Genomic DNA, 243,793 nt, shown 5'->3' on the forward strand with positions numbered 1-243,793 from the left:
GTGCATGTGTATGTGTATGTTTGTGTTTCTCAATTGCCACACATAATAAGCCCTTGAAACATGTTGCAATAAAGCTCCATATTTTCTATCAAAAAGGGAATGATGAAAACAGCCATTTCAAACAAGCAAGAGGATGAAAAGGAGCTCGAGGTTTGTTTGATGCCAGATGTTCAGCTTCCCTCATAAGCTTGTAACTTCCACCTTCTGTCTTGGCTTTATGGGGCTTCTCCAACAAAGACCTTTAACATAATTTATGGATTACAGTAATGAATTGGAGTGGAGCTTGCTGAGAAAATATTTTGCCGAAATACTGGAGTGTAAAATATATAATGCCTCTGGAGCCGTGAAGCAGAGTTCAAGGATGATTGGATTTCAATGTCGAACTCTACAAAGTAAAATATGAATAGAAGGCAAATCCTAATTATGTGAACAAAAGGCAAAGGTACTGTACATGGGTCCAAAAATGCTTGAATATCATTCAATAACTAAGTATTAACTGATTCACTCATATCAACTTATTGTATAAAGATCCAAATGTTGGATTGTAATGGTCCAAATGTAAAACTTTTTTACTGGAGTCTGGATATCTGGTTTGAGTCTACTAAAAATAGTGCCTGCGTTTATTCTGCTGTTTCCAGCCTCAGCATAGTTCCTTCCCAGCCCATGTGCGTGCCACTGCTTCTCCCTCCCCAGGCAGTTCCTCTGAGACCTATGACCTCTCCAATGTTCACAGCCTCGCTCTGCCCCCCCCCCCCCCCCCCCCTCGTTCTCCTTCCACGCCACAGTAGCACTGGCCTGTCTGGAATGCCTGTTAAAGGGTGAAGGCGGGGGGAGGGGAGAAAAAGACAGAGGAGAAAAGAAGATTGAGTATGCCTCCTCCACCATCTTTACTAGCCTCTCAGAGAAAGAGACTATGACCTGTCATGTAAACACCGCAGGGGTGAAAGTGGGCCATGTCATATGTGGAGGTGCTGCACCAATGTACACAGGTGAAGGTCGCGATGGAGTGAAGCTGGCTACTTAACTAGCGACAGCGCTGGATTTTGGATCCCTCTGGTTGATCTGTGGAGAGGAGAGGGGGGTGACCTAGTTTCATGGTGACATGTTTATATCTGATGAGCACAGTCCTGTGATTTCTCCAGCAGAGAGAGATTGCAACTTTGCTTTAGCCCTCTCTCTCTCTCTCATTTGGAGTGTTGGAGCTCCCCAACCCCGTTCCAGGAGACCAGACATGGAGATGATTCCTGAGGGAAGCGACCCAGACACTCCTCCTTCTCTTCTGCTACTCATCCACACTTCTCTTCTCCCCCTTCTTCTTTCTTTCATGTCACCCACTATAGTATTCCCCCCCTCAACCGACCCCTCCTCACTGCACAGTCCTTTTGCTGGATCATGGGCATTTTCTGCAGTCTGCTATTACTGCCCATGAACTTGAAGAAGGCTTTTTGACTCTGTCTGATTTGAAATGCAGAGGATGACAATAATAGTTTTGGAGAAAAGGCTTTGATTAGTATAAATCAATGTAAAATTGTTCTACCATCTATGTCTCAAAACACTAAGAACTTGACAATGACTGTGTCTGATTTTCCAAATTTTGTGTTGTATTTTGCTGGCATTTACCTACAATCCACCTTTTTCTGGCAATACTTACATAAGATAGTCTGGTATTCGCTCTGTGCTCATGTGAGGAGCTCTGATGAGGGCTCATGTGCTTTTCTTTATTATATTTGAGTGTCAGGCCAGGCATACTTCAGGCCACTCCCATTCCTAGAGCAGCAACCTCTCCTGGCAATGGATTCAAACCCAGAGGGAGGTAGCTAGTGTGCATGCTCTGACAGACACATTTCTGTGAGGAGGTTTAGGTTCAAACTGTTGTGAACTTTAATGTCATGTGGATAACATGCTAAATTCCCCTTTAGTAAATCCATTCATATGGCCTCATAATAAATACATATATATTGACCCAGTATGTTCTGTTTGTAGGTTTTTACATAAACAGTGATTGTCGCTCATCAAATCTCTCAACACAAAATTAGTCACGCTGAGTAATAACCAAATAATTACAGACTAGTAATTATAATCAGAGAGATTAAGTCATTTGTGGTCATAAATCTGAGTTCAGGAGTTCAAGACTTGTAATGATGATTAAGTACAGGACAGCCTATAAGCATGGACTATATTTGATGATATCCGTGTCCACATGTGTGAAGAAGAATAAGCCAGAAGGCTGGTTCCCTCGTTAAGTGTATTCATTCTGCACATTAAAGCCTTGGAGGAGGGAGAGAGGCTGTTCTCAAAACTGTAATTACAGGCAACTCTGAGACTACTCATTGTGTGCTTTGTGTAACCTAGACAACAGGATAATCAAATATGTCTTAGATGCAAGTAAATACACCCTTGCTTTGCGAAGTGGAATCTTGTTGGGCATGTTTTTGCCACGACTGAAAAGCTTCCTGTGAGGTAAGAGAATCGTTCACAGCAAGGCAATTGAGTTGGTTGGAGTCCAAGAGGACCAACCCACTTGGAGAGCCCTGCCCCTCTACTGCTCTCTCTATGAGTCCTATGTCATACCATTACTCAAAGACAAGGAAGGACAGTTTGTTACAAGTCAGGCTTTTCCCGTTGACATTAATAACACCGTTATGAAAACCACAGTCGGGGATACATCGCTTGTGGCGAAGCTAAGCTTCTAAGTTATTTTCCACAAATGTAATAATATCCTTGTCTTGTACAGGGATACTACCCATCATCCATGTTTGTGCGTAGAGCCTCTGTAGTCTATGGCTTAGCAGAGTGGAACTCTAGTCTATTTAAACGGCATGTCTTGTAAGGAATAGCCAACACAATTAAACTCCTGGGTCAAACGTACTTGACATTCACCAATTTGTTTCATTTTGACCTATGAAAATCCTTTACAGTAGCTGCTTGTTAACTAAGGTACGGCACTGGCTTCCAGGGAAATGTGTCAGTCTTAAAATAATGCCAGAGTCAGTAGAGGTCAGCTGACTTATTAGCTTTGGGTCCAGGGGAATTTCCTCAGCCTGATCTCATAGACTAGACGTAACATAGTAAATGTAAATCCGGTTCACTCAAATTAAATGGATATGTTCCGTTTGGTATGGTTACATAAGACAAAATGTTACTTAAGGCAAAAAGGAAAGTAGGGTTTTAGGTCGCACATAACAAGAAAGTCTAGCAACCCAAAGGTTATGAACCCCAGTGTACGGTATGTGCATAATATACTGTACATTCTCCACTAAGACTGCCGTGCAGGGTTTTTCATCTAATGGTAAGTACAGAAAAACCCTCGTAAAGTTTTCAGAGGAGACTAGCACGACTCCCTTAAAAATTCACATTGCTGTCATAAATTACATTGGCAGCCTGCCTTGCAATGGTCGCTTGGGTTTCTCATCCAAATGTCAGTTTCAGCTGAAAATGAATATCTCCATGCATAATATAGACTGATGCAAGACAGTGCAAATAGGATTTAATGTACAGTACTAGTCAAAAGTTTGTACACACCTACTCACACCTACTAATTTTTCTTTATTTTAGACATAAAAACTATGAAATAACACATACGGAATCATGTAGTAAGAAAGAAAGTGTTAAACAAATCAAAATATGTTTACATTTTCTTTAAAGTAGCCAACTGTTGCCCTGATGACAGCTTTGCACACTCTTGGCATTCTCTCAACCAGCTTCACCTGGAATGCTTTTCCAACAGTTTAGAAGGAGTTCCCACATATGCTGAGAACATGTTGGCTGCTTTTCCTTCAGTCTGTAGTCCAACTCATCCCAAACCATCTCAATTGGGTTGAGGTCGGGTGATTGTGGAGGCCAAGACATCTGATGCAGCACTCCATCACTCTCCTTCTTGCTCAAATAATCCTTACACAGCCTGGAGGTGTGTTGGGTCATTGTCCTGTTGAAAAACAAATGATAGTCCAACTAAGCGCAAACCAGATGGGATGGTGTGTCGCTGCAGAATGCTGTGGTAGCCATGCTGGTTAAGTGTGCCTTGAATTCTAAATAAATAATCGACAGTGTCACCAGCAAAGCACCCAAACACCATCACACCTCCCCCTCAATACTTCACGGTGGGAACCACACATGCAGAGATCATCTGTTTACCCACTCTGCGTCTCACAAAGACACAACAGTTGGAAATAAATCTAAAATTCGGACTCAGCCGACCTAAAGAGATTTCCACCGGTCTAATGTCCATTGCTCGTGTTTCTTGGCCCAAGCAAGCCTCATCTTCTTATTGGTGTCTTTTAGTAGTGGTTTGTTTGCAACAATTCGACCATGAAGACCTGATTTACACAGTCTCTTCTGAACATCACCACCCTGGATGGTTCCGACCTAGAATATGTGGACATCTATAAGTACCTAGGTGTCTGGCTAGACTGTAAACTCTCCTTCCAGACTCATATCAAACATCTCCAATCCAAAATCAAATCTAGAATTGGCTTTCTATTTCGCAACAAAGCCTCCTTCACTCACGCCGCCAAACTTACCCTAGTAAAACTGACTATCCTACCGATCCTCGACTTCGGCGATGTCATCTACAAAATGGCTTCCAATACTCTACTCAGCAAACTGGATATAGTTTATCACAGTGCCATCCGCTTTGTTACTGAAGCACCTTATACCACCAACAACTGCGACCTGTATGCTATAGTCGGCTGGCCCTCGCTACATATTCGTCGCCAGACCCACTGGCCCCAGGTCATCTACAAGTCCATGCTAGGTAAAGCTCCGCCTTATCTCAGTTCACTGGTCACGATGGCAGCACCCACCTGTAGCACGCGCTCCAGCAGGTGTAGCTCACTGATCATCCCTAAAGCCAACACCTCATTTGGCCGCCTTTCCTTCCAGTTCTCTGCTGCCTGTGACTGGAACAAATTGCAAAAATCGCTGAAGTTGGAGACTTTTATCTCCCTCACCAACTTTAAACATCTGCTATCTGAGCAGCTAACCGATCGCTGCAGCTGTACATAGTCCATCGGTAAATAGCCCACCCAATTTACCTACCTCATCCCCATACTGTTTTTATTTATGTACTTTTCTGCTCTTTTGCACACCAGTATCTCTACCTGCACATGACCATCTGATCATTTATCACTCCAGTGTTAATCTGCTAAATTGTAATTATTTGCCTACCTCCTCATGCCTTTTGCACACAATGTATATAGACTCTCCTTTTTTTCTTGTTTTCTTTTTTTCTACTGTGTTATTGACTTGTTAATTGTTTACTCCATGTGTAACTCTGTGTTGTTGTCTGTTCACACTGCTATGCTTTATCTTGGCCAGGTCGCAGTTGTAAATGAGAACTTGTTCTCAACCAGCCTACCTGGTTAAATAAAGGTGAAATAAAAAAATAAAAACAGATGTTGAGATGTCTGTTGAACTCTGTGAAGCATTTATTTGGGCTGCAATTTTTGAGGCTGTTAACTCTAATGAACTTATCCTCTGCAGCAGAGGTAACTCTGGGTCTTCCTTTCCTGTGGCGGTCCTCTGGAGAGACAGTTTTATCATAGCGCTTGATGGTTTTTGTGACTGCACTTGAAGAAACTTCTTGACATTTTCCGAATTGACTGACCTTCATGTCTTAAAGTAATGATTTCTCTTTGCTCATTTGAGCTGTTCTTGCCATATGGACTTGGTATTTTACCAAATAGGGCTATCTTCTGTATAACACCCCTACCTTGTCACAACACAACTGATTAGCTCAAATGCATTAAGAAGGAAAGAAATTCCACACATTAACCTTTAACAGGACACACTTGTTAATTGAAATGCATTCCAGGTGACTACCTCATGAAGTTGGTTGAGAGAATGCCAAGAGTGTGCAAAGATGTCATCAAGTCAAAGGGTGGCTACTTTGAAGAATCTCAAAGTGTCACGTGTGCTCCCTCTCCGGCCTCTAGGTCACCTTCCCTATATATGTCACACCCTTTGGTTCCTTCCCCAGACATTATTGTTTCTGTTCCAGTGTTAAGTCTGTGCGTTGTTCGTGTTTCTTGTTTTGTTTTATGTTGCGTTTATTTATTAAAAACACTCACTCCCTGAACTTGCTTCCCGACTCTCAGCGTACATCGTTACACTTTTTTGGTTACTACATGACTCCTTATGTGTTTTTTCATAGTTTTGAGGTCTTCACTATTATTCTACAATATAAGAATTAAGAAAATAGTGTGTCCAAACTTTTGACTGGTACCATATGTTTTGATACACAGTAGTTTGCGTAAAGCCAATGTTCTTGATATGAATGTTACGGTAGGCCTAGAGTTGTCTCCCTTTGTTTTTAAAAGTCCACATAAACACCAGTACCTCCCTCCTCTGATCCTATACATTATACTTTCAATCCCATTTGAGAGCAAAGAGCCTGTCCTCGTTTCACCCCGTCTTTAAATTATATCTAAGCAGTCTTTTCACAGACATCTCAGACCCAAAGCTGCTGCCAGGTAAAACGCACACATATGTATATACCTCCACCCTCAGCGGTGTCGAAAAGAAATGGAAGCATCTGGTGTTTTAGGGGAAAAGCAGAGAGGAAGGCAAAGCCGGAAACCCAGATGCTTCCCCGCTCAGGCATTTCTTTTACACCTGCTATGTTAGATAACCTTGCCTATAGCCTCGTTGCGCACCAGGTTTCCCTACTCCAAGGGAGGAGTGGGAACAACGTGATTTTGGAGATATGGCAGCACGAGACTACTTTACCTCTAACCTGATCTGCATCGCTAATAAGTGGCTTAGCTTGAATGGCCTGACATGACACACAGTGTTTCCGCCCTGGTTTCCTAAATTCCATGCAAAAGCTCATTGGAGGAGGTCCGGGGGACAGACTTTGGATCCTCTCCTCCAATGTGCTTTGAGAAGAATTCAGGAAACAAGGATGGAGGAGCAAGGATTTGACGGCTAGTTACTTTGTCAGACACAGCCAGAGAGTAGGGAGGGAGGCTAAGTACATATACTCACTGTTCTGCTAGACCCCGAGCCAAAGATCCAGCCCAGCTATTTCTCACCTCCGTTCTAAATTCGTCAGCAACACACAGGGAGGTGAACAAACTGACGATTTGAATTACATACAGAGGGCTAGAAGGTCTGGCTGCAAAGTTTATTTCCTGGTAGAGTCTCATGCCTCTGTGTCACTGATACTGTGGATCAGTCCACAGCATATGACCCCTCTAGCGAGCTTTATGCAGAGACACTGACTGTTTGCCCTTACTAGTGTCCTGCCAAAATCATTAAGTGAAAATAGACATTGTTTATACACAGATATTGTTCATACACATTCCTTTCTAGTGTATTGAAGAGTGTGCTTAAGGTAGGCACTACTTGGGCAGGCTCACACTTACACTTGGTTATGCAGATCATGATTTGAACTGATTTATATTTGAAATAGACAGATTAAGATACTATGTACCACAATCTGTTCAATGCTTCTCTGTGTAGGTAAGTTTGATAGTTTGAACCTGCCCGAGGGAAACTAGTGGTAAGTACACTAGAGAGAATGAACCGTCTGTGTACAAGCAAATATGTTTGTCCTGAAAGTCTGTTGGTCGATTCAGTAAACATTGTGAAACCTGTTCAGAATCCTCTTCCTGAAACATCTAGATGACGTTTTCTTTTTTAACATAACTATATTAAACATTATAGAAGCTTTGCACATACAAATATTTGTTGTTCTGATGTGATTAATTAGGAGCATGAATTTATGAATTATTGATAAACATGCACCTGTAAGAAACTGACTGTTAGAACTGTTAAGGCTCCATGGATTGATGAGGAATTGAAAAACTGTATGGTTGAAAGAGATGGGGCAAAAAGGGTGGCTAATAAGTCTGGCTGCACATCTGACTGGCTTACTTACTGCACACTTATCACGTTTCAGGTAAGACCCAGATGCAGACAACGTCAAAGTAACAACAGTTTATTAATTGAACAGGTGCAGGCAAAAAGGAGGTCCAGGGCAGACAAGTCAGTAATCCAGATAGGTGGGGCAAAGGTACAGGACGGCAGGCAGGCTCAGGGTCAGGGCAGGCAGAATGGTCAACATCAGGAAAACTAGGAAACAAGAAAAATCGAGAGACAGGAGCAGAGGTAAAAACGCTGTTAGGCTTGACAAAACAAAATGAACTGGCAACAGACAAACAAGGAACACAGGTATAAATACACAGGGGATAATGGAGAAGATGGGAGACACCTGGAGGGGGTTGGAGACAATCACAAAGACAGGTGAAACAGATCAGGGTGGGACAAAACATTTAAATTTCTACTGTGATGGCGTCGACAGAGATGGTCGCCTCGCTTTGAGTCCTGAGGAAACTATTCAGTATTTGTTTTTTTATGTATTATTTCTTACATTTTTACCCCAGGAAATCTTAAGTCTTATTACATACAGCCGGGAAGAACTATTGGATATGTCAATTTACCAACATTACGACGAGGAATACGACTTTCCAGATGCGAATCCTCTGTTAGGACCACCACCCAGGACAATGGAGTTAATTCCAGTAGTCGACCTAAAACAACGGCACAGCAGAAGGGGCAGATGAAGCAGCCACCTGATCAGGCTCCATAGACGTGCACATCGCCCACCGCTCCCGAGTATACTACTAGCCAATGTCCAGTCTCTTGACAACAAGGTCGATGAAATTCGAGCAAGAGTTGCCTTCCAGAGAGACATCAGAGATTGTTACATTCTCCGTTTCACAGAAACATGGTTCTCTCTGGATATGTTTTCGGAATCGGTTCAGCCCCCGGGCATCTTCATGCATCGTGCTGACAGAGATAAACACCTCTCTGGGAAGAGGAAGGGCGGAGGTGTATGCTTCATGAGTAACGACTCATGGTGTAATCATAACAACATACAGAAACTCAAGTCCATCTGCTCATCCAACCTAGAATTACGTACAATCAAATGCTGGCCATTTTACCTACCAAGAGAATTCTCGTCAGTTATAGTCACAGCTGTGTACATTCCCCCTCCAGCAGATACCAATATGACCATCAAGAAACTTCACTGGACTATATGCAAACTGGAAACCACATATCTCGAGGCTGCATTTATTTTAGCTGAGGATTTTAACAAAGCAAATTTAAGAACAAGGCTACCTAAATTCTACCAGCATATTGATTGCACTACGCACATGGACAATACCCTCGACCACTGCTACTCTAACTTCCGCGATGCATACAAAGCCCTCCCCTGCCCTCCCTTCGGCAAATCTGACCACGACGCCATCTTGCTCCTACCATCTAATAGGCAGAAACTCAAACAGGATGTATCAGTGATGAGAACCATTCAACGCTGGTCCGACCAATCGGAAGCCACGCTTCAAGATTGTTTTGAATATGCGGACTGGAATATGTTCCAATCAGCCTCAGAGAACAACATCGACCTATACGCTGACTCGGTGAGTGCGTTTATAAAGAAGTGCATTGGAGAAGTTGTACCCACTGTGACTATTAAAACCTACCCTAACCAGAAACCGTGGATGGATGGCAGCATTCGTGCAAATCTGAAAGAGCGATCCACCGCAATTAACCATGGAAATAGGTCTGGGAATATGACTGAATATAAACATTGTACAGTGGCTTGTGAAAGTATTCACCCCTTGGCATTTTTCCTATTTTGTTGCCTTACAACCTGGATTTAAAATGTTTTTTTTTGGGGGGGGGGGGGGTTGCATCATTTGAATTACACAGCATGCCTACCACATTGAAGATGCAAAATATGTTTTTTTGTGAAACAAACAAGAAATAAGACAAAAAAACGGAAAACTTGAGCATGCATAACTATTCACCCCCGAAAGTTAATACTTTGTAGAGACACCTTTTGCAGCAATTACAGCTGCAAGTCACTTTGGGTATGTCTCTATTAGCTTGGCACATCTAGCCACTGGGATTTTTGCCCATTCTTCAAGGCAAAACTGTTCCAGCTCCTTCAAGTTGGATGGGTTCAGCTGGTGTACAGCAATCTTTAAGTCACACCACAGATTCTCAATTGGATTGAGGTCTGGGCTTTGACTAGGCCATTCCAAGACATTTAAATGTTTAAGTGTTGCTTTAGCCGTATGCTTAGGATTTTGGTGAAGGAGAAGCTGGGGAGGTTTGGACAAGTAGCTGCAGGGCAAGTAGCTGCAGGGGGTGCGGAGCTGTTGGCCGGGGTTGGGGTAGCCAGGAGGAAAGCATGGATAGCCGTAGAGAAATGCTTATTGAAATTATCGATTATCGAGGATTTATTGGTGGTGACAGTGTTTCCTAGCCTCAGTGCAGTGGGCAGCTGGGAGGAGGTGCTCTTATTCTCCATGGACTTTACAGTGTCCCAAAACTTTTTGGAGTTAGAGCTACAGGATGCAAATTTCTGTTTGAAAAAGCTAGCCTTTGCTTTCCTAACTGACTGCGTGTATTGGTTCCTGACTTCCCAGAAAAGTTGCATATGATATAAAGAATGACGGGAAAAAACTTTAGAGTACTAATGTGCAGAAAGACAAATTCAACTCCGTCTTTCACCGAATCAAATGGCTTATTCATCACAAAACCATTTGATGTTGCCAATTATTTTAATGATTATTTCATTGCCAAAGACAGGAAATGTCAACAACGAACAGAGAGCAATTGTATTCAAGTATAAATAAACTATGAAAGAAAAGCATTGCATTGTGGAAAAATGATTGTTATCGATCAATAATGACAAACCTCCTGGCATTGACAACTTAGATGGAAAGCTACTGAGGATGGTTTCTGACTCTATAGCCACTCCTATCTGTCATATTTTTAATCTGAGCCTAGAGGAAAGTTCTCAGGCCTGGAGAGAAGCCAAAGTAATTTCGCTACCCAAGAGTGGTAAAGGGGCCTTTACTGGTTCTAACAGCAGACCTATAAGCTTGCTGCCAGCTCTTAGCAAACTTTTGGGAAAAAATTGTGTTTGGCCAAATACAATGCTATTTCTCTGTAAACAAATTAACAAAAGACTTTCAGCATGCTTATGGAGAAGGGCACTCAACAAGTACTGCACTGACACAAATTACTGATGATTGGTTGAAAGAAATTGATAATAAGAAGATTGTGGGAGCTGTACTGTTAGATTTCAGTGCAGCCTTTGATATTATTGACAACTTTTTAATGTATTTTTTATCGAACCTTTATTTCATAACTAGGCAAGTCAGTTAAGAACAAATTCTTATTTACAATGACGGTCTAGGAACAGTGGGTTAACTGCCTTGTTCAGGGGCAGAATGACACGTTTTTACCATGTCAGTTCAGGGATTCAATCTAGCAACCTTTCAGTTACTGGCCCAACGCTCTAACTGCTAGGCTACCTGCCGCCCCAACCTGTTGTTAAAAAAACGTATGTGTTATGGCTTTTCAATCACCTCCATATCGTGGATTCAGAGCTATCTACCTCATAGAACTCAAAGAGTTTTCTTTAATGGAAGCTTCTCTAGTCAAACATGTAAAGTGGGGTGTATAGCAGGGCAGCTCTCTAGGCCCTCCACTCTTTTCTATTTTTACCAATGACCTGCCACTGTCTTTAAACACAGCATGTGTGTCCATTTATGCTGATGATTCAACCATATACGCATCAGCAACCACAGCTAATGAAGTCACTGAAACTGTGAACAGAGTTGCAGTCTGTTTTGGAATGGGTGGCCAGTAATAAACTGGTCCTGAACATCTCTAGAACTAAGAGCATTGTATTTGGTACAAATCATTCCTTAAGTTCTAGACCTAAGATGAATCTGATAATGAATGGTGTGGCTGTTGAACAAGTTGAGGAGACTAAATTACTTGCCGTTACCTTGTAAACTGTCATGGTCAAAACATGTAGATTCAATGGTTGTAAAGATGGGTAGAGGTTTGGACGTAATAAAGAGATCAAATCAAATTTAATGTGTCACATTCGCTGAATACAACAGACCTTACAGTGAAATGCTTACTTACAAGCCCTTCGCCAACAATGCTTTAAGAAATTAAGAAAAAATGTAAATAAGTAAAAAATAGAAAATAAAAGTAGCAAATAATTAAACAGCAGCAGCAAAATAACAAGCAAGGCTATAAACAGGGGGTACTAGTGCAGAGTCAATGTGCTGGGGCACCGGTTAGTCGGGGTACTTGAGGTAATATGTACATGTAGGTAGAGTTAAAGTGACTATGCATAGATTATAAACAGAGAGTAGCAGCAGCTTAAGAGGGGTCTGTGTAGCTCGTTGGTTAGCTTTTCAGGAGTCTTATGGATTGGGGGTAGAAGCTGTTAAGAAGCCTTTTGGACCTTGACTTGGCACTCCGGTACCGCTTGCCATGTGATATCATAGAGAACAGTCTATGACTAGGGTGGCTGGATTCTGACTATTTTTATTTTGGATGGCAGGAAGCTTGGCCCCAGTGATGTACTGGGCTGTACACAGTACCCTCTGTAGTGTCTTGTGGTCAGAGGCCGAGCAGTTGCCATACCAGGCAGTGATGCAACCAGTCAGTAAGCTCTCAATGGTGCAGCTGTAGAACCTTTGAAGATCTGAGGACCCATGCCAAATCTTTTCAGTGTCCTGAGGGGGAATAGGCTTTCTCGTAACCTCTTCACGGCTGTCTTAGTGTGTTTGAACCATGATAGTTTGTTGGTGATGTGGACACCAAGGAACTTGAAGCTCTCGACCTGTTCCACTACAGCCCCTTCGTTGAGAATGGGGGCGTGCTCGGTCCTCCTTTTCCTGTAGTCCACAGTCATCTTCTTTGTCTTGATCACATTGAGGGAGAGGCTGTTGTCTTGGCACCACACAACCAGGTCTCTGACCTCCTCCCTATAGGCTGTCTCATCGCTCTTGATGATCAGGCCTACCACTGTTGTGTCATCGGCAAACTTGATGATGGTGTTGGATTCGGGCCTGGCCATGCAGTCATGAGTGAACAGGAGGACTCTGAGCGCGCACCCCTGAGGGGCCGCCGTGTTGAGGGTCAGCGTGGTGGATGTGTTGTTCCCTACCCTTACCACCTGGGGTGGCCCGTCAGGAAGTCCAGGATCCAGTTGCAGAGAGAAGTGTTTAGTCCCAGGGTCCTTAGCTTAGTGATGAGCATTGAGGGCACTTTTCAATCTACGTAACATTGCAAAAATCAGAAACTTTCTGTCCAAAAATGATGCAGAAAAATTAATCCATGCTTTTGTCACTTCTAGGTTAGACTACTGCACTGCTCTACTTTCCGGCTACCCGGATAAAGCACTCAATAAACTTCAGTTAGTGCTAAATACGGCTGCTAGAATCCTGACTAGAACCAAAAAATTTGATCATATTACTCTAGTGCTAGCCTCCCTACCCTGATGTACGAAGGGCTATATAAATACATTTGATTTGATTTTGATTTCACTATGGTGTTAAATGCTGAGCTGTAGTCAATGAAATGCATTCTCATGTAGGTGTTCCTTTTGTCCAGGTGTAAAAGGGCAGTGTGGAGTGCAATAGAGATTATCATCTGTGGATCTGTTGGGGCGGTATGCAAATTAGAGTTGGTCTAGGGTTTCTGGAATAATACTGTTGGTGTGAGCCATGACCAGCCTTTCAAAACACTTCATGGCTACAGATGTGAGTGCTACAGGTCGGTAGTCATTTAGGCAGGTTACCTTAGTGTTCTTTGGCACAGGGACAATGGTGGTCTGCTTGAAACATGTTGGTATTAAAGACGGGTCAGGGACAGGTTAAAAATGTCAGTGAAGACACTTGCTAGTTGGTCAGCGCATGCTCTGTGTACACGTCCTGGTAATCTGTCTGGCCCTGCGGCCTTGTGAATGTTGACCTGTTTAAAGGTCTTACTCACATCAGCTACGGAGAGCGTGATCATACAGTCGTCAGGCGAGCTGGTGCTCTCATGCATGTTTCAGTGTTATCTCGAAGCGAGCATATAAGTAGCTTAGATCGTCTGGTAGGTTCGTGTCACTGGGCAGCTCGTGGCTGTGTCCTTCCCTTTGTAGTCTGTAATAGTTTGCAAGCCCTGCCACATCCGACGAGCATTGCAGCCAATGTAGTACGATTCAATCTTAGTCCTGTATTGACGCTTTGCATGTTTGATGGTTCGTCGAAGGGCATATCGGGATTTCTTGTAAGCTTCCGGGTTAGAGTCCCGCTCCTTGAAAGCGGCAGCTCTAGCCTTTAACTCACTGCGGATGTTGCTTGTAATCCATGGCTTCTGGTTGGGGTATGTATGTACGGTCACTGTGGGGACGACGTCATCAATGCACTTATCGATGTGGTGTACTCCTCAATGCCATCAGAAGAATCCCAGAACATATTCCAGTCTGTGCTAGCAAAACAGTCCTGTAGCTTAGCATCTGCTTCATCTGACCACTTTCTTATTGACCGAGCCACTGGTGCTTCCTGCTTTAGTTTGAGCTTGCAAGCAGGAATCAGGAGGATAGTATTATGGTCAGATTTACCAAATGGAGGGCGAGGGAGAGCTTTGTATGCGTCTCTGTGTGTGGAGTAAAGGAGGTCTATAGTTTTTTTCCCCTCTGGTTGCACATTTAACATGCTGATAGAAATGAGGTAAAACTGATTTGAGTTTCCCTGCATTAAAGTCCCCGGTCACTAGGAGAGCCGCATCTGGATGAACATTTTCCTGTTTACTTATGGCCATATACAGCTCATTGAGTGAGGTTTTGGTGTCTGTATCGGTCTGCTGTGATATATAGACAGCTTCAAAAATTAAACTCTCTTGGTAAATAGTGTAGTCTACAGCTTATCATTAGATACTCTACCTTAGGTGAGCAAAAGCTTGAGACTGCAGATGCATATGCTCTGCTTTTTTGGCACCACACTTCAAAAACAAATTCTGCAGGCTTTAGTTTTGTCTAATCTTGATTATTGTTCAGTCGTGTGGTCCAGTACTGCAAGGAAAGACCTAGTTAAGCGTACAGCTTATATAGAGCCCTTATTGCATGGAACTTCCTTCCATCTCATATTGCTCAAATAAACAACAAACCTGGTTAAAAAAAAAAACGATAAAGCAATATCTCCCGGCACAATGGCTCTTCTCTATTTGACCTAGATAGTTTATGTGTATGCATTGATATGTAGGCTACGTGTGCCTTTAAAAAATATATTTATGTAGTTCTGTCCTTGAGCTGTTCTTGTCTATTGATGTTCTGTATTATGTTTCATGTTTTGTTTGGACCCCAGGAAGAGTAGCTGCTGCTTTTGCTAATGGGGATCCTACTCAAATACCATAACACAGCAACAGAAACATATCATTATTGTCATATTTGACAAACTACATGGGCCCGTCCTCACCTATGCTACATATCCCATTTTGTACTGACTAACTGGGTTGCCTATTCACTGAGATACAGTAACTGAGAGAAGATATTTTAATCCCCACAGACTAAAACAATCACGTGATGGGGCTACGTATTAGCACAATACTGTTACTATTGACTGATTTATAAAACCTGAAAAACGTATTAAAGCAGTAGCCCACAGTTTTTAGCCAAGGTTGACTGGGAGATGCTAATTTAATACAGTTGGCACACATAAGAATCACAGATATAAGAATCATCTCACAATGGTCCAAATTCGTGGGTCATCAACATTTTGTATACTTTCTATGTGCTTCAGTTCACAGAATGTTACTTATAGAAGAAGTGATACTTATAGAGTCTAGTACAGCCTTGTACTACTCACAAGATGGCTGCCACACAGTCCCAGAAAGTGATGGGCCTTTGTCCTGGGGGATGGGGGCACCCCTCACATAGTTCTTACTGGTTTCCATTGCTGGAATTACCGCAATGCAAGGCCAGCACACTGCTCAGTTTCCCCTCACAACAATTGCGGTACTAAACTTCCCACACTAGTTATAGGTCAGGTTATTTTTGTATGCCGAGCTCTCATTTATCATGGTGTTTATCTGAATGGTTTTTTGTAAGCTTTAATATCAGGTGAGGAAACTGACACTGGAGATGGGGGAGTGTTGTGTTTGGTTACCTCTGTGGGGATAGAGGATAATATTGAGATTTAAAAAAAAAGGGGTGGGAGGGGACTTGAGATGAAAGAAGAGGAGTGGGGAGGGGGTCGAGGTGAAAGAGGGGATACAGTATCTCCATGAAACCAGAGACTATTTTTCAAACCTGCCTGATGGATGCTATGCTTGTTATTTATGCCCTGTTTCAGACATTGTCTTTTCTCTTCCTTCCAGTTAAAAGCCGAACGATATCAAGTGTTTTATGAACCGGTGGAGGCCTCCCCTGAAGAAGGCTGAAGGGCTCCATAGCTCACTTTAATTGCATATTGGGGAAACTTGCACAACTGATATAAATCTGTCTAGTACATCTCTCATTTTGGCGCCCGAACAATTCGGTATTTACATATCATGTGGATCCGCGCCGTTTCAGGTCAGACACCTGTGATGCTTTTGTAAGTATGTATTTATAACATATCCCAGGTGTTAAACAAACAGTGGTCAATAACAAAAGATACATCAAATGTCAAATTTAAAAACCATATCGTACTTTTCTACATGAAGAGATTCAAGGAATGTTGTTTCTGGGAACAATTATAGTTATAAAGATACTGTCATGAGTCTTCCCCTACAAAGAAAGAAAGCACTGGAATCCCAGTTGCCATTGATATTGGTGATATACAGTGCCTTCGAAAAGTATTCAGACCCCTTAGCAATTTCCATATTTTGTTACGTTACAGCCTGATTCTAAAATGGATAATGACAACCCGAAAACAGTTTTTTTTTTTTTTAAATAACTAAAATACCTTATTTAGATAAGCATTCAGACCCTTTGCTATGAGATTCGAAAAATGTAGCTCAGGTGCATCCTGTTTCCATTGATCATCCTTGATGTTTCTACAACTTGTGGTAAATTATATTGATTGGACATGATTTGGAAAGGCACACAGCTGTCTATATAAGGTCCCACAGTTGACAGTGCATGTCAGAGCAAAAACCAAGCCATGAGATCAAAGGGATTGTCCGTAGAGCTCCGAGACAGGATTGTGTCGAGGCACACTCCATCATTAAATGGTAGATGTTTGGAACCACCAAGACTCTTCCTGGAGATGGCCGCCCGGTCAAACTGAGCAATCGGGGGAGAAGGGCCTTGGTCAGGGAGGTGACCAAGAACCTGATGGTCACTCTGACAGAGCTCTAGAGTTCCTCTGTGGTGATGGGAGAACCTTCCGGAAGGACAACCATTCTCTGCAGCACTCCACCAATCAGGCCTTTATGGTAGATTTACTGAGGAGTGGATTCCGTTAGGCCAAAGGCACATTACAGTCCGCTTGGAGTTTGCCAAAAGACACTTAAAGACTCAGACCATGTGAAACAAGACTCTCTGGTCTGATGAAACCAAGATTTAACTCTTTGGCCTGAATATCAAGTGTCACGTCTGGAGGTAACGTGGCACCATCACTACGGTGAAGCATGGACCTCAGACTGGGGTGAAGGTTCACCTTCCAACAGGACAACGACCCTAAGCACACAGCCAAGACAACACAGGAGTGGCTTCGGGACAAGTCTCTGAATGTCCTAGAGTGGCCGAACCAGAGCCCAAACTTGAACCCGATTGAACATCTCTGGAAAGACCTGAAAATTGCTGTGCAGCAACAATCCCCATCCAACCTGACAGAGCTTGAGAGGATCTGCAGAGAAGAATGGGAGAAACTGCAAATACAGGTGTGCCAAGCTTGTAGCGTCATACCTAAGAAGACTCCATGCTGTAATCGCTGCCAAAGGTGCTTCAACAAAGTACTGAGTAAAGGGTATTAATACTTATGTAAATGTAATATTTCAGTTTTTTTATTTTGAATAAATTAGCAACAATTTATCTTTGTCAGTATGGGATGTTTTGTGTAGATTGATGAAGAAAAAATAATGATTTAATACATTTATAGAATAAAGCTGTAACGTAACAAAATGTGGGAAACGTTGAGGGGTCTGAATACTTTCCAAAGGCACTGTAGGTTGAGGCTGTCATTGTGGTGGTATAGATGTAGAAAGGGAGATCATCAATAACATTGAATATATATTCTATACATAGGGCAAGGAGTTCTTTATTGGTCAGGTCACGTGGTCAGGAAAAACTCCTTACCCAATGCATTCAAAATGCTTTGTAATGTATATAATCATCAGTACATTGAACGAAATGTGGCTCCAGGCAATAACCTGAGGTTATGTTGTAAAGAGTTGGAGAGAGAGAGAAGGATTTTTAAATGACTTTGTTACACACAAGGCTAATTACCCATTATGAAATCGCTAACGGCAAGACAAGTTGAGAATGTTTTGAATCTTTCTAGGAAATCTAGCTACAGGTAAGGTATGTTAATTTTCTGCAACTCCAACCAGTTTTGAAAATCGTGTTACTCATGAGCACTGAGCAGCAGTAGCAACGTTAGTGTGGCTGGCTGGCAGTCAGGGGCCCAATGCATGTCGCCTGAGTTGAGTAAATGTGAAGCCCTGAACCAGTGAAACATTTTCACAAGATTATAGGTAGAGTTACTGTTGGTGATCAGGTTCCTATGGGAACAAAGCCTGGTGTTATGATTAGAGAACAGGGTCAGGGCCTTCTCTGATTCAGAGGGGTTGGGTTAAATGCAGAAGGCACATTTCAGTTGAATGCGTTTAGTTGTGCAAATGACTAGGTTTTCCCTTCCTCATCCTCAGTCTCGAGGCACAAGAGAGAAAGCTAAGCTACGGAAGCTCATTTCAAAGACTCCTGGCTGAGGAAAGCAAATACGTTTTCAAACAGCGAGGTACGTAAACCCCCCCCCCCCCCCCCAAAAACAAAATACACTACCTTTCTCCAACTCGTGAGTGTATTTTTTTGATCAAATGAAAATATACATCAGTGCAACGTGGACCCTGTAGAGATTTGCACAGTGGTCTAATCCAGTAGGCGTCTCTCACTCGTTTCCTGATCTTTACCACAAAGGAAAGCAAACACTAGGCTTGGCAGCTCCAGTAATGTATTTCTGACCCGGCCCCAAGAAAGCAGATGGTGAGAGGAATTGAAACAAGGTGGAGAGAGAGAGAGATTCCCACCAAGAGCTATGGTGCTATAGCAGCCAGGATGCCAGACAGGCTGAGTCGTAGGCTACATGATTAAGAGGCCATGCGCTGTGAGCGTGAAGCAGACCAACTGGCCTCATAAAAAAACCTGGGAACAGAGAGGCTTCAGATTTACCATCAACACAGCCAAGTCACAGGCTGCATGGCGAGCCACACATAAAACAGGTCATGCTAATTCATTGGCAATTTGTACTGCTGTGAACGTACAGTATGTCAAAATACATTTGATTACATATTGAACATACAGTTCAAATGTAAATGAGATTGCGGCCTTCTGAGGACGTCAGTTGAGTTTGGTTGCCTACTGTTCTACTTCAGTAGAGATCACATTGTTCTCATACGGTTTCAGTTTACAATAGTGTTTCTGAACTGTGCAACTGATTCAACTAATCAAGGACTCAATGTCTAGTTGATAAGTGAATCTGTTGTGCTTATGCTGGGCTAGAACAGAAATGTGCAACCATGGGAGTATGTGAGGACTGGAGTTGAGAAACTGGTTTACTTCGTACAGCTACAGAAAAGTGGCTATGTAGTATGCTGTTGTGATGCCAATGCAACATTAGCCTACTTCAGGTCCTAGTTTTGGACTACTGGCCAGTTGGGAGGTCATGTGCGGCAAAGAAGGACATAGCCAAATTACAGTTGGTCCAGAATAGAGCTGCACATGTTCCACTAAATGTACACGGAGGGCGAATGTCAGTGACATGCATGTCAATCTCTCCTGCTATAAAGTTGAGGAGAAATTGACTGCATCACCAAATGGTCTTTGTGTGAGGTGTTGAAGGTACCGAACTGTCTGTTCAAGCAGTTGGCACACAGTTTGCACACTCATGAGTACCCCATATGACAGGTGTGATACAGTCCCCAGCTCCAGAACAGAGGCTGGGAAACACAAAGTATTCAATAGAGCCATGACTACATGGAACTCTCTGCCACCTCAGGTAACTCAAGCTAGTAATAAAACCAGATTCAAAAACTAGATAAAGAACACCTGGGGACAGTGAAGAGACACAAATAAATGTTTATGCATATTGTATTTTATTTTGCATTGTATTATATATGTGATACGTGGTTGGGATACAAATGTGGTTGTCTCGCCTGGCTTCTTAAGATGAATGCACTGTGCGTCTGTGGGTCACTCTGGATGGGAGTGTCTGCTGAATGGCTAAATTGTAATGTAAATGTTGTGCTATGTATGTATGTTTATGCAAATGACATATTTTATTTGTTGTGTTGTTTCCCGTTTGGACCGCAGGAAGAGTAATCGCTGCCTCTGCAGCAGCTAATTGGATCCTAATAAATATAAAAAAAAGACTCAAATATAAGGCAAGTATCAAACAAATAAATCAAATAAATCCTATTTAACTGGGTTCTCATCCACACTGTCTTAGGGATTTCAAACCCACTATCCAACTCCCTGCTGTCACACTGAGAATGCACTCACAAAACCTTTTCTACCACAGATGCAAGTGATGAAATAGAGGCCTAGCATTGCGTGGCTCCCATAAATCACTGTTTCTTGATAAACAGGTTTGGTATCATTACAGTGTCCATGACCATAATATAAACCAATTGGATTGAGCACTCTTGACATGCAATATTAGGGCTGAAATGCACTATACCGCAGGGCGTATGATTGACATGTGTGGCTATGGCTCCAAGTCATTTAATCAGTCTCCTGGAAATGATAGACACTGGATATTGCAGGGCTGCCCTGCAGAATGCAGCAGTGACACCACTTTTATGCTTCCCATATTGCTTCTAGATTAGATCTCAGGAGGAGTCAGTCTGCTGCCAGAAGAAAATGGATAACACTTTATTTGGATAGTTTGTAGAGCATTTACAGATGGACTATCAGTAACATGTCAACTGCATGTCTGTTGACTTTCAACAAGAAAGTGTCTGTACTCCATCTACAGAATAAATACAAGTAACAAATAATTAAAGAGCAGCAGTAAAATAACAATAGCGAGGCTATATATATTTTTTTAACCTTTTACCTTTTTGACCTAAAAGAGGGTGGGGTGGGGGGGGCAATGCAAATAGTCTGGGTAGCCATTTGAGTAGATGTTCAGGAGTCTTATGGCTTGGGGATCGAAGCTGTTTAGAAGCCTCTTGGACCTAGACTTGGCGCTCCAGTACCGCTTGCTGTGCGGAGGCAGAGAGAACAGTCTATGACTAGGGTGGCTGGTGCCTTTGACAATTTTTAGGGCCTATCTCTGACACCGCCTGGTATAGAGGTCCTGGATGGCAGGAAGCACTCTTTCATTAAAATGATCTGCCATTGCCAGATTAGTGCAGATTAGTCTTCCATCCTATCAACGTACTCACGTACTCATGTACCCTCTCATTTTGACCCTGAGTTACTCATTTTGTTCATGTCAGGGCGGAACAAAATATTTACAATAGCTGTCACAAATATCTCAATTTGTTCCTGAGAAGTAGCTGGGTCCAGTGGAGGATTTAGGTATAGGTGACATGGGCAGCCGCCGGGGAAGCATCTTGCCAGGGGTGGCACGGGGCACCCGCACAATTTTGTTTGGAATGGTGAGATTTGCGCGATCGGTTTTCTATCGCTCATTTGCACGTCACGACAATGATATCATGTCACCGTGTGGGACTGTGGATCAATTAACCTTGTCGGAGTGGGTGCCCTGATTCTAGTTTGAGCTAGGCAGGCTACTGCCTGGGAAGGTCTCCCACTCAGAAGTACGAGATGGGGAAGAGGGCGAGGGTAGGTTGATACTAATACTGTTGATATTTAGTTTCACAGACATATTGTTGCATTTCTTTCTGGTTTGTGCAAAATTGTTAAGAATAATATAAAACCAGTCTGCACACCACCAAGGTGAATTGGTTTAGTCTTGACTCTTGGTTGACAGTGTTGGGGGATGGGTAATGTATTGATACTCGAGTGCCAAATCAACACAAATTTGTTTCTACAGTATTTGTCTTTGTTACTTCTTTATGATACTTATTTTTTTGTATATTTTGATATAGTTTTAAATGTTATGATTATTTATTTGTGTTGTTCCAAATGTCTGGAGTCATGTTATTGATTGGCCATCTGGCAGAATGGGGTTCCCTCCCTCTGGGAGATCCCGGGATAATAAGTAATCTCAACTGCATGAGTAAGAACCGGGCGTACCTCTCTATGGTTTCCAAGACCCCTCCGATCTATGATCCAGTCTGGGACTACTATGTCTGGACTGGTGATACATCCTTTTGCTGTATCTCTCAACCTGTAACGCTCTTTTCCCTCTATTTGATATAGCGGAGACATGACCTGTTAAGGCTGGGATACATGACTATACCCCCCCCAGACATGAAAACATTTGTATATTGAGCTTGCGATTTCTCAATGATGTCATTGTGCCTACCACAACAGCATTTTTGAGTTTATTTGATTGGAATTTTCCCTCAGTAGGGAAATGCTGGCCAGTTTTATCCAGTTTCCCCCCCAAGAATGACAAATATTCGAGCGGAATTGGTAGATTGCTTGTGCAACGATGTGCGCTGAGAGTCGGGAAGCAAGTACAGGGAGTGAATATTTAATAAATAAAAGGAACATAATACAAAAGCAAGAACCACTAACATCACAGAGACATGAAACCAACAGAAACAATAACGCCTGGGGAAAGAACCAAAGGGAGTGACATAAATAGGGCAGGTAATGTAATCAAGGAGGTGATGGAGTCCAGGTGAGTGTCATTCGGTGCTGACGCGCGTGACGATGGTGACAGGTGTGCACAATAATCAGTAGCCTGGTGACCTAGAGGCCGGAGATGGAACACACGTGACAGCTTGGTTTAGCGCATCCATGGCTTTATTAAACTATCCTTCTTCTGGCTCCACTTTTAAAGGAGAATCGTAGCCATTGGTCGCCACTTCAATAGCTATTATTGCACGCTTCTCCGGACGGTTTCCAGGGGTTTAGATATCCTCCCCCGCGGCTCTAATACAAGCCAATTGTAACTATTTTTTAGATAGTGATACCCACTTCCCGGAGAGTAGTTAAGGTATAGGTGCCTAATAATTTGGTCACGGGACTTGATTCCTTGTATTAGAACCAAAACTAAAGCGTCTGCCAATTTGTTGCAGGAGAATACAGGTGACCCAATGTCTTATTCCAGTGTTACGCCTCAAATATAACTGTTGTTGACAACACACATTACCAAAATTATCCACAGTTGTCTTCCTATTTCCACATAATCTGTCATGGTTCCCCTCATCAATCAGGCTAAAACCAAACTCTCTCTTTCTTGCTACTGCTAATACACAAAAATCGTGTTCAAACAACTTTCAAATACTTTCTTGCTTTTCTAACCATGAATGTGGCTCTCCCCCTGAACACGCTGTATCCGCAGTTCCCCAGTCTAACCTATTAGGGGCTTAAACCCTCCTGAACACGCTGTGGTCACAGTGGTCCAGTCTAACCTATTAGGGGGCTAAACCCTCCTGAACACGCTATGCCCACAGTGCTCCAGTCTAACCTATTAGGGGGCTAAACCCTCCTGAACACGCTATGCCCACAGTGGTCCAGTCTAACCTATTAGGGGCCTAAACCCTCCTGAACACGCTGTATCCGCAGTTCCCCAGTCTAACCTATTAGGGGGCTAAACCCTCCTGAACACGCTATGCCCACAGTGCTCCAGTCTAACCTATTAGGGGGCTAAACCCACCTAGCCACGCAGTGCCCACAGTGCCTAGTCCTACCAGTAGTATTTACAGTGGGCCTACTAAATAAACTCCGCCTTTTTTAGGTCCATATCCTATGATTGTTCAGCCTACGAGTCTCATCTCCCCAAGATGACAGAATGAGTGCTAGCAGGTGTAGGAACTGTGCCTACCTTGTTTCTGGTGCCGGCTTCTGTTTCACTGATTCAGACTCTGTAGTTTGAATGTAAATCGTGGTGAACCCTGCTCGCAGCGCCAACTGTTAGGTTCTAAATAAACAGAGTAAAAAAACTCACGGCTGACTAGTAAAGCTCAAACCAAGTTTATTCACCCACTGGGTCACACAGCTGCATAAAAGACAAAGACATGTTTCCACCAGCACAAGTATATACACCCCAATTTAGGTGAAGTCTTCTCCTTCCCTCTAAACATTACATATTTATGGCTAGGCAGGAAGATCTGTGATTTTTTGGGGTTGTAAACTGGATACGCAGAATGATGGAAATGTTTTGAAGTGTTAATAATAAAAACTGTTCCTTTTCCCTAATGTGCCCTGACCTCGGCCCCCAATCCTCACTAATCCACAGCTATCCACCCTTATCAGTGACCGCAACCATGTAATTGCCTTTCCCTTACTCAGTAACATTCCATAGCCCCTGGCTCAAATCTAACCTTAAATTGACCCCACCATATACATTCCTCCTATAGATAAACATTCATTTCTGGTATAGAAACCAGACTGTGGCCCTTCTCCTTTCCATTGGATACCTAATATCTAACAATAACATGTTCTGACAGAATGTAAACTCTCTGCATTCCTCCCTCTCCCTCAGTAACATGGATAATGATATTTCAAGTTTAGAAGACAGAACCCATCACACCTCATGGCTTGGTTTTTGCTCTGACATGCACTGTCAATTGTGGGAAATTATATAGACAGGTGTGTGCCTTTCCAAATCATGTCCAATCAATTGCATTTACCACAGGTGGACTCCAATCAGGTTGTAGAAAAATCTCAAGGATGATCAATGGAAACAGGATGCAACTGATTTCAATTTCGAGTCTCATAGCAAAAGGTCTGAGTACTTACAGTTGAAGTCTGAAGTTTACATACACCTTAGCCAAATACATTTAAACTCAGCATTTCACAATTCCTGACATTTAATCCTAGTAAACATTCCCTGTCTTAGGTCAGTTAGGATCACCACTTTATTTTAAGAATGTGAAATGTCATAATAATAGTAGAGAGAATTATCATTCCCAGTGGGTCAGAAGTTTACATACACTCAATTAGAATTTGATAGCAATATATTTAAACTGTTTAACTTGGGTCAAACGTTTCGAGTAGCCTTCCACAAGCTTCCCACAATAAGTTGGGTGAATTTTGGCCCATTCTTCCTGACAGAGCTTGTGTAACTGAGTCAGGTTTGTAGGCCTCATTGCTCGCACACGCTTTTTCAGTTCTGCCCACAAATTTTCTAGTTTTGAGGTCAGGGCTTTGTGATGGTCACTCCAATACCATGACTTTGTTGTCTTTAAGCCATTTTGCCACAACTTTGGAAGTATGCTTGGTGTCATTGTCCATTTGGAAGACCCATTTGCGACCAAGCTTTAACTTCCTGACTGATGTCTTGAGATGTTGCTTCAATATATCCACATAATTTTCCACCCTTATAATGCCATCTATTTTGTGAAGTGCACCAGTCCCTCCTACAGCAAAACAACCCCACAACATGATGCTGCCATCCCCGTGCTTCACACGTGTTCTTCGGCTTGCAAGCGTCCCCCTTTTTCCTCCAAACATAACGATGGTCATTATGGCCAAACAGTTTGATTTTTGTTTCATCTGACCAGAGGACATTTCTCCAAAAAGTATGGTCTTTGTCCCCATATGCATGTGCACCGTGGTCTGGCAATTTTTATGGCGGTTTAGGACCAGTGGCTTCTTCCTTGCTGAGCGGACTTTCAGGTTATGTCAATATAGGACTAGTTTTACTGTGGATATAGATATTTTTGTACCTGTTTCCTCCAGCAACTTCGCAAGGTCCTTTGCTGTTGCCCTGTAATTGATTTGCACTTTTCACACCAAAGTACGTTCATCTCTAGGAGACAGAACGCGTCTCCTTCCTTAGCGGTATGACAGCTGCCTGGTCCCATGTTGTTTATACTTGTGTACTATTGTTTGTACAGATGAACGTGGTACTTTCAAGCATTTGGCAATTGCTCCCAAGGATGAACCAGACTTGTGGAGGTCTACAATTTGTTTTCTGAGGTCTTGGTTGATTTCTTTTGATTTTCCCATGATGTCAAGCAACGAGGAACTGAGTTTCAAGGTAGGCCTTGAAATACATCCACAGGTACACCTCCAATTGACTCAAATTATGTCAGTTAGCCAATCAGAAGCTTCTAAAGCCATGACAGCTGTTTAAAGGCACAGTCAACTTAGTGTATGTAAACTTTTGACCCACTGGAATTGTGATACAGTCAATTATAAGTGAAATAATCTGTCTGTGAACAATTGTTGGAAAAATTACTTGTTTCATGCACAAAGTAGATGTCCTAACCGACTAGCCAAAACTATAGTTTGTTAAACAAGAAATTTGTGGAGTGGTTGAAAAACAAGCTTTAATGACTCCAACCTAAGTGTATGTAAACTTCAGCTTTCTTCAGCTTTCTATCCCTCTCGATCTTGCATTCTTCTGTGTCTTCTGTCCGTGTCTACCCTACACTAACCCAAAGTAGCAGGCTAAAAGAAACACACAGACTGGCGGTAATGGATTATGGTCATGATAGTTAACTACCATGTTTTCCGCACTAAACTATGCAGCTAGAATTTTGTCCTGTTGGAAACTATAACTCGCTAGTGCATAGCACAGTTCAGGCTGATCTGATTTATCTCTAGAGAAACTATGGAATGTGCGCATTGAGCTCATTGAGCTCAAAGAAAAAAAACGAAGGAAATTTAATTCAAATTGTTGAACCGATGCTGGTCAATTAGTTGTTTAAAATCCAGAAAATAACCAACATTTCAGTTCATCGCTCAGCACTCGTCTTAGTGAACCAAGGAACATTCTCTAGCCAGCTCCTGAGACATCAATCACTGTACTCCCCCCACCCCCCAAGGGCCTTCAGTATTCAGTCACTCACTCAGGCATGCAAAAGTTGGCCAGCAAACCTCTTACCTCTGCCCACAACTGATATGGACACAGAGTAGTTCAGGCACTTCTGTTGAAGCCAACTAAATTCTGAGAGTCCAAATTAACTCTCGGCTCCAGCCCTACTAGAACAGTCCTCTGCTTTATTACATGCTTGGCACTTGCAGTATATCATTTCGCTGGTCCCTCTCTTTTTATATACTGGCCGAATAACTCTGACGGCAAGAATGCAGTTTTAGACCATCATCGGACAACACAGTGCCAAATGTCTTCTCATCTCTCGACTTTGATCGTCCAACAGCGAAATTTGGATCCTAAAACTAACAGCAAGTTCAGTCTGTTCTTGTTTACATACAAACAGTTGCAGTGAGATTTAGTTACATGAAGCTCAATGGACAGGAAGTATTGTTTAGTCATTCAACTCACAGAAAGTGTTCTCCAGTTTCCTAGGCAACTAGCAAGGCCACAGAGGCTTGGTTGGTGACTCTGTTTGTTGATATTGAAGGCTGAGGTGACGGGGGATATGATGTCATTTCAATTTTCAGGAGGAACTTGAAAATACGATTGGTTTGATGTCGAAAATGTAATTACATTTCAAATGCATGTCTATCAGCGTGTCACACAATACTTATGATTCTTTGTCATGTGTCAGCTGCCAAACCTTGTCTCCTTTGGGCATTGAATGCTAGCCACAAAATCAAAATATAGCTACATCTTGATAATACTAAATTATCAGTCATTTACAACAATTTGGTCTGCAGTTTTACAGCTGTGTTCACATTAAGATCATGTAAAGTGTCTTTAGTTTCATTATCAATCTCAAGTGATTGTACTGTTCGCATAATAAACATTGTCATCCGAGAAACACATCCCACAGGGCACCCACGTAATTTCAACATTGAAATTTGGGTAATGTTTGGTTTTGACGTAGATCAATGAGATTTCAACCTTTATTCACCCATTCAAAAAGACAGAAGTTAGTTGAATTCCCAATGTGTTATCACTATGCTTCAATCATCTAAAGCACAACCAAATTCCAATGGAAAAACTAGTTCAGATATATTTGGTTAAGTTGTCATCTAAATGTGTTATCACTGAGCTTTCAACCATTTAAAAGCATAGCAATGTCAGATATTTTGTATTTATAAAACAACATTACAATACAAGTACACAGTGTAAGTGATCAATGCTGTTTGAGATTCTGCACATGTTATTAGAGCAATTGTTAAAATCTACACAGACCTGCAACATTTGCATGCTATCTTGAACATAAACCTCTTCTATGATTACATAAGAAAACATTTATAGTTACATTAACCTCTAAATATGGCCATGGATGTGTTTGTATTTATTATGGATCCCCTGTGGTCTGCAAAAATTAAGGTAGTTATGCAAATTTATAAAGATTACAATGCATTCATAACAGATTTCACAACCCACTAAGTGTGTGCCCTCAGGCCCAGACTCCACTACCACATATCTACAACACAAAATCCATGTGTATGTGTGTGTTTGCGCCTCTGTTTTTGTTGCTTCACAGTCCCCGTTGTTCCATAAGGTGAATTTGTATCGTTTAAAAAAATCTGATTCTACTACTTCCATCAGTTACCTGATGTAGGGTTCCATGTAGTCATGGCTCTATGTAGTACTGTACACCTCCCATAATCTGTTCTGGGCTTGGGGACTGTGAAGAGACCTCTGGTGGCAAGTCTTGTGGGGTATGCATTGGTGTATGAGCTGTGTGCTTGTCCTTTAAATAGAAAGCTCGGTGCTTTCAGCGGGTCAATACCTCTCACAAATGAGCTGGGCTTTGGGACAGGGAAAGATGGCGCCGACAGATATGGCAGCTCTGCTTCTAGCTCCTAAGCAACTTTGCAGTATTTTGTTTTTTACAAGCACTTCGCTACACCCGCAATAACATCTGCTAAATATGTGTATGTGACCAATAACATTTTATTGTAGTGATGAAGTACTGATGAAGTCACTCTCCTCCACTTTGAGCCAGGAGAGATTGACATGCATAATGTTTCCTATCTGTGTACATCCAAGGGCCAGCAGTGCTGCCCTTTTCTGAGCCAATTGCTATTTTCCTAAGTCCCGCTTTGTGGCACCTGACCACACAAATTAACAGTAGTCCAGGTGTGACAAAACTAGAGCCTGTAGGACCTGCCTTGTTGATAGTTCTGTTAAGAAGTTAGAGTAACACTTTATTATGGACAGACTTCTCCCCATCTTAGCTACTGTTGTATCAATATGTTTTGACCATGACAGTTTCCAATCCAGGGTTACTGCAAGCAGTTTAGTCACCTCAACTTGCTCAATTTCCACATCATTTATTATGTATTATTATTGAGGTTTAGGGTTTAGTGATTGACTTGTCCCAAATACAATGCTTTTAGTATTTAGGACAAATGTATTCCTTGCCACCAATTCTGAAACTACCTGCAGCTCTTTGTTAAGTGTTGCAGTCATTTCAGTTGCTGTGGTAGCTGACGTGTATAGTGCTGAGTCATCCGCATACATAGACACTCTGGCTTTACTCAAAGCCAGTGGCAGGTCATTTGTCATGTACTGTCATGTTGTGTCTTGTTTCTGTCCTTTCCCTTCACCCTGTCTCCCTCTGCTGGTCGTTGTTAGGTTACCTTTTCTCCCCCTCTTTTCCCCAGCTGTGCCTTGTCTCCTCCTAACTACCTCGTCACCCCTTTTCCCACCTGTTCCCTTTTTCCCTCTGATTAGTCCTCTATATCTCTCTCTGTTTCTGCTCCTGTCTTTGTCGGATTCTTGTTTGTGTTGTTCATGCCTGAACCAGACTATCGTCATGTTTGCTGCAACCTTGTCCTGTCCTGTCGGAACCTGCCGGTCCATCCGAGCCTACGTTTTGTTTTGTTATTAAAGAAGCTCTGTTTACGTTAATTCGCTTTTGGGTCCTCATTCACGCACCGTAACAGAAGAATCCGACCAAGAATGGACCCAGCGACTTCGGATCCTCTCCACTCAGCCGTCGAGATCCAGGGAGCGATGCTAGGCAGACACAAGCAGGAATTGTCTGCTGCTCGGCATGCCGTTGAGACCCTGGCCACCCAAGTCTCCAACCTCACAGAACAGGTTCACCATCTCCGCCTCGATCCACCGGCCACTTCCAGGGCTTTCGAATCTCCGGAGCCCAGAATCAATAACCCGCCGTGTTACTCTGGGGAGCCCACTGAATGCCGCTCGTTCCTCACCCAGTGTGATATTGTGTTTTCTCTCCAGCCCAACACTTACTCCAGGAGCACTGCTCGTGTCGCCTACGTCATATCTCTCCTTACTGGACGGGCTCGTGAGTGGGGCACGGCAATCTGGGAGGCAAGGGCTGAGTGTACTAACCAGTATCAGGACTTTAAGGAGGAGATGATACGGGTTTTTGATCGATCTGTTTTTGGGGAGGAGGCTTCCAGGGCCCTGTCTTCCCTATGTCAGGGTAATCGATCCATAACAGACTACTCTATTGAGTTTCGCACTCTTGCTGCCTCCAGTGGCTGGAACGAGCCGGCTTTGCTCGCTCGTTTTCTGGAGGGTCTCCGCGCAGAGGTAAAGGATGAGATCCTCTCCCGGGAGGTTCCTTCCAGCGTGGATTCCTTGATTGAACTCGCTATTCGCATTGAGCGACGGGTTGATCTTCGTCACCGAGCTCGTGGAAAGGAGCTCGCGTTCTCCGTTGCCCCCCTCTCCGCATCACTACCATCTTCCTCTGCCGGCTCGGGTGCTGAGCCTATGCAGCTGGGAGGTATCCGCATCTCGACTAAGGAGAGGGAACGGAGAATCACCAACCGCCTCTGTCTCTATTGCGGTTCTGCTGGTCATTTTGTCACTTCATGTCCAGTAAAAGCCAGAGCTCATCAGTAAGCGGAGGGCTACTGGTGAGCGCTACTACTCCTGTCTCTCCTTCAAGATCCTGCACTACCTTGTCGGTCCATCTACGCTGGACCGGTTCGTCAGCTTCCTGCAGTGCCTTAATAGACTCTGGGGCGGAGGGCTGTTTTATGGACGAGACCTGGGCTCGGGAACATGACATTCCTCTCAGACAGTTAAGGGAGTCCACGGCCTTGTTCGCCCTGGATGGTGGTCCTCTCCCCAGGATTCAGCGTGAGACGCTACCTTTAACCCTCACTGTTTCTGGTAATCATAGCGAAACCATTTCTTTTTTAATTTTTCGTTCACCTTTTACACCTGTTGTTTTGGGCCATCCCTGGCTAGTTTGTCATAATCCTTCCATTAATTGGTCTAGTAATTCTATCCTTTCCTGGAACGTCTCTTGTCATGTGAAATGTTTAATGTCTGCTATCCCTCCTGTTTCCTCTGTCTCTTCTTCACAGGAGGAGCCTGGTGATTTGACAGGGGTGCCGGAGGAATATCACGATCTGCGCACGGTGTTCAGTCGGTCCAGGGCCACCTCTCTTCCTCCACACCGGTCGTATGATTGTAGTATTGATCTCCTTCCGGGAACCACTCCCCCCCGGGGTAGACTATACTCTCTGTCGGCTCCCGAACGTAAGGCTCTCGAAGATTATTTGTCTGTAGCTCTTGCCGCCGGTACCATAGTCCCCTCCTCCTCTCCCGCCGGAGCGGGGTTTTTTTTTGTTAAGAAGAAGGACGGGTCCCTGCGCCCCTGCATAGATTATCGAGGGCTGAATGACATAACAGTGAAGAATCGTTATCCGCTTCCTCTTATGTCTTCAGCCTTCGAGATCCTGCAGGGAGCCAGGTTTTTCACTAAGTTGGACCTTCGTAACGCTTACCATCTCGTGCGCATCAGGGAGGGGGACGAGTGGAAGACGGCGTTTAACACTCCGTTAGGGCACTTTGAATACCGGGTTCTTCCTTTCGGCCTCGCTAACGCTCCAGCTGTCTTTCAGGCATTAGTCAATGATGTCCTGAGAGACATGCTGAACATCTTTGTTTTCGTTTACCTTGACGATATCCTGATTTTTTCACCGTCACTCCAGATTCATGTTCAGCACGTTCGACGTGTCCTCCAGCGCCTTTTAGAGAATTGTCTTTTTGTGAAGGCTGAGAAGTGCTCTTTTCATGCCTCCTCCGTCACATTTCTCGGTTCTGTTATTTCCGCTGAAGGCATTAAGATGGATCCCGCTAAGGTCCAAGCTGTCATTGATTGGCCCGTCCCTAAGTCACGCGTCGAGTTGCAGCGCTTTCTCGGCTTCGCGAACTTCTATCGTCGTTTCATCCGTAATTTCGGTCAGGTGGCAGCCCCTCTCACAGCCCTTACTTCTGTCAAGACGTGCTTTAAGTGGTCCGTTTCCGCCCAGGGAGCTTTTGATCTCCTCAAGAATCGTTTTACATCCGCACCTATCCTTGTTACACCTGACGTCTCTAGACAGTTCATTGTCGAGGTTGACGCGTCAGAGGTGGGCGTGGGAGCCATTCTTTCTCAGCGCTCCTTCTCTGACGACAAGGTCCACCCTTGCGCGTATTTTTCTCATCGCCTGTCGCCGTCGGAACGTAACTATGATGTGGGAAACCGCGAACTGCTCGCCATCCGCTTAGCCCTAGGCGAATGGCGACAGTGGTTGGAGGGGGCGACCGTTCCTTTTGTCGTTTGGACTGACCATAGGAACCTTGAGTACATCCGTTCTGCCAAACGACTTAATGCGCGTCAGGCGCGCTGGGCGCTGTTTTTCGCTCGTTTCGAGTTCGTGATTTCTTATCGTCCGGGCTCTAAGAACACCAAGCCTGATGCTTTATCTCGTCTCTTCAGTTCTTCAGTAGCCTCCACTGACCCCGAGGGGATTCTCCCTGAGGGGCGTGTTGTCGGGTTGACTGTCTGGGGAATTGAGAGGCAGGTAAAGCAAGCACTCACTCAAACTCCGTCGCCGCGCGCTTGTCCCAGGAACCTTCTTTTCGTTCCCGTTCCTACTCGTCTGGCCGTTCTTCAGTGGGCTCACTCTGCCAAGTTAGCCGGCCACCCTGGCGTTCGGGGTACGCTTGCTTCCATTCGCCAGCGCTTTTGGTGGCCCACCCGGGAGCATGACACGCGTCGCTTCGTGGCTGCTTGTTCGGTCTGCGCGCAGACTAAGTCCGGTAACTCTCCTCCTGCCGGCCGTCTCAGGCCGCTTCCCATTCCCTCTCGACCGTGGTCTCACATCGCCTTAGATTTTGTCACCGGACTGCCTTCGTCAGCGGGGAAGACTGTTATTCTTACGGTTGTCGACAGGTTCTCTAAGGCGGCTCATTTTATTCCCCTTGCTAAGCTTCCTTCTGCTAAAGAGACGGCACAAATCATCATCGAGAATGTTTTCAGAATTCATGGCCTTCCGTCAGACGTCGTTTCGGACAGAGGTCCGCAATTCACGTCTCAATTTTGGAGGGAGTTTTGCCGTTTGATTGGGGCTTCCGTCAGTCTCTCTTCCGGCTTTCACCCCCAGTCTAACGGTCAAGCAGAACGGGCCAATCAGACTATTGGTCGCATCTTACGCAGTCTTTCTTTTCGCAACCCTGCGTCTTGGTCAGAACAGCTCCCCTGGGCAGAATACGCCCACAACTCGCTTCCTTCGTCTGCGACCGGGCTATCTCCTTTTCAGAGTAGCCTCGGGTACCAGCCTCCGCTGTTCTCATCTCAGTTCGCCGAGTCCAGCGTCCCCTCCGCTCAGGCTTTTGTCCAACGTTGCGAGCGCACCTGGAAGAGGGTCAGGTCTGCACTTTGCCGTTATAGGGCGCAGACTGTGAGGGCTGCTAATAAGCGTAGAACTAAGAGTCCTAGATATTGTCGCGGTCAGAGAGTTTGGCTCTCCACTCAGAACCTTCCCCTTAAGACCACTTCTCGCAAGTTGACCCCGCGGTTCATTGGTCCGTTCCGTATTTCTCAGGTCATTAATCCTGTCGCAGTTCGACTTCTTCTTCCGCGATACCTTCGTCGCGTCCACCCGGTCTTCCATGTCTCCTGTATCAAGCCCGTTCTTCGCGCCCCCGCTCGTCTTCCCCCCCCCCCCCCCCATCCTTGTCGAGGGCGCACCCATCTACAGGGTCCGTAGGATTTTGGACATGCGTCCTCGGGGCCGTGGTCATCAGTACCTAGTAGATTGGGAGGGGTACGGTCCTGAGGAGAGGAGTTGGGTTCCCTCTCGGGACGTGCTGGACCGTGCGCTGATCGATGATTTCCTCCGTTGCCGCCAGGTTTCCTCCTCGAGTGCGCCAGGAGGCGCTCGGTGAGTGGGGGGGTACTGTCATGTACTGTCATGTTGTGTCTTGTTTCTGTCCTTTCCCTTCACCCTGTCTCCCTCTGCTGGTCGTTGTTAGGTTACCTTTTCTCCCCCTCTTTTCCCCAGCTGTGCCTTGTCTCCTCCTAACTACCTCGTCACCCCTTTTCCCACCTGTTCCCTTTTTCCCTCTGATTAGTCCTCTATATCTCTCTCTGTTTCTGCTCCTGTCTTTGTCGGATTCTTGTTTGTGTTGTTCATGCCTGAACCAGACTATCGTCATGTTTGCTGCAACCTTGTCCTGTCCTGTCGGAACCTGCCGGTCCATCCGAGCCTACGTTTTGTTTTGTTATTAAAGAAGCTCTGTTTACGTTAATTCGCTTTTGGGTCCTCATTCACGCACCGTAACATCATTAGTAAAGATTGCAAAAAGTAAAGGACCTAAACAGCTACCCTGGGAAATTCCTGATTCTACCTGGATTATGTTGGAGAGGCTTCCATTAAAGAACATCCTCTGTGTTCTGTTAAGCAGGTAACTCTTTATCTACAATATAGCTGGGGGTGTAAAGCCATAACTAACGTTTTTCCAGCAGCAGGCTATGATCGATAATGTCTATAGCGACACTGAAGTCTTACAAAACAGCCCCCACAATCTTTTTATCAATTTATCTCAGCCAGTCATCAGTAATTTGTGTAAGTGCTGTGCTTGTTGAATGTCCTTCCCTATAAGCGTGCTGAAAGTCTGTTGTCAATTTGTTTACTGTAAAATAGCATTGTATCTGGTCAAACACAATTTTTTCCAAAACTTTACTACGGGTTGGTAACAGGCTGATTGGTAGGCTATTTGAGCCAGTAAAGGGGGCTTTAATATTCTTAGGTAGCGGAATTACTTTTGTTTCCCTTCAGGCCTGAGGGCAAACTTTCTACTAGGCTTAAATTGAAGAGATGGCAAATAGGAGTGGCAATGTTGATATCACATACATTATCAAGCATTTCACACGTTATCCAGATACTGACTGTTAGCACTTAGTGGTCTATAGCAACTTCCCACCAGAATGGGGTTTAGGGGAGGTAGATGTACCTGTAGCCATATTACTTCAACAGTATTTAACATGAGATCCGCTCTTACCTTTACAGGAATATGGTTCTGAATATAAACAGCAACACACTGGTATTTCTGTATTTTCTGTAAATGTTATAATCTTGTATTGCTACCACTGTATCAAAGGTATTGTCTGTTACTAGCAAGTTATTCATTGTATGAATCTTGTTTCTTAAGCTACATGTATTACTCATTTCCTGGTGGAATACAACTGTTACATTAGTTTGTAAGATAACTTTAGACTGTTTACTGTATTACAAAAGTAATATTGAATTGTGTTTGGTTGACAATGCAAACAAATATCAACAGTTAAAGGAGATATATGTAATGCCTGGGTAGTTTCATCTGAGCCACATGCTTAAACGGTCAAAGAGGAGTAGAGCCTATAATAAAAGTCTAAGGCCATTTAAATTAATTGCGTTTTATGCAAAGAAATCCTGAAATCAGCATTTTATCAGGATCTGTGCTATGCGGAATGCTTGGGACGTCACTACCTCATTGAAGTTTAAATTTAAAATGGTTAAGGTAAGGTTTAGGGTAAGGGTAAGGGTTAGGGTTTAGGGTAGGAAAGTCCCAAGGATCCCGGATGGAACTGACAATCTTATCCGTGCTTAATGATGTCAAAGTCTATATTATGAAGCCATTTCTCAAGGATTTTGTTACTTAGATTTAACTATATAAGATCAAACAAACCCTTAGATTACTCAAGAGACAAGAAATTGACCTCCGGAAGTCCTCCAAATCTTTCATCTGTATACACAACAATCCTTTATGAATCATAATCTTTTTGTTTTGTTTAGAATAATACTCTTGGAAGAAAAAGGATATGTCACAAAGAGGAAAGAACCTGTGAGCAAGAAATACATGAAACAGAGTAGATTGGAGTTTCATATAATATGGATGTGGTTTACTCATACAAACATGCAGTATTATTAAATATTTGTTTGCCCAGACAACATGCATGTGGCCCTTTAGACACACCCATAGTAATAAAAAACTAGACTACTGTAGTAGCAGTGAATTGTCAGGCACCAGGTGAGCCCTGCTATCATGGGACATGATACTGCACTGTAGATTATGTGTCAATTGCAGTGAGCAGGTTAACAAATACTATAGTTTCACTGGAATTTGTGGGAGAAATTGTGTTTTCTGAAGCTTTCCAGTCATCCACTTGCATTTGAACTCAAAACTATTATTTGGTAGACATTGTGGCAGCACTGTCTTGGAACCATATGTGTGTATATTGCATTATGGATGAAAATATAATCCATGCCTTCTATTACTTCATAGTGCATTATAATTACCTAATATTATGATCATTATAAATGTACACTTGTTACATGAAAAGCCTATGAAAATGTATAAACGCATATAATGCATTCACAATACTTGAATTCTGCCTCGAACAAATGTGAAGACAAATGCTTTCAGTTCATCACAATGTGGCATGTGCAGAGTAAGAGACCTAAATGGCTAGGCTTTAGCTCTGTGGGATATTCAACGCCCGGCCGGGTCACATAGACATTGGGCGTCCTACTAAATGCATTTTGTGAGATTCGACACCCGGTCAAGTCGCATTATACACTGAGTGTCCTGCTAAATGCATTGTGTGAGCTTTGATTAAGGCAGCTTTCTCACTTGCAGGACGCCAATGGCGTCAGAATACGTGAAGCTGCAGATGTTCCCTGATTTATAGGCTTGTGAGCAATAATCAGCTTGGTGGAGTCGTGCTCTGCTTTCCTCACCCTCTCATTTCTACTGGCTTACGCTCTGTGTAAGATTACTCCCACAGTTGATTCTCTGGAGGTTCAGATTCCATCCGTCAACGTCGCTATGATATCGAGTGCAAATACTCTATCTGTGTTAGAAAATCAAATGGAACCTAGAACGAGAAATCATTATTGCTGTAAATTGTGAATGTTGAACATACATTTGTGCATTCCCATTATGTTTGTCAAACATTTTCAGACCTCCAAAGTGGTCTAATGTTGAGATAAGTCCATGTCCCATGCCATCTGTTGTATAGATCCAGCTCTATAACTCAATCCCAAATGAATGGGAAAGATTGACACTGTACAATTTACTCATATTAGACGGTGCCTATCTCTCCCATTCATTTGTGGTCACAGGATCTACACAGCAGATGGAATGGGGGGTGGAGTGTGGACTCATCTCAACATTAGACCTCTGTGGAGGTCTAAAACATTTTAAATTACCACTTTGGAAATGTGAAAAACGTCACACAAACTTCAGGGATAGCAAAGAGAGTTTCCTCTTCTGGGTGCTTGGCAAGCAGGCGGCAGTTCAAATGTTAATAAAAATGAGAAAGCACAAGACATGAAGCTATGAATCAGAGGCATCAACCAGCAATAGCAATAGTGTAGAGTTGGAAGATACTGTGGCCAAATAGCTGTATCAAAATTTCCTCAAACTAATACAATACATGTATATGTTTTAATATTTGAAGTTTATCTATAAATTGGTGAATAAGAATAACACATTCTCTGTTTATAAGGATCCCATAGAAATTGGAATTTGTCTGGAAGATGTTTCAGAGAAACAACTGAACAATCACATTTAATGTGAATGGAGATGCAATGAGTTATACACGTTTGCTACATTTTGCAACAACAGATAGCATCTGTCAACATCGGCTGTACCTCCTCTGTAGCGCAATGGATATGGCAGGGCTTGGAAACTATCACGGATTACAAAGTGAAACCCAGCCATGAGCTGCCAGCGACGTGAGCCTACCACACAAGCTAAATGCCTTCTATGCTCACTTTGAGGCAAGCAACACTAAACCATGCGTGAAAGCACCAGCTGTTCTGGACGACTGTGTGATCTCACTCTCCATAGCCAATGTAAGACCTTTGAACAGGTTAACATTCACAAGGCCGCGGGATACCAGGATGCATACTCAGAGCGTAATCAGCTTCCCTGACATTGTCAATCTCTCTCTGTCCCTGTCTGTAATACCAATTTGTTTCAAGCAGACCACCATAGTCCTCGTGCCCAACAACGCATAGGTAAGCTGCTTAAATGACTATTGCCCAGTAGCCCTCACATCAACAGTACCAGTCAAAAATTTGAACACACCTACTTATTCAAGGGTTTTTCATTATTTTTACTATTTTCTTCATTGTAAAAAAGTGAAGATATCAAAACTATGAAATAACACATATGGAATCATGTAGTAACCAAAAAAGACAACAAATCTAAATATATTTTATATTCTTCCAAGTAGCCACCTTTTGCCGTGATGACAGCTTGGCATTTTCTCAATCAGCTTCATAAGGCAGTCACTTGCACAATGCATTTCAATTAACAGGTGTGCCTTGTTAAAAGTATATTTCTGTAATTTCTTTGCTTCTTAATGTGTTTGAGCCAATCAGTTGTGTTGTGACAAGGTAGGGGTGCTATACAGAAGATAGCTCTATTTGGTAAAAGTCCATATTATGTCAAGAACAGCTCAAATAAGCAAAGAGAAATGACAATCCATCATTACTGTCACAAATATCACCGAAGTTGGCTCCCCTACCCACTCGACGGTCGTCGTTGCCGGTCTACTAGCTGCTACCGATCCCTTTTCCCCTTTTCGTTTTGTTGGGTCTAATTGGTTTCACCTGTTCCATTTTTTTTTTTTTATAAAAAAAAAACTTTTACCCATTTTTTTCTCCCCAATTTCGTGGTATCCAATTGTTTAGTAGCTACTGTCTTGTCTCATCGCTACAACTCCCGTACGGGCTCGGGAGAGACGAAGGTTGAAAGTCATGCGTCCTCCGATACACAACCCAACCAAGCCGCACTGCTTCTTAACACAGCGCCATCCAACCCGGAAGCCAGCCGCACCAATGTGTCGGAGGAAACACCGTGCACCTGGCAACCTTGGTTAGCGCGCACTGCGCCCGGCCCACCACAGGAGTCGCTGGTGGACCCACTCCAATTTGCATACTGTCCCAGATCCACAGATGACAGAATCTCTATTGCACAATACACTGCCCTCAGCCACATGGTCAAAAGGAATATCTACTGCATGTTAGAATGCTGTTCATTGACTACAGCTCATCTTTCAACACCATAGTCCCCTCCAAGCTCATCACCAAACTCAGGACCGTGGGATTGAACACCTCCATCTGCAACTGGATCCTGGACTTCCTGACGGGCCACCCCCAGGCGGTGAGGGTAATTAACAACACATACAGTGCCTTGCGAAAGTATTCGACCCCCTTGAACTTTGCGACCTTATGCCACATTTCAGGCTTCAAACATAAAGATATAAAACTGTATTTTTTTGTGAAGAATCAACAACAAGTGGGACACAATCATGAAGTGGAATGACATTTATTGGATATTTCAAACTTTTTTAACAAATCAAAAACTGAAAAATTGGGCGTGCAAAATTATTCAGCCCCTTTACTTTCAGTGCAGCAAACTCTCTCCAGAAGTTCAGTGAGGATCTCTGAATGATCCAATATTGACCTAAATGACTAATGATGATAAATACAATCCACCTGTGTGTAATCAAGTCTCCGTATAAATGCACCTGCACTGTGATATTCTCAGAGGTCCGTTAAAAGCGCAGAGAGCATCATGAAGAACAAGGAACACACCAGGCAGGTCCGAGATACTGTTGTGAAGAAGTTTAAAGCCGGATTTGGATACAAAAAGATTTCCCAAGCTTTAAACATCCCAAGGAGCACTGTGCAAGCGATAATATTGAAATGGAAGGAGTATCAGACCACTGCAAATCTACCAAGACCTGGCCGTCCCTCTAAACCTTCAGCTCGTACAAGGAGAAGACTGATCAGAGATGCAGCCAAGAGGCCCATGATCACTCTGGATGAACTGCAGAGATCTACAGCTGAGGTGGGAGACTCTGTCCATAGGACAACAATCAGTCGTATATTGCACAAATCTGGCCTTTATGGAAGAGTGGCAAGAAGAAAGCCATTTCTTAAAGATATCCATAAAAAGTGTTGTTTAAAGTTTGCTACAAGCCACCTGGGAGACACACCAAACATGTAGAAGAAGGTGCTCGGGTCAGATGAAACCAAAATTGAACTTTTTGGCAACAATGCAAAACGTTATGTTTGGCGTAAAAGCAACACAGCTGAACACACCATCCCCACTGTCAAACATGGTGGTGGCAGCATCATGGTTTGGGCCTGCTTCCAACAAGACAATGATCCAAAACATAAAGCAAAATCTACAATGGAATGGTTCAAAAATAAACATATCCAGGTGTTAGAATGGCCAAGTCAAAGTCCAGACCTGAATCCAATCGAGAATCTGTGGAAAGAACTGAAAACTGCTGTTCACAAATTCTCTCCATCCAACCTCACTGAGCTCGAGCTGTTTTGCAAGGAGGAATGGGAAAAAATTTCAGTCTCTCGATGTGCAAAACTGATAGAGACATACCCCAAGCGACTTACAGCTGTAATCGCAGCAAAAGGTGGCGCTACAAAGTATTAACTTAAGGGGGCTGAATAATTTTGCACGCCCAATTTTTCAGCTTTTGATTTGTTAAAAAAGTTTGAAATATCCAATAAATGTTGTTCCACTTCATGATTATGTCCCACTTGTTGTTGATTCTTCACAAAAAAATACAGTTTTATATCTTTATGTTTGAAGCCTGAAATGTGGCAAAAGGTCGCAAAGTTCAAGGGGGCCGAATACTTTCGCAAGGCACTGTACCTTGCTGGGGCTGTAGTGGAACGAGTCAGGAGCTTCAAGTTCCTCGGTGTCCACATCACTAATGAATTAACATGGTCCACACACACACCAACACAGTTGTGAAGAGGGTACGTCAGCGCCTATTCCCCTTCAGGAAAGATTTGGCATGGATCCCCAAAAAGTTATACAGCTGCACCATTGAGAGCATCTTGACTGGCTACATCACTGCTTAGGCACCTGACCACAAGGTGCTACAGAGGGTATTGAGTTTGGCGCAGTACATCGCTGGGGCTGAGCTTGCTGCCACCCAGGACCTCTACACCAGGCAGTGTCAGAGGACGGCCCCAAAAAATTGTCCAAGACTCCAGCCACTCAAGCCATAGTCTATTCTCTCTGCTACTTTTACTCATTATTGTTATTCGTTATTCACTACGCATTTGATCCTTGTGTCACTATTTCTATTTTATCTTTCTCTGAGTTGTTTGAAAAGGACCCGTAAGTAAGCAATGAAACTTGATAGTATCCAATTATTCTTAGAATTGACCCTTTGTAAAGCCCCGCTTCCCTTGTACAACATTTTCCCGGGAAGTGGAAACATCTAGGAGCAACAACCACTCAGCCCCGAAGTGGTAGGCCACACAAGCTCACAGAACGGGACCACCGAGTGCTGAAACGCGTAGTGCATATAAATCGTCTGAATGGAAGCAAGTCCCCGCAGAAATATTCCAACATCTAGTGGAGAGCCTTCCCAGAAGAGTGGAGACTGTTATAGCATCAAAGGGGTGACCGACTCCATATTAATGCAGATGAGCAGGTGTCCACGTACTTTGGTCATGCTGTGTATCGGAATGCTTACATCGAATGTCTTACTTCGACTGTCATATTTACAACATAACCAAGAAGACCACAGGTATCACAATACTTCAATGGTGCTGTAAAAAGGGCAACCTCATGTTTCTTCAGACTGCAGAGTAAATAACTAACATCATGGTGACTTAATATAGAAAGAGCATAAAGAATATCACAGTACAATCCCTCCAGAGTGCATTCCTTTCATATCAGTGGGAAAGAAGTCTCTCACATTGTTCACCAACATCAAGCACCAACACTGCAAAACAGCAGGCATTGCATGTAACATGTAGAGTATAACGCACTCCATTCCACTTCTACAAGCCACAAAGTCTTGCATGTCTTGTCAGAAGCACGCAGAGCAAGTAATGGGTATCATGTTTTGGACACGGATGGACCGGTGCTGCTGGATAGAAGATAGTAGAACCAGATGGCGGTTTTTATAACACGTTTGTTTTGTGTTTGGTCACCCGTGTTGATGGCTATCACAGCATGGCAGGTTCACGCAGGGGTCAGGCCTTTTTCCTCTCACTGAAATAGACAGCACAGCAATAAATCTCCGTTGCCTGGTATTAACCCTTCGAAAGTACCTGGGTGCTAAAGAGATTATGCTAATCCTGCTAATCCTTGGCAGTTCTGACTCGGAACGTCCTTCGACTCGAAAGGTGTTCGCTGACACTCGGCAGAATCAAAGAGGACATTTGTCTAGGCGTGGATTGATGCTAAGTAAGCAGTGTCTGTGTTTTTTTTATGATTCACTCACGCTTTGCATTTGGCACTGGAAAGTTGTTTTGCGTATATGTAATGCATCAGAGGTGGAGTCGTGATTTAAAGGGGGCAAAAGTTAATCCCTACTGCGTGCCTAAACTTTCATTTCAGATTGATGCCTGAGTGTGGCAAACTGTTACTTCTTACCCAGCAAGGTGCTCTGCCAACTCACTGGCTTATTCTCAAAGGAAGTAGTTCACATCAGTTCTTATGTCTTTCATTACCGATAATAAATATATATGCAATTTATGGACTCTACCTCATGTTAATGACCCGATACATCTTTGAACATGCAATGTCTGAGCCATCACCATCTTTCAACACAACAGCCTGCATGGTTACTTTGATTGAATGATTTGTTGAGCTGAAAAGCCTGGCCGTGTCAAAATATATTTGCCTACAATGAAAGAAAAGCTACTTAGAAAATCTACCTTGTCATTAGACAGTTGAGCCAAGTTTAGTACAGTATTAGTCAGGGGTCAGAGAGTTGAGGTCTATGTTAGGTTTACAGATGGGGCTTAACTAATCCGGAGGTAACCGCAATGTCACCTCTTCAAATTCACCACCATGTGTGAAGTCGGCTAGCTTCAAACCAACTAAACTAAGAACGCAAAGCAGGTAACCTGACACCTTATTATGTTTCTAATAAAGTTTGGGCTTGGTGGCATGACGAATATTAGTGGGTAATTTCTTTTCACACCATCTGTTGGCATAACCATTGTTTCATTTGTGCCTTTAACTAGATCGCTGAGACACAGATCCCCAAGACACCAATTATTATTTAGTATAATTATTAGTATTTTCTGCAGTGCCCCAGTTTACAATAATCTGCACTATTACAAGTGGCATTCAGTATTTCTCTTCATGTTTCCAAATAAAGCACATTTTTCTTATCACCCTGCTTACTATAGGCCCTCTTGCTGTCCTTATTGTTTCTTGATTGAACTGGATGAGTACAAATGTACCACCCCTTAATCAAATTCAAAACATTGTTACCTGTCGTGTTGCTCGCCTACAGTTTCTGATTTTAACTTGGACTTAAATTGTAAGTGTTGGACTGCTGTTAGTTTAGTGGCAGCCTACCTTCCCCAATTCAAAATTCGAAAAAAGTATTAAGGCAGTCGTTTCTCAAGAAAGAGCTTGTGGTCTCAACACCAAAACGTCTAGTCATACCAAGCAGAAGCAGCTATTACTTTGAAAGCAAACATGTTTCCCTTTTGTTTACCTCAGCACAGCCTTTATTAAATTAAGTTTGTCTGTGTGTGTGTGTGCGCGTGTGTGAGGTGAATATTAGATGGTGTTACCATTCTTCATAAACACAGGGAATGACAGTATAGCTTAGGCCATGTTTATATTGCAAGGAAGTGCTGTCACCGATCCGATCATGTTACAGTACATACAGTGCCTTGCGAAAGCCCCCCTTGAACTTTGCGACCTTTTGCCACATTTCAGGCTTCAAACATAAAGATATAAAACTGTATTTTTTTGTGAAGAATCAACAACAAGTGGGACATAATCATGAAGTGGAACGACATTTATTGGATATTTCAAACTTTTTTAACAAATCAAAAACTGAAAAATTGGGCGTGCAAAATTATTCAGCCCCTTTACTTTCAGTGCAGCAAACTCTCTCCAGAAGTTCAGTGAGGATCTCTGAATGATCCAATGTTGACCTAAATGACTAATGATGATAAATACAATCCACCTGTGTGTAATCAAGTCTCCGTATAAATGCACCTGCACTGTGATAGTCTCAGAGGTCCATTAAAAGCGCAGAGAGCATCATGAAGAACAAGGAACACACCAGGCAGGTCCGAGATACTGTTGTGAAGAAGTTTAAAGCCGGATTTGGATACAAAAAGATTTCCCAAGCTTTAAACATCCCAAGGAGCACTGTGCAAGCGATAATATTGAAATGGAAGGAGTATCAGACCACTGCAAATCTACCAAGACCTGGCCGTCCCTCTAAACTTTCAGCTCATACAAGGAGAAGACTGATCAGAGATGCAGCCAAGAGGCCCATGATCACTCTGGATGAACTGCAGAGATCTACAGCTGAGGTGGGAGACTCTGTCCATAGGACAACAATCAGTCGTATATTGCACAAATCTGGCCTTTATGGAAGAGTGGCAAGAAGAAAGCCATTTCTTAAAGATATCCATAAAAAGTGTCGTTTAAAGTTTGCCACAAGCCACCTGGGAGACACACCAAACATGTGGAAGAAGGTGCTCTGGTCAGATGAAACCAAAATGTAACTTTTTGGCAACAATGCAAAACGTTATGTTTGGTGTAAAAGCAACACAGCTCATCACACTGAACACACCATCCCCACTGTCAAACATGGTGGTGGCAGCATCATGGTTTGGGCCTGCTTTTCTTCAGCAGGGACAGGGAATATGGTTAAAATTGATGGGAAGATGGATGGAGCCAAATACAGGACCATTCTGGAAGAAAACCTGATGGAGTCTGCAAAAGACCTGAGACTGGGACGGAGATTTGTCTTCCAACAAGACAATGATCCAAAACATAAAGCAAAATCTACAATGGAATGGTTCAAAAATAAACATATCCAGGTGTTAGAATGGCCAAGTCAAAGTCCAGACCTGAATCCAATCGAGAATATGTGGAAAGAACTGAAAACTGCTGTTCACAAATGCTCTCCATCCAACCTCACTGAGCTCGAGCTGTTTTGCAAGGAGGAATGGGAAAAAATGTCAGTCTCTCGATGTGCAAAACTGATAGAGACATACCCCAAGCGACTTACAGCTGTAATCGCAGCCAAAGGTGGCGCTACAAAGTATTAACTTAAGGGGGCTGAATAATTTTGCACGCCCAATTTTTCAGTTTTTGATTTGTTAAAAAAGTTTGAAATATCCAATAAATGTCGTTCCACTTCATGATTGTATCCCACTTGTTGTTGATTCTTCACAAAAAAATACAGTTTTATATCTTTATGTTTGAAGCCTGAAATGTGGCAAAAGGTTACAAAGTTCAAGGGGGCCGAATACTTTCGCAAGGCACTGTACTTCCTGGATATGGCAGATTAGCATATCCAGACTTTTAAATAGTTCTAAACCCCCCAAAATTGTTCTGTATAGACCTTATACTGTATGTTGCAATGTATTACATGTTTAGAAATACCAAGAACATAAACATATTCCATGCTCACTAGTCACAGAAAATGCTGAAATTATTGATACAGTATACAGTGCCTTCGGAAAGTATTCAGACCCCTTGACTTGTTCCACATTTTTGTTATGTTACAGCCTTATTCTAAAATGGATTAAATAAAATAAAAATCCTCAGCAATCTACACACAATGCCCTATAACGATAAAGCAAAAACAATAAATAAAAAATACTTATTTACATAATTATTCAAACCCTTTGCTACGAGACTCGACATTGAGCTCAGGTTCATCCTGTTTCCATTGATCATCCTTGAGATGTTTCTAGAGCTTGATTGGAGTCCACCTGTAGAAAATTCAATTGATTGGGCATGATTTGGAAACCACACACCTGTCTATAAAAGGTCCCACCGTTAACAGTGCATGTCAGTGCAAAAACCAAGCCATGAGGTCGAAGGAATTGTCCGCAGAGTTCAGAGACAATTGTGTGTAGACACAGATCTGAAGAAGGGTACCGAAACATTTCTGCAGCATTGAAGTTCCGTGGCCTCAATCATTCTTGAATGGGAGAAGTTTGGAACCACCAAGTCTCTTCCTAGAGCTGGCAGCCCGGCCAAACTGATCGGGCGAGAAGGGGTCATGGTCAGGGAGGTAACCAAGAACCTGATGGTCACTCTGACAGAGCTCTAGAGTTCCTCTGTGGCGATGGGAGAACCTTCCAGAAGGACAACCATCTCTGCAGCACTCCACCAATCAAGCCTTTATGGTAGAGGGGACAGCCAGAAGCCACTCCTCAGTAAAAGGCACATGACAGCCCACTTGGAGCTTGCCAAAAGACACCTAGAGACTCAGACCATGAGAAGCAAGTTTCTCTGGTCTGATGAAACCAAAATTGAACTCTTTGGCCTGAATACCAAGTGCCATGTCTGGAGGAAAACTGGCACCATCCCTACAGTGAAGCATGGTGGTGACGCCATCGTGCTGTGGGGATGTTTTTTAGCGGCAGGGACTGGGAGACCAGTCAGGATCAAGGCACAGATGAACGGAGCAAAGTATGGATAGATCCCTGATGTATACCTGCTCCAGAACGCTCAGACTGGGGTGAAGGTTCACCTTCCAACAGTACAATGACACTAAGCACACAGCCAAGACAACTTTGTGACGAGTCTCTGAATGTCCTTGAGTGGCCCAGCCAGAGCCCGGACTTGAACCCGATCGACACTCAACAGCAACACTCCCCATTCAACCTGACAGAGCCAAATACAGACGTGCCAAGCTTGTAGCGTCATATTCAAGAAGACTCAAGGCTGTAATCGCTCTCAAAGGTGCTTCAACAAAGTAATGAGTAAAGGGTCTGAAGGGTCCAAAGTAAAGGAAACACTTGAGTAATCGAGAGATACAAAATATATTGAAAGCAGGTACTTCCACACAGGTGTGGTTCCTGAGTCAATTAAGCAATAAATGAATTAAATCAATAAAAAACTTCCCATCATGCTTAAGGTAATATAAAAACAATGCCAGTTGCCCATTATTCTGGCTACCATGGCTAGAAGACAAGATCTCAGTGACTTTGTAAGAGGGGTCTCAAAGGAGCATAGGGGGATTTAAAGGGTGTGTGTGTGTGTGTGTTTCAGTTGCACTATCTCAACCCAATTGATCACTCATGGGAGATTCTGGAGCCGTGCCTGAGTCAGCGTTTTCCACCACCATCAACAACGGAATATTCACATGGAAGAATGGTGTCGCATCCCTTCAGACACTTGTAGAATCTATGCCAAGGCGGCTTTGGCGGCTCTTGGTGGCCCAACACCCTATTAAGACACTTTATGTAGGTGTTTCCTTTATTTTTGCAGTTACTTGTAAATGGAAACTGGAGTCAATTCCAAAAGCAGTACATACACCTGGTAAATAGTGTATTTAGACTACTGGTGCTGCTCCACATAGAACGATATTCATAGAATTGTATACGCAGTTTGGATACTGATTTTGATACAGAGCACATTGACAACAGATCAATAATGATAATAGCACAGTGAAATGCACACGTCAACTCAACAAAAACAAGCTTCCGAGTGCTGATGTGTCCATATGTATTGGCAAATTCATAAATCAAATGAGTATTAACATTGTAATACAGAGCAGGCTTTGAAAAGCAGGTCTGCCAGTACTGATAGTACCAAAGACAAGTAACTGACCGCAAAACAACCAATTTATACTGAACAAAAATATAGAAACGCACCATGCAACGATTTCATTGATTTTAATGAGTTACAGTTCAAATGAGGGAATCAGTCAATTGAAATAAATTCATCAGGCCCTAATCTATGGATTTCAAATGACTGGGAATACAGATATGCATCTGTTGGTCCCAGATACCTAAAATAAATGGGCCCCAATGGGCCTCAGGATCTAGTCACAGTATTTTTGTGCATTCAAATTGTCATCAATAAAATGCAATTGTGTTCGTTGCCCGTAGCTTATGTCTGCCCATACCATAACCCCACCTCCACCATGGGGCACTCTGTATACAACGTTGACATCAGCAAACCGCTCACCCACAAGGCTCCATATACGTGATCTGCTTTTGTGACATACTGCCAAATTCTCTAAAACGAAATTGGAGGCAGTGTATGGCAGAGAAATTAACATAAAATTCTCTGGCAACAACTCTGGTGGACATTACTGCAGTCAGCATGCCAATAGCACGCTTCCTCAAAACATTACCTCAAAAAGCACTAATTGCTCAGCGCTATCTAAGACACATACCCCGGATGGTGCTAGGGGAACTGCTCTTGCTGTTAAACCTTGAAGAAATATGTATTTTTTTCTGATTGGTTTCTATAAAGATAGGGTACCGGTAAGCATTTCTTGTAGTGGACATCTATTTGGAGCTGTTACAAAGTCATTCATAATTTGAAAAAAATACATTAAGACAGCATTTCCAACTCGGTCCTGGGGACTCCAAGGGGTGCATGTTTTGGTTTTTGCCCTAGCACTACACAGCTGATTCAAATAATCAGCTCATCATCAAGCTTTGATTATTTGAATCAGCTGTGTAGTGTTGGGGGGAAAAAACTAAACGTGCACCCCTTGGGCTCGCCAGGACCGAGTTTGGGAAAAGCTGCACTAAGAAATAAAGGGGTAACATATACTGAACATTAAATTCTCTGGCAACAGATCTGGTGGATATTCCTGCAGCCAGCATGCCAATTGTATGCTCCCTCAAAACTTGAGACATCTGTGGCATCTGTGTTGTGTGACAAAACTTCACATTTTAGAGTGGCCTTTTGTTGTCCCCTGCACAAGGTGCACCTGTGTAATGATCATGCTGTTTAATCAGATTCTTGATCTGTCAGGTGGATGGATTATCTTGGTTATGGATACATGCTCACTAATAGGGATTTAAACAAATTTGTGCACAAAATTTGAGAGAACTAAGCTTTTTGATCTCTTTTTTTAAAAAAGCTCTCTGATCTTTTATTTTAGCTCATGAAACATGGGACCAACACTTTACAACGTTTATATTTTTATTCAGTGTATGATGACAAATTCCCAGCAATTTCGGTTACTGGCCCAATGCTCTAATAAACATAATATCTAGCCTTTACCAAACACTGATGAACAATTCAATAATCCTGTTTGATGGTGCATGTAGTTTGCATATCCACACTGTATGTTACACTTAATGTTTACCAATACCATGGCCAATCAATGAATGTAACTTCTTGCCCGTTGCACAGCAACGCAGGATAATCTGGCAGGCTGTAAATGAAGATCCAAGCTTTTTTTACAACTGTTAGGTCATGTACAGGTCAACCAGTAATCGGTTAATTCAATAAAGCTGTGCAAGGGGGACCTATGACGGTGGCCAGGGTTACGCAGAGTTCTGCATCCTCGCTATATTTATTACCCTCCTCTGTAGCTGCCTTCAATTCTGTGAAGATTTAATTACTCACTGTCAGAGGAACTGGGGGGACTGCTTTCTATTTATGATTTACAAGCAATCACCATGCGCGTAGGGCCGTAGATCCACACGCTACAAAGGCAAGTCACTTACTTTAAAGCAAACTTCAATCAGATGCAGTCAAGCATTTGCTCCCATGATATTGCTGCTGAGCCCCTATCCAGTCTAATCCCAAATGACCTCTGGCTTGTAGATATGCACATCAATGTGGACTATAGTGTTTTACCGGTTCCTGATGATATATTTGTGATGTCCATGCTGAAAGACATTCCATTTTGAATGTGGGTTGACTGCTGTAAATAGCACCTAAGATATAGATGCAATTAATAACTCTGCCACTAACTGTGGACGCTTCATATCTGCAGTGGTTTTCATAAATATAGCATGTATTTTATTTATGCAGATGAGTGAGTTGGCCCCCTGTGATGTACTTATCATGTGGCTGCATTCACGTGGCTCTCTGTCTGCGCATGTCTCACATAGTAGAGAGGAGGGGTCTCTTTCAGAGCCTTATAGTAATTATTTGGTGGGTGCTTATATTTGTCCTGTTTTATGTACAACTGTGTATTATACGCATGTATGAAATGGAAATGTGTTTTTTGCATATCCCAACTCCCCTGAGTAATCCTTGGTGAGAGGGGTCACGGCCAGCCATTATCAACGACGCCCCTTGAGCAATTAGGGATAAGTGCCTTTCTCAAGGGCACATCGAAAGACTTTTCACCTTGTCGGCTCGGGACGTCAAGCTAGTGACTTTTTGGTTACTGGCCAGTGCTCTAACCTAGACTACCTGCCTCTCCTTATATAAACTCAGCAATGAAAGAAACGCCCCTTTTTCAAGACCCTGTCTTTCAAAGATAATTCGCAAAAATCCAAATAACTTCACAGATCTTCATTGTAAAGGGTTTAAACACTGTTTCCCATGCTTGTTCAATGAACCATAAAACAATTAATGAACATGCACCTGTGGAACAGTCGTTAAGACACTAACAGCTTACAGACGGTAGGCAATTAAGGTCACAGTTATGAAAATGTAGGACACTAAAGAGTTCTTTCTACTGACTCTGAAAAACACCAAAAGAAAGATGGCCAGGGTCCCTGCTCATCTGCGTGAATGTGCCTTTTGCATGCTGCAAGGGGCATGAGGACTGCAGATGTGGCAATACATTGAAATGTCCGTACTGTGAGACGCCTAAGACAGCGCTGCAGGGAGACAGGACAGACAGCTGATCGTCCTCGCAGTGGCAGACCACGTGTAACAAAACTTGCACAGGATCGGTACATCCGAACATCACACCTGCGGGAAATGTACAGGATGGCAACAACAACTGCCCAAGTTACACCAGGAATGCACAATCCCTCCATCAGTGATCACACTGTCCGCAATAGGCTGAGAGAGGCTGGACTAAGGGCTTGTAGGCCTGTTGTAAGGCAGGACCTCACGATACATCACCGGTAACTACGTCACCTAGGGGCACAAACCCACCGTTGCTGAATCAGACAGGACTTGCAAAAAGTGCTCTTCACTGACTTGTCACGGTTTTTTCTCACCAGGGGTGATGGTCGGATTCGCATTTATCGTCGAAGGAATGAGCGTTACACAGAGGCCTGTATTCTGGAGCGGGATCGATTTGGAGGTGGAGGGTCCGTCGTGGTCTGGGATGGTGTGTCACAGCATCATCGGACTGAGCTTGTTGTCATTGCAGGCAATCTCAACGCTGTGCGTTACAGGGAAGAAATCCTCCTCCATCATGTGGTACCCTTCCTGCAGGCTCATCATGACATGACCCTCCAATATGACAGTGCCACCAGCCATACTGCTCGTTCTGTGCGTGATTTCCTGCAAGACAGGAATGTCAGTGTTCTGCCATGGCCAGCGAAGAGCCCGGATCTCAATCCCATTGAGCACGTCTGGGACCTGTTGGATCGGAGGGTGAGGGCTAGGACCATTCCCACCAGACATTTCCGGGAACTTGCAGGTGCCTTGGTGGAAGAGTGGGGTAACATCTCACAGCAAGAACTGGCAAATCTGGTGCAGTGCATGAGGAGGAGATGCACTGCAGTACTTAATGCAGCTTAATACATCAGATACTGACTTCCTTTTGATTTTGACCCCCCCCCCCCTTGGTTCAGGGACACATTATTCAATTTCTGTTAGTCACATATCTGTGGAACTTGTTCAGTTCATGTTCAGTTGTTGCATCTTGTTATGTTCATACGGATATTTACACATGTTAAGTTTGCTGAAAATAAACGCAGTTGACAGTGAGAGGACATTTCTTTTTTTGCTGAAAACAAAGTCAATGCTTTGTAGAGTTACCTTTTGCAGCAATTACAGCTCCAAGTCTCTTGGGGTATGTTTCTATAAGCTTGGCACATCTAGCCACTGGGATTTTTGCCCATTCTTCAAGGCAAAACTGCTCCAGCTGTTTCAAGTTGGATGGGTTCCTACTGGTGTACAGCAATCTTTAAGTCAATCCAGAGGTTCTCAATTGGATTGAGGTCTGGGCTTTGAGTAGGCCATTCCAAGACATTTACATTTTTAAGTGTTGCTTTAGCAGTATGCTTAGGGTCATTGTCCTGCTGATAGGTGAACCTCTGTCCCGGTCTCAAATCTCTGGAAGACTGAAACAGGTTTCCCTCAAGAATTTCCCTGTATTTAGCACCATTCCTTCAATTCTGACCAGTTTCCCAGTCCCTTCCAATGTAAAACATCACAGTGAAGTATGGTGGTGGCAGCATCATTCTGTGGGGATGTTGTTCTCGGAGTGATGAGAGGTGTTGGGTTTGTGCCAGACATTTTCCTTGATGGCCAAAAAGCTCAATTTTTGTCTCATCTGACCAGAGTACCCTCTATATATGTTTAGGGAGTCTCCCACATGCCTTTTGGCGAACACAAAACGTATTTGCTTATTTTTTTCTTTAAGCAATGGCTTTTTTTCTGGCCACTCTTCCGTAAAGCCCAGCTCTGTGGAGTGTATGGCTTAAAGTGGTGCTATGGACAGATACTCCAATCTCCGCTGTGGAGCTTTGCAGCTCCTTCAGGGTTATCTTTGGTCTCTTTGTTGCCTCTCTGATTAATGCCCTCCTTGCGTGGTCTGTAAGATTTGGTGGGCGGCCCTATCTTGGCAGGTTTGCTGTGGTGCCATATTCTTTTAATGGTGCTCTGTGGGATGTTCAATGTTTTGGATATTTTTTTATAACCCAACTCTGATCTGTACTTCTCCACAGCTTTGTCCCTGGCCTGTTTGGAGAGCTCCTTGGTCTTCATGGTGCCACTTGCTTGGCGGCGCCCCTTGCTTAGTGGTGTTGCAGACTCTGGGAGCTTTCAGAACAAGTGTATATATACTGAGATCATGTGACAGATCATGTGACACTTAGATTGCACACAGGTGGACTTTATTTAGTTAATTGTGTGACTTTTGAAGGTAATTGGTTGCACCAGATCTTATTTAGGTGCTTCATAGCAAAGTGGGTGAATACATATGCACGCACCCCTTTTCCATTTAGAATTTTTTGAAGCAAGTTATTTTTTAAATTTCACTTCACCAATTTGGATATTTTGTGTATGTCCATAACATGAAATCCAAATAAAATCCATTTAAATTACAGGTTGTAATGCAACAAAATAGGAAAAACGCCAAGGGGGTGAATACTTTTGCAAGGCACTGTATATATATATATATACAGTGTGTATATATGTGTGTGTATGTGTTTGTGTGTGTGTGTGTGTGTGTGTGTGCGCGCGTGTGTATATGCGTGTGAGGATGTGCTTGCTCTTGGAACAGATATAGTGTGGCAACTTGCATCGTTATTGACCAGATAAAGCTGTAGATTAGTGCGCTATAGCTCACTGGTAATTGGTGCATGCCTGTATTACACCATCGCTGGCTGCCGTGCATCTGAAGCAAAGTCATACCACCCACACACTGAGCCAGCAACCTTGACTCACTCGTACAATACACAACACGCCCACAGGACAACAGACACACGTTTTCAGTTAGGCCTCAAAACAATAACAAGGCAGATCGAGACTGTGCCTGTTTTAGATTAAATGAACTGATCACATGGAAATCAAAGGTTATGTTTCTGCGTGAGAATATTGGAAAAAATTCCACTGTGTATTTGCAATGAAATGTTAGAATCGCGTGCTATGTTCAAGAGCTGTAACAGGGATGGGCCATTTGAGGATGTAAAGTCTATTTGAGATCCTGTCGTGTGTTCTCATTAAAGCCGAGCTGCACAAAGAACATGTTCAGAGAAAAAAAAAGTCAAAATGGGAAGTATAATGGCATCTGTGGTACAGAGGAGTAACATAGTCAGTCGACAGCAAAAACAGATGTTGAGTCCCAGTGGGTTCCCCAACATGGAGAGAAACCTCAGTCTATGACAGATGGGTGTTTAACGAACCAACCAAAGTCATTTCACTGTCCAATTTGTTATGTAGAATCATATTTTATTCAATAAAGAACACCAACAGCAACACATGATGTTAGTCAATAACAGAGGCTCAAACAGTTGCCATGATGTTCCAACCAATCGATCCCATCAACTAGCTGCTGCCTTTGAGCCATAACCAAACAAATAAATTCCATCATCAATAAATGATAGGTATGGCAACACATACTGAACAAAAGACAAGGAAGCAATGTTTTATGAAACATCAGTTGTTGTGCTTTAGAAGCTTTCGTAATAGACTACAAGGAGGACTGTTAATAAGCCATCAATTCCAAACGTTGAAATGTGCAGACTGACCCAGCTGTTAATAGTTTTTATTTAACCTTTTTTTTAACCTTATTTAACTAGGCAAGTCAGTTTAAGAAATGTTTATTTATTTACAATGACGGCCTACACCGGCTAAACCCGAACGACGCTGGGCCAATTGTGTGCCGCCCTATGGGTCTCCCAATCACGGCCGTTTGTGATACAGCCCGGATTCAAACCAGGGACACCTCTAGCACTGATATGCAGTGCCTTTGACCGCTGTGCCACTCGGGAACCCTTTTAACTATAAGCATTAAACATTTGCATAAAATAACATGGGTTTGAATAAGAATGGTAGGAATAGAATGGTAGCTATCCAAAACATTCAGGCTAACCTAACTTCAATGAACTGGATTTATTTTACTTTACAAAAAAAAACATCAGAACACAGTGGTAAACATTACCAATGCTACTGCTCTTTAACCATTTCAGTTACAAATATTAAAACTTGTTTGAACTACATTTGTATAAAATAGCATAAAATAACCCCCCAACAGAAATAGTAACTCTTGAACTATTCAAGCTAAAGACACCAAACCAACTTGCACAGGTTCAGGCTACCATACCAACCATACATACTTCAAGACCAGCCAACAAGTACACACATTTTCTTGAGGAAATGTACTTTTCTAGTGTTTTATGATGTATATGCCATCAAAACCTACACATGAAAAAAAACTATATCTGCAGATTGAGATTTGGATTCGGTGAGATGTAAACCAAGAGGATTTACAGGACAGCTTGACACAACATATAGAATTAAGGGTTAATGTGAGCTCAGCAACAAAAAAAACGTGTTGCTCTGACAAATGGACTGGCAGGTAGACAAAGACGGATTGAGTGGCTAGTGGGTTGAACTGTGGCTGAACTGTTATGGGTACTGTCTAGGATGACCTATAGCTGTTCCAACACATTAAATACTTATTATGGCCTGGCCAAATCTGTCTGGACGGGATTGTGAGAGGCCAAAAGAACATTGGCTTGAAGTGCATCTACTTGTCCTTTCAACAACCTGTCCCACTGAACTGCAGATGCCCTCAACAACGGTTGTGTACACATAATCAGCAATCCATACTATTATGGGCAACATTGTCGTGGTGCAAAAGATCTTGTACAGATCTGTAAAAATAAAACTTTTTTTTTTAATGCACAGATCTGTGCTCTTTCGCCCCGCAAAAATGTCACCCTATATCTCACTGATCCCCAAACTATTGTGTTTTGACAGAATACTGATTTTTGTTTGTCAGGAGAAAAACATTTTTCTACGTGCACCTGGGACATACAGTGCATTTGGAAAGTATTCAGACCCCTTCACCTTTTCCCCTCAATCTACACACAATACCCAATAATGACAAAGCATAAACAAGTTTTTTGACATTTTTGCACATTTATTACAAATAAAAAACTGAAATCACATTTACATAAGTATTCAGATCCTTTACTCAGTACTTTGTTGAAGCACCTTTGGCAGCGACTACAGCCTCAAGTCTTCTTGGGTATGATGTTACAAGCTTGGCACACCTGTATTTGGGGAGTTTCTCTCATTCTTCCTCTCAAGCTCTGTCAGGTTGGATGGAGAGCGTCGCTGCACAGCTATTTTCAGGTCTCTCCAGAGATGATCGATCGGGTTCAAGTCCGGGCTCTGGTTGGGCCACTCAACGCCACTCCTGCATTGTCTTGGCTGTGTGCTTAAGGTTGTTGTCCTGTTAGATGGCGAACCCTCACCCCAGTCTGAGGTCCTGAGCACTCTGGAGCAGGTTTTCATTAAGGATGTCTCTGTACTTTTCTCCGTTCATCTTTCCCTCGATCCTGACTAGTCTCCCAGTCCCTGCCGCTGAAAAACATCCCCACAGCATGATGCTGCCACCACCATGCTTCCCCATAGGGATGGGTTCAGTTTTCCTCCAGATTTGACTCTTGGCATTCAGGCCAAAGAAATCAATCTTGGTTTCATCAGACCAGAGAATCTTGTTTCTCATGGTCTGAGAGTCCTTTAGGTGCCTTTTTGTAAACTCTAAGCGGGCTGTCATGAGCATTTTACTGAGGAGTGGCTTCGGTCTGACCACTCTACCATAAAGGCCTGATTGGTGGAGTGCTGCAAAGATCCTTGTCCTTCAGGAAGGTTCTCCCATCTCCACAGAGGAACTCTGGAGCTCAGTCAGAGTGACGGGTGATTGGGTTCTAGGTCACCTCCATGACCAAGGCCCTTCTCCCTTGATTGTGCAGCTCTAGGAAGAGTCTTGGTGGTTCCACACATCTTCCATTTAAGAATGATGGAGGCCACTGTGTTTTGGGGGATCTTTTTAGTACCACTCCTCAGATGCCAAGACACAATCCTGTCTCTGAGCTCTACAGACAATTCCTTCAACCTCATGGCTTGGTTTTTGCTCTGACATTCAATGTCAACTGTGGGACCTTATATAGACAGGGGTGTGCCAGGTGCCTTTCCAAATCATGTCCAATCAATTGAATTTACCAAAGGTGGAATCCAATCAAGTTGTAGAAACTTCAAGGATGATCGATGGAAACAGGTGCTCAATTCTTATGAATTATTATGTAAATAAGATATACTGTATATGAATGTTTTTATACATTTGCAAAACTTTCTAAAAACCCAATTTCGCTTTGTCATTATGGGATATTGTGTGTAGATTGATGAGGAAAACATTGTTTAATCCATTTTAGAATGATGCTGTAACAAATACTTTCCGAATGCACTGTAGATGTATTCTCCCCATTGTGGGATTGTACAATCAGAAGAATTGTACAAGTAAAACAGTACTTCCTGGGTGCTATCCATGTTTGTTTGTTTTGCCGAGTTTAGAGCAAACCAGCCATGGCAACGCCTAGCATAGGACATTATCCACCCCTCTTTAAGCAAAAAATGTATAATGCCTCGCTGTCGCAGTTTACAATATGCTCTACCTCAAATCTCCATTATTTCATCATCCCCCATTGTCAAGTGGTTCACATCCCTCAGCTCACCCAAGTCCCTGCAAGAGAGCACAGTCAAATCCAACCCAACTTCCAATTCTCCGGATACATAATTAACATTAATTTTTTCAACGTTAAATTACTTTGAATTCGAAGCACCGCTAAATTTGACAGGGCAAATGATCCACAGGCTTACCAACCCTTAATCTGCAGGCAGCAGGTTTCATTTGACAATAGGGCTTCAAAGACTCACGCAATGAACGAGGCACCGTATCCTACCTTGCATGATGAAATCCACAGCTGTAGGCCACGTGTCCCTGCATTGACAGTGCAGGATGTGGGAGCCAGGAACCTGACAGACCAAGAGAGGTAATTCCACTGTATTCCAATTATAAAACGGAGCACTTAACCCCACTTACTGAACTAAGTTCCTTACCCACTAATCAGTGCCTGCCTGTACTAGTTAAGGAATCACCTTTCCTCATAATCATGCCAGGGCTAGTTCAGCACCTCCACCTTGCCTCCGGTGATCAGAGGAAATTAAAGCTCCTTTCACATTCTCGGGGAGTTAGCTCGTTAGGTGCACAATACTATTGCTCAACACTGCCTGATATAAAATATCTAACGAAGGTTAGGTAAGTACTGTAAAAAACTTTAGTACTATAATAATTATTTGAAAATACAGTAGACCATGTGCCTATCAAGATCAGGGGGTCTAAACTTTCAAACATACACCACCGGTCAAAAGTTTTAGAACACCTACACATTCAAGGGTTTTTCTTTATTTAATAGAATGGGGCATGCTTATTTAAGATGGAGAGCAAAGCACTTTTAAAAAGCAACCAGGCATCCTGTACTGACGGGATGAAGTCAATATCCTTCCAGGATACCTGTGCCAGGTCGATTAGAAAGGCCTGCTTGCTGAAGTGTTTTAGGGAGTGTTTGACAGTGATGAGAGGTGGTCGTTTGACCGCGGACCCATTACGCACACAGTCAATGAGGCAGTGATTGCTGAGATCCTGGTTGAAGACAGCAGAGGTGTATTTAGAGGGCAAGTTGGTCAGGATGATATATAAGAGGGTGCCCATGGTAACAGATTTAGGGTGAGTACCTGGTAGGTTCCTTGATCATTTGTGTGAGATTGAGGGCATCTAGCTTAGATTGTAGGACAGCCAGGGTGTTAAGCATGTCCCAGTTTAGGTCACCTAACAGTACGAACTCGATGGGGGGCGACCAATTCACATATGGTGTCCAGGGCACAGCTGAGGGCTGAGGGGGGTCTATAACAAGCGGCAAAGGTGAGAGACTTGTTTCTGGAAAGGTGGATTTTTAAAAGTAGAAGCTCGAATTGTTTGGGCACAGACCTGGATAGTATGACAGAACTGTGCAGGCTAGCTCGGCGGTAGATTGCAACTCCAACCACTTTGGCAGTTCTATCTTGTCGGAAAATGTTATAGTTAGGGATGGAAATGTCAGGATTTTTGGTGGCCTTCCTAAGCCAGGATTCAGACACGGCTAGGACATCCGGGTTGGCGGAGTGTGCTAAAGCAGTGAATAAAACAAGCTTTATGGAGGAGGCTTCTAATGTTAACATGCATGAAACCAATGCTTTTACGGTTACAGAAGTCAACAAATGAAAGCGCCTGAGGAATGGGAGTGACGCTGGGGTCTGCAGGGCCTGGGTTAACCTCTACATCACCAGAGGAACAGAGGAATAGTAGGATAAGAGTACGGCTAAAGGCTAAAAGAACTGGTCGTCTAGTGCGTTCGGAACAGAGAGTTAAAGGAGCAGGTTTCTGGGCGTGGATGAATAGATTCAAGGCATAACGTACAGACAAGGGTATGGTAGGAGATAAACCTAGGCATTGAGTGACAATGAGAGAGGTTTTGTCTCTAGAGTCACCATTTAAGCCTGATGTGGTCACCGTATGTGTGGGGGGGTGGAACGTAAGGGCTAGCTAAGGCATATTGATAAGGGCAGGAGGCTATACAGTGAAATAAGACAAAAATTACTAACCAAAACAGCAATAGACAAGGGATATTGACATTAGGGAGAGGCATGCGTAGCCGAGTGATCACAGGGTCCAGTGAGTAGCTAGGCAAGCTGGAGGCATGGCGATTCAGACAGCTAGCAGGCCGGGGCTAGCAGCAGGCTAGCAGATTTGCCTCAGGGGGACGTCGCAGCGGGAAAGCCTGTCGAAAACCAGTTGGATGATTTTGTCGGCAGATCAGTCGGGGGGGCTCCATGTCGGCAGCAAAGGGTCCAGGCCAACTGGCAAAATAGGTATTGAAGCCCAGCAATTAACTGATGGATTTCTTTGGCTAGCCGGGAGATGGGCCTAACTTGAGGCTAGCTCCAGGCTAACTGGTGCTTGCTTCGGGACAGAGACGTTAGCCAGGAGCAGCCACTCGGATAGCAGCTATCTAGCTGCGATTATCCGGAGTAAAGGTTTTGAGCTTGCAGTAGGAATCTGGAGATGTGGTAGAGAAAAGCAGTCCGATATGCTCTAGGTTGATATCACGCTGTGCAGGGTGGCAAGAGTGTAACGGTGCTGAGGCTGGCAGATGTCTGAGTTAATAGTGATGACCACTAGCAGTGGCTAACTGACTACTAGCTAGTAGCTAGTTAGCTGGCTAGCTTCTGAATGGGGTTCAGGTTCTAAAGTGTAAAAAATAGCAGATCCATGCCACATTGGTTGAGGTGGGTTGCAGGAGAGTATGTTCAGTCTGTAGATCAGCCTTGTCTCAGGATGGTAAGTTGGTGGTTGAAGATATCCCTCTAGTGGTGTGGGGCTTTGCTTTGGCAAAGTGGGTGGGGTTATATCCTTCCTGTTTGGCCCTGTCCGGGGGTGTCCTCGGATGGGGCCACAGTGTCTCCTGACCCCTCCTGTCTCAGCCTCCAGTATTTATGCTGCAGTAGTTTATGTGTCGGGGGGCTAGGGTCAGTTTGTTATATCTGGAGTACTTCTCCTGTCCAATTCGGTGTCCTGTGTGAATTTAAGTGTGCGTTCTCTAATTCTCTCTTTCTCTCTCTCGGAGAACCTGAGCCCTAGGACCATGCCCCAGAACTACCTGACATGATGACTCCTTGCTGTCACCAGTCCACCTGGCCGTGCTGCTGCTCCAGTTTCTTTCAACTGTTCTGCCTTATTATTATTCGACCATGCTGGTCATTTATGAACATTTGAACATCTTGGCCATGTTCTGTTATAATCTCCACCCGGCACAGCCAGAAGAGGACTGGCCATCCCACATATGCTCTCTCTAATTCTCTCTTTCTTTCTCTCTCTCGGAGGACCTGAGCCCTAGGACCATGCCCCAGGAATACCTGACATGATGACTCCTTGCTGTCCCCAGTCCACCTGACTGTGCTGCTGCTCCAGTTTCAACTGTTCTGCCTTATTATTATTCGACCATGCTGGTCATTTATGAACATTTGAACATCTTGACCATGTTCTGTTATAATCTCCACCCGGCACAGCCAGAAGAGGACTGGCCACCCCACATAGCCTGGTTCCTCTCTAGGTTTCTTCCTAGGTTTTGGCCTTTCTAGGGAGTTTTTCCTAGCCACCGTGCTTCTACACCTGCATTGCTTGCTGTTTGGGGTTTTAGGCTGGGTTTCTGTACAGCACTTTGAGATATCAGCTGATGTACGAAGGGCTATATAAATAAATTTGATTTGATTTGATTTGATTTGATTTGTAGATGGAAAATGAGATTAAAAATATAAAAAATATTTATGAAATATATACGAAGGAAAAAAATGATATATACAAGGGACGGGACAAGACAATCAAAACAGATATCCCACTGCTACGCCATCTTGGATGAAAGATGGATGATTCCATGTGTGTTATTTTATAGGTTTGATGTCTTCACTATTATTCTACAATCTAGTAAAAAATAACGAAAAACCCTTGAATGAGTAGGTGTTCTAAATCTTTTGACTGGTAGTGTAATTTTTTACATTTTTTAAATTTTTCTATTTCACCTTTATTTAACCAGGTAAACTAGTTGAGAACAAGTTCTCATTTACAACTGCGACCTGGCCAAGATAAAGCATAGCAGTGTGAACAGACAACAACACAGAGTTACACATGGAGTAAACAATAAACAAGTCAATAACACAGTAGAAAGAAAAAAATAGTCTATATACATTGTGTGCAAAAGGCATGAGGAGGTAGGCAAATAATTACAATTTTGCAGATTAACACTGGAGTGATAAATGATCAGATGGTCATGTGCAGGTAGAGATACTGGTGTGCAAAAGAGCATAAAAGTAAATAAATATAAACAGTATGGGGATGAGATAGGTCAATTGGGTGGGCTATTTACCGATGGACTATGTACAGCTGCAGCGATCGGTTAGCTGCTCAGATAGCAGATGTTTCAAGTTGGTGAGGGAGATAAAAGTCTCCAACTTCAGCGATTTTTGCAATTTGTTCCAGTCACAGGCAGCAGAGAACTGGAAGGAAAGGCGGCCAAATGAGGTGTTGGCTTTAGGGATGATCAGTGAGATACACCTGCTGGAGCGCGTGCTACAAATGGGTGTTGCCATCGTGACCAGTGAACTGAGATAAGGCGGAGCTTTACCTAGCATGTACCATGTGACCTGGAGCCAGTGGGTCTGGCAACGAATATGTAGCGAGGGCCAGCCGACTAGAGCATACAGGTCACAGTGGTGGGTGGTATAAGGTGCTTTAATAACAAAACGGATGGCACTGTGATAAACTGCATCCAGTTTGCTGAGTAGAGTATTGGAAGCTATTTTGTAGATGACATCGTCGAAGTCGAGGATCGGTAGGATAGTCAGTTTTGCTAGGGTAAGTTTGGCGGCGTGAGTGAAGGAGGCTTTGTTGCGGAATAGAAAGCCGACTCTAGATTTGATTTTAGATTGGAGATGTTTGATATGAGTCTGGAAGGAGAGTTTACAGTCTAGCCAGATGTAACGGATGTGAAATGGCTAGCTTAGTTAGCGGTGCGCACTAAATAGCGTTTCAATCGGTGACGTCACTTGCTCTGAGACCTTGAAGTAGTAGTTCCCCTTGCTCTGCAAGGGCCGCGGCTTTTGTGGAGCGATGGGTAACGATGCTTCGTGGGTGACTGTTGTTGATGTGTGCAGAGGGTTCACGCCCGGGTATGGGCGAGGGGACGGTCTAAAATTATACTGTTACACAGACACCTAGGTACTTATAGATGTCCACATATTCTAGGTCGGAACCATCCAGGTTGGTGATGCTAGTCGGGCGTGCGGGTGCAGGCAGCGAACGGTTGAAAAGCATGCATTTGGTTTTAGCGTTTAAGAGCAGTTGGAGGCCACGGAAGGAGTGTTGTATGGCATTGAAGCTCGTTTGGAGGTTAGATAGCACAGTGTCCAAGGAAGGGCCAGAAGTATACAGAATGGTGTCGTCTGCGTAGAGGTGGATCAGGGAATCGCCCGCAGCAAGAGTAACATCATTGATATATACAGAGAAAAGAGTCGGCCCGAGAATTGAACCCTGTGGCACCCCCATAGAGACTGCCAGAGGACCGGACAACATGCCCTCCGATTTGATACACCGAACTCTGTCTGCAAAGTAGTTGGTGAACCAGGCAAGGCAGTCATTAGAAAAACCGAGGCTACTGAGTCTGCGATAAGAATATGGTGATTGACAGAGTGGAAAGCCTTGGCCAGTTCGATGAAGACGGCTGCACATACCTACTATATTTCAGTGAAAGACATACTGTATATTCCTGTGTATTAAGATTCTCGTATAGACTGTCACTGGAGGCTTTAGTCCAGATAAGTCTTCCCAATAAGTGGTTAAGGCTTAAACATATTATGTATGTTAACCTAATCTTAATAATGCCCCAATCTGAATCCTTACATCTCATAATCTGTAATTTTCAGACAAATCTGAAGGCACACATACCATTACATACATACAGTACACTAACTGCTGCTAAAACACTTCTTCCCTCTTTTCGCATCCTGTCATGATATTACAGGCAATCAACCATTGATTGATTTATGGTAATACGATGTCAAATCAAAGACAATATCTATTAAAGTATTTGTAGACAGAGAGACTGATGGCCCTTCTATGTGTTCATTATGGTGATGGATTAGAACTTCCATTCAAACGGCTAAACTCTCAATACATGATGTGGAAGAATATACATTACACAGGGCAAAGTTATAATTTGTCTGCGGTGAAATTGTTGGATCAATACTTTTTTATTCTACATGAAATTTACAGTCAATGTTAATGGATACAATGGTTCAAATACAATAATATAACCCTGACCAATGCAAGAGGTAGCTAGTACTCTTACAAAACAACATGAGAGAGGAATGCAACGATGCAACATTTGGTTGATGTTAACATCATTATCCCCAGTTCTATGGGCTGTCATGCACATTTCTGCATAACAGCGTCTACTGTATGCATATCTGGGTTCAAATAATATTAGCTTTCTTTCAAATACTTTAGCTGAGCTTGATTGAGCTTGCCTGGTGCAATGAGCCCAACATAATGATCCCAAAAGTACAAACCACACCCACATTACTTCAGACACGCTCAATCAAATGCTCAATGTATTTCTAAGAAAACATATACTATTTTAACCCAGATCTGACTAACTGCATGTAGAGTGTGGGGGAGGCGGTCTAGAAAGTGGGCCCTCTGCCATGTTGCTTACTAGATGGCACGTCAATTATGGTCCTGCCCTCGGCATCAAAGGGAGCAGAGCAGACAGCGGTTCCTTGGGGCTCCAGGATAACAGCCAAGTCTGTATAAAAGAAGACAGACCGAGGAACATGTATGCACATGTCGGCCTTGAACTGCAGCACCTCTTTACAGTGTTCATGTCCATTTTCTTTTCGATTTCAAGGTCCACATCAAGTTGTCGTTGGCCATGAAGGTGGATACTACGGCAGCTTTGTACCAGGACTTATTTGTCTTTCAGATTAAGAGAGTGATAACTTGGAGCTGGGAGTATAGAGCCGAGAAGAAAGTAGTGGTATTAAGAAATACATATTCTTTGGTCTGACTATCTCTCTCACAATCTGACATTCTAACCCGCAGGCATTAATGTCAACCTCGCTTCTCGACATCCCATTCAATAAAGATAATTCCCCCCCCAAAAAATACAAAGAATAAAAAGTGAGGAGGCCAAACGGTTTTACATGGATTTACTATCCCACTGATTATCTGCACATAACCATCATGACATATCCACTCTCAACACATTTCATGAACTCAACCCAACTCGTCCATTTTTCAGCAATTTGGGACAACCTCAATCCTGCTGCATCCTATACTAATCCATTCTCCGTAGTGTGGGTGCCATGGGATTTCTGTCAGCGAGTAAATTAGAGGCTTGAGCGGAGAGGAAGAAGCGGATTGGTAAAGATCGTTGCGGCGCGGCCAGATGACATGCAGTGCCCGGCCCTGACCGGGGACTCTTATGCAAGCCCAGCCCCGACCAACCAGCTGTGGGTGGGCAGTGCATGTTGGGAATGTGTTTACATAACACAGCTTTGAGCCCTACTTTTCCCCTGACGTAGGGATATGGAGTGAATGAATAAAGGGAAAGACCGAGTGGTTATGAACTGTTAAAGGAAGTAGGATTTCAGCAAGTTTGGGCCACATCCACCCAGTTATTATGTCCTACATGGTGGAAGGACGAGACCATAAATAGATGGTTTTATTTGAGGGCCTCACAAGTCTCTGAACAGCTGACCTCATCCTGAATTTTATTATATTTTATTTGATTTATCATACCCTGCCTGAACCTAAACTGAGATTTGAGCATCTGTTTTTACTGAACTATGCAGTCATAAATAACAGAGGCCGTGTATGTAGGCCTACATGTTGGATAAGTGCTATAGGCTCAAAAAGGCTAACTGTTACTCATCGTCACATTGACAGTAGTTCGGTGAATAGTAAACAGGAAGCAAACAGGTGCAATTGTTGGTGCTCCTAAAAATAATGGGAACATTCACTGGCATAGAGACAGTTCTTCTGACCTTCTCATATTCCGAGCATTGTGCAACAACAAAAAAATCTATGGCTACAGTATGATTTCCACGATCAGTTTACTGCAATGCAGCCTGCTGACAGATTTTAAGATATAGAATAGGACAGATACATCAACAGGCAGTGCTCTCAGATGATATAACCCAGGCTTGTTGTGACATACATTTATATTGCATGCCAGACATGGTTTCTAAGTACTGTATGCGTGTGTCTTGTCTCCAATATCCCTTTCCAACCCAGCTGTTAGACATGCCATGCCCTATAATACACATACTCATATTATTCTGGTGGTGTCTCATTCAGGTAATAATGCAGCCCCTTTTTCAAGCTGACCCTAATGCTCCACACTCCAACAGTGGAGGCTGAGCCCTGAAATCCCAAGCAGGCAGGCCAGCAGCCCCAGAGGTGAGGAAATGGCTGTCTGATCTGTACTAAGCCCCAGGCTTAAATCCCTCTCAGACTGGCAGCTAATGCGAGCCTGTGTGGGACCACACCAGGGCCGTGTAACTCTTCTGATTCCCAGCCTTGACCCCATGTCTGAAATAGGGATTTTCTCCCCCCGCCTCCGCTTATCTTTTCTCCCCCCCCCCCTCCCTCGGTTCATTCTCCTTCCCTACTCACTCCCACCAGTTCACAGACAGAGGGCAACAGTAGGCCCAGTACTCTTAGAACATTACCCTGTCCTCTTTCCCCCACTCCCTCTTTGCCCTCTCATTTCATCCACTTCCACCTTCACGGGCATACAATACTGATCTGCAAGGACATACTGGGCACACCACGCCACTGCAACATGGATAATTAGGTAATATTGGGTTGAGACCAGTGACGGTCGGTACCGTTTAAGATGAGGGAGGACGATAATATTTTTTATGAGCATGACCTTATTTATATTACAGCATATTGGATTTCTGTGATTCATATTCCATTCATGCAGTTCAACGGAACATCAATAGGTTTAGGCTACTACATGATACTCACATTTTCCCTATACCCATTATGAGGTTGCTACAACCTAGCCTATGAATTCAATTTTACAACCTAGGTGCACACAGGTCGAGAGACAATGTTGAGGTGACAGACAGTAACTCATGAATACCTTGCACACTCTTGCCTGCATGTAGCTGATCTAGGGTGCAGGCATTAGTCCAACAGTTACAAACGAGAGTTCCTATTGGACAAATTCAGGTGTTTATCCCCGTTTCGTTCTGTTTGCATTCGTTTAAGAAACATTTTTCAACAGAATCAGTAAACACAGTTCACTTTCATAGCAGCCACATACAAATAGCGTGTTGTATTTCTTCTCACATGTACATGTTCTCCTCCTCTCACCTTTTCCCTTCACTTGTGGACTTCAATGCACAACACATAAGTTGTCTGTGACCAGGCAAAAAACAAAATTGGAACCTTATCAACAGTGGACTAATGAAACAAATACCAAAAGATAGTTTGGACAGTTCCATGTTAGCCAATGGTTTAATCCCATTCTTTAACTTTTATTTATGTTTGAGTTGGAGACTCATATGAATTATATGAATCAAACATATAATTTGTTAATTGTCGACAAGTTAAATGGCAAGGTTTTTTGTATTTTAAAAGTGATATTGACTTCTGTTTAGTTGTCAAGTAAAAAATAAAAAAAGAGCCACACACTCTAGGAGCTCAGATGCAAAAATGTAATGGTACCCTGATGAAGACAGCTTGGATGTCGAAACGTTGGTAATTCAATTTTTGCATCTTAGCTCCTAGAGTGTGCGGCTCTCTTTTATTTTCAAGTTTTCTACTCCGCTAGCCAGCACCTCGCCTAAATAGGTATGCGCTTCTTTTTCTTCTAGATTAGTTGTCAACTAAACCAAATACAACATTTGAAGGAGATTTACCTTCTGCTTGGATAGTTCCATCTGTGCCACTGACTTAGTTCGGCTTTAATTCCAGTTTGTCTGAAAATGTATATTTGACATGTTGGATTCACGTTTCCATCTCAAAGAAAAATCTAAGTTAAATAATAGGACTGGAATGAAAGCCACACTAAGTCAGTGGCACAGATGGAACTATCCAAGCAGAAGATACAGTTGAAGTCGGAAGTTTACATACACATTAGCCAAATACATTTAAACTTAGTTTTCCACAATTCCTGACATTTAATCCTAGTAAAAATTCCCTGTCTTAGGTAGGTTAGGATCACCACTTTATTTTAAGAATGTGAAATGTCAGAATAATAGTAGAGAGAATTATTTATTTCAGCTTTTATTTCTTTCATCCCAATTCTGGAGTATTTCTCCTGTCTTATCCGGTGTCCTGAGTGAATTTAAGTATGCTCTCTCTAATTCTCTCTCTCTCTTTTTCTTTCTTTCTTTCTCTCTCTCAAGAGAAGAGAGAGAAACCACTGTGATTATTATTAGGGAGTTTTTCCTAGCCACCATGCTTCTACACCTGCAATGCTTGCTGTTTGGGATTTTATAGCACTTTGAGATATCTGTACAGCACTTTGAGATATCAGCTGATGTAAGAAGGGCTATATAAATACATTTGATTTGATTTGATGAAATTTCACCTTTTCAAATCAAATGTATCTTTCACATAGATTTAACATCACAATACATTGACAAATTATGCTGAAACAACGCTGATTCAATCAGTTTATTCCCAGTGGGTAGTGTTTCAAAGAAATAGTGAGGAAACCTACACAGTCATTTTAGCCATTAGTGGTGAATACAAAGGAAGCAGCATATCAGGTATAACGCCAGAAAGGAAACGTATTGCTGCACTGTATACTTTGGGTCTAAAATTGACCTTTGCCAGTTCAGGAAATGAAAGCCCTCTTAAAGAGAGACAAAATGAGCTGGTGGTTGAAAACAATGGGGAGGAAAGCCAGTCATTGTACCTTTCCAATCGCTATAAAGGCCTCTCTCAGTGGGAGAGCCAGGTTCAGTCAGCAGAGCCTCTCAACACCCTGAACAGCTCCCACGGAGAGTTAGAGCACATTCCAGAAGCCTTTTACAAGTCCATCCATCCATCCATCGCAGCTTTGCACAGCTTTGGATAGACTGAGCTCCTATGCGCAACACTGTACGTGTGCCATTTGAACTTTTTATACAGCCTTTCTAGCTTAATTTGTCGTATTATTTTCTGTGTTCTCTGTCGTGGGGACTCATAATGATACACGTCATGGGGATAAATGCATAGAACATTAGTAATTTCGTTAGAATTAATATTGAATGTATTAACATTTATTAAAGTAAGCTCATTGCTCTGTTAAGTAACACACAGTATGTACTTTGCTTGTTCCCAGCCCTGAATGCCAACATGTCAATTTTCTCCCTTTATGTTTTATCCAAATCCTCTGAAAGCACTTGCTCTGATGTGCCTGCCTTTTAAAACTGGGCTCACAGTGCCCTTGTGGGCCTCATTGAAGTCTGATGAAATGTTAACAGAAGGTCAGCCAGGCTGTGCCTACCGTTTTCAGCCAAATTCTTGTAACACAATTTCTTCAAATTCCCCCTTTCTTTTCCAGGATGTGGCGAGTCATCCCGGGGTTATTGTATGGCTTCCAAGGCTAAGATAAATGGGGATTTATTATTGTTATGTTGAGGCCTGAAGGGTAGGAAAAAGACTGAAGTTGTTTCTCTGTATGGTTGGAGCATGGGTTTGGTTTTATGGGTACCTGAAACACAGTGAGAAATGGGTTGTGTTCATTACAGCACAACTATAGCAAAATGTTTCAAAATGTCCCTCCCTGTATCAGTATGTTTTCTTCCGTTTGGTGCTTAATGAATAAAACCCTGGTGATACTGCTTGGGTGCCACTATAAACACCCATGCCCTTTTGAACTTTGCCATACAATATTTCCCGAAGGGGAGTGAAGAATCCCAGCTCATGTATTGGCTGTATAATAAGTGACTTGTTAGACTCTAGCTCCGCTTCAGTGCATTGGCCCCAATGTTGTCATTACACTCTCTTTATGCTGGTAATGTACAGTAGTTGCCCATAACCACAGATTCTCCAACTCTAAATCCTAACCTTAACCATTAGGAGGATAAAATATATCTGACTCTGGTCCAGCGGTTAGATGTAATGTTTACCAACTCCTCCCCTCTGTGCACACTTGGTTTTATGCCAAAAGATAGCTAAGCTCATGGGTGATCTGGTATTGTGGATGCCACTGTATCCTCAACACACAACATACCCTGCAGTTGATTAAACTCAAACCCCCAACATCTCTTTATGAATATTCTCACAAGTTTAATTCGCAAGTTACCGTTGATTGTTTGTTGTAAATTGACTCAGATGTCTTCTAGTGTAAGGCAACTAGGGAAAGTCCCACCACTGACAATCTCATAGCTCCACATCATTTTAAAGCAAAGAGTCAATCACATAGCCTGCGCTACATGAACATCTGTTTGATTAGATGGGCTAATAGGTTTGTTATTAGTGTAATGAGTAATGGAACAGACAATCGCAAAGCCAGTAACACAACAAAAATGATATCATAAAGACTATTGGGTCGTGTGTTGAGTAGTTTGAGCTCATAACCCGGCTTATGTTGGTCCATGACACAGACATTCATGTGATGGTTGATCTCCCTCACTCTTTCCCTGAGACATGATGATGACGGTGCAAAATGGAGCTCGTCAATGAGGCGAAGTGAATCACTCTCGGATGATTTGGCCAAACCATGAGATCAAAGCTAACCACGTCTATTTCCATTGGTGTACTTTTTTTAACATGACCATTCAAGTGACACCATGTTGTCACTGGTTATGTTGCAATGTTATGTAGTGTCATTTTGAAACTACACGTGACTCTACATCTGGTGACATTGCATTAATACTTGTCTTCACCAGTTTGACAAAAAAAAATCTGAACAATGTAGAAATAGGCTATAGAAGTAAGTTCAAAATAATTTTAAGAATTGTTCCAAAATAATGAATTCTTAGAAATATCCTACCCTTTTATGTCCTATAGCCTATGTAAAGACCGGGGATGGAATTGGGTTGGAACACAAAGGAATTGATTTTGAGTCTCTATATCAGCATGTATAGACTTTGTTACATTAACGCCTTATCCTAAAATTGAATAGATCGTTTTTTCCCCGCTCATCAATCTACACACAATACCCCCATAATACTCCACAAAGCAAAAACGGGTATCCCATCTCAAAATCACATGTGCCGAATACAACATGTTTCACCTTACAGTGAAATGCTTACTTATGAGCCCATAACCAACATTGCAGTTTAAAAAAATACGGACAAGAATACGAAATAAAAATAACAAGTAATTAAAGAGCTGCCGTAAAATAACAATAGCGAGACTATATACAAACGGGTAACGGTACAGAGTCAATGTGCGGAGGCACCGGTTAGTTAAGGTAATATGTACATGAAGGTAGAGTTATTAAAGTGACTATGCATAGATGATAACAACAGAGAGCAGAAGCGGTGTAAAGGAGGGGGGGATGCAAATAGTCTGGGTAGCCATTTGATTAGGTGTTCAGGAGTCTTATGGCTTGGGGGTAGAAGCTGTTTAGAAGCCTCTTGGAACTAGATTTGGCGCTCCGGTACCGCTTGCCTTGCGGTAGCAGAGAGAACAGTCTATGACTAGGGTGGCTGGAGTCTTTGACAATTTTCAGGGCCTTCCTCTGATACAGCCTGGTATAGAGGTCCTGGATGGCAGGAAGCTTGGTCCCAGTGATGTACTCGACCGTTCGCACTACCCTCTGTAATGCCTTGCGGTCGGAGGCTGAGCAGTTGCCATACCAGGCAGTGATGCAACCAGTGATGCTCTCGATGGAGCAGCTGTAGAACCTGTTGAGAATCTGAGGACCCATGCCAAATCTTTTCAGTCTCCAGAGGTTTTGTCATGCCCTCTTCATGACTGTCTTATGTGTTTGGACTGTCACGCAGAGCGGAGCAGGTGAACCCAAGAGCAGACTCAGGTGAGGAGACTGGGATGAGGTAACCAAGGTATTTATTGAAACACAAGGGGAAGATGGGGTACAGACCAGGGGAAGCTCGGGCAGGTTGCAGGAAGCCAGGTGCGGAAGAGCGATGGGAGTTGGGACTGGGTAAGCAGGTCCAGAGAGGAATCCAAGGAAGCAATGGAGCGGGGGTCCAGGACAGAGTGGCAGGACTGACGAGACGTGGGACTGGAGACAGGGACCAGAGTCAGAGTGGGCAGAACTGTAGCGGAGAGGAAAACAGCTTCAGGCAAGGGAAAACAGGCATCACACGAAAACAGGATCTAAGCAGGAACTAACGGTTAAAAAAACGCAGAATGACGATCTGGCAGTGTGGAAGTGGCAGGGCTGAGTATCTGTAGAGGTCTTGATTATGGAACAGGTGGTGAGGATCTGCTCTGCTTCCAGCATGTCTCCGCCCACACAATCACACACTTTTTTTGGTTACTACGTGATTCCATATTTTGTAATTTCATAGATTTGATGTCTTCACTATTATTCTACAATGTAGACTGTGCAAAGCTGTCATCAAGGCAATGGGTGGCTACTTTGAAGAATCTCAAATATAAAATATATTTTGATTTGTTTAACACTTTTTTTGGTTACTACATGATTCCATATGTGTTATTTCATTGTTTTGGCATTTTAGTAATTTATCAAATGCTCTTATCCAGAGTGACTTACAGTCAGTGCATTCATCTTAAAATAGCTAGGTTAGACAACCAAAAAAAAGCACCAATGTTGAAAAATTGCTGGTTATAGCATTTTGGAAATAAACTTTTCAAATGATTAATGAATCAATCCGTTTGAGACAACAATATGGCGGACCTCAACATAATTATTCTTTCAAAGCCACCATTTTCAGTTTTACTGGGAGAGGGAAAGTACAGAGCACAAGGACTGCCAGTACAACATTCCTAAGCAAACACTACAAACACTGTAGAGCTAATGGATGTATTGTAAACTCCAACCTCTGGACTCTGCCATTGCTGTGTAAGCATCTTGAGCAGTTGTGGCGCAGTAGGAAATCCTTCAACACACACACACACACACTCGCACATACAACACACACTCACATATACAACACACGCTCACACATACCACACACTCTCACACTTACAACACACACAAACTACAATGTAGGACACGCCTGTCTCGCTGAGACTCTAATCCATCTTCTAACATCGCCATTTATTTATAAAACTATTTATTTTACAGAGCTTACTCCTATGTACTCCTAGAATACCACATTGTTTCTCCTTATTTAATGTAAACGGCCAGACCGTCTCTTTCTATCTAAAGCAGTCGGGCAGTATTTATTTAATGCATCTTTAACCACTTCTGCCTTTTGATGGTTTTATTATCATTAATTAAGATTGTAAACAATGATATGGTGATGTTCACATTGAGTACAATCTTGTAGTCTTTATGATCCACAAAGGGCTATTTACAGTGTTGCCTGTAGACATGTAGAAAACATAATGTATAAATAGTACATGGTTAAACACATACTTTGTTATAGTTTCTCAAATGTCTCAACTGAACTGGACCCCAAGAAATCACATATTTTAATATTATTACAGTTTTTCCCAATTGTTAACACACTAAAAATGGTCCATGAGGCACAATGACCCAAACCTGTGACTCATTTAGCAGAACCAGACACCAAATCTGCAATACCACTGGCACATGTTTTGCTTTACACAAAATTTGCAATTCTATAACAATCATTTGGCAAAACACAACACACAATTCTCTACCTTCGGCACAACTAAAATATATTGTGTGCAAATGAAGAGCAACACGGTTCAACAAGCTCAGCTCAATTACCAGTTGATCAATTTCACTCTCCACATCTGCAAACACTAACTGTGTAAATGTTCACTTTGCAATCAGACCTTTGGAATGGAGTCAACAAGTGAGTACTCCTGTGTTTGGAGAACAATGGAAGCAAACTTGGCAAAGAGAGGAGGAGGAAGAACAAGAAGATCTGATGAAATTTGGGCGACTGTGGTGGACCATGTGGTCAATCGTGGTTTTACATTGAGAGAGGCTGGGCAGAGAGTGTAGCCTAATCTGAGCTGCTTCACCACAGCATCCATCATCCGGACTTTCCAAAATGAGAATAGGTATGTACTGCAGACATTGGACTTATCTACTACTTTTACTACTTGACAGTAGTACAACATAAAGCACAGTAAAGACTGTAGATTCCAATACATACTGTAATGGGAAACAAAGTAGACGTTTCATATATTACTTTATATATGAAAACGGGGGGCTATACAACTTTGTAACATGTTTATCTTGTATAAAGTATTACTGTACTGTATGCTACTTTGTTTTTGTAGAACTGAAAGATGACCACCATTTGGTGGTAGAAAACATCTATTTACAGACGAACAGCAGGCTGCCATTGGGCAAATGGTAGTTGAAAATAATGCCTTAAGACTGCAGGAAATCCAACAACAGATTATTGAAAACCCTGCCATCTTCCATAACATCAGAGTGAGCTTATCAACCACAGCCCGCATCTTTAAGAAGCACCATCTCCGGATGAAGCACATCTACCGAGTCCCATTTGAAAGGAATTCCCAAAGAGTGAAGGATTGAATATGTGCAAGTAATGTACTGGTATTACACTCTTGAAACATTGGAGACTCATTGATGATGCCAGTGAACTTTACTATACAGCAGCCTTGGACCATACAACACTGCCCATCTCCTTAATTTCCTGAACATCTTACATGACAATCTTTTTCAGCCAGAGCAGAGAGGGCCAGGGGATCCTGAGTAACAAATGTATGTTCTAATTTGGGACAACGTGTGTTTCCATCGGGCTGCTCTCGTTCCATGACCATCCCAGGCTTACAATTCTCTATCTCCCACCATATTCCCCATTTCTCAACCCCATTGAGGAGTTGTTTTCAGCATGGCAGTGGAAGGTGTATGATCGCAAACCCCATGAATGTATGGCCCTTCTCCAGGGCAATGGAGGAGACCTGTGGTGACATTCCAGCAGAGTCCTGTCAGGGGTGGATGCGTCATGCTAGAAGATATTTCCCCGCTCTCTGGCCAAGGAGAATATTGAGTGTGATGTTGATGAAAATCTGTGGCCAGACCAAAACAACAGACATGACTTATTTTGTTTTCTCAATGGAGTATTTATTTCTTGATTTAGATTTGACAGTTTCTTTATTTATTCTGGACAATTGATCTAACATACAGTACAGTAGTGCAAATAGGAAAATGTTTCTTCCTTTGCATATGCAAAATATATTTACTGTATGTGTGCTTACAGTATGCTGTTTTACATATAATTGAGTCATGTTGAAATACAAAACACACATTTTTGCATTTGTGTTAATTCCTTGCTTGTTTGAGTACAGTTGTGGCCAAACATTTTGAGAATGACACAAATATTAATTTTCACAAAGTCTGCTGCCTCAGTTTGTATGATGGCAATTTGCATATACTCCAGAATGTTATGAAGAGTGATCAGATGAGTTGCAATTAATTGCAAAGTCCCTCTTTGCCATGCAAATGAACTGAATCCCAAAAAACATTTCCACTGCATTTCAGCCCTGCCACAAAAGGACCAGCTGACATCATGTATGTTTGGTGACAAACAATGCCTTTTCCAGCATGATGGAGCACCTTGCCATAAGGCAAAAATGATAACTAAGTGGCTCGGGGAACAAAATATCGATATTTTGGGTCCATGGCCAGGAAACTCCCCAGTCCTTAATCCCATTGAGAATTTGTGGTCAATCCTCACGAGGTGGGTGGACAAACAAAAACTCACAAATTCTGACAAACTCCAAGCATTGACTATGCAAGAATGGGCTGCCATCAGTCAGGATGTGGCCCAGAAGTTAATTAACAGCATGCCAGGGCGGATTGCAGAGGTCTTGAAAAAGAAAGGTCAACAATGCAAATATTGACTCTGCATCAACTTCATGTAATTGTCAATAAAAGCCTTTGACACTTATGAAATGCTTGTAATTATACTTCAGTATTCTATAGTAACATCTGACAAAAATATCTAAAGACACTGAAGCAGCAAACTTTGTGAAAATTAATATTTGTGTCATTCTCAAAACTTTTGGCCACGACTGTACACACAAACAATATAACAATCTTAGTCTTTACACTGAAATAGGTTCTGATAGTAGTGTTTTGAACATTTCACATCAGTGTGATCTCGTGTTGTCACTAAGTTAGATTCATTTGAGGTGTGTGTTTGTCTCATTTGTCTGCAGAGTTTCATTTTGAGCAGGGAGACATTATTCTGATTACTGCGTTTCATTTTGCAAGATGTCTGTGGGGTTTGGGGAAATTGGCTAACTGTTTTGAGGACCTGAGATGTAGTTTCAGCAAACATGTGATAACAATTGGGAAAAGCTGTAAATGAAGGTTAGTGCTCAGAAACTTTTCTTTCTTTGACCTTAGTGGGATGCTGTTAATACTAAGTGTGTGTGTGCACGTTGTCTACACTTTACTGATAACGAGACACACTGTGGGTCACATGGTTAGAATTGATCTACCTCTTTGCAAAATGGATTACATAAACAAGCCTCAGTACATCACGCCTGTTCCCTCCACTCCTGCCTCCACTGCCTGCCGTCACGCTAGCCGTGCAGGGTTGGGTGACATCAATGAGACGACCTATCAAGATACTGTCCACGATTCGCCTTCCAGACTCTCCCATACCATCCATAACCTATCGCCCTCCGTCTGCACGCTCAGATTTGTTCCCCTTGTTTTATGAACCCCTCAATAGTTAAAGGTTTAAATAAAAAAAATGCATTATTCATAACTGTTTTCATTTTGAAGTAAAATTATGATGGTAATGTTTGGTCAGGGTTATGGACAGGGTGAGATAGTGCCTTATAAGAGTGATATGAGATAGTGTGTGTGTGTGTGTGTGTATGTGTGAGAGAGAGGCTCCCAGCCATGGTATGGTTTGCAGATTCACAGTAATGAAAGATGGCAGCTGTGGAGCGGGGTGCGGGGATGGGAGGGATGGGGGTTTAATCTAAAACTGCCTGTACAGTATAAAGTGTGGTATTGATAGAAGGATTAAATGTGAGGATGAGATGTGGAGGAGTAGAGCAGACTTGCTTTTTGTGTAAATTGGGGAACAGCTCTTACGTCAAGCCTTGCTTGTTGGCTAACAAGAAACATCACTTTATAATTGTGTTTTCTGTAAAAGGAAAAGAAAGAGAAACAACCTTTTGTATTCTCATACACCAGCCCCTCTTCCCACCTCCCTACCCATCTTTCACTGTTTTAGTCAGAGGGGCTGTGAAGATTATTTACAATTGGGGGAGATTAGGTCCTGGCTATTCCACGTACAGCGGCCAGCATCCATTGATGTCTAATTGAGCGATGTAGGTCAGAACAGCCCTGCTGTCTGTGCTTTGTGCTAAACCCTGCCATGGGAGACCTTTGAATTCCCCACCATCGCCCGACATCCCCACTGCCGTGACAGTTGTTGTACCGTGGCTGGTCGGCCCGGCTGGCTGGCAGGCTGACTGTCCTCAATACCCACACCAAATATATTTTTTTTTCTGCCCTATTTCACCAGATCCCATTTCTGTTCTATCCTAAAGAGGATTTATTTTCTGTTCCTGTCTGGCTTTTTTTTTTTTTTTGCTTGGTAATGACTGTGGGTGGGTGCCAGTAGAATACATCTGCCTGATTACGACTGTGCTGTAATCGCACAGATGATGCAGCAAGGGTTAATGAATGGAGGCAGAGGTCACAGGATTTTATAGTGTTTGTATGTCATCAGGAGTGGGCGTAATGCGTTTCCATACTGGGCCTACTCCTGCTGCACAAAGAGATGGCAGTATTATAACAAGGCCTAGTGCTGTGATAATGTGCGTCTAGGTGGTAGGTGTAGGAGTCAGGTGCAGGAGAGCAGGGATGTCTGAGAAGCGTGTTTTAATAAGATAGTCCACCAACACTGGAATGGCACAATCGAAAAGGTACAGTGCCCTCGACAACAGAGAACCCGTACAAGCGCACAGAGGAACAAACAAAGTTCCGACACTCAGAATACACTTCAGAATGCGTGAAAACAAATAATGGTATAATCTAACCGAGCACATCCCAATAAAAAACTAATCCCGCACAAATTTAGGCAGGCAACAGGTTACAATTATACACACAGAAATTAACGCAAATGAAACCAGGTGTGAAAAAGAACCACAGACAAAACAAACAGAAAAGGAAAAAGGGATCGGTGATGGCTAGTAGACCGGCAACGCCGAGCGCCGCCCGAACAGGAAGAGGAGCTACCTTCGGTAGAAGTCGTGACAAGTGCTGTGGATCAAGCCTTGCTGCTGGACATACAGTGCCTTCAGAAAGTATTCACACCTCTTGACTTTTTCCACATTTTGTTGTTTTATAGCCTGCATTTAAAATATATTAAATTGAGATGTGTCACTGGCCTACACACAATATACCATAATGTCAAAGTGGAATGTTTTTGAAATATTTACAAATGAACTAAAAATGAAAAGCTGAAATGTCTATAAGTCTATAAGTATTCAACTTTTTGTTGTGGAAAGCCTAAATAAATTCAGGAGTAAAAATGCACTTAATAAGTCACATTATAAGTTGCATGGACTCACTCTGTGTGCAATAATAGTGTTTAACATCATCTTTGAAAGACTACCTCATCGCTGTACCCAACACATACAATTATCTGTAAAGGTCCCTCAGTCGAGCAGTGAATTTCAAACACAGGTTCAACCACAAAGACCAGCGAAATGGCCAAATGTACACTGGAGTTGCTTACCAAGATTATATTTTATGTTCCTGAGGGGCCTAGTTACAGTCTTGAATTAAATCAGCTTGAAATCTATGGCAAGACATGAAAATGGCTGTCTAGCAATGATCAACCACCAACTTGAGAGAGTTTGTAGATTAAAAATGTAAATAATGTGCAAATACGGTACAATCCAGAAAGACTCAGTGTAATCGCGCCAAAGGTGATTCTAACATGTATTGACTCAGGGGTGAGAATACTTATGTAAATGAGATACAGTGCCTTCGGAAAGTTCAGACCCCTTGACTTTTCCCACATTTTATTAAGTTACAGCCTTATTCTAAAATTGATTAAATCACCCCCCCCCCCCCCCCCTAAATCTACACACAATACCCCATAATGACAAAGCAATAACAGGTTTAGACATTTTTGCTAATTTACAAAAATAAAACACAGAAATATCTCATTTACATAAGTATTCAGACTCTTTACTCAGTACTTTGTTGAAGCAACTTTACAGCATCAAGTCTTCTTGTGTATGACTATGCAAGCTTGGCACACTTGTAGTTGGAGAGTTTCTCCCATTGTTCTCTGCAGATCCTCTCAAGCTCTGTCAGGTTGGATGGGGTGTGATGCTGCATAGCTATTTTCAGGTCTCTCCAGAGATATTCGATTGGGTTCAAGTCCAGGCTCTGGCTGGGCCACTCAAGGACATTCAGAGACTTGTCCTGAAGCCACTCCTGCATTGTCTTGGCTGTGTGTTTAGGGTTGTTGTCCTGTTGGAAGGTAAACCTTCATCCCAGTCGGAGGTCCTGAGCACTCTGGAGCAGGTTTTCATTAAGAATTGCTCTTTACTTTGCTCCGTTCATCTTTCCCTTTATCCTAACTAGTCTCCCAGTCGCTGCCACTGAAAAACATCCCCAAAGCATGATGCTGCCACCACCATACTTCACCATAGGGATGGTGCCAGGTTTCTTCCAGACGGGACGCTTGGCATTCAGGCCAAAGAGTTCAATCTTGCTTTCATCAGACCAGAGAATCTTTTTTCTCATGGTCTGAGAGTCTTAGAGGCGTCTTTTGAAAAACTCTAAGCGGGCTGTCATGTGCCTTTTACTGAGGATTGGCTTCCGTCTGGCCACTCTACCATAAAGGCCTGATTGGTGGAGTGCTGCAGAGATGGTTGTCTTTCTGGAAGGTTCTTCCATCTCCGCAAAGGAACTCTAGGGCTCTGTCAGAGTGACCATCGGGTTCTTGGTCACCTCTCTGACCAAGGCCATTCTCCCCCGATTGCTCAGTTTGGCTGGGCGCCAACTCTAGCAAGGGTTTTGGTGGTTCCAAACTTCTTCCATTTAAGAATGATGGAGCCCACTGTGTTCTTGGGGATCTTCAATACTGCGTAATTTTTTGGTACCCTTCCCCAGATCTGTGCCTCGACACAATCCTGTCTCGGAGCTCTACGGACAATTCCTTCGACCTCATGGCTTGGTTTTTACTCAGACATGCACTGTCAACTGTGGGGGACTTTATATAGACAGGTGTATTCCTTTCCAAATCATGTCCAATCAATTGTATTTACCACAGGTGGACTCCAATCAAGTTGTAGAAACATCTCAATAATAATCAATGCAAACAGGATGCAGCTGAGAGTCTCATAGCAAAGGGTCTGGATACCCTGTAAATAATCTATGTTTATATATATTTGCAAAAACTCAAACTTTTGGGAATAGTGACACTTATAGAGCATGATGCCTCAAGAGTCAATTTCACATATATAGCCACCCTTAATCCCTTTTCAGTCCATCAGACCTAAAGATGTTGTAATCAGCAATTCTCTCAATTGGCTAGAGTTGTTGCGTAACAGATGACCATTCATTTAATTGCAAATCTACATCGTAGTTGCATATATCCGCACTGCACATTATTCATATCAAATATCCGACATTATTATCAAATCTTATGACACATTAAAGACAATGCTAAACTAAGGACTATAGTTATGCCTGACCAAAACATGAATTTATTATGTAGACATGTTGACCTATTGCAAAGTCAGATACTTATGTGGTAGAGCAAGTCTGTCCTCTGTGGTCTACAGATGGGATGGCAGTCATTTTGGTTTCAAACTAACTATGGCTCTGTCAACTCACAGGTAGGCTTACTGAAGTCAGATAAAAATAGCCATATTTTACTAGACATATAAAAAATACAAAACATACAGTTGAGTAAATCACATAAAAACAGATTACGATACAGATTGGCCTATTCTTTTTTTCATCATAATATCTAATTTCTGCCTATTTCATTGTATAGAGGGACTAAATAATTCAAATGGAAAACATTTCTCTTGCTTTCTTCTACAGGGACATTTAAATGAAAATGATAAATAAATTGCACAAGGTGCATGTGTTAGTGATTGCATATTAATTTACAACTGACCAGAACAATGTGGTCTGGTTGAAGATTATGACACAACTCCTCTCCCCTATCTGACCTAAATTACTTGTATGTATAAAAAGTGTATTTCCAAAACACTATATTCACCAGTTTACACATTTTAGTTTTTTCATCAGAAAATGTTTTCGTTGTTGCTAAAAACTATATATCCATTGTTTAGCTCGAATGGAATGTTCATATCCTTGTATATTTGACTGCAATATGTGATTGTTTCACCTAGCTACTGTATCTTTAAGATAAATGTACTTACAGTAAGTCGCTCTGGATAATAGCATCTTCTAAATGACAAAAATGTTATACGTACAGATCTCATGTTGCTGTATTGAATACTTAATATATACAGTGCCTTGCGAAAGTATTCGGCCCACTTGAACTTTACGACCTTTTGCCACATTTCAGGCTTCAAACATAAAGATATAAAACTGTATTTTTTTGTGAAGAATCAACAACAAGTGGGACACAATCATGAAGTGGAACGACATTTATTGGATATTTCAAACTTTTTTAACAAATCAAAAACTGAAAAATTGGGCGTGGAAAATTATTCAGCCCCTTTACTTTCAGTGCAGCAAACTCTCTCCAGAAGTTCAGTGAGGATCTCTGAATGATCCAATGTTGACCTAAATGACTAATGATGATAAATACAATCCACCTGTGTGTAATCAAGTCTCTGTATAAATGCACCTGCACTGTGATAGTCTCAGAGGTCCGTTAAAAGCGCAGAGAGCATCATGAAGAACAAGGAACACACCAGGCAGGTCCGAGATACTGTTGTGAAGAAGTTTAAAGCCGGATTTGGATACAAAAAGATTTCCCAAGCTTTAAACATCCCAAGGAGCACTGTGCAAGCGATAATATTGAAATGGAAGGAGTATCAGACCACTGCAAATCTACCAAGACCTGGCCGTCCCTCTAAACTTTCAGCTCATACAAGGAGAAGACTGATCAGAGATGCAGCCAAGAGGCCCATGATCACTCTGGATGAACTGCAGAGATCTACAGCTGAGGTGGGAGACTCTGTCCATAGGACAACAATCAGTCGTATATTGCACAAATCTGGCCTTTATGGAAGAGTGGCAAGAAGAAAGCCATTTCTTAAAGATATCCATAATAAAGTTTGCCACAAGCCACCTGGGAGACACACCAAACATGTGGAAGAAGGTGCTCTGGTCAGATGAAACCAAAATTGAACTTTTTGGCAACAATGCAAAACGTTATGTTTGGCGTAAAAGCAGCATAGCTCATCACCCTGAACACACCATCCCCACTGTCAAACATGGTGGTGGCAGCATCATGGTTTGGGCCTGCTTTTCTTCAGCAGGGACAGGGAAGATGGTTCAAATTGATGGGAAGATGGATGGAGCCAAATACAGGACCATTCTGGAAGAAAACCTGATGGAGTCTGCAAAAGACCTGAGACTGGGACGGAGATTTGTCTTCCAACAAGACAATGATCCAAAACATAAAGCAAAATCTACAATGGAATGGTTCAAAAATAAACATATCCAGGTGTTAGAATGGCCAAGTCAAAGTCCAGATCTGAATCCAATCGAGAATCTGTGGAAAGAACTGAAAACTGCTGTTCACAAATGCTCTCCATCCAACCTCACTGAGCTCGAGCTGTTTTGCAAGGAGGAATGGGAAAAAATGTCAGTCTCTCGATGTGCAAAACTGATAGAGACATACCCCAAGCGATTTACAGCTGTAATCGCAGCAAAAGGTGGCGCTACAAAGTATTAACTTAAGGGGGCTGAATAATTTTGCACGCCCAATTTTTCAGTTTTTGATTTGTTAAAAAAGTTTGAAATATCCAATAAATGTCGTTCCACAAATGTATCATTTGTACAGTTCTTTTAAAAATGTAGTTGTTTGTTACATTTGATGGTAAAAAAAAGTGGCAGTAATACTTATTTCTCTGAGTGAGGCATATATACACTGCTCAAAAAAATAAAGGGAACACTAAAATAACACGTCCTAGATCTGAATGAATGAAATATTCTTATTAAACACTTTTCTTTACATAGTTGAATGTGCTGACAACAAAATCACACAAAAATTATCAATGGAAATCAAATTTATCAACCCATGGAGGTCTGGATTTGGAGTGACACTCAAAATTAAAGTGGAAAACCCACACAACAGGCTGATCCAACTTTGATGTAATGTCATTAAAACAAGTCAAGTGTGTGTGGCCTCCACGTGCCTGTATGACCTCTCTACAACGCCTGGGCATGCTCCTGATGAGGTGGCGGATGGTCTCCTGAGGGATCTCCTCCCAGACCTGGACAAAAAGCATCCGCCAACTCCTGGACAGTCTGTGGTGCAACGTGACGTTGGTGGATGGAGCGAGACATGATGTCCCAGATGTGCTCAATTGGATTCAGGTCTGGGGAACGGGCGGGCCAGTCCATAGCATCAATGCCTTCCTCTTGCAGGAACTGCTGACACACTCCAGCCACATGAGGTCTAGCATTGTCTTGCATTAGGAGGAACCCAGGGCCAACCGCACCAGCATATAGTCTCACAAGGGGTCTGAGGATCTCATCTCGGTACCTAATGGCAGTCAGGCTACCTCTGATGAGCACAACATCCCCCAAACAAATGCCACCCCACACCATGACTGACCCACCGCCAAACCGGTCATGCTGGAGGATGTTGCAGGCAGCAGAACGTTCTCCACGGCGTCTCCAGACTCTGTTAAGTCTGTCACGTGCTCAGTGTGAACCTGCTTTCATCTGTGAAGAGCACAGGGCGCCAGTGCCAATCTTGGTGTTCTCTGGCAAATGCCAAACGTCCTGCATGGTGTTGGGCTGTAAGCACAACCCCCACCTGTGGACGTCGGGCCCTCATACCACCCTCATGGAGTCTGATTCTGACCGTTTGAGCAGACACATGCACATTTGTGGCCTGCTGGAGGTCATTTTGCAGGGCTCTGGCAGTACTCCTACTTGCACAAAGGCGGAGGTAGCGGTCCTGCTGCTGCGTTGTTGCCCTCCTACGGCCTCCTCCACATCTCCTGATGTACTGGCCTGTCTCCTGGTAGCGCCTCCATGCTCTGGACACTACGCTGACAGACACAGAAAACCTTCTTGCCACAGCTCGCATTGATGTGCCATCCTGGATGAGCTGCACTACCTGAGCCACTTGTGTGGGTTGTAGACTCTGTCTCATGCTACCACTAGAGTGAAAGCACCGCTAGAGTGAAAGCACCGCCAGCATTCAAAAGTGACCAAAACATCAGCCAGGAAGCATAGGAACTGAGAAGTGGTCTGTGGTCCCCACCTGTAGAACCACAACTTTATTGGGGGTGTCTTGCTAATTGCCTATAATTTCCACCTGTTGTCTATTCCATTTGCACAACAGCATGTGAAATTTATTGTCAATCAGTGTTGATTCCTAAGTGGACAGTTTGATTTCACAGAAGTGTGATTGACTTGGAGTTACATTGTGTTGTTTAAGTGTTCCCTTTATTTTTTTGAGCAGTGTATATATATATATATATATATATATACAGTGCCTTGAGAAAGTATTCGGCCCCCTTGAACTTTGCGACCTTTTGCCACATTTCAGGCTTCAAACAAAAAGATATAAAACTGTATTTTTTTGTGAAGAATCAACAACAAGTGGGACACAATCATGAAGTGGAACGACATTTATTGGATATTTCAAACTTTTTTAACAAATCAAAAACTGAAAAATTGGGCGTGCAAAATTATTCAGCCCCCTTAAGTTAATACTTTGTAGCGCCACCTTTTGCTGCGATTACAGCTGTAAGTCGTATGTCGGGTATGTCTCTATCAGTTTTGCACATCGAGAGACTGAAATTTTTTCCCATTCCTCCTTGCAAAACAGCTCGAGCTCAGTGAGGTTGGCTGGAGAGCATTTGTGAACAGCAGTTTTCAGTTCTTTCCACAGATTCTCGATTGGATTCAGGTCTGGACTTTGACTTGGCCATTCTAACACCTGGATATGTTTATTTTTGAACCATTCCATTGTAGATTTTGCTTTATGTTTTGGATCATTGTCTTGTTGGAAGACAAATCTCCGTCCCAGTCTCAGGTCTTTTGCAGACTCCATCAGGTTTTCTTCCAGAATGGTCCTGTATTTGGCTCCATCCATCTTCCCATCAATTTGAACCATCTTCCCTGTCCCTGCTGAAGAAAAGCAGGCCCAAACCATGATGCTGCCACCACCATGTTTGACAGTGGGGATGGTGTGTGTTCAAGGTGATGAGCTGTGTTGCTTTTATGGCCAAACATAACGTTTTGCATTGTTGCCAAAAAGTTCAATTTTGGTTTCATCTGACCAGAGCACCTTCTTCCACATGTTTGGTGTGTCTCCCAGGTGGCTTGTGGCAAACTTTAAACAACACTTTTTATGGATATCTTTAAGAAATGGCTTTCTTCTTGCCACTCTTCCATAAAGGCCAGATTTGTGCAATATACGACTGATTGTTGTCCTATGGACAGTCTCCCACCTCAGCTGTAGATCTCTGCAGTTCATCTAGAGTGATCATGGGCCTCTTGGCTGCATCTCTGATCAGTCTTCTCCTTGTATGAGCTGAAAGTTTAGAGGGACGGCCAGGTCTTGGTAGATTTGCAGTGGTCTGATACTCCTTCCATTTCAATATTATCGCTTGCACAGTGCTCCTTGGGATGTTTAAAGCTTGGGAAATATTTTTGTATCCAAATCCGGCTTTAAACTTCTTCACAACAGTATCTCGGACCTGCCTGGTGTGTTCCTTGTTCTTCATGATGCTCTCTGCGCTTTTGACGGACCTCTGAGACTATCACAGTGCAGGTGCATTTATACGGAGACTTGATTACACACAGGTGGATTGTATTTATCATCTTTAGTCATTTAGGTCAACATTGGATCATTCAGAGATCCTCACTGAACTTCTGGAGAGAGTTTGCTGCACTGAAAGTAAAGGGGCTGAATAATTTTGCACGCCCAATTTTTCAGTTTTTGATTTGTTAAAAAAGTTTGAAATATCCAATAAATGTCGTTCCACTTCATGATTGTGTCCCACTTGTTGTTGATTCTTCACAAAAAAATACAGTTTTATATCTTTATGTTTGAAGTCTGAAATGTGGCAAAAGGTCGCAAAGTTCAAGGGGGCCGAATACTTTCGCAAGGCACTGTATATATATATATATATATATATATAAATATATATATACAGAGAGCATATTGCCAAAAAACATGATTGTCTCTCTGAAATGCAAACTTCAAGTGATAGATTTTAAACAAATACATGTCTGTCATTGAATGCCATGATTAGATAGTGAATAAACCCACCAACTCTTTCATAATTTATTTAAACAATAAAAGCTAACATACCAACACTTCTAGAAATGGAGATATAGCATTTTGGAATGAAACGTCATATGTAAACTGATATATACAGTAAGTATGCAAGCATGGAATAGATACAGTATGACTGAATGTAGGCTTGTACTATCGGTCTCTCTTTTTTCTCAGTTTAAAACAGCTAGGAACCCTATCTTACAGTATCTTTCAGATACAGTATATCTGGTGTCCATCCCTAATGGCAGAGCCATTAAAACACATGGGCGACTCTCATCAACTGTCACTTGTCCTCGGCTAGGGACGGCCTCACGTGTGACAGAGCACCCATTGTTAGTGAGAGATGACACAAACTCAAAGGATTTGTTCTTCCCAATCCCTTGGTGCGGGCTGAGTTCCAGTTACACTGTGTGCTGAGTGCTCTGGGCACATACACAGATCATATCCCTAGGAGTGACAGGATACACAGACAGACCGAGCCTTGAGGAAAAACCAGGGCTTTTGTCCCAGACAATGGAGATATCACTGGAATTGTAATCCCACCACAGTGGTGGACTTACAGCTTCCCTTTACAAGGCTATATGCCTATGTCTGTGTAATTTGTAAGGTTGTTGTCTGCATTGTTCAAGTTTCAAGTTGAGTTAGTCGTAGGGGAGAGTGGCGTAAGATGAGCCACCCTTGTTTCCAAGAAACCATACAAAAAATGTAGAATTTGACCAAATATTTAGGAAGAGGTCATCACTTCATCGAGGTCTGTGAAGGAAGAAAAAAGTAGAAAGCAAGTTAGGTCCAAAAAATAGATTTTCACCAAGTCAAATTAATTTATTGTGTAAGAAGTTTCATGATGCTTGTATATAAACCAAAGTAGATAAATGTAAGATTGTTCTATACATCAGTTGGGGTCTCTACTCAGCTTTAATATAAGGTCCTGAACTTAGCGTGAAAGTGCATCCTTGTAGCTGTGTGGGCTAATATAGTCAAAATGTTTGCCTTTGGGTACGTTGAGACAATGGCCATGGGATAAATTGAGCCAATGGTTGATCCAATGGCAAGTTGAGCAAATTGAAGTGTCTTCTTCCCAGCCTTAATGTAAGGCATTATCGCTGGGATATGAAGTAACAACCGGGCCTGGACAAGCTACACTATATATACAAAAGTATGTGGACATCCAATCAAATTAGTGGATTCGGCTATTCAACGCCACACCCACTGCTGACATGTGTAAAAAAAAAATAGAGCACGCTGCCATGCAATCTCCATAGACAAACATCAATAGAATGGCCTAACTGAAGAGCTCAGTGACTTTCAACGTGGCACCATCATAGGATGCAACCTTTCCAACAAGTCAGTTCATAAAATTTCTGCCCTTCTAGAGCTGCCCCGGTCTACTGTAAGTGCTGTTATTGTGAAGTGGAAACATCTAAGAGCAACAACGGCTCAGCCATAAAGTGGTAGGCCAAACAAGCTCACAGAACGGGACTGCTGAGTGCTGAAGCGCTTAGCTTGTAAAAATCGTCTGTCCTCAGATGCAACACTCACTACTGAGTTCCAAACTGCCTGCAACGTCTGTTTGTCGGGAGCTTCATGAAATGGGTTTCCATAGCCAAGCAGCAGCACACAAGCCTAAGATAACTATGTGCAATGCGAAGTGTTGGCTGGAGTAGTGTAAAGTTCGCTGCCATTTGACTCTGGAGCAGTGCAAACACATTCTCTGGAGTGATGAAACATGCTTCACCATCTGGGTTTGGCGGATGCCAGGAGAACGCTACCTGCCCCAATGCATAGTGCCAACTGTAAAGTTTGCTGGAGGGGGAATAATGGTCTTGGGCTGTTTTTCATGGTTCGGGCTAGGCCTCTTAGTTCCAGTGAAGGGGAATGTTAACGCTACAGCATACAATGACATTCTAGACGATTCTGTGCTTACACTTTGTGGCAACAGTTTACGGATGGCCCTTTCATGTTTCAGCATGACAGAGCCTCCGTGCACAAAGTGAGGTCCATGCAGAAATAGTTTGTAGAGATCGGTCTGAGACATAAACTGAACAAGTTCCACAGACATGTGACTAACAGAAATGGAATAATGTGTCCCTGAACAAAGGGGGTGGGTCAAAATCAAAAGTAACAGTCACTATCTGGTGTGGCCACCAGCTGCATTAAGTACTGCAGTGCATCTTCTCCTCATGGACTGAACCAGATTTGCCAGTTCTTGTTGTGAGATGTTACCCCACTCCTCCACAAAGGCACCTGCAAGTTCCCAGACATTTCTGGGGTGAACGGCCCTAGCCCTCACCCTCCGATCCGACAGGTCTCAGACGTGCTCAATGCGATTGAGATCCGGGCTCTTCGCTGGCCATGGCAGAACACTGACATTCCTCTTTTTGCCAGTCCTGTCTGGTCCAGCGACGGTGGGTTTGTGCCCATAGCCGACGTTGTTGCCGGTGATGTCTGGTGAGGACCTGCCCACAAGTCCTCAGTCCAGCCTCTCTCTGTCACGCCCTGACCTTAGTTATCTTTGTTTTCTTTATTATTTTGCTTAGGTCAGGATGTGACGAGGGTGGTTTGTTTAGTTTTTGAATTGTCTAGGGGTTTTTGGTTGCCTAGATTGGTTCTCAACCAGAGGCAGCTGTTTATCGTTGTCTCTGATAGGGGACCATATTTAGGTAGCCATATTCCTTGGGTAGTTTGTGGGTTCTTATTCTATGTTTAGTTGCCTGTCTGCACTAGCCATTTTAGCTTCACAATTTGTTTTGTTTTGTGTAGTTTGACGGGCCACAGTCCGGAACCTCCAACGACGGGCCACAGTCCGGAACCTCCAACGACGGGCCACAGTCCGGAGCCTCCAGCGACGGTCCACAGTCCGGAGCCTCCAGCGACGGTCCACAGTCCGGAACCTCCAGCGACGATCCCCAGTCCGGAGCCTACAGCGACGATCCCCAGTCCGGGGCCTCCAGCGACGGTCCCCAGCCCAGGGTCTCCAGCGACGGTCCCCAGCCCGGGGTCTCCAGCGACGGTCCCCAGCCCGGGGTCTCCAGCGACGGTCCCCAGCCCGGGGTCTCCAGCGACGGTCCCCAGTCCGGGGTCGCCAGCGATGATCCACGGGTCAGTGCTACAAGGGCGGAGGGATCAGTGTAAAGAAGGGGGAGAGCCGCCACCGAAGTTAGATGCCCACCCAGACCCTTCCATATAGGTTTAGGTTTGCGGCCAGGAGTCCGCACCTTTGGGGGGGGGGGTACTGTCACGCCCTGACCTTAGTTATCTTTGTTTTCTTTATTATTTTGGTTAGGTCAGGGTGTGACGAGGGTGGTTTGTTTAGTTCTTGTATTGTCAAGGTTTTTTTGTAAGTCTAGGTGTTTATATGTCTATGGCTGAGAGTGTCAGCCATAGACATATACCTTGTTTAACTTGGGTCAAACGTTTCAGGTAGCCTTCCACAAGCTTCCCACAATAAGTTGGGTGAATTTTTGTCCATTCCTCCTGACAGAGCTGGTGTAACTTAGTCAGGTTTGTAGGCCTCCTTGCTCACACACGCCTTTTCAGTTCTGCCCACACATTTTCTATGGGATTGAGGTCAGGCCTTTCTGATGGCCACTCCAATACCTTGACATTGTTGTCCTTAAGCCATTTTGCCACAACTTTGGAAGTATGCTTGGGGTCATTGTCCATTTGGAAGACCCATTTGCGACCAAGCTTTAACTTCCTGACTGATGTCTTGAGATGTTGCTTCAATACAGTTGAAGTCGGAAGTTTACTTACGCTTAGGTTGGAGTCATTAAAACTTGTTTTTTCAACCACTCCACAAATTTCTTGTTAACAAACTATAGTTTTGGCAAGTCGGATACAAGTAATTTTTCCAACAATTGTTTACAGACAGATTATTTCACTTATAATCATGCACTAAGTTGACTGTGCCTTTAAACAGCTTAGAAAACAAACAGCTTAGAAAAACAATGCAGTTAAGAAAATACCAAAAAAAGTAAATTAAAAAAAGGGATAAGAAAAACTAATAACTCTGTACCGGTACAGAGTCAATGTGCGGGTGCGCCGGTGTCGAGGCAATTAAAATAATTATGTACATGCTGGTAAGGTTGTTAAAGTGGCTATGCATAGATAATAACAGAGTAGTAGCAGCGTGGGGGGGGGGGGGCAAATAGTCTGGGTAGCCATTTGATTAGCTGTTCAGGAGTCTTATGGCTCCAGGGGTAGAAGCTGTCTAGAGAATCTTGTTTCTCATAGTCTGAGAGTCATTTAGGTCCCTTTTCGGCAAACTCCAAGCATGCTGTCATGTGCCTTTTACTGAGGAGTGGCTTCCGTGTGACCATCGGGTTCTTGGTCACTTCCCTGACCATGTAAGCTCAATAAATATTTTTTATTGGCACATAACTACCTCCATTCTTCCATTCATTTGTATAGGTTACCTTCAGACAGAGTGGTCATATTAGTTAGTAGGCCAAACTGTTCAGACGTTTTCACGAGAATAACTTTTTCCGGGGATTTCTGCTGGTTTGACAAACAGCACTGTAGTTCTGCCAGTTTCCAACGCAGATGCGGAATTGTGAAATAGGTGGATTGACGCGCAGCCCATGCAAAAAAAAACTGATCTCTGAATTTAACTTTAAGATTTTGATGGGGATTTTTTCCATCTCTTGAGAAGAACGCATTTCACTACCTCACCAACCTGACGTATGCCGATCTTAGTGGTAATAAACTAGTTGTTGCCAATACGAATCCATTCAACTCACTGAATAATGTCCTGCTCAATTTGGTCATTAATCAGATAGAAATGGTTTAAGTAGACTCTGTCAAAAGAGAAAATAGCAAAATTGACCTGAGTGACAACCCTTTGGCATGCAACTGTTCCAACATGAATTGGTTGGATTCAAAGCAATACCAATAGTGATTTACATAGATAGGACGTGTTGGTTCAAAGGAAAGGTTATCAGATGTGCATTTGCTGATACAATTTGTTACAATTTGGACATGTTATGTCAATGGCAATTTTAACAACTGCATGTGTCATAATAAAAAAACTAAGAAAGAAATAGAGGATATGAAATGCTTTGAAGGGTAACACTTTATTTGGAAATAGTCCCCTGCAGATATTATAAAATAATGTTCAACTTGCTATCAACAAACTGTTCAGCTAACTATTCACTAACCATAGCCCAACCCTAAACTTAACTGAAAACAAAAGTAAGCTGTTGCATATCAACAGCTGCAGATGAGAGTTTGTGCATCTTAACGGAACTATTTAAGTAAGTGGGTCAGAACTAAGTTTAGTTCATTGACTAAAACAATCAGGGTAGTTCTACCATATCCATTAGAACTGAACATTCCAAGGATAAAGTCAAGGCCAGGCATGCCGTTTTAGTATATCTCTTCATAATCTTTATATCACAATGACGCAAATAATAATGCATATTCAGATTGTTCATGATCATTTCATTATATCAATAAAGAAAACAAAACAGACTTTTACCATGCCTTTTTTATTTTCAGTGTTATGCAACTTTAGAAGTATAAATATCTGTTTTAATATACATCTATGACATCCATAGAGATTTCCTTGGGCAAAATACAAAAACTCAAACATCTGTATTGTACAAATCCTAAAAGACAAACCATATAGTAAGCAAGTTCATCTAATACTAGTTTCACACAAAGGAAAAAAGAAACTCCAAAAACAAGCAGGACAAATGTGGGACCCGACGGATGTTGAAACAGAGACATTGACCACCACACAGATAGACAGTCTAACACAACAGGGTGGCTGGATAGGTGAGGAAGTCACAGACACTACCAACACGAACATATTTCCTGTGACGTAGCGTATCGACTTGGCAAATCATTAACACCATATACAAAATATACATCCATGAAGTATTTGTAAACAAACACTGAATGTGCTATTTTTAAAGGATTTAAACATCAATCAGAAAAAAAGGCATGGGGACAAATAGACACTCCATCATTAAAAGAAAGTGTTTTCTGATTAATTTCCATCTGTATCCACCCACTGGGCACAACGTCTTGTTTTGATTTTACATTTGGTTGAGATGTCATCTAATGTGAATTTAACGTCAAATCAACAAAAAATTTCACCGTGTCATTCAATTTTGGTTAAAGTTAGGTGCAAAAAAAAAAAAATGAAATTCCCTTACATTGATGACTTTCTTCAAATCCAATCAGTTTTTCACGTTCATTCAACGTCATCCCATTGAATCTTTTTGGTTGAAATGACGTGGAAACAAGGTTGACTCAACCCGCTTTTGCCCAGTGGGAAGAGCCTGTTTGATAGGGAACAACATTCTCATCTCAATCATTCTTTCTACTAACTTGTACAAGTAGAAGGAAGGGGAAAGGTGTCTAATAAGGTGACATTTTTTTTCCTCTCCACCCAAATGTTTGACAATACATTTACAATAACTAAATGAGAATAGTAAAACTTCAGATTCTTATTTAAAAAAAAAAATCTTTACAATCAATCTCATTTGTTATTTTCTACAATGTGCATTCGTGGGTACAGGTTACCATTTATGTAAATATATAGCGTCCCGTTTAGTTTTTGTTTGCCTCCCTAAGATAAAGTAGATTGTCTATTGTTATGACATAGCCCACATTAGAGTAAATATTGTATAGCATATTTTGAAAATCTACTTTGTGTTGGATATTTAGGATATGCAATCAAAAGGACTACAGGATATGCCTACGTCAGCGTAAAATAAGTCCACTGTTTTTTGATACACAAAGCCAGTATGATCACCTAAACATCAGCTGTCTAGAATAATGACCTATGTATATAAGATTTGTATACTGGTGCATTTTGTTCTTACAAAATCAGTCATTTCAAGCCTATTGTTAGCTAGACATTTAACTGGATATTGTTTCCATCTGGCTGATCTGGCACATAAATGTTGGCTACTGCATTGCTTACGGAAAAAAGAAAATAAAAAAACTGGAGTTGAATGAAAATGACAAAAAAAACAAAAAAAAACAATACAAACAATAGAATACAACTTCAGAAGATTATCTGAAATCTAAATCTCTTGCAACCCTGACGTTTCCAATATATTTTCTAGACGTTTACTTGAACTTGAGCCCTTTTTTAATTTACCATACCCAAAAATGCATTTCCCATTGCATGAACATCTATATCGCACAAATATAAACAAAACTGGAAAACAACACCCAATAAGATGCAGATTACTCCTTAAAAACGGACTTTCAGAAATCTCTTCCACAGTGTGGCAAACATACTAAGAATTGTTGGTTCATTCCATCAACTCATTGAGCTTGCATTCTACACATTGTCATAATAACATACATATTTTCTCAGTGAAATATTCAAATTTATTGGGCTCAGTGAAATATTCCAGTGTATTACAATTCTTCATACATTATGGCAAAATCGAGATTGAACACATTCTTGGGAACCACTTGCCTCTTTCAGTTTTTTATTTGTTTATTTTCAACACTACATTTTTGAGGAAAAGCACAATTGCCCATTTATGCTTTATTTCTATTCAAGTACAATTCAGAACATATCGGAACTGTTAAAATTACCATGTTAGAGAGGATGTATTTTGGATAGGTATAGATAGACATTATGTTAGCTTATTCTAGACCACAGAATTATCAAGCAGAACATAATTCTGAAATGACATCACTGAGTATACAAACATGACATTGCAAAATATATACATATAAAACAAACACTTATATTTACTTAAGCCCATGTATCCCAATTTGTACAGTTAGTGTTGACATAATTACTTACAAGATATTGCATAAAAATCAAAGGTTAAGAAATGTAGAGATGTGAAAGGAATGTGAATTACAACACAACCTGCTAAGAACAGCAAGTTTTTTTTTATTCCCCATAACCCTAAGGCCTCATCCACTAAATATGATTCCAGAACCGTAAGATGATTCCATATTAAATAGTTCTAGGTAAGAAGTACAGAAAATAGTGCGTTACTTCTGTGCACCGCTATCCCAAAACCAAAAAAAAAAGCTAACTTCACTTCTTGGTAATAGAAAATTAAGAAAAAGCGACATAAGATAAAGTATCTAAACAAACTTGGTGATATTTGACTTCGGTATAACGAGTGTGAGTGAATGATCTGCATCAATATCACAATGCTTAAATGGTTGACTGGATGATGTGCCATGGCTACTGTGTTTTCAGCTCACATAACTCTTTGAGTGGGAGTGAAATGGACAGTTCAGTCTACACGCATCCAAAGTCTGCTACCTTTAACGTCAGGTGCTCTAAACCCAGTGCAATTCAATTCAACGTGCCCCCTGACATATTGATTGCTCATTGCACTCTGCTGTCAATTAAAAATAAAGCCCCCAATCAAATCACCAGATACAAATTTGACACCTTTGTTACACACAGCAGAGAACCACAAATGAGCAGCAAATCAGTTACATTCAGTCCAAAAACATTAGACATTTATTGTATCGACCAAGCATTCACAATCACCACCACACACACTCAGGATAACACACAAAAATCTGTCTCTCTCACGCAATATAAACACTGAAGTAACAGCTTCCCCGGTTCTCAAAAAAATAAGGCATGATGACACTACTAACAAAAACAAAAATGTTTTATTTCTGACATATCGCAAAAGCAAAGGTGGCTGCCGTCATATTTTTAAATCCAGCATTTACTTCCTGTTTGCGGGGCCACGTGGCAAATCCTTCGATTGCTTGTGTCGGGCCAAGTCTTTGTCTGAACCTGTGGCTTCTTTCACCACAGCAGCCACTCTTGAAATCTCTCTCTTGGTGTTTTTCTGTGCAGACGCTACCTCTTGAGCAGATTCCCCTTTCTTCTTGTCAGCCTGTTCTTTTCGGCTGGAGGTTACCTGCTTGTCAGAGTTAGTGACCCTTGGTTCAGCTGTGCTGAGTTTGGCCTGGGGGGTGCTGTTGCTGGGGGTGGTGGCTGCTGGCCCTGTGGCATCCACCCCACCCAGGCCCCTATAAGAGTCCAACCTAAGGCCTTCTGACCTAGGGGCTTCTTCCCTCGGCTTCTCCTGGTCCTCCCTAGAGGTCTGGACCACAGCCTCCTGTCCGGTGCTGCCGTTGGCCCTGCTTGAGAGAGTTCCACCTTTGGGTGGGTGTGCTTCTCTTCTCACTGCTGGGGCTGGCACCACTGGTAAAGGGGCGGATTGGGAGGGAGCACTGGACCAGGTCGGAGGCTCTTTCTGGGCTTGTCGGGTTGCAGCAAAGATATGGGCTGGCTCTTTCATGACAGTGGTAGCGTTTGGGGAAAGAGTTTTGTGAGGGGGTGATTTATGTTTTGAATCTATGATTTGTCTGACAACTGTTGAAGTAGTGATTTCCTTTTGTTTGGAGTTGATTGAGGTTGAGATAGAGGTTTTCTGAGGGGCTGATTTCTGTTTTGAGTCCAGGTTATCTTTAATGACTTGGGCTGGGGTTGGGGCAAAGGTGTGGGGTTCTGGTTCTTTCTGTTTCTTTCTTGGGTCAGAGTTTTGTCTGACAACTGGAGTTAGGGCAGGAATTTGGGACAAAGATTCCTTTAGTTTGGAGACTGAACTTTCTTTGACATGGCTTTGGACTGAGGTTTTGAGTAGGGGATCTTTCTGTTTTGAGTCTGGGATTTCTTTGACCATTGAGACCGAGGTTTTCTGAGATGACTCTTGCGGTTTTGAATCCAGGCTCACTTTGACGACTGGGGCCGTGGCTGGAGTTTTCGCTTCATACATCCCCCTCTCCTCCTCTGTCTTCCCAAAAGTTTGTGAAGTGAGAGGTGAGTCAGATCTTGGCTTAGTTTTGGGATTGAAGATCGTTTGTTTTGTTGAAGCGGGACTTGGTGGGGACTGTTTCACTGTCCGCACAGGACTCGTCTCTTTGATATTTACATCAACAGTTTGCTTTTTAGTGATGGGTATTTCTGCCTCAAGAGCGCCTTTGACCCAAGCCTTTTCAGAAGGTCGATTTGTTAAAGATAACTGCTCTCGCTCTCCAGTCTTTGCATTGCTACCCTTCATCTTTGGTGAAGTGGGATCTTCTCTACTTTGCTTCGCTACACTACTATTTGCTACCTGACTGCTAAGGGTACAAGCATATTTTCTTTGATCACACCTTTGTGTTGCTTCTGTTTTACCAGTTGCATTGTACAACATTTCTTTCGCCAAAACACATTTTACATCCACTTTAGGACTTGTCTCTCTGACTTGGGTCATTTTATCTCTTCCTGCGTTTGCAGTTTGGAGCTCCTCAACAGCAGACACACTGGCAGGTTCATTGGCATTGTTTGGAACTGGCCTGTTTCTTTGAACCGTGTCGGGATTCTGGGTTTTCTCCGTGCCATGCCGTTTTTGAGAAGCTTGACCACTTGTTCGGTTCTTATCTCCAAGACTAGGTATTGGAGCAGGGATGGGCGATTGCATTGTGGTCCCTGTCGAGGGACTGCTGGATAACATCTGCTGCTTTGACAGGTATGGAGTCTGCTCTAAAATATATTGTACAAATGTAGTGATGCTACCTGTATTCTCAGCTGGTCCTTGTTTCTCATTGCTCTGCAGGTAACTGGGCCCTGACTGACAATCTGAACTTTGCTTCACTGGTACAGCTACATGAGGGGCAGTTGTATGAACCTCCACTTTTGGGGCAGGGACGGATGGTGCAGTCTTCCTGGGATTCCCTGGCTTTGCGGCGACAACTGTATCGGATGTCTTGGAGATGTGCTGTGCAGGAGCTGAAGTCTCTTGAGGTGGCTCCACCTCCTCCTCCTGGTCTTCGTTGCTGACCTCCCGTATGGAGGGTGTCTTCCCGCAGTGGGAAAAGTGGGCGCTGTGGCGGGATGTCCTATGATCGTGAGCTATCATACTGGACCTGCTCTCATGTTTCCCACCAAAGTCAGAGACCTCTGCCTTGGAGGAAGCCATAGGGGGTTCACTGTGACTAGGTCTGTCGTGTGGCATCTCACCACTGCTACTGCATTTAAACCCAGTGTTGGAAATACTAGCCTCTTTGGCGGGAACTGGGCTGCTGAGGGTCACAACAGCTGCAGGGCTTAGTATACTGGTGGGCGGGCTTTTCTGCTTGTCAGAGGGTTTGAGCAGGGGAATCAACACCTGCCGCTCAACTGGGCTTTGCAGCCATGTGGGTATCCCTATTGAGCCGCCATCGCTGTCAGCCAACTTGGAGAGGCAGGTGTCTGTTTTAGACACCCTTGGCCCGGAAAGAAGGCCAATGTCCAGGGTGCCCTCCAGGGGTTTGAGGGAGGAGACCAAACGCCCCTCCAGCTTGTATTCCGAGGAGGTCTTCCTGAGGGAGCCTTCATTGGAGGAGATGAGCTGGAGTTTCTCTACGGCGCTTCCCTCCCCCCTCCCAGAGAACATCTTGGGGTTCAGGCCCTCAGGGCTGGTGTGGACGCTGCTCATTGTACTTTTGATGTGGTCTAGAGCCAGCGCTGAGTCCAGCTGCAGACTCTTGGAACGTATGGAGCTAAAATGGAGGCTCTCATGAATGCCGGGAGAGAGCCGACACATGCAGCCGTCTTCTCGCTCCTCGAACGACAGCCTCTTTCGGGCAAATTCCATGTTGGGGGCCTTGAAATCAAGCCTGTCTGGCTTACCGCTCTCTTTGCTCTGCCTGGACAGCTGCCACTCAGGCTTCTGGGGGCTCCAGTCAGGATGGATGGAGCACAGAGACGAGTCAGCGCTATTGCCCCCTAGTGGTTCGGGGGTGCCATCACCGGCACGCGTGTTCAGCTTCTTATACAGAACATCTTTTAGGGTGAAGCTGGCAGCTTTGCCTTCCAGTGAGACTGTATCTGAGCCTTGGCTTCTGCCCTGGCATCTTCCTCCTTCAGCACCAGATGTATCAGACTCCTGTAGAGCGTCCTGCTTCTGCAGGGATTCTCGCCTCTCTGACCAGTCCTGTTTCTTCATCACCCCCTTGGCTTTTAGTTTCTCCTTGTCCAGCTCTTCCATAGACTCCTGCCGACCCATCTTGCGGCCAACGGGCCTCTTGAGGCAGCCCTGCTCAGCCGGCCGGACCCGGGTGATGGCCGGAGGCTCGCTGGGCGTCTCCTCCACACTCTGCAGGGTGTGGTGGTCCATGTCCCCAGGACGCACCTCCTCTCCCAGGGCCTCTTCCTGGGTCACCTCCAGGCTGTGCTTCCTGGAACACAGGTGCTTCTTGTCACCCGTGTAGGAGGGTGACAGCTTCTCCTCCGACTGCACCCGCTGGAGGAGCGGCGAGCGGGGCGGCTCCGCACTCTTGGGCCGTACCATGTGGCGGACAATGGTGGGGGGAGAGTGCATCTTGACTGGGAAGGCCTGAGTGGTCTTGGAGATCCCCATGGTCCCATGGCTGAGTAAGGGAGATGGTGAGCGCTGCGGGGAGGTGGGCTGGGGGGTCGGAGATGGGGTGCGGGCCAGCGGGGAGAGGGGAATGCTGCCGGCGGACTTGCGACGGCCCTGTCGGAGCCTCTGGCCCGTCAGTTTGGGGCCCAGGCCGTGGAGGGTGCTGGGACGAATGTGGCCGGAGCCTGCGGGGGAGTTTGGAGCGCTGGAGCTCGGGGAGCTACTCTGAGAGGAGTTGCCACCTGGAAACACAAGAGGGAAGGACGTTATTCAACTAATAATCTTTTATAGTGGTAAATATTGTACACCTTCATTTAAGAAACAATGATTGTTTCACTGATAAACACTGCTCAATTCTAAAATGTATTTTATTGTGTACATTTAATTTATTCCATCGAATGTGAACGATTGACAGTCTATCTCACCTGACTGGTTGAAGTCGGGGGTGGGTCGGAAGGCTGCGGTGGGGGAGCGGGGGGACAGGCTGTGGGTAGGAGACCCTGGGAGACTCTCCCCAGAGGACAGGGAGCGGTTGAGAGAGGAGAAACTACGGCTGGTCTGCAGCAGAGGGGAGGGCTGCATGGCAAAACGCCTGAACACAGACCGCCGCCTGGAGAGAGAGGAGAGAAGACGACGTCAGTCTACCAGCATGAGGCCCAGAAACTCACTAGAATGTATTTGTGGTCTAGACTCTAGAGAGCGTCTAATCTAAGAAAACTATCCTTAAAAATGTGTTATAACTTAAAAAAATAAATAAATAACTGTCCTCTCACTGTCAAATGCGTTTATTTTCCGCAAACTTAACATGTGTAAATATTTGTATGAACATAACAAGATTCATCTGGGACCTGTTGGATTGGAGGGTGAGGGCTAGGGCCATTCCTCCCAGAAATGTCCGGGAACTTGCAGGTGCCTTGGTGGAAAAGTGGGGTAACATCTCACAGCAAGAACCAGCAAATCTGGTGCAGTCCATGAGGAGGAGATGCACTGCAGTACTTAATGCAGCTGCTGGCCACACCAGATACTGACTGTTACTTTTGATTTTGACCCCCCCTTTGTTCAGGGGCACATTATTCAATTTGTGTTAGTCACATGTCTGTGGAACTTGTTCAGTTTATGTCTCGGTTGTTGAATATTGTTATGTTCATAGAAATATTTACACATGTTAAGTTTATGGAAAATAAATGCAGTTGACAGTTTTTTTTGTTTTTTTTTGCTGAGTTATGATCATTGTTCTTAAATGGTGGTATAACAATGTTTATGTTCTTGAGTAACCAATAAAACCATTCAGTCAATCAAAAATGAAAGCCACAGTGAGATCTTTGGAATGAAAAACTTGACCGACAGTGGTGATGAGAGTTGTCGTTGTCTAGTAGTGACAGGGGGGAATTTTAGCACTGTTGCAAGGAGCCACAGCTACACCCTGTGGTTATACTGTATATGACAAAACCTGAAAACGCTTGCTGTACAAGCTTAATAGTGACCTCTACAGAGCACACTGTATAGAGACCTAGATCTAGTTCATTGGTTCATATCTAATAATGAAATGGTTTCTCATATAGAAAACAACAAAGCCAAACATGCCTTTCTTGCGTCTTCTCCTTCTTGGGCTTCTTGGTGCGTCGGATCATCTTGCTCCTGCAGCTGTTCCTCCTGGCAGGCCCTGTTTTGATGGAGGTGTTCTCAAACGGTGTGGTGGAGATGGCCACCTTACTGCCACTCTGGAAAGGAAGCAGATACATGGACACATAAGATAAACTGGCCCAAAATGAGTGTTAAGTTAGAAACAGGGTTGGAAATAAAAAAAATTGTTGGCTGGACTACTGTAAATGAAATTACCGGTAGATAAACAATGTGTGCTCTATCATGAGAATATCAAGTTGCAAACTAGAAATACCTTTAAAATATACCTTATGCTTATACGATTACGTCACTACCCTTTGTGGACAATTGTTACTAGCAGTTACAGTACATCTGATGAAAGCTTTATATCCAATGGTTCTCTGACCTTGAGCAGCAGTTCCACCACCTCAGTGTGGACCAGGCCGTGGACCGGCTCTCCATTCACATGAGTGATGAGGTCACCAGCTTTCAGCCCCGCCTTCAGGGCCGGACCCGGGTCCTCCACATTCTAAACACATAGAAACACAGTTAGCTACTTGTATCTATCATCACTCAATAATGAGATCATATTGCAGTACAAAAACAAAACATTGTTTCCCATGGTACAGGTTTAATTGAATACAGCCACTTAACGTATTATTCAATATCCAATGACACGGATGAAAGTGACCAACAGAAATGTACTGTATTACCGGTACTTCATTAGCTATTTGACTGTGTATGTCCCAACATGGTGAAACAAGGCTGTTCTTACTAAGACCGTGTGGTAGACAGTGTAGACATCACGGTCGCAGGCGTACACCGGGATGGCCCGCAGCGTGAAACCAAACTTCTTCCCCGAGCTGTGGATGATGATTGGCTGCCGAGGGCAGATGACGCAGAGCGAGGAGTCTCGGCTGGGGGAGGAGTCACGAGAAGATGGGTCCGAAGAGAGGGAGTAGGGGGATATGGGGCTGGCCAGAGGGGATACCCCGAAGATATCTGGAACAATAAGACGGACAAATAAATGTCATTATTTTGAATGGTTAAAAATGGCTGTAAATATCACAAAGCATGTAAGATAACTGGAAGAATGAGAAAGACATTTCTAATGATATCTGTACCAATATGAGACACACATTAATGAAAGGCTTTTACTAGGGGAAATAATGTGGCCATTGTGATACAATCAAGAGACTAATCTGGGCATCTACCAGATAGTGTGAAAGCTAAATAAGTGTTGCCATAAACGTTTTTTGAATAGCACACCATCAATTTGAATTCTAAAAATTCTTCAAACCAAAAACCCAGTGGAGGTTCATTTAAAGGTAAAAACACAGACACACATACAAAGACCGCTACTGTCATTTCTATTGACCTGTTTCCAGTGGCAATCCCCTCAGTACCCAGCTGTTCCTATAAAGCCTGGGAGCCATGAATTACTGTGTCCCTGCTGGGAGTGAGCCCTAAGGGATTTACTCCCCTCCCAACAGTGGAAGGGCCTCTCAGCTCACCACCGAGTTAGTGGCTCCTCTTCTGGGCTACTGCGCACACAGCCACTCCATAAAATGGAGCCTCATCCCAGCAGGAGCTGTGCCAATTTCACACAGATCTTTCATCTCGGCATCTTTCATCTCTTTCACACTCCTCTCTCGAAATCCATCGCTCTAATTCTAATTATGTGCTCACGCTTACTCCTCATCCTGTCCTCTAACCTCCTCTAAATCGAAATGCTAGAGATCACAGGGGTTGTGTGTGTGTGTGTGTGTGTGTGTGTCCTCTCACCTCCAGGGATCATGAGGGAGAGGGCACTAGCTGAGACAGACTTGGAAACTTTGGCAACACCACCATGCTTATCCCCATGTCCATCGGGCTGCAGGCCGCCATGCTGCCCTCCCAGGTCCATGGGAGTCTTGGAGGAGGAGTCAGGGCTGTCTATGCCCTCATCCCTGGAAGGAAGCGGGTCCAGGTGCTCTGAGAAACTACCTACAGACCAAAGAAGAACAGGATACAATTATGTCCAAAATGTTCCATACATGTTTTGTTACAATCAAGCACATTAAAAACCTTGAACCATATCATAACTTTGTTTTGCTTTTGAATACCAGTTGAACCCACAGTCTTAAACACCCAACATGATGCCCATATCTAGCATTATCCCTACATCTTCTACCAGCTCTAACCAGTGCTCTAGGCCCAGGCCTCCATACCAGAGAGAGTAGCCCCGCTGTGGGTGCTCCCGGGGGTGGTTGCGTCAGCCTCGTCCTCTCCGACGGAGAAGGCCACCTTGCTGGGGTCCTCCAGGACCAGGGACTCCTCATCTCCGTCCTCTGCCTCGGCCGAGATGGCAAACTTGGGGAGCAGGCCGGGGGGGCGAAGGCCCATGCTAGTGCTCTCTGTGTCCGAGGATCGGGACAGGGTGTGCCTGAGGGGAGAAAATGGAAATGGGTAAATATCAACCACCCTCAGAAAAGAAACATTCAAAACATACTAGTTTACTGTATTATAATTGTTGTACTGACTAATTGGGTTATGCATTGCAAGTGTAATGGTGATGAGAACTGAATGAATAGTGAACCAAAAGGTGTGTGAAAACAATAGATGGTCATTAATCAGAGTTTGAGTGTAACAGAAGGGACATTGTGAAGCGTACATTTCAGTGAACTCCGGTGTCCAGCTCAGAGAGTCCACAGTCAGAGAGCTCTCACTCTTCTTCTCCTCCGTCTCGCCCTTCTCCTCCAGCTGGCCACGGGACAGGTCCAAACTGCTGTACACCTACACACCACACAGACCGAGAGACCGACACATGCAGGGACAGACACACAGACAGAGACCTTACAGACTGTCCTCATAGAGGAAAAAAAAATACTGTACACCTAAACACATCACTCACAAATATATCCATTCATAGTATGAAAAAGTTGGGACAGACCTTGATACTATAGAAAACAGGCAGTGATTCCAAAATAGCGGCAGCAGCCATTGCTTAGACTGCTAGGCTGTGCACTATAAACTGGTGGGTCGTGGTGGATCACGGAACAAAAACTCTTCCTCAGCCATTCTCCTGCCTTCGAAGGCACATTGTTTTCAGAGGCAGAGCATACTGCAATGCAGCACAACAACGCGCACGTGTTGGCATTGTGTTCTACGTTCTCCCAAAATAGATCTGATTTGCAGCAGAACATTTATGCAAAGCTGAGACTTACATTACATGATGTAGGGGGTTGGGGTAAAGATGCATAGCATGTCTTATGGACCAAACCAAGTCTGTTCCATATGAAATCTTACATGTTGAGTTAACACTGAAAGCATTCCAGATGTTCCATCATCATTCCATCATTTTCTGTTTAAGGTAACGACCTCATTGATACACAATTGGCTTTCCATTATAAGGAGTGATATGGAAGTGTGCGAGCAGTGATGCCTTGAGTGAATGCTTTGTGACTTACCGAGAGAGTGAGAGAAACAGCGACAGAGCGAGAGAAAGAAAGAGAACACACCTTGGAGAACCTGTGAGAGCAGGAGGAGAACTGTCGTAGCTCCACATTGAAGTCTTCATCATTCGTATCCTCCTCCTCCTCCGTCTCCAGGTGATGGTACCTATCTGATCGAGCTGTGGGGGGAAAAAAAACTTTCAATTTTGAAGTAGCTGTATTGTATAGTATAGATTACTGTACTTTTTAATAGCAGGAAGTAGACTAGACTCACTGTCGAAATAGCTGTATTCTATAGTAGATTACTGTACTTTTTAAGAGCAGGAAGTAGACTAGACTCACTGTTGAAGTAGCTGTATTCTATAGTAGATTACTGTACTTTTTAAGAGCAGGAAGTAGACTAGACTCACTGTCGAAGTAGCTGTATTTTATAGTATAGATTACTGTACTTTTTAAGAGCAGGAAGTAGACTAGACTCACTGTCGAAGTAGCTGGTGTCGTCCTCTGACTCCAGCTGAGGGATGAACTCAGCCTTCTGTCTCAGCAGACTGTCCCAGTCCAGAGTGTGGAAGAACTGGTGGTGCTTCACCTCATACGCACCGCCTAAGGAAGGATGCACAAACACATTATGAACAGACACATATAACCTGACAGAGCTTGAGAGAATATGCAGAGAAGAATGGGAGAAACTCCCCAAATACAGGTGTGCCAAGCTTGTAGTGTCATACACAAGAAGGCTCGAGGCTGTAATCGCTGCCAAAGGTGCTTCAACAAAGTACTGAGTAAAGGGTCTGAATACTTATGTAAATGTACTGTTTTTTTGTTTTAAGCTTTGTCATTATGGCGTATTGATGAGGGGGCAATTTTTTTTGAATCCATTTTAGAATAAGGTTGTAACGTAACAAAATGTGGAAAAAGTCAAGGGGTCTGAATACTTTATGAATGCACTGTACACACACGCATACACACAGTGGTGTAAAGTACTTAAGAAAAATACTTTGAAGTACGACTTAAGTAGTGTTTTGTTGTATCTGTACTTTACTATGTCTTTTTCGGACAATTTCTACTTTTACTTAACTACATTCCTAAAGAAAATAATTATCTTTTTACTCCATACATTTTCCCTGACACCCACAAGTATTTGTTATATTTTGAATGCTGAGCAGAACAGGAAAAGTGTTCAATTCACACGCTTATCAAGAGAACATCCATGGCATCGCTACTGCCTTTGATCTGGCGGTCTCACTGAACACACAAATTATGTCTAAGTGTTGGAGTGTGCCCCTGGCTTTCCGTACAATACAAAAAAACAAGAAAAAGGCGCCATCTGGTTTGCTTAATATAAGGAATTTTAAATTATTTGTACTTTTACTTTTGATACTTAAGTATATTTAAAACCAAATACTTTTAGACTTTTACTCAAGTAGTATTTTACTCTGTGACTCAAATGACTCTCACTTGAGTCATTTTCTATTTAGGTATCTTTACTTCTACTCAAGTATGGCAAATGGGGTACTTTTTCCACCTCTGCATACACAAACAGACTCACAGAGATGGACACAGATATCTTGCACACATAGTCCTACTGCAAGTACCAACATACAAACTTCTGGTCCATTCAAGACAAAAGTTGACATTGGACAGCGGTGCCACTGACCCAACACAGAAGGAAATGCAGACGCTAACATTTCATCCTCTTTTTTACTGGCCAGCACCCAAAAGTGACATCACCAGCCATCAATTATGCAGTGCAATTTCCTGCCGGTGACCTTTGAGGAAGAGACGGAGGGCCGCCGATGAATAGTTCGACCCCAACCTCTGGATCTGATGAATACAGTGCTGTGCAGGAGACAAAGGCTACGTCCCAAATGGCACCCGATTCCCTTCACGGTGCACTACTTTTGACCAGAGCCCTATATAGCAAATAGGGTGCCATTTAAGACACAGTGGGGAGCCCGTGGCTTCATCTCAGGTCAGGGACAATGTTTATGATTCGCAGACGCTGAAGATGCGTGACCTTGCCCGGGTCGACATTCGAGGTGGCCCGGGAGGAATTATTGTAATTGGGGAAAGGAAAAGGTGAGGCAGCGGGGTTTTGTGATAAACTGTTCCGCCCATTTGTTTGATCCCATTTGTCCAGCCTTGTATCTTTAAATAACGGGCTGTGCTGAGAAGGCACCAAGAGAGTTATGACAATAACCACTGTCTGTACCTGGACAGTTTTAACTGAGGGGAGAGGACGCTCCCTGGTAGGTCATAACTGTTAGTAAACCTTTGAACACCTTCAACCTCTAATAATAGAAAACATTTCATTTCCTGTACCCTGTGCTGAGTTTCAACAAATTAAACGTAGCCCCAATAAATCCAATATTTTGCCTGACTCACATAAATATGGGGCCGACTCTAACCGTAATCTGCTTGGTGGATGTGAAACCAGGCCACCCTAGTACAGCTTGGTTTGGTTTGGTAGAGTGAAAAAGGTATTTGTATGTGGCATGTGTTGTGCACAACTTGTGCCTCCTACCTGTTCCCATTCTCTCCAGAGGGTTCTGTCTGAGTAGCAGGGTGATCAGTTCCTGGGAGTCGGCAGGGGGAGCATCTTCTCCTTCCGGCCAGTTGATCTCATCTTGGAAACGACAACACACTCAGTTATAGTTAGTACTTAGCAAAATCCCACAGACAACACATACAGAGTTAGCTAGAAGTTAGCAACAATATCCCACACAGAAAAACCAACTGAGTTGACTAGCCGTTAGCAATATCCCATAGAAACACACACCGAGTTAGCTAGCCATTAGCACTATCCCATAGACAACACATACGGAGTTAGCAGTTAGCCACATTTAACAGTCCCACAGTCAATCTGATTAATGCATGTCATTGAGAGTTTCCTCAGACAAAAGGGCATATTGTTATTCACACCATTGAATTTGGAAATTGGCGATCTTCACTCCCTCAAGGATGAGATTAAATTCATGATTGTCTGTTCTCCAGTACTGGAATAATATGTATTATCCAGGTCTGAATTTTTTTTATAATTACAATGCCTTCAGAAAGTATTCATACCCTTCGACTTATCCACGTGACTCGTTTCAGGAAAAAAATGTCGCGCCATTTTTTTATTTATTTTTATTATCAAAATGCGTTTTTAGGCAGAAATGCCTTCTGGAACATGTGAACTTCATGTGCCTTAATAATAAACTTGTATGCCATCTGTAAATATTAATAAAATTGTTAAATTACGAGCCTAGTTGGTTTAGCCACAAAAAAAGACAACAACCATCCCGCCAGCCATGATCGGCCTAGGTAATGAGTAGGCTCGTAGGCTCGACATGCAGAGAGATGAGTTCGAATTGATCTGCCATGTAGCTCGCTGCTGTCTATAACATGAGCTGGTCATTATGTGTAGGTAATAATTTATAATCTGCTAACACTGCATAAGTGTTGCTCTCCACTTTCTGGAAAACCCGAGTTTTGAAGGCAGTGGAATTAAAGTATGATAGCTAAGGAGATGGATATAATTCTGGCGTTTGATTGCAAATATGCAGACGGAGTCAAAAAGAGAACTGTTGTATAAAACACCTGACTCTGGATTACGTCTTCAAACTAAGGGTAACCATGGCATCCGTGAGAGAGAGGGAGAAGCGTCCATCCATGTTTACGGGTAAGATAGTCTAGCTAGCTACATTTTCAGATATGACATTTCTCATTTTGTCAGAAAGTCGTTATCATTTCAAGTTAAAGCCTACTGTTAGCTAGTTAGCTAACGTTAGCTGGCTAGTTAGCTAATGTTACGTGTATGATCTGTGTAGTAATATTATTCATATCTCTGAGCCATTTGCATTGCTAGTTATAGCCTAATGTTAGCTGGCTCAAATTGAACCTGGTTGGTTATCTACCTGCAGATTCATGCAGGGTAGTAACGTTATGAGATGGGATTATGGTTAATTGTTTAGCTTGCTAGCTAGCTACAAGTCTAAACAAAAGACTACATTATGCAAGTAACTATTTCAATAGAATGTTCATAATGTCACTGCAACAACTGTCGATAGACGTAGCTGGTAAATTTGCTCTGGCCATCTACTCCGATTTCAGAGCACTCCCGTCAGTGTGCCAGAGCGCAGAATAATTTACGAACGCTCAACACCCATTGAATAGGGCTTGTGTCACTAATCGTTGGCATAAAAATGTCAGTACATTTTTGCCAACAGCACAGTTGCAGTCACCAACGCTCTAGATAACGTAAAAACAGCCAAACAAGTTCTGCTAGAGTGAGTAAAATGGTCAGTGAGCTGTTCTCTCATTTGTGTCTGGAAGTAGCTAGCAAGCCAGCCAACGTTAGCCAGTTAGCTTGGGTGCTTGACTGCTGTTAGTCAGAATCCCCGGACCAACCCTTCTCCTCGTCCGGTGTGCGAGAGTGAAACGCTCTGAGTATACGAACGCCCAGAGCACACTCTGATTAAATTTACGAATACACCCGTAGTATAAGCCAGCCTTTAGTCTTGAAATATCTAGTTGTTTAGTACATAGCCTCACATGTGAATCCTTAAAGAGATGGGTGGGGCTGAAGCCTAAGAAGGTGTGAACGATGCTGAATGGGTGAAGATAAAGAAGAGCTTTCCAGTAGGTACCAATACATTTAAGGGACATTTTCTCAAAAGTGTGGTTACAAATTTATTAACTTTCAAATCAGAATTACTAAAACATAACATTTGGACATAAAAATGTATCCAATGTAAAGAACACCATTTCAAATTTTGCTACAAAAGACCGAATCGAGCCTGTCGGTCACATTTTGTTGTTTTAGAGGATGAATTCAAAATTGATTCAATATTTCAAAGTGAAAACATGTTTTTATACATTTTAGCAAATGTATTGAAAATGAAATATCTAATTTATAGACGTATTCACATCCCTGAGTCAAGAAGCACCTTTAGCAGCGATTACAGCTTTAAGTCGTATTGGCTATCAGCGTTGCACATCTGCATTTGGGGATTTTCTTCCATTCTTCCTTAATGATTTCTCAAGCTCTGTTAAGTTAGGTGGGGAGCGGTGGTAAAGTCTTTCCACAGACTTTCAAATGGGATTCAAGTCTGGGCTTTGGCTGAGCCACTCGAGGACTTTCACATTTATGTTCTGAAGCCATTCCAGCATTGCTTTAGGTGTATGGTTGGGGTCATTGTCCTGTAGAAACGTAAGTCTTTGCCCCAGTCTAAGGTTGTTTGCACTCTGAAGCAGGTTTTCATCAAGGATTTTGCTCTATTTGACTCCATTGATTGTTTCCTCTATCTTTACCAGTCTCCCAGTCCTTGCCGCTAAAAAACATCCCATCCTCATAGCATAGCATTTTCTCAGGAGTGACTTCCGTCTGGCCACTCTCCCATAACGTCCAGATTGGTGAAGTGCTGTAGAGACTGTTGTCCTTCTGGCAGGTTCTCCCATCTCAGCCAAGGAACTCTGTAGCTCTGTCAGATTGCTCATTGGGTTCTTGGTCACCTCCCTGACCAAGGTCCTTCTTGCCCGTTTGGTCAGGATCGGGGTAGAGTCTGGGTAGTTCCATATCTTTTCCATTTCCCAATGACCACTGTGGTCTTGGAAACTTTCAACACTCTAGAAATGGTTGTATACCCTTCCCCAGATATATGCAGTGGTGTAAAGTACTTAAGTAAAAATACTTTAAAGTACTACTGTACTTAAGTAGTTTTTTGGGGGTATCTGCACTTTACTTTTTATATTTTTGCCAACTTTTACTTTTCTACATTCCTAAAGAAAATAATGTACTTTTTACTCCATACATTTTCCCTGACATCGAAAAGTACGTGTTACAATTTGACAGGAAAACGGTTGAATTCACACACTTCAAGAGTGAGTGAGAACATCCCTGGTCATCCCTACTGCCTATGATCTGTCGGTAAAACTAAACACAAATGCTTTGTTTGTAAATTATGTCTGAGTGTCGGTGTGCGCCCCTGGATATCAGTCAATAAAAAGAGAAAAAAATAAAATTGTGTCGTCTGGTTTGCTTAATATAAGGAATTTGAAATATTTAGACTTTTGATACTTAAGTATATTTAAAACCAAATACTTTTGGACTTTTACTCAAGTAGTATTTTACTGCGTGACTTTCACTTTTACTTGAGTCATTGTCGATTAAGGTATCTTTACTTTTACTCCAGTATGACAATTGAGTACTTTTTCACCACTGGATATTTGCCTCATCACAATTCTATTTTGGACAGTTCCTTGGAACTAGTATAGTTTCTGCTTTTACATGCACTGTCAACTGTGGGACATTATTTAGACAGGTGTGTTTCTTTCTTAACCATGTCCAAAAAATGTAATTGGCCACAGGTGGACTCTAATCAAGTTGTAGTGACATCTCAAGGATGATCAAAGGAAATTGTATGCACCTGAGCTCAATTTGTAGTGTCATAGCAAAGGGTGGGAATACTTATTTAAATGAAATATTTAATTTTCAATAATTTAGCAAAAATGTCTAAAAACATCTCACTTTGTCATTATGGGGGTACTGTGTGTAAAAAACAAGCAATTTAATCCATCCACTGTAACACAATAACATTTAAAATAAGTCAAGGGGTATGACTAATTTCTGAAGGTACTGTATGTGATCAAAATATCTGTGTGTGCATCTCCATGTCTCTGTGTGTTCATGTGTGTTTGACAAGTGTAGCCTGTTCGCAAAAGTAGAAAAATAGCAGCATACGCCACACCAGTATAGACTGCGCCATTCCACGGATTTCTCTTTGGCGCCATTTCGCTCCCATTTTCATCAAATTAGGGAGTGAAGCATGAATATGCATGGTGGCCCTCAGGCCTGAGCAGGGTGGCATTCAGCTCAGCGTGTTCAGAGCCCTTTAATTAACACTGCGTCCCTCTGGCCTGCCATGATGGAGAGCACACCAAATCTGTCATGGCAGCACATTCATTAACATAGGATAGAGGGAACACTTGGGTTCTCTGTAAACTATCATAAAGTTATCAAAAACTTGAAAAAATGTATGTCTCATGTCAAGCTGAATCCACACCCCCACACACCATCTGTTTTGTGCATTACATGCCTTAATCCCAAATGAATCGGAAAGGTTGGCACCATCTAATTCCATACTGAATAATTAGATATTACCATTAAGGCCTGCATATTTTTGTCCTACTTAGTTATGCATTGATGTCAACGTTAAGTACAAATTCGACTTCATTGGAACTTAGGATTCGCCCCATAAGTCAAATCACAAGGAGAGAAGAGAGTTAGACTGACCGCTGATGACCTGCCCAAACAATTCTTCTGGTGTGTCTCCAAAGAAGGGTACGCAGCCGACCAGAAACTCATAGAGGATGATGCCCATAGCCCACCAGTCCACAGGCTTCCCATAGCCCTGTCTCAGGATCACCTCTGGAGCAATGTACTCTGGGGTCCCACACACCTGCAGACACAGACAGAAGGCAACAGGTATAGGCACATTATAATAGTAGTATGTTTTGGTGAAAGGTTGAGGCTGGACATTGTCACATTGGAAAAAGAATAACCTGAAAGCTGTTGGTATCCAATTTCTGAACACTTCGAACAGTGTTCAGACTGAATACCATAGTTGTCATGTTCTCTCTGCTTTCTTGTTTTCATTACCAAAATAAATAAATGAGCAAGAAAGATTGGCTTATACTGTAGGTAGAATGTCAATCATCTCCACACAATGTACCTGTTTATCAGAGAACTCCCGGGCGTCCTTCTCTATGTGTCCCTCGTACAGGTTAGTGGTCATGTTCATCAGGCCCACCTTGGACAGCCCAAAGTCTGTCAACTTGATGTGGCCCATGGAGGTCACCAGCAGACTGGGGAAGGGAGAGAACGAGAGAAAACCATAACATGGATGCCAATGGCAGAAGACAGCGTCCGCCATTGTTGGAGCTCAGGAAACGTACTATACCCTGCAATTACATCTGCAATCCTCTACATGTGACTGTGACTGTACAACTACACAATCTCACTCAATTGGCACAATAACATCGATCACTCAAGTGACTGGCAATTTCAAAAAGGTTAAGATCATCAGTCAAAATACACCAAACGCTTCCATGCTCAGGTCACTAACTCTCATTGTTAAAATGGTAATTTTAAGGCACTGGAAAGAGGAGCAGTCACCCTTATTTGCAGAATGGCTCAAACTGTCAATGAACACTGTCAAACGTGATCTTTTTTTTGTAAACATAAAGGGAAAGATAAAGGAATATGAAAACAAATGGGCCAAGTTTGAAGTTGTCTTGGTGTGAATGAAAATGGGGGAAGATTTGATTTATAATTTGTCAATAATAATCATGGGTATTGATACAAAATCAATATACCAATCAATAATATGTACAGTACATTTATACAAATAATGTACATAATGAAAAATTGCTGGCAACTTTATTATGACTAACTTTAGCATTTCATAATATTAATTACCTATTTATTTCTTGTTCTTTAAATTTCGTTGCAGCCCTCCCATATACGCAACATTTGTATTTCAATTTCTTGTTAGGATTAAATTGTGATATGCAAAGAAAAATATAGAAATGTGACAAAATAGGAGAGTGAACTATTTGTGTTTACATGTGGTGTTTTATTTGTTGTTGCTTGGCTAGTGTGACATGTTGGAAATTAATAAATTAATTTAAAAAAGACAAATAAATAAATAAAAATCACCAGTCAGCACTAACAGATCTGAGACCAGGCTATATCTATCTACCTTCTCAGTGACATTATCTGACCTTACTATAGAGATATTAGAGACTGACTTGTCTGGTTTGAGATCCCTGTGGACGATGCCATAGTTGTGGAGGTACTCCAGAGCCAGCACCGTCTCAGCAAAGTACATCCTGGCCATGTCCACAGGCAGGGGCCCCATGTTCTTCAGCAGGTTGGCACAGTCACCTCCTAATGGCACACAGAGACAGATACTTGGTTTATTGAGTTAATTCTGACATTGAAATATACTACAATGAAGTACATTCAACATTTGTAAAATTATTAATGATTAATCCCAACCTAAAAAGTGCATTTGGTAAAAAATAGGGATGGACATTAACATGAACCAGTATTTCTACAGCAGTTTATCCCCCCGGGTGTCAGCATTCTGTCTTCCACCGATTTGGGTCCGTTAAAAAAAAATAAGAAAAGGCTAGCTACCTTCCACATACTCCATGACCATGCAGAGGTGTCGTCGCGTCTGGAAGGAGCAGTACATGGAGACCACGAAGGGGTTCTCAGCGAAGGTCAGGATGTCTCTCTCCACAAAGGCCTGCTGGATCTGATTCCTCAGCATCAGGTTCTGTTTGTTGATCTTCTTCATGGCAAAACGCTGCTTGGTCTCCTTATGGCGCACCAGATACACAGCCCTGTCAGAGAGAGAGAGAGAGAGGCAGAGAGTGAGAGGAGTCAATATGTTCGGCACGTAGCAAAGGCTAAGTTAAATCAACCATACATTACTCTGTCAGACAGAGAATGACACGGTTAGCCATAAACGTGGTAAAGGTGGCTTGAAATCACACATTCATAGCGCTGTAGGAGAGGGAATACATTATGTAAGTGCCGCGGTATATACTTATTTGTGGTTTAGGAACAGAAAAGGACAGGGCCATGAATTGAAGGTTGAAAATATGAGTACAAAATGTGAGTAAATCCAAATCACATATCCAATTCAAATCCTAAATGACAGCTAAAACAGGTTTGGATTCCATCATATAACCGTCCTGACGAACACCAGAGAAGCCTCTCTCACCCGTAGGCTCCGTTGCTGATGAGTTTGGTCATCTCAAAGTCCATCTCGCAGGGCTTTCGTCGGGATCGTAGGGCCGCGCTCAGACTCTGGGACTGGGAGGACGAGAGTAGAGAAACTTTATTCTACTGAAATACATCAAACCTGTAATTAAAAACTTGAATAAAATATACTGAATACTCACAGAGTCATCCGTCTCTGGTGTTTCCGCTATCCCACTGTCATAACTGGTCATCTGAGCAATTTCTGTAGGAGAGAGAGAGAGAGAGAGAGAGAGAGAGAGAGAGAGAGAGAGAGAGAAAGAACAGCATTTCATTTGACTTTGCAATTTCAGCATTTTCACCTCCAAGCACCAAACAGTGACCTTTAAATCCAGATGTCCTATATATACACACCTCAACATTTAGACAAAGCCTATAGGGAGTTGACATTACTGCACATTAACACACTTTCTTTTTTTTGGCAGTTAAGAAAGAGCAATCTGTTGACTTTGTCCACCTAATAAGCTGAGTCTGAGAAATCCTAAATGAGAGGAAATGAGGTGGAAACCAGAAGTGGCAGCAACACATGTCAGACATCCATTAAGAAAACCACAACTCCAGAACACTCAAGTGTATGTGTGTACGTTTGTGTTTTGCGTATGTGTGTGCGTCTTGCATGTGTAGCGTTTATATACATGCACGTGTGTGTGCATCCCTTCCCATCAGTGATGTATGAACAGCAGGAGGTAGCGAATCAGGAAGGGGAGGGGGGGTCGTTCGGTCGTCCCCACAGAGACCCTAAACGCATTTCCAATGCCACTTAACATCTGTCCCTGCCTAGAAGGCTGCTTCCAGCACTCCAGGCTACTGGACAAGGAAAACACACGGAATAAGCCCAGGGGAAATGAGTGGAGAGACATTGGCAAATGAGGACGGAGGTTAGTGAGCCAGTCTGTGTGTAGAACTGTTTCAGCTCTATAGGGAGACCATTCGTTTCTAATTAGTCAGAATGAACGTTGGGGTTTAATTTAAATTGAGAGAGCGAGAGAGAGAGAGAGCGAGAGAGAGAGCGAGAGAGAGAGAGAGAGTCATTAGGATGGCAGTCTGTTCAGTAGAGGACACATGATACTCTACATCACCTTTGTCTTAGACCTTCTTCATTGGTGTTTAATACTAGCCTGACAGGTTATATTAGCCTTGCAAAAAAATATTTACTGTAATGCTGATGCAATATTTTGGTCATTGTGGATACTGAAATGGTAGCTAGTACTTCTAGTACTAGTTCTTTTGTAGTAGTTATACTGCACAATACAAGTCATTCTTCTCTAAAAACTGATAAGATGTTCAGCTCCAGCAGTGCTTCCAAAACGTTTAGACCCCAATAGCCACAACATAATTACGATGCTTTATTTATCGTAGTACATTATCACAGTACATTACAGAGGGAGTTTTACGAGGAACAGAATGTGCAAGTTAATAAAAATGAGAAATTATTTTTCTCAAAATGTAGGCTTTAGTGTTCTGATGAAGCTGGTTGGGGTTAACTAGATTCTGTGTCAGGATCATATTCTTATCATAGAATTATATTTATCATACTTTCATCAGGTCATCAATGTAGCTGGGACTTCGAGAACACAAAGCATGACAAGTGATTGGATGATCCACAATACAATGGCTGCGTTACGATTCTCTACCTTTCTCCAGAAGATTGCACTCGTTCAATCCCCCTCATGCATTTAAAAATCATTGGATTGGTGCAAGCATGGCTGGAGGGAGTTTCAACCATATTCCTCACTCCATTCCTTTGAAATCCATGAGGGGGTACACTTCGGGAAAAGGGTGAAGAATTGGAATGTACATCTTGATTACTTCCTTTATCAATGCAGCCCACCACTGGAATGAGTTCACAGCCCTTGCAGCTTTCATCAGAAAGCACTCTTTTCATTTCTGAACGTGTGATGTGCGGCTGCACCTCCACTAACTTTGGTTTAGGCCAGGGCTCTCCAACCGTGTTCCTGGAGAACTATCCTCATGTCAGTTTTCGCTCCAACCCAAGTTGTAATTAACCTGATTCAGCGTATTAACCAGCTAATTATTAATCAAGTGCGTTAGATTAGAGTTGGAGTGAAAACCTACAGGACGATAGTTCTACAGGAACAGGGTTGGAGTTAAACCTACAGGACGGTAGTTCTCCAGGAACAGGGTTGGAGAGCCCTGGTTTAGGCACGGTCTACCTACTCCCTAAAAGGTCAAAAGTCAAACTTGACGTACCTTCCAGGGGGTCCCGTGTGAGACCCAGCTGGCTGATGATGTAGCGGGGGATGTCAGTCTTGATGCCCTGGCCCTCTTTGGCGTGACCCTCGGCAGCTTCCAACAGATGGTAGAACTCCTCTGGATCAAACTCCTGAGGAGAGGACAACACGGGGACACGGGTTTCACTTTTGGAACTCTTAGTTTTAAGTTCCAATGGGCATCGTCTGTGTGCTGTTGGCTTTTCTCTGGGTTGATGGTGATGTTATTGTGACAATGAGGACTAGCAGGAGCAAGAGGAGGATGGATTGCATCTATATGGCTTGTCACCACCAGATAGAACTTGTACTTAGTATTAGGACTCAGTGGTTTAACTAGTCACACCACATGGTCAGGAAAAACCTCTGTCCCTTGGAAAAAAAACCTGTCCCTAGTTGCCGTTTAATTTGTGCAATGTCTGAAGTCATGGCCATGTGCTTGGTAGCTAGCTAGCGACAATCAGGCGAGACATACCAGGCATTCCAGGAGGCGCGCCGGCCTGGCGATGACGATGAGGATCTTCTTTACCAGCTCTTTGATGAAGTTCACCTCCTGGCTCTCCGACCGGGACGTGGACTATAGATACAGAGAACAGAACACACTCGTTCAACATTTCCCACGGACCTGTGAGCTGCTCAGTGCTCGGGACTGTAAGCACCATTAAGTGAAAGGGAGGGAGTATAATAGGAAGCATGCATGAGGGGAGAGGACGTTGAGAAATACAGAACATCTATAAACAAGTTATTAATAGTTACAGATTAGAAATTGTGCGACGAAAATGACTTTGAATACCAGAGAGGTAAGGGAGCACTGTAAACCAAATGATTTTGGTGAAAGAATCGGTTTGATAGTTTCAAAGTCCTGTGCAGTAATGTGCACCGACATTGTACTTACAGTGTACTTATTACTACGGTAAAAGGTTGATGGCTGCTAAAGTTAACCAGTGATATCCCCCATGGATAGCAGGTGGCACCACACTCTATACTACCCTTTACACTTTCCTCATCTCCTTTCCTTCATTATTCCAGATTTTGTAGAGTAGAGGACACAAGGAAAGAAAACCCCTTTTGCATTACATTCATTATTATTACACTATTGAGATGTACCGAAAATGTCACCCACCTCCTGGAAGAGCCTCTCCAGCTTGTCGGTGAGCTCACAAAAGTAGCGTGACGTGACGTGGCCCAGGCGGCTCTTCTCCAGGCAGTCACGGACCAGCTCGATGATCTGGTGGTGGGCGAAACCCAGCACACCGTCCGCCAGCGGCAACACGCTCTCCGGGGAGCTGGTCCGGATGATCTCCTGGATCCTCTCCTCCATCTGGGCAGTGGCCTGGAGAGACACAGAGGGGTGGAAAGGGTTCGAAGTAGAGAATGTGTTGAGAGAGGGTGACAAGGTTCAAAGGTGAAAAAGACCAATTCTCAGCAACAACTGTTAAAACATTAGCATTTGTTTTGATAACAAATAACCATTGTTAATGCTGGAATCCTTAGATGTTACATCCATTTTTGGACTTATAAATTAATGATATATACCCATCGATTCTTGAATAATATAACTTATAAATGCCTCATGCGCTTAGTTCAACTGTCGTACACCGTTAGAACCCCAAATATAAGATTGAAAACAAGGTAAACAAGTTAAATGTAAACAAACACTGTATAGCCAGCCGCAAAACATGGTTAAAACTATACATTTGATATTATGGAAGGTCAGTACTTGCATTCATAGCTCTGTCTACGCACCACCCCTTAGCGTTTTTAGCGAAACAGGCGGGGGGGGTGGTTCAATTTGTTATTGTTTCAATTAAGGATTCTAGCTTGAAGGCAATACGACATTATAGATCTAACTCAGTTGGCTCCTCACCTTTGGAAAGCGTTCCTTGTAGACATGGTTCATCATAATAATCTCATGATCACAACAGGATGGGGATCTTCCAGGGCTGCAAATACATAGAAATACAAAGGAATGATCAGTAATTATATTACAACACGTATCTTACAGCACAAATACATTGGTATAGTTTGAATCAAATCTCATTTGAAAACTATTCACATAAAAGTATATAAAAGGAGGATACTAATTCAGCGACTGTTATCCCCGGCATCTATAAAGGTGTGTGACCTTGCCCGGCCTTCGTACGTACCTGAGACTGCGCGAGCGGGGTCGCATGGGCGTGGTCCCCCTCCGTCGGTCATCCCCAGCGATGCTCTCCGTGCAGAAGTGCTTGGAGAGGAAGTGCAGCTCGTCCGGCGTGGGCTGGAAGGGCAGCTGGTGAAGCTTCTCCTGTGATGAACAGGACGACTGGAAATGAAATGAATATACATTGAACGAGAAAAGATAAAAAGAAGAACGAGAGGCTAACGCTTTGATTGACGTTGTTGCACGAGAGAATGGCAGTTACCAGGAGAGTGTGTGCTTTTTCTGACTGCTGTGTTCATTTGATTGGGCACATGTTCATTACGGCACCTATTCCCTTCTACAGTGTCTCGAAAACGAAGGACTGAAACGTATGGGTGCTGAAATGGCTGTGACGGTACATGAAAGCTAACAAATTACTGTGAACTTTCCCTTTTCTTCTCAGAACACATTGTTCTGAAATAAAATCCAAAAAGGATTCATCTTCAAGTGAGCTGCAAAGACCCGTAGCAACCAGATGTGTAAACATAGCCTGGACAAACACAGTTGCCAGTCTTACTCCTTCTCTATAGTAAATTCTCTAACAGTAATCCTCACCAGCCTCCAACAAAACATCAAGTATTTATCGACTCTAAATGAATGTCCTCATAAAACTTGGCTGTAAACAAACAACCCATTACTTTGTGTGTGGAGGCGTGCTTACTGGGCTTGTGTGTGTGTGGTCAATCTTGCGTGTGAGTGTGACGCATAGGTGTCAGAGTTGACCATTTCCTGCCTGTGTGATTTGACTTTGTCAGTAAACAGATCAGAGGTGTGGGTGGTTATGTGCGTGTGTTTCTGTATGTGTGTGCAAGAGTGCGTGGCCACGGACGCGTTGCCGCGTGTGTCTTTGTTTATGTGTGGGGCATAGCTGTTGGCTTTGTGTCAGGGCCATGTTTACTCCCTAAAAAAAAAACCTGCTGACCCTAAACACATTTCTGGTGGTATGTCAACCTGGGAGACACTAGCAGGAGTATCTGTTCGCCCCTCATCTGACTTCCAATAGCCTACAGTACAGCACCGGTCACTGAAGAACAGACTAGAGGCAGTCTATCAAATTATCATTTCACATTGAAACATCTTGATTCAAATTCATTCTTACATTTCCATTGATTTGGTATCTGGAAACGGTTTTCCATCGGTATACTGTATGTGAAGGGGTTTAGGTTTAACAACCTTTTTGGCATTGCTTTAAAAAAAATCTAGCTAACACATGTAATAACTCATTGAGTTGATTCTTAAGTAATTGTAGCAAAGTGAGTGGTAAGGTATGGTACGTACAGAGACAGTGGAGCTGGGTGTATTGGTGCCATAGCCAGAGGAGGGCAGAGATGCCAAAGACCAGCGTCGTCCATCCGTCCTTCTCAAACACACAGACAGACAGACAGAGATAGAAAGAGGCAGACGTCACCATTAACTTTGAACCCATCCCTAAACCCATCCATTACTAATCAGGAAAGAGAACTGTAGGTATGAACAATATATTACAATACCGATGAATGATGTTCAAAACAAGAATACTCAGATATCCAGGATTATACATAACATAACTGCCCTTATTTGACTGAGCTTATTTTTAAAATGTACAAAGTGAAATCTGCAAAGGCCTAAAAATCAAAGGTTCTGGGTGACCTTTGATCTATGTGCAGTAATGATCAGAGGCATGTCATATGCAACACTTCACTTTTCTGACAGAAAAGGCAGAAAATATTCAGCTTTTCAATAGCCTACTGAAGCAGTGTCCTTGACCTCTGCTACCTGCAACAAACACCTTACTACCTTATTTGGCACTAACCAATAACACGGAACAAGAAAACAAACTCTCAAAGGAATAACACATGAGACTACATGTAGGGACAGATAAAAACAAATCAAAAGGGATTTTTCATGATTTCATGATTCAGATATAAGGTACAGTGCATTCAGAAAGTAATCAGAACCCTCGACTTATTCCACGTTTTGTTATTTATTTATTTATTTCACCTTTATTTAACCCGGTACGCAAGTTGAGAACACCTTTATTTAACCAGGTAGGCTAGTTGAGAACACCTTTATTTAACCAGGTAGGCTAGTTGAGAACACCTTTATTTAACCAGGTAGGCTAGTTGAGAACACCTTAATTTAACCAGGTAGGCTAGTTGAGAACACCTTTATTTAACCAGGTAGGCTAGTTGAGAACAAGTTCTCATTTACAACTGCGACCTGGCCAAGATAAAGCAAAGCAGTTCGACACATACAACGACACAGAGTTACACATGGAGTAAAAGAAACATACAGTCAATAATACAGTAGAAACAAGTCTGTATACGATGTGAGCAAATGAGGTGAGATAAGGGAGGTAAAAAGGCAACAAAAAAAGGCTATGGTGGCAAAGTAAATACAATATAGCAAGTAAAACACTAGAATGGTAGATTTGCAGTGGAAGAATGTGCAAAGTAGAAATAAAAATAATGGGGTGCAAAGGAGCAAAATAAATAAATAAAATAAAATAAATACAGTAGGGAAAGAGGTAGTTGTTTGGGCTAATGTAGGTGGGCTATGTACAGGTGCAGTAATCTGTGAGCTGCTCTGACAGTTGGTGCTTAAAGCTAGTGAGGGAGATGAGTGTTTCCAGTTTCAGAGATTTTGTAGTTCGTTATGTTACAGCCCTATTCGAAAATGGAATAATTTTTTCCTCCCCTTCATCAATCTACACACAATACCCCATAATGTCAAAGCAAAAACAGTTTTAGACATTTCTGCAAATGTATGAATAAAACATTTACATAAGTATTCAGACCCTTTACTATGGACAATTCCTTTGACCTCATGGATGGGTTTTTGCTCCGACATGGAGTGTCAACTGTTCAAACCTTATATAGACAGGTGTGTGTCGTTCCAAATCATGTCCAATCAATTGAATTTAACTCAGGTAAACAAGATGCACCTGACGTCAATTTTGCGTCTCATGGCAAAGGGTCAGAATACTTATATAAACTCGGTACTGGTACCCCGTGTATCATTACTCATTGTGTATTTATTATTACTTGTTATTACTTTTCTATTATTCCTCTATTTTATTTCTCTCTGCATTGTTGGGAAAAGCAAACAGAGGCCTAACATGACGTTACCTGCCTGGTCTGTGGCAAAGACTGTGAATCATAACAATAAAGAAAACTCTCTTAAAATAAAATGTGTTGAGTGAGGGTAGAACAAAAATACCTTTCAGGCTATTTGTGAAAGACTCAACCCTTTATCCTGCCTCTGATTTATATATCTGTATAAAGAGCCAGTCAGAAGACAGTGAGATCCTGCCTTCGCTTCTCAAAAGAACCGTTAACTGTCTGCATCAGACTATAATAGCACCAGAATTTGGTTTTGTTGTAAAAAAAAATATTATAATAAATCTATCAAGATTCGTATTTCTTTGTATCCCACATTTGTTATGATGTCTGTCAGATAATTACCAAGAGAAAGCAAAATTATGACCGAGTTGAAGTATGAATTACTTTCAGGAAATTGTTAAACGAAACAAAAAAAAACATTTTATTCCTGCAAGCATGATAGTTGAGCAGTGTTACTAATAGAACATGCATTTCCTTATTACCTTCGTGCGAAGGAGAAGTGGGCTGAGGCACTAGGAGAGAAGTTTCTGGGGCTGTCTTGAGGACTCGTTCCTGTTGTTCAGAGGAAAAGCAGACAAATAAGGGAAGATTAGAAGTAAAAAATTAAAATTAAAAACCATTCATAAACCTGAAATAAAAGCATTTGAAATTAATTAAGTTAATAATAATAATAAGCCTAGAGCATAGAATCAAACCTATACCAAATTGGGAGTTGGTCTAAGCACTGTCACATTGATTCATTGATATGAAAAACCATAGAAAGTCTAATAAACCAGCATAGATAAATTCCATTTTTTCATCAATTTACTCTTAGCTATTTATTGTAACCTTAAACCGCATTTTAGATTTGATTGTGTTTCCTTGTCTCTTATCTGATGGAGCGTAATCTAGGAAGACTGAAAGCCTCTCAAATGGGACTGCTCTGCTTGAATCAGTAACTACATAATATTAACAATCTACATCGGCTTCGATTCATCGGGAGACACACAAGAAATGTCACACACAAACTTTTAATTCTTTAAAATTGCAATATAACGTTTACGTGCAATTGTCCCAACCAATGAATAATTCAATTTTTACCCCCCCCCCCCCCCAGGTGTCAGTCAAAAAGCAAAAAGAAGTGTGAAATTACCCATCTTTAAAAAAAAAAAAAAGGTCTTTGAGGAATATCTCAACAGACAAAGATAATTTATTTAAATGGAAGCTGGTTCTCATGTGTTGTAAAAGCAGCACACACAAAATAGCTGAATATCGAACATCTGAAAGCTACGAGGCAGCAGCGTACAGTACTTTCAGCACAAGGAGCTAGGGGAAGAATGGACTTCTGATTTGCTTTGCAAATGTGCTAGTTGTAAGGCACCACAAATGCATGACAGGTACTGTACTCTAGAAATACATGAAAGGTACACTACCTGCCTAGCACTAGCATGCTGATTAAAACTAATTATTAAAAATGTATGGATTGAATGTGGAATAAAGACCTATTGTCTACAGGGACAATACAATCTACTGTAAGAGTTGTCTATAGGCTAATACCGTATTCTAAATAGCTATGTAAATGAAATGGCACAAACAAAGACAGTCTGGGTGAAGACATCTGGCTATAAAATACACATTTTCTGCCATCCATAAGGTGATGGTTATAGCCCTTAGCTAACAGACGCGAATATTCGGGGTCTTGGGGTTTTATTGCAGACCTTAATGTCCCATAGTGGAGCCTGAAGCGTCCTCTACCAGGGCGGCAATTCAAATTATTCCTCTATCCCTCTATCTCTCCAACCCACCATCCATATGGACAGCGTGCACTTATTACCCACAGCCCTACAGTTTTGTGGCTACTGCCTCAGGCTACTCAACACATCAAACAGCGGGGCTTACCCCAACGACAGCAATTAGGCTTTGTGTTCATAAGGTTAAGAACCAACCATCGGTTCAACGTTAATTAGACATAATGAACTCTGAAGGGGGGACAGTTAATAAACAGTTAATTAACTAAGGCCAAAGATGTCCAACCCCTGTGACGAGTCTGACGATAGCGAACGGGCTTTGCGGTACTGGGGTAACAATGGTGGTACTGGGGAACAGAGCGAGGCTAGTTAGATGGTGATGAATGTCACCTGTTTAATTGTGGTGTAATTTAATCACAGCTGATGAGCGTTAATAAATAATCACCAGAATGGGACAGAATACACCTGAGGAAAAGGAACACTTAACCCAATCCAGATGGAGGTCAAGTCCATTATTTGAGATTAATCCTGTATAATCAAATTCTAACAGCCATGTAGACACAGGATAATATAGATGAATTTTATGTGTTTCGAGAAAAGGTACCGGGATTGCTTATTTAAACAGTAGCAGTCGTAATAGAGTACGCGGAGCAGACTTAATCTAAACCAAATACTGTTTATGATTCATACGTAAAAAGAGTTCACTAACGATCCAGAATTCTTAATAGCTAAACTCAGCAAAAAAAAAAGAAACGTCTTTTTTCAGGGCCCTGTCTTTCTTTTTAAGAAATTAACAGCTTACAGACGGTAGGCAATTAAGGTCACAGTTATGAAAACCTAGGACACGTAATAGGCCTTTCTACCAACTCTGAAAAACACCAAAAGAAAGATGCCCAGTGTCCCTGCTCATCTGGGTGAACATGCCTTAGGCATGCTGCAAGGAGGCATGAGGACTGCAGATGTAGCAAGGGCAATAAATTGCAATGTCCGCACTCTGAGACGCCTTAGACAGCGCTACAGGGAGACAGGATGGACAGCTGATCATCCTCGCAGTAGTAGACCACGAGTAACAACACCTGCACAGGATCGGTACATCCGAACATCACACCTGCGGGACAGGTACAGGATGGCAACAACAACTGCCCGAGTGGCACCAGGAACATACAATCCCTCCATCAGTGCTCAGACTATCCGCAATAGGCTGAGAGAGGCTGTACTGAGGGCTTGTAGGCCTGTTGTAAGGCAGACAAACAAACCAAACGTTGCTGGACCAGACAGGACTGGCAAAAAAGTGCTCTTCACTGACGAGTTGCGGTTTTGTCTCACCAGGGGTGATGGTCAGATTCACATTTATCGTTGAAGGAATGAGCGTTACACCGAGGCCTGTACTCTGAAGCGGGATCGATTTGGAGGTGGAGGGTCTGTCATGGTCTGGGGCGGTGTGTCACAGCATCATCGGACTGGGCTTGTTGTCATTGTAGGCAATCTCAACCCTGTGCGTTACAGGGAAGACATCCCCCTCCCTCATGTGGTACCCTTCCTGCAGGCTCATCCTGACATGACCTTCCAGCATGACAATGCCAACAGCCATACTGCTCGTGATTTCCTGCAAGACAGGAATGTCAGTGTTCTGCAATGGCTAGCGAAGAGCCCGGATCTCAATTCCATTGAGCACGTCTGGAATCGAGGTCGACCTATTAATCGGAATGGCCGATTAATTAGGGCCGATTTCAAGTTTTCATAACAATCGGAAATCGGTATTTTTGGGGCGCCGATTTTGCCGATACCTTTATTTAACTAGGCTAGTCAGTTAAGAACACATTCCTATTTTCATTGACGGCCTAGGAACGGTGTGTTAACTGCCTTGTTCAGGGGCAGAACTACAGAGTTTCACCTTGTCAGCTCGGGGGATCCAATCTTGCAACCTTACAGTTAACTAGTCCAACGCTCTAACCACTTGCCTCTCATTGCACTCCATGAGGAGCCTGCTTGTTACGCAAATGCAGTAGAAGCCAAGGTAAGTTGCTAGCTAGCATTAAACGTATCTTATAAAAAACAATCAATCAATCATAATCACTAGTTATAACTACACATGGTTGATGATTTTACTCGTTCATCTAGCGTGTCCTGCGTTGCATATAATCGATGCAACGCTGGGGGATGATTTAACAAAAGCATATTTGCGAAAAAGTCGTTGGACAACTGTACCTAACCATAAACACCAATGCCTTTCTTAAAATCAATACACAGAAGCATATATTTTTTAAACCTGCATATTAAGCTAAAAGAAATCCAGGTTAGCAGGCAATATTAACCAGGTGAAATTGTGTCATTTCTCTTGCGTTCATTGCACACAGAGTCAGGGTATATGCAACAGTTTGGGCAGCCTGGCTCATTGCGAACTAATTTGGCAGAATTTTATGTAATTATGACATAATATTGAAGGTTGTGCAATGTAACAAGAATATTTAGATTTAGGGATGCCACCCGTTAGTTAAAATACAGAACGGTTCCGTATTTCACTGAAATAATAAACGTTTTGTTTTCCGAAATGATAGTTTCCGGATTCGACCATAGTAATGACCCAAGGCTCGTATTTCTGTGTGTTATTATGTTATAATTAAGTCTATGATTTGATAGAGCAGTCTGACTGAGTGATGGTAGGCAGCAGCAGGCCCGTAAGCATTCATTCAAACAGCACTTTTGTGCGTTTTGCCAGCAGCTCTTCGCAAGCACAGCGCTGTTTATGACTTCAAGCCTATCACCCTAATGGCTGGTGTAACGATGTGAAATGGCTAGCTAGTTAGCTGGGTGTGCGCTAATAGCGTTTCAAATATCACTCGCTCTAAGACTTGGAGTAGTTATTCCCCTTAGTCTGCAAGTATTTGTGGAGCGATGGGTAACGCTGCTTCGAGTGTGGCTGTTGTCGATGTGTTCCTGGTTCGAGCCCAGGTAGGGGCGAGGAGAGGGACGGAAGCTATACTGTTACACTGGCAATACTATAGTGCCTATAAGAACATCCAATAGTCAAAGGTATATGAAATACAAATGGTATAGAGATAAATAGTCCTATAAATACTATATTAACTACAACCTAAAACTTCTTACCTTGGAATATTGAAGCCTCATGTTAAAAGGAACCACCAACTTTCATATGTTCTCATGTTCTGAGCAAGGAACTCAAACGTTTGCTTTTTTACATGACACATATTGCACTTTTACTTCTCCAACACACTGTTTTTGCATTATTTAAACCAAATTGAACATGTTTCATTATTTATTTGAGGCTAAATAGATTTTTATTGATGGATTATATTAAGTTAAAATAACTGTTCATTCAGTATTGTTGTAATTGTCATTATTACAAATATATATATATATATATATATATAATTTTGTTATTATTATTATTATATATATTTTTTTAATTGGCCGATTAATCGGTATTGGCTTTTTTGGTCCTCCAATAATCGGTATTGGAATTGAAAAATCATAATCGGTCGACCACTAGTCTGGGACCTGTTGGATCGGAGGATGAGGGCTAGGGCCATTCCCTCCAGAAATGTCCGGGAACTTGCATGTGCCTTGGTGGAAAAGTGCGGTAACATATCACAGCAAGAACTGGCAAATCTGGTGCAGTCCATGAGGAGAAGAAAGCACTGCAGTACTTAATAGAGCTGGTGGCCACACCAGATACTGACTGTTACTTTTGATTTTGACCCCCCCACACCCTTAGTTCAGGGACACATTCAATTTATGTTAGTCACATGTCTGTGGAACCTGTTCAGTTTATGTCTCAGTTGTTGAATCTTGTTATGTTCAAACAAATATTTCCACATGTTAAGTTTGTTGAAAATAAACGCAGTCGACAGTGAGAGGACATTTCTTTCTTTGCTGAGTTTATTTTACTGAAGAAAAGAGCCGTGAACGATATGTCAAAGTAAAATGGGTACTGTAGGCACACACTCCGGGTTTGCCATCACCTAAATGCCAAAACGTTTACAACCACTGCAACTAACATGATAACTGGAAATAACGGTCTTACCAAATGTACATGTACCTGCAATACGTCTGTGCCAGCCAGTGAAATTCTCCCATAGTTCAGCCCTGTCATTACCGTCACTACGTCTCACATAGTTCATCTTAAGGAATGAGCTCTCTAGCAAGGCAAGAATGTCTGACTACGCAAACAGCGGGCCGTTATCAGTGTTTGGCCTGTCAGGAAATAAAACACCCAGGCTGGAATAGATTAAATCCACCCTCTCCTCCCTGTGCATTTCCTTCGTGAGGCCTGCCACTTCTTGATCCATTACAATCACAATCCCTGCTGGTTCCAATGCCAGCGCTCCGATAGCACAGAGCACTCACCCTTTTTAACCATTGGCATCAGAGACTTGTCTTCGGCTGTACCACGAAAAGCCTATTGTTTACTCAAGCCTGCTTTTGCCTTTTGTCTTATGTGAAACCCAACTATAATGTGCTGATCTATTATTTTTCTCTACACTGTCAATGTTTTTAAGTATGATTCTGAAATAATGCAGTTAGACTGCCTTCAGTTTACAGTTTGGACCAAAGTAGCCTAGACTCACTTGTGTCTGGACACCAGGCTACAACCAAAACTTTACTAAAATAGTTGTACCATTAGAGAGATGTGCTGTATTTCGCATGGTCTTACATTATTTTCAGATCCCATCCTCCTTTGAAATCAGTTTCAATGAAAGCATTTGCCATTATAATAAAAAATAATTGGAAAAGATTTCTTGCAGAAACAGCTAGTTTGTCACTTTTGTTGTAGAAGACAGGTTGCTAACATTTCAGACAGTGTGTTGTGGTAAAGGTCTACAGAGAGAGCGAGACAGAGGAGGATCTTGCGGGTGGCTAATGAATCAGAAACAGATTGCACTCCTGAAGAGTGCCGTTTCCAGACTGCTTCTGCATTTACCCACAGACAATGGCCTTCATTCAGGGCCAACCAAAGCCTCTTTGCAAGCACAACATTCATTCTGTCTTTTACTCAATCGGACACTTCACACACACCCATCAATACAGATGCCTGTACTGTACAGTACAACAATTATTCACACACAGACAAGCCTTACCTGTATGCGATGAGAGGGGGGAGTGAGGTCGCGGAAGCGCCGAAGACTGACCACTTCCTATCAGGCTTTTTCTGTTGCTCGTCCTGCAGCTATGAAAACACAGACAGTAAGAGGTTAGGCAGCTAAACTGGTGAGAAAGAGGCAACAAAGCCTCATTGTCAGCCAGTGAGTCAGTCAGAGTGTTTTATTGTCTAAGTAAACATGCCAGATGTAATCGTAGCTACTTAAGATGCACTTGACATTTCACTGCACCAATACATCACTCACATCCACAAAAATGACTTCCAGTACACACTGTAAAAGAGAAACATTAAAGACATGGAAACTCTTCAACACTTTTTTCCTCGTTCTTAGATTGATATAGGTTAGCACTTGGAGTATGATGAAGTTGCCCTAGATGCCATTTTCCCCCTAAGGGAAGGCTAGGGCTGTAGCAGAATAAGGTGACCCTACATCTGTGGGGAACTTCTACATAGAGCTTTGCAAATCCACATAACCCAATTCTAGAGGCCCAGATCTCTCCTATAGGTCAATGTGACCCACCAAATATTCCCCTATAGGCCAATCTGCCACAGAAGGTACCACCAAATAATCTCCTATAGGCCAATGTGACCCACCTTGGCTGCGTTAACGCACACAGCCCAATTCTGATATTTTTCCACTAATTGTTATTTTGACCAATCACATCAGATCTTTTTCAATGCTGATCAAAAGACCAATTAGTGAAAAAAATTATCATAATTGGGCTGCCTGTCTAAACTCAGCCCATGTCTCTCCTATAAGCCAATGTGACCAACCAGATATCTCCTATAGGCCAATCCTGTCCTAGCAGGCCCCAACCAGCAGGATCCATTAAACATTATAACCCCCCGAGCACTATATGACCAGGCAGTCTCAGCAACATGAGTAACAGATTCATAATGAAAAAAGTCCTCATTAGTGCCTCTGGTTAGTCGAAGATGGGCCTTGTCTGTGGATTATTAAACACTGCAGACCTGATTCTACACCCGGAGGAAGCTAAAAATACTGCACAGCTGGTAGTGAGCAAATTCAGTTAACAGTGACTTTCATGTAGAAAGAGGTAAGTGATGATTCTATTGGGGAAGGTCAATTTGCATATTCATTGAACACACAAAATATAGGGCTAGTCAGGGCTGGCACAATTACCGTATACCTGTGTAACTGACGGTTATGGATGAAGACCGTCATGAAAATAAAATAACCGTCATAACCATAAAAACTCTAACGTTCAGCTGACTGAAGCCCCATTTCCATTCACCAATATGTGACTGCAGCTGGCTTCGCTATCGTTTTCTAGCTAGCAAGATGTTGAAGAATTACACATACACAACGCATGTCTCAATTGTCTCAAGGCTTAAAAATCCTTCTTTAGCCCATCTCCTCCCCTTCATCTACACTGACTGAAGTGGATTTAACAAGTGACATCAATAAAAGATCAAGCATAGCTTTCACCTCAATTACCTCGACACCGGTGCCCCTGCACATGGACTCTGAACCGGTACCCCCTGTATATAGCCCCGCTACTGTTATTTACTGCTGCTCCTTAATTATTTGATTTTCTTATCTCTTTCTTTTTTTTTTAAAGGTATTTTCTTAAAACTGCATTGTTGGTTAAGGGCTTGTAAGTAAGCATTTCACTGTATTTCACCTGATGTATTTGGTGCAAGTGACAAATACAATTTGATTCATCTGGTCAGTCGATGTCATGGAAAGAGCAGGTGTTCTTAATGTTTTGTATACTCAGTGTATTTTCACTACAGACATCAATACCCACATCGCGCTGCAGTATATAGCTTTCCCAGATGACATAGAATGAGAAAACACCACCATTCCTTAAAACATGGGACAATTCACTGCAAGGTCAGACCTCAATGACATTGCGCAACCTCCAGCTCAGCAGAGAGCCATGTCGTTTCACGGAGAATTAAGCTGACATTGAAGCACATTTCATACAGTGTGAATATAACTAGACATCTTGTCCATTTCAGTGTTTTAGGATAGGAGCTGAGGCTTTGATAGTGAGAGTACGAGTGAGAGTACGGCGCAGTAGTGTGCCGCATCATGGCTAGAGGACAGTGTCATTCCACAGACGAGCATATACAGGAGTATACTCGGTGTGTCACACACACGCACACTGGCTGTCTGTCAGGCCTGTGGTGAGGCAGCTGCTACAGTTGACATTGCACCAAGGGGTGCTCCGATCTTAATGCTCTCTCAGTGAGGAGTCACTGCCATGTGAGAGGATTGCATTAGGTGTGCTTCAGGCATTCACCCCTTCTCCTCTGAACACTAGCCATTTTTCTGTTGTAGGATTTTCAACATAATGGCTCAATTCCAAATCTACCCTTGGCACTTCACATAGATCTGAAAGGCTTTGTAGAATCAATAAATCTCAATCTTGCACTCCGATAGACTAGGTGAGGGAATAACTACATTGTTTAAATTCAGCCATATTTCCACATACTTCAATATGGCTACCATTGTTCCTGTACCTAAGTAGGCAAAGATAACTGAACTAAATGACTACCGCCTCATAGCACTTCTGTCATCATGATCTGCTTTGAGAGGCTAAGCAAGGATCATATCACCGTCACCTTACCGGCCACCCTAGACCCATTTCTTTTTTTTTTCTTTTTATAAATTCTACCCACTTATCTCCCAAATTTCGTGGTATCCAACTGTTAGTAATTACTATCTTGTCTCATCGCTACAACTCCGGTATAGGCTTGGGACAGACAAAGGTCGAAAGCCATGCGTCCTCTGAAACACAACCCAACCAAGCCGCACTGCTTCTTAACACAGCGCGCATCCAACGAGGAAGCCAGCCGCACCAATTTGCCGGAGGGAACACCGTGCACCTGGCAACCTTGGTTAGCGTGCACTGCGCCCGGCCCGCCACAGGTGTCGCTGGTGCGCGATGAGATAAGGATATCCCTACTGGCCAAACCCTCCCTAACCCGGACGACGCTAGGCCAATTGTGAGTTGCCCCACGGACCTCCCTGTCACGGCCGACAGAGCCTGGGCACGAACCCAGACTAGCGCTAGCGCTGCGATGCAGTGCCCTAGACCACTGCGCCACCCGGGAGGCCCTACACCCTAGACCCATTTCAGTTTGTACACCAACCATACAGGTCCGGAGATGACGCAATCGCCATTACACGTCCCTATCCCATCTGGACAAAAAGAATACCTATGAAAGAATGATTTTCATTGAATCATGACAGCCTAGGACATCCACATCTGGCTTCTTCACCTGCAGGATCGTCTGAGACCAACCACCTAATGAAACTGAGAAGTATTTATGTCTGTAATAAAACCCTTTTGTGGGGAAAAACTCATTCTGCATTGGGTGGGCCAGTCTCCCAAGTGGGTGGGCCTATGCCCACCCATGGCTGTGTCCCTGCCCAGTCATGTGAAGTCCATAGAATAAGGCCTAATTAATTAATTTCAATTGACTGATTTCCTTATATGAACTGTAACTCAGTAAAATCTTTGACATTTTGGCCGGTTGCGTTCATATTTTTGTTCAGTATACATCTCAAAAGCTGTTACAGAGGTGCCAATGTGAGTAAGTCAACTATAGCTTGTTTGAATTTGTGAATATCCTAGCTCCTTGCACATGAAGGAACCATTGCATCTCCTTCCATGTTATCATAGGGACGCTTTTGGTGGAATTTGCATTTAAGTGAATCAATAGCCACGTTATAAATCAGCAGAATCCTACATTTATTTGTGGGCTTAGAGAACTCACTAAACTCACTTCCAATACATAATCCACAGGAGTATGCTGTTTGTTTGGCTTGGACACAGGCCCCCATAATACCACATGCTTTTTGTCTGATTATACCAAATGACAATAGGATTTCAGAGACACAGCAAAATAATGGGATTGCTTTCACAACAGTGTGACATGGTCATAGAGGATAGAGAGAACGTTTTCTAACGAACAAGCCAATTTATCTTTAAGTGTTTGTTCATGTGCAATGGAGGCTGGCTGATGAATAACAATAATGATAGGGTTCCGTCTTATACAGCTGTCTTCAACTGTGGAATGAATAGGAATTACGAAAAAAGCGCTGCCTCACAAGATATGTATGACTTGAGGTGGTCAAACAGTTGTCATTAAGTCAGCACCGTTTAGATTAAACATTATAAGAGGGTCATACATGCTTATGACAAGTCTTACAAGCCATGATAATAATAATAACCACATTATCCTTGTTCAGACTTACCAAGTGGTAGAGCATTAATAACTCTATGGAAGGGTTTGAGAGAGAAGATCAAAATATGACGTCACATATTAGGTCTACGGATAAAACAGTGAAATTAGTTGGCATTACTCTTATGTCAAACTCATGAAGGGATTTTCACCTATGGAAACTCCTTGTCAGTCATGTGGCCATTGTGAAATGTCAATCAGGAGAGCCTAGACCAAAACCAAAGAACCATCAGAAGAAAACTAAACCCAAGGCCTATCTTGGCTCTTTCTTGGTGGGGACAGAGAACTGCTGTCATGAGGGTCGTATTTATTAAGGAACAGCGTAGCAAACGTTTTTCAACAGAAAACAAAAACAAGCGTTTCTTATTGGACAAATTCAAGTAAGTCCTCCCTATTTCGGGTACGTTCTTCCATTTGGTGCCATATGAATAAGACCCAGGATTTGGCTCCCAGCCATGAAACATTAATCAGGATAGCCAACTGAATAATATCCGGTTCCCATGTGCTCATTCAAAGAGGATCAGGTTTAACCCAGTCTATTTACACCAAGAGAGTGCCACACTTCTGCCCAGTGGACACACCCACAACGGCCCATCTCTGCACACACACACCCCTAAAGTATTGTGATTAAACATCTGCTCAATCTACTCCCGAAGTCCCCCTCTATGTCCCCATTCTCATAGAGAAAGTTTAGCCCCACAAAACAATCAGAACAGTCTTTAACTGGAGTGGCAGTCACCGGGCCAGGCAACGGCAACATGATTCTAGCTAGCGTATTGTTTTATGTCTGTAGGATGGTGGTATGCTTTGCCACTACACAGTACAGGCTAGGCTATATTAGAGATATTGTGCACTCTTGGAGTACAAATGGACATTGACAAAGGCTTCTCTAATGTTGAAAATCAACACCCATTTTAGAATGACAGCCTTCATCAGTGTTATTTTCCTTTGACATGGTATACAGCTCAGAATGGCAGATTTGAAAGGGGGAGAGAAAAGTAAGAAACATGATTGTCTAATGATGCTTCAAACTGGGGATAAAGGAGCCCTGGGCAAAGATGATACAGAGAAAGTAGGCCAGTGCCGACTGTAAGCTGTGTGCTGCATGCTGCAGATGTATGAGATTCCTGGAACAGCTCCATGCTAGGTTTGCAAGTCTCAGGGATATGCAAAACCCGTCCATCGTAGCCTCATTCACTTCCGTTGTTGTTCTCCATGTGAATTTGGCACTTCGTTAGCTAGCCAGCCATCGGCCTCTTCCGCAATGGAATTTAGCAGGGGTTTTTGCGTGAAAAAGGTAATGCCAGGTTTAGGAGCTGTGACAACATGTGACAAGTTTCAGAAAGCAAGGCGTATGTCGCCGTCACTACTTCAAAAGGAAAGGCATTTTAACTTCTTATGGCTGGGGGCAGTATTGAGTAGCTTGGATGAATAAGGTGCCCAGAGTAAACTGCCTGCTACTCAGGCCCAGTTGCTAATATATGCATATTATTAGTATATTTGGATATAAAACACTGACGTTTCTAAAACTGTTTGAATGATGTCTGTGAGTAAAACAGAACTCATATGGCAGGCAAAAACCTGAGGAGAAATCCAACCAGGAAGTAGGAAATCTGAGGTTTGTAGTTTTTCAACTCTTTGCCTATCAAATATACAGTGTCTATGGGGTCAAATTGCACTTCCTAAGGCTTCCACTAGATTTCAACTAGTTGGGCCCAAGCTTGCAGTACAACATTAAAACCTATTCAGTTTGTCTACAAACAGGCTCGCGAAGTGCTTGATAGGAAGCCCAATAGCCATCATCACTGTTACATCCTCAGAAAGCATGAGCTCCTGAGTTGGGAAAATCTTGTGCAATACACCTACACATGTCTTGTCTTCAAGATCCTAAATGGCCTGGATCCCCCTCCACTCAGTATTTTTGTTAAACAGAAAACCCAAACATATGGCAGCAGATCCACAAGGTCTGCCATGAGGGGTGACGGTATAGTTCCCTTAAGGAAAAGCACCTTTAGTAAATCCACTTTTTCTGTGAGAGCTTCCCATGTCTGGAATACACTGCCATCAGACACACAACTGCACCACATATCAATCACACTGTGATTGATCCAATGTTGACCTAAATGACTAATGATGATAAATACAATCCACTTGTGTGTAATCAAGTCTCCGTATAAATGCACCTGCACTGTGATAGTCTCAGAGGTCCGTTAAAAGCGCAGAGAGCATCATGAAGAACAAGGAACACACCAGGCAGGTCCGAGATACTGTTGTGAAGAAGTTTAAAGCCGGATTTGGATACAAAAAGATTTCCCAAGCTTTAAACATCCCAAGGAGCACTGTGCAAGCGATAATATTGAAATGGAAGGAGTATCAGACCACTGCAAATCTACCAAGACCTGGCCGTCCCTCTAAACTTTCAGCTCATACAAGGAGAAGACTGATCAGAGATGCAGCCAAGAGGCCCATGATCACTCTGGATGAACTGCAGAGATCTACAGCTGAGGTGGGAGACTCTGTCCATAGGACAACAATCAGTCGTATATTGCACAAATCTGGCCTTTATGGAAGAGTGGCAAGAAGAAAGCCATTTCTTAAAGATATCCATAAAAAGTGTTGTTTAAAGTTTGCCACAAGCCACCTGGGAGACACACCAAACATGTGGAAGAAGGTGCTCTGGTCAGATGAAACCAAAATGGAACTTTTTGGCAACAATGCAAAACGTTATGTTTGGCGTAAAAGCAACACAGCTGAACACACCATCCCCACTGTCAAACATGGTGGTGGCAGCATCATGGTTTGGGCCTGCTTTTCTTCAGCAGGGACAGGGAAGATGGTTAAAATTGATGGGAAGATGGATGGAGCCAAATACAGGACCATTCTGGAAGAAAACCTGATGGAGTCTGCAAAAGACCTGAGACTGGGGCGGAGATTTGTCTTCCAACAAGACAATGATCCAAAACATAAAGCAAAATCTACAATGGAATGATTCAAAAATAAACATATCCAGGTGTTAGAATTGCCAAGTCAAAGTCCAGACCTGAATCCAATCGAGAATCTGTGGAAAGAACTGAAAACTGCTGTTCACAAATGCTCTCCATCCAACCTCATTGAGCTCGAGCTGTTTTGCAAGGAGGAATGGGGAAAAAATTCAGTCTCTCGATGTGTAAAACTGATAGAGACATACCCCAAGCGACTTACAGCTGTAATCGCAGCAAAAGGTGGCGCTACAAAGTATTAACTTAAGGGGGCTGAATAATTTTGCACGTCCAATTTTTCAGTTTTTGATTTGTTAAAAAAGTTTGAAATATCCAATAAATGTCGTTCCACTTCATGATTGTGTCCCACTTGTTGTTGATTCTTCACAAAAAAATACGGTTTTATATCTTTATGTTTGAAGCCTGAAATGTGGCAAAAGGTCGCAAAGTTCAAGGGGGCCGAATACTTTCGCAAGGCACTGTACATCGATTCTATTTTCAGAGTCAACCCCGGAACATTTCCTATTCCGCATGATCAAAACAATCTTGAAGAATAGATTACGATTGGTCAGACTAACGTTGAACAGACTTTACCACAGGTACTTCCTGTTTAACTTTCTGCCTATAGGAGGGGAGGCGCAAAATGGAGAGGAGATCTGATTTGCTGAAGGGAGGGCAAAGGAGGACCTTGTAGCCACCCCGGAAGTGGGAGAAGTAATGATCACAAGTGCTCGATGCGCGAGTAGCATAGGAGTTGTGTTGATAGAACTTCGGTAGCGTTTTCCTCAGATTTCCTTCAATACATTTCTAAGCTACATTAAATGCGGCCTCAAGATATGAGGTTTCCAGTTTGCACAAAGTCTAGTGTAGTTGAGAGCCGTATAAATCGAATAAAATGATCATCTTTGGGAGGTAATGCGGTTGGCATTTGATGGTGAGGTATTCATCCAGATCGAAAGAACAAAAGAACTTGAGTTCCTGTACGTTACCACAATTTGGTCATTGGGAATACTGCTTTTACAGAAATGTTTGTTGAAATTTAAGATTTATTACTTAACAAATATATTCCCATATTGCATGTCCTGTTCACCTCAAAGATCCTACTTTAGAAATGCTCATCAAATCAAAGTTAATTGGTCGCGTAAACAGATTTTTAAGATGTTATCGCAGGTGCAGTGAAATGCTTGTGTTTCTAGCTCCAACAGTGCAGTAACACCTAGCAATACAAAACAAAACCCAAAAAGTAAAAAGAAAGAATCACATTTCTGTATTAGAAAGAGTGGATAACGCCACAACACAAATACCCAGCACGGCACTTCAGATGTCTCAATGGTTCATCACAGATAAAAGTATAACAAAACAGAGAATGTTTTTTTCACAATAACGTGGAGTTAGAGAACAATCATTTCTATATGGTACACTTCTATTCGTATTACACAACTGGGAATAAACCCATTCAAGTTCATCCCAGTTCAGGACATGACCATACAGTAGTTCTGTGCACTGTTCTGTAGTCTCCTTACATGGGACAACATCCCTCCCATCTGATCTCAACCGAGAGAGCTCTGCTCCCCACATAATCAAATCACTTACTACTGATATTAACATGCCTATTCACTCACAGCAATCCCTCTAGTTCACTTAACTTTGACCCTGCCCATTTTGGCTCCAATCCACTACAGGTGCAGCAACGAAAGACCTAGCAAAGCTGCAGCTGGCTCAAAACAAAGCAGCACACCTTGCCATTAACTGCACAGAACAAACATTAACAACATTCATGGTTGAGGAGAAATGTACTACTACTCTTTTTAAGAAACATTTCTGTTAAAAAATGCCTAACCGCGTGTATAATCTAGTTGCCCCACCCGACATTCCACTATGGGTTTCTTCACGGTACCCAAACCAAAAACAGATTTAACTTGTCGCTCAGTTATGTATAGAGCCATGTCATCGTGGAATGCTCTGCCAGCTTACTGGCAAAAAAACCCAGATAAAGACATCTTGTATCACAGCACCTGTCCTCTTTCTAAAGATCTAATTTAACTGTACTGTATATAAGACTGCAAATATGTACAGTATATACTGTATGAATAGAATGTAAATATAATTTTAGTTGTCTCTTGGTGTCTTTCCAATATACACTGAAAAAATATGTAAAACGCAACATGTGAAGTGTTGGTCCCATGTTTCATGAGCTGAAATAAAAGATCCCAGATATGTTCCAGTTGCACAAAAAGCTAATTTCTCTCAAATTTGTTTATATCCCTGTTAGGGAGCATATATATATATTTTTACACCTTTATTTAACTAGGCAAGTCAGTTAAGAACAAATTCTTATTTTCAATGACGGCCTAGGAACAGGGGCAGAACGACAGATTTGTACCTTGTCAGCTCAGGGTTTTGAACTTGCAACCTTCCAGTTACTAGTCCAACGCTCTAACCACTAGGCTACCCTGCCGCCCCATATAGTTAGTGAGACAATCCATCCACTTGACAAGTGTGGCATATGAAGAAGCTGATTAAACAGCATGATAATTACACAGGTGCACCTTGTGCTGTGGACAATAAAAAGCCACTAAAATGTGCAGTTTTGTCACACAACACACAATGCCACATATGTGCCAAGTTTTGAGGGAGCGTGCGATTGGCATGATGGCTGTTGGAATGTCCACCATAGCTGTTGCCACAGAATTGAATGTTCATGTCTCTACCATAAGCCGCCTCCAACATTATTTGGCAGGACGTCCAACCGGCCTCACAACCGCAGAATATGGTGTCGTGTGGGCGAGGGGTTTGCTGATGTCAGTGTTGCAAACAGTGCCCCATGGTGGCGGTGGGGTTACGGTATGGGCAGGCATGAGCTAGAAACAACAAACACAATTGCATTTTATCAACAGTAATTTGAATGCACAGAGATACTGTAACAAGACCTGGAGGCCCGTTGTCGTTGCCATTCATCTGCCGCCATCACCTCATGTTTCAGCATAATGCACGGCCCCATGTCGCAAGAATCTGTGTACAATTCCTGGAAGCTGAAAATGTCCCAGTTCTTCCATGGTCTGCACACTCATCCATTGAGCACATATGGGATGCTCTGAATCGACGTGTACGACGGCGTGTTTCAGTTCCCGCCAATGGGACAACATTCCACAGGCCACAATCAACAGCCTGATCAACTCTATGCGAAGGAGATGTGTCGTGCTGCATGTGGCAAATGGTGGTCACACCAGATACTGACTGGTTTTCTGATCCATGCCCCTACCTTATTTTAAGGTATCTGTGACCAACAGATGCATATCTGTATTCCCAGTCATGTAAAATCCATAGATTACTGCCTAACTAATTTATTTGAATTGAATAATTTCCTTATATGAATTGTAACTCAAGTAAAATTAAAAAAAATGCATTTACATTTTTGTTGAGTATATAACTCTTATTTTATCTTGTATTTTGAATTCAACGTAATACCTTATGTTGTTCTTGTCTACAACTGTTCTGAACTTTGTCATGTATTTCTACGTTTTATGTGGAACCCAGGAAGAGTAGCTGCTGTATGTGCAGTAGCAAATGGGGATCCTAATAAACTAAACAGCCTCTTATCTCAATTTGTTTCAGTTACTCCTATAAATCTATGTCTTTATACTGAAAAAAGCCCTCTGGTGATTTTCTGATGAAAGGAATAGATTACAGAGTGCAGTACAGCATGTCCTGAATATGCAGTGTAGTGAGGACATCATCTGATATGAAGCCGTTCTTTAGTACAAAATAGGTCAACCCGTGGAATATAAATAATATGACTTTCAGGAGGGACTGGACCAAGTGCACCAGTTTACACAAAAAAACTGGCATGTGAGAAAGAGCGCGATGTAACTTACAAACCTCTGGACGATGTAGTGCTACAGAGAGAAGAATTTTCAATGAAAGGTCATTGTATGAAGCTCAAACTCCACCGATAACCTTTAAGACACACCTACAGTATTCATGGGAAGAATTTGCAAAAATGATTATTATTTTTTTTTAAATTGTGGCTTCTGTTCTAATGAGGTAACAGATGAGAGGTACCAGATATCACATTTCATGTCATATTCCTAAAAGTCAACACTCCCCTGTTCCATCTTAAGGAGACAGGTTAATCATACTCCTTTATATAGAGTGCATGGCCAACGAGATACTGCCTTGAAAGCAATTAAACACTCAACTGGCGTTACAGTGCCATAAGGCTCAATCACACACAATACGTAGGCAGTAACACCCAACTTATTGTCCCGGGTCAACGTCAGCATAAAACATATCAGATGACCCCGACAAGGCAACAACACATTCGCTACTGGTTACTCACTGGTCTGTCCAATTCAAAAGGTAGAAGAATAGGCTTGCTCTTCTACTCATCTCTGAATTCTTCAAACAACTCTGGCTACAAAGTCCCAAGTAGCCTACATATGACCGATAGAAGAACCAAACCTACACTCACTGAACAAAACACACAGTTTGTCATCAAGGTTACCTTTTGGATCGTCTGAGCCTGGCCCTGCTGAGAAAGTGTGGCATGGTAAAATTGGAGAGAACCGTCCACAGACTGGAGTCCGACATTGTGCCAAAGTCATGCCAGCCCCTTCCAGGAAGCGGGATGTGGACTGGGGGCCTCAAAAGACCCGGCGATGAGAAGCGCCGGGCGTCATGGACATGGGGGGCGACCCGTCCCCTACAACAACAGTCCCGGCGACAAGCGCCAACACTTGAACAACCCCCATCCTCCTCCAAGGCTCCAAACTTACTCTGCTGCTCGGACACATCTGCAGCCAGCTGCGGCATACACACCCACTGGCAGAGTGGACACTGCAGCGTCCTTTAAGTGCAGTTCCAAAAAATGAAAAATAAAAAAAGTACTCCAGGGAACACTGTTTGATTCAGGTCAGCTTATAAGCCTCTACGACCGGGATATAACACCTTATAAAAGCTGACTTTTGCTTTTCCTTTCTCTGTGCGTTTGTTTCCAGATCCCATACAGTCACTCACCCTTCTCTCTCTCTCTCTCTCTCTCCCTACCAGCTCAACATGCTCCATATCATGTAACAGGCGGCATCTACCACTCCGCGTCCCAAGCGGGGGAGGGGGGGGGGGGTGAGTCAGAGCAGTGCTGCATCACCAGCAGACATTGCGGTACACTCACAGCTTTCGCAATCTGGCTCCCCTCCAAAATGCCTCATGGGCTGGCCGATCTTAAGCAGGTCCTGTTTGAAATGGAAACGCTGTGCTTTTCCACGGTTGTCCTCTATTAAAGGCAGCCAGGCTTCCCCCCTCTCTTCCATAGTTCCTCCTTCCTACAGTTTGTTCTTAAGCAGGCAGTGAGACAGAGGCTGACTCACTTCATGACAGACAATCTCATCTTAACTCCTGCCACCCTTTGATCCCATTATCTCATGCCCACTGGACTATCTTAAAGGAAGATAACAGGCCACATACAGGGGACTAAAGGTAAACAAATGGGTCAGATAAGACACACATGCACGTACACACGGACACGCGCACATACACACAGTCTTGGCAGTTGGCTGAGATCAGCTTGCATGTTTGTTTGTGAGAAGGGGGGCTAGGCAGGCAGTTGGGTAGGAGGAGAGGCATGCAGCCACACACTCCACAGCAGATAGCATGGCATAACGGGAGTCAACAGTGATCTCAGCCAGGTTCATGTTACACTGTGTATGCTCCACCTGAAGAGCCTTGGGAGATACATAACACTCCCTGAGGGGAAATAGTGACACCCATTGACACCCACACAGAATGGGATCCAATCACAGGACACAGGGATTGATTGACAACTGATGCAGTGCTCCAAACAGTGGCCAAAGTCCAACGTCCAGACAGTTTTTCCTAGAACCACGTGACCTGGCCAGGAAGTACTCCTGGCCCTATCTATAGATACTGTAGCAAGTCCCTGCAATGAACACAAAAATATGATTTTTTTGATCATACAATCAGGTTCAATCAAATTACCTGACCAAGAAAAACTCTGCGCTCTGGTCAGACCATGTGCTTTCAGAGAGCTCTAGCCAATAGTCATAAGCATTGCTGATAACAAGGTCAAATGCGCTGTAAAACCCCAGGGTCCCTCGTCAGGACCTGTGATAGAACACCTTCTTAAAATGTGAAGCAGTGATGCTGACGTCAGGTAGTCATGCAGGCCTCCCAGCCCCCCCTCAGAGCTCTGTGTCCCGGTAGAGTGATGTGACAGGCCCAGCCCAGCACTAATTATGGCCCTGCTCTGCTTCTGTGCTCCAGATAAAAGAGGGTGATTTCAAAGGCACAACCACCGTTAATGGTAAACTGATTCCGTTATTAGATGGAGATGTGAAGACTAGTCAGAAGATCAATTTGAGGTTAAACTTTATTGGAAGCGTATTTAAATTATGTCTGTAGAGGTGCACTTTAAAGCTGGTGGTTTATAGATTTTTAAAACATTGATGTTTCTGCAGTCCGTCAGACATCAACAGATATTCTGTTGGTTATACAATATAATATACACAATGTTATTAAAATGCGAATAAATATATTTTAATGATAAATAAACTATATGGGAAAGCTGCTACATTCTGATTGGTGTTGACCTCAAACTACTGTTTACTACAAAACTTTGACTCAATTAAATATATTTGAATATGCACATAATAGAAACATGGTGTCAGTACATTAGACTAAAAGGAAGGACTAATAAGAAGGGAAGTGTTCTGGTTTGATGTGCTAATTCTCTTGCCCATAATTTACAGTAAAATGGGTTTCAAATATTTGGGGGGAAATTATACATGCTGTGCAGCACAGCAATTAGCCGAGTCGAGTAATCTCCCCTAATTCATTAATCCTGATTAAAGTTCACCATGTTCTCTGGAATCACTGTGAAACATTATTGTCCTGATGGCTGATATTACACATGGGGGAATTCTGACTGACACCAGATACTTGACATCAAAGGCTTTATTCTGAAGCTGGATTAGCTGATGGATACCCAGTCTGCCCTTGCTGGTTAGCCTAGCGAGTAATTATATCCTTTTCTCATTGACTGGTTAGCATTAGCAAGCTACTATAGCAACTGTGATTGGCCTTTTGTTTAGAGTAGACATGGTAGACATGACCTGACTACCAAAATGGTTGAAAACTTGTTATAGCTAGTAAACATTTTTATAACAGGGCAATATTGTAGAATAAATGTACAAAATCAAACTGGAAAAAAATTAGCTAGCAGTAGCAGCTAACGCTAAACTAGCTCTGACAAGCATGCTCATTGTCTGAGGGGTTCACTAGTCAGTGTGAAGACCTTCCCATTGGTTAGTGTGACACTAACAGTAACCAGCAGACAACACAAGGCATAATTCAAATACACATTACAGTTCAGGTCATCAACTACGGAGTGACATTTCATATAAACAAATATATGCCAACATTTTACAAAATGCAGATAGGAGGAAAGAGTAGCATCAAAGATGTGATGTTTTTTGAGATTAGCCACTTTCCTACAAAATTCTCAATTAAGATATTTCCTTGTTTCAACTATGAACAGTATGCTACTACTGTACGGCATAAATGTTGCAATCTTTGTGGAAGTGAATAACTTCAATGTTAAGCTACTGCTCTTCTCAATGGAACTGTAAGAGAGTAGCTAGCAGCACAATATGTGGTCAGAGGTGACGCAAGGGGGCATTCTGCTACTTATTGATAGACAACTCTGTCTTTCATGCCGTTCGTATATTCACAGTTGAAAACGTATCTGGCGTCAACAAATGCATCGCCAATGGATTTATAAAAAAGTATAGCATACTATATGAAGAATATTAATGTCCGTAAAATATTAATGACGACATGAGTCCACTCCAAACATCACAAAACAGTAACCACGACATCATTTATACTACAAAGGCTGTTATCAATAAAACATGAGCATGAAACTGATGCACACACGTTAATAAATATATAAATATGAGTAATTTCCAGAATTTAGAATGGATACTGCCTCTACCGGGCTCTCTTGAACTTGACTAATTCAAGTCATCTGTAGCCTATCAATCACACAAGAAAAACAGCATGTTTTCCAGAAAGGATGAACTCCTTATCCTTTTGTTCTGTCCTTCTCATTACAACCAAAGTTGTAGGAGGGGAGAAAACTAGGGGTCATGTAAACATTAATGAGCCAAAATGGCTAATACAACAAAAGCAGGGTTCGGGCTCAATGACCCAGTTGAATATTCGAAACCAGATGAACCTACTCCAGGAACAAAAGGCTGATTCACGGCGGCTCGCCATGCGACACATCAAGAGACAGGGAAGAGGACAGTGTGACCTGCTATCGCCGACATCATTAGTGTGCTACGCAGAGAGGAGAGGATTTAGGGAGAGCGAGGAGAGAGAGAAGTGAAGGAAACACTCAGGGAGACAGCCATACCACCCCGCCCCCTCTGTCACTCCTCCAGATGATACAGTCTTGACATGCCTCAGCCACAGTAGCAAGACGCAAAGGCCCATTTGACCAGATACATGTTCCATCTAAATCCATTTTGCTATTGACCAACATGGGCGGTAGCGGACCTCATTTTGGGGAAAGGGTGTGTGTGTTGACCTAAGGTTTCAGTTGGCTCCAATGTTGAAAGGACTTAACTTACTTGGATGGTTGGAAGGTCATATGGTTGACGGCTAAACAAGAGGTATAGAGCAAACAACAGTAATGGGAAAAAAGGTATGCAACATTGTGACCTAAAATCACTGTATGACCCTTTTCTTTCAAGTGAATTTTCTAATAAATAAATCAAGCTTGGGGATTCTGACCATTCCCCACTTTGAAGAATTGCAAAATGCCACAAATCCTTCTTTGCACTTGAAAGAGAAGCCTCAAAACCAGACTATAGAAAAGGAGTAAGGGGAAGGAGGTGACACTAAGAACATTATATAAGCACTCTATCCTCTTCCATCAAAGCTGCACCAAAGGAAACCGATTTCAGAGAGAAAAAAAACACCTCTCTGTTATGACAAACTATTGATCGCATGGACTATCGACTCACACCTTTCACTGTCGAGCACCTCAACCCACAAATACAAAATGAACATGATGGTCAAAGAAGCTCGTGACGCTTACCTCCAAAAATGAAATGCGTGCAACGGGCTGAGTGGGCTGCAAGGACTTGTGGGTGTCGGGCTCAAGCTTCGGGGAGTGAGGCTGGAAGTTAAAAGTAAGTTTTGTAAATAGTGATTATTTTAGCACGCTACGTTTGCACAGGACGGACAATGGCTACTTTCACTTAGAAGCCCTGTGAAGTGATTTGGGCTGATGTATGCAGTCACATACCCTGTCCTGCTAGCTAGCGGACATACATTAACCACAGAGCAGCAGCAGCAGCACAGCTTTGAAATGAAACTCAATTGTGTTTTGGAAATAGGTTACCAAGGCACTTGTCTGTTCACGCAACACAGGTTTAGCATCTTTGAGGATTAGAGACTTTGTTTGGTGCTTGAGGCTTGCTAGGCTTAAGCGATTATCATAAAAAGCATCCATACTATGCGCACGCACACACACACACACACACACACACACACAAAAGAGGTGGAGAGTGAAACCTGAAACAGGCGCACAGTGCAACCAAATCCTACTTGAAATCTGAAGGATTACCCAAGGCTATGAGAAAACAGAAAAAAAACTCTATAGTAACTTCACTGGCAAGGAAAGAAAGCTCACTTCTTAAGATGTGAAAAGGATGTCTTTCAGCCCTCCAAACCACTGCCTGTTTACTTTCTGTAATTCAAGTAGAAAAACAACAGACTTTTTCCTGCTATCATGGCACTTAGTAGACACAATCAAAATGTATTAGCAAATAACAGCACAGTGCATCTCAATAGTCCACGATTAAACACTAGTATTGTTCCATAGAGCTGCAGAATTGACCTTCCTGTCAGTAACGACACTGAACTGGATCTAAATTAGATGCGTAGGCTACGTATATGCCGAGTTAGCAATACTTAAACTTGCGCCAGCAGAAGTATCGGAGGACGCAAACAAACATGTGCCTTGGTGACCCGAGAGAACCCAATCGACTGCCTTCGCAAGTCATTACACAAAGAACAGATCTGTGTGATGTGCAACAGGAACACAACAGGGCCATGGCGGAGTGTTTGTTGTTTGGGTCTCAGGCCCAGCATATTACTGTCACTGGTAGCAGGCGGGATCTGTTATCCAACATAAAAACAAGGCCTTGGTTATGAGGCCACTCCACTGCCCATCAACTTATTGATCATGCGTCACAAAAGCCTGCCATTTAATCATCACTGTATTGTGTGTCCATGTGTGTGGGTGTGTCTGTGTGTGTCAGTGGGTTTCATCGCAACCAAACAGAGGTTGTGTGGCAGTCCTCTGCTTGACACACACACTGTCCCCGTCACTATCACTACAGAGGATTTTACGTGACACATCCTACCGTGTACACTGCTACAGTGCTGCTGCTGCTGTATGTGGCAATGCTGCATGATGCTAAACGCTCCACAATGCTACTAGCTAGAGAGAAAAGAAAAACAGGAGGTGCAACGGCAGAGACCAACGAAGCCGTCTGCTGCAGTGTGGAGCAGTGGTGCGGTCACCAGCCCCAAGAAGAAGATAAGGAAAATACTCACTCCAACGTCAGTCCCGGAATCCTCAGCCTCTCCCGCTGGGCTTTCATGACTGAACTGTGCTCGCTTGCTCTATGGTGCACATGCTATATTCACACCGCTCAGCCTCAGCCACATAGCCACCCCCCCTTATCCTCTACCCTACACTGAGCCGACAAAGAGTCAGAGCCAGCCACCACCATTGAGGAATGGGGCTAGCCTAACTCGCTCCTCCGACAAAAAGAGGGGGGGAGGGGAAAGAAAAGGGGCAACGACAACACCGCAGCTTGTTTCAGGTCCTTCCACCACGTTCCACCTTGAGGCTGTCAGAGGAGATCGCCAGCCTGAGGTGGGAGAGAGGGAAGGAGGGTACGGAGGCAGGACAATACCCCCTTTTCCCCCTCCCCTCACACACACACTCCCCCCTCCACTTGGCAAACACACACACACACTCGGGCTCGCTCATTGGAGTCCCCTCCTCCACTGACTGGTGATTCAATACAGCAACAGCAGAACTCGGAATATATTCATCCTATATGCTGTCTCTTCTCATCCTCTATGCGGTCTATCCTTTCCATCACGTCATCATGACTGATCCTGACACCACAGGGTGCCCTCTCAGCACACAATGTCACTGCAGGGCTGCATTCATTTACATATCTCCTCCATTCAAAACCACCACATTAAATGCACTCAGAGTGATGTCATACTAGAAACTGTGCACCCTACGTAAGTCATTTCAAATGGTTTATTTCCAATAGATATTCAGAATAAAGCAATGGATGAGAAGCAGTCTTTTTCGGGGAGTCCAAGTGCATACCTCAGAGAGGTAATAAGCAGAAAGATCCCCCTACCTACCCCCTCCCTTCACCCCTGCAGTGCTTTAGTACACCCCTGGGGCAAGTGCTTATTCACCAATAACACACACCCTGACGTGTATCATACGCTACTTACTGTTGTACAATATGTATTGTGAAACAATCATGATGTACTGTATGTAACATATACTGAATCAATAACTACATTATTGATAGTCTGTCATGATGATGATATACTGGAGGATCATTCAGAAAACACCCAGGGAGAGAATATCAGTCACATCAAAACACACTTCATATTGTGATTATTGGCTACAAGCTGTGCCGTCAAGAGGTCTGTAGTCTCAAACTTTTCTCTGGAAGCACATTTTTATAGAATGATGAAAAAGACGGAGAGAAAGCGCCGGCCAACAGTACAGTCAACTGTTTCCAGGACTACTTCCAAACAGACTATCACAGAGTGCACAGCGCACCAGACAGAAAATGCACTAATGCCGCACTTCAGCAAACCTATCAATGGTTTATTACCGGGAGCCAGGTTCTCGGAACTCAGCACTACTGCAGATGACAGAGAGCATTGCATCAGCTTCAGCTCAACCAGTAGCACAGGCAGGCGAACAGGCAGTAGATTAACTGGGGTGTGATAAGAGGAACCAGTTATGTACCTCTACTTTTGCAGAACACGGGCAATGCAGGCCTCACACTATATGACCAAAAGTAAGTGGACACCTGCACGTCGAACATCTCATTCCAAAATCATGGACATTAATATGGAGTTGGTCCCCCCTTTTCTGCTATAGCAGCCTCCACTCTTCTGGGACGGCTGAATGGACTTGCTTCCATTCAGCCACAAGAGCATTAGTGGGGGTGTTAGCGGGGGTTGAGGTCAGGGCTCTGTGCAGGCCTGTCAAGTTCTTCCCCACCAATCTCGACAACCATTTCTGTATGGACCTCACTTTGTCCTCAGGGCATTGTCATGCTGAAACAGGATGAAACTGTTGCCACAAAGTTGGAAGCAAAGAATCGTCTAGAATGTCAATGCTGTAGCGTTAAGATTTCCCTTCAATGGAACTAAGGGGCCTAGCCCGAGCCATGAAAAACAGCCCCAGACCTGTATTCCTCCTCTGCCAAACGTTATAGTTGGCACTACGCAAAGGGTGGCTACTTTGAAGAAACTCAAATATAAAATATATTTGGGTTTGTTTGACACTTTTTTGGTTACTACATGATTCCATGTGTTATTTCATAGTTCTAAAATGTTTGAAAATAGTAAAAATAAAGAAAAACCCTGTAATGAGAAGATGTCCAAACTGACTAGTACATCTAGTGTACCACCAGCAGCTCTGGGCTCTAATCATTCATAAGGAGTCATTGTGACTCCACAAGGGCAGCCGGCAACACTCACTCAATCTGGTTCATTCAGAGTTTAGATCATGCTTCTTTTGAAAGTAATCGACAGTGTGGATGACAGTCGATGAATGTGGAAAAGTAAAGGATTCACAATGTGGGGGGGGGGGGGGGGGGGGGGGGGGTAAAAATGACAAAATACATTTAGTTTTGTGGTTCCCTCCACCTTAGATCATAGGAACAATATCTGGCTCTATTATAGTAAGAATCAAATCTATTCCATGCCCAAGGATACCTCTTTACAATGAAATTGGTGCCATTAGTGTGTCTCACCCACTGTAAGGTGTATATATAAGCACCCTTGGACATATCCAAACACATTGTTAAGAAACCTTTTTTTTTTTTTTTCGAGAAACCTTGAATACCCAATCTGACTAAGATGTTTTTCTTTAGTCAAACTCTAATGAACATGATTAGTCTTTGCTAGTCTTTGCTATCAAAACGTAATCTGACTGTCCTGCTGAGTTTATTCACTTTTTGTTGGGTGTTCATTCTAGGCTGTGTTCTGGCCCCCGACAGATACACCGTCAACACAACCGACGACTGGAGACAGACATTAATCACACATATGGTGGGTTTGTCATATCGGACATGTCATAAATCACCAACACGCTGCCCAACGAGACGTATTGAAATATTATTTGACAATGCCGGAGATATGCATCAATAAGGCATTATTCCAACTACAATCTCTCATGTGCAACCAACTCAGAAAGAGTACAGTGAAAATGATCTCCCCCCTCAGATTCTCTGTGTTGCTGTACCCTACTTTCTCTCCATTGTACCTTTTGCAAATAGGTGCAGGTGGCCTGTATTTGCGGTACAGAACAAACACAGGAAATGGCTGCCTATGAACACAAAGAATGGGAGAGGAGGCTAGAGAGGGCTTTAGTTGGCCCAAGCACCCATGCGATTGTGAAGTAGCCAGTTGTCAAATGACACTGTTGAAGTGTTTTCCGAAACTCTAGACCCAGAAGCAAACCAGGGCCAATGGCCATAAAATTATACAGCTCACTACTCTCTGTGGGATTAAACTCAACTTTAAATCCTAGCACATCACAAATAAAAGGTGATTACATTAATGTCCCTGTTAGGATTCAACCCTAGAAATCTAAACCACCACAGCAAGTAAGCGTTGTGAGCTTGGCTAGCGCTCCAATTGCACAGCATATACGTTAGGATCATTGAGATGTGCCGACTGTCTCAATTTCCAACACTTATGTGTGATCTATTTCTAGTTATTTAATTGTACCACGCACAAGCCTGTAAGTTATTAAGGTCGCCCTATGAATAGAAGACAATAAACATTTAGCGTAGATGACTGGAAAACAAACCTCTGATCTATTTTGAGTGTACACACAACAAATTTTGAGATTGATGTCCAAAGCTGAAGAGGACCAAACATGTTGGACCATGACATTCTCACATGAAACAAATAGCTGGGTGATTCCTTTTGTGTTTTCAAATCACACTTTATATTGAGGATTTACCTGCATTCATAAACAGATAAGGGAAAGGGGGATACTTAGTCAGTTGTACAACCGAATGTCTTCAACTGAAATGTGTCTTCCGCATTTAACCCAACACCTCTGAATCAGAGCGGTGCAGCTGCCTTAAAAGGTACTGTTGGTGCAAATAGAGTTGACGCCATTCAACTATAATCCTAGTGCTCCTGCTGTTACTTTGCCCTAGCCTGCAGACAGACGTGGCAACTGACTTAATCCAATCTGGATCCCTTTCAGGGCCAGTTTCCAGGTACACGTTGCACTCAGGCACAGATCTAGGATGAGTTTATACTGCGTAACTCCTTACCTTAACATTTGAGGGAGGAAACACAAAACTGATCTGAAGGTCAGCCTCTAAGGGGCAGGTTCATCCTACTCCATATACCGGGTGGTAAACAGCAGTGTTTAAAGCTGGCAACCTGCCACTCAAGCATAAGGTGAGTCTTTTCAGTAATTCATTAAACATGTGCCATCCAAGGCACATGCATTCCCACAACAGACACCATAAACCCTGGTGGTCATAACCCTATAGTATCTATAAACCTATAGTGTCTATAAATTCTAAAGTATACTAGCTATAAACCTATACTGTCTATAAATCCTTTAGTGTCTATAAATCCTATAGTATAGTATCAATAAACCTATAGTGTCTATAAACCTATAGTGTCTATAAATCTTATAGTATACTATCAAAAAACCTATAGTGTCTATAAATCCTATAGTATAGTATCTATAAACCTATAGTGTTTATAAATCCTATAGTATAGTATCTATAAACCTATAGTGTCTATAAACCTATAGTGTCTATAAATCCTATAGTATAGTATCTATAAACATATAGTGTCTATAAAACCTATAGTATAGTATCAATAAAAATATATTGTCTATAAATCTTATAGTATAGTATCTACAAACCTATAGTGTCTATAAATACTGTAGTATACTATCTATAAACCTATAGTGTTTATAAATCCTATTGTATAGTATCTATAAACCTATAGTGTCTATAAACCCTATAGTATAGTATCTATAAACCTATAGTGTCTATAAATCCGATAGTATACTATCTATAAACCTATAGTGTCTATACATACTGTAGTATACTATCTATAAACCTATAGTGTCTATAAATCCTATAGTATACTATCTATAAACCTATAGTGTCTATAAATCCTATAGTATACTATCAAAGAACCTATAGTGTCTATAAATCCTATAGTATACTATCTATAAACCTAGTGTCTATAAATCCTATAGTATACTATCTATAAACCTATAGTGTCTATTAACCTATAGTGTCTATAAACCTATAGTGTCTATAAATCCTATAGTATAGTATCTATAAACCTATAGTGTCTATAAACCTAGTCTTTTAATCCTATAGTATAGTATATATACACCTATAGTGTCTATAAATCCTATAGTATAGTATCTATAAACCTATAGTGTCTATAAATCCTATAGTATAGTGTCTATAAACCTAGTGTCTATAAATCCTATCAAAAAACCTATATTGTCTATAAATCCTACAGTATACTATCTATAAACCTATAGTGTTTATAAATCCTATAGTATACTATCTATAAACCTATAGTGTCTATAAATCCTATAGTATACTATCTATAAACCTAGTGTCTATAAATCCTATAGTATACTATCAAAAAACCTATATTGTCTATAAATCCTACAGTATACTATCTATAAACCTATAGTGTCTATAAATCCTATAGTATACTATCTATAAACCTATAGTGTCTATAAATCCTATAGTATACTATCTATAAACCTATAGTGTCTAAAAATCCTATAGTATAGTATCTGTAAACCTATAGTGGAGATAACATCAGTCTTTTCTTCACATTCTGTACATGATTTTCTTCACGTTTCCTCGGATGATTTCTTCAACAATTGAGTTGTCTGGCCGTCAGTGATAAGCATGTGTCTTATTTTATTGGTATCAATTCACTAGGCAATGGAGGGTAGTATAGATATTACAGACACTAGTACCGATACCAATTTTGCACTGGTTTGTTAGAAACATTGAAACTTAAAATGTCATTTTTTAGGTTACAAATATTGACCCTTAAAATGTGTTTTTATTCTCTCAAGTGCCCAATGACGTTAGCTGAGGCAGCTATTTAAATTCAAAAGAAAATGGTTTGCTTCTAATTTAGACTATTTTCAAATGAATTTACAGCTTCTTGGCTGATATCTTCTAATTTCTTGAGAGTATCAGCAAATAGGAGCATGAGAATGAAAAATGGAACTATGGACTCATTGATCCGTCAGCCATTGTTGAAAGTACACAACTTCTTTGTTTAGCTCTATGTATAACACAACTACAGTAAGTAGCCTGCCAGAGCTACACAAACTCATCATACATCTGTGGAGGCACAAAATGCCAATTGTTTACACGTGGCTGTGTATGTTTAATATAAGAAACAGATTTACTCACAAACTTCCTCTTCTTGGAAGACTCAGCTCCTTCTAAAAAGAAAAAAAATAAGAAAAAGATCAATAAATAAAAGTTTACACAGTGAAACAGAATCGTTGTTAAACAGCATGACATAAAACCTGAAGAAAAACGTGTTTACAAAGTTAAATGGATGTTAAAATCAGGTCATATATTGATATTCATCAGACAGTGCTGACTGTCTGACTAGCCTGTCCTGGGATAATGGATGACCTTTGTTTTAATTAGCTACATAGCTGCTGTATCCTTGCCACTTAAATGGATGTGCATTATTTGTCATTGTCAATTAAATAACAAATAAATAAAAGAGATGACTTGCGCCCCCCCGTCTGTGTCTCCATTTATCCACACCCAAAACATGACTTCACTTTCTTGGCTGACCCAGTTTGAGTACCTCAAGACAAAAAGCACTGAGTCACACAGTTAATAATGAAACAATTCAAAGAGCATGCAATTCACACTCTCAAAGGCCATATGTAAATCACAGAATAATTGTGCCTCAAAAGACAAGGCTCTAGACTAACTTTTTCCACTTGTGCGACCAACTTCATGAGTTGATTGCAGCAGCACATGATTTGGTCGCACCAACTCTTCACAGCTGCGAGGTGACAATGACCTGACCTGTGTCCTATAATGTATCTGCATTCCATACAGAGCCAGGCTAATAATGAATAGCAATCTTTTAAATTAGCATGCCCTTGACATTCAGGTAAATTTGCCAGTGGCACACTGAAAGGTACTAGTGTCACGACTTCTGACGAAGTCGAAGCCTCTCCTTGTTTGGGCGGTGCTCGGCGGTCGACGTCACCGGTCTTCTAGCCATCATTGATCCATTTTTCATTTTCCATTGGTTTTGTCTTGTCTTCCTAAACACCTGGTTTCAATCCCATTGATTACAACCCTTACCCATTCCACAACGGCCGTGGTCGCACCTGTCAGTGGATTTTTTTAACTGATCTTCCACCTTCACAGGGTAACACCACGATCCTGTCCATTGTGGATCCTGTCCGGTTTTGGCTCCTTGGCATCAGAGTCAGACCGAGGCTCCTGCGGTGGACAATTGGTTCCGGCGCGCGGAGGAAACCTGGGAGGCCGCCCACATCCACCTTCAGTGCGTCATACTGCGTCAGAAAGTTGGCGCAGACAGTCACCGCAGTGAGGCCCCGATGTTCGCACCAGGGGACAGGGTCTGGCTCTCGACCCAAAACCTGCCCCTCCGCCTGCCCTGCCGGAAACTGGGTCCGCGATTTGTGGGGCCGTTTAAAGTCCTGAGGAGAGTGAACGAGGTATGTTATAGGGTACAGCTACCCACTAATTACCGTATTAACCCCTCATTCCATGTGTCTCTCCTCAAGTGGCTGGCCCGCTCCAGGAGGCTGAAGTGCGTGATGTTCTTCCGCCCCCTCTAGACATCGAGGGGGTCCCGGCGTACTCCGTTCGATCCATCTTGGATTCGAGACGTCGGGGGAGGGGCCTTCAGTACCTCGTGGACTGGGAGGGGTACGGTCCAGAGGAGAGATGCTGGGTTCCGGTGGAGGACGTATTAGATTCTTCCATGTTGCAAGACTTCCACCTTCTCCTTCCGGATCGCCCTGCACCTCGCCCTCCGGGTCGTCCCCGAGGCCGGTGTGCTGCTGGAGCTGCGCGTCAGAGGGGGGGTACTGTCATGAGTTCTGCTGAAGTCGAAGCCTCTCCTTGTTCGGGCGGTGCTCGGCGTTCGACGTCACCGGTCTTCTAGCCATCATTGATCCATTTTTCATTGGTTTTGTCTTGTCTTCCTACACACCTGGTTTCAATCGAATTCATTACCTGTTGTGTATTTAACACTGTTTCCCCTCATGTCTTTGTCAGAGATTGTTTGTATTTCGGTGTTGTATATATTTTTGCGTTGGTGCGCGTCGGGTCCTCGTACCCATTTTTGTTATTTGTTTACATTTAGTGTTTGGAGTATATTTCATTCATTGTTATTAAATAACTCCATTACACTCAGTTTGATTCTCCTGCGCCTGACTTCCCTGCCACCTATACACACACACACGACTCTGACAACTAGCCCAAATAAAAACTGGCCAGGGAAAGCAGATGCACACATCATTTAAATGTTCTTTATAATAGTGATGGGGGGGGGTGATACAGTAACATGTCGAGATATTATTTCTGACAATATATCATATCGTATAGTTGACAGTAGCGCAATACTATTTCTGCGCTTGTTTGCTGTACCTGCATCAAAACTCCAGTATTTTTGCCTTATAGCTTGTTCTCCAACTTTTTAAATTTAGAATTTGTTTTTAGCACTTTTTTCCCCCCATGACTGTTCAAAACTCGTTTTTCATGGCTCTCTTGTCCCTCTGCAGCAGACATGGTGAGCAATATGTTTGGAACTTCGAATTGCAATAAAATCACAGTATCAAATCGCAATACATATAGAATCTTAAGAATCACAATACATATCGCCACTTAAGTATTGTGATAGTATCGTGAGGTACCTGGACATTTCCAGCCCTAGTTCATATTAGGTTATATTTAAAAATATAACCTTGGCACAATCTCAAAAAGGGTGTTATTTTTTTGCGATTTTGAACAGTCACTACAGTTGTTGGGTCCTATGAAATCAATTTAATCTTTTGGTAAATTCAGTTTTCCAGGTTTTATTTATCTCAGTTATTGAGTTTTCTTAGTAGTGGTGTTTTTGTACTGTACAATGTAGGATACATGTGACGACAAAGTTTGCTAAGCAAATGCCCCGCAACACAAATCATCATGAAATCATTCTACCAGGTAGACCTACTTTGGAGTCAACATTTAATTGCAAAGGTTTTTGGGGAAAGCCTTCAGAAACAATCGTTTAAACAGCTCATGATGACTGAATTGCGTATAGCAAAGATTCAACCAAGACTTCGGACCAACCTTTTTGAATACCTGGTCTGCCTGCTCAATGCTGTTTGAATAAATGTCGATTTAAAAAAATTTAAAAACACGTGACCAGGTTAAAAATACATATTTTTATTTTTTATTCACTGGCACCCTAGCAACTAATATTTTGTTGTTGTACTGAAACTGTTTGGTCACCGTTTTGAGCCCTAGAAGAGGAAACGTGTCTATTGCTCGACCATTACAATCATAGAAAATAAAGCTTTTCTCAGGAAAACAATTACACAAGCTACAGTGCGCTCCCCCGGGGGTTGTGCTGTATTGCAGCAGTCCCTGCAGTGGTGGAAAACATCAACAATACTTTCATTGATTGCCCAGGGGAGTGGATTAGGCACCTTGATCCGTGCCAGCTCTGTATTTACTGAACCCGTAAATGAACCTGAAAAATGTCATAAGCATTTGCGTAGATGTTTTTCCTGATTTTTTTTATTCCATCAATTGTAATGGATCTCAATATGTTTAATTACAGGCTGTTGAATTCATAGATATCATATATTGGACAGAGTAGCTCTATTCCCAATAAAGATTCAAGTCAGTATATCATAAAAGTAATGTGTTCATTATACACAGATGAAACACTGCACCTTTAAAAAGCAGGCCTCTATTGTGTACAACACGTGTTGAAAATGCATCAAAAGTGAATAAAATAAGAGATTTTTCCAATAATGCACATCCACAGTAGCTCTGCAGTCTGCACTTGGGGAAAATGTAATAGTATTAATATACCAGTAGAGGGGAGCATTTACAATAAAGTAGTACTGTCATCTTCTGATATATGCATGCACTGTCTGTCTGGGGACTGCTGCTGTGAATGTGTGTACTGACCAAACCACAGCCTGCAGTTATACAGAGCAAGTGAACAGAATATATTTGAACTGGGACTGTGGAAGTGCACTGAAGTGAACATAAAAGGACTTTTGCACATTTGAACACATCTCAAATGCACTTACGTGGTGTCAACTCGATTGGAATTTTCCATTAAATTGCATTCAGATTCCGTGGAGCAACAAGAATCCCACTACCACACACGGAGATGACAGGACTAAAACCCACACAATTCCATTTGTAACGTGTTTCATTCCTAATCCTTTCACCAGTATGTCATTGCACTAAACTGCCATAGTCAAGATACCTAAATTAACTATGGTTGAACAAATACATAAAACAATACAGTAAGGGTGAGGCCCTTTTGTCTTAGAAATGAGACAGCATAGAGTTTAAAGAGGGAGGTGTTTAAAGGGTCTAGTCAGTAGAAAATTAACTAAGCCCCTCTCCCCGTGGCCATCAATTAGAGCTTGATGGCACCTGTGGATCCAAGCCAGCATTTCATAGGCTAACGTGACTGTGGTTCATGCTAAGTACCATAAGGGAATATGTGAAGTTATTGTGAATTCTAACCAATGACAGCATAGCAAATCATTGTAGGTGCCTACTGTCTGGTCTAGCAGGTATCTTGACAGCAACAAAAAAATCCTGGTAAAACCTGTGGCGATTACTTTAAAGATTAAAACATGAGTCATGACTGCCGGCAGAGAATAAATATCTTGCCCATTGAGAGAAGCAAAAGACTGAACTTAATAGGGCAAATTCTACAAAGTTGAGTTAACACTATAAACGTTTCCCTTTACTGTGACAATTGAGATCAAATCAAAGCAATATTAGCCACTTTCAATGCAACATACTGAAACAAAATGAACTATTCAAGATATTTTGTTGTGCACGACTCAGCCCGTTCGCTACACAGACGATGCGGCATAACCAATCAGAACTGCAGTAGGCCTATATGCGAATCGACCATTGCCATATATGGATCTGTAAAATTTACTTTGAACTGAGATCAAAGCGTGAGCTGCATGTGTGCACATTTGGTTCATATCCTTTGCTAGTTATTGAGTTATTAGCCCAGTTATAGATCATTTGTACTCAGCAATGGGGGAGGGATTGCTTCGAACAAGAGCACACAATGTGTACATTTATAGACATCCTTGAAATGTGAGTCAAGTAGAAAACTTTTTTTTTTTGTCTTAAAGGGTGATGTATTTTGAGAGTAGCCAATAGGCAGAGGGTAGCATCATTTGTCTGATTCTTTGTAATAAATGGTATGGGAATAATAATGCATTTTATTTTGTAAAGTGGTTTTCATGTACCAAACAACACATTTTCAGTCACCTCCTTGTCTGAAGGACAAGTGGATAAACAAGTTAATGTCAAGCCCTGCACGTTGTTTTCAAAAGTCTCAGAATGTAGGCGTACATTGAACACCACACATTGGCTGCTACTGTAGGCTGGATGATAGAACAGCTATTTCCATGTTAAAATGTTATGGGATGCATTTTCTCCATTATTTTGATGGTTGGCCACTCTGGTAAGTCTACATTATGATCAAATAGCCACAGTAGTCTACTTGGCCACTGTTAAAACTGTACTGCCTCAGTGGTTCACAGTAAACAAACGCTGGAAGTTGCACAGAATTTACACAACGTTCAAGTTCGTGCTCAGCAGACCTAAAATTTGCTTCGTGCCCCCAAAAAATGTAGGGAACATTGGTCATGACTATATCTCTCACAGTGGGTAAGAAGTTGATCCACTGACATACACTTCTACTGTGTGAGAAACCCTATACACAACCCATTGAGCTAGTCTTCCCCATATGGTGTGGAGACACATCAAAGTGCATGGAACCACTGTGACATTGTACTCATGAGTACAAACGGAGAGTGGTGGTGGTGGATGAAAGTGGCTGGGTTGAGAGAGGAGACATTGTGCCCGAGACGGCGAACCTCGTCTGAGTTTGTCATGCCTCTGAACTCCCAGTCCACCACACTGAACAGCAGTCAGACTGAACTTCCATGTTCAGAAAAACTATAAATATTTTCCATAGGAAATAAAAACTTTATTTGATACTAGACAATTGCAGTGGACGACATTCAAAGTGAACCCTCAAAGTTGAACATAAATGAGTACAAATAAACTGTCAATATTCTCCATAGAGAAGGCATACTTTATCGGAAAATGCTAGACGGCAACAGTGAGTATCATTCAAAGTGAACCCTCAATGTTACACATGAATTGGTCCACTGTTGATACAAGTGTACAAAAAGCTAAGGCTAAAAGACTTATGTAATCTTTGGTTTACACATGAATTGTCTGAGAAATTACAGGGAATAAATGTTCCTTGTGCTAAGGTCAGACGGAATGATTCTACATCCAATTGGCATTCACTCAGGTATTTGAAAAATTCTAGATTAGGGAGAATTATTATGTGATTTCCACATTTTGTTAGGTTACAGCCGTATTCATAAATAGATGTGTTTTTTTCCCCCCACATCAATCTACACACAATACCCCAAAACATAGAAAAAATAAATATAATTTTTTGAAATGTTTACAAATTTATTAATAATAAACTGAAACAGTATTCAGACCCTTTTCTCAGCACTTTGTTGAAGCACCATTGGCAGCGACTACAGCCTCAATTCTTCTTGGGTATTTGGGGAGTTTCTCCCATTCTTCTCTGCAGATCCTCTCAAGCTCTGTCTGGTTGGATGGGGAGCATCGCCACACAGCTATTTCCGGGTCTCTCCAGAGATGGTAGATCAGGTTCAATTCCAGGCTCTGGCTAGGCCACTCAAGGACATTCAGAGACTTGTCCTGTGACACATGGCATTCAGGCCAAAGAGTTAAACTTTGGTTTCATCAGACCAGAGAATCTTGTTTCTCATGGTCTGAGAGTCCTTTAGCTGTCTTTTGGCAAACTCCAAGCGGGCTGTTGTGTGCATTTTACTGAGGAGTGGGTTCCGTCAGGCCACTCTACCATAAAGGCCTGATTGGTGGAGTGCTGAGATGGTTGTCCTTCTGGAAGGTTCTCCCATCTCCACAGAGGAACTCTGGCGCTCTGTCAGTGTGACCATCGGGTTCTTGGTCACCTCCCTGACCAAGACCCTTCTCCCCCGATTGCTCAGTTTGGCCGGGCGGCCAGCTCTAGGAAGAGTCTTGGTGGTTCCTAACTTCTTCCATTTAAGAATGATGGAGGCCACTGTGTTCTTGGGGACATTCAATGCTGCTGAAATATTTTGATACACTTCCCCAGATCTGTGCCTCGACACAATCCTGTCTTGGAGCGCTATGGAGAAAATTGCTTCAACCTCATGGCTTGGTTTTTGCTCTGACATGCACCGTCAACTGTGGAACCTTATATAGACAGGCCTTTCCAAATCATGTCAAATCAATTGAATTTACCACAGGTGGACTCCAATCAAGTTACAGAAAATCAAGGATGATCAATGGAAACAAGATGCACCTGAGCTCAATTTCAAGTCTTAGAGCCAAGGCTCTGAATACTTATGTAAATAAAGTAAAAGTTATTTGGGGTTTTAATACATTCGCAACAATTTCTAAAAACATGTTTTTGCTCTGTCATTATGGAGTATTGTGTGTAGATTGATGAGGATTTTTTGTTGTTGACTGAAATAGGCCTGGATCAGGCTTCTTGCAAGTGGTTTGAAAATGTTCTGTCAGACAGGACTGAATGTGTGATCTCTGATGGTGTTAAATCTAGTTTCCTGGACATTACAAAAAGTTGATAATGAGACCTGTTCCCTTTACTATTTATGTAAATAATATTGGTCTGTTAACTTGTAATATTAATCTCTATGTTGACGACACTTACACCACATCCCTTTAAATGAGTCGATTTGGCTATTTCAACCACACCCGTTGCTGACAGGTGTATAGAAATCAAGCACACAGCCATGCAATCTGCATAAACAAACATTGACAGTAGAATGGCCCGTACTGAAGAGCTCAAATTACTTTCAACGTGGCACTGTCATTGGATGCCACCTTTCCAATAAGTAAATTCGTCAAATTTCTGCCCTGCTTCAGCTGCTCCGGTCAACTGTAAGTGCTGTTATTGTGAAGTGGAAACGTCTAGGAGCAACAAAGGTTGAGCCGTGAAGTGGTAGACCATACATGCTCACAGAACTGGACTGCCGAAGTGCTGAAGCGCAGGAAAATCATCTGTCCTTGGTTGCACCTCACTACCGAGTTCCAAACTGCCTCTGGAAGCAACGTCAGCACAAGAACTGTTCGGCGAGGGGCCTCCCGAGCGGCGCAGCGGACTAAGGCACTGGGGTGCTTTATTTGGCTGATCGCGCTCTAGCGATTCCTTATGGCGGATCGGGCGGCAGCGGGCTGATTTCGGTTGTCAGTGAAACGGCGTTTCGTCCGTCACATTGGTGCGGTTGGCTTCTGGTTTAACCCGCCCGGGCGGGTGTTAAGAAGCGTGATTTGGCCTCCTGAGCCCGTTGGGGAGTTGCAGTGAGGAGACAAGATCGGAATTGGGAAGAAAAGGGGTGGCTGGAGTGGTGTAAAGCTCGCCACCATTGGACCTCTGGAGCAGTGGAAACGCATTCTCTGGAGTCACCAGCTGGCAGTCTGACGGGAGAACGCTACCTGCCCTAATGCATAATGCCAACTGTAAAGTTTAGTGGAGGAGGAATAATGCTCTGGGGCTGTTTTTCATGGTTCGGTGTAGGCTGCTTAGTTCCAGTGAAGGGAAATCTTAACGCCACAGCATTCATTGACATTCTAGACAATTCTCTGTTTATAACTTTGTGGCATCAGTTTGGGGAAAGCCCTTTCCAGTTTCAGCATGACAATGCCCTTGTGAACAAAGCGAGGTCCATACAGAAATTGTTTTTCGAGATCAGTGTGGAAGAACATCACTGTCCGGGACCTGACCTAATCCCCATCGACCACATTTGGGATGAATTGGAACGGCGACTGCGAGCCAGGCCTAATCGCCCAACATCAGTGCCCGACCTCACTAATGCTCGTGGCTATATGGAAGCAAGTCCCCACAGCAATTTTACAACATCTAGTGGAAAGCCTTCCCAGAACAGTGGAGGCTGTTATAGCAGCAAAGGGGGGGACCAACTCCATATTAATGCCCATGATTTTGGAATGAGATGTTCGACTTGCAGGTGTCCACATACCTTTTATGCGGACACCTTAATGTGCCATTTAGTGTATGTATGCCATTTCCCCCAACTGTTGACCAGGCTATGTTGGAGCTGCAACCTGACCTTGTCAACATTACAGAAAGCCCTGGTTCGTTTAAAACATATACTTAATGTGGGCAAGACTAAATATATGTTGTTCTGTAGTTCTCGCAAAAATCTTTCAGAGAGCCTATATATTTCTCCATTGGATTGTTCTCCCATTGATCGGGTTCCTGCCTACAAATATATGTGCATTTGGATTGACAAAGACTTAATTGTTTTTAAACATATGGATGAGTTACTTAAAAAAAAGCTACAATTTAAAGTGGGCTTCTTTTTTTTTTTAAATAGATCTTGCCACTCCCTAAATAGCAGGAAGCAGATTGTGTAATCAACTTTCCTGCCAGTTCTTGATTATGGTGACACCATTCACAAGATTGCAGCAGCCACTACTCTTAAACCTTTGGATGCCGTCTACCACAACGCCATTAGTTTTATCAATGGCGACAGTTTTAATATTCACCACTGCATCCTGTCCTCATTAAAGTCCCGTGGACCAATTCATTACTCCCTTTTCGTTTACAAAGTCCTACTACACAAGCTTCCAACTTACATAACTTTGTTGCTAAAGTACAAAAGAATAAGCTACCTAACCTGCTCACAGTACTGGTTAACTCTTGGTCTCGACCAATTTAGGTAAGTCGTCCTTTAGTTTTATTTATTGGAATAACCTACAAAATTCCAAGCATCTTGATTTCCTGGAGCCACTAGGGTAGTTTAGGGCTCTGGTGTTGAATTAAATAATTGAGATTTGCACTTGTTTCGATTGATTCTTTTAGTTCATTTGTTGAAATTGTGGTGCTGAGGTTGTGCCTTGTGGTTATTTAAACTTTTTTTTTTTTATGTTTAAGTAAATTGTTCTACCTATTGTGACAAAATGTTTGTACTCAGGGCACCATTGGGAATGATACGCCAGTCTCAATTGAATAAATAAAAGTGAATAAAAAATAAAATAAACACAGTCCCAAAATATTTTGCATGTCAGCAGTTAAGTTTTCAAGATATTGGACTTTCAAGAAGCAAAGTGTCACTGGTTGGGTACTATCTCTCATTCCGGGAATTATGGAATTACCGGCTTAGTACACAAGGGGGCGACAAAAAAAATCAAATTGGGCAACTATTACCAGAATGCTAGCAACATTTGCACAAGTAACAGCATATTTCCATGGAGGCTACCAGCTAAATATGGTAACGAGCACCAACGAAAATAAACAAATTAGAAAGACATGCAATCCAGTGCATAAATCTATACATATACAGGTAGGATCTACCAAATGTCATTTTTGGTGAGTTTGGACATTTACAAGCTAATGTGAATGAGAGACATTGTGCAAATGAAAAAAGTTGACGCATGCTTGTCTAAAGGAAGAACAGTACTGGCTCTGAAGCAGCATGTGTACACGCTGTGTCTGTGTGGAGTCTGGAGTCGCTAGGGCAACGGGCCTGCCTGCTCTGCTCAGAGAAGGTGGAGGAAAAGACGGGCCAAGAACGGAGAGGAGAAAAAAGGCAAAAAAAATCAATGTTGCAGCTGTACAAATAACTCACCAAAATGGCTTTGACTTTTCAAACATGGCAGGAAGCTAACACAATATGATGACCCTGCCCCTTACTAATTCAGCCACTTACTTGGTTAACTATCAAGTTAAACTTAGGGGTCACGTTAATGCAGAATTCTATATTTTTCACAGAGGAAAAAAATATAAAACGCAGATCCAAAATGCTTCTTATTGTAATATCTGCTTGACACCAGACAAATTTTGCGCTTCAGTTGCACTTCTCCACTCAGATGAGGATTCACAAACAACAATTATATTGCTAGAAAGCGCTTTGACTAATGTGTAGCTAGTTTTCTCAGTGTAGCCAGCCTACCTTTTTTCTGGTAAAATGCAAACTAATTGCAGACAAATGTGGCACTTCAATTGCACTTCCCCACTCAGATGTGAATTAACAAACAGGCATTCGATTGCCAGACAGCGCTTTGACTTTTCTGCTAATTTTACTTGAAGCAAAACATCAGGAAAAGTAGCTGGCTACATTCTTTCTATGATAAACATTAGAAATATGATGGCCATGCATCGCTTTTGTAAAAAATTATTTACTTTTCCATTGTAAGCTCATTTCATTGTGTGGCTGCCAGCCAAATAGCATTACACTTCTGTTGTCATCTGATGAAAATTAAGCTATTTTCTGCCGAATGTGTTGCCCTAATGTATTTTCTGTGACAGAAAACTATAGTTGTACTTCCTTAAATCACTCTATTGAAGCAAAACACTTGACTTTCAATATAAAATGCGACCCATATAAATACACAGCTGGACTCACCTGCTCCCGCTTTCTCGTGCTATTTTATACAAACACATGACTGGCTCAACTGTTCTGGGGAACTATGGTAAGCTTCATAATGTACAATAATGTGACAGGTGAATTGAAGAATGTGATCTCCTTGATCTCATAACTTATTGCACAAGTTGACTGCAGGTAGTTTCTCAACTAGATACAAATATTAAAATGTTTTGAAAAACTTCTCATAAATAGTTAAGGGTATCGGCGGGATTGAAAAACCATCCTATGGCTATTTCCAAATACCCTGGTATACGGAATATACGGTATACTGCCCAAACCCAGTCACCGGGCCACATCATCATGATGATGCTAAATGCAAAGATTTTACATTATTAATAGTCATGATTATTATCCATGATTATTTACAATGCCTCCCAGCTATGTCTACAGATTAGAATATTACAGAATGAGCAATTCAATAGTAAGTTGTTGCTAAGCCATATTCTACAAACTTTCTCAGCTCCTTAGTAAGTTTTGGTAGTGTCATACAGTCAGCTATCACACTGCCAAGGCCGTATATACTGTTGACTGAATGCATGAAAGTTCTTTCCAGTTCACAGTTGTTTAATTCATCTGGCTTCTTCCATCTTTCACTCTGAAAAAATAACACACCGTAAAAGTGTTACAATAAGAGCTTTTGTGTTTATTCAATATCCATTGTGCAACACCTATGGGCATCATCTGCAGAAAAGTAATACGTCAGCATAGCACATTCGATCAGTGAGTCTACCTGACAAACTGTGTTTTGTGTTTAGTCGTCAGAAAGCACAAGTGAGGAGCTGTTATACACTGAACAAAAATAAACATAACATGTAAAGTGTTGGTCTCATGTTTCATACGCTGAAATAAAAGATCCCAGAAATGTTCTATATGCACAAAAAGTATATTTCTCCCAACTTCTGTGCGCAAATTTGTTTACATCCCTGTTAGTGAGCATATCAACAATTTGATCATACATGATCATTGCACAGGTGCACCTTGTGCTGGGGACATTAAAAGGCCAATGCAGCTCTGTGACACAAAAGTTGAGGTAGCGTGCAATTGGCATACTGACTGAAGGAATGTCCACCAGAGCTGTTGCCAGATAATTTAATGTTAATTTCTCTACCATAAGCCGCCTCCAACGTTGTTTTAGAGAATATGGCAGTTAGTCCAACCGGCCTCAAAACTGCAGACCACGTGTATGGCATCATGTGGGCGAGCGGTTTGCTGGTGGTTTGCTGGTGTCAACGTTTTTTTTTCACCTTTATTTAACAAGGCACACCTGTTAATTGAAATGCATTCCAGGTGACTACCTCATGAAGCTGGTTGAGAGAATGTGTGTGCAAAGCTGTCATCAAGGCAAAGGGTGGCTACTGGAAGAATATCAAATATAAAATATATTTTGATTTGTTTAGCACTTTTTTGGTTACTACATTTATTATAATTAACCAGGTAGACTAGTTGAGAACAAGTTCTCATTTGCAACTGCGACCTGGCCAAGATAAAGCAAAACAGTTCGACACATACAATAACACAGAGTTACACATGGAATAAACAAAACATATGGTCAATAATACAGGAGAAAAAAAGAAAACAAAAAGTCTAAATATGGTGAATGCAAATGAGGTAAGAACAGGGAGTTAAGGCAATAAATAGGACATGGTGGCAAAGTAATTACAATATAGCAATTAAACACTGGAATGGTAGATATGCAGAAGATGAATGTGCAAGTAGAGATACTGGGGTGCAAAGGAGCAAGATAAAAAAAAATACAGTATGGGGACGAGGTAGTTGGATGGGCTGTTTACAGATCGGCTATGTACAGGTGCAGTGATCTGTGAGCTGCTCTGACAGCTGGTGCTTAAAGCTAGTGAGGGAGATATGAGTCTCCAGCTTTCGATTTTCGCAGTTCGTTCCAGTTATTGGCAGCAGAGAACTGGGATGAAAGGCGGTCAAAGGAGGAATTGGCTTTGGGGGTGACCAGTGAGATATATCTGCTGGAGCGCGTGCTACGAGTGGGTGCTGCTATGGTGACCAGTGAGCTGAGATAAGGCGGGGCTTTACCTAGCAGAGGCTTGTAGATGACCTGGAGCCAGTGGGTTTGGCCACGAGTATGAAGTGAGGGCCAGCCAGAATACAGGTCGCAGTGGTGGGTAGCTTTGGTGACAAAACGGATGGCACTGTGATAGACTGCATCCAATTTGTTGAGTAGAGTGTTTATAAACGACATCGCCGAAATCGAGGATTGGTAGGATGATCAGTTTACGAGGGTGTGTTTGACAGCATGAATGAAAGATGCTTTGTTGCAAAATAGGAAGCAGATTCTAGATTTAATTTTGGATTGGAGATGCTTAATGTGAGTCTGGAATGAGAGTTTACAGTCTAACCAGACACCTAGGTATTTGTAGTTGTCCACATATTCTAAGTCGGAGCCGTCCAGAGTAGTGCTGGACGGGCGGGCAGGTGCGGGCAGTGATTGGTTGAAGAGCATGCATTTAGTTTTACTTGCATTTAAGAGCAGTTAGTTCATCTGGAGGTTAGTTAGCACAGTGTCCAAAGAAGGGCCAGAAGTATACAGAATGGTGTCGTCTGCGTAGATGTGGATCAGAGAATCAGCAGCAGCAAGAACGACATCATTGATGTATACAGAGAAGAGAGTCGGCCCAAGAATTGAAACCTGTGGCACCCCCATAGACTGCCAAAGGTCTGGACAACAGGCCCTCCGATTTGACACACTGAACTCTATCAGAGAAGTACTTGGTGAACCAAGTGAGGCAATCATTTGAGAAACCAAGGCTGAGTCTGCCGATAAGAACGTGGTGATTGTCAGAGTCGAAAGCCTTGGCCAGGTCGATGAATACGGCTGGCTGCACAGTAATGTCTCTTATCGATGGCGGTTATGATATCATTTAGGACGTTGAGCGTGGCTGAGGTGCACCCATGACCAGCTCTGAAACCAGATTGCATAGCGGAGAAGGTACGGTGGGATTCGAAATGGTCGGTGATCTGTTTGTTAACTTGGCTTTCGAAGACCTTAGAAAGGCAGGGCAGGATAGATACCGATATAGGTCTGTAGCAGTTTGAGTCTAGTGTCTCCCCCTTTGAAGAGGATGACTGCGGCAGCTTTCCAATCTTTGGTAATCTCAGGCAATACGAAAGAGGTTGAACAGGCTAGTGATAGGGGTTGCAACAATTTCAGCAGATAATTTTAGAAAGAGAGGGTCCAGATTGTCTATTTTGCTGCTCTTTCAGGATGTGGGTGAAAGAGAAATGGGGAGGCTTGGGCGAGTTGCTGTGCAGGGTAGGGGTAGCCAGGTTGAAAGCATGACCAGCCGTAGAAAAATGCTTATTGAAATTCTCAAATTTAGTGGATTTATCAGTGGTGACAATGTTTCCTAGTCTCAGTGCAGTGGGCAGCTGGGAGGAGGTGCTCTTATTCTCCATGGACTTTACCATGTCCCAGAACTTTTGGGAGTTTGTGCTACAGGATGCAAATTTCTGCTTGAAAAAGCTAGGCTTTGCTTTCCTAACTGCCTGTGTATATTGGTTCCTAACTTTCCTAAAAAATTGCATATCACAGGGGCTATTCGATGCTAATGCAGAAGGCCACAATATGTTTTGTGCTGGTCAAGGGCACTCAGGTCTGCAGAGAACCAAGGGCTATATCTGTTCCTGGTTCTACATTTTTTGAAAGCGGCATGCTTATTTAAGATGGTGAGGAAGGCGCTTTTAAAGAATGACCAGGCATCCTCTACTTACAGGCCAGGTCGATTAGAAAGTCCTGCTCGCTGAAGTGTTTTAGGGAGCGTTTAACAGTAATGAGGGGTGGTCGTTTGACCACGGACCCATTACGGATGCAGGCAATGAGGCAGTGATCACTGAGATCCTGGTTGAAAACAGCAGAGGTGTATTTGGAAGGCAAGTTGGTTAGGATGATATCTATGAGGGTGACCATGTTTACTGATTTGGGGTTGTACTTGGTGGGTTCAATGATAATTTGTGTGAGATTGAGGGCATCAAGCTTAAATTGTAGGATGGCCGGGGTGTTAAGCATGTCCCAGTTTAGGTCACCTAACAGCACAAGCTCTGAAGATAGATGGGGGGCACTCAGTTCACATATGGTGTACAGGGCACAGCTGGAGGCAGGGTTGTCTATAGCAAGCGGCAACGGTGAGAGACTTGTTTCTGGAAAGGTGGATTTTTTAAAGTAGAAGCTCGAATTGTTTGGGTACAGACCTGGATAGTAAGACAGAACTCCGCAGGCTATCTCTGCAGTAGATTGCAACACCGCCCCCTTTGGCAGATCTATCTTGTCGGAAAATGTTATAGCTAGGGATGGAAATGTCAGGGTTTTTGGTAGTCTTCCTGAGCCAGGATTCAGACATGGCTGGGACATCTGGGTTGGCTGAGTGTGCTAGGGCAGTGAATAAAACAAACTTAGGGAGGAGGCTTCTAATGTTAACATGCATGAAACCAAGGCTTTTACGGTTACAGAAGTCAACAAATGATAGCGCCTGGGGAATGGGAGTGGAGCTAGGCACTGCAGGGCCTGGATTAACCTCCACATCACCAGAGGAACAGAGGAGGAGTAGGATAAGGATATGGCTAAAGGCTAAAAGAACTGGTCGCCTAGTACGTACAGAGAGTAAAAGGAGCAGATTTCTGGGCATGGTAGAGTAGATCCAAGGCATAATGTACAGACAAAGGTATGGTAGGATGTGAATACAGTGGGGGTAAACCTGTGAATAGAGTGACGTTGAGAGAGATATTGTCTCTAGAAATATAATTTAAACCAGGTGATGTCATCGCATGTGTGGTAGGTGTAAGTGTTAAATAAGGCGTATTGAGCAGGGCTAGAGGCTCTACAGTGAAATAAGGCAATAAATACTAAACAAAACAGAAACAGACAAGGCATATTGCCATTAGCGAGAGGCATGCGTAGCCAAGTGAATCAAAGGAGTCCAGTGAGTGGCTTCAAGCAGCTAGCAAGTTAGCAGAAAGGCCTTGGAGGGACGTCGCAAAGGACGAAAGTCTGTTGTGGCCCCCTCGCGCTATTCCGTCGTCAGACGGATCAGCAGGGCTCCATGTGGTAAACCAGGCAAAGTGGCAAAATAAGTATGGTGGCCAAAGAATTTGTCCGATGTGCTCTGGACAGCTAGCAGGCCACGGTTAGCAGGCTAACGGATGGGCAATTCAGGGGACGACGCGACGGCGGAGCTAGTTGAGAAAACCCCCTCAGGCAAATCACGTCAGTGGTCTAGTCGTGATGGGTCGGCAGGGGTCCGGGCCAGTTGGCAAATAGGTATTGCAGCCCAGGAGTGGCTGATGGGCCTCTTTTGCTAGCCGGGAGATGGTCCTGGCAGGGCTAGCTTCAGGCTAATTGGTTCTTGCTTCGGGAAAGGGACGTTAGCCAGGAGTGGCCACTCGGATAGCAGCTAGCTAGCTGCGATGATCCATGTGAAGGAAAAAAAATAAATAAAGTTCAGTGCTTGCGGTTGGAATCCGGATTTATGGAGAAAAACAAGTCAGATTTGCTCTGTTTTGAGTCGCGCTGTGAAGACTGGCGAAAGTTGTCCGTGCTAGAGGTAGCTGATGACCACTAGCAATGGTTAGCTGACTACTAGCTAGTAGCTCGTTAGCTGGCTCGCTTCTGTTGGGGTTCCGGTTCAGAAGACGGATCAGCAGGGCTCCGTGTGGTAAACCAATACCTCTCATAAATACAAACAGTGATGAAGTCAATCTCTCCTCCACTTTGAGCCAGGAGAGAAAGACATGCATATTATTAATATTAGCGCTCTGTGTACATCCAAAGGCCAGTCGTGCTGCCTTTTTTTGTGGCACCTGACCACACGACTGAACAGTAGTCCAGGTGCGACAAAACTAGGGCCTGTAAGATCTGCCTTGTTGACAGTGCTGTCAAGCAGTCAAGTCACCCTAACTTGCTCAATTTCCACATTGTTTATTAGAATATTTAGTTGAGGTTAAGGGTTTAGTGAATGATTTGTTCCAAATACAATGCTTTTACTTTTAGAAATATGGGCAGGCATAAGCTACAGACAATGCACACAACAGCATTTTATCGATGGCAATTTGAATACCCAAAAATATCGTGACCAGATCCTGAGGTCCATTGTAAGGCCCATTTTTGAAAGGTATCTGTGACCAACAGATAAATATCTGTATTTCCAGTCATGTGAAATCCATAGATTAGGGCCTAATGAATAATATAATTATAATTATAATTGACTGATTTCTTCATATGAACTGTAACTCAGTAAAATCAATGAAATTGTTGAGTTTATATTTTTGTTCAGTATACTTGTGCCAATACACTTGTGCCACCGTGTCTCATCGAGCATTAAGACCTATTATTTTCTCTGTAATGGACTACACTCAGTGGCGAACCATCACCACTGAACCTTGGCCTGCAGTGGGGGACTTCAGTGGGTGACCGCACTAACGTTACCAGCAACATCAGCCACACTGCTTACACAATCTATGGTAGCCTAACACCATCACACTATCACCAAAAGTGACAACAGCGCCACAAAGGATGTGAGTTTTACACTCTTGCGATGCTGAAAGGACAGCAACCGTAATACCTGCGCACTCCATGTAGGAGAGCGTCATTTTTGTAAAAACACAGGCAAATAGAAAAACAGCAGTCACACAGCATGATGTTTAAAAGGTCCAATGTAGCCGTTTTCAATATCAAATCAATTTCTGACAATGAATGACTTTGCTGTGATTGTGTTAAATTAAAATGGTAAAAAAAAAAATAATAATAGCGTCTTAGAAGTTTCTCAAGCTAAAATGTTGCTACAGTAGGACTGTCTGGGAGTGGTCATCACACACGTGCCCCAACAAGTGCCTGATTGTTTAGCTAATAGTCAATATTTTTTATTTTACTTTATTTTATATTACGTCTATCTCCGATAAGCTACCCAGGAAAGGGCTAAGAATAGCCACTATTAATACATGTAGCCTTTGAAATAAGGTTAATTAAATCAATAACTTGCTAACATCGGAAAACATTCATATACTGGCCATCGCTGAAACTCACTTAGATAATTCCTTTGATGATATAGCAGTAGCAATACAAATATATAACATCTATAGTAAAAACAGGAATGCCTATGGGGAGGTGTTGCTGTATATGTTCAGAGCCATATTCCTGTAAAGCTTAGAGAGGACCTCATGTTAAACGTTGAAGTGTTGTGGTTGCAAGTTCACCTGCTTCAACTACAGCCCCTCCTTTTGGGGTGCTGCTATAGGCCACCAAGTGCTAAGAGACAGTATTTGGACAATGTATGTACAATGCTTGAAAGTGAATGTGATGTTAATAGAGGTCTATTCTCCTGGTGACCTGAACATTGACTGGTTAGCAACTAGCTGTCCTCTCCAGAGGAAACTTCTAACTGTGACTAATGCCTGTAATATAACCCAAGTTATCACTGAACCAACTAGAGTGTCTACCAATAGTGTTGGACCTGTGACATCCACTTGTATTGATCATATGTTCCCTTATACCGCAGAGCTTTGCTCCAAAGCAACATCCGTTCCCATTGGCTGTAGTGACCGTAACAGTGTGACAATAATAAGGAAAGCCAACTTGTCGGCCGAAAATAGTTTACAAGAGATCTCACAAAATGTTCTCTCAGGACTCTTTTGTCGAATATGTAAAACATGTATGTTGGTCTGATGTGGATGAGGAAGTGAATCCAGGTGCAGCACTGGAAGTATATGTATAATTATTCACGCCAGTTGTTGACAAGCATACACCGGTTAAGAAATTAACTGTGAGAACTGTTAAGAGTCCCCTGGATAGATGACGAATTTAAAAATTGTATGGGTCAAAGAAATGATGCAAAAGAGGTAGAAAACAAGTCCGGCTCCTCAGCTGATTGGTTGACACACTGTAAATTGAGAATTGTTGTGACTAAACTTAACAAAAAGAAGAAGAAATTGTATTACCAAACCAAGATAAATGACATAAAACACAATGGAAAAAGGCTTTGAAGTACCTTAACCAATATCATGGGCAAAAAAACAGGCAAAAAAACAGGCAAAAAACACAAACACCATCTCTATTGTCCATTGAAGTCGATGGGTCATTTATAACAAAACCTTTTAATATTGCCAATCATTTCAATGACTATTTCACTAGTAAAAGTGGAACAACTCAGAAGTGAAATTGAACAGTGAATCATAACATTTTTGTATAAAAAAATCTAATAATGAAAGAGAAGGACTGCTGTTTTGAATTTGGTCAATTTAGTGTGGGAGGTGTGGAAAAACTATTGTTATCCATCAATAATGACGAGCCACCAGGTATAGACAACCTCAATGGGAATCTATTGAGAATGGTAGCAGACTGTATTGCCATCGCTATTTGGTATATCTTTACCAAAGCCTAAATGAGTGTGTGCCTCCACAGGCGTGGAAGGAAGCTGGCCCGAACAGCCGCACAATCAGTTTGCTGCATGTTCTTAGTAAACTGATGAAGAGAATTGTTTTAGACCAAATACAATGCTATTTTCCAGAGAACAAGTTAAGTACTGACTTTCAGCTATGCATATGGAGAAGGGCACTCAACTTGTATTGCACTGACTCAGATTACAGATTATTGGTTCAAATAAATGGATAATAACATGATAGTTGGAGCTGCATTATTGTATTTCAGTGCAGCCTTTGATGTTATTGATCATACATTGTTATTGAAGAAAATCACTTGCTATGGCTTTACATTACATGGTTGGAGAGTTATGTATCCAACAGAACCCAGAGAGTGTTCTTCAATCGAAGCGTCTCTAACAGACGTGTAACAATGAGGTGTCCCTCAGGGCCGGTACCTTTGGTCTATCTTCTCTGTTTTTACAAATGATTTGCCACTGGTCTTACGCAAAGCTAGAATGACTCCATATGCACATGATTCCATGTGTCTGTTCGGTACTTAATGTAATCTCCAACTGAAAATAACATAAGTAGAAATGACACTCCATTTTAATTCATCAGCTCCAGGGTAGGTATGCGTCACCTTCCCACCATTGTCTAAGATGAGGAGCGCTTTGCTGGGTGAACTGGACAATCAACCACCACGTGTAGAGACCAGCAAAAGGACTTTCCATGTGGCAAGCCTGCTGATGTCTGGGTGCTGAGGACTGGAAGGAACGGACACAGGTCCTACAAAGTTATTTTTTTACAGTTCGCTGTTGCCAGGATCTTCTGATTGCCGGAAGCAGGGTAAAGTGCAGCTGGATTGGGATATGGCACGTCTAAACTCTGAGGGAAGTAGTGTTCTCCTGGAATGGGGAGACCCGGAGGGAAGTAGGGTGCTACTGGAAGCGGGCATGGTGGTCGATCCTGGAACAGGATGTGGTGCAGCTGGATGCAGAACCACGGGAACTGGAGCAGGGTGCACAACCACTGGAGCAGGGTGCGGAACCACAAGAGCTGGAGCAGGGTGCTGAAACTTGAAACTGAACTTCTTGTTGAAAGTTAATCTTGAAAAGGGCGAAGCCAACAAATTAGCATCAACATCTTCTTCGGTAACACCTGCTTCCCCAGCTGCCGAGGAACACTAGACGACAACAAAAACTAGCTAGCTTAGACCGTGGGAAACCTAGTACTCGCTATTGCACAGTGACCTGTCGGCCTTCGAGAAGGCAGAAGTTTCCATACATTTTTGCAAAAATGGTCCTACCTATTACAAGACAAAATGTGATTGGTTGATTCCACTGTCTCTACAAAACTTGATCTAATGCAGAATGGCAGATGCCTTCTATCACGCTTCTGAGGGCCTATCCAGACAAATTAAAAAGACCTATCTAACTAAAAGACAAAGTCAACCGGTTCCTTTACAGTTCAAAGAAAAAAATCATGATTGGATATTTTTTCAGTTTTAACCCTTTCCAACACAAACTGAAAATATTAAATAAGAATGTCATTCAATAGAAGAATATAAATCAGAATAGAATTGAAATATTATTGAAAAGATGAAATTGAAAAATATATTTTCAACAATTATTTTATCCTTCCTTGGCCTTCTCTGACAGTTCCCAATTGACTTCACTGTGCCACGTTCAGGTGTGCTTCTTAAGAATGTCATGTTCATAACTTTATTCTCAACATAAAACTGCTTATAGCTCAAGAAAGAGAAGTGTTTCGATGACAAACATGTTCATTTGTGTTCATATTGCGATTTTCAGCTGCCATACAGTGAAACTAATGGATGCTAAAATATGATACAGCCATTCTAGTCACAGTAAAAAGGAAAACCGAGGAGTTCATGTTTGACTGACAGTCCTCAGACCTTAGCAGTTAGTGCAAAAAGTGGTTGCCAAAAGGTGGAGTACAGGAGGATGCTCTGATGTATGAGGCTAGTTGGTATTGACAGAAGACTTCAGAGAGACCGGAGGCACTGAGTAGACAAAAGCTTTTATCAACGAACTCCCTCCTAAAACTGTCAGAACCGTGCCACAGAACGATCTCATGAAAGTACATCCGAGTGCTGTATAGAAAAATCCATTCTCCCTCCAGTCATGCCTGGATATGACAGTAGATAGGAGAATAGAAATGCGGTTGACAATTGATGGTAACGCAGATGACTACTCCGCTCCACAGGGCCCAATGTCACGGGATGACCGCTGGCGGGAACCTCTTCAACTGCGAGACGTGACATCAAAGCAGGCTGTGCCTCTTTAAAGACCTTGTGATGCTTTATTAATAATTCCCTTTGATTTCGGTTTTCTCAAGCTCAAAAGTGCACTTGCTTGGCCATGGTAAACTGCTGAATTGCAGGATACTAAGAGGGGAAAACCTCAGTTCCTTATGCTGCATTCATAACAAAGTGGGAAGGTGGAAATGACCAGTTGTGAAGTCGTAAATACCAGTTGGATGCATTCACGTGCTTTGAACTCATTGACAATTGGCCAACAAGCTGTGTCAACCATAAAACTAAAAGTACAGCTATCGTGCTTGTCAAAAAATTACAGTGTTCAAAAAATAATAAATATAAATAATGTTTTGTTGTTACATTTAACTGCCGAAAATACTGTTATCAAGGTAATTTCCTTTGTAGTTGACATCAGAGGTCATACTGTTGGACAAGTCAGAGCTCAGGGATGATAGACAGGTTTTCTACAAGTAATTACAAGTTGTAGGGGGTTTCAAGTGGATTTTTCCCAGTCGTATGTGGTAAATACCACCTTCTCATTTGGTTATGAACGCAGCATTAAACACAGATAGTAGGATTGTATTACTGGGGTGGAGATACAATAATTAATTTATTAATTAATTTATTTTATTTAACTAGGCAAGTCAGTTAAGAACAACTTCTTATTTACAATGGCGGCCTAAGAACAGTGGGCTAACTGCCTTGTTCAGGGGCAGAACAACAGATTTTTACCTTGTCAGCTCGGGGATTCAATCTAGCAACCTTTCGGTTACTGGCCCAACGCTCTAACCACTAGGCTACCTGCCGATTTCAAGTTTTCATAACAATCGGTAATCAGCATTTTTGGACGCCGATTATGGCCGATTACATTGCAATCCACGAGGAGACTGCGTGGCAGGCTGACCACGTGTTACGCGAGTGCAGCATGAAAAGGACCTTGTGGCTGCCAAACGGGTGATGATTTAACAAAAGCTAATTTGCAAAAAAAAGCACAATCGTTGCACCAATGTACCTAACCATAAACATCAATGCCTTTCTTAAAATGAATACACAAGTATATATTTTATAAACGTGCATATTTAGTTAAAATAAATTCATGTTAGCAGGCAACATTAACTAGGGAAATTGTGTCACTTCTCTTGCGTTCACTGCAAGCAGAGTCAGGGTATATGCAGCAGTTTGGGCCGCCTGGCTCGTTGTGAACTGTGTGAAGACCATTTCTTCCTAACAAAGACTAATTAATTTGCCAGAATTTTACATAATTATGACATAACATTGAAGGTTGTGCAATGTAACAGCAATATTTAGACTTAGGGTTACCACCCTTTCGATAAAATACTGAACGGTTCCGTATTTCACAGAAAGAATAAACGTTTTGTTTTCGAAATGATAGTTTCTGGATTTGACCATATTAATGACCTAAGGCTCGTATTTCTGTGTGTTTATTATATTATAATTAAGTCTATGATTTGATATTTGATAAAGCAGTCCGACTGAGCGGTGGTAGGTTCAAGCCAATCAACTCCCGAGATTAGGCTGGCAATACTATAGTGCCTATAAGAACATCCAATAGTCAAAGGTATATGTAATACAAATTGTATAAATAGAAATAGTCCTATAATAACTACAACCTAAAACTTCTTAGCTGGGAATATTGAAGACTCAAAGGAACCACCAGCTTTCACATGTTCTGAGCAAGAAACTTAAACGTTAGCTTTTTTACAAGGCACATATTGCACTTTTACTTTCTTCTCCAACACACTTTCGCACTATTTAAACCAATTTGAAACCAAATACACAAGGAGATGTGTCTCAAATACTATTCTTGAGAGACGGAGGCAGTAACATGTTGTCAATCCAAACATATTAACTACGCTATGACAGCCTGCATGTCTCACAAACTGTATTAGTGTGCCAAGTATTTCACATCAAAACTGAGATAATCACAGCACAACACTAAAAGACCACTACTCTAAAAGAATATCACAAAAATAAGAGGGGGAAAAATAATCCAAAGCCTTGTTTTTTGGGGTGGGGGGAATTGAAAACGGGACATTTTGGGGGTGCAGACGAGAAAGCCGACATCAAAGCGATCTGCATGAGTTCCCTGGGGTACTGTAGAGTTTGGATACATTTCTCGGTTTTAGAAAGGTTTTTTATTTTGGTATTTATTTTTTTCCACTCTTGCCTGTCAGTCCCACAATTACTCAATGAGCAATGCAGTTACATCCACCCACACATAATTCATGACATGAAAAAATATAGAACGATTCAAAGGCTTTCTGTGTGGATGTCGAACATAACCTGAAGTTTGATTGAAGGGTCTGCTCCCAGACAGCCTGTCAGGGCTCTCTTTGGTTGGGATGAGTAAACACTGGGAGTAAAACACTGGTGATTCCAGCGTCTAATATTTCCAGACAAGAATAAAGCCATCATGTTCAAAAGGAAAATATGACATCCTATTCCTTTAAAAAAATCTATATATATATATATATATATTTGTTTTCATACATACAGTATCAGAAATTGCTCATTGATCTGAGTGAGATGAGAGATGGGCTCCCAATTTGAAAGATTATCTCTCTCACACTTAGATGAAGGAATAATGAGTAAGGAATATAAGGTAAGGAATATTGATATTTTTTATGACTTCTTATATGTTTAAAGTGTCATATTAAAGGCAGCGATTACAGCCTTGAGTCTTCTTGGGTATGACGCTACAAGCTTGGCACACCTGTATTTTGGGAGTTTCTTCCATTCTTCTCTGTAGATCCTCTCAAGTTGGATGGGGAGAGTCGCTGCACAGCTATTTTCAAGTCTCTCCAGAGATTCAAGTCCGGGCTCTGGCGGGGCCACTCAAGGACATTTAGAGACTTGACAATTAGAGCCACTTCTGCGTTGTCTTGGCTGTGTGCTTAGGGTCATTGTCTTGTTTAAAGGTGAACCTATGTCCCAGTCTGAGGTCCTGAGCACCCTGGAGCAGGTTTTCATCAAAAACCTCACTGTACTTTGCTCCGTTCATCTTTGCCTTGATGCGGACTAGTCTCCCTGTCCCTGCAAAACATCCCCACAGCATGATGCTGCCACCACCATGCTTCACATGAGGGATGGTATTGGCCAGGTGATAAGCGGTGCCTGGTTTCCTCCAGACAAGTTTAATGTTGGTTTCAGACCAGAGAATCTTGTTTCTCATGGTCTGAGAGTCCTTTAGGTGTCTTTTGGCAAACTAAGCGGCATGTCATGCGCCTTTTTCTGAGGAGTGGCTTCCGAATAGCCACTCAACCATAAAGGCCTGATCTGATACAGAGATGATTGTCCTTCTGGAAGGTTCTCCCATCTCCACAGAGGAACTCTGGAGCTCTGTCAGAGTGACCATTGGGTTCTTGGTCACCTCCCTTACCAAGACCCTTCTCCTATTGCTTAGTTTGGTCAGGCGACCAGCTCTAGGAAGAGTCTTGGTGGTTCCAAACTTCTTCTATTTAAGAATGATGGAGGCCACTGTGTTCTTGGGGACCTTTAATGATGCAGACATTTTTTGGTACTCTTCCCCAGATCTGTGCCTCGACACAATCCTGTCTCGGAGTACTACAGACAACTCCATCGGCCTCATGGCTTGGTTTTTGCTCTGACATGCACTGTCAACTGTGGGACCTTATATATACTGGTGTGTGCATTTCCAAATCAATGGAATTTACCACAGGTGGATTTCAATGAAGTTGTAGAAACATCTCAAGGATGATCACGTGAAACAGGATGCAAAGGAGCTCAATTTCGAGTCTCATAGCAAAGGGTCTGAATGGTTATGTAGATAAGGTGTCTGTCTATTTTTGTATAAATTTGCATATTTCAAAAAACCTGTTTTCACTTTGTCATTATGGGGTATTGTGTGTAGATTGACGAGTAAACCTTTGTACTAAATCCATTTTAGAATAAAGCTGTAATGTAACAAAATGTGGAAAAAGTCAAGGGTTTGAATACTTTTCAAATGTACTGTATATCATTATTTGCCTCAGGTCTTCAGAGACAATAACACCACACAAGGCCTGAGAAGTGAGGAGCTTCAACCAACTATTAGACATCCATCACAAGCTAATCCACGAGTAGCCCATGAACTAATAAGCCAGCATTAACTATGGAGAGAGAGAGAGAGACAATCTTGATGGCAAATCTTACAATTACTCTGGGATATTTCACTGATCTGTTTGTTGATATCTCCAGCACTTTACCTGATAAGGTATATGCGGTCTGTCATAAATGTATGAAATAAGCTGAGCTTGAGATCCAAACTGCCTCTGGAAACAATGTCAGCACAAGAACGGTTCATTGGGAGCATCATGAAATGGGTTTCCATGGGCGGGCAGTCGCACACAAACCCAAGCTCACCATGCACAATGCCAAGCATCGGCCGGAGGGGTGAAAAGCTTGCAGCGATTGGACTCTGGAACATTGGAAATGCGTTCTCTGGAGTGATGAATCACGCTTCACCATCTGGCAGTCCAACTAACGAATCCGGGTTTGGCGGATGCCAGGAGAACGCTACCTGCCCCATTGCATAGTGCTAAATGTAAAGTTTGGTAGAGGAGGAATAATTGTCTGGGGCAGTTTTTTCCATGGTTCGGGCTAGGCCCCTTAGTTGCAGTGAAGGGAAATCTTAACGCTACAGCATACAATTACATTCTAGACGAACTGCGCTTCCAACTTTGTGGCAACAGTTTGGGGAAGGCCCTTTCCTGTTTCAGCATGACAATGCCCCCATGCACAAAGCGAGGTCCATACAGAAGGTCCATACCGTCGAGATCGGTGTGGAAGAACTTGGCTGCACAGAGCCCTGACCTCAACTCCATCGAACAAATTTGGGATTACATTTTTTTCTATTTCACCTTTATTTAACCAGGTAGGCCAGTTGAGAACAAGTTATAATTTACAACTGCTACCTGGCAAAGATAAAGAAAAGCAGTGTGACAAACAACACAGGGTTACACATGGAATAAACAAACAGTCAATAACACAAAAAGTCTATATACAGTGTGTGCAAATGGGGAAAGATAAGGGAGGTAAGGCAATAAATAGGCCAATAGTGGCGAAATAACTACAATTTAACAATTAAACATTGGAGTGATAGATGCACACAAATCTTCTGTACAAGTAGAGATACTGGAGTGCAAAGAAGGAAAAACAAAAAATCAGTATGGGGATGAGGTAGTTGGGTGAGCTATTTTCCACCATAATTTGCAAATAAATTCATTAAAAATCCTACAATGTGATTTTCTTTTCTCATTTTGTCTGTCATAGTTGAAGTGTACCTATGATGAAAATTACAGGCCTCTCGTCTTTTTAAGTGGGAGAACTTGCACAATTGGTGGCTGACTAAATACTTTTTTGGCACACTGTATCTGTTCCTGGTTAAAAAAAATGGATGGGCATGCTTATTTAAAATTGTGAGGAAAGAACTTTAAAAGATTAACCAGGAATCTTCTACTGACGTAATGAGGTCCATATCCTTCCAGAATACCCGGGCCAGGTTGATTAGAAAAGGCCTGCCCTCTGTGATTTTAGGGAGCGTTTGACTGTGAAGAGGGGTGGCCGTTTGACCGCAGACCCATTAAGGACGCAAGCAATGAGGCATTGATTGCTGAGATCCTGGTTGAAGACAGCATAGGTGTATTTGGAGGGCAGGTTGGTTAGGATTATATCTACGAGGGTGCCTGTGTTTACGGATTTGAGTTTGTACCTGGTAGGTTCCTTGATAATTTGTGTGAGATTGATGGCATCAAGCTTAGCTTGTAGGATGGCCAGGGTGTTAAGCTCTTGAAACTATGGAGCACTATTTTCATTTTTGGAAAAATAACGTTCCCAAAGTAAACGGGCTAATTCTCAGGACCAGATGCTAGAATATGCATATAATTGACAGCTTAGGATAGAAAACACTCTAAAGTTTCCAAAACTGTAAAAATATTGTCTGTGAGTATAACAGAACTGATATTGCAGGCGAAAGCCTGAGAAAAATCCAATCAGGAAGTGACTCTTATTTTGAAACCCCTGTGTTCCTATGCATCCATATTGCCCATTGAAAGGGATATCAACCAGATTCCTTTTTCTAGGGCTTCCCTAATGTGTCTACAGCCACTAGACATAGTTTCAGGCTTTTATTTCGAAAAATGAGCGTGAACGGCAACATTGCGTCAGTGGTCAGGTGGTGTCTCTGAGTGATTTGTGGGTAATAGACAAAGGCAGCCATTGTTCCTCTCGCTCCTACTGAAAAGCCAATTGTCCCGGTTGATATATTATCTAATAGATATTTGAAAAACACCTTGAGGATTGATTATAAAAAACATTTGCCATGTTTCTGTCGATATTATCGGCGTTGGCGTTGTCGTGACCGCAATATACGGTGGATTTCTCAACAAAACGTGGACAAGAACCGGAGGTATTTCGCCTATAAAAATAATCTTTGTGGAACAAAAGGAACATTTGCTGTCTCGTGAGTGGAAACATCCGAAGCTCATCAAAGGTAAACTATTTAATTTGTTGCTTTTCTGATTTTTGTGACCAAGCTTCCTGCTGCTAGCTGGACATAATTCTATGCTAGGCTATCGATAAACTTACACAAACGCTTGTCTTGCTTTGGCTGTAAAGCATCATTTCAAAATCTGACATTACAGGGTGATTAACAAAAGGCTAAGCTGTGTTTCACTATATTTCACTTGTGATTTCATGAATATGAATATTTTCTAGTAATATTTTTTGACCGTTGCGCTATGCTAATTAGTGTAGTTGATGACAATTCTCCCGGATCCAGGATGGGTAGTTCTAAGAGGCATGTTCCAGTTTAGGTCACCTAACAGTACAAACTCTGAAGATAGATGCGGGGGGGGGGGGGGGGGGGATCAATTCACATACAGTGCCTTGCGAAAGTATTCGGCCCCTTGAACTTTGCGACCTTTTGTCACATTTCAGGCTTCAAACATAAAGATATAAAACTGTATTTTTTTGTGAAGAATCAACAACAAGTGGGACACAATCATGAAGTGGAACGACATTTATTGGATATTTCAAACTTTTTTAACAAATCAAAAACTGAAAAATTGGGCGTGCAAAATTATTCAGCCCCTTTACTTTCAGTGCAGCAAACTCTCTCAAGAAGTTCAGTGAGGATCTCTGAATGATCCAATGTTGACCTAAATGACTAATGATGATAAATACAATGCACCTGTGTGTAATCAAGTCTCCGTTTAAACGCACCTGCACTGTGATAGTCTCAGAGGTCCGTTAAAAGCGCAGAGAGCATCATGAAGAACAAGGAACACACCAGGCAGGTCCGAGATACTGTTGTGAAGAAGTTTAAAGCCGGATTTGGATACAAAAAGATTTCCCAAGCTTTAAACATCCCAAGGAGCACTGTGCAAGCGATAATATTGAAATGGAAGGAGTATCAGACCACTGCAAATCTACCAAGACCTGGCCGTCCCTCTAAACTTTCAGCTCATACAAGGAGAAGACTGATCAGAGATGCAGCCAAGAGGCCCATGATCACTCTGGATGAACTGCAGAGATCTACAGCTGAGGTGGGAGACTCTGTCCATAGGACAACAATCAGTCGTATATTGCACAAATCTGGCCTTTATGGAAGAGTGGCAAGAAGAAAGCCATTTCTTAAAGATATCCATAAAAAGTGTCGTTTAAAGTTTGCCACAAGCCACCTGGGAGACACACCAAACATGTGGAAGAAGGTGCTCTGGTCAGATGAAACCAAAATTGAACTTTTTGGCAACAATGCAAAACGTTATGTTTGGCGTAAAAGCAACACAGCTGAACACACCATCCCCACTGTCAAACATGGTGGTGGCAGCATCATGGTTTGGGCCTGCTTTTCTTCAGCAGGGACAGGGAAGATGGTTAAAATTGATGGGAAGATGGATGGAGCCAAATACAGGACCATTCTGGAAGAAAACCTGATGGAGTCTGCAAAAGACCTGAGACTGGGACGGAGATTTGTCTTCCAACAAGACAATGATCCAAAACATAAAGCAAAATCTACAATGGAATGGTTCAAAAAGTCAAAGTCCAGACCTGAATCCAATCGAGAATCTGTGGAAAGAACTGAAAACTGCTGTTCACAAATGCTCTCCATCCAACCTCACTGAGCTCGAGCTGTTTTGCAAGGAGGAATGGGAAAACATTTCAGTCTCTCGATGTGAAAAACTGAGAGACATACCCCAAGCGACTTACAGCTGTAATCGCAGCAAAAGGTGGCGCTACAAAGTATTAACTTAAGGGGGCTGAATAATTTTGCACGCCCAATTTTTCAGTTTTTGATTTGTTAAAAAAGTTTGAAATATCCAATAAATGTCGTTCCACTTCATGATTGTGTCCCACTTGTTGTTGATTTCTTCACAAAAAAATACAATTTTATATCTTTATGTTTGAAGCCTGAAATGTGGCAAAAGGTCGCAAAGTTCAAGGGGGCCGAATACTTTCGCAAGGCACTGTATGGTGTCCAGGGCACAGCTGGGGGCAGAAGGTGGTCTATAGCAAGTGGCAACAGTGAGGGATTTGTTTCTGGAAAGGTGGATTTTTAAAAGTAGAAGCTCAAATTGTTTGGGCACAAACCTATATAGTTAGACAGAACTCTGCAGGCTCTCTCTGCAGTAGATTGCAACTCCGCCCCCTTTGGCTGTTCTATCTTGTCAGAAAATGTTATTGTTAGTGATGGAAATTTCAGGGTTTTTGGTGGCATTCCTAAGCCAGGATTCAGACACGGCTAGGACATCCGGGTTGGCAGAGTGTGCTAAAGCAGTGAATAAAACAAACTTAGGGAGGAGGCTTCTAAGGTTAACATGCATGAAATCAAGGCTTTTACGGTTACAGAAGTCAACAAATGAGAGCGCCTGAGGAATGGGAGTGGAGCTAGGCACTGCAGGGCCTGGATTAACCTCTACATCACCAGAGGAGCAGAGGAGAAGTAGGATAAGGGTACGGCTAAGGGCTATAAGAACTGGTTGTCAAGTACGTTCAGAACAGAGTGTAAAAGGAGTAGGTTTCTGGGCTCGGTAGAATAGATTCAATGGATAATGTAAAGACAAAGATATGGTAGGATGTGAATACAGTTGAGGTAAACCTAGGCATTGAGTGACGATGAGAGAGGTATTGTCTCTAGAGACATCAATTAAACCAGGTGAGGTTACCGCATGTGTGGGAGGTGGGACAATAGGGTTAGCTGAGGCATATTGAATTGGAACGCTGACCGCAAGCCAGGCCTAGTTGCCCAACATCAGTGCCCAACCTCACTAACGTTCTTGTGGCAGATTGGAAGCAAGTCCACGCAGCAATGTTCCAATATCTAGTGGAAAGACTTCCCAGAAGAGTGGAGGCTGTTATTGCAGCAAAGGGAGGACCAACTCCGTAGTAATGCCAATGATTTTGGAATGAGATGTTCGACGAGCATGTAGTGTAAATGTTGATATGACAGTAGTCAAAAATAGTCAATTATTGTCAGCTCGTGCTTATATGGTGTGAGTCTTCACACAATTCAGACAACTTTAATGTCCTCGGGGAGGCAATTCATTTTGCTAAGTTTCAGAATTGCATTCGGAATGAAAGAGTACTTGGTCCTATTTCTTTTAACCTTAGGTAGTACCTGCGGCCAGAGGGAAGGAGCTAGATTTCAGAGGAGTGGGTGGGAAGAGTCAAACACTATCTTACTTGCCTTCTGGAGGGCTCTGCCCAGGTAAAGAGATGACAGTTCTTGCTGCCCCATGATTTTTCAACAAGTCCTGACTATCGTGCGCAACCTACCTTTCTGTGCAATCTTGATATTCTCAAACCAGCAGGTCAAGCAGTAGATCAGAATGCTCTAAACAAATTACTTATAAAAGAGAACCATGATGGTTAGAACAACATTTTTTTTAAGTGCAGTTTCCGCAGGGAAAACAAGTCTCTGTTGGCCTTCTTTTTTTTAATAGCGTCAGTACACTGATCCCAGGTAAGCTTTTTGTCAATGAATAGCCCAAGGTATTTGCACTCCTCCACTATTTCGATGGGCTCACATTTCATCAGTTGTTGTGTGTGCATGGTAGTGGTCCTTCGAAAGTCAAATCACCATGTCCTTTGTATTTTATGCATTTATTTTTTAGATAGGATGACTCACACCAGACAGTAAAATCATTCAGAGCCGGTCCGTGCTCCGTCTCATCCACTTCAAGGAGACTGACCAAAGCAGTGTCGTTAGCAATGGCATCAGTTGGAGCATGTCCATGTCACAAACAACAAAATCTGGTGAGTGTGTTTCTGATGTTTCTTTTACTTGAGATGTAGAGCCTGCTCTCTCAGTGATTATCCCTTCCTCTTTCCACTCTCCTGTCTCACCGTTTCATTTGGTGGTGGTGCGGGCACCTGCACAATGCGCACCGTTCTGGCTTTTTTGGGCTAAGATCTCAGAGGTGTAGGTTATTCAGGCTGAGGCTCAGAATTAGAAGAAGAATCAGAGATGTCATGATTAATTTCTTCCCTGCATTCAGTTGTTTTCATTCAGATCTTGTAGAAGTGCTGACACTCGTGCATCCATTCGTCTTGGTCTTCTTGCCATTACATGTGCATCCATTCGTCTTGGTCTTCTTGCCACTGTATGTGCATCGTCTTGCATGTGCATCCATTCGTCTTGGTCTTCTTGCCACTGTATGTGCATCGTCTTGCATGTGCATCCATTCGTCTTGGTCTTCTTGCCATTGTAAATTACGCACACTCTCATTGTGTACTCCAAGTATCCCAGAGTAGATTGGATTTGGTGGGCTGATATAAGGTACATTTTGAGATTAGAATTAGAGTAGATCAATACAATGTCCCACCCTGTTCTTCATTCACAATTGGTGATAACATATTTATGCATAGTTCGCTTCCCCTCGTTCATCAACTCACCCGTTCTCCCCCATCATACTTTACTTAATGTATTTCATCTGTTGTTATATGTATGAAATAAGTTTTGGTATAGTTTCACTTCCATTTCGAGGCAATTATCAGGGTGATTATCAACTGTCAGGAGAAGTCAGTCAGACTGTCAGGAGAAGGAGGGGCAACGGGGGAAAACCATTACAAAAATGGCATGCCCTCCTAAAACTGGTCCTAACTCCAGCTCTGTTTGTGATATTAAGATTCTAACAAAGACAGTGTGTTATATATACTTAAGTAGGAAAAGTCAAGGACAGAGGAGAAATGACTTTAAAAATGGCAGAGTAATCTTTTTTTTTTAATTCATGAGCAGTCCGAATGTCTGCTTTAGTAGTTCTAATGTAAAGACTTCTGCCCAGTCCAAAAACACTAGTAGTGTCCTCGGCCTCACTCAAAGGAAAGCAACTGGACTGTCTCCCCTGAGAGACTATGTAAACCATCCAGTAAGTTCCTCAAGTCATTTCTAAAGGAACCTGTTAGAGACAGTAATGGACAAGGCCTGGGTCTATCATTGTCTCGCTTAAGTTGCTTAGGTTGTCCTTTGAGTAGAGCAGAGGACAAACGCTGGTGTTTTTGGACTTTTTCAAGTTTCTCTCCTTAGTTTGAGCACATCGGGTGAAATGTATGTTATTATTAAAGCCACACCTCCATAGGGTGAAAAGGTAGACGGAGATCTATTCCTGTCCTGAGAACTGAAACCTAATCACACTGACAAACCACATCCCCCTTATCAGGTGAAGTGCTGAGATATCAACAAACAGATTAGTGAAATATCCCAAAATAATTTTGAGATTTGCCATCATGATGTTAATGTTTGTCTACATTATTGATCAGGTTTCCTGAAACAGCTTGTGTGCATGCATGTATGCACGTGTATACAGTAAAAAGGAAATGCCCTGTGAGGAGCAGAACACTTGAAAGACAAGCACACACACATCCAGCCTATCAATGTCCTGTATACATAATAACTGCCTATTGAGTTACCTGGTCTAGTGTGAGGCTGTGACATTTCCACATACCGTAAGTTTGTCACAAGGCAATTGTCTCGCACAGAGCGCAGGCGATTAAGAGCAATTGGGATGGAATACTCCTTCAAGCCCAAGTCGACAGTAATTGTTAGCCATTTCTGAGCATTTTTAGAGCATAGTAAAAGGCGAAAGTCTCAATGTGACCTCAGACTCAAATACCTAAAGCTATTCATGGTATGCAGGTAAGTTTGAATTTATACAGTAGGAAAGGCTGTAAGAATATATTTCTGGACTTTTAGGTTATGGGAAAGGATGAGGAATATGTCTATGTGGACTGAGGTTTTGAAAAAAAAAGCCACCCTGTATTTCAGTCATTGTTTCCCTTTAACCAAATCCGATAGCAAATGCAGTACATACATTGTCCATAAAAAGTGACCATTTGCTAGGACTGCGATGGAAAACACAAACATAGACACTCACATATTTCTTTGTTGTTGTATTGTTTGTATATGGTATTTTTAAATGTGACTGTCCTTGTCTATCAGCGTTTTGTTACTTGTCATGTTTTGTGGACCCAGGCATAGTGGCTGCTGCTTCTGCAAAAGTGGGGATCCAAATAAATCGATTTAGTTGAGTTGTTGAGCAGTTGAGTTGTGTATTGGCAAGCCTACAAGCAAAGATGAGCTGGTGGAGGTCATCAAGACGTTGTGGCTTGAGAAACTGACGATACAACGACGCAACAAATAACTCGGTCATCTCAGCAAGGTTTTACCCGTGGTCATGGAAGTGCAACTAAAATGTAGCTGAGATGTACAGCAGTTGAAATAAATATATGCATTTTGAAAAACAAAAGCATAAAGATGTTGATGAATAAATACTGTACAGTATATGCTTTATCCGACATTTTGAGTTAGGAATGCAAAACCTGTCGACGACAAGTTGTTCTGCTTCCACGAGCACATCCAGTGCTAGCATCAGTAATTCTACATTTGTTGTTGCCCAGCTAGCACGGACACTGACAGTTATCCATCTGACGCAGCTGAAGAGCTACTGCCCCCTTACCTGGGAAAACACCGAACAACCGACTTTTTCCGATGAGTGCAAATACCAAATTTGGAGCGAATCTGACTTTTAGTCCTTGAGAAGATATTTTGTTGCAAATTTTATGCATTAGTGTTAAGTGAAAAAGTGAATTGTTGATAGTTTCCTTATTTTGTAAGATAACAATGCCAAACTTAACATGCTTCATCATGGTAATGGCTTCGATGACCCCTAAAAGTGTCAAGTTGATAGGCCATTGTGGAGTGCATTTACAAAGAATTTAAATTGACAAGTCAAATCTGAATTATCAATAACCCAGCCATCTCTTAACATAGTTTGAGAAAAGCCAAGGAATTGGTTAAGATATGTACCTACATACCCGAATGGTGTTATTTGGACTTATAGTTCAAGAGAAGAAGTTTTTCAAAAAAAAGTTAACAATCTATGATTGAGTTATTTGACCATGTCAAAGAAAGAATTATACTAAAAATACAGAGAATAAAAATAGGTTTCACAGCTTCACTGTGAAATCCTAATAAACAACATAATGCATTCGGTAGCAAGCAAAACAAATGATGATCTTCAATCTAAAAAGCAATTACATGAGAGAACATCTCATCAGAAATGCCCGGTCCCCATTCGTTCTTATTAAGCATACATGTGAAAACAGAGCTAAATGAAAGATACAAATGCAGGGAAAACCTCTAGAGACTCACGCACCATGCCTGGTCCTATGGATGTAATTATAAAGCCAATAGACAACAACTCAACTGCCTATTTATTTCAATTACAGTCAAGAACTCGCCAATAAATGGTTTACATATGCAACAAGGTGCTACTGTTTTTATTATTCACTTTGTAGTCTGACTGCAGAGCATCTTAAGAGCAAAGAGAGAGAGAGACCAGCAACAGAGGAAAACCTTTGTGTCTTAGCCTTTTTTTACTGTATACATTCAAACTAGCCTAATACTTTTCTTGGCACGCAGGTATTTGAGTCTATTTTGAAATTGAGGGCACTTTGACAATTTTTATTTCGCTATGCTCTATAAAATTGCTCTGAAATTGCTAACAATTATTGTAGACTTAGGATTTTGAGTATTACATCCCAATTGCTTTTAATCGCCAGCGCTCTGTGCGAGACAATAGCCTTGACCTTGAAAACTGCAGTTATTCAGACTTCAATGGAATAAATTGATCACATTCTCTCAAGAACACGTGCCGTTGCAGACCCATCCAAGTTTAGCATTATGACACTTGTGGCAATGCCTCAATGTCACAGCCTCACACTAGACTAGCAAACTCAACAGGCAGTTCCTATGTATACAGGGCATTGATAGGCTGGATGAATGTGTGCTTGTCATTCAAGTGTTCTGCTCCTCACAGGTAATTTCTTTCTGTATACACGTATGCACACACACACACACACACGCTACTCCAAGACACCTGATCAATAATGTAGACAAGAAAACATGTTTTGAAGTGTAAATATTTGACAATCATGATATCCATCATAAATAACTGTAAAAAGTGTAGTTTCTCACAGACAGCAGGGCATAAGGGGCGGGGCGGCAGGGTAGCTTAGTGGTTAGAACGTTGGACTAGTAACCGAAAGGTTGCAAGTTCATATCCCCGAGCTGACAAGGTACAAATCTGTCGTTCTGCCCCTGAACAGGCAGTTAACCCACTGTTCCTAGGCCGTCATTGAAAATAAGAATTTGTTCTTAACTGACTTGTCTAAAAAATAAAAAATAATACACACTTTGTAAGTCTCACTGACAGTAGGGTTTACACTAAGTGAACAATGTTGAGGATGTGTCTGTCTGTTTGTTGGGTCAGGTCCAAGGACAGAAATAGACAAATGCAGAGAGGAAGTTACACTACTTTACATACCATGTGCAGTCCTTAAACATTTACATAACCCAAAAGGGGGGTACAATGTCGGTGGCTAAACGTTGGTGACTTATTTCTCATCTGAAGAAGGGAGTGTGGTCTAACGTGTGCGCTCCACCAACCCGCAGTTCACTTAATCAGGTGTGCGTTTTCTTACCCTCAGAAGGATGAAGAAACATTGAACCATTTGGAGGAGATTCTGTTGAGACGTTGACAATCAAACCATCATTTCCGGAGCCACCTTAATTATTCATTCCACACTCTTTGCCATACCAGACAATTGACACATGTAAAAAAAAAAAAAAAAAAAAAAAAGTAAAAAAAAAAAGTAAAGACAACATTTAACTGTGGCATATTCAATACTGTATACAAAGAAATGAGTCATTATTTTACTTATCGCTTTCTACTTTAAAGCCCCACTTACTGTATACGGTATATACACAAATCAGCATTTATATAGCACAAGGCCATGCACTTCTCATTCACCAAAATGTAAACGTCATCTAGTCTCAGTGAAATGATGTCACCCCCTATTCCTTCCTGCTTCCAAGGCTCGGAGTCAGAGAGCCAGTCTCGGTCTCACTCATTTGCCTGACAAACTAACTTCCCCGTTGCCATTTGAACCATAACACTAGTGCTCTATGGAGCTTCCTCCCTCCACCACAGAGGTCTTTCTGTTTGGCTTAGCTGACGTCTAACAGGGTTCTCTGAAGAGCGCTGGGCGTAATGTCGCCCGTGTGAAACAATGAACAAGGACGGAGGTAGCGTGTCCTTTAAAGTTAATGGCGGCAACAAAGCGCAAGCGGAAGATAAGCGGGCTACGGTGAGGATAATTACAGCTTCGGGAGCACCTGATAAAACACACGTGGCAATTACACTACCTTTTCATGGCTAATATAGAGAAAGTCATTAAGACTATAAAAAAAATATATTGGATTGAAATGTTGAAATGTCAGCAGTTAGATTTTCCTAAGTGAATAAACACCTTCGTATTTTAAATTGTGAAACATGCAAACAATCATTTGGTTATCTACATTTTGTCCACGGCTTTTATTGATCATTTAAAAGAATTAAAACAAAAGCACAGGGGGAAAATGTCATCTCTAACGAGCATAAATAAAAATTGTTATAGTGAAATTAATGTCGGAGCATAAAAGCTACTTTACAGCTTTGATTCATCTGTGGAGTGCAGACCAATTAAAAATAATGGCACATAAAATGACTCACTGGGAATTTGGAATTTATACAAAAAATAATCTGGTTCTCCCATCCTAGTCAACAGTTCAGAGTCATTTTGGATCCCCTTTTATCCTGGAACTCTCATTTGGTATCACTGAGCTATTCACCAAGTATTTCTCTGTGATAACGGAGTATTGCTGTTGTGTTCAACACAAGGTAAATCTACAGTTTGAATTTAAGAAAATGTGTGCTTGCTTAAGGTGACCGTACCCCATTCAAATCTCTCTGTTATGGGATAAGTGCAATCAGGCATTCCTAAAGTACACACACTGGACGAGGGCAACTCTGCACATATCCAATAGTTTATCAAGGCGTCCGTCCGCAGGCTTCGATAACTGTTCCATTATCATAAAGAAGTCAATGAGAGGCTGGTCAACAGCTCCTCAGACAACAGGCTCAATCAGCCTTCCCGTATGGAAAATATGTATTTGGCAGCAAATACACTTACAAGGTTCAGAGAAGATTCTTGTAATATCGGACTTGGGTGGGTAACATTTAGACATAACAGAAATGTTGCATGTATTATATAAAAAAAGCATACAAGACATGTAAGTTAAATTTTATGGTCTCACATACATGGGACATACGAATTTCATAGTACTTGGATCATAGTAATAGCAAGCTGTTGCATGTATTGTTTAAACATTTTTTTAAAGACATACGAGACATGTACGCAAAGCCTTCGAAGGTCTCATACATGGGACATGCATATTTCAAAGCATACCACCGTCGGAAGTCATTGACGCACGCAACGTCACACTTATTGAAGAAAGAAGCAAAGGAGGAGCAGGAGGAGGAGGAATGGGGAAAGCAGAATGAAGGGGAGGAAAGGAGGGACAGGAAGAGGAGGAGGAAAGCAGGAGGGGGAGGAGGAACAACTAATCTCCACTAAATCTATTTAGTTCGTGGAGATCTCGCAACAATCATTCTCATGATAGCACATTAAAGATGGAAGACCAAAGATAAGTAGAGCAATCCAGTAGGAGGTGCTGCCCAGCCTTAACCATGGAAACTCATACCTGAAAATGTATATACAAATATTGTGTATTTCTTATAGTAATTGTCATGTTTTAAAAAAAATATATTGATCTATAAGGAAAGCATTTCCATGTAGGAAATTCACCACAATCATGTATTCAATTGTGAATGTCATATCAGGCATTTAAGTTAACACATACACAAATGTATACCAACTAAAATAATATTTTATGCCATACAAGATTCCTATTTGATTTTCATGATTCTTTTCATTATGGGTTGAAAAGGTAGGAAAATACATCCTCAGCAGCCCAGGCAGGTTATACCACTAATGTCATGCAGCAGACATCAAATCTAAGGCAATAGAGAAATCAAAATGATTCAGAAGAATTCACATTTGTTTCTGTCCATTGTTCTTACAATGTGTGCAGAGATATGGACAAATCGAGGCAGAAGTTTGAGAATACATAAACTGGAAGAGTGGATATGCATTGGTACAATGACGTAGTCAATCATGACGTAAATCAATGTTCCACTGTAGAACATTTACCTAAGAACAGAAACATCTTCAGACAACGCAAGACCACAAACCCAGCTCTGTGAATAGGTAAGCAGCTCCCACACAGAGAGAGACGCACCCCACACAAACACCCCGTACTGCCAAGTGCCTTCCGGGATCTTAAGCACTTACAAATTCGTAACATATTGTACGAATTGGAATACACATCGCACAAATTGCAAAATTATGTATACACACACATCTTTCTTTTTTTTGCAGGACGTAATGTATCATGTGAAACGGATAACGTAGTACAGAATTGTGCACAATTTTCAGAGACCGTTTCAGTTGGTGAGCACTACTTTCAAAACTACTGCCCGAAATTATGCATCACTAACACAAAATATAGGAAACTCCTAACTGTGCTCTGCTGTGTGCAACATTCCCTGTCAGAGCACTGCCCCACATACAAACACTACTACAGCACCGCTTCTCCACACACACACACCAGTTTCCATTTCCCTACCTGTAGCCCTCGTCTCCTTAGAATGCTGGACTCGTCCATGCTACAGAGCTTGGGATGCCTCCCTACCGGCGCATAGCCATGCTGTACTGACTGACTAGCTGCCTATAGCAGTCTCTCTCTCTCTCTGTCTCTTTCTCCTGCTCCCTCCTTCCCTCACGCCAACTCTGATCTTAGCAGCTGCTAAACACCAACATCAGAACTTATCTGATTGGAGGGGGGCAGTCAGCTGACACCTCCCTCTCTTGTTCCTCTTCTCGCCCCTCTGTAAGTTCAGGACAGTGTGTGTGTGTGTGTGAGAGAGAGCAAAAGAGACAGAGAAGCAGTGTGAGTGAATATGAATAAGTGTGTGGGGGAGAGGGAGTGTGTGTGTGAATGTGAGTGAGTCAGTGCGTGAGGGAGGGGGAGAGAGAAGGGAAGGGAGAGACAGAGGGAGCAAGGGAGGCAGGACTAATTCAGCATTGGGACTGAGGGGCGACTGGGTGCCCTAGCTGTGCCTCAGTCATTTCCACCCGAGCGGAGCAGCCACGCTTTTGTGGCGCCCTAAGTCACCATGAAACGTAAGTAGAGGATATCCTGCCCCGAATTGCTCTCCTCCTCTCTATTCAAACAATACAGTTGGCATCCTGTCCTGACCGCCTGTCCATCGGCAGAGAGCAGCCAGGACTATACGCTAAGTGGCCTCTACTGTTCAACGACTTTTAAATGAGTCATTATTCCTCCAGTTTCTCTCTCCTGGGCAAAATATATCTGAAGGTCATAGAGAGAAAGATGGAAGGGGAAAAAAAAGAGAGAGAGATTGAGATAGAGAGAAAGAGAGGGGGACATAGGGTGGTGGGGGAGAGAGCGAGAGAAGGGGGGGGGGGGGTGTAGAAGAGAGATAGGGGACAAGAAGGTGGTGTGAGCAAGAGAGTGTAAAAAAACTATTTTATTTTTTAATTAAAAAAAGATTTACAATAATAGTGGTGAGGCACTGCTGCTACAGCTGCCCTGGGACTCCATCCCTCATAGTGATATAATACTGCAGGTGGCTATTGTGGGGCTTTCCTCCAAAACAACAGCGCTGATTATTACCGTGCTGCTATCAAGAACAACTCCACTGCTTCAGTCAACTCCTCTACAACCAGTTGTAAGCAGCACATTCTGTAAGTGCATATCCACTGTCAATTTCCGGTGATTTCATGCATTTCCGTCATCTCTTTCCTGGCGGTCTCCGTCATAAGTTACATAAACTCCTAGGTACTCAGCAAGTAACCGACCGAGCCTCTTCTCCAATGCTATACCTCGCCGTCGTCGCAACACCACAGTCGCCCCGCTCTGAATTATTAGCATTTAGATCAATAGGTTGGTTTACGATTGCCATCATGCCAATTCCATCCGGCAATTTCACAGTCAGTTTCAGTCCTGTGTTTTTTGTTTTTGCTTCTCCACCTCTCTTCTCTCTCTCCCCCCCCCTTCCTCATTTCCATTTGCTGTGACTCTACTCTGTGAATATTAAGTAGCACCCCATACATTCTCCCAGTCTCCAACCAAGCAGAAATGATTTCTGTTATTGAGCATGGATGAGTGACGGCTAGTTGGCTACCTATGGCTGAGGAGAGAGAGAAAAAAAATTGTGTGAAAGGTCAGACAGGTGACTGCCATGTAAACTTTCCCCTTCTCTGACCGTCTGTTGAACAGAGCAGTGTTTCACTGAAGCTGGACGGCCAGTAATTTGTGCTATCGCTGATGAGGAACAGAGAATAGAAAATGGCAGCCGGCACTGGAGTGATCAGACCTGTTTTTGTTTCTTTCTTAAACCGTTCAAACCTTCACAGAAGGTGGATTCAAATGCAATTGTCTGGAAATTACTTAATTGACAAAAACGCAAAAGCAGAAGCAACAACTAACTTCCCGGCTATTCAGAGGACCCATATAATAAATCAGCCAGAGTATAGCCCTATGGGGGGAAGTGAGCATGGCGGGCATTGTGTGAGGATGCCACTACCACTGGCTCTGGGAGAAAGGGGCCCATGGCCACAGGCTTACTTCAATAGGAAGTCCTTGGGAGTTTCTGTATCTCATTTCCTCCTGGCAGGTGGGCAGCTAAGCCCATTTCCTCAAGTGGCGAGGAGGAAAGAACGTAGAAAAGTGGAGGGGGGAGAGGAGAGGGGTTTTGGTGGGAGTACGCCCTTAGAGCCAGCAGTGAGAACTGATTGAGGGACCCAAGGCCTGTGTTACCCTTCTGCCCTTCCTGGGTTTATCGCAGTGAGAGGAGGCCTGCAGATCTAAGCTAAGGCAGGAGGAGGGCCATGGCTTGTGGAGATAGAGAGAGGAGTATAGCGAGAGTGGGAGAAAGAGACCCTAATACAGATCATTTACAGTGAAAGCTTAGCCGGACATTATATCTGTGTATACATCCAGTCCTTTGGAGTCAATTCCTCAGTGGGAAAGAAAAGCAGACTTTATGACCTTAAAGAACCAATCCCTCACAATGGAACCAATCCCTCACCAATCCCTCCAATAACACCTGGGGGACCCTCTGGATCCTTTACTTCCTGACGGGTGGTAAGTGTAGGCAACACCACATCTGCCACATTGATGCTCAACACCAGGAACCCTCAGGGGTGTGTGCTTAGTCCCCTCCTGTACTCCCTGTTCACTCATGACTGCTTGGCCAAGCATGACTCCAACACCATTATTAAGCTTGCGACCACACAACAGCGGTCGACCTGATCACCAACAACAATGAGACAGCTTATAAGGAGGTCAGAAACCTGGAAGTGTGGTGCCAGGACAACAACCTCTCCCTCAACATGATCAAGACAAAAGGAGAAAAAAAACCCCACACAACTCAGTTTATTCATGCATAGTCACTTTACCCCTACCTACATGTACATGTACCTCAACTAACCTATACCCCCGCACATTGACCTCTATTTTATTGTTGCTCTTATTTTTTACTTTAGTTAATTTAGTAAATACATCTCTTATTTTTCTTCAAACTGCATTGTTGGTTAAGGGCTTGTAAGTAAGCATTTCACGGTAAGGTCTATATACCTGTTGTATTCGGTGCATGTAACAAATACAATTAGATTGGATTTGAATATGAAAGACGCAAGAAAGTGAAACGCTATTTGCATTCATCTACAGTAGAGGTTGCTTTGCAGGTGCGTCTGAGATGTTCAAAAAATAATTGTTAAGATGAAATAAAACTCCCACACTGTGCTTGGAAAGTATTGTTTGTTTATTGTGATTGCATTTCTGCCTTTTTTTTCTTTTTAAAAACAATACAAAACATACACATACAAACGACAACATCACACAAACATCAACCCTGCCCAGACCCACATGCTCACACCCCCATCTCCAGCATCAGCTCCTGTTCCCTCTGCTACTGCAAGGCAATCGGTCCCGGAGCGCCAAGTCTAGGTCCAAGAAGCTTCTGAACAGCTTCTACCCCCAAGGCATAAGACTCCTGAACAGCTAATCAAATGGCTACCCAGACTATTTTCACCCACCTATGCTGCTGCTACTCTCTTATCTATGCATAAGCTACTTTAATAACACTACTTACATGTACATAATTACCTCAACTACCTCAAGTCTGGTGCCCCCACACATTGACTCAGAACCGGTACCCCTTATACAGTGGAGAGAACAAGTATTTGATACACTGCCGATTTTGCAGGTTTTCCTACTTACAAAGCATGTAAGAGGTCTGTCATTTTTATCATAGGTACACTTCAACTGTGAGAGACGGAATCTAAAACAAATATCCAGAAAATCCCATTGTATGATTTTTAAGTAATTAATTTGCATTTTATTGCATGACATAAGTATTTGATATATCAGAATAGCTTAATAGAATAACTTAATATTTGGTACAGAAACCTTTGTTTGCAATTACAGAGAAATCATACGTTTCCTGTAGTTCTTGACCAGGTTTGCACACACTGCAGCAGGGATTTTGGCCCACTCCTCCATACAGACCTTCTCCAGATCCTTCAGGTTTCGGGGCTGTCGTGGGGCAATACGGACTTTCAGCTCCCTCCAAAGATTATCTATTGGGTTCAGGTCTGGAGACTGGCTAGGCCACTCCAGGACCTTGAGATGCTTCTTAGTTGCTCTGGCTGTGTGTTTCAGGTCGTTGTCATGCTGGAAGACCCAGCCACGACCCATCTTCAATGCGATTACTGAGGGCAGGAGGTTGTTGGCCAAGATCTCGCGATACATGGCCCCATCCATCCTCCCCTCAATACGGTGCTGCCGTCTTGTCCCCTTTGCAGAAAAGCCTCCCCAAAGAATGCTTCCACCTCCATGCTTCACGGTTGGGATGGTGTTCTTGGGATTGAACTCATCCTTCTTCCTCCGAACACGGCGAGTGGAGTTTAGACCAAAAAGCTCTATTTTTGTCTCATCAGACCACATGACCTTCTCCCATTCCTCCTCTGGATCATCCAGATGGTCACTGGCAAACTTCAGACGGGCCTGGACATGCGCTGGCTTGAGCAGGGGGACTTTGCGTGCGCTGCAGGATTTTAATCCATGACGGCGTAGTGTGTTACTAATGGTTTTCTTTGAGACTGTGGTCCCAGCTCTCTTCAGGTCATTGACCAGGTCCTGCTGTGTAGTTCTGGGCTGATCCCTCACCTTCCTCATGATCATTGATGCCCCACGAGGTGAGATCTTGCATAGAGCCCCAGCCCGAGGGTGATTGACCGTCATCTTGAACTTCTTCCATTTTCTAATAATTGCGCCAACAGTTGTTGCCTTCTCACCAAGCTGTTTGCCTATTGTCCTGTAGCGCATCCCAGCCTTGTTGCAGGTCTACAATTTTATCCCTGATGTCCTTACACAGCTCTCTGGTCTTGGCCATTGTGGAGAGGTTGGAGTCTGTTTGATTGAGTGTGTGGACAGGTGTCTTTTATACAGGTAACGAGTTCAAACAGGTGCAGTTAATATAGGTAATGAGTGGAGAACAGGAGGGCTTCTTAAAGAAAAACTAACAGGTCTGTGAGAGCCGGAATTCTTACTGGTTGGTAGGTGATCAAATACTTATGTCATGCAATAAAATGCAAATTAATATAAATCATATAATGGGATTTTCTGGATTTTTGTTTTAGATTCCGTCTCTCACAGTTGAAGTGTACCTATGATAAAAAGTACAGACCTCTACATGCTTTGTAGGTAGGAAAACCTGCAAAATCGGCAGTGTATCAAATACTTGTTCTCCCCACTGTATATAGCCCCACTATTGTTATTTACTGCTGCTCTTAATTATTATTTTATTTTTTTATCTATCATTTTTTTTGGGGGGGGGTATTTTCTTAAAACTGCATAGTTGGTTAAGGACCTGTAAGTAATAATTTCACTGTTCACCTGTTGTATTCAGCGCATGTGCCAAATAAAATTTGATTTGATTCTCTGCCACATGGCCTCAAACAGCACCATTTTGTCCATCGCCAATGCACTTTCAACATTTAGATAATAAACCATTTGACCTTGCTATCGTGTTAACGGCGGACGATTGGTTGATTTCCAGTTTTTAAAGTATACTTCTTTTTTTTTGACGATTGACAAAAAAAAGTATTGTCCAACCCATTGGGTTTCTGAGTTTTATTTGCCCATATAAAGTCTTAGGGCCGAGTATACTTTTTTAAAGAATGTCTTCGTGGGTTAATTGGTATTACAGAGAATAAGTATAACAACTTTAGCAGCCATGCCATTCTGAAGAGGTTAATTATACCTGTTGGATTTATGGCAATATTGTTCCATTTAATTAGTTCTGCTTTCATACTGTTGAGTAATCGGATAGTTATCTTTACATATTCGTTTTTTTGTTGTCACTTAAGCATCCTAAGTATGATATTTTTTGTTGTACACTTAAAAGGATTGCTGTAGGTCATGAGTTATTTTTCTTGTTACTGAGATTTTAGACTTCTGAAGAAGAAAAAAAAAATCTATATTGGTCAGGTATATCAGGAGATCAGCAAATAATGACACGAGTTACATTTGGGTACTGACTAATTCTTTCTGCAAGCGGTTCAATTGCCAATGCAAATAGGAGGGGGGAGAGAAGACATTCCAAACTTGTGCCCCTTTCTTTAGGAAATGTATATAATATTTGTATAAAAAGTATTAATTCCTGTTTTCGTGCTGCTGTTTTAATTTGGATTTATATTGATTTTTTAATTAAGCTTTTAAAATTGTCATTATTCTTGTTGTTGTTTCTAACAAACACATCTGTATTTTTATATTTTACGATTATAACTGGTTTGGCGTGTATTCGTTTTGTGAGGGCTGTGAAATGTTTACCAGGTTTATTTCGGCATCTATTTTGCATTTCAGCCTTTTGACCTTCATTAGAGTATTGAAAGGCCAAGGCGTAAGCTTAATACACACGTGTCTTCTAATTTTAACAATGTGGTACACAAACATATTCACACAAAGCACCTCAAGCTTGAAATAAATCATAGACAACCTTCTTGTTCTGTATTACGCTTTCTGGCTAAAAGTACATTGGTTGGTGTCAGAAGTTGAAACCAGGAGGCCTATGTTATGTTCTTTGATAAATGCATTCAACATATGAAACAGACTGTCAGTTTGAGTCCGCCAGGGAATCCTCCAGGAGTCACCTACAGACTGTGATACCAGTCTTTTCATTTCATATTCTTTCACAAAAAGGGAAACAATGTCACATTGCGGCTTAATATTATATTACAATCCCTAAACAGAGAAACGTCATACCCTGCAGTTTGACAGGAATCTGATATCGCAAACTGCAGCCACTTCATCAAGACTGACAGTTTTTCATTTACACCGCGCCCTCTGTGCATGTGTGTACACACAGTGACATGTCACATGACAGTAATGTATCTAAGATTACTGGATATGTGAGATCATTGGCTTGATACGACCTTGGAAGGTGATCTTGAGAATAGGACTAAAAGGACAGGGGAGGATATGTGTATACAAGCATTAAAAAAAAAACACACACACAGGTAGCTGCACTCGACGTGAATATGAACATGGTTCATAGTGCTTACTTTTACTGTAGAAAAGAAAGGAACTATAAAACGCTAGTACTGTGTTCCTTCACATTGGCATTATTCCTCGCTGTCTGGTTAAAAGTAAGTACAGTTGGTGTCAGAAGTGGGAACCGGTATAATAGAAAGCATGTACACAAACACTAAACAAAGCACACCTTGGACTCTCCTGTCGTCCAATCTGTCTAACCTCAGCACGGACATCACCTCTGCAGACCCAATGCAGCTGAAACGAGAGAAACGCTATCTCCAAAGGACATCAGTGACCACAATAAAGAAGGGGAATTGGAGTCCACAAAGCCACAACATCAGGATTATGACAATCTTACAAATCAGGCCAGGACAAACGTATTGATTTACTGTCAAACCTAATCATAGTCAAAAGAGATGTGCCATGCGAAAAGGGAAAGAGACCCACACACCCGGGGGGCATGACAGAAAAGCGTGAAGGACGAGAAAAGAGAGAAAGCAATAACAGCCGACCTGCAAGGCAGGGAGCATGGCATGGTTGATAGAGGGAGATAAGTCGTTGCACTGGCACTGGGGGGGATGGAAGGTGATGAGGATGGGCCAGACTTTGAGAGTAGTGGGCCAAAATTCTAGTGTGGCTTTAAGAACATGACGACTTAGGCTGCATTTCAACAGGCAGCCCAATTCCGATATTATTTTTCACTGATTGGTCTTTTGACCAATTAGATCTGCGCTGTAAAATATCTGATGTAAAAAGAGCTGATGGGATTGGTCAAAATACCAATTAGTGGAAAGAATATCAGAACTGGACTGCCTGTCTAAACACAGCCTTTCAGTCTGACGTCCCCAGACAACAATCGAGAAGGAATATAACCTATTGAAAGCCAATACCACGCACCACTGATTATTCAACTAGTGAATAACAAGGAACCACTGTGGATAGAATGCATAAAAATGATTGCGTTAATTGCCATATTTCACGGTAAACTCTGGAATATTTTACAGAATTGATGCAAAATCCAGCTCTTGGTAGGAAATCTGCCTTGTAATGAATAACAGCCAGAACCCACTGGGAAACAGATGTTTGAATTCAAAACGTAGAGGATAGCTTGAGGATTTGCCTTCTAACATTATTGCTGTACAATAACAATACTGAGTAGGGAAAATGTATGTTAATTATTCAGCACAAGTCATCATCATTATCACACATTCCAATAATCTCCCAAACTGAATCAAAACAGACCAAATCAACCTCCTCCTAAAACACGAATAAATTATGCTTTTGACGTCTCTCAATCTGCTCACATTACATTGTCTCATACACCAAAATGCTGCCAGACACCTTGCTCAACTTCTCAAATGAGAACTTAGCACTTCAAACTCCGATGACCCTTTCGAGAAGTATTTGTGTGTGTTCTAATGATTCTGATAATTTATATTCTCCTCTGAAATATTCATATTTCAGCACGAGATTCATGGGCCAAAGCACATTATAAAGATAGACATTATATACATCATATATGGCTCAGAGATGGGCTGCCCTAACAGGATCTGCCAATAGAACGGAATATGATTATGAGAAGGATGTTGTGTTTTCACATATAAAAATTGTGCAACAAAATAGTCCCTGGGGCCAGACAGTCCGATGCTGCAGTGACATTTTAATTTGATGGAACAAAGCCATCTCAACTTTAGCAAGACAACCGCGGGTCACATGGTGTCAGCAATTGTGATAGCTAACGGATACATCCTGCTGTCACAGGGACACACATGATTCAGGTTCATTCTGGAGGGAACGATGGCATAAACTCATCCAAATGAATTGAGAGGAATTACCTAGTGTGTTCAGTCAGTGCAGAACAATCTGTATCAGTTACTTTTCGTACCAGATGGGTGAGTTTGGGTGAAATCCTAGCTGTCATTCAAGTCCCCAAAACTCAAGATGCCTTCCATTTGGGAACGCACATTCTAATCTACCTCTACTGATCCAGTTAACTCCTTGAGCACACATTTTATATCCCCAAAAGGAACCTGGTTAATAAAATGTCCTACTTTTCCAATTTTGTGATCTGGAATTCTGTAGCAATGATCCACAATCATCTGCCCCCCCCCCCCCCGTCCCTGGCAACAAACCAAACCATTCAGAGCCTAGCAACCGTTATGTTTGTCTCTCTCAATATACTGTTTTCCCAATGTCAAATATGTACCACAACTTTATAAATGGTGTTCCCCTGAAAATGTTAAAATACACCACTATCTGCTCCAAAATATGCTATTAGGATGTGGTCATGCGTCAGCGAGTCAACGTATGTCCACGCCTGGCTGTCCGTAAAGCGGTGGCGAGCAGCATTGAATTTCTTCAGGGAGGCTAGATAGACATGGAGGCATTTCCAATAGACCGAAAAAGGATCAACGTTACCATCCGTCGTGTCGTGGACTGATACCAAGCTACACACAAATCAGACAACACACACAAATACTCTCACACAAACATATAAAGATGCCACACGTAAACATGCGCATACACACACACACACACACATATATACTCTCACATGCCTGCACAAACTCACAGAAAATGTGCAACCCATGAGAGTCAATAGATGAAAATGCGGCGCCTCTCTCGGCCCAGTGTAATGACTGTTTGTGCCTTATTGACCCTGGTCTCTGCAACAATTAATTTCAATCAGCCCTCGCTATATGGGGTCTGTTTACAGGGTCTGAGGAGAATCTAATAAGATGTGGCAGCCTCCAGAGAGGCTCTCCACCCACATCTTCACACTCACCTTAGGGGATGAGGGCCTGGCCTTATGGGGACTTTCTGAAGACCAGAAGCTATGGGGGCCTGACAACACAGGGTTCAGACTTTCTGGAACTAGACTTTATATATATTTTTTGATTTAACCTTTATTTACCTAGGCAAGTCAGTTAAGAACAAATTCTTATTTACAATGACAGCCTACCCCGGCCAAACCCAAACCCGGATGACGCTGGGGAAATAGTTTGCCGCCCTATGGGAATCCCAATTACGGCCGGTTGTGATACAGCCTGGAATCTAACCAGGGTCTGTACTGATGCTACTAGCAGAGATGCAGTGCCTTAGACCACTGCGCCACTCGGCAGCCCCTGATAATATGGGATTTAGTCTTTTCTGGGGAACTGATAATATGGGGATCTGACACTATGGGAACCTGATGGACACCTGATGGACTGATGACTAAGCCGTTGGGTCACCAGTAACCAGGATTGGGAAACTATATTATGAGGGCCAAACATTCCGATCTGAAATGGAGACCTCACTCTGATCTTATGGATTCAATGTCTTTGGGTAAAGTCCTGTTGAACTTTTACTCAATATCATAATTTTTGTCATTGATTATTGGAGATGGCACATGCCTTACCTTGCCCCAGACACAAAGGTTGTTAGTATGTCCGTGTGTCAAATACTTTATCTGATCATATGTTGACATAAACAGCAGTGGGAAGAAAGGTCATTCCTAAAGATAAGAGGTATCCTGTGAGTATGATCATGAATATAAATACAAATATAGGAAAGTGTGAAAAGCTCAAATAGTGTATGAATACTCTTTCAATTCATATACATTGAGAATACTATATTCGTTTTTTCCCCCACAATACATTGTAGATTGAAGAAGCACATTGATTCTGATTCACAAATACTAAATGTGTCCACAGTAAGACAATGTGGATCAAACTCAAAACAGCACAGTGGCTCCCTCCAGTGTAGAGAAATATTCAGCACGTTTAACATCGTCTCCGCTGTCTGTAATGCAGCACGGTAAATTGTTTCGCTTACAGAAACATCCACACAGATTAGATAGGATTCGCTCAATCAAGCCTTCTCTGAATCTCCACGTCTAGATAACAGCAAATCTGATTACATGATTTGGGATTTGTAAAAAAAAAAAAACTTTATACAAACACAATGACTGAAAACTGTTTTCCAAATGTCTGGTTTTCTCCCTTGTTTAAGCACCTTGACTGGAAAGCAAGGTAGAGACAGTACACACCTTCTCATTTGTCCAGGTAAATAAACACAAAAAGATAAAACCTCTGGACTGGAATGAGATCTCATAGATGGACATAATTGGCTTAGCTTCAACTTTCAATTACGTTTCACTCGTTTGAAATGGGATGGGACGATATAATTTCCCCATCAAAAGGAAATCTGGGCTTGCTATCGCTTTTGTTATCTGAAAGAATACAGGAGAGATGGGTGATGTCTGACTTAAAGGCTCTTTGATGCTCAAGGTCAAAGTGAGACTAGACTAGAGACAAGGTGACTGGCATTTCAGACTGAGGGATTAGACTATATCTGCTCCAATCAAGATCTCAGATTGATCTCCATCACAGAATCATCTTATTTTTCTGAAATCATCATAGATTGCGTACTGTTTGTTTATAATCAAGGATATGAACATTACGGCTCTGACGAAATATGAATCACTACTACTTTCAGATAAAGGTCAAATAAATGTTGTTTACCATTTTTACTGATTGATGTTTCTTTGCTGTGTATTCACTGTACTGTCATGAGGAGTGTCTTGCTATGCAAAAAAATATGGCTTAAAATATGGCAATAATAAATAGAAATGTCTGATTAATACGCCAATCAAATATCTGATTAACAATATCCTGTCCTCAACATCAAAGCAGGGGGGTACAAATAATGTTGTAGTGGAATCATGGGAGATAATTAACAGGATGTACATCTCACCAGACTAGAGGTGAGAGAGGGGGCTGACTTCCCCAAGGTGGTGGAGCGCATCCGCACCAGGTTGGAGTTCTCCGAGGGGGTCTGCCATGCCTGGTGGGGGGACACATAGGGCAGCAGGTACTTTCCTATAGGACAAGACACAATGGTAGTTACATTATAGAGAGCAGATAATTTCCTGTACAAGACAGACAACAGTAGTTAAACTACAGACAGGCGTATAGGAGCAGGTACAGTAATATACAGTGGGGCAAAAAGTATTTAGTCAGCCACCTATTGTGCAAGTTCTCCCACTTAAAAAGATGAGAGGCCTGCAATTTTCATCATAGGTACAGTTCAACTATGACAGACAAAATGAGAAAAAAAATACAGAAAATCACATTGTAGGATTTTTAATGAATTTATTTGCAAATTATGGTGGAAAATAAGTATTTGGTCACCTACAAACAAGCAAGATTTCTGTCTCTCACAGACCTGTAACTTCTTCTTTAAGAGGCTCCTCTGTCCTCCACTTGTTACCTGTATTAATGGCACCTGTCCACAACCTCAAACAGTCACACTCCAAACTCCACTATGGCAAAGACCAAAGAGCTGTCAAAGGACACCAGAAACAAAATTGTAGACCTGCACCAGGCTGGGAAGACTGAATCTGCAATAGGTAAGCAGCTTGGTTTGAAGAAATCAACTGTGGGAGCAATTATTAGGAAATGGAAGACATACAAGACCACTGATAATCTCCCTCGATCTGGGGCTCCAAGCAAGATCTCACCCCGTAGGGTCAAAAGATCACAAGTACGGTGAGCAAAAATCCCAGAACCACACGGGGGGACCTAGTGAATGACCTGCAAAGAGCTGGGACCAAAGTAACAAAGCCTACCATCAGTAACACACTACGCCGCCAGGGACTCAAATCCTGCAGTGCCAGACGTGTCCCCCTGCTTAAGCCAGTACATGTCCAGGCCCATCTGAAGTTTGCTAGAGAGCATTTGGATGATCCAGAAGAAGATTGGGAGAATGTCATATGGTCAGATGAAACCAAAATATAACTTTTTGGTAAAAACTAAACTCGTCGTGTTTGGAGGACAAAGAATGCTGAGTTGCATCCAAAGAACACCATACCTACTGTGAAGCATGGGGGTGGAAACATCATGCTAGGGGCTGTTTTTCTGCAAAGGGACCAGTATGACTGATCCGTGTAAAGGAAAGAATGAATGGGGCCATGTATCGTGAGATTTTGAGTGAAAACCTCCTTCCATCAGCAAGGGCATTGAAGATGAAACGTGGCTGGGTCTTTCAGCATGGCAATGATCCCAAACAGGGCAACGAAGGAGTGGCTTCGTAAGAAGCATTTCAAGGTCCTGGAGTGGCCAAGCCAGTCTCCAGATCTCAACCCCATAGAAAATCTTTGGAGGGAGTTGAAAGTCCGTGTTGCCCAGCAACAGCCCCAAAACATCACTGCTCTAGAGGAGATCTGCATGGAGGAATGGGCCAAAATACCAGCAACAGTGTGTGAAAACATTGTGAAGACTTACAGAAAACATTTGACCTCTGTCATTGCCAACAAAGGGTATATAACAAAGTATTGAGATAAACTTTTGTTATTGACCAAATACTTATTTTCCACCATAATTTGCAAATAAATTCATTAAAAATCCTACAATGTGATTTTCTGGATTTTTCCCCCTACTTTTGTCTGTCATACTTGAAGTGTATCTATGATGAAAATTACAGGCCTCTCTCATTTTTTTAAGTAGGAGAATTGCACAATTGGTGGCTGACTAAATACTTTTTTGCCCCACTGTATGTATATTATGAGAAAAGTACAAATTAAAAGAGAAAAAGAAAGCTGTTGATATTGTGCTTTATCTTTATTTTAAATATTGACTGATTAATTGACTGATTTTATTTTGGGTGTTAAAAAGACCAGGGATACATTCACGCAGTGAGGATACCATTGCCTACTCACACCATTTGCACAGATAAATGGATATCAATGCAAACTCATACCATAACAAATGACATTGAGTGCTTCACAGAAATGAACTAATCCTGTCCTCCTCCTCTCCTTAGAGAAACAGAGCTGAAGGGGCTCACAAGAGGCAGCAGTGAAAGTTAATACACTTATAAGACCAGAGACGCAACAGCATGTTGATGAGACGTTTCCTACGTTGAATCCTAAGATTAACAAGCTCTTAACAAATACATATTTTTCAGGGCAAATATTTCCCCAAGAGTTGTCTCCCAGTAAAATGGTCATTGTCATTCGGATTGGGTGCGTGCAGCATTTGGGAGCGTGCAGCATTTACGGTGATATGGCCTCCGCAAGAGTCAGGGCATTCATACTTCCTGCGCGTCGCCAAGCAGCGCAGAGCTGTTGTGAAGGAAGTTGTCAAGGAAGTCAGTTTGTGTTTATACAGGACCTCCCGCCCCCACATACCGTCAACCAATCATATAAAGTGCTAAGCTATAGGGAGCTATCTGCATTGTTACAACATTTGAAAGGAGCACGGCGATGCGGTACAGAGCTCAATTCGGTCTCTGCGTACCTCCGGCGCCACCGACCACATTTTTGGATTAAGCATGAATTGGCTCTAACAGTCTCTAGATGGCAGTAGGTCCACAGGTGCTAAGATTTACAATCAACATTCAACCACATTTTGTTCAGTTATGAAATCAGCTATGCAGTTTAGAGCCCCTCTAGGTTTTAATATCCATAAAACCTAGAGGTCAAACAGGGAAATGGTTCCAATAGTTTTTCCACCATTCATTTTTCCCCATAGGGAATTTTAGATTTATAAAATAAGGGCTGGGTTTCGTGTGGGATTACACTGGTGTGACGTTTTAATAACCATGTAAATCTCTCTCGGACAAGGTGACTTGATCAATATAGTCGGCTATATTTACTTTCGAAAATGCTAATTAGCATCAAAGTAAGAATACAAATCCCAGCAAGCTGCTGCACGTCATCGCTAGCTGACACCTTTGCAAACAGTTTTAAATTGTCTTGTGCAAACTTGCACAAGACAGTTCACAGAAATGTTATTTAAAGAAATGTTGCCAATGGGTATTGACTCAATGTGGTACTCTATAGAGCCCAAATAATGTGTGTGTGTGCGTGCAGTCTGGATTATCATGTCACATTGTGGCATTGAGGCTCCTAGCAGTCATTTAATATATATATATATTTTTTTTTATTCTCCCTAAAATCGTGTGTCACCCTCTTCTCATCATCCCTCTTATCCCCTCTAGACTTTCATGTGTGTGTATATATTTCCATTTCCTGTTGAAGGAAGCACGGCAAGTCAACAGTCAATATGAGAGAATTAACTGCCTTGGTGGAGACGATGAGTGAAAAGGAGGAGCGGAGGAAGAGAGACATTCCTCTCACCTCGATATGACCTAATGTGTTTAGTAGCAGAACTCTGGTCCTGAGGGGCTGCAGTGTCAGCTGGTTTTGGTCCTTGATCTTTCCTTTTGATCAGAGACTGATTGAGACCTTGGTACTATGGTGTGTGGACTCTGGTAAACCAATAACAGCTGATTAATCAAATGCCAGGGGGCAAGAATGTCAGCATGTCGCTCTGAATGGGAGTGTTGGATGACTGGTATGATGTAGTTGTTGAGCGGCTTCACTGCAAGTGTATCGTATGTTTCAGATATTCAATTTTAAACAATGAAATAAGAACGTCAGCATGTGTTGCCTTCAAGGGACTGGAGTTCGATGAGACCTTGTGATTTGTAATGTACAGTGCCTTCTGAATGTATTCACACCCCTTGACTTTTTCCACATTTTGTTGTGTTACAGCCTGAATTTAAAATGGATTGAGATTTTTTTGTCCCTGGCCTGCACACAATACCCCATAATGTGGAATTATGTTTTCTAAAGTTTTAGAAATTAATTGCAAATGAAAAGCTGAAATGTTTTGAGTCGATAGGTATTCACAACCCCTTTGTTATGGCAAGCTTTTTGTCACAAATTGCATCGACTCATTTGGTTGCAATAATAGTGTTTAACGTGATTTTTTTAATATGATTACCTCATCTCTGTACACCACACATACAGATAATTGTAAGGTCCCTCAGCAGAGCAGTGCATTTCTAACACAGATCCAACCACAAAGACCAGGGAGGTTTTCCAATGCCTCACAAGGAAGGGCACCTATTGGTAGATGGGTAAAAAAGTATATATATATATATATTTTTTTTTCTTTTTTGAATATCCCTTTGAGCACGGTGAAGTTATTACACTGAACTAAAATATAAAACGCAACATGTAAAGTGTTGGTCCCATGTTTTATGAGCTGAAATAAAAGATCCCAGAAATGGTCCATACACACGTAAAAATGTATTTCTCTCAAATGTTGAGTTCAAATTTGTTTACATCCCTATTAGTGAGCATTTCTCTTTTGCCAAGATAATCCATCCACCTGACAGGTGTGGCTTATCAAGAAGCTAATCAACATGATGTTTACACAGGTGCACCTTATGCTGGGGACAATAAAAGGCCACTCTAAGATGTGCAGTTTTGTCACAACACGTTGTGAACAGAGTGCCCCATGGTGGCACTTGGGTTATAGTATGGGCATGCATAAAATACAGACAATGAACACAATTGCCTTTTATCAATGGCAATTTGAATGCACAGAGACACCGTGATGAGATCCTGAGGCCCATTGTCGTATCATTCATCCACCACCATCAGCTCATGTTTCAGCATGATAATACAAAGCCCCATATCGCAAGGACCTGTACACAATTCCAGGAAGCTGAAAATGTCCCAGTTCTTCCATGGCCTGCATACTCACTAGATGTGTACGATGAATGGCACGACAATGGGCCTCATGAGCTCATCACGGTATTACTGTGCATTCAAATTGCCATTGATAAAATGCAAATTGTGTTCGTTGTCCGTAGCTTATGCCTGCCCATACCATAACGCCACCATGGGGCACTCAACGTTGACATCAGCAAACAGCTCGCCCACACGACGCCATAGACGTGGTCTGCAGTTATGGGGCCGGTTGAACGCACTGCCAAATTCTTTAAAATTATGCTGGAGGTGATGTTCAGTTCCCGCCAACATCCAGCAACTTTGTACAGCCATTGAAGAGTGGGACAACATTCCACAGGTCACAATCAACAGCCTGATCAACTCTATGTGATGGAGATGTGCTGCACTGCATGAGGTAAGAGGTCACACAAGATACCGACTGGTTTTCTGATCCATGCCCTTACTTTCTTTTTTAAAGATATGTGACCAACAGATGCATAGCTGTATTCCCAGTCATGTGAAATCCATAGATTTGGGCCTAATGAATTCATTTAAATTGACTGATATCCTTTTATGAACTGTAACTCAGTAAAATCACTGAAATTGTTGCATGTTGCATTTATATTTTTTGTTCAGTGTAATTACACTTTGGATGGTGTATCAATACACCTAGTCACTACAAAGATATAGGCGTACTTTCTAACAGAGTTGCCGGAGAGGAAGGACACCGCTCAGGGATTTCACCATGAGGTCAATGGTGACTCTGAAGATGGATCAACAACAACGGAATTGACAGTCTGAAAATAAGGAAGCCTGTACAGAATAAAAATATTCCAAAAACATGCACCCTGTTTGCAACAAGGCACTAAAGTAAAAAAGTAAAAATGTGGCAAAGCAATTCACTTTTTGTCCTGAACACAAAGTGTTTCATTAGAGTTGCCCCAAACATGTTACTGAGTACTACTCTCCATATGTTCAAGCATGGTGGTGCTTCATGTTATGGGTATGCTTGTAATCGTTAAGGACTGGTGAGTTTTTCAGGATAAAAAAAGAAACGCACAGGCCAAATCCTAGAGGTAAACCTGGTTCAGTCTGCTTTCCACTAGACACTGGGAGATTAATTCACCTTTCAGCAGGACATTAACCTAAAACACAAGGCCTAATCTACACTTGGAGTTGCTTACCAAGACGATGGTGAATGTTGTAGAGTGGCCGAGTTACAGTTTTGACTTAAATCTGCTTAAAATCTATGGCAAGACTTGAAAATAGTTGTCTAGCAATGATCAACTAATTTGACAGAACTTGAAGAATAATGGGCAAATATTGTACAATCCAGGTGTGCAACGCTCTTAAACACTTACCCAGAAAGACGCACAGCTGTCTGCTGCCAAAAGGTGATTCTAACATGTATTGACTCATGGATTTGAATACTTACACATATTTTATTTATTTCATTTAAAAGAAAATTGCTAACATTTCTAAAAACATGTTTTGGGTGTAGATGGGTGAGAATACAAATACATTTTGAATTCAGGCTGCAACAACAAAATGTGGAATAAGTCAAGGGGTATGAATACTTTCTGAAGGCACTGTATATGGGTGGCTGCAAAATGTACATGAACGGCTGCAAAATGTAGCCTATATGGGTGGCTGCGAAAGTCAAATCAAAATATGGTCAACAAAGTTCCATGTCGCCCAACGTATAGCCTGAGTAAGCAGAGTTCTGCCAGCTCTGACCATTAGACCCAGACAGTGATAGAGAACATTGTCTTCTTTCACACTGACCGCATTAAGACTTTCTGGGTAAACACTTCACCTGATCTGCTCTGGTCCACAGCATTAGGAAGACTTAGCCCAACATGAACACTGACAAATCGCGCCAACTCAGACAGCTAACTAGCTATAAAGCCTGATTGTCCCATTGCATAGGATGCAAAATGAGACGGGTGAGACGCGGAGTCTGATCACATTTGATATGCCAGGCAAACATGATGCACATGCTTTGACAAGTTAGAATTCAACAACTTACAGAAGCGCCTGTGGGATGTGGGATTTGCAATATGTGGCTGAGGAAGCAAACATTCGGTTCTGTCGGCCACGCTGGCACTGCTGAAATTGGCTGCACTCAACAGCACTGTCAGGACAACTCTAAACTAAATGGGCACCTGAAGTGGCAATGGAAAATGAGAGCAACAGACGAGTTCAAATGAAACGTCAAAAACAAGCACCAACACATCACGGAGAAGCAATTCAACACAAGTCAAGACCAACAAAGTAAAAACATGGTGAGATGTAAAATGTTCTGTATGCCTGTATGTCTGCGTGCATGCATGTGTGTGTGCGCGTGACGTGGTTGCCCTATACTTCAGGCATCATCCTTTACACATTAACCAACCATTTAGCCTTTCCAATCTCTGGAAAAAAACATATCTCCCATCTCCACCATCTCCCGATTTCTTCTCACATGTATGAGAGCCTGCCTGACTCATGGAAAGAGGCTATTACACATGCATAATGCACAGGGACATTACACATGCATGAGCCTTGCATTACCAAAACGTCCTGCCTTGCGAATGGGCCTTTCCTCATGCATTTCAAAGAGGCTGACGGAAATGTGATGTTGAAGAGGATTCTCATCCAACTCCATGTATGGTGACCTCCCAGCACAAAAGCACTTAACTTCAGGTAGGGTTAGGGGGGGGGGGGGTATTTCTCTGTTATTAAACCTAGGGAACATCACTGTGTGTGTGTGTGTGTGTGTCTTACAGTCACCAATTATTTCAGGTGGAAATATTTTCCCTTCTCCATCGATGCCTTTTCCCTCTGCAACAGTTATCTACCTCGTCACTTAGAAATAGGACACGCCTCAGTAAAAGAAAACATCCTCTGCTTTTCTACCTGCATCCTGTTTAGTAGGGAAAAGTCGATTCACATCTTTTTGAAACTCAAGAGGCACAATCTGAACTTGTCCAATGAGAACAAAGATAGTTGTTTCCCCTTTTATCCTACAGTGTGCCCTCCTGAACATGACTCCGGTGTTCTACGACACGCCTCCTCCCCGTGGCATCCGGTGCCTTGCTGTAAGGCCTGGAGGGTCGGACGGTAAAACAGGATGACACACAGAGACAGGAAGGAAAACGATGATCCGGAGATGGCTTCCTCATCAGCACTCATCACACACCAGCCAGGAGAGTAAATCCCTAATTAGTGCCCCGGTCAGAGCACAGCTCCAGGTCACCCCTCACCACATTATTAAACTGGGTAAATCAAAATGTAGCCTAGGCCTATTCACAATAGAGGCGAATGCATATTCAATAGGACTGTGTGCATACATTGAGTTATTTCATGGGGCACCAGATGAAAAGCAATCTGTTTCCCTACCATTTGGGACTCATTTTATCGTACTGATCAACAACATTTGCATAGAAGCAGCAATCTTTCCTTTTATAAAAGTGTGCACTGTCTCTTTAAGATCCATGACGTCATTCACTAACAGTCAGTTCGACACTAAAGCACATATGCAAATGATTGAGAGAGACCGGAGGCTGGGAGACAAAGTGAATGAATGACATTTTGTGACAAACAGCTTTGAAATCAGCAACATTTTTGCATTAAGGTTTGCATATGATCACAAACAAGGTACTAGGGTAGGGAATTGATGTTAGCTTCAGCTGTACGCTAGCAAGGAAAGTTAGCCTACGAAGTTGGAAGCTACCGGTATCTTCATTGTAAAGTGTTCTTGCCTGTAATGGACATGGTTTTGCGAACAGTAATTAACACATTCAACATTTCATGTTGCATTATTCAAGTGTGTTAACTTCTGTGCAGCATGAGTGGCGATGCAGCCCTGACTCCCAGTGAGAGCAGTGGTTCCTCGGGCTAGGCTAGAGCTGGGAATAAGTAAATGGAGCAGGCGAGATGCTCTCAAACTATAAGGGGACATCAGCTACACTGATAGGCAGACATACATGTTTTATTTATTTTACCTTTATTTAACTAGGCAAGTCAGTGAAGAACAAATTATTATTTTACAATGTCCGCCTACCCTGGCCAAACCCTCCCCTAACCCGGACGACGCTGGGCCAATTGTGCGCCGTCCTATGGGACTCCTGATCACGGCCGGTTGTGATACAGCCCGGGATTGAAGCAGGGTCTGTAGTGATGCCTCTAGCACTGAGATGCAGTGCCTTAGACCGCTGCGCCACCTCTTAAATCAGTAGACAACCTGAGACACATTCAACATTAGTACTGGAAGTAAGAAAAATTATTATACCAAACCGATCATGTTCTAGTATCAAAAAGGTACTAGTGTGCGTGCATGCATATATATATTATTGTGTTTCTGCATATGCTTGTGTGTGTACACTGTATATGAACCTGCAGGGCCCGGCCCTGTGGTTGTTACCTGTGAGAGCGCTCCCTAGGCTCCCCCTACGGAGGTTCTTGCCGTCCTCACAGAGCGGTCTCTTGAATTTGAGGGCGAGGCCCACGCCATGGATGACATCCGTGTTGGGGGACTTCCGGAAGGGCATGGACGCAGGGTACAGGATGTTATCCAACTGCAGGAGAGGAGGACAGATGGTGGTTAAGTTAGGTCAATGGCTCCCAAATTGTGGATCAAGAACCACACTGGTGGGTTATGGCCAATTCATATTGAAGAAATTGTCACAGGAACTTGGTAGTTTGGAAGCTACGGGGGTTAGGTGAACGGTGGTGGGGCTGAAGGTGGACGTTGGTGAACATTTTTTACTTGGTTCTGTATCACTCAAGCCTGATTAGAGATCACTTGTGCGAGCAGCAAACAGTAGACCATACAGTACAGCTAAGGTGCTGAATTATCATGCAAGCATACAATCCCACAACACAACGATGGTAGATGACTAACATCACAAATAGCCGCCCAGTGAGAGTACAATGTGAGTACAGTTGCTGCACTGTAAAAAAAACTGTGCATGATCAAATCCTTGTGAACACAAACACTGTAATATGTGTTGCATTGCACACTTAGGAAAATGTTGCATCATCCTTCTAAAACCTATTGATGAGTAAATGTGATATCAATAATAGCTACAGTGGTTAGCTAGCTTGGAGAAGGTATTTAGTGTTGAGTGCCAGTGAGGATTTCCAATGCTGAACAACTTGTTACAGCTGTTGATAAGTCATTGATAATAATCCAATTTAATTTCTTCATATGTCATTGTATTATGATATACAGTATATTCGGAAAGTATTAAGACCCCTTAAATTTTTCCACATTGTTACGTTACAGCATTGTTCTAAAATGGATTAAGATAGTCCCCCCCACCCCCACATCTACATCTACACAATACTCCATAATGACAAAGCAAAACAGTTTTTTTGTTGCAAATGTATTAAAAGTTTTTTTTTTTTTTTTTACAGAATATTACATTTACAAAGTCCGGGATCTGACTGGGCCACTCAAGGACATTTTAGAGACTCCTGTGTTGTCTTGGCTGTGTGCTTAGGGTCGCTGTCCTGTTGGAAGGTGAACCTTCACCCCAGTCTGAGATCCTGAGCAGGTTTTCATCAAGGATCTATCTGTACTTTGTCTGTTCATCTTTCCCTCGATCCTGAATAGTCTCCCAGTCCCTGCCGCTGAAAAATATCCTCACAGCATGATGCTGCCACCACCATGCTTCATCGTAGGGATGGTGCCAGGTTCCCTCCAGACGTGACGCTGGGCATTCAGGTCAAAGGGCTCACTATTGGTTTCATGGTCAGAGTCCTTTAGGTGCCTTTTAGCAAACTCCAAGCGAGCGGTCATGTGCCTTTTTACTGAAGAGTGGGTTCCATCTGGCCACTCTACCATAAAAGGCCTGATTGGTGGAGTGCTGCAGAGATGGTTGTCCTTCTGGAATGTTCTCCCATCTCCACAGAGGAACTCTGTCAGAGTGACCATCGGGTTCTTGATCACCTCCCTGGTCAACGGCCTTCTCCCCAGATTGCTCAGATTGGCCGGGCAGCCAGCTCTAGGAAGGGTCTTGGTGGTTCCAAACTCCTATTTATGAACGATGGAGGCCACTGTGTTCTTGGGGAACTTCAATGCAGCAGAAATGTTTTGTACCCTTCCCCAGATCTGTGCCTCGACACAATCCTGTCTCGGAGTTCTATGGACAATTCCTTCGACCTCATGGCTTGGTTTTTGCTCTGACATGCCTTGTCAACTGTGGGACCTTATATAGATAGGTGTGTGCCTTTCCAAATCATGTCCAATCAATTGAATTTACCACAGGTGGACTCCAATCAAGTTGTAGAAACATCGAGGATGATCAAAGGAAACAGGATGTACCTGAGCATAGAAAGAAGAATAGAAAAGAGTCTGAATATCTGCTTTTTATTTTACTAAATTTGCACACAAAAAAATCGAAATACCTGTTCACGCTTTGTCATTGAGGTATTGTGTGTAGCTTGATGAGGATTTAAAAAAATCCATTTTAGAATAAAACTAACGTAACGAAATGTGGGAAAAGGGAAGGGGTCTGAATACTTTCCAAATGCACTGTAAGAGGGAACGTAACTATATCCAAAATTCACAAGTTGATTTACAACCTGTTTAACACTTTCTCATAGTTGGTGTCTTGACAGATCTGTCCAAAATCATGTGACATAAAACATAACATTTCTGCCCTTGCAGTTATGTCCTTGTATTTATGGCAGTGTAAGTTGTCATTATATCATATTAAGCATTAATCAGTTAAATTAGACATTTAATTTGAACCCTGTATGAATCCTGCTGTCAGACAGTTTTCTGTATGGAGAAATTCAGTGTAACTAATTAACATTGTGTCTCCTTATGTTAGGTGGTGAAAACAGTAATGGGAACATACATCCCCAAAAATGTATGCAATTGCAAAACAATACACGGGGCTTGAAGTAGTCTACTTTAACTTGGACCTCAGCAATTGAAGTACTGGAATAGGCCTAACTTGAAAAATCAGAAATTCTCTCAATTTGGTCTTTAAAAAGGTCCATGAACAGTTTGTGAGAGGTGGCCACTTTCATTTGTTTCCCACTGCTTCAATTGAAGGGTGTTGCGCTAGCTAAATCCTAAATAGCTAAATCCTAAATAGCTAAATCCTAAATAGCTAAATCCTAAATAGCTAAATCCTAAATAGCTAAATCCTTCCACTACAAAAAAGGAACCAGTTTTATTGGTCGCTTTCTCAATATAAAAACAGCGATGGTGCGATTCAAATGATGAGATCAATGGTACCACTATTCATGGCTTGTTTCCCCTTGCTTTTTTAAGTGTACCTGTGTCGGCCACATACATGCATCCAGTTTATTTAGTCAGGTAAGTTCACATTCTCACATTTTAAAATAATGTAATAATCTCAATATAAAAATACAACCGCAATCAATCGATTATACAACAGCAGTCTATCGGCAGAGAGATTCTCAGTGTGTTTCATATTTAATATGAGTACAAGAGAGGCAATGATGCAAGGGTGGTCCACATAAACGGAGACCGGCAAAGTGTCTCATCTGCATTGTAGTAGAAAAGGAGGTTATTACATCATCATAACAATCTGTATCTCAATCCACATTGCATTTGAAAGACTGGGCTGTTGAGTACCAAAGACCTCTGTACAGAACAATATGGAGAGGAAGAGGTCCTCCCAAAAAACACACAGAAGCGCTTTGTGTGTGTGTGTGTGTGTGTGTGTGTGTGTTTGTTCCGTCTGGATGGAAACACCCTCTCTTTTTGTGAAGGATGATTCATGATCGTATACAAGCATGAAGGAGTGATGAGACCATATTCGTGTACTAAACTAAGTTGAACTCAGTGGATGAAAAGAGACCTAGAACCAGATCCAGACAGGAACTATTCTAATATCCACACTTGATGGCCATAGTTGACAACAGAAACAATAATAGCAGACAAATAATCACTTTAAAAATCAGGTTTTGGCTAATTATTTGTTGTTTAACCCAAATAGCTACAAAGATACAGTATCTGACACAGTATGTGTATTTATTGGCCCTCTCCACCACACCCAGACATCTTCATCTGTCTGAACTAGAATATCTGAAAGCCCACGTGGGTGTTCCAGGGAACGTACACTGTGAAAAGTAACTGCCTAACTTGCAAAGAAATTGAGTAGTGACTACTCAAAAACAGTCAGTAGAACTCAAATTATAAAAGTGGTACTAATTCATGCCAATAATATTTATTCTCACTTAATGTTTTTTGGGTACTGTTAACAAATATAAGGTTGAGTAAATAACTATTTGTGTTCTGCTAATCTGAGTTTTTCCCAAGTCATGAGTGTTTAATATTTTAAAGTCAATCTAACATTTAATAAAGTTGTTCTTACTTGATTCTGTATTACGTCTTTACTTAAAATAATAAAGGATGATATTTGAGTAAAAAAAACACTTGATTTATCTGTGTTGTGTTGATATACAGTATAATTATATATTTTTTGAAGTTATGAATATCACATGGCTCTGTTGGATTTGCTTTGATACTTTTACACGTTGTATGCATGTTTGATGAAAGAAAAGTATATTCCTAAAATATTATTAAGCAGTTTGTTGTGTTTGAAGTCACTCTTAATTAGAGGCTAATTCAGCATCCTGTAATCCTTACTGATCTACCTCCAGTTACTGCTAGAGGAAAGAGCACTGTGCTGAAAATTTATAATCAGCAATCAAATTAGTAATGAAGGTTAATAATCTAAGTAGAAGGGATCCAACATTTACATACCTACAACAAATATTTATGTTCAAGTACCGTTAAAGTTCAGAATAAATCATCAACACAAAACAGTATGTACAACTTAAAATGATCACTATATTTCTTTAAGTATTGAACATAGAAATACTTGAGGTTGGGTTACTCAAATTGTTCTAGGCAAAGGGTTTCCCCAGAACTCATTACTTTTCACAGTGTACAAGGATCAATACTTACGTCAATCCTGTTCTTTGTTGACCTTTGTGTTATTTCACTTTTTGAAAACAGCATGTTTTCGTGACATTTTGGACTTTAGTAAACCTTACTATCTTATAACACATCGTAGAAACCCAAAATGACCTGGCTAGCCTAAGACCTTAGGGTGTAGGGGCTAAGAGTCCACTTGGGATTCCTGCGGGATCAATTTGAGTAGGATTAAACAATCTTTCCTCCTCAAGCAACATTTCTTACAGCATCCATGTAGTCATCAATCAGCATTAGGCAAGACATGGGCTGCGTTAACACAGGCAGCTCAATTCTGATATTTTTATCACGAATTGGTCTTTTGACCAATCAGATCAGCTCTGAAGAAAATCTGATGTGAAAAGATCTAATGTGATTGGTCAAAATACCAATTAGGGGAAAAAGATCAGAATTGGGCTGCCTGTGTAAACGCTGCCCTAGAGACAACTCTGTCATGAGGTATTAAAATAAACATTCCCTTAATAAAACTCATAACTGAGACTTTTCTGTCTCTGCCAAGCACATGGTACAATAAACATCCCACAACCACCACAGCATTGCTGCACAACAACTAGTGTCTTGTGCATAGTCAAACTCTGGAGTTGTTTCATATGATCTCAATCACTTTGACTACACCCCTTTTGATTTGAACAAAACCTTCCATACATGTTTGGAAAAGGGAAACAATGTATTCAACTGAAATGTGTCTTCCGCATTTAACCCAACCCTTTGCCCATCAGAAAGTGTCGTCTTGGCCAAAACATTCCGGAGATAGAGGTAGCAGGTAGCAGCCTAGCAATTAATAGTGTTGGACCAGAAAGCGAAAGGTCACTGGTTCAAATCCCAGAACCAGCAAGGTGGAAAAATCTGCTGTTCTGCCCTTGAGCAAGGCAGTTAAACCCCAACAACAACTGCTCCCAAAGGGAGTCGAAGACGTGGATGTCAATTAAGGCAGCCCCCCCACATAACTCAGATTGAGGGGGATGAGTTAAATGCAGAAGACACATTTCGGTTGAATGCCTTCAGTTGAGCAACTGATTAGGCATCCCCTTCCCTTCTTGTGTTGTGCCCTTCATCGATTGAGACAACACAAATTATGATCAGATTATGCAAATAGGGTGTAAACTACAACAAACACTCACCGGATAGTTTATTAGGTACACCACCCCGTTCACGAAAATGGAACACTCCTATAGACAGTGAGTCACGTGGCCATGGCTTGCTATATAAAGCAGGCAGACAGACATCGAGGCATTCAATTACTGTTTGATTGAATGTTAAATTGGGAAAAATTAGGGACCTAAGCGACTTTGAGAAGTGTTTGATCGTCGGTGCCAGGTGAGCCAGATCCAGTATCTCAGAAACAGCTGCCCTCCTGAGAATGGTGCGACAAACAAAAAACATCCAGTCAGCGGCAGTCATGTGGACAAATACAGCACGTTGATGAGAGAGGTCAAAGGTCAATGGCAAGATTCATGCAAACTAACAGGCGTTGCCACAAACAGACAAATAACACCCCAGTACAACAGTGGTATGCATAACAGCATCTCAGAACTAGAGGTTGACCAATGAAATAGGCATGGCTGATTATTTAGGGCCAATTTCAAGTTTTCTTAATAGATTTAGGCTTTTTTGGATGCTGATTACATTGCATTCCATGAGGAAACTGCGAGGCAGGCTGACCACCTGTTACGCGAGTGCAGCAAGGAGCCAAGGTAAGTTGCTAGCTAGCATTAAACTTATCTCATAAAAAATATCAATCTTCACATAATCACTAGTTAACTACATACACATGGTTGATGATATTACTAGGTTAACTAGCTTGTCTGATGTTGCATATAATCAATGCGGTGCCTGTTAATTTATCATCGAATCATAGCCTACTTCGCCAAACGGGGGATGATTTAACAAAAGCGCATTTGTGAAAAAAGCACAATCGTCGCACGAATGTACCTAACCATAAACATCAATGCCTTTCTTAAAATCAATACACAGAAGTATATATGTTTAAACCTGCATATTTAGTTAAAATAAATTCATGTCAGCAGGCAAAATTAACTAGGGAAACTGCCTCACTTCTCTTGCGTTCATTGCACGCAGAGTCAGGTTATATGCAACAGTTTGGCAACTAATTTGCAAGAATTGTACATAATTATGACATAATATTGAAGGATGTGCAATGTAACAGCAATATTTAGACTTAGGGTTGTCACCCGTTAGATAACAATACTGTTCTGTATTTCACTGGAAGAATAAACATTCTGTTTTCTAAATAAGTTTGACCATAATGACCAAAGGCTCGTATTTCTGTGTTTATCATACTATAATAAAGTCTATGATTTGAAAATTGATAGAGCAGTCTGACTGAGCAGTGGTAGGTGGCAGCAGGCTCGTAAGCATTCATTCAAACTTTACTGCGTTTACCAGCAGCTCTTAGCAACGCTTGCTTCACAGCACTGTTTATTTTTATTTTTTTATTTCACCTTTATTTAACCAGGTAGGTTAGTTGAGAACAAGTTCTCATTTGCAACTGCGAACTGGCCAAGATAAAGCAAAGCAGTGCGACACATACAACACAAAGTTACACATGGAATAAACAAACATACAATCAATAATACAGTAGAAAAATCTATATTTTTCAGCAGGGCTGTTGACCGGGGTAGGGGTAGCCACTTTTAAAGAATAACCAGGCATCCTCTACTGACGGAATGAGCTCAATATCCTTCCAAGATACCCGGGCCAGGTCGATTAGAAAGGCCTGCTCGCTGAAGTGTTTTAGGGAGCTTTTGACAGTGATGAGGGGTGGTTGTTTGACCGCAGACCCATTACGGATGCAGGCAATGAGGCAGTGATCGCTGAGATCTTGGTTGAAAACAGCAGAGCTGTATTTCTAGCACTGTTTTGATTACATGATCATGCCAGACTGCCTAGACAGAGAGATAGACAGGATCATTCCACCTGTGCCAACCTGTTCTGGCAGATTAAGCCATACTTAAAATTTCGCAGTGGTGTCGACTTTGCTAGGGCACACACCATTTTTGACCAGGGCGCCAAACGGAGAAAGTAGAGAGCAACGGAGGAAGGTAAATGAAAAGTAAGATATCAAAATGTGCGCACTTAGGCTGTTGACAATGTTATATGGCTGTTTTCACTTTTGAAAGCTCAACACCACTATGCCATTGAGTACTTTTGAACGTACTCAACACCACTATGCCATACTAAACAAGACTACTTCCTCAGCTGCAGGCAGGAATAGTGGGTTTTGAATTGAACGAATGGTGTATTTACTGTGGCTTGGTTGACATTGGTCCTTCGCTGCTTTCAATGCGTTTAGTCTGACTAGGTGGAAAAGTTTTGAAAAAGTCCCGCGATACAATGAAAAGACCACTAAAAAACATTTCCGTCGATTTCTGTATATTGTGATGTGGGCCTATGAAGTGCTTTGTTAATTTTCTGAAAGTTCATTCTTACTGTTAACTTCTGCAGCAACGTTGTAAAAAACACGAGGTATTAGACCATTTGTTGTGGGGAAGAAAAAATATATATAACTCACATATTTGGGTGCCATCCCACCACTGTGAGAGTATTCAAACATCCCTTATTAAAAAGGTACTATTGATCATTAACCAGACTCGTTGTGATAAAAAGGCAGATAAGACTTAACACAGATGGACTTTAAAAACAGCCATAGTCAAATCAAATGAGGTCATGATTGGGCTGGGGCCAGACATTTTCGAGAAGTGCTGCTCCAGAGTACAGCTAAGTTCAATAAAAACAAATTGAGTCATAACAAACAGAACTCATTTGGGAGGTGTATCATTCATCGTCTGACTTGACTGGATGAACTCCTACTTCCATAATAATAAAAACAGGACTGACGATAGCCAGGAGTTCCATATGCAAATCCCTTTAAATAATTCCCCCTCTGAGTATATCATGTCTATGAAGAATACATTTACTTATTTATGAAGACATATTACATATTATCCAATACATTATCTAGAGTGTGTGGTTTGCAGGTTGCACTAACTAAGAAGACCCAAGAGAAGAGTCGTAACCCAATCAAGGATCAGCCAACCAATCTGTCAAACATGTACTACTCTACTTCAGGTAGGGGCTTCAAAACGGTGTGGTTACAGTGAATTGCCGTCATGTCATTACTCGTCGCCCTTTGGGTACAATTCTGACAAAACAAGTCCAACAATATTTTAAAGCCCACACTAAAAACAATGCATTAAAACCAAAGCAAAGCACAAAATAAAAAGGATTGTTGCTTATTGGGTAAGTCCAGGTTGTCCCTCCGTTTCAGTCTGATTTCTTCCGTTTGGTGCATAATAAACACAACCCAGTCATTTTCAGTCCCAGCCTACCGAGAAGAGTATCAGCAGGATTTGGGCCTATTTGTGGGGGTAGGTGTTCAGGGGAAATCAACAGAGATTAATGACAGTGATGTAACAGGGTGCTGTGTAATTTAGAAAGAAAGACCGATTATAACTCAGTCTCAGCACTGTAATGACTTCTGTAAGCAGCTTAGGGACACGCAAAAAAAAAATCACTGGTAAACAGTCCCCCTCCAGGCTGACAACTCAAAAGTCTGCCTGTCTGTCTTGGTCAGTAATATCAGACAAATCTGTTATTGAAGGACAGCCTGAATGACCCAATTTACTATAGGGAGTTGGTTCAAAGTAACCCTAACCTATGGTCTAGGGTGAAATATTTCCAAGCTCAGGATGACCCTCAAAAACTACCGTTGGGTCTGAATATCAGCCTAAAAGAGGAAAACGGCTACAAATCTAGAAAGGAAAGCAGTCAGGGTAACGCTAACCATCTGCGCGTCATAAAAACAATGTCATACAGCAGTTGTGTTAAGGTGACACCTAGAAGGTAGTTACTTACATCTATACAAAGTATTGTAAAGTCAATGGGTAATGGAAGTGTATAGTAATGATGACAATCAAATGGATGAGTAAACTTGTTATTTACAAGGGGTTTCATATTTAAAAGATACAAAACAGTGGTCAACTGCTGCTACAGGAAGTCAACATTGTTCATTTGTTGACTTCCTGTAGCAAAAACAATTTAAAAATATCTATATATTTTTTAAATCGATGTTTCTGCTATACATGGTCAGTATTCCTAGAAGCATTTAAGTCAAAACTCCAAAACCAAAGTGGGATTTTGACACATGCTTAAGGATTGGCATCTGTACGACCCTTGACCTGCCATTGCTTTCCGTCAGCGCCTGAGTGCGCTGTTGGAGAAACGCATCACCCAACATCCCTCAAGATTCTCCTCCCCCATTCACACTCAGTGGACAGTACCAACAGTATTCTGTTGCCACAGCAAAGAGCAGAAAGACACAGCTCCTTTCAATGATCAAGACGTGTGACTAGAAGTTGGTGAACTGCTTGAGGAGGCTGCCAGCTCAGTTAACAACTCTGTAGATGAGGTAGCCTATATGGCCAGAAGGGAAATGTTTGCCTATATGACAGTGGGTGGATTGAATGAGGTCATTTCCATTTCCAAGGACTCATGAGCACCAACATGTGTAGTTAATTTGGGTGTCACAGGAAAGCTAAGAGTTTATATTGTTGAGAAATTAAGGCATACATACATTTTTCCACCATTTTCCATCTAAACAAATGTAGAATAAGCAGTCTTTGATTTCCGGTCAAACAGACGGAAAAGGAGTCTTAGAAAACATCTACCAGAAACAGTCTTAACAGTAGAACCGCTGGACATTGGACCCAACTTCAAGCCAATTTTGTATTTATTTCTATTTCATCTTTATTTAACCAGGTAGGCTAGTTGAGAACAAGTTCTCATTTACAACTGCGACCTGGCCAAGATAAAGCAAAGCAGTGTGACACAAACAACACAGAGTTACACATGGAATAAACAAACATACAGTCAATAACACAATAGAAAAAAATCTATATACAGTGTGTTTCCAATGAGGTAAGATTAGAGCGGTAAAGAAAATAAATAGGCTATTGTGGAAAAATAATTACAATTTAGCAATTAAACACTGGAGTGATAGATGTGCAGAACATGAATGTGCAAGTAGAGATACTGGGGTGCAAAGGAGCAAAAGAATAAATAACAGTATGGGGGTGAGGTAGTTGGATGGGCTATTTACAGATGGGCTATTTACAGGTGCAGTGATCTGTGAGCTGCTGACAGCTGGAGCTTAAAGTTAGAGAGGAAGATATGAGTCTCCAGCTTTGGCAGCAAAGAACAGAAAGGAAAGGCGGCCAAAGGAGGAATTGGCTTTGGGGATGACCAGTGAAATATACCTGCTGGAGCACGTGCTAAGGGTGGGTGCTGCTATGGTGACCAGTGAGCTGAGATAAGGTGAGGCTTTACCTAGCAAAGACTTATAGAGGACCTGGAGCCAGTGAGATGGGCGACAAAAATGAAGCGAGGGCCAGCCAACGAGAGCATACAGCTAGCAGTGGTGGGTAGTATATGGGGCTTTGGTTACTAAACAGATGGTACTGTGATAGCAAATTGGATGCAGTCTGAGTAGAGTGTTGGAGACTATTTTGTAAATTACATCGCCAAAGTCAAGTATCGGTAGGATAGTCCGTTTTAAGAGGGTATGTTGGGCAGGATGAGTGAAGGATGCTTTGTTGCGAAATGGGAAGAAGATTCTAGATGTAATTTTTTATTTGGAGAAGCTTAATGGGAGCCTGGAAGGAGAGTTTACAGTCTAACCAGACACCTAGATATTTGTAGTTGTCCACATATTTTAAGTCAGAACCGTCCAGAGTAGTGATGCTGGACGGGCGGGCAGGTAGCGATCGGTTGAAGAGCATGCATTTAGTTTTACTTGCATTTAAGAGCAGTTGGAGGCCACAGAAGGAGAGTTGTATGGCTCATCTGGAGGTTAATTAACACAGTGTCCAAAGAAGGGCCATAAGTATACAGAATGGTGTAATCTGCGTAGAGGTGGATCAGAGAATCACCAGCAGTAAGAGCGACATCGTTGATATATATAAAGAGAAAAGAGTCTGCCCGAGAATTTAACCCTGTGGCACCCCCATAGACTGCCAGAGGTCCGGACAACAGGCCCTCTGATCTGACACACTGAACTCTGAGTAGTAGTTGGTGAACCAGGCGAGGCAGTCATTTGAGAATCAAAGGCTGTTGAGTCTGCCGATAAGAATGTGGTGATTGACAGAGTCGAAAGCCTCGGCCAGGTTGATGAATACAGCTTCACAGTATTGTCTCTTATCAATGATGGTTATGATATCGCTTAGGACCTTGAGCATGGCTGAGGTGCACCCATGAGAAGCTTGGAAACCAGATTGCATAGCAGAGAAGTTACGGTGGGGTTCGAAATGGTCAGTGATCTGTTTGTTAACTTTCAAAGACCTTAGAAAGGCAGGGTATGATAGATATAGGTCGGTAGCAGTTTGAGTCTAGAGTGTCTCCTCCTTTGAAGAGGGGGATGACCACACAGCTTTCCAATCTATAAAGATCTCAGACAATATGAAAGAGGTTGAACAGGCTAGTAAAAGGGGTTGCAACAATTGCGGCGGAAAATTTTAGAAAGAGAGGGTCCAGATTGTCTAGCTTGGCTGATATGTAGGGGTCCAGATTTTGCAGCTCTTTTAGAACATCGGCAATATGGATTTGGGTGAAGGAGAAATGGGGAGGCTTGGGCAAGTTGCTGAGGGGGGTGCAGGGCTGGTAACCAGGGTAGGGGTGACCAGGTAAAAAGGATGGCCAGCTGTAGAAAAATGCTTATTGAAATACTCAATTATTGTGGATTTATCGGTGGTGACAGTGTTTCCTAGCTTCAGTGCAGTGGGCAGCTGGGAGGTGCTCTTATTCTCCATGGACTTTACAGTGTCCCAGAACTTTTGGGAATTTGTGCTACAGGATGCAAATTTCTGTTGGAAAAAGCTAGCCTTTGCTTTCCTAATTGCCTGTGTATATTGGTTCCTATCTTCCCTGAAAGGTTGTATATCGCGGGGGTTGTTCAATGCTAATGCAGTACGCCACGTAATGTTTTTGTGCTGGTCAAGGGCAGTCAGGTCTGGAGTACACACACACACACACACACACACACACACACACACACACACACACACACACACACACACACACACACACACACATACATACAATGGGGAGAAAAGGTATTTGATAACCTGCAAAATCGGCAGTGTTTCCTACTTACAAAGCATGTAGAGGTCTGTAATTATTATCATAGGTATACATCAACTTTGAGAGACAGAATCTAAAACAAAAATCCAGAAAATCACATGCAATTACATTATAAACCTCTACATGCTTTGTCAGTAGGAAAACCTGCAAAATCGGCAGTGTATCAAATACTTGTTCTCCCCACTGTATATCTGTTCCTGGTTCTACATTTTTTTAAATGGGGCTTGCTTATTTAAGATGGTGAGGAAAGCACTTTTAAAGAACAACTTCTTATGGCACTCGACAATATTCCGCTGAAAAGGCGGAAAGGGGAATGTATTTTTTTGAAATACAGTGGGGCAAAAAAAGTATTTAGTCAGCCACCAATTGTGCAAGTTCTCCCACTTAAAAAGATGAGGCCTGTAATTTTCATCATAGGTACACTTCAACTACGACAGACAAAATTAGGAAAAAAATCCAGAAAATCACATTGTAGGATTTTTAAAGAATTTATTTGCAAATTATAGTGGAAAATAAGTATTTGGTCACCTACAAACAAGCAAGATTTCTGTCTCTCACAGACCTGTAACTTCTTCTTTAACCTCTTTGATCTCTAGGGGCGCTATTTCATTTTTGGATAAAAAACTTTCCCGTTTTAAGCGCGATATTTTGTCACGAAAAGATGCTCGACTATGCATATTCTTGACAGTTTTTGAAAGAAAACACTCTGAAGTTTCAGAATCTGCAAAGATATTGTCTGTAAGTGCCCCAGAACTCATTCTACAGGCGAAACCAAGATGATGCGTCAACCAGGAAATGAGCAGAATTTCTGAAGCTCTGTTTTCCATTGTCTCCTTATATGGCTGTGATTGCGCAAGGAATGAGCCTACAATTTCTGTCGTTCCCCCAAGGTGTTAGCAGCATTGTGACGTATTTGTAGGCATATCATTGGAAGATTGACCATAAGAGACTACATTTTCCAAGTGTCCGCCTGGTGTCCTGCGTGGAATTCGGTGCGCAATTGCCAGCTGCTTGTACTTTTCCATTTGATTGAGGGGAGAAACCATGCTTCAACGAACAATATATCATTGAAGAGATATGTGAAAAACACCTTGAGGATTGATTCTAAACAACGTTTGCCATGTTTTCAGTCGATATTATGGAGTTAATTTGGAAAAAAGTTCGCGTTTTGAGGACTGAATTTTCGGGTTTTTTTGGTGGCCAAATGTGATGTATAAAACGGAGCTATTTCTAATACACAAAGAATCTTTTTGGAAAAACTGAGCATCTGCTATCTAACTGAGAGTATCCTCATTGAAAACATCAGAAGTTCTTCAAAGGTAAATTATTTTATTTGAAGGCTTTTATGTTTTTGTTGAAATGTTGCGTGCTGGATGCTAACGCTAATGCTAACGCTAAATGCTACGCTAGCTAGCTACTTTTACACAAATTATTGTTTTCCTATGGTTGAGAAGCATATTTTGAAAATCTGAGATGACAGTGTTGTTTACAAAAGGCTAAGCTTGAGAGATGGCATATTTATTTCATTTCATTTGCGATTTTCATGAATAGTTAACGTTGCGTTATGGTAATGAGCTTGAGTCTGTATTCCTGATACCGGATCCGGGATGGGGAGATCAGAGAGGTTAAGAGGCTCCTCTGTCCTCCACTCGTTACCTGTATTAATGGCACCTGTTAGAACTTATCAGTATAAAAGACACCTGTCCACAACCTCAAATAGTCACACTCCAAACTCCACTATGGCCAAGACCAAAGAGCTGTCAAAGGACACCAGAAACAAAATTGTAGACTTGCACCAGGCTCGGAAGACTGAATCTGCAATAGGTAAGCAGCTTGGTTTGAAGAAATCAACTGTGGGAGCAATTATTAGGAAATGGAAGACATACAAGACCACTGATAATCTCCCTCGATCTGGGGCTCCACGCAAGATCTCACCCCGTGGGGTCAAAATGATCACAAGAACGGTGAGCAAAAATCCCAGAATCACATGGGGGGACCTAGTGAATGACCTGCAGAGAGCTGGGACCAAAGTAACAAAGCCTACCATCAGTAACACACTACGCCGCCAGGGACTCAAATCCTGCAGTGCCAGACGTGTCCCCCTGCTTAAGCCAGTACATGTCCAGGCCCATCTGAAGTTTGCTAGAGAGCATTTGGATGATCCAGAAGAAGATTGGGAGAATGTCATATGGTCAGATGAAACCTAAATAGAAGTGTTTGGTAAAAACTCAACTAGTCGTGGTTGGAGGACAAAGAATGCTGAATTGCATCCAAAGAACACCATACCTACTGTGAAGCATGGGGGTGGAAACATCATGCTTTGGGGCTGTTTTTCTGCAAAGGGACCAGGACGACTGATCCGTGTAAAGGAAAGAATGAATGGGGCCATGTATCGTGAGATTTTGAGTGAAAACCTCCTTCCATCAGCAAGGGCATTGAAGATGAAACGTGGCTGGGTCTTTCAGCATGACAATGATCCCAAACACACCGCCCGGGCAATGAAGGAGTGGCTTCGTAAGAAGCATTTCAAGGTCCTGGAGTGGCCTAGCCAGTCTCCAGATCTCAACCCCATAGAAAATCTTTGGAGGGAGTTGAAAGTCCGTGTTGCCCAGCAACAGCCCCAAAACATCACTGCTCTAGAGGAGATCTGCATGGAGGAATGGGCCAAAATACCAGCAACAGTGTGTGAAAACATTGTGAAGACTTACAGAAAACATTTGACCTCTGTCATTGCCAACAAAGGGTATATAACAAAGTATTGAGATAAACTTTTGTTATTGACCAAATACTTATTTTCCACCATAATTTGCAAATAAATTAATTAAAAAAATCCTACAATGTGATTTTCTGGATTAAAAAAAAAAAAAAAAAAAGTCTGTCAGTTGAAGTGTACCTATGATGAAAATTACAGGCCTCTCGTCTTTTTAAGTGGGAGAACTTGCACAATTGGTGGCTGACTAAATACTTTTTTGCCCCACTGTATGTAACTTTCAAACATTAACAAGTACAATACACCAAATGAAAGATAAACTTCTTGTTAATCTACCCATCGTGTCAAATTTCAAAAAGGCTTTACAGCGAAAGTACAACATATGATTATGTTAGGTCAGAGCCAAGTCACAAAAACACAGCCATTTTTTTCAGCCAAAGAGGAGTCACAAAAAGCAGAAATATAGATCAAATTAATCACTAACCTTTTATGACCTTCATCAGATGACACTCATCGGACATCATGTTACACAATACATGTATGTTTTGTTCGATAAAGTGCATATTTATATACAAAAATCTCAGTTTACATTGCCGCGTTATGTTCAGTAATGTTCTGCTTCCAAAACAGCCGGTGATTTTGCAGAGAGCCACATCAATTTACAGAAATACTCATAATAAACATTAATAAAATATACAAGTGTTATTCACAGAATTAAAGATAGACTTCTCTAATGCAACCGTTGTGTCAGATTATTTTTTTTTTAATTACGGAAAAAGCAAACCGTGCAATAATCTGAGTACGGCGCTCATACAACAAAACAAGACAAACAGATATCCACCATGTTGGAGTCAACAGAAGTCAGAAATAGCATTATAAATATTCACTTACCTTTGATGATCATCAGAATGCACTCCCAGGAATCCCAGTTCCGCAATAAATGTTTGATTTGTTCGATAAAGTTAATAATTTGTCCAAATTCCTCGTTGTTAGCGCATTCAGCCCAGTAATCTAAGTTCATGACGCACGAGCAGATGAAAAGTCCAAAAGTCCCGTTACAGTCCGTAGAAACATGTCAAATTATTGATTCTTTACATATTTAGGTTGTTTTTAACATAAATCTTCAATAATGTTCCAACCGGAGAAATCCTTTGTCTTCAGAAATGCAATGGAACACGAGCTAACTCTCACGTAAACGAGCGTCACGAGCTTGTGGCACTCTGCCAGACCACTGACTCAAAGAGCCCTTATGAGCCCCTCCTCTACAGTAGAAGCATCAAATAAGGTTCTAAAGACAGTTGACATCTAGTGGAAGCCTTAGAAAGTGCAATTTGACCCCATAGACACGGTTTTTGATAGGCCAAGCGTTGAAAAACTACAAATCTCAGATTTCCCACTTCTTGGTTGGATTTTTCTCAGGTTTTCGCCTACCATATGAGTTATGTTATACTCACAGACATTCAACAGTTTTAGAAACTTGTGTGTTTTCTATCCAAATCTACTAATAATATGCATATATTAGCAACTGGGACTGAGTAGCAGGCAGTTTACTCTGGGCACGCTATTCATCCAAACGCCCCCTATCCTAAACAGAATAACCAGGCATCCTCTACTGATGGAATGAGGTCAATATCCTAATGAGCAGTAATTCTGAATGCAACATTCTAACAATGTTTTTAATATATTTCATAAGGCTTTGGGTAACGGAATATGATTTGTATTTTATTTCAAATAACACAATTGCATTTTCATTTGTTTATATGTTACGACTATGAAACAAAGCATATGCGTTGGAAGATGGTAACGGCTTAGGTTTATAACAACAAAAAACCACCAAGAAGCATGGTCAGAAGACACGCTGTCAAATTATGAAAACTTCAGTAACAACACTAGAATCGCCAAGTGGCCTTGATAGTGAAACTCAGCACAAAATAAATAATGGCAGAGTAATGAATATAAGTGTCTATATGACATCAGTAAAAAATAGTACATTTTTGCCAGCTCGTGCTTGTGTGCAATGTCATCAGTTGGATTTAAATTTTTTGTGACAGGGGGCAGTATTTTCACGTCCGGATGAAATGCATGCCCAAATTCAACTGCCTGCTAATCATCCCCAGAAGATAAGATATGCATAGTATTAGTAGATTGGGATAGAAAACACTCTGAAGTGTCTAAAACTGTTTGAATCATGTCTGTGAGTATAACAGAACTTATTTAGCAGGCAAAACCCAGAGGACAAACCATTCAGATTTTGTTTTTGTCTTGAGGTCAATCTTTTCAATGGGTTTTCATTGGGAATCCAGATTTCTAAGGGACCTTCTTGCAGTTCCTATCGCTTCCACTGGATGTCAACAGTCTTTAGAAATTGGTTGAGGTTATTCTTTGTGTAATGAAGTACGGCCATCTTGAATGAGGGTCACTTGAAGTGTACTGTTAGATAGAGGAGCGTGACCAGAAAGCATGCTTCAGTTTGTTTTCTTCCTGTATTGAACACAGATCATCCAGTCTTCAATTTTATCGATTATTCACGTTAAAAAATACCTAAAGCTGTATTACAAAAGTAGTTTGAAATGTTTTGGCAAAGTTTACCGGTAACTTTTGAGATATTTTGTAGTCACGTTGAGCAAGTTGGAACCAGTGTTTTTCTGGATCAAACGCGCCAAATAAATTAACATTTTGGATATATATCGACAGAATTAATCGAACAAAAGGACCATTTGTGATGTTTATGGGACATATTGGAGTGCCAACAAAAGAAAAGGTAAGGCATGAATTATATCTTTATTTCTGCATTTTGTGTCATGCCTGCAGGGTTGAAATATGGTTTCTCTTTGTTTACGGAGGTGCTATCCTCAGATAATAGCATTGTTTGCTTTTGCCGAAAAGCCTTTTTGAAATATGACATGTTGGCTATATTCACAACAAGTGTAGCTTTAATTTGCTATCTTGCATGTGTGATTTAATGAAAGTTTGATTTTATAGTAATTTATTTGAATTTGGCGCTCTGCATTTTCCCTGGCATTTTTCCAGAGGTTAATTTAGTTGTCATCCCGTGCCGAACAGTTGACACAATTTTCGTAACTTTCACTTGCTTGAGACACTGACATACCTTTGTTTGGTTGTAGTGTGTAATAGTATAGGGTACTCTTGATTGTGTCTAGTTGTCTTGTCATTCTTCAGCACAGTTGTGTACAACGGCTGTGCAGGTGCCTTATTTTGAGCAGAGGAAGGGAGCTCCTAATTATAAATACTTATTTTCCACCATGATTTGCAAATAAATTCATTAAAAAATCCTACAATGTGATTTTCTGCATTTTTTTTTCTCTCATTTTGTCTGTCATAGTTGAAGTGTACCTATGATGAAAATTACAGGCCTCATCTTTTTTAAGTGGGAGAACTTGCACAATTGGTGGCTGACTAAATACTTTTTTGCCCCACTGTATATGTATGTATGTATGTAATATATATATATCTATGCATGCATTTGGAAAGTGAGGCAGGTTGGACGTACTGCCAAATTCTCTAAAACAAGGTGAGGCGGCTTACGATAGAGAAATTAACATTAAATGATCTGCCAACAGCTCTGGTGCACATTCCTGCAGTCAGCATACCAATTGCACCCTCACTCAAAACTTGAGACATCTGTGGTATTGTTGTGTGATGACAACTGAACATTTTAGTGTGGCCTTTTATTGTCCCCAGCACAAGAAGCACCTGTGTAATGATCATGCTGTTTAATCAGCTTCTTGACACGTGTCAGGTGGATAGATTATCTTGGCAAAATTTGTGCTCAACATTTTAGAGAAATACGCTTTCTGTGCACATGGAACATTTTATTTCAGCTCATGAAACCAACACACATGTTGCATTCATATTTTTGTCCAGTGTTGTATTTCTGATTGGCTTAATGCACCACCACTAATGAGCTGTTGGGCCTCTCAAAATAAATGTTTTCACCTCAAAACAGCAAGCAAACAAAGACTGTTTTTACATCCATTGAAATGACAATTCCTCAATGCATTTGAAAAATCTTTCCAGCCCTCTCCTCTCCTCATGCTCTGATCCAGTGGAAACGTCATAAAATAGGATTACCTGATTACTTGTTATCCCTTGCACAAATAGCCTACAGCTGTGTCTGTCCCGAGGTCACTGGGTGGAAAACTCTGAGGGCCCAGAATATTTTATACAAAGTTGCAAAGTGCTTCAGGCCAGACCCAAGTTAATAGCTGATACAATGTTTCAAGTTCATTACAGACAGGCCATGCTTAGCCAATGTGATTGATAGGATATACATTTTTAAAATCAGGATATTTTCTACCTGCAGGCTGCAATGTTTTTATTTGTTGGCTTAAGGTAGGCTATTTTTACAGTTGGAAATGGCAATAGAAGTAACCTTTTAGGTTTGTATTTTTATTTAGATGTGGATAGAATTTTGATTAACCACTTGACAATGATTGAGATACAAAGACGTGATTCTAAATTAAACTGATCCACGAAAATGTGCATATGAAAACCATAACTGGCACGCAGATCGGTAGAAACTGAGATAAATTGGCATTCAACATGAAAGTTTGCTGACTCCTCCTCCTTGTTTTCCCAATATTTTGCCCCAGGAGCATCATTAACTTTCTTTGGTATGAAACAATACTTCTGTTGTGATAATTTACATTATGTTAATGAAACCATAGGATGTGGTGAAAACAAGTCATCTTGGCATTAAAATCTTGTTTTTATACATCATATTCTTCCATCCAACGCCACCCCCTGCATGATGAAGAGAAAGAGAACAGATTTTTCAAAAGCTGATATTCTCTTTACCCAGCCAATGTGAAAAAATGAGAGCAGATATTTTCCATAGCCCCATATAGAAGGTGAATAACAAGCTGTGGTTACATAAGGCATTAATCCTTCAAAAGCACCGAAATCCAGGTAGACTCCAGCAGCAGATTAAAATTCCACTGCTGTGTTATACTGTAGTAGACGGTGAAAACACACCTAGAGCCCACAGCCCACACAAAACAAGGACTTTAGAAACACCACTAACCACTTGCAATCCAGAGTCGACTGCTCCAACGTGTCTTACCCATAGAGACGCAATAACACTATATTACTGTACTATATTTCATCACGTAGTCTTACCTAATGTGATTTGAATTTTTCAGAGCATTCTATGGTCCAACGCTCTCTGATAATGCACTGGACAAAAAATAAAACGCAACATGCAACAATTTCAAAGATTTTACTGAGTTACATATAGGTCTCCAGGGCCTAAGGGATTTCACATGACTGGGAATACAGATATGTTAATCACAGATACCTTTAAATAAAAATTAAAAAATTAAAGTAGGGGCGTGAATCAGAAAACCAGTCAGTATCTGGTGTGACCATCATTTGCCTCATGCAGCGCGACATCTCCTTCGCAGAGTTGATCAGGCTGTTGATCGTGGCCTGTGGCATGTGAACCCAATCCTCTTTAATGGCATTGCAAGTTGCTGGATATTATTTAACTAGGCAAGTCAATTAAGAACAAATTTACAATGACGGCCTAGGAACAGTGGGTTAAACTGCCTTGTTCAGGGGATGAACCAGATTTTTACCTTGTCAGCTTCAGGATTCGATCTAGCAACCTTTCAGGTTAATGGCCCAATGCTCTAACCACTAGGCTACCTGCCACCCCATAGGCGAGAACTGGAATACACTGTCGTACATGTCGATCCAGAGCATTCCAAACTGCTCAACAGGTGACATGTCTGGTGAGTACTCAGGCCATGGAAGAACTGGGACATGTTCAGCTTCCAGAAATTGTGGGGCCGTGCAATATCATGCTGAAACATGGAGGTGATGGCGCCGGATGAATGGCACGACAATGGGCCTGAGGATCTCATCACGACAATGTTCCCTCAAAATAGTTTTTGTTCATCACTGAACAAATTTTAGGTCGGCTGAGCGCAAACTTGAACGTTGTGAAAATTCTGTGCAACTTCCAGTGAGCATTAAAGTTAGAGTTGTAACAGTGGCCAAGTAGGCTACTGTGGCTATTTGATCCTAATGTAGTGCTACCAGTGGCCTACCATCAAAAATAATGGATAAAATGTATCCAATAACATTTTTAACATAGAAATAGCTGTTCTATCATTCAGCCTACAGTAGCAGCCAATGTGAGGTGTTCAATGTAAGCCTACGTTCCATGAGACTTTCGGAAAATCTGACCACGACTCCATTTTGTTGCTCCCAGCCGATAAACAGAAACTAAAACAGGAAACGCCCGTGCTCAGGTCTGTTCAATGCTGGTTCGACCACTCGGATTTCACGCTTCAAGATTGCTTCGATCACGTGGACTGGGATATGTTCCGCAAAGCGTCGGACAATAACATTGAAGAATACGCTGATTCGGTGAGCGAGTTTATTAGCAAGTGCATCAGTGATGTTGTACCCACAGCGACAATTAAAACCTTCCCCAACCAGAAACCGTGGATTAATGGCAGCATTCGTGCAGAACTGAAAGCGCAAACCACTGCTTTTAATCAGGGCAAGGTGACCGGAAACATGACCGAATACAAACAGTGTAGGTATTTCCTCCGCAATGCAATCAAACAAGCTAAGCGTAGAGACCAAGTAGAATCGCAATTCAACGGCTCAGACACGAGAGGTATGTGGGCAGGGTCTACAGTCAATCACGGACTACAAAAAGAAAACCAGCCCTGTCGCGGACCACGATGTCTTGCTCCCAGACAAACTAAACTTCTTTGCTTGCTTTGAGGACAATACCGTGCCACCGACATGGCCCGCTACCAAAACCTGTGGGCTCTCCTTCACTGCTGCCAACAGGAGTAAAACATTTAAACATGCTAACCCTCGCAAGGCTGCCGGCCCAGACGGCATCCCTAGCCGCGTCCTCAGAGCATGCACAGACCAGCTGGCTGATGATTATGTCCAGTCTGCTGTTCCCACATGCTTCAAGAGGGCCATCATTGTTCCTGTTCCCAAGAAAGCTAACTGAGCTAAACTACTATGTAACACTCACTTTCGTCATCATGAAGTGCTTTGAGAGACTAGTCAAGGACCATATCACCTTCACCATACCTGACACCCTAGACCCACTCCAATTTGCTTACCGCCCCAATAGGTCCACAGACAACACAATCACACTGCCCTAACCTATCTGGACAAAAGGAATACCTATGTAAGAATGCTGTTCATCGACTACAGCTCAGCATTTAACACCATAGTACCCTCCAAACTCGTCATTAAGCTCGAGACCCTGGGTCTCGACCCCGCTGTGTAACAGGGTCCTGGACTTCCTGACGGGCCACCCCCAGGTGGTGAGGGTAGAAACAACATATCCACCCCACTGATCTGCAACACTGGGGCTCCACAAGGGTGCGTTCTCAGCCCTCTCCTGTATTCCCTGTTCACCCATGACTGCGTGGCCATGCACACCTCCAACTCAAATCATCAGGTTTACAGACGACACTACAATGGTAGGTTTGATTACCAACAACGACGAGACGGCCAACTGGGAGGAGGGGAGGGCCCTCGGAGTGTGGTGTCAGGTAAATAACCTCACACTCAATGTCAACAAAACAAAGGAGATGATCGTGGACTTCAGGAAACAGCAGAGGGAGCAGCCCTCTACCCACATCTGCAGGACAGCAGTGGAGAAGGTGGAAATTTTTAAGTTCCTCTGCGTACACGGAAATGGTCCACCCACACAGACAGCGTGGTGAAGAAGGCACAGCAGTGCCTCTTCAACCTCAGGAGGCTGAAGAAATTCAGCTTGTCACCAAAAACACTCAAACTTTAATAGATGCACAATCGAGAGCATCCTGTCGGGCTGTATAACTGCCTGGTACGGCAACTGCTCCGCCCACAACCGTAAGGCTCTCCAGGGGGTAGTGAGGTCTGCACAACGCATCACCGGGGGCAAACGGCCTACCCTCCAGGACACCAACACCACCCGACGTCACAGGTAGGACAAAAAGATCAAAGACAACAACTACCCGAGCCACTGCCTGTTCACCCCGCTATCAACCAGAAGGCGAGGTCAGTACAGGTGCATCAAAGCTGGGACTGAGAGACTGAAAAACAGCTTCTTTACTCAAGGCAATCAGACTGTTAAACAGCCATCACTTACATTGAGTGGCTGCTGCCAACATACTGACTCATCTCTAGCCACTTCAATAATAAAAAATTGGATGTAATAAATGTATCACTAGCCACTTCAAACAATGCCACTTTATGTTTACATACCCTACATTACTCAACTCATATGTATATACTGTACTCTATACGATCTACTGCATCTTGCCTATGCCGTTCAGCCATCGCTCATCCATATATTTTTATGTACATATTCTTAAATCATTCCTTTAAACTTGTGTGTATAAGGTAGTTGTTGTGAAATTGTTAGATTACTTGTTAGAAATTACTGCATGGTTGGAAGCACAAGCATTTCTCTATATTAGCATTAACATCTGCTAACCATGTGTATGTGACAAATAAAATTTGATTTGTCAGTCAGGAAGTTAAAGCTTGGTCGCAAATGGGTCTTCCAAATGGACAATGACCCAAGCATACTTCCAAAGTTGTGGCAAAATGGCTTAAGCACAACAAAGTCAAGGTATTGGAGTGGCCATCACAAAGCCCTGACCTCAATCCTATAGAACATTTGTGGGCAGAACTGAAAAAGTGTGTGCAAGCAATGAGGCTTACAAACCTGATTCAGTTACACCAGCTCTGTCAGAAGGAATGGGCCAAAATTCACCCAATTTATTGTGGGAAACTTGTGGAAGGCTACCCACAACGTTTGACCCAAGTTAAACAATTTAAAGGCAATGCTACCAAATACTAATCGAGTGTATGTAAACTTCTGACCCACTGGGAATGTAATGAAAAAAACAAAAGCTGAAATAATTCACTCTACTATTATTCTGACATTTCACATTCTTAAAATAAAGTGGTGATCCTATCTGACCTAAAACAGGGAATTTTTACTAGGATTAACGGTCAGGAATTGTGAAAAACTGAGTTTAAATGTATATGGCTAAGGTGTATGTAAACATCTGACTTCAACTGTATATATATATATATATACAGTGCCTTGCGAAAGTATTCGGCCCCCTTGAACTTTGCGACCTTTTGCCACATTTCAGGCTTCAAACAAAGATATAAAACTTTATTTTTTTGTGAAGAATCAACAACAAGTGGGACACAATCATGAAGTGGAACGACATTTATTGGATATTTCAAACTTTTTTAACAAATCAAAAACTGAAAAATTGGGCGTGCAAAATTATTCAGCCCCCAGTTAATACTTTGTAGCGCCACCTTTTGCTGCGAATACAGCTGTAAGTCGCTTGGGGTATGTCTTTATCAGTTTTGCACATCGAGAGACTGAAATTTTTTCCCATTCCACCTTGCAAAACAGCTCGAGCTCAGTGAGGTTGGATGGAGAGCATTTGTGAACAGCAGTTTTCAGTTCTTTCCACAGATTCTCGATTGGATTCAGGTCTGGACTTTGACTTGGCCATTCTAACACCTGGATATGTTAATTTTTGAACCATTCCATTGTAGATTTTGCTTTATGTTTTGGATCATTGTCTTGTTGGAAGACAAATCTCCGTCTCCCAGTCTCAGGTCTTTTGCAGACTCCATCAGGTTTTCTTCCAGAATGGTCCTGTATTTGGCTCCATCCATCTTCCCATCAATTTTAACCATCTTCCCTGTCCCTGCTGAAGAAAAGCAGGCCCAAACCATGATGCTGCCACCACCATGTTTGACAGTGGGGATGGTGTGTTCAGCTGTGTTGCTTTTACGCCAAACATAACGTTTTGCATTGTTGCCAAAAAGTTCAATTTTGGTTTCATCTGACCAGAGCACCTTCTTCCACATGTTTGGTGTGTCTCCCAGGTGGCCTGTGGCAAACTTTAAACGACACTTTTTATGGATATCTTTAAGAAATGGCTTTCTTCTGGTCCACTCTTCCATAAAGGCCAGATTTGTGCAATATACGACTGATTGTTGTCCTATGGACAGAGTCTCCCACCTCAGCTGTAGATCTCTGCAGTTCATCCAGAGTGATCATGGGCCTCTTGACTGCATCTCTGATCAGTCTTCTCCTTGTATGAGCTGAAAGTTTAGAGGGACGGCCAGGTCTTGGTAGATTTGCAGTTGTCTGATACTCCTTCCATTTCAATATTATCGCTTGCACAGTGCTCCTTGGGATGTTTAAAGCTTGGGAAATCTTTTTGTATCCAAATCCGGCTTTAAACTTCTTCACAACAGTATCTCGGACCTGCCTGGTGTGTTCCTTGTTCTTCATGATGCTCTCTGCGCTTTTAACGGACCTCTGAGACTATCACAGTGCAGGTGCATTTATACGGAGACTTGATTACACACAGGTGGATTGTATTTATCATCTTTAGTCATTTAGGTCAACATTGGATCATTCAGAGATCCTCACTGAACTTCTGGAGAGAGTTTGCTGCACTGAAAGTAAAGGGGCTGAATAATTTTGCACGTCCAATTTTTCAGTTTTTGATTTGTTAAAAAAGTTTGAAATATCCAATAAATGTCGTTCCACTTCATGATTGTGTCCCACTTGTTGTTGATTCTTCACAAAAAAATACAGTTTTATATCTTTATGTTTGAAGCCTGAAATGTGACAAAAGGTCGCAAAGTTCAAGGGGGCCGAATACTTTCGCAAGGCACTGTATGTGTATATATATATATATATATATGCCTTAATTTCTCCAAAATATGGACTTATCTTTCATTTGACACCCAATTTTAAATGCTCTATTGAATTTCACATGTTGGTGCTCCTGGATGGATCCTTTTACATGGAAATGACCTACTATCAATTCATTGCTTGAAAATTACCATCACTTGGAAGTGCTATAGATTGGAGAAGAGATGTGTGTTGAAGGGATGATTTGTGTGTAGGCCTGCACAGCTCATTAGACTCACAAAAGGAGAATCCACCACAACGTTATTGGTGTAAAAATAAGAATAAACATATAAGCCCATTTCTCTAACACAAGGGAAATCATGCATACATACAGGGATATTGAGGAGCAGCAAACAAGCTGTTCTGATCTAGAAGGAACACAGAATTCCTGATCAGCCCACAGACATGAAAAAACATGACTGTATAAACACCTGGAAAATGTTTTAGTTCTAGTGTTCAAAAGGAGGACATTTTCACATGGCATAGTGGTAGAGTAAGTAACATTCCAGGGACCTGGGCTTGTGGAAGGACCACAAGTTGACAAAACTGTTCTAGTCTGGTATTGAAATCCAAAAGGGTTGTTCCACCTCAAAAAGTACAAGAAAGAAGATTAACACCCACCATCTCAGATAGTTCTGAAATCGTTTCTGTAGTTCGATACGATTGGCATTCCTGAAAAATTATATTGTTTAAATATAATCCGATCTCAGAAAAACAGAGAACTGATACTGTATACTGGATATTCGGTGTGATTGGCAAGGGTATGAGGGGTCCATGGGTGTCTTTTTGTGGTGGGGGGATTCCTCATGTCTCACACCTTAGTAGGAAAATCTGATGTTGGGTACTACATTTATTGAATATTATCTGAATCTTACACATTAAAATGACAATTTTGGGCGTAATCAATAAGCGCAATTTCCCAGAGATAAAAATGTCATTTCAACAAAATAATGTTTCAGGAATGCCAGTGTTACCTGTTTCTAACTACAGAAACCATCTGATGTGGGTGTCATGGCTTGCTGAAATGACATGGAACAACTCAAAAAGGTAAAACCACATCCTTTTTGTCAATCATCCCACCAGGATGTTGGAAATGTATTGCTACGTTTTAGGACACTGAAATAATCTGCTGTGTAAATTGCAGAGGGGCACAGGATCATCCGTTTTATTACTCTGGACAAAACTCTGAGTTGTGTGTGAGCAACTGCAACAATGTTTTCCAAGTTCGCCGATATTTCATAGAATCAAAACATCCGTCTCCAGATAAAAGGGCTCATTCCAACATAGTAGCCTCTAGGACCTGTCCTTACATGGCAAACATACATAACTAGCCATATCTGGCTGGACCACCAGTTCGCAGCTTTCATGAGGTAAGTATAGACAGACAGTACTGCTAAGATGCAGCTGGACTGATGAACACAGGGATCAATTCAAATTTGCAGCATTTCATTTTTCATGCAGTAGACTTCGGCTGGTTAAATGGCGTCGAAGAGAGAAAGAGGGTGAGCTTGAGTCAGTAAAAAATGTCGAGGTAAAAAGGGAGATGATTTTTTTTAAAGAAGAATGGTAGAAAGTGTAAGCAGAGTGAGCTGTTCACCAGATCGAAGACAGGAGGAGAAATGGAAGTGAATGAGGGCGAAGTATCAGAGCTGGTAGGTTTGGTGAATTTCTCGGAGCTTGAGGCTAACAAAGAGGGTCAGGATGGGAAAAAGTGGACCCTTGCCTTTTGGCTGATCCATTTGTGGAATAAGGGTGGGTGAAAACAGAGTTGGGTGCTGCGGAATCGGTGAAGGTAGCCAGAAGTGGTCTTGTGATAATTGTTTGCGTTTCTGCTGGTCAAAGGGAGCAGGCACTCCGCGTTAAACAAACCGGGACAAGAGGGGTGAATTGTTTTGCTCTCAAGGATAGGGCGCAATTGAGGAGTAATTACTGTGGTGGTGGTAAATGTGAAAGTTTGACCAACTGAAGGGGAAGATACCCGGTGTTTGTGGTGCTCGTCTGATGGCGCGGCGCAGACAGAGTGGCGTGAGTGGTAAAACAGAAGAGTCGTTGTCTGTCCTTTGGAGTTTTGATATTGAGTCTTTGCCCGACAAGGTGATGTTAGCATATAGAAGGTATCCGGTACGAGCTTCTGTGCCAAATACATTGCATTGTTACAGGCGTCAAGCGTTTGGGCATGTGGCAGCAATGTGTAGGAGGGAGGTTCCTAGGTGTGAGAAGTGTGCAGAAGTGCATGAGACAAAGGAATGTGTAGCATTGGGGAAAGTAGTGGTATGTGTTAATTGTAGGGGTGCCCATGGGGCTGGGGACCAGAAATGTCCAGTGCGAGAGAGGCAGTTTAAGGTTTCCAGGGTTAGAGTAGTGCAGAAGTTGTCGCATGCTGAGGCAGTGAAGAAAGAGGAAGATGGCTCAAGGGGGAGGGATCCTGAGAGGAGTGGTGTAAGTAGTAGATCTGTACCAGTACAGAGGGATAGATCAACAAATGCTATGTTTCAGCAAGATTGGATTTGTAGCATTTATAACAGAAAATTGAGGTTGTGGTGACAAGTCTTCTCAACAAAGCCTGGATACATACACCACAGTTCAAAAGTTCGGGGTCACTTAGAAATGTCCTTGTTTTTGAAAGAAATTTACTTTTTTTCTCCATTAAATAACATCAAATTGATCAGAAATACAGTGAAGACACTGTTAATGTTGTAAATGACTATTGTAGCTGGAAACGGCTGATATTTTGGAATATCTACATAGGCTTCCAGAGGAACATTCTCAGTAACCATCACTCCTGTGTTCCAATGGCACATTGTGTTAGCTAATCCAAGTTTATTATTTTAAAATGCTAATTGAGCATTAGAAAACCCTCTTGCAATTATGTTAGCATAGCTGAAAACTGTTGTCTTGATTGATGGCTATTCCATGTGAAAAGTTGCCAAGAAACTGAAGATCTCGTACAAAGCTGTATACTACTTCCTTCACAGAACAGCGCAAACTGGCCCTAACCCGAATAGAAAGAGGAGGGGGAGGCCCCTGTGCACAACTGAGCAAGAGGACAAGTACATTAGTGTGTCTAGTTTGAGACAGACGCCTCAAGTTCTCAACTAAATACTACCCGCAAAACACCGGCCTCAACGCCAGTGACGAGGCGACTCTGGGATGCTGGACTTCTAGGCAAAGTTCCTCAGTCCAGTGTCTATGTTTTGCCCATTATAATCTTTTATTTGCCAGTCTGCGATATGGCTTTTTCTTTGCAACTCTGCCTAGAAGGCCAGCATCCTGGAGTCGTTCTCTTCCCTGTTGACATTGAGACTGGTGTTTTGCGGGTCAAACAGTTCTATTTTTGTTTCATCAGACCAGAGGACATTTCTCCAAAAAGTACAATCTTTGTCCCCATGTGCAGTTGTAAACCGTAGTCTGGCTTTTTTTATTGCGTTTTTTGAGCAGTGGCTTCTTCCTTGCTGAGCGGCCTTTCAGGTTATGTACGGTACGAGCTTCTGGGACTCGTTTTTACTGTGGATATAGATACTTTGTACCGGTTTCCTCCATCATCTTCACAAGGTCCTTTGCTGTTCTGGGATTGATTTGCACCAAAGTACGTTCATCTCTAGGAGACAGAATGCGTCTCCTTCCTGAGCGGTTTGAAGGCTGCCTGGTCCCATGGTGTTTATACTTGCGTACTATTGTTTGTACAGATGAATGTGGTGCCTTCAGGCATTTGGAAATTGCTTCCAAGGATGAACCAGACTTGTGGAGGTCTACAAAAATGTTTTCTGAGGTCTTGGCTGATTTCTTTTGATTTTCCCATGATGTCAAGAGAAGAGGCACTGGGTTTGAAGGTAGGCCTTGAAATACATCCACAGGTACACCTCCAATTGACTCAAATTATGTCAATTAGCCTATCAGAAGCTTCTAAACCATGACATAATTTTCTGGAATTTTCCAAGCCATTTAAAATGCACAGTCAACTCAGTGTATGTAAACTTCTGACCCACTGACAGATAACCATATGAATCGGTCAGTTTACTGTGTAACTATTATTGCTGGGGATTCTCTAATCAAAAAAATATTTCAACTGACAAAACTGTAAAGCTGGGGGGGATAAAAAACTAATACGTTTTTATTCAGCTAAAATATTATACTCTGAATAATACTTTAGCTGAAATAAAGTAACAATTTCTTATTTCTCACAAGCAGTGCGCACACATACGCAACAAGGCATGATGGTTGTCACCTTTGCGAGGGCGCACACACACACACACACCTGCCATTCAAGCCACTCCACCCAAAGACATTATTACTAACGTTTAATGGGTAAATTACCATTTTGTCGCCTCCTTCCCCATGTTCTCTATTCCCCGGTTCCACCGCCTCGTCTGCCACACTATTTTCTTCCTTCCCTTCTGTTTTTAGAGTGACGAAGTCTGAAGTGTCTTGGTTGTTGAAATACTCGTAATATTGGTGCACTTCTTCTAAACAGATGTCTATACCTTCTCCCTCTGTTTCGGAGCCTGAAGAGGACTGGCTCCCGCTGTCGCTTCCAAAAGTCTCCAAGTGTTGCGCTTCCATAATATCAGAGTCCACTAACATCCACTAACACCCAGTTTAGGTCAATCAATATAAGTCACCGCGTATTATTGGTTAAAATGTTAACCCAGAGTAATGTCTACCTGTACACCGTTTAAGTCATATTGCGGTTTGAATGCACCGTGTTGCACGAACACCGTTGAAAAGTTCCATTCAGTGGAAGTTCCAAGGCTACAACACGGACACAACCGTTTCATCTTTGGCTGCGTGAAATGCTGTTCGTAGCAAAAAGTGCCTGGAGTTGGTTTCATTTCATATCTCTGCGGACCAAAAGATCCGCTGTGCGCCGTCAATCTTGTAGTATGAATTCTAACAGACAGACTGACATCCACCAGTGGCGTGTATCCATGGTTTCCCCCAACAAACTACTAATTACAAAAACGAAATAATGAATCTTTCGTCTCTCTGTGTCATCATTTCCCTTCAATTCTCAAGAGGCAGACTGTAGCTCACATGAGAAAACACCCGAGCGAGCGAAACAACGCCCCTCTGTCTCTGGACGTGTAGGCCATCTATCTGATGCTGTCTGGTCCAAACGAGTATGACATTGTTGCTGCCCGTAGCATTGAAAGCAAGGGAAGCCAGCGAACATTTGGCCTCCCTTGATAAAACAAAGTTTACAAAATTAGCCAAGCTCAACAGCCACATCGTATTTAGCTTACATTGATTGGACTAAATTGTTTTTGGTATATTTTAGTTGTCACTGTATTAG

At 42.2% G+C, this 243,793-nt stretch overlaps 1 protein-coding gene across 4 annotated transcripts; it reads right to left on the reverse strand.

Moving 5' to 3' along the window:
- Positions 1-94,390: 94,390 nt before the first annotated feature.
- On the reverse strand, positions 94,391-243,532 carry LOC139388803 (microtubule-associated serine/threonine-protein kinase 3-like). Of its 4 annotated transcripts, XM_071135732.1 has the most exons (30): positions 242,818-243,456; positions 212,354-212,507; positions 203,181-203,305; positions 151,349-151,380; positions 143,662-143,742; positions 127,325-127,413; positions 120,981-121,050; positions 118,676-118,754; positions 117,363-117,520; positions 117,083-117,158; positions 116,339-116,548; positions 115,691-115,792; positions 115,199-115,331; positions 113,131-113,192; positions 112,950-113,041; positions 112,358-112,566; positions 111,967-112,105; positions 110,889-111,021; positions 110,450-110,615; positions 105,698-105,799; positions 103,654-103,776; positions 103,240-103,352; positions 102,393-102,514; positions 101,950-102,164; positions 101,525-101,725; positions 100,515-100,741; positions 100,146-100,268; positions 99,722-99,858; positions 98,563-98,747; positions 94,391-98,379 (listed from the first exon to the last, which is right to left on the reverse strand). In XM_071135732.1, exons 1-30 carry the CDS (start codon positions 243,082-243,084, stop codon positions 94,469-94,471), a joined length of 7,836 nt encoding a protein of 2,611 aa, XP_070991833.1. In that variant the 5' UTR covers positions 243,085-243,456; the 3' UTR covers positions 94,391-94,468. The 4 variants fall into 4 exon arrangements, with proteins under 4 accessions (XP_070991833.1, XP_070991835.1, XP_070991837.1 ...); XM_071135734.1 differs by lacking the exon at positions 143,662-143,742 and having other exon boundaries at positions 242,818-243,532; XM_071135736.1 differs by lacking the exons at positions 151,349-151,380; positions 203,181-203,305; positions 212,354-212,507; positions 242,818-243,456 and adding an exon at positions 145,188-145,464.
- Positions 243,533-243,793: the final 261 nt, after the last annotated feature.

The sequence above is a fragment of the Oncorhynchus clarkii genome, chromosome 29 (assembly GCF_045791955.1).
Source record: "Oncorhynchus clarkii lewisi isolate Uvic-CL-2024 chromosome 29, UVic_Ocla_1.0, whole genome shotgun sequence".
In the NCBI taxonomy this organism is placed as follows: Eukaryota; Metazoa; Chordata; class Actinopteri; order Salmoniformes; family Salmonidae; genus Oncorhynchus; species Oncorhynchus clarkii.

Excerpts from the sequence above, each read along its gene's own strand:
- LOC139388803 (XM_071135732.1), bottom strand. The coding sequence starts at position 243,084 with ATGTTAGTGGACTCTGATATTATGGAAGCGCAACACTTGGAGACTTTT. Across the intron at positions 143,743-151,348 it reads CTTCCAAGAAGAGGAAGTTT|CCTCACTCCCCGAAGCTTGA; the intron begins GTGAGTAAATCT and ends TTTAACTTCCAG. Across the intron at positions 102,165-102,392 it reads ACACCGGAGTTCACTGAAAT|GCACACCCTGTCCCGATCCT; the intron begins GTACGCTTCACA and ends TTCTCCCCTCAG.